The sequence below is a fragment of the Falco peregrinus genome, chromosome 2 (assembly GCF_023634155.1).
Source record: "Falco peregrinus isolate bFalPer1 chromosome 2, bFalPer1.pri, whole genome shotgun sequence".
NCBI classification, from domain to species: domain Eukaryota; kingdom Metazoa; phylum Chordata; class Aves; order Falconiformes; family Falconidae; genus Falco; species Falco peregrinus.
The window spans coordinates 121596425-121884782 of NC_073722.1; the positions used below are offsets into that span (position 1 = coordinate 121596425).

Genomic DNA, 288358 nt, shown 5'->3' on the forward strand with positions numbered 1-288358 from the left:
TGTCTAGCTCCTGCCTTTAGATATTCCATACCTGCTCTTCTATATCCTCTCTGAAAGACTTCATGGTTCTTTCATGTGGATTAATAAGACTCTAATCAAACACAGTAAAATGTCTATGGCCAATTCATTTACAGAATATCAAAGGAATAAAAATAATGGTACAATAGTGCTATTTATATTACAGTCCTTTGCAACTCAGTAAGTTCATCTTACGGCTTGGTCTGCTGTGAGAATAGGAACTGATGTTGTCATCTCTTACTTTTAGAGAGCTCCTTTCACTCCCACGTGCATCAGAGGGTCTGCACGGAGATGCGAAGCAACATTCATAGCACTGTGCAACAGCAGGGAGGGCACTGAGGTCCCTGGAGCCTGGATGAAAAAGGCTGTAAGGGATTTTCATTTTTTAAATGACCCTGCAGAGAAGGCAACGCACATGGCCATTAATGTCTTGTCCCTAAGTTCAGGCTTTTCTGCTCACCAGACATTTGTGATTTGAATATTTGTTTTATGGAACCTCACAAAGTCTGTGCCAGCGCCAGGACCTAGTACACCATCTATGCTTCTGGGCTCTGTTTTATAGCCCAGATTTACAGCACAGGTTAGCTTCTCAGGCTTTTCTTTACCTCTGACAGCTTTCTTTTTATTGTGGGATACTCAGGGGTTTGTAAATCCAGGGGTACACAGCTGAATGGAGTTAAGCTTCTGGGGATATTTCTAGCTTATGTGTCTTTTATGCAATTTCCTGCAGTTGCAGGGAAGTGGCTCAGTGACCTAACGGATCCTTTTCTGTCACTAAGACAAATGCTTCCATATTGAATCTATAATGTTCCAATTTCACATAATGAATCACTGCTACCAGCTTGGCATAAAACAATATAAAAATATGCAAGAGGACAAAAGTATAAAATGATACACCAAATAGCAGTTTTCCATACCCAATTTCTTTTATTTCCAAGACATTTTGGGGCTTTGCCTGTCTCTTTGTTTCAACATAGATTAATATGAGTTTAGAAATACTTTGCAAAATAGAAGTTCTAAGATCTGACGAGTTCTACAAAGTAAATAAAGGAGGTTTGAAATATGCATAACTTTGAATGGCAAGATACAACCCAAGCTAGATTTGGTGCATGGCTCTATCTAGAGATGAGATATTTCAAATCTGATATTTTACTCCTCAGATTATTCGTTCTAAAGTATCCATTCCTCTGGTGTCGATGAAGTGAAAGCAGCAAAGGATTATGTATCCTCTTAGTTAACTTGGTGTTAACTTAGGAAAGGGTTTTTTTAAAAAAAACGTTCCTCTTGTGATCAGGCTGCGAGCTCGCGGTTGTTGTTGTTCTCCAGCATCGCAATTCGCTTGAGTAACGTATGTGAGCACCCAGCTCAGCCCTCGTGTTTTAGCTGTTGTGCAGCTTCAGGGGAAAAAAAAAAGTAAGGTCAGTCCAGGCAGTAAAATGTCTCACTGTGGGGGATTTATGTGGAAAGAAATGTTGCAAATATGCCAGTTTCTTACTGGACCATCTTGCTGATGGCATTAGTTTTTAAAAGTCATTTCTAGTGGATCCTCAGGGGTGCTAAGGCATTAACCTACAAAATTAATGTACCTCTTGCTTCGTAGAGGAGTTTTGGCGAGTTTTCCAAGGCAGCCAGTGAGGCTGGGGTTTCAGACGTCCATTAGGAACAGAGGCCAATTGAGCACTGATGGGATTTGAGATCCTAAATCACTCTTATACTTTGGAAAATTCTTACCTTATAGTCTGTGGGTCAAGTCACACAGCAACTTCTGGCTGTGAGCAAGTGAACTTTAAGTGCTAAAATTTCCACAAAATAGCTGCCTTCTCATCTTTTTTTTTTTTTTTTTTTTTTTCTCTTTTCTTTTCCTTTTCAAAGAGACTGGCCTTAAAGCAGTGTCCAAACCAGAGATTATAAGGAATTGTTCACAACAGAAAGCCTGGGAGGAGGAACTGCCCTGAAATAAGCTGTTCTGGAAGGAAGCCAACTTAACAGTTTTTTTATTAGTACTGTAACAAGGCAGCAAGGGTAGTCTAATTACCAGTGCTTAACGAACAACCCAACCCTGTATTAGGGAGGATAACTGTCCTGAGTCTTGTGGCCATTGAGGATGTAGTATTTAAAATAGTTTTGGAGTTTCAGTCTTTTGGCTTCTTGACACCACTTGCTTCCCACCAAGCCAACCCTGCCATACAAGCACCACCCTCGTTAGCCGTTGCAGGCTCCAAACAAAAGCTAGAAATGAAACTTGAGTGTTCCAGCTGTTCACAAAACTACAGATGTTTCAGTTAAAAATTAAAAAAAAAACCACCTAAATGGTGGAGCAAGAACAAGATGATTTGATTGCAGCTTCAGCTAGTGTAAAAAGGTAGAGACTGTTGACTTGTGTCATTGAAAACATCATCTGAAGCAGAATAGGAGTGAAAAACTTTAAGGTAATCACACAAGCTTTAAAGAATGAAAAGCAGTAATTATTTCCAGAATGCCAAAGACCTTTCTCTTAGGGAGAATCTTTAATTTGCTGGTGAGTTTCTGTAGGTGAACTGCTTTTTAGGTAATTGCCGCGGTGATGTCAGCAGCCCGCAGGTCTCTCTGCATTGTTACTGCCGGCTTTGGCCAGTGGTGGCCAGTGCCTTCTTCAGTCGGAGTGCCACATCTCTGGCACACCAGCTCTTGCAGGTACGGTCACACTTCACCAGGTCAAAAAAACAGATCAGGGTTTTTGTTTGTTTTCACTTGGAAGGCAAGGAATGGAAGTACCTTGATTTAGTAGAGAGCCTCATGAGGAACAGAGAAACGTTTTTGTGAGCTTACATGTTCTGAAGACTGATAGGTATTGGATGATATTATTGTTTCACTTCTGAAACTTTGCAAAATGGATTAGTCAAGCTTTTGTTCAATTGCCCAACTGAAAAAAAAATATCCTGAGAACAAATAATATCTCATTATACCAAGTCAGATGACATTAGAATAAAATTGATGTGATAAAGAATATCAAGACTCAATTTTTATGCTTGGAATTAATTATCTGAAGAGGGAACCACTGAACATTGCCATAATTAGTGCATTCCTCACAAACCTATTAGCACATACTTTTCAGGGCTGAATTTACCATATAGTTTCGGCTTCACTTTTAAGTGCTCACCACCATCAGCTGCAGCCAGAATTTCAAGAGCACAGTTTTAATATTGGCACCAAGCACACGGCCAGTGCCTTACTAGGTCTAAGAAGGACCTTTCTGTATTTTTTTAATTTCAACTGAGCCTCACTTCATTAAACAAAAATGAAGTAATTTGTGATTTTTTTTCTGGGCTTATAGGTATTCCCAGGACACTAAACTAAGGCCTGAGACTCAGGGGCTTGGTCCTGGCTGTTGAACTAGGAAGATGACACAGGTTTTCTCATACAGGTTTTCAGCAAGCCCCACAAGATGGAGCATTGATTGCATATTCTGCTTCCGTGCCATCTGTCTACAGGAGAGTTAGCATGCATGGTGTCACTCAAAGTGAACTTTTACTGCCCACAACAACCTATTTCTGTAGCAAAGGTCAGGTTTGTTATCTATCAGGATGTAGCAGCACAGTGGAATAATGAGTTGCCACAATGAACTGGCCTTTTTACCTCCTGAATGGGCTTCTAAATCAAGAAGAGGGAGCATTGACTGAAAATCATTGGGTCTGTCTACTTGAAAGGTCATTGTCTGAAATACTGCAAGATAATTTCACCCTGGTTTATATAGTGAAGCAGTCTCTAGTACAAAACCCACCACCTACACCAGTCGTTCAGTTCTACAGCCTTCCTGGGGTTTGAGACGGTAATGGGAAAAAAAGAAAGACTACTTGGATCCATCACAGTCCTAAATTAGTCAAGGAAAGATAGAACACAGTAATGGTTTGGCTTTTTTAATATTACTAGTTTTCTTTGTGGCAAAAGCCACTATAGCTGGCAACGACTTTTATTAGAAAAAGCACATCTTCCTTAAAGTGCAAGTAGGGCTGCCCTCCTTGGCCGGCAGTGGAGCTTACCACAGCCCATGCCTTGCTTTCACAAGCAGTTTATTTTGTCTTGCTCAATACTCAATGAATTATACCCATTTCCTTCCAACCTTACTTCCCCGTTCTAAGGCCCTTCTCTTTGTACTCCCCAGTCAAGACAGTGTATTTCTTAAACACAGGGCTGCAGCTGTCAGTGTAGCCAGAGAGATGCAGTTCGTGTATTCCCATGGCCTGTGATAGTAATCTTTGGTTTCCAACCAGTCAGACACTCACCAGCTTTGTCAAACGGAGACGCTACATAAAAGCAATATTCAATATTATACAAGTACAAAATAAACGTCAGTAACTGATAAATTAAGCTCTTAATAAATACAACTGCTGTTTGATTTGGTTTGGAATGGTGTTTAGCCATTGGCATATGGATGAATATTTGGTATTAGGCAAAAATTTCTCTGTCTTTCCTCTAACTCCCCTTTCTTCTACAGATAAGCCAAAAATCAGTAGCATTTGAAAAAACAAAATTTCTGCTGTTTAAGTGAAGAATATCAGTCTAGATGGGGTCCAGTTCTCTACCTGAAATTAGCTTTGCACTGATGTGTTACCTCTATGATGTTGTGTCAATACACCCAGCTTTTTCCAGGAGCCATAAAAATATTTAGTTTTACTGCTGCAAGACAATGCTATGACTTGCAAAATATCCTGAACTCTTGGACCTGAGAATTTCACCTGAGTGAATTTGTTCTCCTCACACAAATCCTTCTGTGATACAAGGCAATTTCACCTCTTAGGTGAAGGAGACACAGTTTTTTTGGCTACTGGTCTGAACCTGCAAAGCAAAGTACTAAGAGTAAATGATTTCCACAGACCTTTCCATCTTCACTATCAAAACCCACCAGGCTTCTCTGAATTACTTTTCTTCACTGACTAGAGCGGCGGGTAAACAAAACAAAAAAGAAACCCAAAACCCAAAACCACATCCACCCTGTGAAAATAAAACCGAGCATTCCGTGTCTCACACAGTGCTCTCCAGGGGCAGGATGAAAGAAAAAGGAATAAACCATGTCTGACAAACGTTAATGAAACACAGAGGCTCATTTCAATGAAGTACTGGAATGTGGCCAGTCTGTTGTAGTTGGGATGTTATAAGCTATGAACCACCACCCCGCCCCCCCAAAAAAAAAAAAAAAAAAGAAAAGACACAAAGAATTTCCTGTATTTTCTAAAAAAAGTATCCTTCTTTAAGGATGTTTGGAAGACTTCTGTATGGTTGTCACAGGGCATCCTCATGTACACACAAGCAGAAACCCCTGCCCCCCGAGAGGCAGAAGTGCTCTGATGACAGTACAGCTCTTGGGCACCAGCACAGCTCCATCCAGACCTGCTTGTTAAATCCTCCTCTAGCTACTTGGGGAACAGTTTCAAAAGGTCAGTAAGCACCACCAATGCCAAATGACAGTTCATGAATTTGGTTCAAAAAAAGTAGCTGGATTTTTCTCTGATCTCCCACTGTCAATGCTCCTCAAACAGCTTAGAGTGATGCTGCGGAATGGCTCTTCCCAGGGATACCCAAAAAACCTCCTGCCTTTCTCTGCAAAGGCATCAGCTGGTGACATGGGTTGCTGTTGCTTGCAGCAATACAAGACTGTGCCTGGCTGCTTTGGACTAGATTTTGTTTGCATACAGCCCACTTTTGTTTTATCTGCCGTCACCCAGGGAGATTATGATATTTAAATGTATTACATTTGAAACAATCTTAGTAGGAATTAAATATTAAACTAAATGTAAAAAAAAAAAAGAGATAAAGAAATGTGTGTGTGAGTTAAAAATACTAACTTTAGATACTAAAAAAACCCAAACCAAATTAATTGAGGGAACCTGTGGACTGGCAGTCTGAAGATTTATTCCACATTATTATATTAACTTCAGAATTTAAATTTGGCTTTTGTTCCAAGTAGACTCCTTAAGGAGTTGTGACTAATTTTCAATATATTTAAGAGTGTACACTGAGCCCTCCCAAAAGAGTAATTTCATTAATTGCTTGGTACTGCTGCTGCTTGGACTTATAATCCTTTTTTTAAATTACAAAGAGTATTCAAGCCAAGGTATCTTCCCTACATGCAGCACCATAAAAGATTACCCTCTATGATTCTGCCGCTGCTTGTTGACACAGTGGTCCTCTGCAAATTTCATGATATTTCTGGAAAGGGATCTGTTTATAATGATATTAATGTACACATGATCCCTACAAGCCTTCACTTTAATCTTGGTTAAATAGCCAAGTTATTAGATAGTAATTCCTGGTGCTGGAAAAACATCTTCATCCCATGAGACAAAAGACGAACAAGGAATGTATAAGGCACGGCATTTCAAAGCTAATTTAAGGAGGATTTATCACAATTAGAAAAAGAGTTAATGAGGGATATATGCGCATTTTCTGGCTAATAGTGATCCACATCCTACCACCGCCGCCAAGCTGAAACATAGGTTAGAAGGGCAAGGTCCTGCCCTGCCTGCAAACATTGATGTGACTGCCACGGCACAAGCTAAGCATCTCCAACATTACTTTCCAAAGAATCAGTGAGAGAGCAGCTGTGAGTAGTATTTAATAGCCCAAGACAACTGAAATGTTACTGAAAAGAATAAGACAATTTCTGTGGCTTAAGGCGATATAATTAACCCTGCCTTCCACTCTGGTTTATCTACAGAAGAAATACCTAGGACAAATTTTATCGACTGTGCTTGTGATTTCTGCAAAGAAAGGTTTGTGAAAAGGTGAATGCTGGCTTAAATCTTCATGATTAAGTTGTTTAAGTACCATCTCACAGGCATTCTGCATCTCCCACTAGAGCTGCCCATCTGTCTTTATTGAATAGACCGGAGTGCAGGTATCAAGTTCAATGCCATTAATACTCTGCAGGCTTCAGTCTTAGGCAAGCCTCCTAAAACTTCTGGTTCCTAGACCCCTTTTAGTGATTATATAGGTATTACGCCTGTCCCTGCTAAGACCAGGTTTTCCTGTCAAGCTGAAAGTGTGTATAGATCAATGGGTGAAGGGAAAGAATAAAGCAAAGCAAGCAAGCAAGGCACCCAGGCAAAATGGAAGGCTTTTTGAGCTCTCTCCAGAAGCAGCATTAGTATTATGTGAGAACGGCAGCTATGCTTGGCAAGAGCTGAGCCAAAATCCAGATCAGTGGTACGGGCAAAAAAAAAGAAAACTGGGCCACGGAAAGCAACCATCTGACGGATGTGAGAGGGGTGGATATTTGAGAAGGTTAATCCTAATAGAGGAGGCAACAAAACATATGAAAGAAGGGTAATGTGTGCCAATTTCCACAAAACCCCACCATTTTTAACAGCCATCCTGCTACAGTGGCAAGCTCTAAATAATGGGCAAGCACTGTCAAAGATTTGGCTGACTAGATCTTCTCTGCAGCGATATAGAACACACTGCTTATAGAAAAGAAATTGGTGAAAGAATCTGATGTTCCAGATAGTATCACTTCTGGCTAGTTGTAGTTGAAGGTGAGACCTTGCAGAAGACCTGTTCAAGGTCTGGGGACCCATGTGAAATGGTTTTAAGATCTAATGAAAACCCCGGGTGGATTACCTGAATATATATGTATTAAAAAAATTAATCAGTAACTTTGGTGCCAGTTTTTGCAGTGGATTTTGTTCTGTGTTAGATTTTTTGCTGTGTGCTTTTCTTAGGATCGTGGAGAGGAATTACCACGTTCTTTAAAATACATTAGCCTAATTTGGAATACTTATTTTATCCAGTGCTTCCCCTTGGCAAATTGAATTTCAGGGCAATCTGAATTAGATTTTGGAGCAAGTAAAAGGGTCAGCCTGAGGGTTTGTAGCCCCATCAATATTGGAGCTTGTGTCCTAATATGAAATTAATTCAGCACATCCTGTTTTACGTGGATAATTTAACACAGCAGCTTTCAAATTTGCTGAGACTGAAGGCTAAAGTCTCAATAAGTCATTTAAAACGTTTTCCAAAAATTGACATGTAGTAATTTTTCAGCTTACCTGACTCACAACTAGGTTTTGTGCCAAAATCTTGGAAAAGAATCACTTCACTCCTTTTTAAACCTGGCGCTATTTAGAGCCTGTACTGAGTTGTGGTTTTTTTAATATTTTTTTTTAAGTGCAGCTATAAATCATTTGTTGTGACTGATAAGCAGGGCAGCAAGAAACACGCTGTGTCTTTGTAGCTTCCAAGTGGGCTTACTGCTATAAAAACCAGCTTGATCAAACTTAAACCCAAGCTGCTGATGCATGCTCTTAGCAGGAAAGCCCTGGGAGGAAGGGATGTGTGTTGAAGACAAGGAGAGTTGATTGAAACAAGGAGGTCTGAAATTAAAAGCAATGTTTCTAGTCTTTGTTAAAAAATCAGGAGTAGTGTCTGACCTTACTCCTCCCCTGCTGGTCAGCTGCTTGGATGTATTTTTTTCTGTGCAATCATATCGAATTTTTTCAGGAAGGTTTTGCTTGTGATTGTGGGATATTGGAGGTTAGATAAAAATTCCCTATGTGTTTCAAATATGCTTCAAATAAATTAAAAACTTGGAATAGTTTGATCTTTCTGTATTAATTACCTTTCTGTATTAACTCCTGCTAAACTCTTCTTGTTGCTCTAATGGAGCTGAATTTTCCCTTTCAGTACTTCTGCCGAACTAAAACCAGGGATAAAGCAGAAGCAATATTAATCTCTTTACACAAGGGGAAGTGTTTGCCCCTGTGGTCAGCCTCTAGGCTAGAAATGGAAGAGCTCCCACTGCGTTTAGTGCAGTTTAAACTTGTCCCTGTAAGTGGATTTTTGCCAGCCTGGTCTCAAAGTCAGTCCCTGCTGCTCCTGCAACCTCTTACAACTTCAGCTCCTGTTCTGTTCTCTTTTTTAGAGATCCACGTAGCATTTTCCTCACCTTAGAAATTTTTTGGTACTGCACTAAACTATGTGACTAACATCTCACAGGCATGGTTTCTTTCCCCCGTAAGTACCAGGAGATGGGAGTCAGAAATAGAAGATCATTCACTGTGCCACAGGGAAGATGTGGTAACATGAATACAGTCTCTAGCTTCTTTCAAATTTATGGGATTTTCGCCTCCTCCACCCTCCTGGTCCTACACTCTGTAACTGTGTAGGGAATATTAAGAAAAATAGGTAAGCAATACAGTGCAAACATTCTAAAGGAAACACACAGTTATTGAAGTCTGAAATAACTTGCTGGACATAAAATTCCCACCAGGTGAGTAAATCCAGGTGCCCTTAGCAAGTAAGGGTTAATATACTGCAAATCCTGCTTTGAGCAACACTAACTACTATAACAGGACTGAAAGCCATGTCCAGTTCCACAGATGTTTTCTGCTTTTTGGCTATTTCAGTTGTTTCTTCATCAAATTAGCTCTCTAGAGTCAAGACAAAAATGCAGATGTCTTGGGTATGTTTACACAGTGCATCAGAGATCTCTGACACGCTCTGCTCCACACACACAGACCTGCACAGCTCTGCATGAAGATGCCAGCTCAAGTCCCAAAAGCAACACACAAGCTGCATCTGTGCGTCATTTGGCATACACTTCAGGCTTACTTCTCAGCGCAGGCTGTAAATGCAGCGAGGCTCTCTCCAATTCCGAAGCCAAACTGGCCCTGGACATGTAGAGATCTCCACATTGACTGATTTTTAGACTCCTTATTTTCCAACAGTTCTTTTTGATTCTGAATTGGAGCGTTTTCATGTGTCTCGTGGAATAGGATAAATTTGAAATGTTACTTTTAATTCTAGCATTTTTCTGTTCACAAATACAAGGTTGTCTAAATGGAAATTGGTTTTGAAATAAAACAAAGTTCTCTGTTTCTAAGCAACATTTAGAGGGCAGAGAAGTGTTGAACATTTGATAACTTTTAATTGGTTCTTATTAACTGAAATCTAAGGGCTAAAGTCATTGCTATTTTCATAGCACCTTAAAGACATTAACAAGAACTGAAAGCAGGTGGAAAATACTGCATCACAGTCCATATACTTACATTCTATTTTAAAAAAAAGTCAAGTAGGTATAACCAAAATCGGAATAAATGGGACAGTACTCACAGCTGCAGCGAGCGGCAGTAGGTGTGTGCCCAAGCACCTGTGAGCACAATGTTGCTGCTGTGCCATGCTGCAAGAGGGGCTTCTGGCTGCAGCAGGAGCTGTGCGAGGACTCCAGACTGGGTATGACCCTGTGGGACAGAGAGGAAAGGGAAAGGGCAGCCAAAAGGTCTTGCCGTGATTCTGAGAAAGAGTGATGGTGTCTTCACATGTACTATGATTGCTCACACAGTTGAACCATGTGGAGATGATTTCTTCCCCAAATGTATATTAATCAACATGGTTCAACCTTCAATATATTCTAAACATGCAAGGAGTATCAGGAACTTTTACCACTGCCAACTGCCCTGCTGTGCGCAGTGAGTAAATCTTCCGCTAGGTTTGACTTCCAGCAGGAGTCTGTGAAAGGACGTGTCACTGGAACTGTGCACTTATTTTTTTACAGCAGATTTGTGCCTTCCTGGAATAGACCTGCTAGTCATCAGCAGCATCTGGTATCATCAGAAAGTTCTAAACAAATACAGTATTAGATCAATCTGTTCATCCTAGAAGATTTTTAGTTCCTTTTGTTGTTCCTATTTATGGGGTGGTTGTTCTTTTACCACATACAGCTTGCATAGAGATAGAGATACAGATAAAGAAGCAGAACAAATAAGTTCTTATTTTTTTCATTTAAGAATCTAAGTTACTAAATCATTTAAGCAGATGCCTAAACTCAGTGGGTTTTAATAAGATTTAGCCACATGCTGAAGGTAAGTAGGTACTTAATGCCTTTTGAAAAAAATGGGTATTTAAGGAAAGCACCTAATGATACCACAGAAGCTTTTTTCTGTACTTAAGAGGCTCCAGTTCAATGCACAAGCATGGTATTAAACCTCTGAGATCAATCTAGTTAGTTCTCTTGCATGCTGCAGAGAGAGACAGCAGTCATGGTTGTCCATGGTTTTATATTTTATCATAGTAGTGATGCTTCAGCCTCCTGTTCTAGCCTACTGTCTGAGCCACCCCCTCCCCCAGGCCCAGGGGGTCTATCTGGGCAGCCATAACCCTTCCAGTTCCACACTGAGCTGCTTCAAAAGGTGATTGTTTCCCTCCGTGTACAATACCAAAGCTACTTGGGTACTTGAATTTCATGGCCAGTGGCCACCTTCATGAATAAAATTTCATGACAGTGGCCTGGCCTGCCTTTGCCCAGCTGAGCACGCTGTTAGCCTGGCTCCACTCTATAAAACTCTTTAACATGTGCAGTAGGTTAATGATTGCATGAGTGAAACTACTGTTACCTTCCCAGCTGAAGGTTATCAGCTTTGACAGCGTTTGCTGATGTCCAGTGAACCATGAGCCATATTCTAAGAGGACTTATCACTTTACTGTCTTACTGCCAAGGCAATTCATGAGCAGTTTGTGAAAAAATGTGAGCAGGGCTGAGGAGGACACAAGAAATTTTGGAGGGGAAAAAAATAAAAGTCTTAGGCAATGCTAACTCATCAAAATAGGCCAAGAAATAGGCCATAACAGAAATGAAACAATAAGAGAGGCATCACAGTGGAAATAACTACAGCACCATCCATGTCAGTCTGGTGCGTACTTAGCGCTTGCTCCCAAACCTGCCTGATTTGAAAGCAATCTTTGACATTTGTGCTCCGTTAGAACACTTCTTGCCAGGATCACTGTATAATTTCACAAATATTATTGAAGTCTCACACAGTGCCTGTGAGGTAGATCAGTGAAGTTATCTTGTTTTTTCAGATGAGTAAATTACAGCATAGAGGCAAGTGATTTTTTTTTTTCTTTTTCATTTTTTCCTCAAGACCACAGCAAGTCAACTTTAAAGCCAGAAGCAAGATCTCAAGGGTCCTGGCTCCTTCATCCTCATTTTATAACCTGCATTGCACTACCTCTGTTTTAACAGAGTCCTGGTAGGTAATTTTGGTGCATTAAATACAATTTCTGATTATAAGTCAGATGTGTCTATGCTTGGTGCTAGTCCCCATGCATTACAAGGGAAGGAGGAGGCGCTTCTCAATAGGATTAGAGTTGCTAATGTTTTGCCAATCAGCCTAAATTTTTCTTTAGTAGTCAGTGTCTGTGGTCTTTAACTTGATGCCAGCAATGTACAGAAATACTTGGAAAATCATTGGTACTACAAAAAGGTTGAAGAGCTTTCCATACTGCCAAGCTCATGGATATCCCATGATTTCATGTGATGCCTCACCCTGAGGGAAAGCTGTGGTTTCTCATGATAAAGATAGTCCGAAGACACTTCCATCCAGAGCAGGAACTTGCAAGCATCTGAACTGTTGCTTCTGTAAGGTTCAGCAGCGCTTGCCACAGCTACAAAAATGTGTATTGGCTAGAAATAATGCATTAGATGAAGTACACATTAAGTAAAATGTTTTTATTTGGGAGTGTAGAGAGAGTATTGAATAACTGTTTATTTGTAGAGTATTGATTGACAACATCATGGTACGACTCAAAAAGTCTTAATAAAAAACTAATAAGTTTCCTTTTAAAAAGCAAAGGGCTAAGCACCAAGATTTTCTGGCTAAAAATATAAAATCAGTCATTCTGTAGAATGTATATTTACAATCAGTTATCAGAAATATAGAAAGAACTGAAAAAAATTACAGGGGAATAAAGATTGACTCAACTGATAGCTAAATATTAAATATTAACAGCATTCATAAGAATGAGGGAAATTACAAAGGGCTTGCCAAACTGTGCATTGTTTAAAATGACTGACTGAATCAAGAAGTTAAACATCCTTGAGCAAAGCAAACTATGTACCAGCAAAGGTCATTACTGTTTCCTCACAGGGTTTAGCTCTTCCACTTTGCAGTTGAGCTGGGTTTTTAAAAATAGTTTCAGTATGCAGACTTAAAGGTCTTGGTCTGTGTTAAACAGAGAGGCTCTGAAACTAATTCCCTATAACGGTTGTTAATGAATACTAGCAGGTTATTAGGACGTTACTTGTAGCAGCTTCACTGTGTGATACTGTGTGAAGGCTACGCCAGCCACACAATGGTTAAAGATCAGAGGTTTAATTAGCCATATTTTACTGGGCTTGCCTTTAGGCCTCAAATAAAAGGACTGAAAGAAGAGCAAGGGAAAGGTATTTCTTTTTGTCTTCCATGGGAGCAGTCTCAGGATCACAGCCTGCCAGCGTGCCATGCGCTGCACTTGCGCCGTTGCACCTGTTCCCATTGTGCTGCTGTTTCAGGTTCTGGCAGCAGAATTCATTTCCTCTATTGTATCTGTATTCCACTGGCACGGGAATTAGTAAAAAACTAGAACTGATGTGAAACACCGAGAAACTAGTGATCACTTTCCTAGTGTGCAGGTAAACATACATCTATATTCAGAAGTCTGCTGACAATATTGCACAATATTGCATATTTTTTGCATTTGATTTGAGCAACAGCTCAAATACCTGCATAACATGAATAACTGCAGCTCAAGCACACTGTTCACAAGATGATGGCGCACTGTTAACTGAATCAAAGCTAAGACTAAGCACTACTTGAAGCTTATTACCATTCAAGTGAGACCAGTTAAAAAGCAAGCACCAATTTAGAGCTAGTGACCTTGAGCTGTGAGTGTTGTATTATCAGATACAGCTGAATATGGATTTGGCTCAGCTGAGGGGTAGGCACGAATTCACAGTAAAGAAATTATAACTAACAAGCCACTGCATGAGAGGCTCCGTCTGCCTTGCTTTCAGCCTTCATTCCCCACAAAGTCAGAAAATTGATGGTAAATGCTCAACATCTTATCGTCCATGGGTGGTTAGAGAATTCCAAATTGAAAGGGGCTGAGGTTATTCTTGCCTAGCAGATGAAATGCTAACTATATTTCAGTGCATTTGTGTATAGCAATGGAAAACATAATTTATCTGGGATGTCAGGAATGACATTGCTTTTCATTAACCTTAAATAATGTTACGAGGTTTTGCTCTACTACTATGTAGGTACATGCGCTGTCAATTTCTGTGCATATATATAGATACCGAATTAAGACAGTGTTGGAAATTCTTCAAAACCTTGCTAGGAGAAACTTGTTAAGAGCTTATAGCAGGTCTTTATTTTATGTTTTAAAAATTCAGTAGACTCCAGTTAATCTGCCCTCTGGTAATCCACAGAATAGTGACTGAGCCAGACACTTAGCTGGTGTAATGTAGTGAAGCTTTTCTGAAAGCAACAGTCAGGCTGCTACTCTAAGATATAAGAGGCTTAGGCTCAATTCCCTAATTTACCACAGATCTCTTTGTGTAACCTTGGGAAATACCTTATATCTAGGTGAAAAAAAGAGTTCGCAGGCATCAAACAAAGTTCGAATCCTAACGATACTCAGACTTCCTACATGATGCATAAGCAAAGTGAGGCTCATTAAATGGAATGCAAAATAAAAAACACAGTGGCTGGAGACTAAGGAGGCACCCTCAGCACCCTCACATAATTTCTATATGGAGGCCAATTCTATGAAAGAAGGCATAATCCCACATATTTCCAATTAAAATCCTCTGGTACCGCTTACATCAACAGCAGAGCACCTCATTACTGCTTCGGAAGACAGGTGTGAATTAAGGACCTAGCTATTTCATTCAGTCATGACAAAAGACTCTGTGGGCAGGCATGGAAGCCAAATTTTCCAGTCTGTGGTCAAGCCACAACTAAGAGCATGTTCCAAGCATCAGATCTCTAGAACTAGGCATCAAAAGAGGGACTTCAGATAAATTAATGACTCTAACATTCAATCTTTCTATTGCTGCTTCACAACCTCAATATGGAATTGGAAGGTAAATGCATTAAGGAGGATCAAAGTGTTCAGTTACTGTAGCAATGGGGGTCATATAAGTAGCTAAAATTAGTAGATGCTGTCATTTATAACTGCTGAGAGTTTGAGCACCAGAGTGCATTACAAGTGAGTATGGTGGAAAGGTTTGAGCTCTTCAGAGTTAATAGTGTGATCTCTGATCCATACAGGTAGAGCTGTCTGGGGGCCCATTGTATGGAGATGTGCCAGACTGTAAAGGTCTACCCTGCAAAGAGGACTGCAAGAATAGGCACCTTCATAGCAGTGATGCAAATACAGGGTGTAGATGCTCTGTAAGCAAGCGATCAAGTGAGCAGTGATGTCAGTGTCCTTTTTGTAGTTTTGTGTTTCTGTTCATGGTGGGAGAAACCTTTACCATGGACACAGCTCCATGGGTAAGTGGATGGAAAACATTTTAGGGAACAATTCTGTCATGGAGAATGGGCCTGGTAACAATTAGAGAGGGCAAAAGAAAATTAGAAACAACCACAAGAAAATATTATATTAAATGAGAAATGTATGGTGGGCCTTCTGTGAAATCAGAGAAATGCTTTTTGGCAAATAGGACAAGTATCCAGGGAAGGTGACTGCGTGAGCATGCATGTAGTATATCAGGAGACAACTTTCATGCTTCCCACCTGCAGGATACTGCTTTGTCAAATGACATCTCACCACGAACTGGGAAGTTACTTGCTCTCTGTTACTCTTGATGTTAACAGCATTTTCTCCAGCCTCACCTTTTCCCCCTCTTCACATTTGACCAAGGACAGGTATTGATATCCACTTTGACTGTTAAGGAACATTTTCTGACACAAAATCTCACTTTGAGAGAAGTGTGGCAATTTTCAGTTGAGTTACTTATTGCTGGATCTCAAACGCTCCTTTAAGTAGGACTGCCAAAAGACAGTGATTTGTCAAGTGTGTCAGCAGGAGAACATGAGAACAGCAGGAGCAGGAGAACAACCTGCACCAAACTATTGATAACTCTTGGCATTAGGCTTTGCACAGAACAAAGCACACACAGGAATGCTCCAGCCTTCTTAAACTGGTCCTTCTGTACCAGACAAGCAGCAAAGGCAGAAAGTTACTGCTCTGCAGCTGGAAAATTGTCCTTATTCATTGTATGTGCTGTTAAACTGCACAAAGTTCCTACTAAATTCACTGTGAACTCTGCTTGGTATTCCCCGTCTCTCTAACAGGGATTGTTCAGGCAGGGAATTCCTGCCCGAGCTGGCGGTGCTGAGCAGGTGTTGGCACCAGCCAGCACGTGTGTAACGAGGCCCTTCTTTTGCCTTTCCCTATGACGTCTCATACCCACTTCTACAGGCAACGCAAACACCCGTGTCCCTCCTCCCCCCTGCCAGGGCTGTGCAGTGATTAGCCAGAACAAGCACGGACCGTGACGGAGTGGGAACTGAGTTTAGGTTTGCTGGATCCTAGCCTGGTTTCACAAAGACTGCTTTCATGCTGAAATTCAGCAATGGTTTTCAGAAAGCATCAGTGCAAAGCCAAGGATTGATTCTTCTAAGCTGAGAGGTCAAAAGTATAGTTCGGCTCTGAATTTCATGCGTCTTTTCAAGCAGAGCTATGTGTACCATTTGGCAGTTTTTCTGCTCACAAGGTCAGAATTAGGGAGTGCACATAAATGAATGTCCTTGCAAGGAAAAAGGAGTGTCCTAACTTAGTAAAAAAGAAAAGATGGAAGAATTCTTTCTCGTTTTCAGAACTAACCACATTAGTAAGCAGCAACAGACTTGGTGTAACAGTCCAGTGTGGGAAGACCTCTGGCATACTGATCATGGTGGAAAAAGCAATTGTTGGAGGCTCATCCTCACAGCTGTTTTCACTACAAACAGTTCAAATAATTTTGATACTTTTCTACTGAGGTAACTATTTCACTAAAGAATTCCTACGTTGCTGGCATTGGTGCATAATTATCCAGTGATAGCTGTGATGAAAACACCAGTACAGACAAGCTGAAATTTCCAGTTAACCTACAGGACATGTGCTGTCTCTTAGAGTGAGCATGCACAGTGCATCCAAAACTGTTCTCTGCTTTTAGAAAGACCGGTGGGATTCCTGCAGTGTGTGAACTGTACCTTTTAGACGTAATGAGAATTGTTTCACACAGCATTAAGTTACTGGTAGCTGCATGGTCTTGCAAATGCCAGTGCTCTAGCTCCCTGGGTAAAATGTACTGCACAGAAATGTTTGCCAAAAACATCAGTGTGGAGATGCAGCCAAAGCAGTGAGTATATTTTGAGTTTTACAGCTGTTCTGAACAGAGATTCAGAGATATTTATCTTAAGTTTCAGAGGAACAACCAGTAATAAATTCACCTTGCTCCATCCTGATACAGCTGATGTACCTTCTGCAATTTCTCTCCCTACTGAACTTAATTACAGTGAGCTCAGGCTCCATGACAGGTCGCTGTACGACCTGCTCAGTTTATATACATGCTTCTAAACCCAGTGAACTGCAATGCAGAGTAAGAATCTGAACTCCATGAGAAATGTGTGTGATTCCCTGCTCCACAGTACTCGAGGAGCATGACACAGAGGTGACAATGCCGTGAATCTCCACTTAGGCCACATGCATTAGTCTATTAGCAGCCACTGTAGGTTGTAGGTCAGAGCCACGTGCACTGGCCAGCAGTCACTAACCATGCAGAAGTGTGGTGGAAGTAAAAGAAACCTGAATACTTTCTTCCTTAGAAGAGGGCTCAGTCCAAACACAGGCAGACTTTAAGAAACCAGATGAACATTTGCCTCCCTTAGCAACCAGGAAAGATATTCTTCAGTTTTCATTGAGTTACAGCATTAAAATCTGTATTTATTTGTTTCTTCTATTAACTGGCAGATATACAGCTGATTCTTGCCATTTAACAAGTTGGAAACATTTTCTCTACATCCTCCACTCTGACAGTAGGAATATCACTGCCTTTGAAGTGGGTCTTTTGGTAGGTCCCTATAGCTCAGTCTCCACTATTGGAAAGAGGTTTTGGTTTGTTTTCTTTTAAGTTCCTAGATCTGAGGCAATTGATGTGTGGTAAAATCTACAGATGGTGGGAAATTTTTCCAATAGAACACCTCTGATAAACAAATACTGATTTGTCAAAATCAAACCTGTTCCTGGGAATCTGTTTTCATTCAATTCTAGTTCTGAAATTGTCTATGTATCTGATTCTGCATTCTCAAAATGAATCCTAACTATTTTTTTGGCTTTGAATAACTGTTGGATTGACTCAGATGAAAAGGGTAGTTTGCACAGTCCTTTTGTTAAAGAAAAAAAACCAAAAACACTAGGGAAATCCTAACATGGGCAAATGCCTTTGTCATTTTTTCTATATGATACTAACACAGGGGGAAAAAAACCCTGCAAAATGGCTTGTTCTGAAAAGGATTGTAGCATAAATTGCCTATGTGTGTTCAGTTTAAACAAAAAACAAAATAAACAGACATTGTAACATTTCCTTCCCTAACAGATAAACACCCCAACAAAGAACCTGTATCCAAATGACCCTCTACTGAAAGACTCTTTGCTCAGTTCCAACTAAGAAACCATGTATACCATCATGACAGATGAGACTTGTTGAGACTTTAGATAAAGACTCCTGTGGAACAGCATAATTGATGGAGAGCTCAGAATCATGGCACTGGCTTCTGCTTGCTTTCCTTACAATATTGACCTTGGTAGCTTTTCAGGTCATGCCTGTGTTTCCTGTAATGCATTTATTTGATGTGAGCTAACATTTTTCTAAGCTGCTTTGTGAAATGATTGAAGTTATTAGTAAAATTATGACATTTGTTGTCCCTTGTAAGAGATGAAAATTAGTCTTTTACTTCATATTATATATATGCTCAGTTTGAGTAATTGTAGAGTAACCAACTAGTTCTGGTATTTATGGGTTTTTTTAATCACACTTTTTTTTAAACTAACCCAAGAAAATAGTGGATTTTCTTTTTAGAGGAAACAGGAGTAAAATGAACCCAACAAAAGCTATAAACCAAATTAAGAACACAGATTTATAAGCTTCTTTACCTTTACAAACTAGACAGAGCAAAATCTGTTGCTATTGTTATTTTTATCCTGAGAAGTCACTCTGTGCTACAATATACTAAATGGTACTACGTACACTGCTCACTGTAAAACAGCTAAACATCCATGAGTCATTTGTTTAATCTTTTCTGAGTTTTTATGCCAAGCACCTGCCTTTTAATTTGCTACGACCAACCTGAAACATCTGTCAATTTTTTCCCCATGAATTAATAATGCTGTAATTAAAATCCAGCAGAGAGCTCAGCTGAGACTCCTGGTTAATTAGGACAGGAGATAGCCATGTGAGCGGCAAGGCATTACATTAGTTGGAGAAGGCTTGGATTTGAACCAGGGCTCTGTGGGTGACATGTTGCTACCAGTCTGGGATTTAACTATGAAGCTTTTCGATATTTGTTCCAGTAGCCAGTACGTCTATTTGTGAGAAAATATTGCTGAAATTATTTAATCAGGACACTGTGTCTGAAAACCATTTTCTTTAAATATGTGTGGTTTTAAAAGGATCTAGTTTTAGTTATCGTTAAAAACTATGAAAATAAGAAACAGTGCTGAACTAAGCTCTTGCCTAGAGCTGTTTTGCACTTCAGGTGGCAGTGGGAGTGTCACGAAGAGAAAAATTACCTTCTTGGTAAAAGCCAGACTTGCTGCCAATGTGCAAAGGTTGAGAATTTTCGCTTCTTCCAGGATTGCTTTCTACACTGATAATTGCAATGGTGTCCAAGTAATCAAGACTGTTGCTGGTACTGAAAGTATCAGCTTGATTCAGGCTCATGCAGGTTGATTCCTGCAGCTTTTGGAAGGATTCTTATACCACGTACTTGATATGTAAGGATTTGAGGATTGGTTTTTTGCTTTTTACTTTGTTTTAAAACACCAGACAAAAATATTTGTTGTTATATCACATTTCAGCACACCTATATATGAAAACATCTACTTGAAGACCTCATCACTTGTCAAGTATTTTTTTTTTATTTAAAAATGTGCACTAACAATAAATATCACAGACTTTTTCAAGCTTGTTCAAGGAAGAAAAAGAAATTTGTATTGCAACTAAGAGTGAGAAATGGAAGATTTTTATCATGAACTTCAATAATCTGAAAACAAAGTTAACTTGTAGCCCACAGTAATGTATACCATATGTAATCTCAATGTCCTGCTGTGTACCACAGAGAAAAAAATCTCGTCGTAACTCAGAAGGCATTCCTGTTTTAATTGGACAACTATGTTTTACTACTGTCCAAATTCAGAGAGGATCTCTTCTAAAAGAAACTTCTTTAAATAGTCTCTAATGTGAAGAGATGTTTTGCCAAGTCATAGGTTCTTCAGCTTAAATATGAACCGGTTATTTGCCATTTTCCTTTGCAGACAAGATGATAGAAAAGTTCCCACCCTCACATATGCTAGTTTGCTGTAAATCTGAATTACCAAGTTCATACCTTATTCTCCACTTCCAACTTGCTCTTTACGCCGCAATATATATATCCCATTGTATCCCATTAATGGGAAAACTCTTGACAATTCCTGTAATTTAAGATTCAGGGAGTTTTTTATTTCTTTGTAAGTTTTCCTGTGAGATTCAAGCAGAGGATTCTACCTTGCAGTGGATAAAGTATATTTAATAATTAACCTCATAATGGAAAGCTGAGTCAAGACTCACAATATTCTGCAGTATAATAATGATTTCATCATTTCTTTATAAATCTAGAACCCATTGTAAGAAAATATGCCTCTGGAAAGAAGCTGGGGGAACTGGATGATGCATCTTTGTCTCTGAGAAGGTGAACTTGCGAAAAGGCTTTGGTAAGTTTCCCAAATACAAAACAGAATATTTGTCTCCAGCCTTGATTCAGTGAAAAAGGAGGATTGTATCCTGCAAGGAAAGAGAGGAGAGGCAGGAAACTTTGAGATGAACACATCCTTAGGGTAGAATCCCAGAGGGAGGCAATATGTAGTATCTTAAAAAAAAAAAAAAAAAAAAAAGTGAATAGATGCTAAATACCTATTTCTGAAAGATTTTACAATCAATCTTATGTAAAACAAGGTACACATGGTTTTAGTTTCAAATTAGCTGTGACTTCCATAGTGTGTTATTAAATATGTATCTTTTCACTTGGAATTCTCAGTGGTTTAGAAGGGGGAGAAAAACAGATTTGTCCAACTTCACAAGAAAGTCCCAGGGCAGTGACAGTGTGCTGAGGCTGTGTGGTCCAGGAAATGCAGCGCAGAACCGAGAGTGAGGAAACCTGATTGTCACCTACTTGTCAGTCCTGAAAAATACCACATTCCTTTGCCTCTTCTACCTTGTGAGAGCTTTGCATCGCATATACAGAGATTTATTTATTTATTTAATTTCAAATTACAAGAAAGCATTATAATGCTAAACAGCTGCACCTGACCCACGCCGTGTACGTGAGGAAAACCCAACATGGCTGATAGGGTATTGCCTTTTCGATAAACCATCCTTCACTTCGAGTAGCCACCGCATGAAAACTGAGGAGATTCGTGGAACAAGATTGCCCTCTGCAGCCCACAGGCAGCTCCCTCCCTGCGGTATTTGTTCCCCTTTTCTACACAGGCAAATTAAATATGCTGCTAACGTAACAGCGTTTGGATATTTTTTAAAAATAAAACTGGGGACACCTCTGTATTTTTAGTGTGACTGGGTCCCAAACATGAATTTGCCCAAACAGCTCCTGATTAGGTTTGCTGTTATCCGAAGACAATGAGCTAATGGAGATGATGCGGAAGGGATCTGATTTAGCCCTCTAGCTGTTTGCTCAAGTTAAGCTGCCAGCACAGGCCATAACCAGCATCTGGTCTAATGAGCTACAGTGAGAATCCCGCCGACTGTATCTTTGTTGTACTAGATAACAAGGAAGAATCACACTAAAATAGACTTCTGGTGAAGATTGTGAGAGTAAATACAGCTCTTGGGAGACAGAGGAGGGAATACTCCTCACCTAATCTTTGCTGAATAATGATCTTTTAAGAATCTCTCTCGTTTTTAAACTAAACCAAAAATCATCCCCGTGGTTCATAATTTTCATATAACAAATTTTAGCAGGTACAAGTCAATATCATATATCAGTTTATGAATATGACTGCTGTTTAAGTATTTCACTCAATGTGTTGTGTATGTGAGTCCTTGAAAAATGAAGTGAAGACTAAATAAGGTATAGCTGCAATTTTTAAAATACTAAATTAATGATACACAATTCTGAACAGAAAAACTAGATTGAAAAAATCTCTGCATAGCTACTGCAATTAGGGATGTGATCTTGTATTTGTAATTGACATAGCAACATGAACAAAATGTCTAGTACAAATAAAATTACGCTGACAAGCCTGCTTATGTTGGTATAATACATGTTAGCTCAAGAGGCAGGCATAAATTATGCCACCAAATACTATTGTTCCCAAACATTTTACAAAAAGAAATCATTTAACCTCTTCCTTCTTTCTTTTTATAACATACGATGTGTGCTTGCAAAAGACAGCAAATGTCCCTTAATAGTAATAATTAAGTATAATCTTATATCTGCAATCATAGTAAAGTTGCAAGGAGTGCACTAGGACTCTCCTGGGACTCTGACCACTGATTCACAAATACCAAGGACTCCAATCCAGAGAAGAGTGAAGAGTCAGGCAGGCTTGTCTCAAGCAGAACCTGAAGCCCACTAGGAGTTCATAGATCTAGACCAGTAGCTGGTTTCAATGAGTAACTTTAACCAGTAAATTCCAACACAGAAAGGCTTCGTAAGCTTTTTTGCCCCTGAGTAGCTCAATAAAATATGGTCTCTGAAACAAGATGTAACTCATATTGCAGGTTTAACAAGGGCTAATTTAAATAGGCCCTTATTTCAGTTTCAGTGTTGAAGAGCAAATGAAATAAATACCTAAGTTTAGAGGATGTCTTCCCAAATCCTGCAGCCGAGAATAAATAAACTCCTGTTTTGACAGATGACATCTGGCTTGTAACCAAATGACAAGACTAACAAAAGTGTGGAAAACTGTGATGCATTCATTAGAAAGACCCTCAAGTGGAACCTCGCCAAGCTGTATAATTAACTCCAGCGATTTCCTACAGAAAGAGTAAGAAAAAGACTCAGCTCCTACATCTATTGTGCATGATCAACTTCCTGAAAGTTCTTGTAATAACTTGCTTTTTGTAGAGATACTTGCAGGTACACAAGGTCTGTGCTCCTCCAGCCTTTACGTTAAGGCCATCCAGTAGATGGGGCCACAGAGTTACACAAAATGCAAAAGCCAGTAAAAAGAGCTTATCCCAGGCAGAACTCTCAATCAGTGCAAACAGAGCTTTGTTAATTCATGAAATTCTAATGTCAGGCAAACAATTTATTTGGTTGTATGATGTTCTGGCTGTATAAGTGATTAAGCTGTACTCAAATGCTAGTTAATATGATTCCATATTTGTTTGATACTGAAATAATTACAACTCTCCTTCAACAAAAATTACAGCTGAGGTTTTAATTTTCATTCATGCCACGTGTTCCCAGGTATTTTATAGGTCTGAGATAGTCAGACTTGTGAAGAAGTGACACCGTGGATGTCATTGATAGTAATTGCAGCAAGTCCCACATGTGGAAACCTGTATGTGGCAAAAGGAACATGTCAGTGGTTCCTACATAATACGAGGGATGACTTGATGAATGTAACTTACATGCGCTGTTTTTTCCCCCTGCTTCTTTGAGATCTGTACTGTTAAATCTGTGAAACAGAAAAGAACATATGGATTTAAGAAAACATATGCCAGAGCACTGGTCAGCCCTGGCGATTTCACAGCGGTGGACGCTAAAGTTTGAAATGTCTCTGCACATAGTGTGCAGCAGTTGTCACTGTCACTGCATTTGCAGTCTTCCTCTAAAATGAAGTACGTGTAATCAATTTAACCAGCAAATTGCATCAGGTATTGGTTTAATAGTGTACGTTCTATTTTGCTGCATTTGAAAAGCTTGATTTCTGGTTTTGTACCTGAAAGGAAGATCTTAAAAAGCTGATCCTTTAAAGTCAGTTCTGCTATAAAAAGTTCCTCAAAATACCTGAAAAGACAAAAAAACACCAGTCTTCTGTGCCACTGCACAGAACTGTGGGGGTGAGCGTTGCCAGGCCGGTATTTTTATCCCGTTCCACTGAAGTTAACGCAGGTTTCCAGGTTTGAGATGCCAGCGGGCTGGAGCCCTGGTACCTCCGGCCCAGGCTTTACCTCACGGAATTCCCAGTTTCTCCTGGTTCCAGCTGTTCAGTCCCATTTAGGAGGTGGCTGAGGGGCCTCAGCCGCCATGGAGCTGGGCGGTGGAAGGGCCCGGCCGCACGTTAGATGCTGGCCAAGGAGCAGGGAAGGGAGGACGTGGCGACGTGATGCCGGGTGGAAGTCGGTGGGATCCGTGGGTCGGTGGAAGCGCGGTGTCCGCGACTGAGGGGGCGCGGGGCGGGCCCCCCTCTGCCAGGGCCGCGCTGCAGGCCCGACCCCGGCCGGCGGTCCGGGCGGTCCCGTCGGTAAGCGTTGCTCACCCGAGCGGAGCGGCCCCGCCGGTGCGGCCCGGGGGGTCCCGTCGGCGCGGCAACGCTTACCCGAGCGGAGCGGCCCCCGGCCCGGCCCGCACGGGGCAGCGGCGCGGAAACGCGAGGGCACCTGGAGGCGGCCCCGCCCCAGTCCCGGGGAGGGAGCGAGCGGCGGGGCGGGAGCGAGCGGCCGGATCCGGCGGGACGGGACGGGGCTGCCGCCCCTCAGAGGCTGCGCCACTCCGCCGGCAGCGGCCATGGCTTTCGGGAAGACTCCGAAGGACCCTTTCGGCACGGCCGTGGGCAGCCTGGTCGGTGAGTAACGAGGGGGCGCCGCAGCCCGCCTGAGGGAGCCGGTTCCCGCCTGGCTGCCGGGCCGTGAGGGGCGGGCGGGGCGGCGGCTCCCGGCCCCGGCCCGGCTGTACGGCGGCTCCCCTCTGCCTTTCAGACCGGGCGACGTTCGGAGCGCTGCAGACGGAGGAGTGGGGACAGTTCATGCACATCTGCGACGTGATCAACGCGACGGAGGAGGGGTGAGCGGGGCTGGGGGCGCCCGGGCACCGCCAGTGCCCCCGCGGGCGGGACGGAGGCGCCGCCGCTTGTTCCCGGGCAGCGGCCCCGGCGCTGCTGAGGGCCGGACCGAACCGAGCCGGCAGCTGGGACGCGCAGGGAGGCTACCCAGAGCGAAGGAGCAGCGGGGAGCTGGGCTCTTCAGGTCCCGGGGAAGAGTTTTGCCTGTTTCGGGGCCTTTTGCTCAGTCAGGGCTCTCGGGGATGAGGCTTGCAGGCTTTTCCCAGCAGCCGAGCCGCAGAGGGATGGGGGTGACAATTTCTCGCCGGAGCCTGAGGTATTTCAGGTAACCTGTACCGCCCGTCAAGCTGCACGGGTACCCTTGCGCTCTGCAAACCCAGCCTGGAAAAAGATCTCGAGCATTTGGTTGCCTCCAACACTATTTAAAACTCAGCTTTTAACTTCATCGGAGCTCCCCACTGTGCAGTTTCTCAGCCTCGCAGCAGGAGTGAAGCCGTGGCAGGCTGCTGTTCCTGGGATCCATCGGATCCAGGCGTGCACCCATTGCTCCCAGGACACTGAGCGGCCACTTGCTGCTTTGTGCTTCCTTGTTCCCACCTGTAAAAGGGGGAGAAGGAAATCTGTTCTCCTGTAAGATCTGCTTCGGCATTGCATTGCAAGAACTCGCTGCTAGCAGCGGCGTATTTTAACACCGACTGGAGAGCTTTCTCCAGGAGATCGAGGTATGCCTTAGTTTCTGCACAAGTATCTTTCTTGTATCAGCTTTTCCTTCATTTCATTTTTTTCGGATCCCATGTTCTCACCCATGGATCTTAGAGCCTGGAAGGTCAGTAATAACTCACGTCTCGCCGTTGCCATAAGAAACAGCATGCTTTGACCCTCAGCGTTAGTTTTTATTTGGAGCTACTATGCAACAGAGCCTTTGTTTATTACACTGTTTCCTCTTGTGCACAGTTGATGTTACAGAGGAACTCCTCCTAACTTCCTCCTGGGCAACTACTACTAGTCGCAGTCTGTAACAGGATACTAGGCACAGCAGAACTGCTGTATCTAATTAGGAAAATTGTTATTTTAATGCAATATACAGCTCCTGACCAGAGCATTTCCAGATGCCTCAGTGAGAGAAGCAAGAAGCAGGACTGGAATAGTGGTAGTACAGCTTTTTGCAAGGGAAACATTTTTCCATACATCACTTGATGTTCTACAGGTATGACTAGGTATGTTACAGGATTAAGAGAACCAGAGAAATCTCCTCTTTTTTTTCTGATGAACTACAACAACATTTCAAACTGAAAAGTACAATATTGGTAAATACTTATTTAATTTTAATTTGCTTGGATTTTTTTTTCCAAAGATTTCTTTTTTCCTTATTGAAACATAGGTGCCTATTGCTCCGTCTTAGATTCTAGAGAGATCCTAAAGAGACTTTAAGACATCTTGTTTTTGTTGATCGTGAGCATTGAGCTGGCCCTAATAATTGTATACTATAGATAGACCATATTAATAAGGCAATACTGTTTCCCACATGTGATAAGCTTGATACCATCTTCCACCTTTTCCCTCCTACATAGATAGTTAAAAGATAACAGGGTGTATATATAGAAATCAAAACGACTAGGCTAGAAATGCCACTATCTCTGGGGCGGAATCGGTTGTCCATCCGTACATGGTAATTACTCAGATAAGTTAAAAAGCATCCTGCAATTATAAGATTGGAAGTTAGCCAAGACACCCCTACTCCTGACAGCACTCCCAGGAGAATATTTTTTAATTGCATCATACATGAAAAATGGGTACCAGTCAACTCTTGATACAGCTGGCAATTGCTACTCCCTTTCATAGCAGTAAAAGCTAGATAAATAAATCTATTGTACAACAGTGAAATAACATAATTTTGGAGGAGACTTTGCAGAGGAGAATAACTTTATTTTTCTGCACAGATCTCTGGAGGAATGCACAGTCTGCAGTGGCAAACATAATCCGCTGCTTTGTTAATCTAGCTCAACGCTGAAATAATTTTGCTAAAATCAATGGGGCAATTGCTCTAATTTTATAGGGGTGTAAATACAGCAGTGAATTTTGTCTTGTATCTCAGGCCAGCATTTTTGGCTCTTGGATGAAGTTAAAAACTAGAAAATTAGTCTGCCTTCACTGGTAAATTTTTCTACTTAATTTCTTGTCACAGGCCTAAAGATGCAGTTAAAGCGCTGAAGAAAAAACTTTCAAAAAACTGTAACCATAAGGAGATCAGGCTTACCTTGTCTGTAAGTACAGCTATATTTATATTAATTAGACACTAAGAAGGCAAACATTTTAAACGATAAGATGGCATGCAAATTATCACTGACACAACTCTCCAGGATGTTTTCAGTCTCTGTTGTTTGTGTGTACAGCACTACCACGGTACAGATCAGATGGTCTACTAGTGCTCCATAGAGTCCTGGATGACACAAATTCTTAAATTTATTGTTGCATTTTTGTTTTTTCAACTTGTACTGCATAAAAGCAATATAGTTCTTATTTACTCCTGTGACTGTTCCTCTGTGAGTGCCCCACCTATTTGTGAAAGATATGGAGGTTGGGATATTACATAAAAGCTACATTTGGCCATTCTATTGCTCACCTTGTGGTACTGATCTCAATTAAAGTAAGCATGGTATGCAGCACAGTGGAATGTGCGGTACCTGTTTTGTAAAGGTAAGTGTTACCACGTTTAAATGAGAAACTTGAACAAAAGGGTAATGATGGTGAGTTAAGCAAGGGAGCAAGACACAGGATAAGCCACATTAGATGTTATGACTAAAGGTTGGGGCAATATCCTCACTTGATAACCTGGCCTCCAGAATCTGACAGTGTTTTTGAACTATCCCAGAGTTTGGGGAAGTATTGTGATTTCAGTCGATTTAAGGTTTACTGGAGTATGTTAACTGTTCTCTGTTTCCCACTACAATGATAATGTAGGCAGTAGCAGGAAGTTCCTAACACTGTCCAGAGTCCAGAGTTCCCAACTTGAATTCCTCTTGACTAACAGTAGTGCAACTGTGAGAAGAATCATACAATTTGTACTTCATGTTGCTGTGGATTTGTGTCTTTCATTATTTGTCTAGAAGTATTTTCTTTAGCATTTCCTCTTTTGAGGTTGCAGAGGTCTGTCTGCATTGTACCAAGTCCTGTTACTCACCGGTTTGGTATTTGTTGTGCAAAATCATTATATCAATATATGTTGAGATGTGATTAAGGAAAATAGGTGATTGATAGTGTCAAATTGTAGGTCACTTAGCAATTGCCTAAGTGTCTTCTGACAAGTTAAGAGATGTAGATAAATGTGTTAAACATACTGACGTTAACTTCAGCTCATTCCATTTCCTCACTTCTTTCCTGGCTTCCTCCTCCACTGTCTCATGAGTCACCTTTTGGTGTTTTCTATGTGTTTGCATAACAGAAACACTCAGTTTCTGCTGTAATTCCAGGCCCTGTATCAGATCTGGTTTCTTTCTCCTACAGTCTTGGTGCATGTAAATCCTTTTCTGAATATCTGACACAGTCAACTGGAGTCAGGATAGCCCAGCATTTAGATTTAGGAGCCTTTCTTTGGATATTTACTCTGTAGATATACCCACGGTGAAGTTATAGCTTATTTCTTAAGAACATAAAAGTGGGAGAAGGATCTTGTTTCAGGTGTATCCAAGGAAGGACTTTATCCCATTGACCAGGAAACTCATTGTATTTGCTCACAGATGGAGTGTGTACCAGGTTTCAGTTGTACTTGTAGTTCAAAACATTCTCACAGTCTCTTTACCATTATAGGCCCCTTTCTCCACGTCAGTTCTCACCCACTCACCTGTACGTAACTGTGCCTGCCAGGCGATGACATCCTTTTGGACCAGCTTCTGTTTTCTGACCACAGGTTTCTTCTCCCTGACTTCCTTTAATCTTTTTTTTTTTTTTTTTTTTTTTTTTAATAAAATAAGCGCCAGCCTTTCCTCTAACTCTCTCTCTTCCTGTTCTTGTTCTTATGCAAGATCTTCCATCCTTTGCCCCTCCCTTTGCTCCTGGCTCCTTCCCTTTTTCTGGTGTTCTACCAGTACTGCCATCAGTTTAGCATGTGTAAAACCTTCCCTTTGATGACATCGTTACTGACCATGGATGACTTCTAACTCCTTTGTTCCCAAATCAGCCTATGTGCTATATCTTCTGGGTTTATGTTCTTAATTGCCTTAATGAAATTGTTCCTATTTCCTATGTTGAAATGGCTAGATTGGAACAGCAAGTAATTGCAAATGGAAAAACAAATAATTTTCAGTTCCTAAAACACAAGCCCCCGACCCCCTGTGCAACTCTTTTAAAAATTGCTTTTCTCCCAGATTTCTACAAAAATAAGGGCTCTTCTTGGGTGAACTGTAAGTAATTGCCTGTATTTCCTACAGTAAATGTGATCCTCCAGCTTTTGAGACTCTACATCAAATTGTCTCTCCTACCTAGTTACCTCTAGAGAACATAACAACTAAGGCGGCACCAAATCTACAAATCACTTCTCTTTTGAAATGTACTTTGATCCAGTTTTATTTACTCAACCTTGAAATTCTGGAACTTAATCTTTCTAGTGAAACTGCTTAAGGAGCTTGTTTCCAGAGGATACACAGAATGAAATGTGAAAGTCTTCATCTGAAGTAGTGTGACTGCACGTGTTAGCCCTGATTCTGTCATTGAGGCATGTTAAATCTCAACAGTGTCTTTCTCCTTCTGGCTCATAGACGCTTATTTATTTACTTGGAGGAAGAAGGGCAAGTGCCAGCTGTATAATGTGTTGGCAGCGGCTTGACTTCATGTGCTGTGATTGACTGAAGTTACCTGGTGCTTATGAAGTCACGCGGATCGAGGTGTATGTGTGTCAGGCCATAAAGTTGCTTCATGCACAATCTTTGATAAAGCCAAGAGATCGGGCTTGGCAGTGGTGATTTTGCAATTGGAGCGAAGAGGGTTAGAACTTTTAGGCAGGAATCCAACAAAGTGTGTATGCTGTTTGACTCCTTATTACTAATAGACCTTGGATATGTAAACTCTGTGAGTGCTGAGACACGTGTTCAGTTGTCTCCATGGATCTCCCTTGGTTTTGTAAAGCATTTACTGCAATGCCCCAGTTCTGATGCCTGTAAGGCCTTAGGAACTTTGCATGGGGAAGCAGTTTATTGAGTGTGTCCCCCTCTGTATCTGCATCCACACACACACTTGCATACAAAGCAGTGGGGATAAATTTAAGATGAAATCATTGTTTCATTTCTGCATTACATTGTTGGGAAATATTTTAAAGTCATTGGTTAGATTTATATTTTGGAGTTTGGTTTTTTGTCTTATGATTTTTTTTTTGTTTTAGTATTTTGTAAGTTTTCAGATGTAAAAAAAAATAATTCAAATTTTCCTTCATTAAATTAACATTTCACAAAGCAGGGGATCTAAAAACCTAGAACATGAGAGAACCCTCCGGTTCCTCAGTCTAAAAAGTCCTAGTCAATTTTATGGCATTTTCTGGTATATATGGGCAAAGAGGAAAGGAAAAGGACATTGAGTGGCAGCAAAAGAAATCCATATTTCAATGTTATATGTGTGATTTGAAAAATTCAAAAACTTAAAAAAAAATAATATTTTTGAAACGCAGAATCTTGGTAAAGTCTGCATAGCCATTACACTGTAATTGATGAATAGCAGCTGAAAAAGCTACTCATACAGGTTTCTTTTAAATGCTGGCACTTGGAAATAGTGTCTCGCTGTTCAAACACTCTACAGGGTAGACATCAGTATATATTCAGTAGAGTGTAATCCTGGGTATGGATTAATGACTTGTTCCCTCTGAGTCAGAAATACGAAGCAGCAAACTGTTCATCTGTGTTTTCTTGCATTCACCTTGGGTCCGACAAGTGTCCATCACAAACTATATCCGCTCCATACAGCTTTATGGGCCATACCTGGCTGCTTCAGATGCGCATATAGTCCTACTGAATTCTGAGTGAGGCCTCTGTTGATAAGGAATGCAGCTGACTTTCTGTAATACCCACCAACTTCTCCCTTTTTTGTTTCTGCCTTACAATTTGGCTTCACCTCTGTTCAGATGCCCTTTATAATTTTAGGTTTGTGTTGCTGTCATGTGAACCAGAGGGCTTTGATAGTGGAATTCGCGCCCCTTCTCAGTGCAGATGTCTTCTCAGCTGGATGTCTGGTGTCAGCTAGTTTGGAACATAGCAGCTCTGTCAATTTCAGCAGTTCTCAGGTCCTGCCTGTCATTTAGAGGAAATTTAATGGTTTGGTTGAAGTTAATTTGCCAGTTCTGTTATTAAAACATGTTTTTATTGAGATTCTATTGTGCTATGTGGAGCAGTGGTTGATTTGGCCACCTTGGATCTCTTCATTCCAATGGAACTGCTTGGGAAGGTGAAGTCCTATTTGCAATGGTAACTAACCATATTGAAATTCTAATGAAAGGTGTTATTAGCATGGAAGTGACTTGTTCATGGATGGTCCAGTTAAAAATAATTGAGTCAAATTCTTCTTTCTTACGCCAGCTTAGTTTCACCCTGAGTGGGCTGGACTGGCATAATTGAGTGGAGGATCTAGCCCACTCGTTCAGTACTTCCATTCAGAGGGTAAATACTCAGTCCCTTAAGTAGGGAATTAATAATAGAGAGTAGCATACCAAATTTCCCATGCACTGGGTTGAAAATGTTTTAACACAGACCATCTTTGAAGTACTGCACAGGCAAATGACTTGGCTTATTAGCATATGTTTCATGTACTCATTCAAATGAAAAATAATTATTTGAGCCAAGATTTTTTTGTAATTATATCTCAGTTTTTTTGCACAGCAGTCTGCTAGCGTCTCTTTGTTCTACCCTGTTTTCATTTCGGCAATGTGTTTTCTTCTGGTCTTAAACCTGTTCTCCCATAAGTTCCTGATCACACTGGGAGAAAAATCCCCAAGTCATGAGGCTAGAAAATGAGTTACTAAAATGATTTCAACTTAGTCGAATATAGTCTGCTCTAAATAGGAAAGTACATTGAATCTACATTTATCAAGATTACAATAGTCTTAAAATCTGTGCATCCTTTTGAGGATATATCCTGTCTGTTGCATGATTCAGGGAAAGTTTTGTATCAACCCATGAAACATTGTAAACTTCTGTAATTTCTACCCTTTGCTTTCACCTTTCCATCTTCCCTTTTCAATTGGGAGGGAAAGTTGAGTTATGGGTGAAGAGTAAAAAGCAAAGAGTGACAGTGTTTCTGTACATGGGGCATCGTAGTCCTGTGGCTGATTTCCAGATTTGAGCCAGGCAAGATGAGTGCTGTTCCTGATTCTGCACCTGATCAGACTGACCCCAGTCTCCTATCAAGACTGGTATTGGCCTGATTTCAGGTGACTGGGACATAGTGACAGCTTTTGATATGTCTGCTGTAAAACGGGAATTGTAATTGACCACTCCAAGTGTACAAGGGAGAAGTATTATGTCATCCCATACTGCTGTATTTCGTAAGGCAGACATGTTGCTTGCAGGGATCCTACTCTTGAGCATTCCAAGCTGAGTTTTGGAAGTAGACTTCTTTCATGAAGATGAATCTGACAGTTTGAACAATTTGGCTATTCTGTTTCAAACCAGCGTGACCTTTAAAACACGGGGAGAAATCATACTCGGAGTTTTTGACTTTGCTCTTTTCTGTTTTTTCATTAGTCTCTCACTTTCAGGGCAGATTAGAAGAGAGGCATTTAGTAATCTTATTTTCTCCTCTTGTAGAGCTCTTCAGAATCTGCCAGATCAGGGTACCTATGTGCTAGGCAGTGGATTAATTCTATTACAGAATCTGTACAATTCATTTTTTAAGCTCTGGACAGATTTCATGCTGTTAAGGTAGTGTATGTTCAGTAACTGCTATGACATGGAAACAAACGTGACCATATTTCTCTATTAAAAGTAGTATACTCTGGCTAACACATCTCATTTGTATTGCATAGCTATAAAAGTGCATACAATGAGCCGCTGTTTCCCTGTAGCAACCTCATCAGACATTCTAGTGAGATAGCTGGCAATAATCTGCTCATATCCATTTATACTGTTCCCCCATAACACCTTGGGAGAAATTAAACAAAAGGAAACAAAAGCAGTCAAATTGGGCTTGGCTGTTCCCCCCCCCCCCCAGTATCTGTGTAACAAGCTTTTTGTGTGTGCAGCTGCTTGATATGTGTATAGAGAACTGTGGCCCAAGATTCCAGTCTTTAGTTGTGAAGAAAGATTTCTGTAAAGACAAGCTGGTGAAGCTACTGAATCCAAGATACAATCTGCCAATTGACATGCAGGAGAAAATCTTGACCTTTGTCATGGTAAGTCTAAAGTAAACAGTTAAGTGTTTGTGTCTCTGCTATGTGGGAAACATTTAACAATGCAGCCCATTTCTGTGCTGTAACATACTCATGGGAGCCTCTTCCTAAAGCAGACTTGAGTCTTGCTGCTCCTGCTTCCGGCAGGAGTACCACAGGCTGGGAGACAAAGAGGAAAAACTGAAAAACTGTCAACCTCCACCTTTTATACTCCCTTCTCAGTTTGTGTATGTGCTCCTTCCGTGGCTGCACTTAGCAAGCAGGATGAGAAGTAACTTTGGAGCATTCGTGGTTGCTGCTGCTTTGAATGGAGTTAGCTGGAGTGTATGGAGGGAATGACCTGCACTTAGGACCACTTCTGTTAGAAGCACTTCTCTAACCCACTGACTGTCCATTTCTGTGACTGTTCCCGCTCCTGTTATTTCAAAACTAGACGTGGGCTCGAGGTTTCCAAGGAATGGTGGATGTGAGCGAAGTAAAAGAAGTTTATCTGGAATTGCTGAAGAAAGGAGTGGAGTTTCCATCTTCTGACAGCAGCAGAGGGGGACCTAAGGTGGGGATACACAAGGATACTTCATTAACCATTGTAAATTAGAAAGAGGTTGTGTTAATTGCATGAACCCTGTAGATGAAGAAGGTGTGTTTGTTTGAGTGGTTTTTTTTTTTTATTTAAATGCTTCAGGGCAGAATATGACCAACCTATTTAAGCACGTGAATCAGTTTCAATTATAACAGCTAAGATAACGACAAAGAAGCCTGGCCTGTATAATAGTTCATTTTATTTCAAACCACAGATTAGCAGATACATTCTCAAAAAGAAAGCATCTCTCTCTTGAGACTTTCACAGTGTGCAAAGCGTTTGGGCACGCTGTTTGCCTCAAAATTAATGAGAGCTGAGTGCTCCACACTTGCCATCTTCTGAAAGCCTCAACTAATATGAGTAAGATGTTCATGAAAATGCATACTGTTCAGGATATGAGCATTGTTTATCTTGAAAATTAAACCAAGAGATACAGAAATCTGTAAGAAAATACTATTGTCTATATATATATCTCCAGCTGTTTGCAAAGCCTGTACACACTAAATGTTTTTTAGGCATATGCCATTGTGGAGCATCTAGGATATTAAGTATAAGTGTGGCTTGAGCACTGGACATTAGCTGAAAATACACTATGTGTTTTAATGACATTCTTTCCAGATTTTTTTTTTTTTCTATTAGAGGAGTTTCGGAGAGTGTGAAAGCCATCCACCACTGGGTAAAACCTTGCAATTACAGAATTAAATGTCTGTAATCAGTGCAGACAGGAATGACTGAGATTTATGCTGAGTTTGAGTCAATGATTAAATAGTGAAGTACAGAAAAGCTTATGTATTTAAAGGTGGTTTGAACAAGCTGTGTGGAGAATGCTCTCAATACTTTTTATTTCCTCGCCAAGTACAGTAGCGACAATTCTGTCTACTAACATGTGCCTGCTAGTTAAAATCAGTGGCAAATGTTCTGTTGATCTCAGTAACAGCGGACCTGAACACGGTTTTTACCTTAGTTTCTAGGAAGTGAAGGTCTTGAAGTGTGTAGTCTTGTGCAGGCTGAGTTTTGCATTTGGATTTTTTTTGACAGCAGTCAGTTCAAATGCAATGCAAGCGAAGCTTTCTGCAGATTAAGTGTTCCAGCTTTTTGATCCAGAAGGCCTTTGTAGTTCATCTTCTGCAGAGACCCAGACTTAACCCCCCAACCTTTCCACTGCTTCCAGGTGCGATCACATTCTGAACTGTCCTTCACTGTAAAATTGCAACGGCAGTTTGGGAAGGACTTGTGGCTGTTAGATGGCTTAAGAGCTCAAGGAGCTACCCTGTTCTTAGCCATTCCCGCTTTGTCCTGTGATGGAATTTACTTGCAAGCCTGTTTAAAAGACATCTGGATTCCAAGCCTCATTTCATTACAAAATAGCCATTACATTTATTATTGTAAATAGACCTTGCTCAATAAATTCCCTGGAAGCATTGATTATGAGAAAGCTAATGCCCGGTTGTCTAGTCTCACAAAGGTGTTTTGTAGCTTGCTCATCTGGATGTCTGCTTCAATTCTTTTGTTAAACCCAAGCTCTGTCTTTTATCTTTCCACAGACTTCATCTCAGCCTTCTACAAAGTCATCACCATCTTCTGCCAATCCTGCAAAACGTTCTTTACTGCCTCTTCCCACGGGCCCAACATTATTGTTGACTTCGGAGCAGGTGCAGTACTACAGGTTTAAGGAGTGCAAGTCTGCTGGAAAAATACTGTTAACGTGTGATTTCAACAACATGGGTGCATAGACCACTGGAAGGGACTGTCAGTTCAAGTGGCACCTATATTAATGGGTTTAGGTTTGTTCTCCTGAAGGTGTTTTATGTAGTGGTGTGCCAAAACAAAGTAAGCAGAAGTGAATTCAATAAATGCTAAGCTGTACATGAACCAGAAAGTGGAATCATTTACTCAAGCATGAGAAGATCTAGTGATGTCATATGATGTTGTTATGCAAATTGATTAAAGTTACTTCAAAGACAAGCGAGAAAGCCAAACTTACTTTTGCATAAGGCTTGTGTGAAGAGATTATTCTAAAAAGCAGGAAGGAAAGGACAGTTCACTTACCTACAGGCTAAGCAGGAACATAACTAAAAAGAGTAACTGTAACATAGTGAGAAGGATTAACTGTAAGGAAAACCATCGTACTATCAGACTTGGATCTTAGTTAGATTGCACATATAAAAGCTGAGCTAATTCCATTCATTTTCATGGCATGTCATTGGAGTAAAATAATGCTAATTAGACCTATCATTATACCTAATGGGGAAGAAAGTGCATATTACAGGGGTAAGAATTATTCTGCTCACTCTGTTCACCTGCACAATGTTCTGTCCTGTTGAACTCAACAGATTGGGAAACTATACAGTGAACTGGACATGGCAAAAATGAATGTGAGAGTCATGTCAACAATATTAAAGGAAAATGTTCCTGGCTCTGAAAATCCAGATGATATGAATCTTTTACAGGTATGTAGTAATTCATTAGTAGGGCATATTGGTTTGGTTTGGTCAAAGTTGATTTTAAAATATGTTGTATCCTTTCTTTTAACATCTGGATTCAGATTGCCAGATGGAATCCAACAATAGGTTTCTGTCTCTGGTTTTGCTTGGCTTTCTTTTGTCTTTTTCACCTTCCCCTGACATCTAGACAGTCAGGAAAGGACAATACAGCTTGCAATGCAGATTTAAGCTCTAGGGAATTCCAAGGGCAAAGGAATTTCATAATGGAGCGTTCTCTGTTAAGCATGTTCTGTCAAACAGCCCGGAGAACATTCCAGTTGAACGCAGTTGCCTTGTGGGAAAACACATGATGACACAGTCTCTCATATCCGTCCTGGAGTTTTCAGTGCTCACTTTATTATTACCAGTACCTTAAAGGCAGACTGAAGGCCAGTGTGGAATATAAAGCATTGGTTTTATGTGCGTGACCTCAAAGACTGGGAGCTTGCTGTGCTATAGATGAATCCATGTGCTCTTAAAGCGTAGCCTGAAGGAGATGTATTGCAATAGTCCAGTTTAGATTTGACAGTGAACGTACAGGTGTTCTTCTTCCTATGATGTTGTTTCTTCATCTTGCTCATGCTGCATTTTCTTTTTTAGAAATTAAAAATGCAGAATTACTTTAGTATTTCAACAGTGACCTATATCAGTGGACATTTTTCTGTTTCTTATTGTCTGCAAGAATTTAAAAGGCTTTTATCACATCCTTCTCTTTCTAAATTTACCTCTGAACTTCTGTGATGAGGAAGCATTTTGGTAATTTGTCAGCATTAAATGTGTTGGAGAGCTGACCTAATATTTACAACCCTTTGGTATGCTTCTCTTGCCCAGCTGAGTATTTCTCCTTTGCAAGGAACCCGTACCGAGTGCTGTTGGTTTGCCTTCAAGGTCATGGTGTTCAGCTGTGTCCATTCATGGATTGGTTTACCGCTGGAGCTGAGATATGGAGACAGAGCACCAGTTTGCCACTGTCTCTCATCTTTAATGACAGGCAGCGCTGCTGGTCTGGGGGAACCAGATAGGAACCAGATGCAATCCGGTTTTGCTCCCCTGGAAGTGCCTCGCATCTCCAACACTGTCTTTTTTGCAGAGGTTTGTGGAGCTACAAATGCAAGGAGGGAAGGGCCTAAGAAGCAAAGGTCTGAGCAGAGTAGGCTTTAAACACGAGCAAATAGCTGTTGCAATAGATTGCAGAGGGCTGGCTTTGCCTGCGGTATAAGATTGAGTATAGGTTGTTCCAGCAAAGGACACCACCTAAGCAGCTAATCTATGGCAGTTCTATGCACAGTACCTAAATTCTGTAGTGCTACTGCCACCAGGGAGGATGCCAAGGTGCAAACTGGCCTAGATGACTTAAGCAGCCAGTGAAAGATACACCAGGTAGGAGAATACACTGGCTTAATATATACGGCCACCTCTGTCCAGTCCATGACAAGGTAAGTGTTTCTGGCTGCGGAACAGGAGCGGTATGTCTGTATGTCTTTCCTTTCCTGTCTCCCGCTGTAGCCCCTTCTGCATAGGGGTGCACAGATTAGGTTGCCCACAGTAAACCAGCGGATTCTTAATTGACACTCCCAGTAATAAAATTTTTGGCAAAAGTCTGAGGACAGGGTGTGGAGTTCCCATTTGTGGGAGAGTGACTGAAAACTCATTCCTTCTATGCTAATTTCACTGTTGTTCTTTCTGTTGTTTTCAAGGGTGGCTGGCCTGTTCCTTTAACAATGTTTAGTGTTTCTTTTTGGTTTTGGTTCTACCTGGATTGCTTGGATTAGGCTTTTGTTGTCGGAGAACAAAGTCCTTCATTAAAAGCCGCTTGTTTAGGCTTTGAGTGAGTTGGAGACATTAATTTCAGTCTTTCTGATTATCTGGAGTCTTTCAATAAAAACTGTAACAGGGTAAACGTGATCAGTGCAACATATTTTCAGTCCTGTAGCTTCATTAGTGGCTAGGCTCCTCCCTTTCTCCACCCTGTTTTGGACAAGGCTTAAGATAGGAGACCTCACTTGAAAGGCTGTGCTGGCTAGGAACAGTAGTTAAAGGGTAGCTAAAGCTCAGGATCAGCCAAGAAGGTAACAAACTTTTGTACTGGGCAGTGAGTAGCCATACTTGAGGGACATGCAGGAATCTGAGTCCGGATCATCAGCTGGTAAGAGTTAGCACAAATTCCGTGGAATTGCTGATGATTGTTATACCAGCTGGTAGTCCATCATTCTAAAACTCCCATTTTTTCAAAACATGAGTGCATGCATCGTTGTGGGTCGGAGCAAAGTCTAGCAAATTTGTGCTTGGAATGAGTGTCTCAATTTTCTTTTCTATTGAATATTAACATCTACAAAACTAGGCTGCCTGTACAATGGAATCATAAGAAATACACGCCTTTTTTTTAAATGCAGATCAGGTAGTAAAGTGCGGAGTTGGAGAGGTTTTATATTTAATTACTTACATTACACTGAATAAATTTTTGTGTGTTTTATCCTTGGCTATGAAGGTACAGTACTGAAAGGTACAGTACTCTGTAATCCTTATGCAGATTTGGCAAAAGGGTGCAAAATTTCTTTTTACAAAAATAAAATATTTACCTGAAGAGTATAGTTTTTGAGGAAAAATCATATCACTTTGAAAATACTAGCCAGAGCAATTTTTTAATAGCAGCGTGCAAATAGAGTAATTTTTCCCCTTAAGCGGAGCCAGCCAGCATTTGCACATGCACTGCAGGGGGGGAAAGTGTTGGCTGAGTTGAAGTTCCTGTTGCTAAAGAATTTGGTTCTTTGAACATGCAAAAGCTGTAATGGAGAGGAATATAAATAAGCTATCTTCCATTTCAACTGGCATTAATGCATAATTCTGCTCAGTAAACCCTCATAATTCTTGTATCAGCTGATTCTGCTAGGTTCGTGTTACTTTCTCAAAAAATGCAAAGATTAAGTGCATGCAAACCTCCCCTCTTAGAGGAGCAGTTAGAGGTAGAGACTTGTGTCACCGAGCACTTCTGTCCTTTAGTCTGCTATTGTCCTTTGGTCAAGCAGACATTGAACAGGATCGCAGCCATTACATCCATGTGAAGTATCCTGCTGACTTTAATCAGCTTCAAACAGGATCAAATTAAATTTGCTCTGCATCACCCAGAGGGGTCTCCGTTGTTTTGTAATTTGTAATTTAGACTTTAGAGACAGATATATCTTTAGAAATAAGCTGGGTCAAGAGGTAGGGATTGGGTAGGAGTGCTGGCTGTGATGATAGGAGTTGTCAACCTGCCTTGCAGAGATCAAAGACATGAAAATTATGCTATTTGCAATGTTTGGTATGCATGCGGTTTGTAATATAAGGAATGTTACCCGTGAGTCTGCAGTGCTCAAGTGTCTTATCATTCTTCTCCAGAACTGACAAACTGGGAGACCATAGTTAAGATTTTTTTTTTTTTCTTCCCTTGCCTTGGGCAGAAACTGTATAAGACCTGTCGGATGATGCAGGAGAGGATCATGGAATTGTTGGTGACAGTGGAGAATGAAGATGTGGTAGTTGAGTTAATACAAGTAAATGAAGATCTGAATAATGTCCTCCTGGGACATGAAAGGTAAGTAGTTGGATACATTTGGTGTCCTAACTAAATAAGCACACTTAATGGACACGGTGATCCATACATCTAATGTTGATCCTCCACAAAGAAACATATTTTATCCTTAAATCCAGAAAAGAAACATGATTGCAAAAAGACAAAATCATCTATTTGTCTTCTCCTAAACACTTCAGAAATGCTTCATAAAGGTAGTTAGAAAACCATTAGAATGGGGTAAAAAAGGTAACAGCATAGACAGGAGATCAGATGGAAGCCCACAAACAAAAATCGTTTTGGAATTTGACGTTCCTCTTTGGTAGTGCACAGTGAATTTGTAATCAGTCTGCTACAAACCCTTTGGTACTGGTGATGGTCCTTATCTCTGTTGAGTGCATATGCTTCCAGGAAAGAATACTTGTTCTCCTTTCTAAACAAGTTTGACAGCATTACTGCAGAAATCTGCCACAGAGCAGCATTCTGCCTCATTGCGTGCCTGAGAGAGTCGCTTGCTTTTCTCAACCGGATTGAAACACACTGTTCTACTTGTACAGGAGAAAATGTTTGTTTCTTTCACACGTGGAAGCACCGCAGTGCTTGTATTAACATCCGCTGTGTTTGTGTATTATGTCACTGGTAGCATGACTAGATGCTAGCAAACCTGAAATTAATTTTAAACTCAAAATTCCAGTTAGCCCTCAAAATATCACATGTGTACTCACAGAGAGCATTTTGGTTTAATAGGAACTAGCCTTCCATGTGAAGTAGTTCATCTCCTCCATGGCTAAGAAATGTTCTAGAAATCGTTATGCATCGAGTGTAATGGTTCATGATGAAATGTAGCAGATTTAAAGAATTTAGTCATCTTTTCTTTACAATCCTTTTCTGAATGCTGCACGAAAAATACCACTAGTTCTAACTATCGTGGCACAAACTTTGGGCCTAATCTTGACAACATTTAGTTTTAATATTTTATGTCTACAGCAGTGTTGGCCTATTTTACAGTATTGCCTTGAAAAAATTGTGTGCTCACTTCTTCCTTTAGGAAGCTTTTCATTTTAGTAAAGCAAAAACGGAATTCTGTTCAGCTTCTGTAAATCCACTGAAGTCAGATGTGGGCTTACATTTTTGTTACGACTGACAGATACTGGCAAGGCCAAGAACCTGTTGAATAGTAGCTTGTGGGTATAATTCAACAAATTCCTTATGAAGGACTCACCTGGTGATTGAAGGAGCGGTTAATTTGCCATTGTGAAACTGGACAGAAAACTACTGCGTTTTAGGACTGTAACATTATGGTTTATATGTAATGAGTCTTCCTGGGTGCAGATGCGTTGCACTTAAGTTGGTATGTATTGCAATGGATTTGGGTAGTTTGTTGCAGAGGGTTTGTTCTTTGAAACTCCCTCTGTACAGTGAGATGTGTAAAGGACAAAGTGATATTAACTAGCTGCATCTGTTTCATACTGTGTGTATTGTTCGAAGAGAAATCACGCTGCATTCTCTGTTTCTGATTATTCGCGTAGAGTCCAAATTAAATCAGGTATCAATCACCACTGTGGGAGAAACTGGCCTCATGTATGTAACGATGACACCCTCTAGTGGCTTTAGCAACTCTTCAGGTCTTTCTGCATTTCAGATAAATGTCAGATAAATGGTTTATGTTTTGCAGTTGTAAAGGGTTGGGGTTTTTTTTCCTTCTGTTCCTCTCTGCATATATATTATGGTTGTGGGCCCCACCAGCATGGTAACCCTGAGAAGCAAATGGAGTTGTACAGACAGCTTCATGTCCATACCACCAGGGGCTCTTACTCCTGAAATACATTGGCCTTGTGGATGCCGAGTATCACTTGACTGGGTCTCCTCTGGACCCACTGTAGCACTGTTACAGCTTCTAACACATATTTACATAGGTGGATTTTTTGGTTTCCATATATTATTTTTTTAAAAAAAATATTCCAAATGGCTGAACTACTGAGAGGGCTGTATACCAGGATAGGTGTGTGGTTTGTCCTGAGGTGGTAGGAGGGAATGTGGGGACCTCTGAGGACAGAAGCTTCCTGGGATTTGGTTATAGGTGTTCTGGTCAGAAGGGGTCAGATTTGGCACAGTGCGTGTTCATAGTTACCCATCTGGCGTGAACAGAGGCAGACTTTATTGTCAGCTGTGCCTCGGTTTTGTTTTGGAAGGAACAGATGGCTGTCTCCAAGATCAAACTTTTATGTTAGTGTTAGTGTAGGTCATCAGAGGACCACGGTCCTGGAGAAGAGAGGGTCAAATTGCTAGTGCAGAGACAAGTGCCCCAGAGAAAAGCATCTGTAGTGCTTGTTTGGTGCCTCTGGAGTCTTCTGATAATCAGGCTTTGATCACAACTGGTTTCATATTCTTAGGAGTGACATCACAGGTATACGAGTGAACATTTAACTCTGCAACTTCAACAGGTTCTCTCGAAACAGAGTCCGGTTTTTGGAGAATCAGAGAATACAACGTGAACGCACAGAGGTAAGTCATTATAGATGAACTCGTGAGCTGCAGGACTGTAAACATTCCATTTTCTGTTCATGATGAAAAATGCAGTTTTGGTATGTGCAGAATTTTATTCTCTAGTTGAGAGGTACAGGAGACAACAGGCTGATACTAGTCATCAGTTATTTTCTAAAGTCTCATTTGCAGAATTTCATGCAAATTCATCTAACTAAAGTAGCAAATAATGTCAAATCTAAGGTGGAAGCTTGGTCAGGAAAAATGAGAGACAGACACCTATGCAGATACTGGTTTATGACCTCTGCAGCTAAGCACCATTATCTGCCATATACAAAATGAGGAGGCATAACATTTCTTTTAATTTATTCCCTGTTAAGCATATATAGGCTGAAATATTATTACACTATCAGAATTCACTATTACTGATGTTTTTTCTGAGTCAGAGCTTTTTCTGAATTGTGACTATTGGCTTGTAGCAATTCTTTAATGATTATCCTTTATTGATTGATAATTATGGTTGTTAATTATATTGCCGAAAGTAGTTTTGCACGTTTCAGCTTCTGCTAAGCCATAATTGTATAGTTATCTAGGACTCAATATGAAAATGACTGCATTCGAAATGCTGAAATAGAGCTGACAATTATTAAAAAAAGATAGAAGATGATCTTGTTTTCCTTGAAAAGCCACTATTACTGCATTCTGGTTATGTAGGTGGATGTTTTTGCTTGATGGGTGCTCTGTTGGATTAGTTAATAGTCCAAATGGTGCAGTCTGTGCATTTTTGTATTACTCAGCAGTCTTCAAGTTTAAAATGCATCATCTTTTATTTATTTATTTTATTTTAATCTGGTGTGACCAAACCTGTATGATTCAAGCAGGTGGTTTTATTAAACTCTTTTGTTGGCTACATTTTTAATTCTAACACATTCATAGAAGAAACAAAGGGAACCCTTTTCTGTGTCCTAGGAAACATTGTTTTGATTTTGAACTTCTCCGATCTAAAACAGGACTGGGGGAAAAAAAATCTCTCCTTAGTATGTATCAAAACTCAATAATACAAATAAGTAGCATGAAAATAATTGCACAGGATCAATCAGAAGATTGATACCAAGCCTGTATCTAAACAAGCTCATGATTGCTCAACTGCTTTTTAGAACTGAGTCTGTTCTATTTCCTATTTTAGAATTGGTTTTCTTCTTTTTTTTGAAATAGCAAACTTGCTGAAACTGATCTTTTCTGGAAAGCATTTCTTGTTCCATTAGCTGTCTCTCACACATACATGCACACAAGTATCCTGGTCTTCTTTCAATCCTGCCAGTTTTTAATGTTATGATATTCACTATGTTATTGTGATATTCATTATATTATTATGATACTAAGTTTATATTCTGTGAAAATAGCAATTTGTTTAAAACTATACAAGTTCCTTTTAAAAAACAACAAAACAACAAAAAACCCCCACAAAAAAAACCAAAACCAAACAACTTTATTCCTTTTCAAATGCAAAGCTGTACAGGAAACAGCCATCTGCTCCCTCAAGCGATCTGCTTGACCTCTCCATAGATTCTCCATCTCCTACCTCAGCAGCGGTGCAGACCGACTCTGCAGTGTCTCCTTCAGGCCTTAGTAAGTAATGAATGCACGTTTTCCTTGCAGTGTGTTTTCCTAATGCAAACCAACAAAGCCTAGTGGAGGAATCAAGAAGTTCCTTGTAAGAAAGAAAACAAAGACAGTCCTTAACTTTACCTTAAATCTCCTTAAAAGGAGCATTGATGTGTGTACATAGGAAAAAAATGTAAGGTAGTATGAAGTTCCCTGTAATTTGTTTACAGTGGAAGCAACAATCTTTTTTTCCCCTGTTATGTAAATTTGAACAGTAGAACATGTTCTGTTTTCTATTACAGTGAAGCCTTTAAGACAGTCTGGTAGTTGCTTGTTCTGTAGGTTTGGAAGAAAAAAGCACAGATATGCTCTTATCATACCTTCTTGATGGCCAAGCTTTTTTCAGGAGGCACTCAGTGTTAGAAACAGCTCGCTTTGAGAAAGGTACTCATCTCCTCTAACTCTAGATAGACTTCTTTCATAGTCAAGAGGAGTGGGAAATCTCCTACCTTTGGTACCCTAAATTACTGTTTGCAGAAGTCCCTACCTTACCCACCCCAGGGGAGTCCCTACACTGAAGTTAAAGGTGTGAATGTCCCCCCAGGGATAAATGCCTATAATTCCATTCTCATCTTTTAGAAATAGTGAAAAGAGTTTTAAGTGGCATCTACTGTGTATAACACTACTGATGATGTTCTGATATTTTAAGGAGATAAATATATTGCACGTAATACCTTCTCAGAGTTATTAAAATTCTGCCTTTCATGTGATAAACAGCAATTCATTTCAGATTCTTTAGATGCCTTCCAAACAAAGCTTGACTCTTTCAATGTTCGTAGTACAACATTTGCTTAATGTTTAAATGATCATTAATTATTGCTTTGAATTTCAGATTGCATATCTGCACACCCTGAAGATAAAAACAGGCATCATCCATCTATTTATCCACAGCTAGATTTAGCACCTGCTACAAAAGCTCAGCAATTTCCGTGAGTAATCTCTTACCAAGGACAGATAACCAATGTTCAGAGGTATTAGTACTTCATCTAATTAATACTCAGGTATTAGTAATTCATCTAATAGTTTATAGAAAGCTCTGAGACCACAGATGTACTGTTTGTACAGATTACTCCAGTAAAACAAGTGAAAACTACCTGTGTACTAGATGTTGCTTACCATGCTTAGAAATACGCTACTACTGCAGCACTGTTTAGTCATAGCTCAACAGTCAAAACATACCTGAGAAAGAAATGATTTTCTGCTTGAGTGTTGCCAATACTGCAGTGAAAGGGAGAAACAGATGAATTGTACAGGTCAATAGGGAGAGTTCAAAGCAGGTGTCCTTGTAGTTCCCTTCCTTCTATCTGTGCTGCACTCAGTTGTGACATAAGGTAAAAACAGACCAGCAAAAAAACCCAAAGTAACAATCAGAATATACAGTTTTTATAGTTTCTCAGTTACTTTCAATGTATTACTCTCTCCTAGATTTGCAACTGAAACACAAAACACTAGTGTAAGCAACCCAGCTGGACATTCATATAGCAATGTGAGTAACACTCATGTTCAGAATAATCATTCTTTGCTGGCAACTGTCAAAATGAGAACTGTTTGGATTTACCCCAACTGCTGTCCAAATGGGATGCAAAGATCTGTTCTGTGGCCCTTCTCCATACATCAGGGAACACTCTGCATTTGGTGACCAGGCCAACTTTTCTCTTTTGATACCACAGATGCTAATATGAAAGCATATTTCTGGGGTCCAGCACAATCTCGGGGGGGTTGCAGAAAGCAAAATACAAACTGTTATTTGTACTGACATTGTTGCTGTGTGAAGGAACAAGGGGAGATCACCTGCTGCCATTATGTGATTATGGTGTATTTGCTATCTCAAAGAAGATACTAAAAAAAAAAAAACCCAAACCAAGCCCGCTACCCAAAAAACAACCCACCACCACCCCCAAAAAAACCCACACCAAAAACCTCAAATGCTTAAAAACCAAGTACAGTGCAGGACAAATGGCATATGCTGCAGACCTAAGACCTGTGACAGGAAGAATGCAAAAAAATATAAAGGGGCTTTGAGATAATGTTATGCATTTGAATGCTATTCTGTGGTAGGCATTATGAAATTGAAAAGATGAGAAGCAGACTCCAAACACACGCATATTTCCCATTTTAAACCGCAAGTAAAAGCAGGTATTTATTTTAAGTACTGTGGCCTTTGAGTCTGTGTAGTGTAACAAATTACAGAGAAGTAAATCATACAAATGTGCTATAGATAACAACTAAAAAGATGTTTTGAACTGTGTGTGGAGAATGGAGATTAATCAGACTGGTAACTGTTGACCTTAGAATGTATTTGCAGTAGTCTGAAAGTCTAAAGATAAGTCAAGTCAAACCAGTTCTCTTTCATATAACAATCCACTTATGCACTGTTTTGCTTGATGTCCTTAGCTGGCAACTCTTTTAAGCCCAGTGCCTCTGAATCCAGTAAATCTGCAGACTGGACATACTACATCATTAAACGGACAGTCACTAGCAGGTAAGAAGTACTGCAGACCACCTGACTGTCGTGGAGGTGTATTTTTTTGTGTTGGTTACATAATGGCTGTCAAAGACTAGGACCAGCAACAGACAGACAGAATCTGATATTGCATACGGCTTCTCTTAGACGTGTCTGTCCATTTTAGCATTTAAAGCAACTAGATACAGAGGAAGTAATTTGCGATTTTCAGGAAGATGCAAAAAAGTAACACGCAGTAAGCACACATTTCATTTACATTTAATTCACATCTGGATGATCTGCCTATCTTTATTCTTCAGCTGCATCAAAGAACAAGTCACAATCACCTCATTACTACGAAATAATGGAATTTGATCCCTTGGCTCCTACTGAGTAAGTAACTTAAAATAGATAATACACGGGTTTTGTAGGTGCCAAAGGCAAGGCTTCTGAGATGGCTTTTTCTTCTGAGTGAGAAAACAGACTACACTATTTAGACTGAGTTAGTTGCCCAACTGGATTGTCAGTATACATAATGTACAAAATGCACCCACTCTTTTCTTCCAATATTTCTGGCATAACCCATTAAGGAATAAACTCCTATAGTGTGTTCATTAAACAGCATCTGTAAAAATGGTGAAGTAATGCTGTGTCAAAAACTAAAGTCCTATCCAGCAATTAGAAAAGGTGCATAAAACACAGTAACGGTCCTGGTGGAGGAAGCTTATGGACGCTTCAACACAGGTGGTTCTGGAGGAAGGTAACCAAAGTAATTCCTGTTCCCAGCAATCATGATTTTTAAGAATGTTGTTCTACTGCATATCAAGAAAATCCTCAATTTAAATATAAACTGCAGAAGAGAATGGATGCTGGGACTCTCTAAAGGGTCAAATGGTCAGCCAGAAAAGTACTATGAAACTAAGTGGATGGCAAAACTCTCCTTTCTACCAGTAAATTGCAAAAAATCCGAGTCATCTACACAAAATTTATTTCTGTGGCATTGAATTCTGAGGTAGAAAAATTCAATGAAGTTTTAATTATGTTTTTTAACTACTGCAGTAATTGCGTGCCACGTGGCTTGCTTGCCATTTGTGTTTTGCAGTCCTGTTCCCAAACTTTATTTAATCAAAAGTGACAATGTCCAGAGGTGTCTCATTAAATGTATAATCCCAGAGACACTGTGGGATTGGCTCTTTGTTTCCATGGAAACCTGGGCATCCTGCAGCTGATGCTGCTCTGTTAGGCAAACACTCTTGGCAGTTCATGCCTGGGCAGGATTTAACTGGTGCATTTTATCAAAGTGAAGCAACTGTGATGTAGAAGTCTCCTAGAAGTCTCCCTGTTTCTCTTCTTCCAGAGCTGTTTATGAAGAAATTGATGATGTGCTGAAGACTGAAGTTAAAAAGAATACAGGATGCTGAAGGCGGGGGTGAAGTCTTCTGCTAAACACCCTTTATTCTCTGGTGCTGGTCCTGTACAGTGCTTCCGATAACGTACAAGTGAATAACAGAATGAGTTTTGTATTTTGACACAACAAACAATACGTATTAGAACACTAAACTGTGTGGAAGCTGAAAAACTCTTGGATCTACACCTTGATCATTTGTCCTAAATGCTCAATTGTGTATTCTTCAAGGTGACTTGCATAATTATTTTTGACATATTTTGGAGGCCTTTAAAACGACTTCCAGATTCACTTGTGCATGAATTAATCCTTTACACCTGACACAAGTAAACAAAAAAGCTGTTTACAGAAGCTGCAGAATCCAGTTTCTGTTTTGGCCTTATTGCTCTCTGTGTTAATCTCCCTAGAAATTTATAAGGGGTTTTTCATATATAGGACTTCTCTAAAATTGGGCCCCTGGATAGATGTCTGAAGACATGCAGTGTTACTCTCCTACATTCATATTCTGAATACAGATTCTGTTTTCCTCCTGCAGTATAGTTGGATTTTTGTCCTGGTAAGAACCTGAAGTGGGACATGAACTGCTGTCATCCATGATTAACAGAGCAGAAAAAAACCCCTTCTTGTTCCTGTGTTGTCGTTGTTGCTTTTATTTACTCAATAAATACTGGAGGGGGATAAGTAATTTCTTTCAGTGTTCCTGCCCTGCAGAAGTGGTTCTGGTGAAGGAAAAAATAATTATCTACAATGCAGATGAGCAATAGTTATCCATTTATTTTAATCAAGCGGTTTAACTCTGTTAATAAGTTTTGTCTTTTAATATTTGAAGTGCCTTATCTATTTTCATGCTGAATGTAAAGTGTGCACTTTAATAGGTATAGTTCTCTGAATTTATAATTGATATAAAATTTGAGAACTTAGTTCATGTTCATAGCTGATAAGCAATTTTTTGATGAAATATGCATTTTAAATGTTAACTGTTTAAGCAATAAGAAGTTCTCAGTTTTGCAATTTTTGTAGCATATAATTCCAAATAAAAGCAAACACTTACTGAGAAGTTAACCTCCATCACTTCTTGAGTTTTTATGAGGACATGCGTATTCCATGAAATACCAAACACAGATAGTATTGGAAGTATTTTAGTGTGAATTCATGGAGTTTCATTGCATAGTTAGCAATTTGGCGGTCTGCCGTAGGACCATTAGAAGACCTTCTATCAGATACACAACCTTGAAGAAGTTTGGGGGGTTTGTAAGCAGAAGTGACAAGATAAGCTGCTTTATTATTATTTTTCATGTATTTGCCATGTTTTAGACAGCAGCCTGAGAAAACTGCTGAAAATAGGATTTGAGGTGGATCAATTTTTTAATTTTTTTTTCTTTCCTTTCTTCCCTACAGCTGAGTTGTATTGATAAAACCCTAGGACACTGAAGTGTAACAAATTAAAAAGGCTCTTTCAGTATGGCAGTCCGTAATGGGTGTCTGTTAACTAAACTTTGCTGTACTTACAGAAGCAAAATGGTCACAGACAGATGAAAGGGAACTGGCTAATTGTTGAGGTTACAAAGCTTGTTTTATAGCTGGAACGTGCTTAGTATCTGTGCAAACTTGGGCTTTCAAACTTGAGCTTTCAAATTTGAGAGAAGACACACATTTTATGAAATTTGCACCTGGCAGAGGGATATTCCTTTTCTTTCGAAGCATGTGGCCAGAATAAAGCACTATGTGGAGAACTGATATAATCAGTTCAGCTTTCAAAAAGACAATGGGCTAAGACAACCCAGGTAAGAATTGCTTTTTTTTTTTTCTTCCCTAGCCTGGATTCAAAGATTTGCCTTGATTTTTATTTTTTTTCCCCTGAAGCATAATTGGAGTTATAGTTTATAAAGCTTGCTGCTATCTTCATACAGATGTATTTCACTTGCGTGGGCTCCACGTGTTCTGCTGAATAAAAATGCATTAGAAAGATGAAAGAACAAAAAGTGTTAAAACTTTCATGTCAGGTCTTCACTGTATTAATGTCATCCAGAATCTATTTAAACACACACAACTGGTACAGTAACGCATTTTAAAGATAGTATCCATTTATCTTCAAAAAAGCAGGTTTTAAATTACTGTATACAAACATAATTGAGACTAAAGTGACTGTAAGTTGTTTCTGATATACCCATTGCCTTTTTAGAGTCCAGACACACCAACAGTAGTCTTTATTAGATCTCATCTGCTGAAAGGGGTAGAAAGAACTGGCATATGGGATGAGATACTGGGCTGTCTGAAAACGAGTAGGTCACTTAAACTTGCTCTGCAACTTGCTTCTCGTTTGCAGAGAGCTATGATAAAAGTGTTATTATCCCTACAGATAATGACCAAAAGTTACATAAATACAGGCTTACGTGTTCTGACGGTAAACAGAGTACCTATGAGTACCTCTGAAAAACCGATAGGCTGCCGGGCAGGCTTTGTGGGGCTTAACCTCTGAATGAGGCTGATTTCCTTCTGGGTTTTGATGTTAATTCATGCTGTTAATTGAGCCTGCAATTTAGCACAGTTGTTTATGTGCTGCCTCTCCCTTCTACGCGTTTCATACATAAGCTGAGCCTGTCTCTGTGTAGAGGTGCCCAGCATACGGCCCTCTGCAGAGTGGAAGAGCGGTCATTAGCAGTACAGACATTTTAAATTAGTTGAACACAACATTGAAATTTGAAGATAGTCTTTCTAAATGGAAACCATACCACAGATCTGATGTGCTTACACTTAAATTACTGTTCCTCATTCAAATTATAACAGTTCTAGAGCAATCTGCTCTTACCAAATGAACTACTGATTCAGTAATAATTCGACAGGGTGCATCATATTCTGAATCATCACATCCTCCTGTGCCACAGGAGTGTTACATAGCAATACAGTCTAGTCTTACAATATTCAGCCAACACATATCATCTTACAAAAGATGTCTTGAGAAAACCTCTCTTCCAGCAACAGTGTTCCCTTCTATTGTCTGATGAAGAAATAATATTCCAACTACCTAAGTTTGGATTTTTAAAAAGAAATACACCCTTTCATAACAACACCACGTACCCGTGGTGGTTTAATAATATAATTTCATATTACACAGTACTCTGCAGTTATTCCTTCCATGGAAAAATGGTTTTGAAACTGGTAGTCAGGTAGCAGAAGTCAAATTGTGTAGAGTTTGCCCATTACTGATATCCAGGAAGTGGTAATTTCTGTCCTTCCTTTGCTTCAAAAAAAGTGTAAGAGAGGGTGATCAAATCAACTTTAGCCATCTTAGGGTCCTCTACAAATTCTGGATCAATGTAGAAAAAGACAGGCATGTCCACTTCCTCGTGAGGATTTAATCGCTGTTCTTCAAAACAAAAACACTGCAGGGGGGAGGAAAAAAACACTTGAACAATTCGACAACAGCAGCTATGGTAAACTTTCTCTGCCAACACGAGAGAAAGCTTCATCTTTTAAAATCTACTCTCATTGATCTACAGGTGTACATCTAAAATCAAGGGAGTGAGCAAGCACAGGAGCAACAAGACAGCAGTTCTGTTCCTCTTGTGTTACGGGGGGGGGGGGGGGGGGGGGCGGGGAATAGCTTTTAATGAATGTGCAAATGTACAAATTGGCCAGGCTAGTTCACACTGTTACCATCTGCCCTTAAAGTCAGTGGTATTAAACATCATACATTTGGGAACTTCTCTAATTGGACACGTACTGCAGCTTATGAAGACAGTAAGGCCAAGAACGAACTGATGCACAGTCATGTGAAAAAATCAAGCTGTTTTCTTAAAATGTTGGCATACAAAGAATGGGATCCAGGAGTAAAATGAGGCAAAGTTATTTAATGCATAACTACTGTCATTCCGTGTAGAGGAAAATGTAATCTTTGCTTTGTCCACACTTACTTGTATTTTATTGAAATACTGTCCTGCTTCAAAGGGTATGACGTTGTAGGTAGAGATTCCAATTATTGGTTTGTCAGTAGGATTTTTCGCTTTATAAAACGCCAGTGCGGTCTCTCCTGGTACCACCTGCATAAAATAATTGCACAGTGATTTTATTTTTATTTTTTTTTAATCTGCTGCAGCCCACCATCCCTCAGCGTTCTTTAGACTTCAACTGAAACTAGTTCATTTTCTCTTTTGCAGTTTCAAATTGGTTACTTCGCTACTTGACAAATATTTTGCTTATATACAACTCGCCCCTCTTCAAAATTAGAAGCATCAATAATGTCGTTTGTGTGCATTTTTAATCTTAACCAGTTTTCCATGAGAATTCTATTACTGTCAGTAGTTTAGCAGCATATAGAGCTTGAATATGCCCTTGCATATACAGTTTAAGGTTATTTTTTCCGTATTGGGCTCAGTAATTAAGCAAGCATGACTTGTTGAGTTTTTTTATTAAGAACTAGTTTTGAACAGTGACGTTACATTAGAATGATTGGTTGGTTGGGGGTTCTTTTCCATGTAAGAACAGTCCTACAAGGACAGGGGCCAGCAGAGAAAGAACCCCCCCCCCAGGTTTAGGTATAGTGTAGCTCTCTATCTCTGTGTAAATATATATGCACACACGGACTTGATGGCGTCTATAAGTATATAACATAAGGTGTATATGTAAATATGCTTTTTGCTGGCCAGCCTGTTCTGGCAGTTTGCTGGGATGTAGGGGGGTAACACCCCGCCGGCAGCAGGAGCTCGCCTCCTCCCGCACCGGGCCCGCAATCCGCGGCGCCTCCCGGGCCCGTACCCCCCCACTCACGTAGATTTCACTCTGCTGGGGTCGGAATTCCCACTGGATGCTGGCGTGCACGTCGGCGTTGAAGGTGACCCTGAGGCGGCGGTGCCGCACCGGCTCCATGCTAGCGACTCGCTCCGCGCCGCTCCCGGCGCCCGTGGTGCCGCCCAGCCCGGTGGCCTGGGAGAGAGGGGAGGCGGTGAGCGGCCCCGCCGGGCTGCGCGGCGGCGGCGCGGCGGGGCCCGGCCCGGCCTACCTGGCAGTAGAGGCGGTAGAGCGGCACGGCCGCGTAGGACATGCCCACCATGCCCACGGCGGCGGCCACGATGTAGGCCAGCGCCGACCGGTTCCGGCGCCGCCACTCCTCCTCCTGCCGCCGGGTGAAGGGGTTGGAGCTCCGCAGCCCGCGGGCCCCCCGCGGGGCCGAGGCTGGGGCCGGCCCGCCCGCCGCCGCCCAGTGCCCAGCCTCCCGCGGCGGCGCCCACCCGCCCGCACGGCCCGGCGGCCGCAGCGCCCAGAGCGGGCCCCGCGCCCCGGGCAGCCGCAACCGCAGCGCCCCGCAGCGCGCCCAGCCCCCCCCGCACAGCCCCATGCCCCCGCGGCCGCCGCGCCGCGCGGGGCGCAGCAACTCTCGCGAGAGAAGGCGGCGCGGCTGTCCGGCGCCGTGAGGGGCGGGAGCGCTGCCGCCCGGGGCCGCCCCGCAGAGCGGCGCTGAGGCGCCCGTCAGGCCCCGCCGGTTGTCCCTCCCGCCATCCCTCGCTCCCGCCCCAGCCAGGCCGCTCGAGCCGTAGTTTGCGTGTCGAGGTAACTGTCGCAGCCCCGGAGGTCGGCGGGTTGTGCCGGGCTGGCGGCCGTGGCGGGCCCCGCACCGCGCGGGCCTCGGCCTCGGGGGCCTGGGCGGGCCGGCGCCAGGCGCCACAGTGGGGTAACGGAGCGAGCCAGGGAGGCAGGGCCCGGAGGGGGCTTCGGGCCTTTGCCCTCGTGCAGGTCTCCCTGGGCTACAGGCACTGGCACCGGTATTTTTTTATTATTATTTATTTTTTCCCGCCCAGCGGTGCTGTGGTTCAGGTTCAGTTCCATTTCGCTGTGCTGTGTGCGGATTTGGGTTGGGTTGGGCACAGGCTCTGGCAATGCTGCAAAGTGATGGAGCACACCTGGTAAACAGTAGTATCTCTGGGACAGGCAGGGTCAGGCGAGTTCTCAAACACGGGCTTTGTTCACAGTCCCATCCACTCTGTTAAACTTCTGCAGTGCTTGAATTTCTTGTTTTAAGAGCAGTGCTTTGCTCTTGTGCTGGTTCCAGTAACACGAACCATGCAGTGACTGACAGTGACTGACGGCTCTGGATGCTGCTTCATCTTCCCTTTACAGGTGTGGAGCAAGAGAATGATGGAGCCCAGAGCAAGGCAACATTCCGGTCTTTCCCTCTGTATTTATGTGGTGGGTTTTTTCATCCTTTAGCAAGAGAGCTGAATTTTTTTTACTACAGGAAAATCTGTGGTATTCCAAAGCGAAGTCACATTTTTTTTCCTGTAGAAATACAGACCTGAAGGAATTGGTCAATATGTTTTTTGTGGAGGGTGACACCGTGCACTTAGGGACCCTACCTGATTTTGGCCCAGGTAGCATGTCGCTGGCACCCACGGCCATCTCTTGCCTTGCTGCTGATACAAACAGGTTTTGCATTACTTTTGCAGTAATTTTTCAAATTATGGTAGCTCTGTACATTTAGGACTGTATTTCTTGTCTACCTGTTGAATGTGCTAATAAAAACACAATGTGAATTACTTGAGGTTTGCTATGTTAGTGGTACGTAACTCTTATTTTGCGTGTAATTTGGCCTATATTTTACATATTTCACATGAGAATTCCATAGGCATTGAATACTAGACAGTAAGTTTAAAAGATGTGAGAAAACAAGACACACAAAACACCTTACCATGTTCAAAACAATGTATCCTCCCCCAAGGTATCTTAGCTGGAAAAAAGATAAGATTTTGGTTTTAGCAGTTACATTACTTTTATCATGGAATTGTAATCACAGTTACTTCTGGGGTTTTTTTTTAGAAGATTTTTATCACAGGGGGTTCAGGTTTTCCCTAATTCCTACCTCATTAATTAAGAGAAAATTAGGATGCCAGATTGTTAGGTACTATATACAGCAAAGTCTGAGTCATTAACTGCTTACTGTTTTCAGCAATGAAACATTACCTGTTTTATCATGAAAGTACTCTTTTCCCACTTGATTTCAGCTAGTCAGCAATAAATAAGAGTTGTTGTCAGTGTCTGAAAGTAACTATTGCCATGTAAATTTCAAAAAGTGGCTTCTACTTTTTTACAGCAATTATTTTCCTGGTCACGAGCCAGTGTTCCATGTGTCAGAATTCTTCATTTTCAACTTTTACTAAAGTAGTGCACCTAAGAAGATGTCCAGTAAAGATCCCCTAACAAACACAGATGAAAAGTAAGTACTTTTTTTTTTCCCACACACACAGGAATACAGCTATTAGTGGATTGTAATGTGACAATTCATGAAGTTTCATTAGTACGACCTTGTTTTGATGAAGTCTTAAAGAAAAATGACTTCGATATTGAAAGAGTCTGAAGCAAAGTCTTAGACAAGCTAATACCAACACCAGTGAATTTACATATAAAGGAAAGAAACAGTTCTTAAGCTTTTCATTAAGTTAATCAGCACTTAGTTGGGACTGGTTCTGTAGAGATAAAACCCAGCGCAGAAATTCCTTAATGTTTCTGCAGCTATGAAAACATACTTGTAAGGTGTACAGCAAATTACTTCCATGTACTCGTAGGGTACCTACAGTAACATAAGGTGCTGTATGGAGATTATGTATTGTATTTCATTACTTTTTCAGAATCTTGCGTCTGCATGCCTTTAATGTTTTATATGTAGTGCTTTGGAACCATCTTATGTTTTACCAGTGCCATGGGATATAAAATCATCATTATATTAATTCTTTAAACCATAATGTTATCCACTTAAAGGTCGGATCAGATTCTAAGTGGCAAACAAATAATTGAAAATCATAACTCCAGACCCTTCCCAAACTGCTAAGTAACCATGCCAGTGCTGTCATCAAAACCCTAATTAGAAATGGGCACAGACAGCTCTTGCTGGACTATCATGTTTGCTGTGCAACAGAATCCAGAAAACACTATTCAAAAGTATTGTCAAACAATTTACCATAGATTTTGAATTATACCACCTTTCTGAATAACTTGACTTTTTCGAAAATCAAATCCACAAAACGTTAAAGAAATTAACTTGATTTTACTGGAACCCAAAGAAGCAAACACTCTGCTTGTCTGGTGGAAATATGTGGTATATAACAAAGATAAACAGCTTTTACAACAGCTATAGCTTGCTAGGTTTGTGTGGAAGGTATATTATATGAGTAGTTATTAGATCACTGAATTCCAAAGGCAATTTTTCACGTAAGAGATGAACACAAAAGGTGCATAAACTGCACTTCAGCTACAAGATGACGGAAGACTATAGTTTTCTATACTTTTTTTTTTTTCCCTGGGAGACAGTATCAATGCACAATGCTTCAAGAATGTGCTTGGTTATATGTTAATTGAGGTTTACCTAAACTTTAAATAATACCTTTGTTTTCTACACAAGTGCTTAGCCTCAAACCGTTCATGCTTCTCCACAATTACAGTGTTGCTCAAGCTTTTTTCATGTTTAACAATTGCCATATAATGACATATGTTTCCTTTTAATCTTTATGACCTAATCAGCAAAAGGTATTTTGAATAATTAGTGGCTTGGGATAGATTAGAAGAATTTATTTATGCTATATGATACAGCGTTCTCTTGGCTGTGGTCCTTACTATCAATGAAATTTTACCTTTTTGGGTTAGTGAACCTGAAAGACTACATGACTGCATGATTGACTTGTATAGAACTTTTGTAAAAGGCCTTTGTTTTATTTATAACAAAAGCATCTTGTGAATCCTGCTTTTGAAGATTCTGCAGATCTTTTTGTCATCTGCTAAATTATCCTTTAATCCATTTCAGTTGCTAAAGCATTACAAAACTTCCTTTGGGAAAGATGAGTCATAATTGATAATGTTTCCAGAATAAAGTAGTTTGCTAGGTGTTTGAAAAAGAATCTTTGTTTGCTGCATAAAATAACACCTGTCTCTTGAAAATACAGTCTTACTTACTGGTAGCAGCTTCTATGGAGTTTTAAGTTGTTACAGTATTCCTAGACCTTTCTGGAAGTAAAAATTATTTTGTGTTCCCCTGGGTATGTTCTTGAAAGGCAGAAAACTTGCAAGAGAAGCAGTAATACCATTTTCCTAGATGAATCCTTTGGAAACATTAAAAGCAGCACAGCAGCAGAATTTTAAGGTAGAGAGTGATAGCCTTGGGGGTGAGGAAGCTGAGCAATGCATAGTTTACTTTGAAGAAGGGAGGGTGGAGCAATTGCTTGAACAAGCGATGTACTGCTGATAATATTAAAAATAACATTTTTATTTTTTAATATTGGAAATACATAGCCTTGAGCCATACATTTAACCGGGGGTAGGGGGGGTGTGCATGTGTGTTTCTGTTGCAGAAAACATGACACTGGAAACAAGCCATATTGGTCTGAGTGACTTGTTTTGACAAGTGTTCCTGATACTAATACCACAAATTGGATTCCACTGGTGTTAAGAACAGTGACAGTTTTGTAGGAGAAAGGCTGTTGGTATTTTATCTTCTGTAACCTTGCCTAGAGCTAATCTAATTGATATGATGCTTAAAATATCAGTGGCTTTTTTTTATTGGACTGTAATGTCAGTAAACACTAGCACAGTTAAAATTGCTGAGAAAAGGCTACAGAGGGCCAAACGTTTGTCACTGGATGGATGTGAGCCATCCAAATAATGCCGTTGGAGCTCTTCACGTTTCAGGAGCTGGGAAGGCTGGTTTATGTTCCCGCTTGCATCACTGATCTGCTCCTTAAGGTGGGTCCCTTTGCCCTTCTGCCCCTCTTGCGTGTCTAGATTGCAGGCTCTAGGGACTGACTGTTGTATATGGAACATTACATAGCATGGTACCTGTAAGCAAAACGATCCTTTCCCTAGAATGATCACGTGCTAATGAAACCACAGTCACTACAACTTTAAAAAAAAAAAAAAAAAAGGTGCATGAGATAAGCATATGCATTCCTCGCGTAGCCAAGCTGTCCTGCTGTACAGCTCTAGACACTGACAGATGCTGTCTCATTGTGGGGTTACTCACTGCTAGAGAGGAATCACCTTTCTACTTAAACAAAGCCCTTGGTGAGCAAGAATATTTGGGTTTCATTTTAAACTGCTAAGATATTTTAGAAAGAGGGGGAGTAATAGGGGTGCATCTTCTGATGCAAGTCTGGAAGAGAATAGTAGTTAACCAAAGTGATGTCAGGTGCTCAGAACTTCTGAAAATATGTGTATCTCTGCAAGAACAAGCCTGGTATTAGAAGAGAGTCTTACCTCGGGAACAGTGGTATCCTTTTTACTTTTTTCAACTAGGTTATTCTCAGTGTCATGATATAAATTCACCATTTTCAATTGCTTTCACAAAAAGATGTGTCAGCTTCTGTTTCTAGGCAAAGTATATAACCCAAGTTCTGTATTAACTTGTGACGGTTGTATATTGAAAGAGTGAAAGCCAAGTTACAGCATGGCGCAGTTCAATACCATGATTGAGAATGCAAAGTATGGCATAGTGGCATTTGTTTCATTAATGCTTTCAGTCTGTCTGGTTTGTTGGCTTTCCCTTTTGTGTGGGGATGTACATAATCCAGTCTGCTAGGAAGATTGCTTCAGAAAGGTCATAAGTTATTGCTTTTGACCTTGTTTGGAGGGAGCACATAAACTATTGGAGGAACATGAGAAAATATTTTAATTATTTCATTTGCCTTTGGCAGCCAGATAGAGATTGCATAATCACAGTTGTTGTAAATGCAGGTGAATTTTCTCCCCTTCGTGTTTATCGGTCTTTCAAGTTGCTGCAAATTGCCATTTCAAACAGAGAGAAAGTAAACATTACCTCCATAGGTGAATTAGTCCATATGACGCAGAGGGTTTCAGAGAAGATTAAATAGGCAGAGACACTCGTCTGGAGCTGTGTCTGGGTTGGTGGGTTTTTTTTTTCAGTTAGTAGCAGAAATTGTCCTGCACATAACCTTTATCTGGCTGAACCGAAAAGCTCCAGTGTATTTTAGTTGCTTTGTCACTGACTTTGCTGCTGTACTGAAGAATGTCCTTACTGTCACCAGGAGATGAAGATGAACCAGAGCGTTTTGATGGTCTTTCTCTCTTATACTGGTATGCTTAACCATTAGGTTCCAACAGCGTTTTTCTAGTCTGTAACTGGGGAAAAGTACAGTAAAGGTAATTTGAAAGTTGTAGATGTTTTCAGCTTCCTTTCATAAGCAGCCAGAATTTATAGTTTAGATTTTTGTTTAAGTGTCAAGTAATACATATTTTGTGAGGGAAGGGAAATTATTCTTTCATTGATAAACCTAGATACGTATTTTGTTTCTTCACATAAATAACTGATACTTGCTCAGGAATACAGATCAGAAGACTATCCAGAGCTGTCTGTTCTGATAAGTCTCTAGAAGGCATAAAACCTAAAGCTGTTGAACTTCCTTGTATCTGCTGCTAAAAAAATAATAGAAAAAAGTATCAATAGATTTAATATTAATTGCCTTTACTAGAACATTACACAAAATTTTGTGCACGTAGTCTGTCAGCATTCCAGGACTTCAGTTGGAGTGTTGAGTTTAGTATTTTTTAGTGTAAGAAAGTTACAGTGTACATTTTGTAGTCTTCCTTTTTAGTTCATCTGTTGCCTCACATCTGTACTTTTCTGTGTGCTAAAAGCTTGCTTACAAGTATTTTTGCATGACTTCTTGAGGAATGAGCAGCGACATCTGATTACTTAATTTGCATCTTTTTCTACAAAGAAAATTGAAATTATTTTTCATTTTACTGCCAGTTGGTTTAGAAGCCTATTTCCTTATTCATAGTGTTGAGCATATTTCTAATGTTTGGGGGGAAGTAGTCGTAACGTTTGATGAATATTAAATAATGGTAATGTGAAATAAATGTTGGATGGGTGCTAAATCCAGGTCTTTTTATAATGAAACTGTTAAAGCCCTGTTTATTTTATTAGAACTATGACAAGTAGAGTGACTTGAAGATCCATCTCTAAGTTACCTGGGAGAAAAAACTAACACCAAAAATCAGCAAGATGTGATATGCTAAACAAATTCAGGGCTTTTGAAGATAGTCTTTACTTTTATGTGATTAAGTAATTTTAAATAGTATGTTTTGGGGGAGTTTAGTCTTTAGAGCATAAACAGAACTGAATGCCTTGTAAAGGTCACTGTTCAAAGTGTCAGTTCTTTCTAATTGTAGGTGACAACATCATGGCAATCTCATGGTTTCAGAGATATCTTGCTCCTCTCCAGTGTGAATTATTAGTTTGTACATTCTCTATATGCTCTCTGTCAGAATCCACTTTATGTTAGTTAGGGTCTCTGTTTTGAAAGTATTGCCTGTTACTTACAGAAATGTAGATCCTTTCCTGTTAAGTGTTCTGTGCCTAGATTTGATCATATTTCATCATTTTATGTGGTAGTATATAAATAGGTTCTGCTTTTTGTGGTGAACTCTGAAAGTTAGACTTCAAGTCTGAGATTTGATCTTTTAAGACTTCATAAAAGTAAACTTCTGTGCAATAACGTTCAGTGAAGTAACATTTGTTCCTGCTTTTTTATTATAATAAAAAAATGCCGTGTGAAAACTGCTGAAAGCATGGCAGAGCAAGAAACAGAACAGCCAGCAGCAAAAGGCAAGGCAGGAAAAAAACCCAGACTAAACTGTCTGCCTGTGTCAAAGATCAGTGTATGTTGTTGAAGCTTTCAAAGATGGATACAAATCAGGATAAAGCTGTGGGGAACATGAGTAGTATGTTGTCTTTCAGCTTCAAAACACTTAAAAGTTCATGGGATAATTCAGATGACAGTACTAGTCAGTAATGCAAAATACTTTGGTGTCGTAGTATATTAGTAGTTTATCAAAAAAGTTTTGTTAGAGAAATAGACTTAAGTATTTATTCTTCCTTTCAGGCTGTGATTAAGTAAAAGCAGTTTGGTTCACTTTTAGCCTTACAAAGTGTGCCTTATGCTCTTGTCGTGTAGTAGCAAGGTCATGTTCAGTCTTGTCAATGGCCAGATGCACTAACTAACTAGGTTTCACCATTTCCTCTTAGCCTGTGAAACAAATACTTCAAGATATACTACAGTGAAAATTATACAGTATTTGAAGCAGAGGCTTCCTGTTTGTTTCTAAAGATTAATTAGGTCTGTTCTTACAGCCAGCCTTTCTAAAGTAAAGACTAATTTTGCAGATACTTGAGAATTTGAGGTTGTGGAACAAATTGTTGCTTTTCAGAGCAAGTGCCCTTGATTAAAAAAACATCCATTTTCTTATACAAAACCAAAAGAATTATGGATGTTCTTTACAAGCTGGATCTCTTGCCTCGTACTAGAATTTAGGAACGTTTTGACCTTCTGGATTTCTGTTTCCCCTCTGACATGGCACCTTTTAATGACACGTACTCCGGCTTTTGCAGAAATACGCAGTTTCAGGCTGTGTGCTGGATTTGATTGTGTGGGAGGATTTGGGTCACTGTGTCCTCCACTTTGATCTTCTTTTCCCCCCTGCTAATGAATTCTAGTTGTTCCATTTCACTTTAACATCATGCTCTAGAAAATGCAACTTACTGTCCAATATAGAACAGTACATAAGTCAAAGCAGAAAAAATGTAAGTGGTGCTTCTGCTTCTGTTTTCTATAAGGGGTCTGGTGAGTCTTCTCCAAAAATGGTACAGTTGGGAGGACAAAGGAACTATGATACAACTGGGATGATTTTGTAGTTATTCATCTAAATGAAAGTAAAAAATGATAAAGGGTAATCTGGATTTATAGTAATTCTTAACACTTTTCATCCTCATAGCAGTATGCTGGTCATGTTTCTAATTCAACTTTAAATTTAGTTTTCAAAACTCTTTAATTTTACTTTGTACATTCTTGCTTAATTCTTTAACATTATCACCTGCTTCCAAAATATTCATCTGCCTTTAGACAATTTCAAGTGCTATCCTGGTATTTTGTCTTGGGGTGGAAGGGTACACAGGGGAGCAGGCAATAGAGTTTGTAAAGAAGCATTTTTTTTAAAACAGGGAAAGAAAACAGTGTTGAGTGAAGAAATGAGAGACTGTAGGGAAATATTATGTTCGTAAATAAAGACAAAATTATATGTTAGATATCTCAGAAAATGTTTTTGTATACACTGTCTTAGCTGTGGTTTTGTTTTAATATTCATTACCTGATCTAACACATTATGATATGTTTTTCTTGTCTAAATGCTAAGCTGGACCAGGTTGTGGAATTTTGTTTCTATGTAATCATAATCCTTTTATTACAAAGTGGCGTTCACAATTAAGCCTGAAATGCTCTGGGGAAAAAGGAAGTAAACTACATATACTTTTATTTTACCTTGCCGTCTTATATTTGTTATGAGGAGATTGATTTAATATATTTATTTTTTTTTAATCTATTGCGGGAAGGAGTCATGGAGAGGTATCAAGCAATATAAAGTTGTCAGTAGAGAAAACTGGTTTTGGCTTGTATTAAGAGTTAAAAACATGATCAGTGTAATTTCTCTTATATTAACAGAGCTCTAAATACATTTGTTGTAATTAGGGATTTAATGACTTTTATTTTATTCCTTAGGACTATTATGGGCCCTCATGGAATCAATCGAGCTGTTCACCGCATTTCTTTTTCTGATTGTCAAAATGGATTAGGTAATTAGATTGCACATTCTGTTGATTCAGAGTAAACTAAATCTAAAGGCACCTGGTGAGCTTTTCCAATTCACAGTTATCAGTATGAGTTTAATTTATCTGGCTTTTATGGATTTGACTGTAAATCCATTTAGCACAGTGGGTGGAATAGCCAATTTCTTGCTTGTTTTTTTTGTTTGTTCTGCAGGAGTTAAAATTATTGGAGGTTATCGGGCACAAACAGCAGAAGATTATGGGATTTTCATAAAGAGAATTCTACCTGGAGGGGTTGCTGCTGTAGATAGTAAGTAATTTAAAATTTCTTGTTGCAAGCACACTGCATATAAAAAGCTGCCAAAAGAAGTCCTCTTTATTTTACTTTGTGGATAAGCATATTTAAAATAGCGGCTTACCTTAAGATAGAGAAATGAAACTTGGACTCTTCATGGGAAAAGATTTTAATACTCTCAGTTCTTGAAAATCTGTTCAAATCTAGATATGGCTGGTGCGAAAGCAACAGGCAGTCTTTCAGCACTGCTAAATAAGTGTTAAGATGCTGAACTTCTTTTAATTTGTAAGGGATAAGAGTGGCGGTTTTTTTATAGAACTAGTATTTTTAATGAGTTCTGGTAATTATTTTTTTAATTTATTTTTAAAAGGTGGTTATGATGTTTGGTGTGGAAGAAGAAATTATACTGGGTAGAGTTTGAAATAATAAAGTTACAGAATATACTTCTGTCCTAGGTCTGTATATGGGTTTTTTTGAGTTTGCATCTGGTCTTTTGCAGAATGATAATTTAAAATAATCTAGATCTACTTCAAAAGTGATAGTTCCTAATCTTGAGATTTGCAGAAGGGTCAAAATAGAATTGGTTCTAAAAATCTTTTAGATGTTTTTATCAATGTTAATGTATCTATACATGGTAACTCACGTGTATGTTAGGAGCTGAAAGTTAATTCTCAAACTGTGAAATATAAATTTGCATCCCACAAATATTTGTAATATGTGAAAATAATACAAATAGCTAAATAACACTTATTTTCAGTGGTTATTCTGTGGTTAATAAGACTGTTTGACAATTATTAGTCTTATCACAATAACCTAGCTTAATTAGGTTCAGAACCTAATCTGCTAAAAGTCATGATTGTTCATTGCATTAGGCCACATAAAGTTGAAAGAAAAAGCCCTGTTCTATTACCATTATATAATATGTTCACCATTTTCCTCTTGATTCATTCACTAATGTTGATTTCATTGCAAGGCCGTTTGCTCACTGGCGACCTAATTTTGGATGTCAACGGAGAAAACTTAATTGGAGTAACCAATGAAAGGTATGTTTGTACTGATTACTAAATGTTTATTAGAGCTTGAAATACTATATATGGGGTTTTTTTGAGATTGTTGACCACTGATTAGAAGAGCACAACTCCCCTGAGGTCCTTGGAATTCAACTGGCAAATAATTTTTCCTATAAATCTAATTCAGCAAAACTGGAAATTGTGGAAAAGTGACAGGACTTTATATGCTTTTATGGCGACAGAATGAGATAGTTTCTTAATGATGTAGACTATAGAATGCATGTGAAAATAGCATTAAAACATTAAGCTGTTAAAATATTTTTGTAACTTTCTGTTGGTTCAGTACTGGTGAATGTAAATGATGCAGCTAACGGGTATCATTGTAATGGGACAGCGAAGGAGAAGTTGTTTAGAAAACTCTATAGAATATGTTGGATGGTGTCTGTAGCTGGATCACCAGAGATCGATACAGTGTTGGAGACCTAGATTTAAAATTCAAGGAAAAATTACAGTGTATGTGGCTGAGGGAAGTCCTGAGCAATGAAGTATATCTGAGCAGTTTTTCTCTGGTGGAGGCTGTTAATCCTGAAGGAGGTCCAAGGATGGACTGAGGAGAGATGGGGACAAAAGGAAAGGGGAAGAGAGGCAGTCCCGATTTACTCCTGTCACCAGGCACTGACTCACCATAGTCTGTCTTTCACTCCATTCTCCAGTGCTTAATTTGGGTTATGCTGCTAGCAAGCTTTTCTCCTTGTATTTGGCAGTGAAAACTATTAACTACATCAGGGATTTGTCCATTTCCTGCTCTTTTAGCGTTACTCACCGTGTATTCCTTACTAGTACCCTGGTGTATTTATTTGATTGTTTTCCCTCCCTTCTAGGGCTGTTGACATCTTGCGAACAGCATCAGCATCTAATCATATGTCTCTGCTAGTTGCTAGAGATGAAGAAGCAAAGTAAGAGAAAAATAAAATGTTGTTTTAACCTCAAAACTAATAAAAAGCTAACACTATATCTAAGGTTGGATGGGTGGGCTTGCATGTATTATTCTTTCAGATTAGTTTTAATCACAAAATTGCAGCACGTGTCACATCTTTATGTGTAGAATTTGATACCAGTTCATTCTGAGACCATTTGCATCAATTAAAGTGGAAACTCAGGCTAATTTCAGTTTAATGAAGAGGACTGAAATGTTACGTTACCAGCTAATACCATTAAAATTGCTTGCTGTGATTATTTAATATTTCTTACATTTTAAAATAAGAAAAAGTGAGGACTCCATTAGACCTACAGTACCACGGAACTGTATCATTTAAGGTAGTCTTGCCTTCTGAAAAAAGGCAGATATAGTTACTGTTTCCCCTTAGAAGTTTCCTTTTCAATCTTTAATGAGCTTTGAATTAGTTTGGATAAGTAGGTTAAACTGTTCACTGCAGCAGGTAGTCCAAAATGCGTCCATTATAAGGACACTTATGTTAAATACTGTTTTAACCTTGCTATTTAAAGTTAGGCATATAAACCAGTCTTGGCAGAGAGTCATCGGAAACACTGGGATCCAGGTCTGTATCCCATTTTGACTTAATTCTCTGGAGGAAACAGCTGTTATGTAACTGTATTTGATAAGTATTGCAAGAGTTATCTGTTGTTACTTGCTTTTCCACTTACAGAGTAATTTCTCCATAAAGGAATTTTCTCTAAATTCCTTTAGCCTTTAGTCCGATTTAAGCTTCGTCTTTCTGCTCCTTTATTTTTTGACAGACATTTAAATCACTCTCTAGCCTCTGATCTCTCTTTTTTTCAGGCTGCCTAGATGTATGTGAGGTCCACTCTTAATCTGCTTTTGTCTAAAGCATACTGACCTAGTTCCGCTAAACTCCTTGAATAATTAAAATCCATGAGTACTGTTCCGGGGGTGCCCAGTGGTCTGTGCAGAATTTACCACTACATACAGTCCCTCACTCAGACACTCTTGAATTAATTTCTCGTGACTTTACCTTCCTCTGCTAAAAGATTATTTGATTTACACTCACCTGTGTTTATGTGTGTACCCTGGGTCTGCCTTTAGTTCAGTACATTTTGTCTTTTTAAAAAAAATAAGGCATCCAGCAGATTTCAACAACCCTCTGCAGTCACTGGAATTACTTGGGAATTATGTTCCCTGCAATCAGTTAATTTATGTGCTCTCACTAATTCTATAATATTAATTTGCTGATGTTTCTGATTTACATCATTCCGGATTATTTATATGTTTTAATCTCTTCTCACTGAGGTAATCATATCTCAGATTATAAACTTTTTTAATTAGGCTGCATTCAGTATTAGATTAATCAAGAGGTTTTGTTTTCTCTTTAATGCTTGTAATACAGGATGTGCATCTCAGCCGCTTTTTTGTCAGTTTGTTACAATATGATAGGCTTCTGCTTTCGTTTTTTATTTTTTTATTTTTTGAACAGTGCACCTGACCAAGAATTGCCTATTATATCTACTCTTGGGATTTCTTTAGGAAGATTTTATCATGAAAAAGATAAGCAAAACCAAAGCACATACAATATTTAATAATAATAGTCTCTACCTCATATGAAATAGACTGCAAATTTCTGAGAAAGCTAAAGAGAAGTTAAGAATTTGTATCTGTTTTACTTATTCTTGAATAATTAATAAATATTTATTCTGTCCTCTTTTTTGAGGTGACACACATTTGTCAGTCTCTTCTGGCTTCTTGTTCAGCATAGTTGAACCAAAAGCATTCTTTAAAATACGAGTATGCTATAGGTGTATTATCTGATTCCTTCTAATATAAATACCTTCTTTTGGACCTAAGTAATACCCCTGTCTTATCTGTAGTTGACGTGAATTAGAAGTTTTCAAATTTTTGAAATCCAGGCTAAAGAGAGGTAATAATTAAGCTTCTATACCGACAGTTAATTTCATTCATAGTCGGTTGCTTTTCTATCCTTATCCTTCCGTATGACATTATCTTCTTCTTGCCCCTTCTGAACGTTTGACAGGGCTTTACTCTTTCAGTTGAGCTTCCCTCTCTGAGGAAGGGGAACTGTTTAGCAGAAGCAGTAGCAGGTTTCAAAGGCTGCATTTTAATGCCAAATCCTGATGAAGAGGATCTTTTTATTGCCACAGGAAAGAATTTCTTGACCTCATGGATAAATATGGCTCTCACAGTGATACCAACTCCACAAGAAGTTCACCGACACAGCTGTCAGCTGGTGAGAGATTACTTCCTAGCTAACCTGACATAATCCTGTAGGACAGTGGTCATGCTTCGGGGGGTAGAAGCTTGCACTTAATTGGGAGGAGGGTATGTTGGAGGAAGTCGCTGAAAGTCAAGCGAAACACACGTTTACTTAGACTTCAACATTTAGATTGTAATCTAAACATGTACTTTGACAGATTTGTGTGTCAGTTTCCCCAACTCTTAAAATAAATATACTACCACCCTCTTATTTTCAGCAATTGTAATTAATGAAGAATGTGAAAAGTATTTGGTACTTGTAGATTAAATGTACCATAAAATTTCGAAGTATAAATCAAAATTTGAGCTAGAATACCTTGAAATTCTAATCCTCATGGCATTGTTGCCTGATTAGGATGCCTTTATATAGCATGAGTGATTATTCTTTAGGAAAGTCAGTTGAATTTTTTTATTTGTTTGCACCCAGTTTGAAAAAAGTAATCACTTGCTATGTTTTAAAGAATTATTTTTGGAGCCCTAGGTTGCTCGCAATTCTTAGCTGTGTAGATTTAAGCTTTCTTTTGGTTGTCTGATTGCTTGCAGTTTGTTTTCTAACATAAGAATAGTACTACTGAACTTACTTAATATGAGTTGAAATGTGCTTTTCCCAAAATGTGTCTTTTATTTCTTTTTTTCCCATTATTTCTTTTCTTTAAGCAAAATCTACAGACAGCCCTTCTTCTGGGTCATCCTCAAGGTCACAGAGTCCTCAGTTGCATTCAAAGGATAATATCACCACCATCAGCAGAAATAATTCTGTCCCAGCATCATCCCCAAAGCTTGCAAAGTAATTTCCAAAACTGACTATTAACTCTTCTGTGTGAGCTGTAGAAAGTGCTACTCAGGAAAATTTTGAGTTCAGCACTAAGTGTTCAACTTTATTTTTTTTATTACTTTTTTAAAAAAAATCCTGTAACTTAGAGTACCATTGATATTAAAAATGAAAGTTTGCAATTTGGTTTTTTTCTCATTTATATATTGCTTACATGGTAGAAGTTGATTAATCAGGTTGACTTTTGATCTTAGTTTCTCTTAATAATTAATGCTTCTGGTGTGTACGTACCTAGGTACTCTCATAAGCCTTATATATATACAGTAGAGAGGAGCTTTTAGCCTTGTGAAATGATACGTTGTTTCTGTTTGTAATTGCCAGAAATAACACCTGAAGTTGCTGATTTTGTAGTAAGTAGGCAGTGTAATGTTTACGCATTGAATTAAATGTCCATATTTCTATTTATTTCTGTAATATGTATTTGTGAAATCAGTAAGATGCTGTATCGCTTAAGTCTTTATTGAGTATCTAGTTCTGTGAAGTAATTCTGCTTTTCTTGTCATTCTCTTCATAGGGATGGTACATTTCAGATTATTACTGTTTTCAAAGAAACAAGCCTAGGTGTTAATATTGTAGGAGGAATTAACAGAAATGAAGGGCCTTTGGTATATGTTCAGGAAATTATCCCTGGTGGTGATTGTCATAAGGTAAAGACCTTTTTTCCCTCCTTCCCCCTTCAGTCACATGTATTCTTGCTTTCATTTACTACCTACTTAGTATTTTATGCATACAGTTATATTTTAAGTACACATTTTTTGGGGTTTTCCTTGCTTTCTCTTTAAACAGAATTATCTCATTGGGTCATAGCATGGTTACATGGTAACATAAATTATTCATGAGTTCGTTTGAGGTAAATGAGGAACTTATTCCCCAATATACTTATGGGAAAGTAACAAATCAACTTCTTTAAGAGGTTGCATGATGCAAGGTAAATGAGCAAGGATGGGACAGAACAGCATACTGCCTTTTTTTTTTTCTTTTCCTTACTTTGACATTTCTTTTCTTGGACATCCAAAAAATCATTTTCCCTTAGTCTTAGTTTAGATGGATCCTTGGTAGTTGGAAAGCACAGTGTAGGCAAATTAGAAAAAAGATATTCGGATAGTGCAGACTGATAAAATGTATGAATCAGTACTGATTACTGTTTTGATTTATGTAAATCAGGAGGGCCTGTCAGTTTTAAAAGTAAATAAATAACCGTCTAGTTCAAGTACAAAATACTCTTTATCCAAGTGTTTCCTTTGCATCCTGAATTACTATGGTTGTTTTGATGTGTAGATAACCAGTTTTTGCCTCTTGCCAAGGAAGAGGGTGAAAGTTAATTTCACGAGCAATGAGTTTTGCCCCAAACCAGTCTATAATTATTTTTGATTGAATTTTAGTAGATTAAGCTTAATTCTAAAATGCCAAGATGGAAGGAAAAAATGCAGTGTTTCTCCAGGACTTTTTAGTAGATGATTCTTCCTTTGATTTCACCTATTGTTGTGGCTTCTAAACCGTTTTTCTCGTTTTAAACATATAATGTAAAGCCTATCACAGATAATTGATAGGCTGAGATATTAATCGGCAGTAGGTTTTAATATCATTAGCAACAGCAGAGGTAATTTCCCAATCTTCGTTATCCCGTTTGAGAAACCGAAGTAGCAGGTGTATTTTCAGTCTGCCACGTGAGGGCAGCATTACACCGGGTATCTTTTAATAGGCTGGATGCAAGCAAAATAAAAGCTCTACGACTTTTTTCTTTAATCAAAACCAAAACCACTAAGTGACCAAAAATGTAGTCAAGTGCTATCATAGGTGTGAAATTATGGTGTTTGGGTATTTAATATGTAAAATTATACTGATCTTGAAAAGGCATTTTACTTACTTGCTGTGTATTTTTCTGTACACAGTTTCACACGGTCAGATTGATTCTGTGATTAATTTCTTAAGAGCTGAAGAACACTGACAGGTTATGTGTAATTTGATGTGTGTTATATTAGGTAACTGTCATAACTATGTAATCATAGGTGAATCATACGAATTTTCAGTTAAATTGTTGAGGCCTCTTTGAAAATGTGAGTGACGAAAGCTTAATCTTAGTGAGAAATCTAGCCAAGCATGTTTAATGTCTTGTCTTGTCTTACAGTCTCTGAGACAGAAATGTCATATGTTCCTTTGTTGGTAGAAAGCTTACAATTAATTCAACAGAAACACAAAGATGACAGTATTATTTCTGTCATGGTTTTGACTGTTGAATTCCTAATAGGCTAATCTAATTTTCTCATTAAGATTAGTATAGCTAGTAAGTGCTTGAAGAGTACCATCTATAGCCAAGAACATTTGGGTTTGAAATAAAAATTAATTCATCTCACAGCTGAATTAATTAGTAAAGAAGCTTCCTGTGGTCAGATGGCTTGGCACTCCATGCTGGAAAAATTATTATCTGTGGTTTGTTTCTTGGGGGGGGGGGGGGGGGGGGGGGGGGGAGCTTAACAGAAATAGGTATCTGGGTCCAAATTTCTTCTCTACACAACACAATATCTGAGATCGTTGTGTCTGATGAAGTTTTTATAATTACTGCTATCTTGGTGAATAAATGATTGTTTGATTCTGGAAGATCGTCAGGCAAAATGTATAGCCATTCTTGATATTTCTTGTCTTAACAGTTCCAGGGGGATATATTAAAGTGTTGAGATTGTACACTTCTTTGTATAGTGTTAGCAATTAATATAAAATTTATGGGTTTGGGTTTTTTTATTTGTTATGTTAGGATGGACGACTGAAGCCTGGAGATCAACTGGTATCCATAAACAAAGAGTCAATGATTGGTGTCTCCTACGAGGAGGCAAAAAGTATAATCAACAGAAAAAAGTCAAGGTATCTATTACTGCCAAACAGCTAACCCTCCAGATTGTTTTATTATATGATATTTATGATCATATTAACATGAAATGTCTTGTTATGTGTACTTAGAGGAAATGCAAGGGATATTATTTTTTTCAAAATATTCAGTTGCAGTAAAATTTCATAGAAAAACACTCAAATGCACCTTTTAGACCTGTATAACTATGATACTTTCATTCCTTTCAAAAGAAAACACAAAACAAAACCCTAAACCACAGTATTTGCCTTTTTTAATGATGGGGAATAAAACATTGTTTTAGAAGAATGATAACACACACAGTGTTTAGGAAAAGGCAATTTTTGTGAGAGTAACATACGATCTTGCGAACAGTATGGTATACAATATGTTGAAACTTTTTAATTGTAATTTTAGGTTTGAAAGTTTTTGGGAGATAGCTTTCATTAGACAAAAAAGTATTCCCGGTTATTCAGAGAACCTGCAACATCCTTCCAGCCTCTCGACATCTTCTGTAGCGTATGGAGAACAGGCTGCAGTAGTTAGTTCTCATGCATCTCCTAATGGGAAGGTTGTTTCAATGTTCACTCCAAATGCTGTGAGTATATTTATTACTCCTCTTAGTATAAAGTGAGCAAATGATTGTTTTTCCTAAGTTTATTGGTATTCCATAAAGGGTTATTTTAATCTGGTTTCCATTCTAATAAGAAAATTACTGGCTCTTTTTCCTGCAAAATATTAATTCTTGGGAATATCATGACTTTTCCAGAAAACATGTGTAACAGCAAACTACACTGATGAGAGGAATAAGAGTATTAGTTGACTTCTGATAAGGAAAAAAATCAAATAAAATAAGCGTTAACCATAATTATCTTGATTAATCTTAGGTACAGAGTTCTTACTGTTTCTCTAGGGAGTAAAGTTTCAGAATTAGAGATAGATCGATAGATATAGTTAGATATTTCAGAGATAAGGTACTCTTGGACTGCTGTGTATGTGTGAGAACAGTTCAATGTCACAAGTTACACTTCCTCCATGATGATGAGATTTTTGCTTGAAAATCAGTCCTAGAAGAATGTGGGGGTTTCCCCTTTGTTTCGGCTAAGCAACAATTGTTTCCATTCATACAGCTCGTGATTAGTGTAAAGAAGTGATGCTGACCATAAGAAAGAAGATTTTAAAACTACTCTATTATTTTAATTTTTAAAAAAAAATTTTCAATTTATCGCATTTTTAAAACTAAATAAAGTATTGTCTCTGAACAAGGAAGAATAAAATGTGTTGTTCTGTCCAGCTCAGTTTCTCCCCTGGTCTTCCTTCCTCTCCCCCTCTTGTACATTAATGTGTATTTCTAGTTTGGCTTGTGATCTGCTTTAGAAATGGTATTTCATGTCTTTTCATTTTCTTTCTTAGATGGAAACTGGAGTCAAGATGGGAGAGCAACCTCCAATTACTTCTCTAGACAGCAGTCCTACTGATGTGTCTGTCACTGGTAAATGATGATTTAATTCCCTGCCACCTTTTTTTTCCTGCAATAACCGTCATACAGAAAATAGTATATAGTGAGACCCAATAGTCTTTAAAAAAAGGAATATTGCTCTATTTTTGTAGTACTAAGTAAAGAACTGGGGTCAATGGATTGTTTAGTAGCTTCTGTCAAATGTAATTTGCATTGTCTTTAACAAACAGCTGAAACCAAACAAAAATGAGTGATCGCAACGTTTGCTATACAGCGGTAATAATAATAGACTCAGTAGAAACCAGCTAATGAAGACTCATATATAGATCAAAATTAGGTTGCCGTGGAAACTGTGCTTTCTTGATTTGATGAAATTCTGTGGATGTATACTGCTTGCACTTCTTTTTTTAAATTAGGGCAGCATATTGGAAGGATAGAAATAACATGCAGACCTCTTTTTCACAGTTTTTCAATTAATCAGAAAAAGAATATATATGTGTATATTTCTATTTGAGAGTCATGACATTCAAACAAAGACAATAGTCACTTGACCATATCTCTAAATACCTATTTTGGAAACAACACTGAGGAAAAACATAGGTTGTGGAATTTGGTCAGAACCAAATCTGAACTAAACAATTGTAATTCCTTTGGGAAACAAATATGCATTGTATTTATAAACAGTGAAAATGCAGTAGTCTAACATAGTAATAAGTCTCAATTGACACAGTACGATTAACTGATGCTGTTCTGTTTCTGTATGAAGACTATTCTTCAGGCAGTAGTGAGTAAGCATAACCTGTGCTTCTCAACTTGACGTATAATGTGCTGAGGAGGGACAAACGTACAGGATCTCATTCATTCTAGATGTTGCTCCAGTGATGTTATTTAGGTTGTACCTGCATTTGTTACAGACTGTATTAGATACCCAAATTTTAAATGAAACAGTGTCCATATTGCAAATCTGGCCAGTTGGCTTCATTTCTTGGAGGCTTCATTTCTTGGAATGTGAGCTTTTGAAACTGTAAAGTTTGTTGTATTGATTACATCTGGAGTTTAATGATCACACAGGTTTTTCGTATTGATCATGGAAAACACAACAACTAAATGAGAGGAACAACACAAAAGGCTATTTTTTAATATACTCAGAATACAAGACTCTTGATTAATATAATGCAATACACTGGAGCTTCATCGTTGCTTAAAGAGACCAAGGCGGCCACAGTTTCTTAACATACCTGAATAACATAGCTAGTAAAGTGGAAAGAAGTACTTGCAGCTCCGGTTTGTACTGTTTGTTGTCATTTTTCATTTCAGTCTTATTAAGCACATCCTTAGTCAAAGCTGCCGCTTCTCTCATGCTGCCCTTTTTCAAGGATAACCTTGAAAAATTAAAGTAGCTCTTAGATGGTGGGGTTTTTTAAATGCTCTAAGAAAAATCAGCATAATTTTATGGAATTCTTGCACAGATTCATACACAAGGCTTTTTCATTCTGAATTGGAAGGAAGTGTGCCAATTCAGCTGAGGTTCTAGCCTACTGTCTTCAGAATTTAATATAGCATGTGAGAGGTGTTAGTGTCAGAGATTTTCAAGATGTTTTGGTTTATGCTTTTGGCATATAGAGAGAATGTAAATTACTTTGAGCTTGGAAACAGATATGCTGTGAAACAAAAAAAAAAAAAAAAAAGAAGATTTCTGTGCAATTCCTTCTGTTCCTTTAGAGAGATTCTCAAACTGCATGATCCTTTAGTTTTTAAATACGGGGTTTGGTTTCAGTACCTTTCTAGTCCATTAATGAAATAACAAATTAAGATCTAAATAGTATTTCTGAATAATGAATGCAAACAAGTATTCCATGTTCTTCTGCAAAAAAAAGCAATGAAGTTCTATTTACATACATCTAAAATCCAAATAAATTGGTAGTTAACTGCTCCTTTTGCCTCCTGTCTGTAATCAATGGCTTCCAAAGGTTGCTTCTGTTTGTGTTGTATCCATGGGTGTGTCTGAAGCATGGCAAAGCTGGGACTGCATTTCTCAAGTTCCATGAAAACTAAGCACACACACAAAAAAAAGCAGTTATTCTGAAATCTTGCCTATGGACTGCTTTGTACAGCTGGCTTCTTTTCCTTTTCTGAGCTTAATCATTTCTGTATGTTGGAAATAAAATAGATGCGTCATAAGTTATTAAGGCCATTAGCTAAAATTATGCAAACTTCTTGTATTTTTGACTGTGATGACTGGAGAAGAGGGGATGATGGATGATGGCTTAATGGATGGTAGTTCTTGGAGAAGAGTTCCTCCCCAGAAAAAAATACTGAGGAGCCTCCTGGAATTCAGTCTAAGCTACCTCCACACAGCCCTTGGCTGGCACCAGGTTGTTCCCTCTCTTTCCACAGTGTTTGCTAGATCACTAGGTAGGCTTTTGCGAACCCTTATTATGCTCAGGGTGTGTCTTGAAGGTCTTTCAGGAATTTGCAAGTGTGTTTCCCTTTCTGTTTCTAGAGTAACTGTGTATCTCAGCGAGAAAAATATCACAAGTATAAGCCCTATGCTTGATGGATTGCTCTAAAGTTATTCACGGTTTTTTTCTGTCAATTTGCTACTTGTCACTTTCTCATGTGAAAAAATAGTTTTAAGTGATAGATACCCATAACTTTTGTTTATTACAATTATGTCAAATCAAAAAGGTCAATCTAAATATTAATGTTTCTTTGTGGCAGGTGGGTATTTAGCTGGCATCCATTTCATGAGCAGAGTTTCAGAACAAAATTTTCAGAGCAGTATTTACAACAATATCATTGTTAAATTTTCATTTTTTTCTTCTTAGCTATTGCCCCCAGCCAGAATGATGATTATGAGCTGCAAGGAAAGACCTCTACTATTCGTCTCAAAGCAGAAAAGCTGGAAAGGGTAAATACTTACAGTATTTTGCGTTTTCCTTTCTTTCCCTTCATAATGCACGTAAAACATCTGGAGCATATTTCTAGACTGACAAATTGTGCACCACATTTCCTATTTGGATAGTTCTTTCAGGTTGCAGGCCAATATTTCATTTTTTTTATATTGGGCAAATTACTGTTTTTGTTAATCTAATTACTGATTAACTCTTCTGGGAATCTGAACAGCCCTCAGGATTTTTTAATGCACTTATTAAGGACAAAGGGTTTTGCTTATTACACTCATCCGTATTCAAGGTTAAATAATATCTGAACATCTCTCAATTAGAAGGAAAAGTCACAGAGCGTCTCTGGAATAAAAGTTGTCAGTGAGAGTGTACTATGATACAAAGGCTCTTTGAAGTATAGCTCTTTAATTACTCCCCCATGTCCCTGCAGTCATTATCCCTGGTCCTTTCTCCAAAATAAGTTTTCTCCTTCCAGGCATTGAATTATCTTGGGATTCAGCCCACAGATGAACAGCAGCAAGCCCTAAGGCAGCAACTTCAGAAAGATTCTAAAGGAACAGTGTCTTTTGGAGGTAATAATTTGTTAATTACCATGGAAAATAATTAAATGTAGCAATACAGAAATTATAGGTAATAACCATTAATATATTTTCTGTCAGTCTTGGGTCGCTACAGCAAATAAAATGATACTTTGTGATAAGAACCTTATTCTACTGTATAAAACTAAGTAACTGGAAAGCAAATCACAGATTTATCTAATAAACAGCAGCCGTGACAAAGTTTTGATTTTGTGCTCACAAATTCCTAAATTTTTGCCTTAACAATAGGGTACTTTAATTGTTCCAAATATTACTTGGGACAGTACTGATGTTTAAAGAGCCTTCTTGAAGTAGTTAAACTGATGGATTATTTAACTTGTTTAGTTTGTGAGAAGCAAGAACATTTCAACTATTGAATATAGAAAAATTTGCGTGGAGACCATCATGATTCTTCTAGCTAAACCTAATTCTGATGGGAATGAGTTGCTTGCATTGGTTATGACAACTTTGGTAGTTGACACTTAACAATGTAAGAGTATTTCTTATAAACTGTGAGACATGCTGGTTTTGATGCTAAAACTGATGGAAACTTCACTTTTCCTAAAGTTTATGAAAAGCAGCATCAAACACTATTATATGAAAAATAATTTCTTGTACTTAACCATCCAAAAATACACTGGATATTCAAGCACCTTATCAAGAAAGATACTGGATCTTCCATCAGATTTTATGTGGTTTAAACAAACTGACATTTTTATTTCTACTTTTCTGTCATACTGAGGCAGATCTCTTTTGTATACATTCTAAATGAACAGGTAATCCAAGCCATGTTGATTGAGAATGCTGTAGTGTTTGTATTTAAAACTTTCAACTTGATCAACATCAATTTTACCAGGTGTGTATCAGGGTTTTAAAGAGCCTGCGAAGGAAACTGAGCTGTGAGCTAGCATGCAATTTTTCCTTTTTCCTGCAGAGACACTATGTCTCCTCTAGTAAGGTCAATTCATTGGGAAGGGCAGGCAGGTGTACAAATTTCTTTTTATTTTTTCACACGGCTCTGCCAAATGTAGAGTATCTCTAACCATGTACTTTGAAGATGAACTTCACACCCCCTTTTGTTTTCTTTTCTCCTTCAGGACTTGATTCAGGGATATTTCAGCCCAATAACTGTTTTGAACATTTTTGTTCTTACTCTTACCAGCTTTACCAAAAGTTTCTGTTCAGAGAGATGTGTTTGTTTTTCATATATTCTTCTAGAAAGCTTATGAAGGGCAGATACTGCATTTATAAAAGTCTAGCCATAGATTGTAGTATTAGTAGTTGTGCTGCATCTTGTAATACTGCTACTGAACTGAACTTCTAAATTGTTCTTCAGATTTCTTTGAAGTTTCAAGGAATCTCTTCTCTATGCAATTGAATGCAACAGGTGATGACCAAAAATCTGTGACATTTGGGGTCAATGAAATTGCCAGCTTACTGGATTCACAGGTAAAATATATGCCTGTGCAGTGTTTAACAGTTGGGAGGAGATTACTGGAGAGCTTATTATATGTACAATTACTCCAAATCTTGGACAGATGTTTAGAAGAGCTCCATATCATGGTGTTCTTTAAGATAACTTCGTTTCTGTGAAGCTTTTTAAAGCAACTTACGTTGCAGAAATCAATTCACATAATTACGTTGTAATCTGTTGTAAGTATGGACAGTGGTGATTTATTGAGGTTTCTTAGTGGAATACATATTGGTACGAGTGATAAACAATTATTGGGCCCAGTGGTTTAAACTACTGCTACAGTGAAAAGCACTTTATTCTAGAGGTGACTTTAAGAAATAGCATTTGCAGCATAGGAATACTAAAATAAAATGAGGTATTATTTAAAATACTGAATAAAACAGGATATTAGTATTGTATTCCTGGTACTTTAAAAATATTTTAATTAATCCTTTTTAACAGGAAAAATAATTCCTTTGAAAGATAAGATGGACAGAACTTTCTGAAGGATTTTTAGTATTTTCAGAGCTTTAAATTATTTTAAAATTAAGATTATCGTGTCATTTTATTAACAAGACCTTTTAAGATAAGATGTTAAAGATCATGGAAGATACAGTTAGCAATACATTCTGACCTTATGTGTTTAAATACACAGTTTGTAACCTGTGATTCTTTGGAGGATGACGTGGAAAGACTTAAGAAAGAAAGAAATGAAGCTTTAAAAGAAATGAGTAAATTAAAGGTAATAATTTTTATTTCCTTCAAATTGTTCAAGAGACAGGTTTCTTTCTGAGTGTATATAGGAATGTACTGGTTTTCTTTTGAATTTTACATGCCATTTTAAATGACTAAATAAAAAGGCAGAGCAAACGGTCATAATCATGTGTGAAGATTGTATGTGTACAGTGTATTTCTGGAGACAGTGAATTTTGTTATACTGAGTACTAACACATTTTTAAAGGCATTTCACAAAAGTGAATTTGCAGAAGTGACTGATTTGCATAGCAATTTTATTTAGAAATGTGTGATCCTAGTAACCACAGTGTCTAAGCATATGCTAATACTTTTGCAAGAAGTCAGAACTAGAGGATAAATTAATGTGTTTTCAAAATTCATAGATATTTTCACAGATATTACAAAATACATAAGACCTAAAGAAACAAATACATTTATTGTTTCTTAATACCCTGCATTACAACCATGGTCCTATGCTCCTGAATTTTTTTTTGACAACCCAAAAGATAAAAAATTCTGAATCTTTATCCAGCATACCTAGCTCTCGTTCTTGAACAGGAAAATTGATCCCAGGATACAAGCAATTCTACAAATTACCTCCTGGTCCAAAAAATAATCTGTCTTGTATAGATTACAAAAACATCAGGTTGGCATGCCCAAAAATGTATTCTTCATTCTGTGCAAATATTCTTCTTCTGAAAACTTTGTACTGAAATGAAATAATTGATTTACATTGAACACTGAAGTAGTGAATACTTATCATGAGCCCCTAAATTGCTGATACCAAAAACTGGCAATGATCAATCTGTAATTGCCTCATTTCTTACCCTCTTCCCTTAATCTACAGTCAAGTACTTGATACTCGGTGAGAAATACCCTTGGTCTGACTCAGCGTGAGAATCTTTTTGAAATTGTTAGAACTTTTAACCTCTGAAAGTGGTATACCTAGAGGCGTCTGGTGTAAATAAGTGGGTGGAAGGTCAGACACACAATGTTGACAGTAACTTGACATGTGTATTAGATTGTACAGCAGCGTGTTAAAAGCTGCAGAAATGTCTGTATTCTGCTCTTTTAAGTGGCTAGGTAGCAAGAGACTTAAAATATATATTTTACTTATATCACAGAAATAATCAGTTCAGTAAATAATCCTCAGATGCTCATGAAACTTAAACAGTATTAATGAACTCTGAAAAATCAGCCTTTAGAGAATAAAATTTGGTTTTGTCACAGGTTTTATAAAAGCTGTTGATTATTTATTATTTCCACCAGAACTTTTTTAATAATATGTGTTTTCTGATTATACAGCATTAGTAACAGACACGTGTTGTGGCCTAGAAATGTAGTAGGTGTACAGAAAGCAGTAAATACATTGATAGAGTTTAAGTTTTGCTACCTGTAGTTTTAAAAAGGCTAATTGGGGTTTAGGAATAAAAACTCTTTCAGACCTAATTATTAATTATTTCTTCTGTTGTTTGTTTTTATTTTAACAGGAAAAATTGTCTGAATCTGTGAATTTACAGAAACAGTTAACAGAGCAGCTACAAATAGTAAAGCAAGTATGTTGAAGTTTCTTAAAAATATAATTATTCTTTTTTTTTTTTTTTTTTTACTTTTTTTTTGTGCAAGGGAGAAGGGACCACTTCTTTCTGTCTTGATGCTTGTATAGGCTATCCTTTCACACTAATTTCAACACAAAGTGGTTCTTTTATTACTACAAAGCTTTTGATTAGAATTGGAGAATACTGATCCTTAAGTTTTTAGAGCAATAGTACTTTTCTGCTGCTGAATTGAGGTAGGAACCGTAAGACAAGCTGGATCAGACAAGTTGGATAATAATGTAGTATTATCTTTCTGGTCTATAAGTGTTCTTGAAGTGATTTTGCTGTTCTTAGGCAACAGTGTGCCTCATCTACAGTCATAACGTTAACTACTTTATGTCAACCAGTTTCAAGTATGAAAAAATAAACACACTTGACAGCTCTACCTGGTATTTACCAGGAATAAATGGTAGTAAGTGTTTTTTGAGGAATGTCTTGTTTCTGTCTCTATATCTATTTATAATTATGAGAGAAGAAATCAGAGTTTCTTATGAAATTGAGCCTTCTTGTGTCTCGTAATGGATATTTCCAGTTATATGTCATTTATAGCCTGGATTCAAAACCAAGTCACTTTCCAGTTTTCTGCTTCCACTTGTCAGCTCTTTCCTTCCTATGACCCGGCCACCTTTCTTTCCTCCTGTACTGCTACATGTATTCCTTGTCAGTTTCTCATGGCTATCTGCTCCATCAGATGTCATATGTAAAAATGCAAGATACAGTTTAAGAATCTTTCTGCGTACTGTTATATTAAGATTAGGTTTATGTTTTCACTTGTATACGTAGATTTGTTCAACACCTTCATTATCACCTTTTATTCCTTGAATTTAAGAGAGCTGCTTGAGAAAGGGAGAGCTTTTTCCATTAATATTGTGATGTTGCCCTTTGTATGCTGTGGCACAGCAGGAAAATAAATTTGATTCTTTTTTGGGTAAAATGTAACTGGAAGGATGTTCCAGTGGAGCACGTCATGTTTGCATTCACTAATGTGTGTGCATTCTGTTGCCCTAGACTAGAGCAGCTGTTCGGTCTATCAGTCTAGACTAAAGCTATGGCAAAGTACAAACCCTGAAATGCAAACAGTATGGACATCAGGGGGAACTCACACCTGACGACCTGATAGCATGACTGGCTGGGTAGATGTGGGGAGAGCAGTGGACATTGTCTACCTTGACCTCAGCAAGGCTGTTTTTTTGGGTTTGTTTTGTTGTTTTTTTTTTAAACACTGTCTCCCATCACGTCCTCCTAGGTAAGCTCAGGAAGTGTGGATGAGTGGGCAGTAAGGTGGGCCAAGAACTGGCTGAACAGCAGAGCTCAGAGGGTTGTGATCGGTACCGGGGTCACTTCTGGGTCCAGTCCTGTCAACTTATTCAACTGGGTGAAGGCACTGAGCGTACCCTCAGTGAGTTTGCTGATGATACAAAGCTGGCAGGAGTGGCTGATGGAGCTGCGCTGCCATTCAGCGAGACCTGGGCAGGCTGCCGAGCCGAGCAGAGAGGAACCTGATGAAGTTCCACAAAGGCAAGTGTAAGGTCCTGCACCTGGCGGGGAACAGCCCCACGCACCAGTATCAGCTGGGGGTCACCTGCTGGAAGGCTGCTCTGAGGAGGAAGAACCTGGGAGCGCTGGAGGACAGCAAGTTGCCCACGGGCCAGCAGCGTGCCCTTGGGGCCAGGAAGGCCAGTGGGACCCTGGGGTGCATTAGGAGGAGCGTGGCCAGCAGGTGGAGGGAGGTGGTCCTCCCCCTCTGCCCTGCCCTGGTGAGGCCACATCTGGAGCGCTGTGTCCAGTGCTGGGCTCCCCAGTTCAAGAGAGACAGGGAACTGTTGGAGGGGGTCCAGTGGAGACCACAAAGATGATGGAGGGACTGGAACATCTCCCTGGTGAGGAAAGGCTGAGGGAGCTGGGCCTGCTTGGGGAGGGCAGGACTGGGAGGAGGGGGTCTTACCGATGTGAACAAGTATCTTAAGGGCGAGTGCCAGGAGGACGGGCCAGGCTGTTTGCAGCGGTGCCCAGCGACAGGACAAGGGGCAACGGGCACCGCCTGCCACACAGGGACTGCCTCTGAATCTGAGGAGGAACTTCTGGACCTCGAGGGTGACAGCACCGCACAGGCTGCCCAGAGCGGTGGCGTCTCCTCTGGTGACTCTGTGCAGCCTGCCCTGGCGGGGGTTGGGCTGGGGTGGTCTCCAGCGGGCCCTTCCAGCCCCGCCACTGTCAGGCTGTGGCCAGGGCCCGGTATTCTTTGGGGTCCCCGTGGCTGCCCCCGCTGGGCAGCTGGGCTCGTGCCCAGGCGGTCCGCACGGCGGCCCGTGCCGGGGCAGCAGTGCCCGCGGCTGCCGCACGAGGGCGTCCTGCCTTTAGTTCTGTCCGCGGCGCCGTCAGGGGCTGGTGCCGGCCCGCCGAGCCGCGCGACCCCCGGGGGAGGGATGCTCTGCTTTTGTAGCAAGCGTCTTCTCGAACTGCTGTTGAAAAGGTTCCGCATAGTGAAATGAAAGAGAAATCATAAATTATATGTAATTACAGCGACCTATTTTAGGAGGCAGAAGCAGGCTTTTGATGGAAATTTTAGTTCTGTTGATACTTGGTGCGTTTTCCAGGGTTGCGTGTCTATTTTTGTAGTTCAGAACCAATGTTGATGCTGAGTTTCATGGTGATACAAAGTTTCTTTTTTAAAAAAAGCTACTTACAGTACAAGTTGCTATGTAACTTGTGATGGTGCATTCCTGCTTGAGCTGAAGTTAGTGAAATGAGTTTATGAGTACCTTATTGTGCCTTAATGGTCTGTTTAAAAGTAAACAAACAAGCCAGCTTAATTATGTGCTGAAGGTCTTCTGGATTCAATACAATTTAAGCATTTTGTAAAAATCACTGCTTTCCTGAAAAAAACCCCGATGTTTCAAATGAGGATATAGACTACCAGTCATATATTGGAGTATCTTTTGTGGTATTTCTATTGTCTACTAATTGCGAATTGTAGAGATTGCAGCTTAATTAGTACAGGCGTACAAATATTCCAATTAGTGAACATGTTTGGGTAGTACCAGTCCATTAAACAGTGCTTGAATCAGTAGCTAACAGGATAAACTCTGAAGATTAGAAATACTGCTAAATTTGAAATGAGGTAGTAATTATTTTCTAATATTGCTCTATGGTAACTAAAATATATTAATTGATATATTTTTACTTTGAGATTTTGATTTGGGCCTTCTTTGAAACCATGTGGAAGCTGAAATTGGCACAAAACACAGAAAGGCACTTTTGAGTACTTGAAGTCTTGTCAACACCGTGAATGAGGAAATCTGTAATGATGTCTTCTATCTTCCTGGATGAGTTCGACTGTATTCTGTGCTGCCTGGATGGCCTGGGTCATGCCAGCCTGAATGATCTCGTCTTCTTTACTGGAGCTTTTTTAATGCAGTTATTGTCAGCTGGAGCACCTCAGCTAAACATAGTGAATGTGGAAGGTCACAAAGATAGGACACTGTGGTATCCTGTGCAGCTGGACTTCGTATTCCATTGGGCTAAGAGTTGCTATTCTGTGCTTATGTTTTCTGAGGGGAAAAGAGGTGCTTTGAAGACTCGGACTTGAATGGCTGATATTTTGGAAGCAGAATATAGTTTATTTTACCCTGTCTGAAATAAGGATTGGGTTGGGTGGGTTTTTTCATTAGCTTTTTTTTTTTTTTCATTTTAATATATGGTAAAGATAATCTAAGTTCTTCTAAAGAATGTTTTTGCAAACAATTTCTGGAGAATTAATGAATAAACATAATTGAATTGTAACTACGATTTTTCATGTAGTTTAAAGGAATATCTTTGTTCTGGTTCTTGTTGTGGCTGGAATATTACTTGGATAAAACAGTCTCCTGAGACTTGAATTTATCCAAGGAAGTAACAGAACCTGGCTTTGGAAGAAACCTGTACCTTGAAATGGATTCTGTAAAGATTCAGTTTTGCTCTTCCATCCTGCAGTTTATTTGTTGTAGTGGCTTCATACCAGATTAGGACAAACCGTCCCATCAGGCATTTATGTAGATGAAATATTAGCAGCTGCAGATTCCAATTTCTGTTGCATCTTATTTCATACAAGCAGTTGACTGGGACAAGAGAACATGCTGAAGCATGCTGTTATCCATCTGTTCTTCACTGGTAGGGGCCCCTTACCTGCATGAGTAAGAGAGCCCACCATGTTGCTGCAATGCCAGCTCCAGAAACTGTAGAATGGGGAAGCCTGGTGGTATCTTTACCCTTTGTGCCTTCCTGCTCTAGCAAATAGCTCTGCTTTGTCAGAAAGTTTTGCTAATTCAGTTATAGTGTGGATAATCGTTTCATTGTAATGTAAGAATCCATTGTTCGTTAATTATTCCTTTAGGTCTTTCACTGTTGAAATCTGGTCATACTTAGTCTGCTATTACAGAGAAATTAATAGTCAACAGTTGGGTTTCTGAAAAAAAAACAAACCAGTAGAGGAGTAAAGGCAATTCTGGATTATAAGAGATTAAACCTTTATCTCAGGGAGGTCTTATTTTAAAACCTTTTCATTACAGCAATTTTCCCATGACTTTTCTGATGTCAGTTTATTTAAATAATTCCTATGTGTGCATTTTCAAGATGCCACCTTTTGTTCAAGTCTCTGTGTTCATTTATATTACTCAAACTTAACATCAGAGCATCTTTTTCACTTTTGTCTCCCTTTTCCCACCTTCAGCCCGTTACGGAAGGCTACCAAATCAGCCTGTGTATCGGTCGGGCCCGGCTTTTCTTGCTGTTGAGTCACACTGTTTCTTAGAGCAGCAAGAAGATTCCCTTTACAGAGGCAGTCATTTTGACCTCTACTTTTGTAAATTCACAACTTCTTAGAAGCCCCTGTGTTCTCTGAATTGTTTCTAGGAAGAAGAACTGCTATGAGCAACTTGCAGGAGGGGTGGATTGTTCTGGTGGTCTGTCAGTGAGTGCTTTCAGTAATGGCCCCTCACACTCTTTTAGTGCTGTGCAGACAGACAGTTGTAAAACAAACCAGCTGAACAGCAGAAAGACACGCAGCCACAAGCTTTTGAATAATCCGTGTTGCCAGGTGGAGGTGATCGCCATGTAGAAATAGGCTCATCTAATGCTTTGTGCTTCCAAAAGGAAAAAAGGAAAAAAAACCACGTTATACTTGCTGTCAAATTAAAGATTGTTTAAATGTATCTCTTCTCATAACAAAAACCTCCAAATTGTATAACATTAATGTCATCTGTATTCACTAGTGATGTAACTGTTCGCTACAGAAGTGATTACTTCTTCTAATGCTTTATTTTCTAAGAGACCAGAATTTCCCTGGCAATCACCCAAATTGATAATATATTGCAAATACAAGGAAGATGGTGTCCTATATATATGTTATTGAGATTAGTTTACTTATGGCCTGAAATAAAATATATTGTTTATTAAGTCTAACAGTGTACAGTTTAAAATTCATCTGAAACTGAGATTGGTAGGTCATTTCATTTTACCAAAAAAAAAAAAAAGTTATGACAAAGTATAGGAAGACCTGACTTGAAGTATGTTGATTGCACAGAACAAATACTTCCAAGTTAGGAAATAATAGAATTGGATCTGCTTTTGTAAGCTTGACTAACTCTCTAGGCATTTATATTTTGACACCTGTTAAATACTATATAACAATTCTTCCACAAGAATGGGAATATTTGGTCATTTCATTGAAACAGTGATTTCAACCTGGTTTCTAGAAAGTTATTTCCTACTTATAGATTCATAGTCTATTTCTCCTCTACCCCTTCCTGTTTCCCCTCTGTTTCCATTCCCAACCAGGATATAATTATAAGACATGATAGGTTGACTAGGAATAGTCTAAGTATCCTTAGCTGAAAAATTTGTACAAAGAATTTCTAGCTCTATGAATTTCTGTATTTAAAGCTTATAACTTCTATGATTCAGGAAATTAATACACAGTCTTTTTCCGCAGATTAATAAAAAGCTAAGGGGAAAGATGTTTGTTGGTTTTGGTGCCAGTGAGCCTGTATGTCTACATTTTTGATGAACAGTTTGTTTGGTTTTTTTCCTAGTGTAAATTCATATGTTGTCCAGACCTTTAGTTTGGCTTTCTAAATTTACAAATCAAAATTAACTTGAATTAATATTCAGTACTAAAATGTACTAAGGAATATCCTTCTCAAAATCAGATTTTATGACCTTTAGGGATTACTTTAGCTGAATTAAAAGCTAACAGTTTCTCATTTCCTGTTTTCCATATAATATTTGTATATAAATCTTATCTAACACTCTCTTGTCACAATACAGAATAACGATATAACAGCAGGAACTAGACAGAAAAATAAAAACCAGCACTTTTTTTGAGAAGAGTGTGAACTGAATACTTGCATTAGAAGTCCAGCTACATGATGTGCAAACTCTGAATTGAATGTGAATTCAGGCAGTAATAATAAAAAAATGAAATAATCCCGCATTGAAGTATTTAGTATGAAAGCGGTGGGGCAGATTAACAGCATCAGATGCATTTCTATAAAGCCTTTCATTCAGTTAGATTTACAGTAATCATAGAATTCATGATTTAATTTATTAGGAGAATTATCTCTGTCTGTAAATACCAGTTCTTTGTTTGCACATCACACACTTTAAAATTAGCAATTGGTCTACTTTCATCTAATAATGAAAAAAATCTAACTATAAATACTAAAAGGTAGCCCTAATGCCGACTGCAGTACTTTTGAGCTAGATCCGTGCTACTTTGTTAGCTGGAGTTGTAACTTTTCATTTAAATTCTGTCATCTATAGGAAGCCAAGGCAGCTGTAGAAGAGACAAGAGCTTTGCGAAGTAGGATTCATCTTGCAGAAGCTGCACAAAGACAGGCTCGTGGAATGGAGATGGACTATGAAGAAGTAATTCGCTTATTAGAAGCTGAAATTGTAGAGCTGAAGGCTCAGCTTGCTGATCATTCTGGCCAAAATAAAGTAAGCAAAGCAGTCGCCTGTTGTGGTTACCATGGTTTCCTTGCTGTTGTCATGTATCTTGTTTTCATTTTCTTTTCATCTGCTTTTCTAAAGTAGGTCAGTGTTTGTCTTGTATTATTCAATAACTGGAATAATATGTAGTGAAGGGGGTAATGTGAAGTGTGCGAGTCTTCCTTTATCCAGATATCTTTGGGCTGCAAAAATAAGAGCTAGAAGCATATGTGGGTCATAGGTCAAAATGGCACATCTCAAGCATCAAAGCCTGGAACAGGTTCTGCACTGAAGACATATTGTCTTTGAAAACAGTACATGTATTTGTATCCTTTTGTATTTCTGTAAAAATGGCCCTCACATTTATGTTTGTGAGGCAAATAATAACAATATAAAGCCCAATATCATTCTTAAGCAAATCTAGATTTAATAATCATTTGCATTTTACTAGCAGTATGCTGCCAGAATTTTTTTCCTGTTTTAATGGAACCTCATATTTTAAAACCACTTCATCTCCAGTGAGGCATTTCAAAACATGCCAAGAAGTAAAATATTTGAGGCACTTTTAAACTTTTCCCTATAACTGTGGATCCTTTTCCTACACGCAGTCTGAACAAGTGCAAGAAAGTTGGCATATCTGTGTTTACCTTGCTTTTCTCATGAAAATTGATGTGCATATGAATTGATGAAGACCTATTGTTTGTTGCCTTATTTTATCATGAGAATTAATTCAATCTTCTAAGGTATTAAAAGGTAAAGCCAAGCTCTATGGTATACAAGCTTGCAAAGAAGCAATACAGCAAGTGTGTGTAGCTCCAAGGGAGGAATCCTTCTCATTTCATTTTGAGGGTGTGTGATGAGATGAATCACACCCTAGAAATTCTTCTTTCTGAACATGTGTGTGATGCCCCATCTTTTGTCAGGTATTTTTGAAGCGGTTTGTTTTCTAGGACTTGAATACATATCAAAACTTTTAAGAAATTCTGAGCCTGTGGGTTGCTTTCTTAGATAATTGTTTCTGAGATGCTAGCTTGAATTCCTGAAATTCTGAGTAAGCACTCGAATATCTGAATTGAGATTTGATTCTCTGCATTTCTTATTCATAAGAAGCAGTATCAAGTAGGTACCAACTCTATAGTATACTTATTTGTTAGTATCAAAGAGTGAAATCCCTTGGAAGGCTTACCAGCTCCTTCTGCAACAGGGGACAGTGAGATTGCCAAAGACAGGTGGTTTAATCAACAGATCCTTTGATATTCAGAGTGGTTGTGATTCTGGTCATTTGTACGATATATACAAAGAAAAGTGTGTACTCGTTTGCTTCAAGTGGGTTTTGGTGGGTTTCTATAAGAGTTTTATAGTAGGTAGTGGGCTTTCAGAAAAGATCACCCACAGTGAGGTAAAAGTTTATTTTTGATGATGGTGATTTTTTCTTGATTTTGGAGAGTATTTTGGTCTAGGTCTTGTGTTCAACAGACAGCTTAACTAGACAAACATGCCCATATACATGTGAAGACATTACTCGTGGTCCTCTTACATGAACAGTGCCAGGGACTCAAGCTGAAACCTTGAGACTCCAGAACCTGATCAAAAGGGGTTCACATGCAGAGGGATGCATAACGCTGATCAATAGGTTATACAAGTGCATGTAGAGAGATCCTAGGGGGTAATTTTCTCCAAGATACGCCATAATTACTCTGTTGGCCAAAGGATGTACAAATGCAAACTAATGGACTGAGTTTGTTCCCACATTGGCTATTTGTGCCACCCTGCTGACAGATAGTGTCACTGTCAGGTTGGTGGTTTTGATCTGTTCATAAATCATTTCGAACTGTCTTAAGTTTCAGCCCTGTCACTGTTGTTAGCTGCCACTTTCAATTTACCTTTATATCATTTGCCAAAATCTGTTGCAGTCCGGGAGCTGATTTACTAGCACATCAGGCGTACCAGCTGCAGAAGCAGCTATATTTTGCAGAAATGTAGAAAAGACTGTTGAGTTAAATGTTTCAGACATCCATTTCAATTCACACCATGTATCTCTGTGAGCCATAGGAGAAAATTATTAGACTAAAAGCCTTAAAATATCTTTCCTAGGATAACATCCAAGACTTGAGAAAGAGAGTTACAGTGCTTGACTGCCAGCTGCGGAAATCGGAATTGGCTAGGAAGACCTTTGAGGTGGCTACTGAAAAACTGCTACAATTTGTAGAGGTAGCTTTGCCTTTCATTTCAAGCAATATTTTATTTGGAAAAGTTTTGTGTTGATGTTTCTGAGGAATAAACATAGTAAACTGACTATAAACTAGTTTGCAGAGATCCTTTCATTGCTACAAATAAAGACGGTGTATTTATCTGTGTACAGATCCATGTGGGAATTTACTTTTATGTTTTGCTATACTAAAGAAATGAAATATCAGGTAATTTTTTTCACCTAATGTTTCACAAACTCGTATCAACTTCTGTGAAATTCACCAGAGGAAAAGACAGAAAAAGTAATATCTGCTAATATTTTGAAATGTTATGAAACCAAAAAAAGAGGGTTTATATTTAAATGTTATTACATTTATGTAATTTAAAGGGGTTATAATATTTTGGGATTTACTTCCGCACTTCTGGTTGGGGAGACCAGACTCTAATTAGAAATCAAATCCCCCCCACCCAAATACAACATCACATTATAAAGTATTAACTTTTTGACCATGTTGATTTATAAACTGTTAACTTCTTGACTATGGCCAACAGGTGGTGCATGAAATACTTTCAGATAACTCCACTTCCTCAACAGTTTTAAGGTAATAAAATGGAATAGTTGTTAATATTGAAGTGGTGATATTAATACTGGAAAACTCTACGATTGTTTCAAAGCCTTCAAATACTGTCTTATAGCTACTTTTTCCATATTTTTTGCTGTATGTTTCTGAGTGTCATTTTATTGGAGGAGAGGGAGTGGCATGAGTTATAAATTAGGCTTTCAGGATACAGCTTCATTAAGAACCTCAGAATTAAATTAAAGCAGTTAGTAATTACATAGCTATGGTTGTCTGGATGTTTCCATAAAGTAATTATAATGTGCTAAGGATTAGTTAAAATTGTAAGGAACCTTAACAGTGGGCTATAATTTTTTTTATTTTTAGATTTGCCCAAGCAATTTTGCATCATCATTAATCCGGTAGCATAGAAATAAAATGATAACATGCATATGCATTTAAGTTTTATTACTCTTCTTGTTTAAAAAGGTAGCTAGGAATATCCAACAAGATTTAGAGCAGCCTTTGGTCCTTCAGAATATCAGCATGATTGTGCTTACATATCTCAGATAAGTGTTCCATTAATATTCATGTAACGGTAAAGTTGTTTAGTCTTGGTCCTGCCATCTTTTTCAGCAAAGCTCTCAAGGAAATCAAATCTATTTAGGTGAATTTAGCTGGAATTTAGCAGGATCAGATCAACTATTATGTTGTAGATGTCAATGTTTTAATACACAGATGCTAATCAATTAAATGCAGTTCTCATCAGTGCACAAGACTGATGTTGCATGTTTTATAAAGTTTGTAGACTTTATTTTAGTAAATGGGTTGAAGTATAAAACACAAAGATAAGGTGACAAACTGGCTCACTAACAGCAGAGAAGATAAGAACTGGGCCCCCTAAAGCAGTGTCCTTTCTTAAATGCTAATAAGAAAATTACTTTTAAGTATGTTGCTTTTCTTGACGCTAGATTTTGAGACATCAGTGTTGTTTAAATTGGACTTTCCTATTCCCTTTATTGTACAGACAGAACTGCTGTGAGGTAAACTCATCAGTTTGGCAGTATGAGTATCTTTTGTTCATTCAGTGACACCAAAATAAATCTAGAAACACAGGTTTACTTTATTAAAAGTAACCATTTCTTTTATGATCTTACAAATAAACACAACTGGTTTTTATTCTCTTAGTGACAGAAGAACAACATTGTCTACTAAAACACTTCTTGCACGGTTGGGAAGGATTGGACCTACTGTCACAGCAGCTCTTGCAGCAGAAGCCAGAGACCTTGCAAAGTCTGTCCGTGCCATTTTGGAAGTAGATTGTGAGTGAGTCTGTGCGTCTTTGTGTGTGTGTCTGCATGTATACAGTCACATAAATAATTCCTTTCTTCCATCAGATGTTCTGGCTTTCGCATCATGCTTGCCAGTTGAGAGTAGCACGTTTGAGTAGTCACCGTGTGTGTGTCGGGGGTGGTGGTGTTTCCAAATGAAGGAAAAGTGGCGTGAGTAGAGGTTCTGTTTGGATTGGGGTGGTATAGGTATATAGGTAAGGGGTCCAGAGTCCACCTGTCCAGAGTGGTATAGGTAAGGGGTCCATCTTATAGATGGTGGCAGAACCTACAAACACGGGAAAAGGGCTGCTGCTGCTAAGGGCTGTCCCCTTTGGTTTTTTAACCCTAACCCTCAGCGTAACCTAACCTTACCCTGCCCACAGTCAGAACCTTCTGCAATTGGACTGTTTTCAGATGATGGTTTGGCCACATTTCTGTTGTGTGCTTCACCCAGCAGAGTTTGTTCACTGTATTATTTTTTCGTTTCATTCCAAGATTACAGAGCTGCCTTAATTCTGGCTGCTTAAGATTTAGTCAGTACTTCCTAGGACTGATACAGAATGCAGAATGAGGGAAAACTATTGTCTAGAGTTAGAAGTGGTTTTCCCTATCAATGCCCTTAAAATAATAAGGGCATTTCTCCTTAACTTTAAGCAGATATCCCAGGGCAGTTTATTGCCTGCATTTTACCAGTGTCAAATGGGTGTAATAATAATGACCTTCTTTAAGTACATTGGGTATATTTTTCAGATTCACTGAAGATTGTGGAATAAATAATAGTGAGACTTTTAGAGAAAATATATAAACAAAGAACAAAAAATAAATTAAGTAAATCTTTGTAACAAACAGTGTTTTGCATTATAATGAAATCACAGAATATTTTTGGACCGTAATTTTCCTTCCGGGAAAATGCATTGGGTATTTCTTCATGTTATTTCTGATAGCATGTGTAGTGTTTTGTTAATTGTCCGTCGAAAATTTCTTGGAAGCCAAAAGCAAGTTTTGTTCCTCATTAACTACTCTTTTACTAGCTTTTAATAAGAATACGGTGGTTTAATAAGTCAAGAAATTTTTTCTTGTTCTGAAGTTTAACTTGGGTGTGGTAGACATTTCTGAAAAGACCTAATAATTCAGAGGTACACAATACACTCTGTTCTGGAAGGGTTGACTGGGCAAGTGGTAAGTCCTGTGCAAGGCTGCAAGGCGAAATTAGTCACCTATCACAGAGGGCAGTAAAGCCAATGGATGGATGGCACTGAAGACTGCAGCGATTTGCTGCCACAGGGCAGATCATTTGGAGATCTCTCAGTGGATTCAGTTTTTCTTTTTAGTTCTGTTCTTCTGTTTCCCTTGCCTTTTGCACAGCCTCTTAACTTTTGGGTTCATTGGCAGGCTTTTGTCTTAACAAAGACCTCATGGAAGGAAAAATAGAAGTGTAATATTAAAAAGTTGTTTTGGTTCTGTTAATAGCGTGCATAGCTCTTCCAAAAACAATATACCCAGGGCTTTCCGTAGTTGAAGATCATTTTGATCTAAATGTTAGGAGGAAATAGTCAGAAGTCAGCGTCACATGGGATTCTAGAGACTTCGGTTTCCTTGTCTAGGAGACATCACCTGAATCTCACTGGTGGGAATATTTTCATTGGCCTTAATGGGCTTTAAGCAGCAGTAGTGATGCAGTCTGAGTCAACAGGATTTTTGAATATAAGTTTTAATAGCTCAGTATCTGAAACCACACAGATACAGATCCTACTTCCAAGATGCAAAGGATGCATCAGAATGAGATTTGTCCAGATTTTTAGAAGAGCAGAGCATTATTGTCAAGGATTTTTAAATGTGAGTTTTGAAGTCAGGAAATGACCCTGAGGAAACAAATCCTTCAGAGCTTTTAAATCTTGTATCAGTTCATTAGCAAAAAAGATAGACATTATTATTTAAAACTGGACTTGAACTGGCAGAATAAATTATCCATAGCACTCGAGGACAGTGCAGGTTCAGTGTCAGTTCAGTGAAGCCCTTCATCAAACTGTAATCAGAATATAAAGTTATTCCAGATTACATTTTTTTCCTGGAAAATTTAAGGCAGAAAATTAATGCCAAAATGAGCAAGATTAAGATTTCCAGAATCATGTAAAACTAACAGAATTTCCTGAACACTGTAGTGTTCTATTTTCATACCGGAATGTTTACAACATGTTATTCTGCTGAATGTACAGGAACATGTATCAGAGTGTCTTAATGAAGATTTTATTGCTGTGGGGAGTGAGTGTAGCCTGCAGTTTCATTTAATGAAGATTTTATTGCTGTGGGGAGTGAGTGTAGCCTGCAGTTTCATTTGGAGATACGTGTACATCCTCAGGTCATTAGCAGAAACCCGTGCCCATTGGTAGAAATTGCACTAGTTCATGAGCAGTTGACATAATAAACTGCATGCAGTGGGAAATCTAAGAAGCAGTGGTGCCTTATTGTACGGTTCCAGGTTCAGATCATCGATATGATGATATATTTTGGTCGTGTTCACCTATAGTTGAACAGACACGTCAGTTCTAATCCAGCTTAGATGGATTGATTTGCAAAATCAAAGCAGAAATGGCCTGATACATTACAGGAGTTTTTGGAAAGCTGGTGGATTATGGTTGACAGTAGTGATTGTATCAAAGATGATTGAGATGACTGAGTATCAATTGTTTGAGAATTGATTTAGAAAGGGACTGAATAAATATGTTTGTTGAGAAAATGTTTCAAGATACAAAAAATGTCTTATTTGACATCATATGTGCAACACTTGCTTATTATGTTACTCTATGGGGAAGAAAGCAAAATAAGAGGGTTAAAAAAGTTGTTCAGAAGTGTCCAGAATATTAGAGTTAAAGTTACTGGTGGAAATGAAAAGAATAACAGTGGCCAGGAGAGGAGATAATTGGTTTTCCACCAGTGACAGTGGTAGAGTCCTGTCGCATTGAGTTGTTTCTATCACACTACGTAGGAAATTGTGCAAGAAAAACTTTTGGTTCTAAAGGCAACTGAATTCTAACATGTGGTTGTGTCAAATGTAATAGGTAGGGTGCATGTTAGAAAGCTCTGGAGCCACAGCAGGGATCCATTTTGTGAACCTGAGAGTTAAAAATAGCTCTGCAGAGAAGGATTTAAAGATTGAACGTCATCCTTCTGAGTTCATTCTGATTTGTAGAGTATTACAGATAGATTTGGGCTCTGTCGAGCTTGTGTGTGAGATTAAAGCTTTAAACCTTGCTCGCTTTCTCTCTCTCTCTCTCTCAGTAGTTAAGGCAGGGTAACTATTTAATAGCAGTCTGTCTGCAGTCCTCTATGCCAGATTCTCGCAAAATGTTTCCCATGTGATCATCTGTTTTCTTGCAGATGAGCTGTCATAAAAAGGGGGCTCTTACATACATAGCATTTCATAACTATCGACATTGCATTGCCGATTGAAGGTTTTCCTTTTTTCCAGAAAGATCCTCTACATAATAGTTTATTAATGAATTCTTAGGGAATGGGTGTTAATATTTTTGAGATTGCTAAATGGATTAAAATGTGTAGGTGGGCAACCATCACGATATATTTCATCATGTAAATGGAACTTCTCTTTCATTATTTGCTTCATTTTGTACAACATGAAGTAAAGTAGCCCTAACCAAAATACCTTTTTGATTCATTTACAATGTATGTGAAACAATCCAGGTGCAAAGACGAGTTTGTGGAGTGTTCTTCAAAAGAAAACTGCTTGCCTTGTTAAAGATCATCCTTGACAACCAGGTCAAAATGACATATTTAAGAATTAGCCACACAAATGATCCTCTTCCTCCAAAACAGCATGACATTTTGCTTGAGGGTTTAAAGAAGTTCAGTGTATTCCTGAAAATCTCCAAGTACATATTGCCTTGTGATAATGCTGCAGATCGGTTTTCAGCTTTGTAGGTTGAATGACAGCAATGTGAAGTCAGTTAGGGGATTCTTCAAGTGAGGACTCTGTTTAAAAAAAAAAAAAAAACATAAAAAAACAACAACAACAACACGACCAACTAAGAAACCCCTGATTTTCCAGCACTTACTACTACAGGATCCTCAAGATCCAGAAGCGCAAATAAGAAAGTAATAAACGGAATAATCAAGCTCATCCCCTGGAAGATTCATCCTTTATCTTCTTGAAAGACTGTAAGCTATTTTTAGAAACCAAGTCTTGAGAGGCCTTTCTGCTTTGTAGAATAGAAGCATCTCCTGAAGACATAAAATTACTTTCATCATACAAAGGATAATAATGCCTCGGTGAAAGAACTGCAGCATTTAAAAGTAGTTGCTGGCTGCACTTAGTAGACCATATGGTGCAAATCATGCTAAAAAGAATTGAGAAAGCATTTTCTTCTTTTCTGTCACAAAATTAGAAAAGAAATATACTTGGTACTGGTAATGGCCAAAATCTGATTAACACTGGAACATACTTATCTCTTCGTAAAATAGCAGGCAATCGGCATTTTGAAAAGTGCACTAGCATAATGCAACTTTCAAGTATTTTTACTACTAATTTTCTCACTCTGCCTCTGAAATTTCTATCCAAAAATACAATCCTGCTCTTGTTGGTATAATCCCAGTCATCAGTATCCATTAAGTGCTATGAAGCCTGCTTCTCCACTCAGCAGGAACTCAAGAAGTGCATCTTGAACTATATTTTTCCCAATCTGTTGTCAGCCTGGGATCTGACACATGGCAGTCATGCTGAAGTTCAATAAAATGATCACCAAATGAATATAGCTTCCATAAATCCTACTTGTTTTACTGTTATTGATCTTGTTAGTCACAGTAGTTTCCATTTGATTTTGAAGATCCTACAGGCAGCATGTTAGTTGCCTAGTTTTTGTATTCATTCTCCTTGCATGCTATCTATAAAAAGAAGGCAATGGAAACTGCTGGTGGTCAGCGTCCATTAGTGCTTGTTCTCGTGATGGTTAAGTTGCTTTTGATTATTAGTCCATGGACAAAGTTTTACGTCTCAGGCATTAAAAGCTGAAATACGGAATCTATCCATTTCTCAGGTTTAGGGTTTTTTAAACTGTACCATGGTCAATTGCCAAAACTATTCCATATTCAGCAAAGTGTTAGGTGTCCCTTCCCGTTCTTTTGACATGTGGGTGGAACAAAGATCTAAGGTAGAGTAGGAAGTCTTAGCAAATAGCGATTTTGCTACTTTGAGAAGAGCTAATGTTATTAAGTAATTATATTTCTTTTATTTCTTTGTTGCAGCCTTGGTGTGTTTGTTTATTACAACAGAGTGACTGCCATATACATTATTACTATTTCATTCTTGAAATTAAAGATACAACATTGCTATAATTTTGTACAGGTCATCAGCTTTAGTACACGAGGAGAGTTCTGAAGATCCTGTCATATAAGCGTGGGCAGTTCCCCTCCTCGCTCCCTTTTCGGTTTATGTCTGTACATCAAAATCCAGATGTAACTAACACATGGGCAGGCATACCCTGGCTAGCTTGACTTTTGTTACTTAGGCTAGCGGTGTTAAAGATGCATTTTTAGAGGCTGAATATCAAAATTGAGTCATCTGTTGACCCCCAAGAATACTGTCTCACTGCTAGCATTTGCTGAAAGTCATGCTGCTATGTCTTTTTATATTTTTAGTATCAGAAAGAGAAGATTACTTCCTGCAAGATGATCTTTGTGGGGACAGTTCTGCATTGCGAGTATAGCATACCTTTAATATTCTTTCAGCTATTAAAATAGAACCATACCTTTTCCTCCTTACTGGAATTGCTGCTTGGGAAGGAGCAGCATAATAACGATTAAAGAGATAACTCTGTGCATTCGTTGTTCTGGCAAGGCCATAAATATTTCAGTGAATTACTGAAATCCGAAATAGAAAAGACCTATTAAATTATACAATGTATATCCTGAACACATCTGTACAGCTCCTCTTTTTAATAGTTTATGACTAGCAAAAGAATTAAAACGTAAAATCAGTGCTGTATGCTTTTAAGAGGTTATGTTTGTCAGTTAAACATTTTTCTGAGACAGTACTTCCATTAGAGAATATTAATTTGGTGAAATTAAAATGTATTGTTTGTTTGAAACTTTCAACAACAGCAAAAGAGGTGAGTTTTCCCAAAAGGTAATTTATCAGCTGTTTTATTGTGTGGAAAATTTCAGTCCTGCTAGTCCCTGAAGGTTGAAGATATTTTTTTTCCCTCAAAACAAAAATAATTAATGGGAGGGTAATTTCATTTTTGTAGAAGTGATAACAATAACTTATTAAATGAGCTTTTTACTGTTGAATCTTTTGTGAGTTGACATTTTAAGAAAAAAGATAAATCCCAGAATCACATTGGTAATTTTGGAATATGACCTGGTCATCAGTGGCTCCTTCTACTTGCAGAGTCATGCTGAATTTTTAATTTTGAGCTCATAGGGACCGCTGTCTTTTGCCACAGAATGTTGCCACTGTGTTCCTCACGTAGCATCGTGACATTATACCAAATGTTTTCAACTTCTGAAGAACAATGTTCTAAAATCCATTTTCCCTTAGACAAGAGCAGGAGTTAGGTGTGCCTGTAACGTGTCTCCCTGGCCTCCGCCGAGTTCTGAAGGCAACATGAGACCCAAAGCCTCTTCCTTGTGTAGCTGAAGCATCTCCCAGTTTGTCTTGAATTCGGAATTTATTGAGTTACTTGTTTTCTCAGTCTCATCTTGTAAAGACAAGATAAAGCAAGACAGGGGCTTAATGCTCAGTGCATCACTTGATGTAGTCTCTGTGGGGCAGTGGTCTTCTGGTTTCCAGCTCTGCTCAACAGAAACCTTTATAGGAGCTAGGATCAGTTATCTTCCAGTCCAACGTGTGCTCTGGATTGTAGGTCCCTGCTGTCAGCCGTGCACTGTGAGTGAGTGACGCTATGCAGAAACAGTGGCTATGGTGCAAACGGATAGTTTGTCCAAAAATTAAACTTAAGGTAGCAAGAAATTTTAATGTGGTATTTTAATTAATTTGCGGAGTAGCCACATTTCTTTACTGATCTGAAAACTTTGCTAGTGCACACAGGAATATAATTTGGGAATTTAAATAGAACGTAGTAATTTTCCTTTCATATCTTCAATGATGTAAACTGAGAATAACCCTTGACTTAATTTTAATTGTTTCAATACATAATACACATGAGATGAGAAGCGGATCCCTTTTGCCCTGTAATATGGACATCGTTGAATTTTTGCCTCATTCTGAAAATGAGAATGTTTCATTAAAAAACTGCTGGCTTATCAGCAGCTCTTTAGACACACCGCAGATCAGATCACAGTAAGAAAAACAAAGTTGAACAACTTACGTACTTTCAGAAAAATTAAAATTCAAAGGTGCATAACAGGAAAAATATTTCTCTAATCCTCCCAAAAAAATCCAAGCATATTTAATACAGTTTTACAAGGACACAGTCAAGAATTTAAAACCTTATTCTACATAGCTGTTTATTTGCAGCAAGACTGAATTTTTCTGCAAATCATTTAAATTTCCAATGTTGCCTGCATGGTAGATACAAATGAAGATTGTAATTCCAAAAAGGAGATCTGTCCAAGAATTTGAAAATATTTCATCGCATCCACTTCAGAAATATAATAGTGTATAATATTTAAAATATTTCCAATATAAATTAAGTTAAAATGAGTGGGCATGGAAATTAAAAATGGAGCACTAGACCTGTGAGACAAGTCCGTTCTTTAGTCTGTAAATCTAATATGACCTGCTTTATTTACATAATTTATACACCCTGATTAAAATTATAATCCCCATTTTAAAAGGAATTCAAGCCATGAAGCAGCTGACTCATTCATAGAAAAGAAAAAAGAAAAAAAAAAAAAAAAAGCAAGGATTTAACAGAAGTCTCCTAAATTTAATAATTATTTTTCTCACTAGGTGTCATATTGATAGGAAATCCTGAAAGCAGCTTTTTTTCCTCCTTGGATGGTAACCTATATTGCTAGAATCTATTACAATATAGATAATATTCTTCTGAGTTCTTAGATAACTGACAAGTTCGTTAGTTATAAAAAAAATCGTTTGGTTTTGGTTTGTTGTTACTTTGTATGTTTATGCAGTGCATTTTCACTGAACAAAAATGTCAGTTGGTGCTTTGCCTGTGGAACAGTGTCAAGTAGCACCCTTACGCTGTCTTACCCTCTTAAAATCTTCATCAGAAAAGGAGAATGACTAATGAGAAAGTACAGAGTTAAGAACAGACAGCCATAGCCTCCATTAAAGTTTCCTGCAAAAGTTTTACTGATTTTGGTTTATTGCCTTTTTTTATATTTTGATACTATTTGATGCTGTATTTCAGTGCTGTCTGCTTGATCCAAATTAATTTTTGTATGCATGGTTATCCACATATTTCAAAGCAATTTGGATCTATAGCTGTGGTTTCCAAGCTGTAGTTTGTCAACAGCCACTGAACCACAAAACTCTTACACCTGATTTACAGCTTGTCTACAGAACCTTAATACTTTTACATTCTTTCTCATTACAGGATTCATTATGATAATCATGAGAATTTTTGAGGCTGGGTAGTGATCTCTGATTTAAACATGTGAGACCACTGAGCTGTAGCATCACCACTGCTGAAACAGCAGTATTGAAGTGCATACCTGCACTGAAAAGCAGTGCCTATAATGTTATATAAATAAGGCCAGTGAAGCCAAATGAAGGTTGAATAGTTTGTTAGAAAAGTAGTAGATAGACAGCAAAAATCTTCCACGGTTTCACCTTTGGCTGTCTTTTTGGTGGTGGTGGTCTGGTTTGGTTTTAGTATTATTATTGGGGTGTGAGTTCAGGTGCTGTCTGACAAGCCTGAAAAAACATACCGTAAAGCCCATTTCCTTGGCCAGGTTGGTTTGGTTTTACAATAAATACAAAGGAGGAGACAAGCAAAGAGTAGTTTGGTGCATAATATAATTAAAATGCATTACTCCTATGAGCACAAGACATAAAAATGCCTTGCAGATGGGAAGCAGAAGAGATCTCTGCATGTAATGTAAATTATACAAAAGTTTAGAAAACTAGCATCCACATAGTATTTTACCACCAAAGAATCAGAAAAGTTGCAGCTAGAAAGGACCTCCAGCAGTTAAGTAGTGCATCCACCTGCCTCCAGCACCATGACTTATATCTGCATTAATCCAAACAGGTATTTGTCAAGCATATTCTACATTTTTTGTGGGCTAACTGTGCCCATCCTTAATTATCTTTGGCATTAGAAAGCTTTTCCTTTGGCCTAGATCGTTCTCATTGCAGTTTAAGCCCATTACTGCGTGTCTTCCTATATTTATTGAAAATACTCTGCTACTTCCCTTTGTGGCAGCTTTGAACATGTTTGAAGACCATATCATGTCTCCATTCTGTTTTCTGTTCCCCAAAATGAACTAATACCAGTTTGGTCATTTTTTCCTTTACATAGCATGTCTTCTAGCCATTTCTTCACCCTTTTATTTCTCTGAATTCTCTCCAATTCATCAAAATTGTGTTGAGTTCTGTAGTTGGAACCTTCCTGCAGAAGACAAAAATGGAATAGTACGTGTGTTTGCTTTAATATGTAGCACAGCAGCTCTTACGTCCCCAAATAGTGTTCCCTTTCCCTGATAGCCGGAGGTTATTGATTCATATGAAGTTTGGGCTTTCCTGTATTTCCAGAGCCTTTTTGAAGGCTTTTGAAGCATTTGAAGGCTGAACCCAAACCACTTGCTGTTGTGCAACTGATTATTCACACCTAGGGTAGGGCTTTGCTTTTGTCTTTACTGAATTGCACGCTATTTATTTCAAACACTTGATCAAATTAGTCAAGCTCTTAACAAAAGTCTAATCCTGTCTTTCAATGACATTTCAAAGAAATGTCCATTTACAAGTGGGCTTTCAATCCTGATTTATCCCTGAACTTACATATTTTTCTGATTTATCCTCCTTACTTGGACTAAAACCATGTTTTGTTGAATGCGAGTGAGGAATGACATTGTTTTCACCTGACTGGTCTTACTAGTGGGTATTGTTACAGGACCTAGCAATTAGACCCCACTTGTTAATTTCCTGTCCGAGAATCAGAACATTACAGTAATTATGTCGAAGCAGAGAAGCTAGATAAAAGGTGACGCTGTTAAGGATGGAATATTTTATAGTCTGATCGAATTAAAAAAATACATTTTAAGTATCATTTATGAACAAGTTGCTAGCTAATTTATTGGTGATTGAACATGGTTATGTCATTCCCAATGTTTCACAGCAAGGAAAAAGACAATTCAATCTTTAAAGACAGTTCTTCAATGTGACCTAGATTTCAGAGCTCTGTTGCTGCTGCTAGAAAAGCAATTTATTCTCTCTCCATTCACTTACCTTTAATGAGAAGAGATGAGTCAGCTTTTGAATAGGCACTGTCTGTACCGACTTTCAAATCAAAACATTTTAATAATGAAAAACAAGTAAGTGATATTATTATACCTTAAAATGCAGATGAGCTAACAAGATTAGTGCAGTCTCATTAGGTTAATTTCCAGCATCTCTGAAGGAAGACTTCATGAAAGAGCAGACCTTCAGAAGTCTTAGGGACTCGTTTAGTTCATACTGTGACCCCGGTATGAAAAAATTAATTGACTTTGTGCCTCTTCCCATACAAGTTGTACTTGTACTTCCTCTTGGTAACTATGGAGACTGAAGTCAAAACTCTCCAGCATCAATGATTTTACTGGATGGTAAATACTTCCTAAATGGTCCCTCTATTAATTTCTGTTGACATAATGCTTAGAATTTTGGTATGTTAATCTTTAATTATAGTATGATGCTTTGGCATAAGGGGAGAATTAAAAAAACTTCTGGATTTTGTAGAAAGGAGATTCACATTGCTTAAAGCCAGAGGAAATATACAGGTGGGACAGGAATTGAACCTTGAGGTCCCTCTCAGTTCCAGATCAGTGCCTCGAACTCAAGGCTGACATCCCTCTCCTGAGCTGCAAGCGCATTTCAGATGTAGCTGGCTGGTTATTGGGAGCAGTGGGCAACCCAACGTCTCCCTGCGGGTACCTGTGCACACCAGCCAGGCAGCAACTGGCTCGTTATTTCAGGTACCAAAAACTAAACCAGCCATAACCGTATGGAGCTGAATCAAAGGACTTGTGCGTACTTTTGTGCAGTTAATGCTGAGTTAATTTTCTGTGGTTCCACAACTGTGAGCATCCTGGGAGAGCTGGCAGGGGGATGATCAGACCTCTGTTTCGAATGTCAGAGTATGCTAAAGCAATCAGCCTTAAGAGGGTTGGTGTGCTTTTCTGTCAGTTCCCTCAGTTGTCACATTTTTTCACTTTTTTGCAGTAGGTAGGAGTGAGAAGCTGAGGGCTAGCAGAGTTACTTAGACATATATGGTGCGCAAGTGTGAGAATTTAAATGGGAAGAAGTACAGAGAAAGTTGATTGCCAAGAATGATATAGGAAGCTTTTGAAAAGTATATTTTAAGGAGAGTTTGCAAGAGGAAAACATAATCGCGTGGTGCTTATGAAGGAGACCTAAATGAGGTACAAAATGTGCCTAAGTCTCGTACTAGATCTCTTACCTTGTCCTGTAAAGCATATGCATTGTTAACTGGGAGTTAAGGATGGAGATTTTGCCTTGCACTAGTGATTGCTATGGGTATTACGTTTGATTCCTTTACAGTTAAGGTAGAATAAAGTATGCTAATTTAGGCACGTGGTGCATTTTTCTTCACTTGGGATTTATAACAGAAAAAGGAAAGGTTTCCTAATTTCTAAGAACTTTTGACATTCTTTTCAGAATATGCTGGCTTTAAAGTCATGTCTTTCTGTACACAAAACCTTTCTTCAGCTGCAATGTTTTAATGGGCTAAAAGGATATCTTGTGTTAATGTATTTTTACAATTCTTGATTCAAAAGGGAAAAATACGACTTTGGTCTGTACTTATTCTTAAGTGAGCTCAGCAGAGAGTAGTTCTGTGTCTCTCAATTGTAGGTGGTTCATGCCAGCCCCCTGCACAGTTTAATTTCATCATCAGTGCAAAAAAGTAAGATATTACTTAGCAGGAAAGGCATATCATGTAATACTATTGCTTTTTAGATCTCAGACAATTTCTGCTCAACTCTAATTTTAGACAGTCATTATAATTTGTTACCAATGAATGCTTTCTAATTAAACTTATATTTAACGATCACATGCGTCAGTGAGCAATGTGAGATGACAGTGATGGAAGTGGGTGGATAGCACAATAGATGGTGACAAGAGAAGTTGATAGAGTAAGGAAAGGAGAAGATGGATGAATTCCAGGACAGAGTAATTGTGGGAGCAAGAGAGTAGGGGAACTGAGGAAAAAAAGAACTGGTTTAGAGCTGGGACACAGAGTGAAATATTCCAGGCTATTTCGATTTGCCTAGTTAGTCCTGGTGGTGAATGCCCCATGTGCAGAGGCTTGTATTTCTGGAATAAAAATGTGTTATTCCAGATTCTTTTTAATCAGTTGAAAGTGGATTGTACCAATTCAGAACAAGAATGTTCTCAAGGGGGTACTTCTATGAATTTAACTTATTTTTTTAGCCTACATGGCATTTGTGTAGAATTCCCCAGTTATGGACCAGTTCCCTAATTCTATAATAATGTTTTCTGTCTTCTCTTCAGCAGTTTGTGATTCCTAGGTATAAACAAAACTAATTTCAAATTAAATTATGCAAATAGGCCTCAAAAATTGATTTGTAAATTGTAGTGTATTCAGTCAGCCCTGGAAATAATAATGTGTTCTTGACAAATCACAAATAGACAGCATCATGTTAATAGTCAATACTGAATGAGCATAGAAAAAACCCTGCAATTAATTCATAGAAAGAAATATTTTTTTAAAGCTGGGTGAAACTGAAAAAAATGTAATGGGAAACATGCTTACCATTTTTGAGACCTTATGAGGGAGCACTACTACTTGCATGGTTCTTGGGTATTGTATTTCTCTTGCTGTGTCACTGATTGAGACTGTTACTGCAGCCTTTAACATTAACATAAAATGAAACATCTTTGAGTTGGCAAACTAAAGCAGATGGGAGCCACCAGGGGATAAGTAGCACTGGTTGGTTTTTTTGGTTTTTTTCTTTGCAGCCTTCTCTCTGAAGGAGGTAGATTTCTGCATTCTGCAGTTTTCTAATTTTCTGTATTGCCTCCGCCCTATCCACAGATTCTTCAACCACAATAAACAGAAATATGGGGGGTGGTCACTACATTCTTACGTGTTTTCACTGGGCAGCCAGTAGCATTTAAGTAAGAAGCCGTGTAGGAGAATAATACAAAAATAATGGCCAGATAATCAGTATGTTAAATGCGTTTTAAAAAAGCAAATAATAAAAGCCAGTAGATCATGCAAAATCCAGTGTTTGTTCGGAATGAGCTAGTGTTAAATTCCTCTGTGCTTTCATTATACCTTACCTTTGAGGGCATATGCTCTCCTGACCTAATGACTGAACAAACCTACCATATCCGTGACTAAAATAGCTATAATGTTGAGGGACATTCTGCTTAATAGTATCTTGGCCGCCTCAAAATTGCTTGTTGAACTTCTATCAAATGTGTGTTCTGTGAAAAGACAGCGTAAGGCAGATGTGATACATATTGATTGTATTATAAGCATATTGAAATAATAATCTTGGGTTTTTTCAATGTAAGTTGCTGAATAATTACTTTTTCTGCAAGGCGATTAAGTTACAAAAATAGTAATCAGTAGTAGTACGTGGAATTCCTTTCATGTCAGCATTTCAAGGAATGCAGTCCTCCTTCAGCTCTTCTATGCTAAGAGCCGCTCCCAGTTTCACATCAGTAGCTGGTGTAGATGCTCAGATTCCAGCCTGGGACAGTGGGTAAGGGCATGAATCTTCTGGTTTACCTCTGGGCTAAAAGGAGGACTTAACCCCAAAGCTGATGGTGTCTTTTGTCAGCTGCTAGTGGCTTACTTACCTTCCCTGCTCCCACAAAAGTGTCCTTTAGAAGAACAGTTTCTATTTGGTGACGCAGACAGCTCAGTCCTTAATTTGCTGTACTCTTCCCGCTCCCTTTAAAAGTCAGAATATTCTATAGTGATGTTACTGTAAAGTATGTACTGCAGGCTCCAGTGACTTCTGCTGTTGCTGTATAATTGGTTCTACACGTTTGCCATCAAGTAATCAGAAGAAACTATTTTATTGCCTTTAAGTGCATTGTGCTTATTTTTTACTTTCACTAGTAACCTGCATGAATAAAAATGAGCATCAGCTAAGACTGCTTCTCATTTCAGTAACATTCGAAATTGCTTGAATCCTACATTACCTAAAACTTTATTTGAAACGAGAATATTAGTCTCTACTTGAAAAATATGTCATTTCACAGTGTCTCAAATACTCAGCTTGTGAAAAGGCACATTTTAAAAATAATGTTTCAGGAAGATAAGTCTTCATCCTTGAAGACCCGTAGCAGCAACCTCATTGCTGGATGAGTACAGCTCTCACTTATTTCTGAAGAAATAAAGTGCACATGCTGGGCAGAGTCTGTTCTAGATTTGGACTTCGTATGCGTTAGCTAGGAAAGCAGTATGTCTACAGTAATGTCTGGTCACATGTACTAATTGAGGTCATTCTTATTTCCTTAAATTAGTCAGTTAACTGGTCATTGTTCACATACTACAATTTCTGTTATATCCTTACTGTTTCTAATTAACTGTACCAAGTTATTCACAGGCAAGTATTAGAGTACAAGAAAAACATTTGTAACAGTTTGTAATGTCAAAATTACCGTAAATATCTTGAAGTTGACAATATAATCCTTCAGCACAAGAAGTGAACGATTTTATAACTCTCATTCTAAATTGTAACTTGAGATAAGTGTTTTAATAAGAGATTGAGTTTGCCAACAGAGATGGGTCAGTATTTTATGATTAATAGGAAATGGGAAAACACAAGATCATCTTTCAGCGTGCCCTGAATATCCAAAGTAAGAAAAATGTTTTTCCTGAAGCATGGTTTCTAGGAACAAGACTGAAGGGAGACGAGCCAATCTGCCAACCATACCTTAAATTAGCATAAATTTCAGTTGCTAGTGTTTCCCAGATGTCTCTACTTGAAAACTACTTACTCCATCTTTGTTTTATTAAATTGCCAACAACAAAAGGAAAAGCACAATTGCTTTAAAATGGAATTTGATATGTGAAAGAAAGGAATGTCCCCTTAGCAGAGTATTATTCATAAAATGAAACACATTTGTTCGTGGGAAGAGCACTCAAAATGGTCTAAAGAATAAAGTGGCACACAAGCAAATGCCAGAAGTACATAGTCACTTCTGAAAGCTGGATTTTTGAATCTGAGGTTTTATACTTAATTCACAAATAAGCATTAAAATACAGTATATGTTACAGACAGCCTCAAAAAATGAAGGGCCTTTTTATGCCTGCACCCCATTGAATACAGTCAACAAACAAGGCTGCATATTTCTGTACAAATTTTTGCTTTAGCTGTGTCAAATTGTGTAACTCACAGAGGAGTTCCTCTGCCAGCCTCACATCATACGATACCTCTAGTCTCACGTCTGGGATATTCCCGTATTCCAGTAGCGCTCAGAATCCAAGACCAGATAACTCAGAACCAGCAAGTCAGATGGATGGAGCTTTCCATCCTCTGCGTTGCCCAGAAAGCTCAAAGAGAGGAGCCAAAGGCATGAGGGATCTTGGCTAATGAATTTTGCATTATCAGTGAGGCCACATGAGGCAGGTTTAAATGTTGGTAAGAGCTGTAGATGGTGGATATTGAAAAGATGAGAATTCAAAACCTCCTTTATCAAGTGACAGAGACAACTGTTTATAATGTCCTTTAGCAAATCTTGTGTATCAGAAATACTTTTAGTAGGTAATTCCTGTTTCTTAAAAAGCATTGTCATTTTTGAGAGTCTATTATTAAATACAAATAAACTATGAGGAAATAAACAAAGGGCAGTTCTGGGCTAGCTCATGCTGTCTTAAAAAAACATGTATAACTGGAAAAGTCAAGCTAGGTAAAAGGATATGTAAAAAAGGCGTCCTTGTTTCTGTTGTTGGTCAAAGAATGTGTTCATTGTGAAACTGAAGGCTTGTACTGTGTGGCCTTTGAATTCCAGATAGATATTACATCCCTTTAGCTTGATACTTCATATTAATTCCAGACGAGGTGGTTTAATGATACAGCCACAAGATTGTTTAGCCCCAACAGGAGACAAACTGTAGCCAGACATCCTTTTGATGGTGGATGACGAAGCTATGAATGCTACTGAAAATAAGTTTATGCTTCACAAAAGAGTTTTTAGGGTGAGATTACCAACTCTGGTAGGTGGCTATCCCTAAGCTCTCTTTTCAAATGCATCAGTAATGTCTGTGTGACTGCTTATAATGGAAACAAGGTTTTAAAGTCTGGCCTTGAGGCCAAAATAAAGCACTTAACATACTTATCTTGAAGCATCTAAATAGTCCCACTTAGGCCAAATCTAGATAGAATCCTTGTGAAGAGTAAATTTTTGAGCCATTCTTACTACAGTCTCTAAATCTCTCATTTCTTTTGAATGTTTTGATCAGAAAATAAGAAAAATAAAAAAATTTGGACTGTGGTATTTAGATGTTGGGGAAGTAACTCAATTTTGAGTCAACTGAATATTCATGCTATGGTATCTGCTTTTATTAGTTTCATCTGCTGATCTCCACATTTCTTTTGCTTTAATGTTTTTTTAACTAACTTACTGGGGAAAAAAAACCCCACATCCAAGTACATTACTGCATGGCTTCTAGGTTTGATAACTGCCCAGTAAAATGAGGCTTTTTCCTAATATCTGTATTTTCCCCCTTCTTCCTTTAGGGATATACTTTGATCATGCTATGTGCAGCTTTTATTGAGGGAGGGTAGATGCATTCTGTCTTGGAAACAGTAGGCAAAATCTTAAATGTCTGTTGCTTCGCGCAAGTTTTTAGTGAGGGCTGATGCTTATCTTTCTACTTACTGCAGCCAGCTAAGTCGTTGTGGTTTTTCTTTGTCCTGCAAGCCTAAGGAAGTGATAAAGATCGATTAGATCCACACTGTATCAAGCAGCAGGAAAATTCTGTTTGCCTTAGGGTTTCATTGCCTTTCTGCTTTATATAACGTTAACTTTACAATAGTGGTTATCACAGCAGGCATCTTGCAGCTGAGGAGGCAAGCAGTCCCCAGGGATACTGCCTTGCTGCTCTGTGACCAGCTGCAAGGGTACTTACTGGTAGACATACAACAGCAAGTGGTTTGCTCTTTTTGGTTTTCGCATGGAATTACAGAAATCTCTTTTGCATTAACCCTAATTAAATGCATATACTCAGAACAAAATAATGGTAGGTTATAATGTATTTTGGCTAACATGCACTCTCAGGAGACTGTTTATTCTATTTGGGCAAATGGTGCTTTGGGCTGTATCCATTTCTTTTGCATGTGTAATTACATTTGCAGTTTTACCTCTTCTTTACCTTGCAAAAGGTAAATAATCACAAATACTTCAATGGCAAGAAGCCCTGTATATTCTGCTGATAAGAAATTATTTTTAAATATTGTAAATCTGTAATTCTTCAAAGATGATATATGCAGACAACTGCAACCAAGATATATTATTTATGAAGTTTCATCAAAGACTGTAGCAATTCACAGAAGAAATGATAAATATGTAGGCAACCTGAGACTGCCAGAGTTTATCTAGGCTAAATCCTGTGTCTTCCAGATTATATTTTTGACTGCTTGAGCTCCTTTACCTCCTGTTTACTCCAGGTGAGAGCTTTGCAGCCTTTCAAAGCAAGTACTAGGACAGGCAACAAATCTGACCCTGGAGGGTGTGAAAAAATAGAGCACTAGGAAGTAGATCAACTTATGAATGATTCATGGAGAAAGTGAGCTTGAAGGAAGTGAAGACGATGTCTAGGGAAATAGACGATGCAAAACATGAGAGCCGCCTGGCTACCATGGGAAATACCAAGAAATATAAGTACAAATCTAACCGTGAAGGAAAGGAGTAAAGGGAACAGCAGTGGAAAACTAGTGGAGAAAGATTAAAAATGTGGAAAATAAAGGCATTAAAAACCCTACAGATGTAGGTGGAACTTTGAGGCACGCAAAGAGTAGGTAGGTAGGATACACCATCTAATGCGTGTAAAGTCAAGGAGGCAAATAGTGCTTTGGAGATATCTCCAGGGCTTCATTTATAGATGATAAATGTGCTCAGTTTTTTTGAAAAGCATAGTCTTTTGTGGTTAAGAAAAAAATACAGAGCATCGGTTATGATTGCTACCTGCATCCTGTTCTTCATTTAGGGGTGAAAAAAAAGGCATCATTTTAATCAAATTCCTAGTGAAAAATGTGTAATTATCATTGATGAATGAAACAGGTGATATAGGGGATCTGTGTGAGCGCAGAGCAGATGCTGACATTCTATTCATAATTGAGCAAATCCGTTTGTCATTTATTTTGGATATGTGTTTGCATGCAGGAATGAGGAAAGGCCAGGGCAGACGGAAGCAACTGAAGGGTGAATGCTGTTGCCATTTAGATCATTAGAAAATATCCCTGTTAAATAAAGGTCCCATCTTTTGTGGGAGAGGAAGGAAGAACCAGTGATCGTGTCTAGCATAGTTAGAACTTAAAATACCCTTTTCTTCCTTCCCTCATGATGAAGTAAGAGCCCGAAAACTGTTACGCAGCAGCTACCTTGTATCTAAAGGGAAGTAGCTGTGGCTTATTCTCTCTGAAAGGTAGTAGGTGGCATGTTTTGAGGAACAGATTGTATAGATCTGTTCTGAACTGAAAATGGGAAGAAGCCTGAGATAAGTGACTAATACGGGGTAAAAGTGAAAGGGGAAAAAAAAGTTAATCCAATGGGCTTTTTGCTTTTCAAGCTGTAATAGACAGTAATGGTGCTGTTCTACAATTACCAATTCTCAAGTTCCCTTCCAGAATCCTGGAGTTCTGGTAGACTTGTTGCTCTTCCCTTGATGCCTGCAGGTATAATTACTTCTCAGATGGTTTGCACCTGCTTCAGCATGCCAAGTCATGATTCAGTAGCTGTAATCTTTATCTTTAAGAACTGAAGTTATCCCTTTCCATATTTTGAAGAAGTAAAGGACCACACTAGCGGCAAAGGTGTGATGATGAGAGAGAAGAAAATGAGCCTTTTAAGAAAGAAATTCCCCAAAAAATGTATGTGTGTGCACTCAGGGCATTCCTTGGTATGAAGTAGCTTTCAAAGATCATATGGTGCGTGCAGTCCAGCACATTTTCCAAATAAAAGTTTTATATCGAAAGCAGTCTCACAGATGGTTCTAATGAGCTGGTCTTTGCGATATACTGTGGCTTGAACAAAAATAGTTTAACTCCTAAGGCACTAACATTTTGAGGTGATTTTCAAGCTAAAGCACTTCCAGAACAATCTTCCATGCATATTTTACTTTTATATATATTTCTAGTCTCCAAAAAAGGGAAGTTTTTCAGGACCTTGCACTTTCCTTTATATACATTACAGTATAGTATCGCAAAACCATACATCAGGAGCATTTTTGCACATGACTGATGCTTCTTTCTTCAACACTTTTCAACCCTACAAACAGTTGGCTTTACTTTGAACAAATAGTAATTAAAAAGCTAAAGGTTTGCTATGAAAATTTTATTTTTAAAGTGGTGTAGTATAGTACCCAACATTACTCATCATTCTCATGGAGGGGCCTTTCAAACTAAGAACAAAGTCCAAGACTTTAGTTTTTAAGATTAGCGTGACTAGTAGTTACAAAAGGGGAAAAGAGCACAGTTTCTCAGTGCATGTAAAAATGGCACCCTTTCAGAATTATTTATTTTAATTTATGCTAAACATTGCAGTATTAAATACTTCAACTCCCGGAAACATTAGTGTAAATTACAAAATTAAGCAATGTATTTAGTAAATCAACCTTTGTCAGGATACGCAGACACAGGTAAGTATCCATACAAATAGCTGTACATATTTTCTCTGAATCTGACTCTAAGCATCTTGGAGTTTGTGTCTAAATTCCCAAAGAATTACGTATAAACAGAGAAGCTGGTGATAAACCAAACAGCAGAGGATTTCATTCTGCCCAGACTTCTCCCTCATGTAGTTATTAGCCTCTGTAAAAACAGACCTTGGGGGACCACGGGCATGGGAAGTATTTTTGGTCACTTCATACAGGTGTAAATTATAATAAAAAAAGAGTTAACTGCAACTAATTTGACCACACTGTCAGCTTCTATAAAAGAAATGCTAGTAATAAAAGTATCATCAAATGGTTTATAGCTCTGTAACACAGCAAATATTTATTAAATTGTATTGTTTATCTTACCTGTTATGAAAAGAGTAAGAATTCATTTATAAGCTTTTTATGACATGGTTTGAAATTCCAGCACTCTAACTTACACCATTTCAGAACTACATTCTTTGCGTCACTTAAGCTTTGACAGATATCTTATTTCTTTATTTCATCTTAGGTCTGCCTTATGGATGGGAAGAAGCTTATACAGCAGATGGAATCAAATATTTTATCAAGTGAGTAGTTCTGTGGAAAACTGGGCCAGAGTTGATATAAAAGTACATCAAACACTTTTTTAAACCTAGAATTAATGGAAAATGAGTAAAATAACAAAAGCTGTTATATGTTTTATATACATCTTTATTACAACATCACTTGTTCTTTTCTGCTTTTTGTGACTTCACTGCCCAGAGGGTCCTAGAGGGCTTAGTCACAAATCCAATGAAAATCAGTGACAACTGTCCCTCTCAATCCTTCAGATGTCTTAGAAAATGCTAGTCCACATCACTGAGAACTTCCCCACTTACGTGTTTGACCCTATAATGGACCCAGGAGATAAGAAAAAAAATAATCTCGTCCCCTAAATAGTTTACAAGTATAAATATCTATTTTTTAAAATGTCTTTATATTTCAGGGAAGTGGAAAAATTCTTAGAATTCTTTTAGATTTTTAGAAGCTAATGGTGTGGTTTCACCTAAATCTAAAGTTACTGATGGGTTTTTTGATGTCATATCCTGCTCCGTTGTGTGGGAATAAGTTGTTGTGTTCCTGCAAGAGGGTGAACGAACAGGACTGAAAGTGTCTGGTTACATTTATAAAATGATCGAGAGATTTCCAATTGCCATTCCATTCATTTAGAAGAACTTTATACTTTTCATTTTATCCTCTAGACCTTTTTGTAATTTTTTTTAAAATTTCTACTCTAGACTTTACACACAGAGGATAAATGGAGGCTTACTAACTTGAGTATCACAGAATGTTGACTTTTTACAGCATCACTGGCCACAGGTTAAGCAACTTTTATTCCATTGATAATCCCACTGAAGCTGCAGCAGGTGCAACAGCCTTCTCATATTTTGCATACATACTACTTTTGTTCTTGATGTCTACCCCATGAAAATTACACCTACAGTTTCCATAAGGTTTACTTTCTGCATATTTGAGGGGTTGCCAAAGATAAAGGCATATTCTTCATATCCAGCTTCTTAGAAGTAGTTATATTAACTAATATGAATTCCACTGACAGGTGTTCAGGACAGATGTTGCAACAGTAAGCAGTTATGCACCCCCCAAAAAAAAAATACAGAAAAATAGGTTTGTGTCAGGAGTTACCTGTGGCTTTGTGGGGGATATTGCAAACAAATTCATTTTTCAAAACTTTCCGGCGACTAGAGGAAAGGTGACATTGATAAGATGTTACAATATAACAGTGTCCAAAGCGTAAAGAAAACCTCTACAAAGGCTTTAAAAGCAGTTAATCATTTGGAGATGTAATTGTCTGGGGAGGGGGAGGGGGGAAATTCCTTAGTGATCATTTTTCTGAAAGAATATAAGAAAAAAATGCAATGCAGATTGATTATTTACAAAAAGAAAAAAAGATTTTATTATTCTTTTAACCAAATCCAAAATATGGTTTATATCCGGCTAATGTCTTTCATGTAGAGAATGGAAAGCTTTTTTACAACAACATGCTTGATAAAAGCTATAGGAATTTATTGTATTCTGTAGGAAAGATTATTTTTTTCAATTGTATTCTCTGATTCGGGAGGAAAAATGCATGAAAAAAAAAGTAGCTCATGGTGAATGTCCCAGAAGCTTCAAGAAGTTATTTGTACAGTATGCTGTTGTTTTTTCCAGAATATAGGGAAAATTAATTCATATAAGGGGGTGGTGGTGGTGGTGGTGGGGTGTGTGTGTTACTCTTCTAAAAGATTGACAGAATTGGTGAAAAATATAATTCATCTTCATTCCATATATATCGTGAATCATCATTAATAGCAAGTTATTCTAGCTGCTAAGACTTGCATATTGTTTAAATCTTGTAAGGGCCACTGTTTTGCAGGTGGACTTCCACAGTCTCCTAAAAGACAGGAGGGGCAGCAAATAATTCTTTGCAGTGAAATAAAATTACTTTTATCCCCAACTCTTATAAAAATCACGTAAATAACAGTGAAGTTTATGTATTAGCTAGCCAAGAAAAGCAGTGACTTTTTTTTTTTTCAAGCATACTGCTCTGTTGTCCTTGACTCACCCCGTGGTGCCTCGAGCTAGATGTATTAAAGCAGACATGTTTTCTTCTGCAGAGCTTTCCAAACACACCATATATGATCCTGCATTCCAGCTGTAATCAAAGGGTGGCTTTCCTTTTCAGGCAGATGTAGGTTACTATATGGGATTTATACCAAAAAAAATTGTAGAAAAATAACTTAGGAAATGAAAGTGAACTCAAAGCCGGTTTCATAGCCATGGAAATAAATACAAGAACAACTATTAAAATAGAGCACTGTTCCTGTCTGTTGACACGGGGAGCCATTATAGGACAGTTGCAAAGTTAAGGAGGATGCTGGATTCTGTTGTGTAATTGGAAACTGAACTTGAGGACAGTATTACCTAGCAATAAAGGCAAGTAAAATTTAGAAACTGAGTAGAAGAAATCTCACATTCTTGAAGTATTCCCCCCCCCCTTTTTTTTTCCCCTGGTTTTGTTACTGTGCTGCTCATACAAAAGTATTTATCTTGACAACTCAGCAGAAAGCTAGATTTGCTGAATATGGACAAGAAATGTCGAAGTTCTGTACTTGGCTGCTGAACTATTGCTGCTGTGACAGTAAGATGCATATTAGCAACAGTAGAATCTCAGCTAGTTAGGTGGTGGAAGCCCAATTTGCACAAAGCATCAGATGTTTTGCATGTTATCTGCACTTGCTGAAACTACAGATTTGAATCCATTAGTTCACATGAAGCTTTTTCAGGAATTTTTGCGTTGATCTTTGATTGTTAATGACTTGTGAATGTTCTTCCCTTTAATTACAAGTGATAGTGTCCCAGGTTTTCCATCATTGTTACCTTCTGTGTAATCTGTCCTGTAAAGTTCTACATGTCAGTCTTTATGTGGCAGGCAAGGAAAATCTGTCTTTTAATTGCAGAGACGGGTAGGAGATCACCTTTCATGACCATTGTCTAAAAACTTCTGTTCTGAATGAAGCCACCACGCTGAAGTAGTGTTAAGAGCTCTAGATGCAGTTCATTAGAATGGAATTAATGAGCATTGCAATAAGACATCGTGGTAATTAGTATTCATTTTAACTGTTTCCTTATTTTGCTTTCATCACTGTTTCCGAATGCCTTTACAGAGCGTAAGCCGGGTTTTTTGCATGCTTGAAAACTCATACCTCGTACTACACTTTGTGACGTGTATGAAGTCAGAGAAAGTTAACTATTTAGAGCAAGGAGCAGGGGTTGCACAAGTCCCTTGTTCCTGACATTGAATGGTAGAGATTTCAAGATGAAAACGCTACCCAACATTGAAAATACCCCTTTCTAGAAGGAACTTCACTAGAGGTGCACCTTATCAACTGATCCTTTTCAGTGGGATTTAATCTTAATTGTTTAAAGGGGGATTAGCAGAATAGTTGATACTTTGTAGCCCTGGTACTAATAGTGTAACCTTCTTGTTCTCTTTGGCTGTGAATTTCAGTCCTTTCATTAGTGTTTAGAACCGCCAAAGCCATGAGGGGCTTAAGAGTGTTTCAGTGTTTCAGCACTAGCCCACTTCCATGTATACAAACAGAAAAACATAATTCCCAAAGTGTAGCCACAATTAAACTGATCTTGTATGTGAATTGTCAGTTTTCATACTGTGCAGTTAGGCTGTGAGGCTATATAGAAGCTGCAGTGGCTCTGTTGAAATCCACAGCAGTTTTACAAGATGTTGAGGACAATCTAATATTATTTTAATTAGTAGTTGCCTTCAGTTCCAACAGGCTTTATTGGGCCATCAAGTAGCTGAGTCCATAAATCTATATGTTATAAATCTAATGCAGTAAACACCCCAGAATGGAATCTTAATAGCACATAAGCTTGAGACAGCTTGCTGAGAAATTTCCATAAATATCTCTGAAGGGGGTGTAGCAGTATGAAGTGCATGAGAAATCAGAGTTTAAAAGAAGCAAACCAGCTGGCTTGTGTTACACACTAAAGTAAAACCCACTTATGTGAATAACTGACATGAATAAAACATTTACATGGCTATATTTCTAAGGGGCTGAACAGCTCCCTTTACCTACCAGGGAAAGCTGTATCTTGTCCATGAATCCTCACCTTAAAACAATTTTTGAAACCGTCTCTTTTATTCAGGAAATCATTTCAGTCTCAGTAAATTATTTCCAATCAACCAGGTTGCTAAGATCAGTCACAAAGTACTGGCAGGTGTGAGAAAACTACCTTTTAGACTGCTGGTGTGTCATAAACTCACAGGGTTTTGTGCTAGGCATTAAGGTCATGTGTATAGGTTTACCGTGAAATAGCAAATAGTAATGTAAGGGTCTCTGAGTTACATCTCAGTATGCATTGGGAAAAAAGCAAAATCAAGTGTCTTACTAATATAATATAATACAATTTAATATAATAAATAAAAATTAATAGTTACCAGCACAAAAATCACATCAGTAGACTCAAAGGTAGGGACAAGCTTCATTGCTGCTATAACGGTGCTTTCCTCCTGCTGGAGAGTAATGGTTGAATTTGGCCCCAGGTATGTTTTAAGATAACCTGGTATACTTTCAAGTAGTGGAGAGGGCAAGCAGTATTTTATTTTGCATGTAGCAGTACAATCAGTCATTCATACATAAGACCAGATTCATGCCCCATCAGTTAATGTGTAAGAGGAATGTGTTACTGGTGCCTGGTTTCCGCACTGGTCTACATTTGGTGTCACTGTCCATATCAGCCAGCTTGGTCGAGTTCAGATTCTGACCTCGTTTGCCCAAAGTGACAATTCAGTAGCCCAGTAGGGTTTTCAGCAGTCCATTGCAGTTCTGAAATCACAGAATAAAATCATAGCGAGGTCTAGATCGGAAGGGATGTCTGGAGGTCATCTCGTTTAACCATCTGTTGAAGAGTAAGTTATCCAGAGCCCTGTCAAACCAAGTCTTGAATTTTTCCAGTGAGGGAGATTCTGCCACCTATCTGGGCACCCTATTCCAATGTTTAGCTGTTCTCACAGTGAAGAATATTTTTTTTTAATCTAGACAGAATTTCCCCATAAGCAACTTGTGCCCATCGCTTCTTTTCTGTTGCCATACATCTTTTTGAGCAAAGTGCTCTTCTTCAGAGCTACCTTTCTAGGTATTGAAAGACTTTTTTGACACCCGTCCCCCTGAGCTTTTTCTTCTCTAGGCTGACTAAACACAATTCCTTTAACATTTCTTCATATGCCAAGTTCTCCAACCCTCTAATCATCTTGGTGACCCTCCACTGAACCTTCTCCATTTTTTTCCATTGTCTGTCTTGAACTTGGAAGACCAGTGTATTGAAGAGACCCCACATAATAAGGTAAAAAAGTTTCATATTAATTAATTTTACTTATTAGATGATTAAAGCTATTCTGTTGTAAGAAATTCAATTACTGATTTTCTAATAGAAATTCCTGTCCCAAATTGACATTTTGTCTGTAAATTGCAGAAACAAAGGGGCCAATGAGCCCCCATAAAGTATCACCTACACCCAGATGTGTATGTATGCGCTTACCAGTCAGCTGGGAGGCATTAGGATGGGAAAAGTTTTGTAAGTAAAAGAAAGGCCGTCTTGTTCACTTTTAAAGCTAGTCATGTGGCTGGTTTTGCCCAGGCTTCATTCAGGTGTAACACTGAACGAGGTTACTAAGTGCTGTCACCACTATTAAAACTAAATTTCACTTTTGTTGTGTGCTTTGGCATTAAAAGTCCTCATGGTAGTCACAGCACTGCAGCAGTGGGAACAGAAAGTGTATTCTGTCATTGAACAGATTTTGTGAATTAGTAACATCTGGGTTTGATTTTAAAATAGGAGAAAGTGTCTGTGCATAACGGCTCTGCCAGTGCAGTGTCATATATGCTAATTAATTAATGGTTATACACTGGTGGTTTAGAATCACATAGGAACAGTATAATAAACCCGTAGCTGGGACACTTAATTTTTTTCCCAGAAAACCCATTATAGTTAATCTCTTCCATCCTCCCACTGTGTTCACCTTTAACATATGGCAGCTCTGTATCATGAGACTGGCACCTAAATTTAGGTAGGGCCTTGCTATTCTCCCTCCCACTCCCACCCACTCCTTGCATATGTATACAGTTTGTAAGGACCAGCTGTGAATTTTGCCCCTGTAAACACTGTTTTTCTAGCATTTTAATAGGACTAGGTTCCAACTATTCCGCATTAACTGTTATTTTCCTCAAGAACGTTTATCTTAAATTTTCCTGAAAGACAAGTAAAAGTTCCCAAGTATTTTAAACTTTGGAGATCTTTTCCTTTAGATGTATTAGGGGCTGTGATGTTTTCTATCTTATGACAAGAGGGAAACAGTAATATATGCTTTAGGGTTGTCTTTCAGCAGTTCATCTCAGAATCAGAAGTTTCACATGGAAGCATTCTGTGCTTCAGAGTGACAAGGTTGGCAATGAAGATATCATTGGTAGATACAGAATTTAGTTCATGTTAAGTAGAAGCCTAAAGTCAGTACTTGTAAAATACAGATTAATAAAAACCACACGTAATGTGTTCTGGTAGCTTTTGAAATAATACCTAACAGATCAGGCTTCCACTTTGAAAGCCAACACATCGTACTTAACATAATTTGTAACATTCTGTTTTGTTTGGGTTTGCTTGGGAAGCAAATTAATCGTCATTAATTTTACTGAAAGTTGGGCATTCGCAGAAACTGTTTATGATTTTATGACTGAACTAAGAATAGCAAAGCATGTGTGATAGATGAAGAACTTCTGTAGTATAAACATTGATGATTTATAGCACTAGAGCTAAAGGTATCATCATAGAAGGAAAATAAATCACGGTTGATTTTACTTAGTGCATGCTCAATTGAAAAAAACAAAGCTGTTCCTTTGACTTTACACTTTCCACTGCATTACAAAAGAAGGACCCAAAACCCAACATAGCAGGGTGTGTTATGCTTTGCTTTTGATGTCCCATTCCAGTATATACTAGTACGTTACAATATAGTAGCTATCTGCAGGTTGTCTAAGTAGTGGTTGGAGTGGCCCTTCCTAGCAAAAACCAAGTTCAATGAAATTCAAATCAGAGCAGAGCTGATCTAAAAGGAAACTTCTGTATGTTCCACTCAAGTTGCAGTGAGTTCAGAACAGCAAACTTAAGAAAAACCCTGATCTGCTGGATGGAGCGTGTGGTTGCACCCCCCCAGGCCTGACTCCGGCACCAGCTCGGTTCCCCACTCCCTGTGCGGTGGAAGGCAAGGTGGTTGCACCAAAATTTTCATTTATCAAAATCACCATCGTAGGTGTCCTCATCTTAATAACTTTTTGTGAGTATGAATGGGTATTTTGAGACATGGAGCACTCTTTTCATGGAGTTAAAAGGAAGATGCAATGACTTTGCATCTCTTAAAATTGGACCTTTCCTATTTTACATGTGACTCAAAAATAGAGGTTGCTTTTGAAAATGTTTCCTTTTCCCTGTCATCGTGAAGTCCTCCTACCTGAAAATAGAGGAAAGAATAATTATATAGTCACAAGAAGTTGCAAATATTTAAATAAAGCTCAGCACTAACCATGTGCTTTTTAATGTATAACAATCCAAAGCGCTCTGCATCCGTCAGCTCAGCATCGGTTCAAACACTTTCAGACATAACCATATGGATTTGGGTAATCCTGACATATTTCTTCTGGGGTTTTGGATAACCAACCTGAGACATCTCAGAACTTTTATTTGCACGGTGTTAATGCCTGCCATCTGAAGTGTCTGACTCTGTGCTGTGTCTCAAGTTGGTCACTAGGCATAAATATATCCAGAAGTAATAGTCCTCTTTGAAAATTGCACCCCCTTGTTCTTCCTTCACAGCCACTTGCATGATGGAAGATTTCTTATTGAAAGGCACAGCAATGATTTCGTGTAAGACATTTTCCTAAGTAAAAATTCATGAAGACTACAGAGGGCCGGGATCAGATGAAAATTCCAAATAATTTCTAAGGTTTAAAAATAGTTATTGCCAGAGATTTGGGTTGTAGAGAATTCAGTTTCTCTGATTTTCACTGAAATCATTTTGCATGAGTATAAGGAAAATAATCTCAGATGTAAAACTAGGAAACTTGGCATTGGATTTTATGATAACATGAGCTTGTAATACAAGAATGTTAAAACCTTAAGCTGCTTTTGGTTGAGCAATCTCTTTTCCTGAGAGGTTGTTTGTTGTTTAATATCAAGAACCAAAATGGAGAAACATTCTTTCAACTTCCACAGGTACTGTGTGCTGTCTGGGTTCTGGCCTGTCATATGAGGCAGCTGTTAAAATTTCTTCTGTGAGAAAATACGTGAAGCTAAATGATTTTTTTTTTGCTCTTGACCTAGCAATCCCACTGAAATCAGTGTGCTGATTTTTGTTACTTCTGCCAGGTAATTCTACTCTCACAGTGATGTGACCAAAGCTCTAATTCTCACCTCTCTAGTGACTTCTGTGAGTAGGACTGGAAATGTGAAAGTTCCAACTCCTGCTAAGTTTTCCTTTGTAAGGGCAGGATTTGGCACTTGTGGAGTAAGCCGCGTACACCGCTGCTGTACACCACCAGTCGTCCTGCTACGCCCTGGGTTTCGGGAAAGCCGTCGGCAGCAGAATGCTGTGCAGCAAGGGTGTTCCAGTATGTGCTTCATCTGAAGCCATCACTCCAGCTTTGATTCGGTTTAGTACGTGTGTAGCTTAAACATAAGCCTTGAGCATGCTCTGATGCAAATAAACTGCACCACAATGTATATGGTGTTCACTTTGAGACACAGGATTGTGAGTTTGTATTAAACCAGCACTTTGAGAGGAATTGCAGTTGGCTAGTACCGGGGTGAGAGAGATTTCAGGTAGTGCTTTGAAACTGTGAAAAGTTTGCATATCCTGTCACTCAAACCTTTGGGCTTATTCAGCCTTGGCTGAGATCCTACTGTTATTACTGTTTTTATTTTAGATTGGGCCATTTGTTTATTGTTGACAATTTTCAGTGATATAGCACACTGTTTGGCTATATAAATCTTCCCAGTGATAGCTGCCTTCTGAAATTGCTCATAGATTTTTCATAGTAGACAAGTGTTTAATCGGTTTAATCAAGGAATAAATAGCGAGACTGTCTTCTGGGTTTTCACTTTATATCCCTCAATCTTTAATTAATACTCAGGCAAAATCTATGATCCCTGAGGGAAAGACAAGAAACATTTATGTTGCCTTAGGACACAGCTCCATGAGGTGACAAGTGCTCTCAATCTTATTACAGCCAATAGAAGTTAAGGTCACTGCCATTCTCCAGGAGCTGCCCAGCATCTCCTGGGGTACTATTACATGCTCTGTGTGGCTTTTGAAATGTTGCCTTGAAAGAGGGTACCGTCTTAAACCCATTTTAACCGAAGGAGGAAAGGGAAAAAAAGGAACATTTAGTTTAAGATAATCTGATTTTGATAAATATAATACAAAAACCCTTCCCAAACTGCCTATAGGTTCCATGTCTGGAAAAACTGTCTTCCCTAGATGCTCTCAGGATTGACTGATTATAGACTTGCATCAGCATCACTCAGATGTTTTATTTTGTTCTGATTGCTTATCTACTAAATCAAAATCCTTTAGTTATTCCTTGCAGATCCTCCCAGCATTTGCTCTTCAAAATAGCAAGTGTTTTCTGTTGCTTGACTTGGTTATCCCCGTACAGGATTTCACTTCTGCTTTCCAGCAAGTGGCGTTGTCAAAGAGGGCACCAAACATGACAGATACCAGGACTGGCTCTGCACGTGCGTGCTGGCTCGGCGAGCTTGTTTCACGGTCAAACATTGGAGTCGAAGAAACAAAAACTCAATAACACGTTTAAATTCGTAACGGGTAAAGTGTTAAAAGCACTGGCTCTTGAAAGCTGAGAAATAGTTCTGCTCCCAAAAATCATGCAATCCTAAATAAAATCAGGAGTGCATTCACAAAGCATCAGGTGCAGCACAGTAACTACACGTTATATTCAATCTGATTGTAAAACAGTTTAGAAACAGTGTCAGTGGAGATTTGAGGGCAACAGCATTAGCCTGCTTCCAGCGTTTTCACCATCCTGTGTCCCAAGGCTTGCTGTATAGTATTTCTCTAAATTCCACAGCCATGGGAGGGGGCTTGGCTGTAAGCAGGAGGTCTGCTGTTCCCGTGATCGCCCTCAGGACAGCTCTGTGGTACCTCCTAGATGCTCCATTGCCACCTGCTGGCATGAGGAAGGGTAATTCTGTCTCATCCCACCAAAACATGAAGGTCTTCAAGGTGCCTGGTGCAAGCTAGGACTACTCCATTTTTGTGCAGGATCTATTTTTGATGGTATTTTTTCTTACTGTGCTGTGTTTCAGAAGGTGCATAAGGAATGCTGATCATGGCCCAAGAGACTTGCCTTAGGAAGTTAGAGAAGTGTGAGGAAAATAGAGGTGGAAGAGCTGGGTGCCTCGTCAAAGGCGTAAGATTTGGGACAGTAGGTTTTTAAGAGAAGAAGGATCCTTGCGAAGCAAAAGGCTGTTCCAGGCAGAAGGGGAGCAGAAACAGGAAGACGCAGCACCAAAGAACAAAGTAATGAAAACGAACCTTGCAAAGCTGTGTGTAGTCCAGCAAAGAGCTACACAGATGGAGTCGGTGCAAGGGCAAGCAGGGAAGACGATACAACCTCTAGATGAAGGATTAAGTTTCAGGATCTTCGCTCAGTGGCATTGTTCTTTATTCTCCTGTTGCTCTGGGCCTCGTTAGCCTCCAAACCACCGCTGCGTGGGGGCCTGCATACTCGTGTACCAAAGGAACGTGGGGCCTCTAGAACTTCCCACTGGGATATGCGTGTAAGTCTAAAAACTCAAAAGCACAGTGTGGAATACGTTTCTGAGTAGTACACAGTATGACCCCTTCCAGCCCGTTGCACCTACATCTAGCAGTGCCATTAGTGGGTTTTTAATGATTATTTCCATAACAGCAGTGGAAGTGCTAAAGGGTAAAGCTTTGGGAGCGTGGGGTTCCCGTGTCCCAGCCTCGCGGCTGTCGGCACTGCTGCCCGGTGACCGTGGCTTTGCAAAAACGTTCAGTCGTGCACGGATCGGTAAAAGCTCCATCAAGCATCAGTACTCTTCAGCTGAGCGTTACAGCGTTTTAAAGGGCTAGCGAAGGGTGGGAACTCAAAACGTGACATAAGAAAGATTACAAGTTTAGCAAAATTGCTACGGTAGATTATGTGTATTTAGGTACTGGGGCATGTTCATTTAGGGAGGAAAATAGCTACCTTGGTGTTTGTGTTGTTTCGTGTGAGCAGAGTTCTGCTTTCACTTTCATCTTCAGTACTGCTCAATCTGGTAGAGAAGCACAGGGTTCATATGAGGCCAGAATTTGGCTTTCCAGGTTCAGATACAGCTAAGTCCTATTTGGCCCTTAACGAGTATGGTCCCTACTCATTATGAAGGTTTGACTGATTAACTCTTTACGGCTGCATCTTGTCTCCTGAAGAGATCTCAGGCAAATGGGTCTTGTGCAAGATTGCTCCTTTTAAAGCTAAGTCACCCTGGTGCACTGGAAGAATCCAGCCAGGTGGTGTAATGTTGTCCCACGTCAAAAGGGAAAAGAAAAAAGCCACTTAAAAGACGAGTGCGTGACTGCTTTGCAGGTCAGCATCCTGCAGAGTGACATACAGCAGTTGTGTTGTCTGCAGGACGCTTCATGATTCCTTGTTGGGCTCCAGAGTTTGGTCCTAGTTGGAGAATACAATTTAAGGTGAAAAGCAGGTCTTGACAATGCTCAAAATCTAACAAAGGTGCAGACGTTTTTTTTTTCCATTAGTTTTTCTTTGCATTATTCTTTTCTTAAAAGTCTGTCTTAAGCTCTCATTTTAAAAGAAATACTTTTCCGTGCAAAGAAGAGCCATAAGGAGGGTAATTAGAATGGTATTTCAAATAATTTGCTACCATTCCTTTGCCAAAAAATAAATCCCTGTATTCTCATGTTTTGTTTTTCCAAGCTCTAAAATTTGTCCTGCAATTTACTAATGTTAAAAAGACAGAATAAGCTACTGACATATTTCCAGATGAAATGTTTCTGTTTTCTGACAATAAATTTGGCTACCCTCCGATAGCAATGACTTGTTTGAAAACCTAAAAATCTTTAAATATTGTTAATTGCTCTGTAAATGTGAAATTAATCTTTTGAGCAGGAACATTTGCAAATGGAAAACATTTTACATTTAGAACTTGTAATGCTGGCTTTCCAAACTTTACTTTAATATTCAAAACAGTTTCATCAATTAAGGAAAACCTAGAGGTAGGTTTGGATTCCCTCTCACTTTTATTGCTGGCCCTAACACACAAATCAGAGAGGATGTATTTCTAATACAAGAATGTTCTGCAAACCAGTAAATCTGGGATTATCTCTTCGGACTGATTATGTCAAAGCTCTTTAGCCACAGCACTTTTGGAGAGCTAAAAATAAATAGCAGGGGGGTTTACACATTTATTCTGTACCTAAATAATCTGCGCGTATTGTGTGTGTCTGTCTACAATGTGAGACGTGGTATCTGGACTTAAATGTTTATTTATAAGAGTTCTTTTCCTAGTAAGGATTTTGGCAAAGGTTTTAAAACAATCTGTCCTAGCAGAAGCATTCATGGGACAGTGACTAGTGCAAGTTTAAAAGACCTGAGTTCAAATCAGAAGCATTTACAGCAGATTGACAGAGCAAAATTTGGCCCCAAATATTTTGAAAATGGATGGAAACTAGTTCAATTCTTTCTCACCAGTGATTTAACAACGTTATGCCATGGAATACAGAAAATTGTAATCCTGATGTCAATGCCACAATTCTGCACTATTAAATGTCTGGAGAGTTTTAGCATTTAATTTGTAAGAGAACAAAATCAAGTTCTTACAGCAGTTAGCAGGAAGTTAGGCATGCTATCATTTGCCTCCTGGTCCTAAATTATGTAGGAAGAAAATCTTCTGAATAATAAACACTTAACAAACACTTTAGTTGGTTACATCGAAGACATGTGAATGCTTTTCCACATAACTCCTCTACTCGTGTGCACTTCCTCCCATTTCACAGGATCGATACTGCATGCTCGTGAGAAAATAGAGCTAAGGATTTAGGTGCACAGCAGGTCAAGGCATGCTGCAAGTCAAATGGGAAAAATAATTTTTTTTTAAAATAATTTTTTTCTTATTTAAATGCAGTAATGGATTGTTGAGAAATGGCTTGATAAAAGCAGGCAATATAAACACTTAAAATAGTACTGCAGGCAGTAAATCTTGCATTGGCAGAGCTGGAATGGATGGAATCCAGTTCATTCGGCTCCCATGATTCCGCAGGTACTGGAAGGAATTCTGTGGCGTTATGCTGATAAATGAAATCACGTGCGGGACTTTAATTTAGAGTGCTATCTTCTGTATTAAGCCATATTAACAAAAGTTTTATTGGAAAAAAAAAGAATTATTTCCTGACAGTATAGAAAATATTGCAGAAAAATACAGCAAAGATATTTTCCTTAGTATATTTACAAATATGTATTCATAATGGAAATATGAAGACGTATTTCCCTATGTTGTAGAATAATGGGAATTTCTTGATTAGATATTATTCACAAACATCTTATAAAACATTGTTAAAAGGACTCTCTTCATGTTGGCTATCATCTCACTTTCTAAAGTTAAACTTTGGAAACCTTTTGGAAGTATCTGTCATTCCTAGTAAAAATGGTACATTGACTTTCTTAGAACGAAATGATTACTGAACTTGCGAGCGGTCAGTATCTGCTGTGTTGTATTTTCTGTAGCTACTGTTGTTCGGTTGCACTTCTGTTTTAACTGCTGTGAAACTGACCTCTACAGCTCCAGTAAGGTTGTGCACATTTTTGTAATATACTCCTGAAGGAATGGAGTCCATCCAGTGCTGCTCTGACCTGAAAAGCACTTAGGATTTTTTTCTGGGGTTTTTTTTTTTTTACACATAACTGGAGCTTTCGGATTGGTTTGGTTTTTAAGGGTAAGAACTGAGGATAATGGCCTTTATCTTCCACATTTTGTTTTTCTTGCTTGGTCCTCACCTCACAAAGGTGTTGCTTCAGTTGAAATAGTGGCTAAATTCACAGGTTACCAGTCCAGGGAGACGTTAATCTACTCATGCAGCTCACGATGTGATTTACAGTAGTATCATACTTGCCTCTTAAACAGTGGTGGTGTCTATCATACCTAGCGTATTCTGAGCTCAGGGTACTTGGGTGAAAGGTGTGAATACAAGGTAAGATCATAGCAGGATCATGTTGACTGGAACAGTGGTCCCCCTACCCACAACTTGGTGTAGCGGAATATTGACTCAAATTCCTACTTGAACGTATCAGTTTCCATAATCAGATATTCAAGAGAGTATTGAAGACAGAAAGACAAAATCCGTTTTCACTTGAATACATGAATCTAGAGTGGTTCCATATTTAATTATGTTTATATAATATATTTAAACTAACGCACCTGAAAGGGGAGTGTAGGCATGGGCTTTAGGTGCACTGTATGTTAGAATTTGTGAGAACAGCTGTTGTCTTTTACAGTGTGTATTATACGTGCAATATTTTTCAGCTAGTTCTTGTAATGAACTTATATTACAGAACTAATCTTTGCACTGACTTGACTATAAAAACTGTGAATTTATTAGCGAGATTTTTTTAAGTGAAAAGAAGCTATTTCCTTTCCCAAGCACACGTTATTCCAGAAGGGAGAAGAGGCTGTGCCGTGCCCACACACAGTATGGCTAGCATGCATACTACCAAGCATAAGGTGTGCAGCGTTCTCACCCGCAAACAGTCAGCCTATTCCATTTATCTGTCCTTACTGAGCCCTTGATCAGGTTCTTTCCATTCATATAGAAGCTCACCCAAAACTATAAAGCAGCTTAGGCTGCATGTCAGATGTAGGGTTTAAGCCTTAAAAAGTAGAACTGACTCCCTCCTATTACCTGTGTAAAGGCTGCGGAAGCACGTCCAGATTTTGGTCTGGAGGACGTGAGAAGAACATCCTTTTTTGGACTTGCTCGTCTGCCTTATTCTGCAAGAAGAGGAGTGACTTAATGAGGCTGGGATATTAGCTCGTGTTCTGACAAACCAAGTGTATTTCTACGATGTGATTCCACTTTTGGTGGTCAGCTTCCCCTTGACCACTGTGCCCCAGGCTTTAACTGGTACGATGGCAATGTTCGTACCTTGGTAGCGTGTTGGAGTTGTGTAAGCCTTTGCTAGTCCGGGCTGTACACTGTTGCTGGGTTAATTTCCAACAGCTCCATTAATTAACAGGAAATGTCACCGGTCTAGACCAGAAGTCTCTTAGAAAAGCATTCTCTCGAATGTATTGGGAAATGGGACCCTCAGTCCAGGTTCTGGCACCCAGAAGACTCCACACTTTGTAAAAATCTCATAGTTTAAAGTGAATTCCGTATTTGAAAGTGGTGCAATGATCATTACAACTCCAGACTCCCAGCTGGTATTTCTTGTTTGGAGATTGGCAAACCTCTTTTGGGTTGCTAATGGCATTTCTTGTTTCTTTTTAGCCATGTAACACAGACAACGTCATGGATCCATCCTGTGACAAGCGCCCTAAGCTTGCTTTGCTCTGAGGATGATGATGATGGAATAAGAGAGCTTCCTGGGTCCAAGAGCTGAGGACATCTGTTGACAGATAGTAGTTTGTCTAGTTTCAGCACGTTAGTGAGAAGATGCACACTTTTTAATCTACGTAGTTTCTAGTCTAATGCAATAGTACCTGGTGACGTTTCTCCCCTTGAAGTCAGAGGAGGTTCTGCCGTTGTTTGGTTGGGTTTGTTGATGCAAGCGCTGCTCCCTTCAGTTCTTCATCTGTCCCAGTTTGGTGTGCAGGGATCAGTCTTCTCTTAGGGCCCAATCCTCTCTGCTCATGACCTCTCTACTGGCGTAACTGTCCTGACCTGAAGTGGAATTTTCACAGCTCTGACCAGCCTGAGAGTTAAGATGGGACCATCGGTTGTGATTTCACACGGGAGGTTCCAGCTGATGGCTGACTGCAAGATGCAAGGTGAGCTGTGTTTGGGGTTTTTAACCAGTGCTAGTGAGTGTAATGTAGATGCCTTTTCTTTAACTACTGAAAATCTGGATTTTTATGGAGGAAATCTAGCAATTTATTACAAGTATTGAAGCCCTGATGACTTTTAAAACAAATACTTACCAAGACTGATGGTTGGGCTTTAGAAAAATGAGTCTTTGATAAGTTGTCAAGTAAAAAGAAACAGTTTTGGTAGAGGACACCATACTCTTGTCAACAATATGAGGCAAGAATGAAAATTATTCTACTTTTGTACTCTGCTAAACCGATACATACTTGCATCAAATACTTCAGTGGAAGCTGTGAAGTTTCAAGTACAATGAAACCTGTGAAACCACCTCCAGGATCAGCAGAAATCAGTCACCTCCTCAAAGTTGGTCTTTAAGTAGAACAAAATCATTTTGTACACATTGGTGATGATTTAAAGAGGATAAAGAAAATGATAGAGAGTGCTAGTGCAAGCTAATGAACAGGTTTCACTGTACCTCAATAGAACAGGATATTTTAAATCTCATATTCACAGCACAGTGTATGATGTCAGCTTTGTCAAATACATGACTCTTATGCTACGGTTTTTCTGGAGGCTCCTTATATAATGTGTGTGTATGTATATGATATATAGTAGGTGTTGACTAATGAACGAAAGACCTGAAATGTCGCAGAAGCGCTGATGAATACGCCGAAGAAAACTCTCTCTGACCTTCAGCCCAAGGAGAATGGGACTGTAACAGTGTGAGGGAGGCACAGGCTGCAATCCTGGAAAGGTTCAGGCACACCTCTGCCCTCCCGCTCACCTCTGTTGGCCGACGCAAAGGAATGAGGCTGTGCAGTCACATTTTTTGAGGTCAGTCTTCTGCAGGTGTGGCATGGATTTAAAAATCCTTGTACCCTGAGGAATGGATGTGAAGACCAGACTTGCAGTTCAGGTGCCTATGCCAGACTCTGTCCGGAGCATTACAGAGCTGTGCCAGGTCAGGCACACTGTAGCTGTTGATCCTTTTGAATCAAAAATAATATACTTTTTTTTAACGATCCTAATCAAGTCTCTTCGTTGAAGCAGCGCAGCAAGCTACTGCATTTGGCCTGTAAGCTGCAGAGCAGATCACCAAATGGTCTTGCTGGAGGAGCAAAGCGCAGTTCGCAAAAGTTTTTTTGCAGGCTTTGCTGGAAGTAGATGTCAGGATATATTGAATAAGCAAATAGGAAAAAATTGTTTTGTACTTTTAACTAGGTCAGAACCAAATTATCTGTGAATCTACACAGGTGGTGTGGATTAGGAAGAAGAGCTTGCTCAGCAGACCCACAGTAACTTTTATTTCTAAGAAAACTTCTCATAGCAATAACACAGAAATGCTTTAGCTGTATTTTCTCCAGTGGCTCCTACGTGCCTCACAGCCTGAAGGGACAGAGCTTGTGCTTCACTTTCAGGGCTGGACACTCAAGAAGCATTTTTATTGAAATCCCTTTTCTGAAAATGGCACAGACTCATGACCCATAGAGGATATATATGGTTCTGAATTCCTTGCGGTATTTGCTGTAGCTGTAGTAGCCATTTGGATGCTTTATGACAGGCGCTTGCAGTTCATACTTCCGTGATACCCGATTGCATATAGATTCCAGTTTTCCAGTTCTGTTCAAGAGCACTTTGAGTCTCCACTTGACCCTCGCAGTCTGGATTTATTCTGCTAGCGGCGTTGGAACAGCTAGCTGGGTGTTTCTCATAGGAGAAGCTATTTAAGGACAGAGACTATGGATCAGGCAGGCTGCATGAGCAGAAACTTGATGGAGAGCAATTTAAAGCTGTCCTGGTAGATCAGCTGGAGGAGGACAGCTCTGCACATACTGCCGGCCCTTCCCGGGGAGCTGGCCGCGATCCCTGGCCCCGAGCGTGCGACGCGCAGCTGCTGTGCACGAGAGGGGGAGAAATCGAGACAAAATGCTGGCGATCTGCCTGCGCTGCTTACTGTCTCCACCCACGGACGGGAACGTTTCAGAAACTTGGAGACTCTTTCTCCCTCTCTCTTATAAATTTGCCTAGAAATTAAAGCCGTTAGAAATAGATCTCTGCATCTCTCTAGCTTCTTCTCCGGTAAGCGTTACCTCTTCAGGTAATCCGCTAGTTCAAATGTTCCGTTACTGAGACTACATTTTCATACCTACAATCTCCAAATGTTCTAATCTATTTTTGTACACTGGCATACTTGTTTCCTAGGTTATTTCTCTCTATCTCCCCTTGTTTCTTCCTTTCTGTGAAAAAGTTTGTGAAATTATTTTGATTAAGCTGAACTGTGTATATTGAGAAAATAGTTCTAGGATAACTTAAAAGTAGTTTGTAAAAAGCAGTTGTCAAAATATGCAACACTGTAAACAGCAACTTTTCATTTTTATTCCAGAATAAAAAGTGGAAAAGAAATGAAAGTGCCTGTTATATCTTTTAAAATAATAAAACTACAGCTTTATGAGGGAATGGCCACAGAGGCATAAATGATTCCTGTACCCCTATTTATTTTCTGTGTAAAGGTGACATTGTGAAAAATACTGTTCTGCTACACACTGGTGTTAATCTTTACGTGAATACTTGCAGCCCAACTGCCCTTCAAATACCACAAATATTCCAGTAAATTTAAAATTCCACGTTCTCCCATCAAAGCAAATAGCTTAACACAAATACCTTCACAGGCATATAAGGTACTGAGCTTCGCAGGTGCTAAATAACTTCCTTGTAACACTACTCAGTGTCTCTGTAAATTAGATGATCCTTTCATCAACCCCACCAGATAAATAGAAGCACACATACATATGTGAGCTGGCCATTCCATAAGCATCACTTAAATATTCACATCGTAGTCAGGTGTACGTGCTGGCAGGTGCACATACGTATGGAATAGCTACAGATATTATGTAAGCAAATACATAAAGCCTCTATAGATTTTTTTATGATCAGTCTGGTGGAGGAAAGCAACAGTTGCTATTTGCACACAGGCATTTGATGCAAAGGGGAGCACCTTGGACACAACCTTACAGCACTAAATCTGTTCTGACACCGATTTCATTTGGAGCCCTGAGGACTCACACGGGTGTGCAGTGGTGCCAGGCTCCGTACAGAGAATTTCACTGTCATTCTCAAGTAGTTTTATTCTCAAAGGATGATCCTACTCAGCCTTCGTCTAGAAAGCTCCCTGTTTAATACCATCCCCTTTAAAACCACAACCGATGCAGACTGCCGTTCATTCCTCTTTGTACTCAAAATACATTTGTGGTGGTGGAAATCTCTTGTGTACTTCAGAGTACAGATTTCAGTGATAGAAAGTACTTCTGAAATTAAACAGTACAAATCACTTCTTCATCTACTTGGGCTATGCGTGTTACTGAATCAGCTCACGCTTACTTTCGAGAGCTGTTGTAGGTATGTGATGGGGCAGAACCCCAATGGTCAGCCAAGGGGAGAGAGAGAATAAATCCCAATTTTCCTGCTCTGACATAAAACTTCTCAGAATTACCAAACCCCAACTTTTAAAGGAAGCTAAAAAAGCAAATCAGGCTTGCTACAATTCCTGTGCAGTTTTCTGTGGAGCCTGTATTTATGCTCCCCGTGGTTGTAGCTCAAGGACCAGAAGCCAATGGTCCCCTGCCTAGGAATCACTCGGAGGCTTTAGCCTCTACTGAAGACCAAGGAATAAGAAATTACTTACACTAAAATAAGAAGTGCAATAGAATAGGAGTGATTCCTGTAACTTGGCCTTTTAACTAGCTGGTTTACTGCAGAATATATTTGCTACATGGGCGTTATCTGTTGGGTGGCTTCGTCTGCTCCTCAGAAGGCGTTCGAGCTGCTGGAGCACCCGCTGGCAGAGGGAGCCGGGTTTTGCCGCTGGTGCTTTGCTGGGGGAGGCAGATCCGACAAACCAGAGTCCTGGAGACAGGTTCGGCCAAGCAGAATGTGTGGCGCACGTCGGTCTGTCCAACATACATAATGTACACCCCAACGTACGTAACGTACACCCCAACGCACGTAACGTACACCGCAGCGTACGTAACGTACACCAGCTATTTAAACGCTTCTCGTGACAGGCTGCTTTGTGAAGCCAAAAGAAATGGTTTGGGCAATTCTTTAAGTCTGTTTCTGACACACAGGAGGGTGTCTGTTGGCATTGAGTTAAGGCAAGGAAAATCCTTTAAGGAAAAAGGTCGTGGCTGTGGAAGAGCTCAGGCTGTGCAGGACTAGGCTCTCCCGAAGCTCCGGAAACGCCGCTGTGCCGTGGCCTGCCAGGTCTTTGCTGGGAGCTGATGGGATTCCTAACACCCAGCTCAAGAAATTCACTGAGCCAGAAAGGTTAATGCGTACTCTAAACCAAGCACCAACATTCAGTGGCCTTTTTGCAAATATTGCCCCGAGTGACTTGTGTCTGGCTCTGCCTTAGGCCGGCTCAGGAGCCCGTGTTCGCTCGGCACTCCTGGTCCTCACACGCCGTCCGCGCTGCCCCGCTCCAGGGAGCCCCGCTCCAGGGAGCCCCGCTCCAGGGAGCTCCACCTGCGGCAGGGAGCGCAGCCCCGCCGGCTCCCACAGACACCCGTCAGCTCCGGCTTTGTGGCCAGCTTTGCAAAGATGTTTAGCAGCTTAAACGTGTTGATGGAGTTAATGGGAATTAGGCACCTAACCTACTTAGATGCTGCTATAAATGCTGCTAGGCATGTTTAGGTACCTAAATACCTTAGTAAATCTCTCCCCTTACTGCTTGCAATGATAGCGTACCAAAAATCAAATACCAATGGATAAAGCCTAACCTTTGTCCTCTGTAACCAGCTTTGCCTTTCCCTGGGGATTGTTTTCCTGTCATACTAAAAATACCAGCCATCTCACAGCTTGTACCATCCAGATCCTGTTGATATCTTTTGGTTGTTTGATTATTTTTTGCTCATCCTACATTTTTTCCCCCAAACAGTGGCTGATGTCGCCATGGATTTAATAAGTTGATATGTTCATATCACTCTTTACAGGTAAGTTATTTTATTACAAGATAATAGTATTGAATTCTCTTCCCACAAAGATGCAATGAGTTTTGTGTCATTCATCATTAAGTCATACCATTCAAAAAAATTGAATGGGCCAAAATCTGTTGCAAATAGAGCCTCATGTTTCCAAATGTGAGGATGGGATGTTGAAATCTAATAACCAGTAATGATTCTGTCCCCGTGGTACAGTATCTGGGCTAAACCCAAACTGGTTAAATTTAAAGAGACTAGATGAAAAAAAATCTTTATCCCTCCTGCTCCCAGTTACGTTTTGGGAGGTTAGTGTGTCCCCTGCAAGTTCTGTCCCTGAAGCCCTAAGGCCATATTTGATCTGATGTGTATGGTAAGGGTCACCATTTACAACTTCCAGGATTAGCTGAGCTTAAACATGTAGAGGGTTAACTCCTGTCTGAGGGTATTTTCTTGCGTTAGAGCATATGTATCTTCTAGGTTCTGCTATTCTCAGCGTAACAGAAAGGACAAAGCTCTGTTTAGTAGTTACAGTGGCGCTCAAGACTCACAGAATTTAGTCCAGCACCTTTTCCAAAACATCCATAAGCTATATTCTTCCTTCAAGTTATGAAAGATACCGATGAATAGAGATACTGAACTGCAACTATACGATGCCCTATGATTCACTGTGGGCTGCAAACAGGGAGTTTGCTGAAATGATCCCTCATCTTGACAAGGAAGAATCCATTTTCTCAAGACTCATTATGGGGGATACCGGTTTGATTCCCAGGCTTCTTGACTCAAAGCAAACCGTGAAAAATCGGTAATTTTGTCACTGCTTTGAATAAGTCACGGTTTCACCCTGACCCCCAAAAGCCACACATGGATCCAAAATGTCTTAATCTCTTTTTAAGTACCCTGCTCTTCAGCTATTAGGCAGTCAATATTTCTGTATGGCTCAATTATTATTGTCATCAAGAACAATCCTTGCTCTTGTACATGAAGAGAACTTATTAAAAAGTATGATTAAAATGGAAAAAGAAATAAAATTATGTTTGCAGCCTAAAATAAAATATAACCACAGTAGCGCTGATACGGGAAAGAGAAAGGATCTTAGGAAAGGCAAAGCATTGGGGTTCCTTCTAACGTTTTCATTTTCACTTGAAAGGCTGGTAATGCATCACCATTCCTTTCCAACTCCAATGGGCTGAGAAAAGCAGGAACACGGAGCTCTCCAGGGATGGCGACACTTTCTGTCCCCAAGCAGCAGGCTTTTTCATCTCCAGTCTGTGCCATTGAGGACCCTAATGGTAGATACTGTAATTAGTCACCACGGGGGTTACATGTTCCCAGTGAAAGACAACTGTACGTAATTGATGTCATGGCACGAGCAGGAGCAGAGAAGCCCATTAAGAAAGCTGCCTGTCACTCTCACAACATTATTCCTTCAAATTAAATGCAAAAGTGTTGTAAATAATTAAGATACAGAGGAACAGGAAACAGGACGCCAACAGTGTTGAAGTGTGACTGTCTTGTTATTCGGCTGTTGGAAAGATACAACCAAAAGGAGTCATTTTGTTCTTAAAGGAAAACATGTCAATGCAGTTAATCTCATCTCACTCATTTCTCCATCTGCTCATCTTTGGGAATGCAATCCAGTCACCTGAGCCTAAACGCTGATGCATACGCTTAACCCGTTCTGCCTTCAGATGCTGAAGCAGCACTGTAATACAGGCTCTGGCGTTGCGATAACCATTGAGAGTCCTGCAGTGAGTGATACAAAACCTAAAAATCAAGTCAAAGTCAAGTACACGAACAGGGAAGTCCTGCAGCTGGCTGAAGATAATGGAAAAGTCTGGTTTGCTGTTGTGCTCAGAGGTACAGAACTGGTGGTTGGTACCAAACTGGGAGGGCTGTTGCAGCCCAGGTTTGCTGTCGTTGCTTGTCCCGACTGGTGTACAGAAATGAATCTGCTTAAAGTGAACAATTTCAGGAAAGTGAAGCAAAAGGCCTTAGGAACTTAACCAATTCATGAAAATATAGATTCCCTCTTACAAGAAAACTTGTTAGCCATCAGGAATGAAGTTTTGCTACAGGAAAGAAAACAAGTAGTGGGTGCTACAAGAGGACTCCTCCAGGCCAGGGACAACTGTCGCCCAGAGAGGTGAGCAGCACAGCAGGGTAATTAGCAATTTGATTTCTGAGCTGGCTGAGAGAAATTACTGCTCTCCAAGTAAGGAGAAGTAGAAAGTATCTAGTTTCTTCTTTTTTTTTTCTTTGTTTTTTGTTTTTTTTGTTTTGTTTTTTTTTTTTTTGCTATAGCCAGAAGGGAATGGCAAGCCAAGGGACTCTGCAGCTGGGAGTGAGGACTGTGGCATGCAGTTGGGTGCATCATCACCTCCTCGAGTGCACAAGAGCTGGTTCCTGAGACAGGCTTGTTACCAGGTAAGCTCTTTCTTGCACTAACAACTTTTGGCTTCTTGTAGTGGAAAGTCCTCAGTCCAAAAAATAAATGTTTGCTCTGTAAAGGTACTGACAAACTCTAGCTCCAGGCAGGAAGGTTGAATGAGTAGAGACATGCACAGAATTGCCTGTAGTTCCTGGCTGAAACCTGGGCCACAGCACAGCCTCCCATCCTCTGTACTATCTGCATTCAGTAGTTGTTCAGGTACTGGTGCCAACACAACATCCATCTGTAGCTCTCCTCTCGCCCTGCCCAGCGCCGATGGATCCCCTGGAGTGAAGCAGTTCTCAGCTGCCAGGCCCCTGTCCTCTGCCGTGTTCCCAGGGGAAAGGCTGCCGCTCTGACCACTCTTGAGCAGGTAAACTGAGTTTGCAGTAATCCCAAATACCTGAGATAAGCAGCACGGCTCTGCCGTGGAGGCTGAAGGCTTTAAGAGCAGGGAAGGACGGGGTCAGATGGATGTACATGCCTTATGTCATGTGGCCCTGCCAGAGCTGCAGCCTAATTGGATTTCACAAATGTGACTTCGCTGTCTCTTGATCACAAAACCGAATTAAACCTCAAGAAGTTTCAAATAAATCCCTACCTGAAAGTTTGCCTCAAAAAGAAAATTACAGTAGTCTCTTTTCAGCTCCTCCTCTGCCCCAGAAGGCAAGAAAAATGAAAACTTCAAAGCAAAACTATTGCTTTAAAACAAATATGAAGAGAAGCAAAGCACAACCAGCAGAGCTGCTGAATTCCTGGGTGCACTGAATAAAATCAGTCATGTGATAATGATGGGATTTTCTAGAACACCTTTTAGGCATGCAATTTCTGTGTTAAATCTATTCAGACATCCCCAGAACATCTGTTTCTTCTATGAAATGGGAATAACAGCCTCTTTTTACAGGGCATTGACAGCTACAGATAAAAGCACGGTAATTGCTAGTAGTGACTGTTCCCTAACAAGACATTTTCTTGAAAGTTAACCTGTCAAGATCTTTAAGACTATCGCACATCTACACACAGATTCTGGATAAGAACCTCAGCCATGATAGCTGTGTGCCACTTCACACCGTTTGGGGAGGTAGGGTACTTGTTGAAATCATAGATAACGGTGGGATTCCAGTAGATTCAAGCCTTCCCTGAAGCCAGATCACAAGCGAGCTGCTGCCTGCCGTTGGGCTCGGAGAGGGAGCAGAGCTGCCCGGTCCCTCTGCTTTGCTGTTAATGTGACCTAAAATCAGCCGGAGCTGCTCTAGCGCACTGGTGCGACGGGCTGCGCCAGCTCCCTTCGGGGAGGTGCTGGAACACCTGCTGAACCACCGGGTAGCTCAGGAGGAGGGGAGCCAATGACAGCGGATGCCCGGGAAGATCCACAGCTCTACAGCAACATGGGTCCCAGCCGCTTTTCATCTGCAGCTCCCACTTTCCCTATGTATATTCATGAGTCAGGGTGCAGAGAAGATGAAAAGGCTGCTAGCAGACTTCTCCCTGGAGTCACCGCTTGGAATGGTACCACATTTCCAGGGAAGCCTCCCCTGCGTTCATAACAAGACTGTTCTCATGGGAACGCCATCGTTCCTCTGTAGTTTTCAAGGCAGGCAAACGTTATCCTTATTGCCCAAATACTGAGGGACAAGGGGAAGCCACTAAACCTCATCTGCTTTGGTTAAGATCCAGAGCCAGAGTGAAATTTTACCTCTTTTGAAAAGCCCAGCGGCAACATTGCGGTGGATTTGGTGGGTGCCAGGCTGTTCTGGTCTGGCTGGCAGCTGCGTGAACAGCTGGAAAACAGTGCCTGAAAACCAAGGGACAGGGAAACCTGAGCTGCTCTCACACAGGGCTCTAGCAGAGCAAAATTCTGCTGCAGAAAACCTTGCTGGCATTTTGCTTTGCAACAGGGAATGGCAGCTATTGGAGCAGAAGAAAAAAAAAAAAACCCACAAACATTCCTGAATGAAAGGGAAGTGACTTTGGAGGAGGCACCAGCTCGGAATAGCTCCTGCCACCCTTTGTGACACCCTCGCTCCGTGTGGGGATGGGCAGGAACAGGCTGTCAGCGTGCTCTGTGTGCAGCGTCCTCTGCTAAGGAATAGCAGTTACTCCCCTGGAGCACCTACAACCTGGAAGAAAGCTAAATCAGACTGATGCTTTTTAATTTTGAGGGGACTGTTATAAATATTGAAAAGAAATCACATCTCCTGTTATCTGTTATAAAACTGGAAAGTTTCAAATTATTTTTCTCAGTTGATTTGCAAACTCTCATTAGTGCTGTGTGCTGATGCCTTATCATAAGGGTGTCTCTGAGTGCTGAAACATGTCTTCTCTAAATGAACCAAAAGCACAAAATTTTGTGTCTGTAGCTGCAATGTGTGTTAGAGCTACAAAATCCTCTCCTGTGAACTCATGCATATTTTACTTCTTTTAAAAATTTTCAAGCATCTTCAGCTTTACAGCAAATCCTACATTTATAATAAAGCCAGTGTTACCTTTCCAAAAAAGACAGTGGCATGGACCACAGCAGACCCATTTCTGACCCTTGTGCCACAAATGCAACATTTCCCCAGATTTCTTTGATTTTAAAAACCACTCTATGTGGCAGTGAGGTATTGCACCTGAGAAATTTCAACAGCCTAGTGAGAGTGCATTCTTCTAGTAGAGATTACTCATGAGCTACTAATCTTAGCATAATAAAGCCTTTGACTGACTTCCAAAGGACCTCAGTGCAACTCGTAAGCAAACTGGTCTCGCCTATTAGTAACCCAGAGTAACCCAGGTGTTTTCTTGGGGGAAAGCATCTTGCACAGGTTCCCTGCCCAAGCCAGACTGGTCCAGCAGCCTTTACCCACCCTGATGGGCTGAGGAAGGCTCAGTTCCCAACAGCCGCTCAGCATGCAGCAGGATCAAACCCTCAAACTCTGCAGTTCAGATGTCTTATGACAAGCAATTATCAGCCTGTTTGTCTGTGCTGGCAAGGTGGGGAGATCTGCAATAGCTGAGATCAATACCAACTCTGTTACTAAGCAGATGCCATCTCGTGGCCTCTCAGCAGCTCATTAACAGGGCTTGAGAGAGCAACCAGAGGATGTTACTGAGAGGGTCAGAGGAATACAGTGTGCTGCTACAGGACTTACTACTGGAAACAAGGACCTGGCTGTCGAGTACAAGAGGCTTGCAATCATAACAGACCTCATTACCTTATTTACATACGAAATCACACAGCTAAGTCCTGCAAATATTCACCTGGAATACAGATGTTACTCCTAAAATCCTCCTACCTGCCTCTGCAGTGAACAAGGACAGCGAGCAAGACAACCCTGACGGACAGAAACCGAGTGACTCACCCAAGGTCATGCAGCAAGCGGTGGCAGAGGCTGGGGCGATGAGCACCAGTCACCAGCCCGGTGCTTTAACCCCTGTGCTGAACTGTCTTGGTCAGTCAAGGCTGCAGATCAGGTGTAAAGGTTGAAGTCAGAAGAAAATTTTATTCTTCAAACACAGTATTAAAAAAATGTTTCCGAACTTTTCTATGCGGTAGCACACAGATCATTTCCAGTGATGAAAACTCCCGGACCACGTGTTTGATAAACATCACATTTCGGTCTGCGCCTTTCAGTGCTGTTGCACAGCTCTTCACACCCAGCTGGGGCCTCAGTCCTGAGGTGCCCTGTAGCTTAAAACCCAAATATTGTTACAAATATTGTAAACAGATTGAGATGGAATACATGTCTCAGACCCACGACCAGGAGTGCAGGATGGAGACAGCTGTGGGAGCCGCGCACTCTGGTATCTGGGGTGCCCGGGTCTAACGCCCACTGCTCAAGGGAATTCAGAGGCTGAGACAATGTGGCCCTGCGTGCAGAAGGAACAGCTCTTCCAAGGAAGAACTCACATAATATATCAGTTGGCAAGTCAAAGAATGACCAAGATAAAATAATGACGCTGCATGTCTGAGCAAAGCATCAGAGAAATGTTCCAAAAAGTCTTGTCTAGAAGTCTGCAGCAGTTGAAGTTTTGTTTCTGTTGCATGGAAGGTTCTTGGCCATAGAGGCATTTCAGTGCCTGTTGGCCCCAGTTCTCAGCAGGACAGAGAGGAAGGAATGCCCCGAGGAGCAGAACAATCATTTGGTTGTACAAGTGCAAGTGCAAAATTCTGTGAAAAGCTGATTGTACTTCATGGAGTTAGCGGATGAAATGCTGTATCCATGGTATCTAAGAAGGTGACTCATGTCACCACTATAAATATTAAGCTTGCACAGAATATATTCTGGTAAAATCTGCATTTGTACAACAAGCTTGTACTGAGGTTCTACTTCTTCCAGTGTTAATGGTGCATCTCTCAGGATGAAATGCCAGTGTAAAACAGCTGAGGCCCCAGGAAGCCATGCTCCACAAGCTCTGCTCTCCCTTTCTCAGCCATGGCACCATGCACTAACCACTGCGCTGCTCCCAGCAGAGCCCTGAGCTGGGCATCGTACCCCGGCAGCATCGTACCCCTGGCAGCATCATACCCCTGGCAGCAGGCAGCACGCCCCAGGCTGAGCACATCAGCGTGCATCATTATGAGTGCATGAAGTCGGTGTGGAAACGTCTCTGTGTACAGCTTTAAAAGCTTAATGCCATAATTGTAATTCAAAATATTTACTTCAGCACAGGAACAAGTCACTGGCCCCTCTCTGATGCTGCCTGTGCTATCGGCCGTTAAGAATAAAGTGATACCGCCTGGAAAGAAAAGTAGCCATGAATGGGGTAATCATTAAACAGCTGCATGCCAGCCTGTTTGGGTCTTTCCTGGGAAGCAAGGACATTGCACTGGAGTATATGGAAGTTCCTAGAAGAAACAACAGACCTCATAAGGTAAAGACATCAGGCAGAGCTCTGCTGGCAATCTGGAATTTGCATCAGCAAATAGCTCTGGGTGTTTGTGCTTGGAGAGGAGCTGTAGCTTGCCTCCCTTGGCAAAAAGGGAAGGGAAAACCAGGCAGCCTCTCCACGCTGACAGAAGTGCTGCTGAGCTCAGGAGCCCTCCCTCTCCTTTGCTAGCTAAATGTTGAGGGACAGGAGGAAATCAGTGGGGAAAAGAGTATTGTATTTGTGGCTGCTCTGTAGTCAAGGCCTTTAAGTGATATAAATAGGACTTAAAAAAAAAATAATTTACTGAGTTCTTTATGACTTTTAGGAGATACAAATAACGAAGAACCTTCTTTGCTTCCCTTGTTTAAATATTCGTTGGTTCAGTGAAGGTGGAAAAAAGTCAGAAAGCTGAGTTGGGTCAACATTACAAGCCTTTGGAAAAAAAAAAAATAGTAATAGACTAGCACCTCTCCTCCACCCAGGGTCACAAAACAGATGAAATCTAGCGGCTTCGGTAGTTTTTTGCATGCGTTATTATATATCTTGAGAGTCTGATGAAATGGAAAGACAATAAAATTGGAATCCTATTACTATGTATGTTTCGTGAGATTAGTAATTTCACAGTATATTAATTTTTTCCTAGATTAAATGTGTAACAGCACTTGATTTAACAGCGAAGCACGGGTAAGACAGTATTCCAACATTGCTGTGAACATCTGTTCCGAGTTACCACAATTCCAGCTGAAAAACAAATATTTCCACTATAAATCAACCAAAACATCATCCTGAGTGTTGTAACAGATGCAAAATGATTCTGACTCCCTCTGCCCTGTGGTTTGGCTCTTTCCTTAAAATTGCTGTGAATATATTTATTTACACGCTTCAAGAAATACACATCTGAAATGGCTCTTTAAGCTTATGTAGAATATGTCCAATGTTACTCCAAAGCTAATAGTCAGTTGATAGACTATCTTAGTAACTCCAGATACTACTATTAGCATAAACTCTAGTTACAGCTTTCCAGATAAACCTGGTCCACAGCAACACTTAAAGTCCTGCCCAAGTGTTCTGAACACTTCAACCCAATTCTACTAGAAATGATGACCTGGAGTTGGTGCAAACGTGGGTACTTGTTTTGATTTTCGCTTTCGTTCTGTTCTGGTGTGCTTTGGTGGGTTTTTTACCCGCATTGTTACTGCTGCTATTCATCTTTAGTTTCATGAGCTAAATGAATCAGAGGAGATATTGATTTACCTGGGATAAAGAACTGAGATTTGTTTACTAAACATGAAATTTGGAAAAAGGCCTTGCAAGAGACTTCCTGGTTAGTGGTTTCAGTATGTGAATAAAATGGCTTGTTTAGGCAGAAGCTGCGATTCCGTACTTTGTTTAATTGCATTAAGCTGCATCTGACCAACTCTGATTAAAGATGCTTTCCTTTTTTGAAATATTCATGCGGAACAGATAAGCCAGATCAGGAGAGAACTGAACTACGGTATCATAAATAACAACACAGTCTTGCAGGGGGGAAGGAGAAGTCCTTTGGGTTTACCCCTCTTTGCACAAAATACACTTTGGGGGAAGAAACAGCCCTGTGTTTTGAGGATGACGTTCTGTAGTTGTTAATCATTTTCTGTCTTAAATGCTTGGAGGAAAACCAGTGTGTGTAGACTAAATATAACCGTGCCTTTTGTGATAGTTGGGAAATGGGAGCTGCAGGCTAGTTATCCAGCCCATAAACAGGAACACATGGTCCATCCAAAGATGTGATGATGGCAAACGGAGCACTTAGGGGAAGTATCAGGGCCCAGCTCACACTGTCACTGTGACAGCAGCATGTGTCAGACGGGGGTTTTCAGGGGTCTGTGTCAAAGTGAATGGAAATCATAAGAGGGGTCCAGCCATAAGCACCTGCATCCCCTTCAGAGGTGTCAAAATTATTATAAAAGTCTAGGACCACATTGTCTAAAGGCTATTTGTTAATTAAGGCATAACAGTTAAAAAAAAAAAAAGTTGCATATATTTAAAACAGCATAAGAATGTGTATTTTGTTCAACATTTCTATTTGTAAAGAGATTGAAACACATTCTATATGCAGTAGGCTGCATGCCTTTTATGGCATTATACATTTGCTTTATATATTGTTAATTAGACCTAATTTGGCCCTTGAAAAGAAAAATCTCATTAAAATTCTGATCAGTGATGTTGGCAAGCAGCCATCCAAAAAGCCTCTATTTCTTCCTTTGATAAGTTTGAAACTGCTATAACAAACAGTAAAAACAAGATCACAGCCTTCTTTCTCATGCCAATCAACATAATGTATTCTCCAGGTCAAAGCCATTTAAGGGAAAATACAGGAGGAGGACATCTTTATTTCCTTGTATACATGCTGTCAGATGGCTACAGAAAACTGTAAGTATGTTTGTGCCCTTTGGCAGCTTAAAAAAACAACACCAAAAAACAAAAGACTGCCTATGAAAATGCTAGTTGTGAGCCTTCAAAAACAACTTACTCGGCAAGGAAATTAATTAAAAGATTTTTTTAAAAAAAATGATTTAAAAATGAATGGGAATAAAAATAATACAAAGCTGGTATAATATTAAACTAGTTATGTCTGATATTTTCAGTACAACTTTCTGCCTGATGCTTTTGATATAGTTTAAATTCTAAACGCCTGGCCACGAAAACATACAGACAAGAATATCTTCAGTCCAAATACAGTCAGTTATGCACCCACATCACTGCAGATCAGAGCAGATAACTTTAAAAGAAAACTTGGCATTAAAAAATAAAGTCAAAGACAGAATTAAGCAACAAACAATAGCAATGCTTCTGTGCTTCCTTGTGTCCGCACGTTTATCGAAGGGTTATTATAATACAGCTGCCAGCTATCGTTGTATTTGTCCCAACTAATTGAAACCTTTCACTTCAATGCATAAAAACAACTTTACGAGGCTGAACGCTGTTTGAAATGGCAAATATGATGCATCTCTTCTGTTGTACGTCTTTTCTGTACACATCTGTCCTCGCAGGAGATGTTAGCAATTAATCTAATCCTTCAGAAGATAAAACAGGCAGCAGGACTTTTGCAGAGCTGCTGAGCCCAGAGGAAAGGAGAGGTAGGAGGACTCACAGTTTGAACGCTCCGAATCCGTTCCTTTCCCTCAGAGCACAATCCCCAGTGTGCAGCTGCTCCATCCTGCGTCACAGCACGCGGCAGCCCTGGACACTGGTAAGACAAAGCCAACATATGATTCTGGGAAAATACCTCCTTTTTCTTTTGATAAACAGTCATACGACTGAAATCCAGCTTTGGGATGCTCTGTATCAGTAAAGGTGATTCCACGTTTGAATATACATTAAAATATCCAAGTTACTAATACTCCATTTTTTCCAAGCCCTTTTAAACTGTAATCTTTACAGATCTAATCAGGCTTTCTGTATCAAATAAAGTAGGGAGATATATGCACGGAATCCAGGGTACATTTGCCTCTTAAGACAGTGTTCATTGTTACTGTCTCTGTGTTGCATTATGATACTTGCATAAGTAGGTTTCCAAAAACCTGGGAAGCCGGGTACACTCATCTTCAACATATTCAATGTGCCTGTTCTGATACTGAGATAGCAACTAGTTTCCAACTGAAAGTTCTGATGAGAGATTTAAAGAGAATGAAATGGGCCACACGAGAGACGATAATTTAGGAGAATCCCCCTGGCTGGGCTAGGGAAGGGGACTGCTGGCTGACAGCAGCACTGGGAACCTGCTTTGCTGCCGCCTGTAACTGGGAGTACATTAAAAAAAAAGGGGGGGGAGGGCACGACCCAAAACCAGTCTCATCTACGAGTCTTCATGAATCTAAACCTGCAGGATGAACTGCATACAGATTAATAGTGTTCATTTCTGCACCACTTGCTGCTCTTCTGAAATATGTGCAGTTAACAATGATTCTTTTGTCAAGGGGACATAGCATGACTTTAATGCCTTTATGTTTAGAAGCCTGATTTTTGTCTGTAGGGATTTTCCCAGCTTTCTGCAGAAGGCCAGGCTTTCTTGCCAAAGATAAGAGAGGTTTACCATGTGTCTGTGTTCTTAATAATCTAAGCCCATGGGATCGAAAACTAGTTTGGGGTTTCTGCAATTTTTATTTTTTTTTTTTTTTTTTTTACAGAGGGAAACCTGGGAGCAGGGTGGATGTCACAGAACTGATCACAGAAGTACAGGACAGAAGGAGATCCCAAGTTCAGGGCAACCTTGCAAGCCTGAAGCTTGGGGGGTACTAGTCAATTCAGTGAGTTTCACAGACCTCCTTGAAGAACATGGGTTTTCAGCACCAAGTTCTACAGATCCAGATCTGATAAGCCTATGCATGCAGAATGCATCAGGCTACATTGTGCCTGACCTTCCCCAGCACCCTGCCTCCGGCAAGCGCTCTGAAAACAGCCATTTGAAGTCAGAGAAATCTGGGTCATTGACTTCAATAGAAACTCTGAATAAGGAGGAGATGCTCAGCTCCTGCACCTTTCACTCCTCCCTCCTGTTACAGCTCTGCCTGGGGATGGGCTGTTTTATTCTGTGCTCGTGGGTGCTCTTCTATCTCCAGTAAAACCAATGCCAACTTCCAAAATCAAACAGCCTGAGCATGTAAGAACAGCTATTTCTAACTGTCTTTCTGCAGCATGCAAGCCAAAAGTGAGACAGGAAGAGGAACGGAGCATAGAGGAATAAATGGAAGGATCAAGTTGTTTCTCCCATTGGCACCAGCTGGGAGTTGTCCTTATTCAGGGGAAGGTCTGCCGGCAAAACAGGCCAGCTACTCGCTTATCGCTTGTCTCAATCCAGTTCTGTCATCTGGCTGCTTACACCTACTGGGTCTAAACAATTCGCCAAGGCACCGAGGGCATTAGGTGCTTGAAACAGGCTTGAGAGGCTGGTTAATGCTTTACAAGGCTAAGGTTGCTTTAAAAAGCATAGCAGAGTGTTTGTTCCAAAACTGTAGTCATCACTGAGAGTAACACTTGCTGAGTTCAAATCAGGTCAGCTGCCCAGGCAAGTACACGCATTTGATCTACTGTCATGGTAAAGGCTGACTGCAAACCTTGGCAGAGAAAATTATTAATCTTTCAACTCATAGCATATAAGCAATGACTAGTAATACCTATTTTTCTGAGAACTGGAATGCCTTTTGGAACCGCTCCAGATTACTTAAGAGAAGTTCCTCTGCCATCAGCCAAAAGCAGTTCCAAACCTGTCTCTCCCACATTCAATTAAACCTAACAAAAATAATAATAATAAAATAAAAAAATAAAGCGAGGCGGGGGCAGATCATGGTTCATTCAACAAGCATTTTTCCTCTTGCAAGGAGCCACAGCAACTCGCTCAGCTGCACGCCACATGAGCAATAAACATCAATTTTTAAATAATTTAGCACTGTTGGTAGCAGCTTTCACTTGGAAAGCCAAGCAAGGGCTACTTCCAGAACCTCTGCGACGATGAAGGAAGTGGAGGGCAGACTTTGCTCCTTGGTGCTTCTCAACCTTCTCTTCAAAAGCTGCTGCTTTTTAGCTGCACGTAGGGTGTGGGTATCTGAACATCCTCGTGTGGCTTTTTATGTACTTCTGAGTTCTGTGTTAAATATAGCTGGAGATGTGCCACCATCTGAGGCCAATCTGGGATCATTTCACTGGTTTAGGATGAATTAGAACTAAAACAAAGGCTGAATCTTGAGCCTCTTCAAATTCTCAGATTCTCTCTGGTTTTCTGTGCATCTCAGTCCTTTCATCCATCACTTTGGCTCCTAAAGGCCTGAGATGGGGCTCACTACCAATAAACCAGTAGCTATTTAAGGTACTGGGAAGCATTTGCTTTTCCAGTCTGTCCTGTGCCTGACCCAAAAGCTTGTTCTCCTGTATTATTTATCCTCTCCGCCTTGTAGCTTGTTATCCATCCCCCTGCTTTTGTAGTTCTTTTCTCCGCACAGGACATATTTAAAAGAAAACAACCTAACAGAGGAATTTGGTGACATCAGCAGCCCAGCTGCGACTGTATGCATACCTGATCAGGGAAGTTTTGCTCAGGTTTGAGAGGCTTCTCCGACTGCACGTACAGTACTGGCTCCTGTTTAACCCTGGGACAGACAGGATGAGGCGGGCAGAGGAAAGGGCTGGATTCTTCAGACCAGTCTAGATTTAAATGCATGTGGAGCTCTAGGTTACAAGGTGACTGCAACAGACCTGTCCTCCAGCACAGGAGCAGGCATCCTTCCGCCTGGCAGTGTCAGCATTTCCGCTAAGCCGTGATTATTGCCCAGCCTTCCTAGCCCAGTTTTATCTGTGTTTATGGAGAAAATACAAGTAGGTCCCCTGGAAGATACTGGTTAGATGGATCCCCAAAGACAATGTCACCTAAGCTTTCTGTATAGGTAAGAAAAACTGCAGTCTCGTTTCCAGAAGGTGGTTCCGAACAGAAGTCGTTTCAAGCTGTGCAGATGCAGTAGGGAAGAGAGTGGGACTCAGGGGGGACAATACCGCTCCCCACAGCTGCGGGGCAGGGGCTGTAGGTGGGGGGCGTCCGTCTCCCCTCCCGAGTAACAAGCGACAGGACAAGGGGGAACGGGCTCAGGCTGCAGGGGGAGGTTCAGGTTGGATGTTGGAAACTTTCCTTCCCTGGAAGGGTGGCCCAGCGGTGGAGCAGGCTGCCCCGGGAGGCGGTGGGGTCACCGAAGCGCGGACGCGGTGCGCAGGGCGTGGGTGGGGGTGGCAGCGCTGGGTTAAAGGTCCGTGACCGAGGTGTCCCGTGCACAGCGGGGAGCACAGGTCCCTCGGGCGCGGTGCTGCAGGCTCTGCCTGCACCGAGCCCCGCGCCGCTGGGAAACGTTTCACACGGCCTCGGCGGGGAGAGCCCCCGCCCTTACTCCGCGTTGCACGCACGGACACGGGCCGCGTTAGGGAGCGGAGCGCGCCGGGGTGCGAGCCGGGCCGGGGGGCAGCGGGGCACGGCGGCAGCGCCCCCCCAGCTGGCGGGTCGGGGCGCCTGGCGGGCTCGCAGCCCAGCTGCCCCGGGAACGGCCCCCGCTGCGTCGCCCGGTTCCGCCGTTGTGCTGCGGGGCCCGGGGGCGGGGCGGGGGCGGGGCGGCTCACGGGGCGGGGCGGGGGAGCGCGGGCCCCGCCAGGAGCCGCCGCCGCAGCGGGGGAGCGCGCGGCCACCCGCGCCTCCGGGCCCTGCCATTGGCCCAAAGTAGGTCAGCGCGCGCGCTCACGTGACGGCGCTCGCGTGCGTCTCCCCCGCTCCGCGTGACGGCGGCGCGGCAGGGGGCAGGGGACAGGGGGCAGGGATCAGGGGACAGGGGACAGGGCCCAGGGATCAGGGACCAGGAGTTAGGGCTAGGGGCCGGGGGTCAGGGGCCAGGGGGCTGGGGGCCGGGAGGATCCGGCTGGGCCACCGTTAGTTGATCCCTTGATCGTTTGAGATGCCGGCGGCGCTGCGCTTGGCCCCGGGCAGGTGCCGGCGCTCCCGTGAGGGGACCCCGGGCGCAGTGCTGGTGGCGAGGCCCCGCCGTGCCCGGCCGTGGGCTGCCAGCCCAGAACCAAAGGCAGGGCCAAGGTGGCCCTGGGCCGTGTCGCCGGGTGGCCCCGGGGCTGCCCACACGGCCACGGGGGCTCCTGCTGCCACAGGGGTGGCTAACCCTGGGCGCGTAGGTAGAAGAACCCCTTAAAAGTGTACAGGCTTTTTGAGCTTAAAGTTTTCTTTTCAAATTGACTGTGCTAAAAGAAAAGAATTGCTTTTAAAAAAAATCTTGGAAAATGGTACATTAGCTTACATGTATTTGGTTTGAAAAAAACTAGGATCTTTGGGCCATATAACTGGTCACATTTCTGTGTTGAAAACACTAAGGGCAGAAACATAAACATTGGCTGAGATTTATTTTTTTTTTAATTGGGGACCGATCAAGGTATTTTCTACACAAAACCTAAGTAGCTGTCATAGTTGTTCATAAGCCATAAAATAAACACTTCACGGGTGAATGCTAAGCTAAGAATACATGCCAATAAACATTGGCATGTGTTAGTATTTTGCTTGGAAAATGTAGAAATCCAGTTAGTGTATCATTAGCTCTGTTTTCGTTGTGTTTGCCTCACCTGGAGTGCAGCGTGCAGGCTCAGCCAGTGGCCAAAATAGCATGAAAGAAGCGGGGGCCACCTTTGGAAAAGCATAGCCAGTGAAAATCGGTAACTCATGGGTAAATCCAACACCAGTACTCAGTAACAGGGTGCTGTCCTGCCAGCCTGGCGATTCGGGCTGCTTGGAATGAAGCCTGCATCCAGGACAAGGCTGGAGTTAAATTACTGCTCCTGTTGTACCGTAAGACTGAAAAAACCAGCTCCAGCACCCTAACTCAGGTACTTTGCTCAGCTCTTCTGGCTGGTCCATGTATCAGGAAGAGTTGTTCCAGCTTTCTCACCCAGGACATTCCCAGCACTTCATGGTCCATCTGTAACTGTATGCAGTCCTCAATGTCTGGCTGCTTCGTTTTGTTCCACACTTGCACAGATCTACACAGAATTCATCCTATTCAGTGTCAAGTAGTGAAACTGCAGTTTTCCTGCCATTCTGTTGCATAGAAAATGCCGTTTCTTTCTGTCAAGTATATTTTGTCTGTAGTGGTCAATAACCATAAAAACCTAAGTAGTTCTGCTCAAGTTGAGCTTTCATTACATCCCTAACTAATCTTGTTTGTAACTGGCGTTTCCCAATACCCCCATTACTTGGACATCTTCTATTCTGTGTAGTCTTCTTTGTTGCTTACCAGATCTCTTAAATGTATCTTTTTTTATTCTTTATACTGGATAGAAAAAACCTTCTGTACTGTATCTGCATATGGATTGCAGATCGCCCTAATCTTTATGTCGCTCATTCTACCTCTGTAATTAAAGGTTTCCAGTAACTAGCAATTTGGCCGTCTGAGGCAACATTGGTATATGTACAATCATTTAATAATCTACTGCTTTTTTTAGGTTAGGTGGCTTCGAAACTACTGTGCTGCTACTGTCATATTCCTGCTTGAAGCCCCTCCAGTTGCCAGCCTGTGGCATTTGAAGGTTTTCCATAACCCCGCTCAGCTGTGCCATAGGTACCTCGATCTTACGCTGTCTCTGGTTCTGAAGGGCCTGATGAGTGCAGTTGCCAATCTTCAAGTTTTGGTTGTGCTAGTGCAATTTTATTGATTTGAACGTACTTTAGACTTTGATGAGTTGTTTGAAGTTGTTTGTTTTAGTTGGATCGTTTGACTAGACGCTAGTCAGTGCACGCAATCAGAGAGAGATGCATATGGGGATAACGTAACTGTCCAAGCCAGACTTCTGTTCCTCAGGGAGCTTTTGTTTCCAAATAGTGGGCATCCCAACTAAAAGCTTACTCACGTGATTTATCTGTATTTGCTTGTAGTGAGTATTTATGATTATTTGTTACTGGCAGAAGAACTGACTTTTGAAGAACACTAAATACAGATTGTAAAGCTATACAAAATGCCATCCAAAAATCCCAAAAGGATGACGAGAAGCAGGGAGATACAGATGCCTACAGGCACCTGAAGGGCTGCAGTTACTCCAGCACGATGGCAGCTCTGGAGCAGTCTGTGCGGTGGGGCCCGCGGCCTGCCAGGGCGGCTGCAGGCCTGAGCGGTGGGAAGCCAACCCAACTTGTGAGGAACTTGGCAAGCGGGAAGCCCTTTCCAACACAGAACTGGGACACGCTGGTGGGCCTCCTGCTAGTGGTGGCAGCTCTGTCACCCCTGCTCGTCCCGGTAACTGGTGAGGGAAGCGATCCGCTTGTGGCAACGGGGCGTATGGCAGGCCCGCTCCGGCACGCAGCGCCCACGGGCCCGGGAACCGGTTCCCCGAGCCGTGTATCACAGGAGCACCCGGGCCGGCTCCCCCGGCGCCAGGGCAGCCTGACGGCCGCCCCCCCACGGGCTGGCCCCGGCCGCCCCTCCGGCCGCGGCACTGTCCGGTCCCTCAGGCGGCCGCGGGGGGGGCTCGCCCACTCGCTCCCCTCAGGGGCGCCGCCGCGCTCCCCGCTGCCCTCACGCTCGGATGCACCGAGCGAGGTCAAATGCTCAGCGCTCATTAACATTCCTCCCGGTTACCGGGGAGACGGCGGCGGGGGCAGCGGGGCGGCCGCGCTCCTCACCGACCCCGCTCTCTCAGGAGGCGCTGGCGGCTCCCCGCCCCCCCCGCCCGCCGGGGGTAACGGCCGCCGCGCGCGCGCCGGCGAAGGGGGGGGGCGCGGGGCGGGGCGCAGCAGAGGGGCGGGGCCGCCCGCCGCGCCCCCCGCGCCAATGGCGGGGCCGCGCCGCGCCTGACGTCAGCGCCGGCAGCGCCTGCACATGGGCGCGCGGCCGGGGCGCGCGGCGCAGAGCGGGCGGCGGGAGCGGCGCGGGCAGCGGCGGCGGAGCTGCGCGGCGGAGCGGCCTTTCCCGCGCCCCTGCTCCGGCGGCCCTCGGGCGCCCCTCGCCAGCGCGGCTCGGCTCGGCCCGGCGCCCGTCTCACCGCGCTCTGTAGCGGCGCCCGCGAAAGGAAGGGGAAGGAACCGCTGCCGCGCAGCTGCCCCGAGGCAAAGCCCATCATGTCGCGGCCGCTCCCGCTGAACCCCACCTTCCTACCTCCCACCTACGGGGTGCTGAAGTCCCTACTGGAAAACCCGCTCAAGCTGCCGCTCGCTCACGAAGACGGTGAGGCTTCCCCGGGCAGCCCGCGCTCCCCCGGCCCCCCGGGGCCGGCTCTGCCCCTCCGGGCGCTTGCGGGCCCCCTCGCACCCCGGGTCCCCGAGGGCAGGCGCCCCGAAATGGCAGCCCCCTTCCTGCCGCTACCTCAGGGGCCGCTGCCTCGCTCCCCACTTTCTCCCCGCGGCGATTAAGTAATGGGATGATTTCGGGGACGTTAGGCGGCGAGCGATGGCCGCAGCCGGCCTGACCTAACGGAAGGCGCTCGGTTTTTCCATCGCGGCGGAGCCACCGGCTCCGGCCGCCTGGAAAAATAAATTAAAGGGCGCGATTTACCTCAGGCGAAGCGGCGGGGGGGCGGCACGGCCCGCCATTCCCCACCCACCCCACCCCCCGGCCGCGCCCGGGTCCCGCCGCAGCCTCCCCGGGGCGGCCCGCGGCTCCGTGCGCCCCCGGCCCCCGCCGGACTACCCCGCGGCTGCAGGGCGCTCCGGGCCCGGGAACTTGCAACTTTTCGGGAAAGCTGAGGCAGCGCGGGTGCGATCGCACCTGGGATTTCGAGTGACTCAAATGCGCGTTCAAAGCAGAAATCTGTGAAGGGTTTTGTAGAGCCAAGGCGGTTTGTACCCGCAGCTTCCCGAATTTCATTGCAAAGCCACTCTTAGCAGTTCGGTGGGGTTGCTGCCAGTGGTTAAAAAGAAAATGTTACGAAGGCGTGGTAGTTACGAAGGCATACAGTCTTGCAAATCTTGTAGAGAAATCGGGTGCTGCCCATCAAAAAGGTGTACGGAATGTTGGGGGAATGAGTAGGAGGCATCATTTTAACTTTTGCTTTCCTTCCGCCTTTGACTTGTTCCTTGGCTTTGCACATCATAGTGCATATTCTGCCAGGCTTCACTGCTGTTTTAAGTTAGTACATGTTAAGAAGCACTGAATTTGAGGACTATTTTCCTTGTGTAAGGATTAGCAAGACTGAGACCTTAATTTAGAAGTATGACAGGATAATAAATTACAGGGATTTTAGGTTAAGGCTGTTCCTTTTCAACAGAATACAGCAACAGCTTCCAGTTTGCTTTAACTTAAGTATTCAGCAGACTTAAAAGTGAGTATTTATTGAAACTGACGCTTAAAGCCATGCATGTAGTGGGATTGTTAACTAAAAATAGAGGAAAATCTCAAAAACACAGTTAGATCCAGCAGAGGTGCTTGGTTGGCATGACCCTTCAATTCTTTATTAAATAGAGTGAATCTAAGGAGTTATTTATGTGGAGGGAGTACTTGTTTCTTAAAACTGACAGTGCAGCAGAAATAATGAAAGTGGTACTAGCCAATATTTTTAATTACTGAGCTCTTACATCTTTATTATGTGTTTTGTTTAAGCATTCGGTAAAGAAAAAGACAAAGAGAAGAAGTTAGATGATGACAGCACCAGTACCACAGTCCCTCAGTCAGCTTTCTTGGGCCCAACATTATGGGACAAGACACTGCCATATGATGGAGACACTTTCCAGTTGGAATACATGGACCTGGAAGAATTCCTCTCGGAAAATGGCATTCCACCCAGCCCAAACCAGCACGAGCATAGCCCACATCAGTCAGGTCTCCAGCAAGCTACCTCAGCATCACCTTCTGTCATGGACCTCAGCAGCAGGGCTTCTACTTCAGTCCATCCAAGCATGGTGTCACAGAACTGCATGCAGAGCCCGGTCAGACCAGGTAAATCAGCCCTAAGAACTTCTTACGGATTTTGGCATGAGCCTTTCTCCCTAGTGTAAATCGTTATTCTCCCTGTATGGTTGACAAGCAGCTTAGAGAGCTCCAATATGATTCAAGTCACTCGCACTCCAAAAAATGAAAATAATAGCTCTGGTTATTGTTAAGTTGCTCCACTGGCATTTTGGTTTAAATTATGCAAGGAAGCTGTGGGAATTCTAAGGAAACTTGCCTATCTTTCTTTCTTGGTAGCCTAGCTATTGGCAAGTAGAAAGACCGCAAATGGAGTAGTAGGAATGCATAGATGCCATGGTGTTAAATGAACAGGTAGAAGAGAAAACGCCAGCGTTTGATGTGAGAACACGGAAGTGGTCAATTATTCTGAAGCTAAAACTTAAAGACAGTGCTTTCTGTTTGACATTTTGGCCATAATCTTTCTCTTTATTGAGCAAAGTAAATTTTTCTATAGTGTGTGGGGCAGGAGTGGAATTTTGGAGCTGCATTTTAATCGTGTTTGTCTGCATGAACTGAGTGTAACTCTAGTTGGTAACTTGCATCTGCACTCACCTTAAGCTGTACGCAGATAAAGTATCTTGGAGTTCAAGTTCTGATTTTAATGCATGATTCAAACCCATTTAATGTCAGTGGAAGCCTTGCATTAGTTTATTAGCACCTGAAATCATCCCTTTAGAGCCACTAGTATGAGTCCAGAGTAGCAGCTCTGGCATGACACAAGCATGGCTGAGATCATGGTCAGTGGAATAGCGTCAACATTGAAGTTTGGAAAACTTGGAGCTTAGCCTTTTTTTTTTTTTTTTTTTTAAAGACCAAGGGTGACTTATTTATTGTGCTCTTCTGCTCATACAAGGTTTGCAAGAGCAAAGTGTGCTCTTGGCAGCAGGAAACCACTCCTCTCCCTTCTGTTTGATCATTTGCCACGCTCAGCGTGCGAAGTTATTGTCAGAATCATCTGATAAGGAGGCAAAATAAATAAATAGAAGGACAAAAGTTGTGGAGGAGGGTGAAATAGATGTCTTGCAAGTCTGCAACATTCCTTTCTTGTTAAAAAGAAATAAAATACCCCCCAAAACACCCCAAACCTGTCAACAGACTCCTTGTCCCCGTGTCAGAGGTGTGTATTTAGTCGAGGATTTAATTTACTTTATGTAGGTGGATTTTACTTTGTTTTGTATTTCAGTTTCAAGGCGTTTCATAGTTAACCAATAACTTGTAAGGATTTCCAAAGTTAAAGTATATTTGCAGATGGCAAGAGCAGAATATAAAAATCCCTTGCTTTTTCTGAGCCAGTTTTTAAAAATAGTGCATATATGCTACACCCTTTTCTGTCGCATATGCACACATAAAATTAAAAGCAGATAATCTGGCCCCATTCTTTTTTTCAGAGGAGCCTGGTTATGAGCCAGGCTTTTAACGATCACCTGTCAGATTTTATTTGTAATCAGCTGCCTGCCTGACTTTTCAACTCATTGATTTTTTTTTTTGAGTTTTTCCTGAGCTGTTTGCAGCTCAGGGTTACAAACTTTTCTCATTAGAGACTCTGCATGCTTTACTGTTGTAAAAGAAGTTATGCCTGTTGGGGTAGGTTAAAACATCTAAAGTTGCAGGTATCTTTTCCCTGTGTCATCTTGCCTTAAGAATAATGTAATTTGCTTGTTAAATGTGTGTTCTGTTTAGTGTGTTTTTTTTTAAAAAGGGAGCTCATTCAATTTCTTAAATCAGTATTCCCCCTCCCCTCACAAATAGGCACTATGACTTAATTGACAGTAGTCTGGTTTATCATCAGGTTGTTGAAATTTTTGTGTGCTGCCATGTAAAAATCTTTCTTAGAGAAGCTGTTCTGAAGATAAGATTATCTTAGAGTTTAGCATTTAAGAAAGTTTTAATGTAAGACAGTATATATTTTAAAAACCAAATTTTTAGTAGAAGTAAAAATGATCATTTTAGGTTGTCATAAGAAGTGCCAAGGCAAATGTGCTGCTTTCAAATACAGAATTTAGTCTGAAAGTAAATATTAAAATCATTATAATGGAGCCTTTTGGTTAATGTATCTTAAGACTTTTAAAATACATTTTTTTTTAAACTGTCATATGAAGAAAGGGTTTTTTATTTGGTGTTAGCTACTATTCCAGTATGCATGGCTTTGTGATTTGTATTGTTGTAATAAACCCAAGAACAAATAGTATAGTGTATACAATTTCAATAAAAAATATTTCCATGTGATCTTACTTTTTTTAGGAAAACTGAATCTTTAAAGTGGTGGTAATTCTTCTAAAAATGTTTCATTGTTGTGTCCTCTGAATTTTGTCTTACAATGGGAAGCCTGTTTGAGTGTGTGGACTTGGGCTGAAAGAGGGGTCAAACCCTGTACTGCTTACATCCCTACTTTAAGTGGCTCTCAGTGTTTAGCATCAGTGTATCACGTGCAGTTGGTCAGAACTCCTATACCTGCGTGTACTCTGTATCAGGGAGGATGTACATGTGCACGTGGAACACCGCATGTGACTCGTGTACATAGATGGTGTGTCTTGGATGTAGAGGGTTTATAGAAGAGTGGCATAAAAAGATTGTTTTGCACATGTGTTGAAATACATGCCTTATCTGACTTCAGAAGCTAATGGTATTGCCCAAATATGTATTTTATACCCTCTCTGGAAGAGATCTTGAAATCTGCGTTGGCGTTCACTGATAAGTGTCGCCAGGCTCAGCAAAGCTGAGCTGATCCTGACTGTAAGCATGACATTACAAAAATCCTCACTGTTGACTTTTTTTTTTTTAAAGGTAAAAAAAATAAGAACAAAAAGGTTTCTTATAAATTTAACTTAATTCAGTATTTCCAGCTCAGACTGTCTGGTTGATGGAAAAATGTTTAGGCTCACTAGTTTGTCCCTGTTCTCTGGACTATAGCAAAGAATAAAGCAAGCATCTACTTTCCCATAAATCTGTTCAGAAAATGTACCTATAGCAAATACTGCGTTTTCTTTTGAAGAGGAGGGACACAGGATAATGGCTGTTGCAAGACTGGAATGCGATTTATTTCTCTTTCACAGTACCAATTTTGTTAATAAAAAATGGTATTTTAATGGTATTTTTAGCATTGCAGACCACCATTCATTGTAATGTGTAGACGCATTTAAAACTGCTTTTCAGTCTCTATATTGGATGCTGGTTAATTGGTTGAAAACAGGTTTTATGACGCTAACCTTTAATTTTGTTACTTTAGACACTGTTTTGTGGTTCTTCATCTGTTACTCACCTTGTGTTGTCTTTTGCTAGTTTTTTTGGTGGAATGTAAATCTCCATTTAACTGTGGAGTCTTTTAAGGAAATTTGGAGTAATTGTAGCTGTTTGTATGTAAAGGGAGGTTCACGTTTTGCTGGTAACTGGTTGGTGGTTGCTTTTACCTGGCTCTTTTCCCTGTGTCGGCCTTATTTGGGTGAATGGGGCAGCTACTGTAAAGGGTTTGAACGGAGTGAATTAGAGTTCAGAAGCATCAGCTACGTCTGGTGGAAGGCCCTACTTAGAAGGTGTTTGGGATTTTGTGGTTTAGATCAGAGTTTTCTGTTTGCTACCAAAGCCTTGGATGTAGGGCTGTGTTGTGCGGATGCTGCTGACACAGTGATAACCCATGTATTGTTACTGCTTTGCTCCTGAAGGAGCACAGGGCTGTCGGGGGCTTTGAGAAACTCCCTCGTTCTTTGCGTTCTGTGACACTAGTTTTCAGTTTGTGTTGCCTGGATGCATTAAACTACTTGCAAAGGATCAGCCAAAGATTATTTAAGGAGAAAAAAATAAAAAAAGGCAAAACAAGTTCTGTAATCTGCTGCAGAAATGCACCTCTATGCAGTATCTGCAAGTCTAGGGGTATGTTAATCAAAAAGCTGAAAATTGTTTCCATATGAAGTGTACTTACTCCACCCTACCCCCTCAAGAACACAAGGATTTTATTAAATGCCATGCTTTATTTATTCAGCTGAGATATTTCATCTAGAGCACAGTATCCATTACCTTCGACTTCTTCCATAGACACTGAACTGTAATGATTGACACTAGGCATGATTGGGTGGTTTTTGGCATTTTCTTTTAACTCATGTTTGCGACAAGCGCAGCAGCAATTGGGAGAGGTTTGTTCTTGCTCCATGCAGCCTCTCAAGTGCATACTGGGGATGACTTGGTGAACAGGGCAGCCCACAAAAGGGTGTGTGTGCAACACTCCCTTTATTGCAGTCTTCCTTCCCTTGTGTTTCTTAACGTGACCTCCTCTTCCAGCACAGCCTTTGTAGTGTGAAAGGCAGCATTCCCAGCAGCCAGCTTGTACCTGGAATCTGCTCCTAAGCTTTAATCGTTGTTTACAAGCCGTTACTAGGTGTGCATAAGCCACAGTGTGAGCCCCCTCTTTTGGAGTCGAAGGATTCTACCTCCAGCACCAAGAGGAGCTGGGAATTTCCTGACCTTTGGTCTCCCATGTGACAACATGGGAATGACCAGCTAAACTGTCAGGCAGGCTGGTACCGAGAGCTGCTCTTCACATTGACTCTCACGTGAGGCTCTGGATGGCTGTTGCCTGCATGACCATGTGCTTCAGGCACGTGGCAGTCCCCTGTGCAGCGGGCTCAGCATGGCTTTTGCTAGAGCTGCAGGCACGCACACACGGCTGTTTGCTTCTGCCATTACCAGCCGATGCTGAAATTGCAGTGAAACGGAGAAGCTTTGCTCTGGACTGCCATGGCAAGGAAAATGCAATATGCAGACAAGTCGCACAACTCCTTTCTGGATCAAAAGGAGATGCAAAATACATTCAGGCAAATATTAAAAATAGCCTGTCACATGATAACGGGGAAAAAGTGCTGAACACAGAAGCCTTGTTAATGCTAGAAGCAAGAACACTGTGTCTCCTTCAGGAGATCTAATTTTAATATTCACTGTTAAATGTTGATTATTGGTTAAATAATTGCTTGACTGCATGAAGGAACTTGAAGTTAATTCAGAGTTCAAACAGTAAACAGCATGAAACATCTTGGGTTTTATGCTATACTTTTAAAATACACCTGGCCTGACTTGGGAATAGTGCTTTCCACACAGAGCTACTTAGGCAAGTCAGGGCTATCCAGTGCTAGGAGGAGGATACGCAGAGGGAACAAGTAGGGGTGTTTGTCTCCTTAGATGTTTCAAGGATGTCTGAGTGTTGAACTTGTTGCAATTATCTAGAAAAAGCACAGTGTCTCTCTTGGAGCCTTGTTTCCCATCTCAGTGCATTGGAAAGTGATTGAATGATTCTCTAGTGCAGTGATTTGATGTATTTTTTTTTTCAAGAAGCAAGTATACCCTGAAGTCTTTTATAAAACAATGTGTTACAGTTAAGAGAGAAGACCTCATCGGGAGATGTATACAAAGAAGACATTGATATTATCTGATTAGATGAAGCTGCTAGGCAACACATTAAATTGTTCAATCTCTACATATTTATATGACAGCAGATTGGCAATTGTGGGAGCTAGCAGTGGCCAGATTCTGCCCAATTAATCTAAGCAATGAGTACTTTACTCCTCATGTGGTCTTACTGATTTCAGTATTTCTCAGCAGGCCAGCAGCTTGTTGACTGCTCTCCATCAGCTCCTAGGTGGAGCAGCAAAATGTCACCATTCACTCTCTTGTCATTCATCTTTCTGGATTATTATATTTTTTTAAGAGGGGCAGCAGCTCTCTGCTCCAGTGGAGTTTTCTCAGGATGAAAGGACATATTCAACATTGGTAAAGAAGACTTTAGAGCATCGTGAAATCAGAAGCGTGGTTGGCTGGCAGTATGCTATGGAGCTATTTAGTGTTTATATCACAGAAACATGATCATAAGTTTTACCTTTTTTGAAGTCTCTTTCATAACAAATGTATATTTCCCATATTTTGTCTGCGTTTCACAGAAGACCGATGATTAGAAAAGAGTATTTCAGCTAAGTGATATTCAAGAAAAACTGTAGTTTGATCTCTTCTATGTTAAGTAGATAATAAAAGCTCTGAAAAAACCATTTACTTAAACCTCAAATCTACTGCGTTTAATGGAGTAACTTATACATAATGAGTCAGTATAGAAACTGTAAAATGCAAGGTTGTGTCAAAATGATTGCATGACAGATTTTGTAGCTTCTATCACCTTTTTTTTTAATGAAGAAATGGCATTAAAGAAACTGTATTTATTACAAAGCTGAATTTGGTCCTGAGAGCTTTGAAGCTAATGTGGGGAAAGCTAACAAGCTAACACAGGTACGTAAGGCAGTGTGTGTTGCAACATTTTATTTTTTTTTCCGTTTTCTTTCTTCTTTTCTCTTTCTCTTTTCTCCTGGAGCTCTTCATAGCACTTCAGCTTTGCATAAGTGAGGTGCTATCCATCAAGTTTTAAATGAATACAAGTTATTGTTCAACCTCTCGCATTTCTGACATGCTTGAAACTTGTACAGTTATGCTTCCCTGCCCCATTCTCTGAACTAAATTTTGCCAGGGCTAAATTTGGCCCAGATTTTCATTGTGTACCACCCAGCGCCATGGTTTAGCTTCTCTGATGTGGCATGCTCTTGCTTCAGGGTTCTTCGCTCAACTTTGAGAGAAACGGCTTTAGCTTTTCATCTTACTTGTATTATTCTCTTGTTCATATTTGCCATTTAATGAAAACAGGCATTGAGGATTTTGAAGCTCCTTGCTTGTGCTTTGGTGTATGGCTGTTTGTAGGGGGAAATAAAAAATCCAGATTGATTAGGGACCTAGAAAACTCAGGTCCTTATTAACTGGAATGCAAATCTAGATTATTACTGAAACAAGACTTGACAGGAGCTGCAGATCAATGTATTACCATGTATTTACTACAAGCAGAAGCTAGAGTGAATATAACAGTAACTCATCTGTAACAAAATGTCATCCTTAGATATGTAGGTGTTTAAGCAGAGAGGTGAAAATACATAGTTTGGCAAAGATGTGTTGAGGAAGGAGAATGGTTTGGGGGAAAAAAGTGTGTTCTTTCCCAGTTAGCCTTAGGGAGCTCAGCTTGCTATAAATTCTTTGTTCTGGAACATGGCTGTGGACAATAGGTCAAAGATTAAGTAATTCATTACAGAACTGGTTGGTACTCCTGAATTTAATAAACAAATGAATGAACAGGGTTCTGTCTGTAGCAAGATCCATTACTTTGTGTGGTAATGGTTGGATCTTTACTTCTACATGTAAGGCTCCCTGTTAATTCTTGTATGTGGACATTGCTACATTTGAGGTGACCTGGTAACTTGGCAATCATGATGCAGATGAAAGCACTCAAACCAGAAATTAAATGCAGTCCCATTAGTAACTGCTTATAATTTGAGATTCTAAGGATGTGAGGAAGGAAACTGTAGATTGCATTTTGAAAAACAGAAGGAACAATAATATGAAACTTCTAAACACAAAATACTCCTGCAGAACTGTTTGACAGAGCAATTAATATTTTGAGCACAGTGAGGTTACGGAAATAATAGCACTAAACCTTCTTGTGGAAGAGTACATTACTCAAGGCTGCAGAATATAAAACACAATCTCAAAGCAAGAGGGCTGCATTGAAACAGCGAAGGTGAGTTAAAACAGCTTGGTCGTTTTATAAACGCACCATTTCAACATTTGGAAATGAGTCCTACTCCAGCAAGAAGTCAGCTTAAAAAACAGCTGCATGCTTAGCTTCTAATGCTTAGTAAGTAGGAACTAAGCACTCAAAAATAAATTCTGTTCCTCATCAAAACAGAGAGGGTTAAACTGACTTAATTTGAAGGACCCTGCAGCAATCAGATATGCCACTGTTCCCTCTTCCTTTGTGCTGCATAGTGGAAATATAGATGTTACTGACGTCTGTAATCCCTGCAGCTGCGGCCCCTCGTTGCAGCGTGGGGCATTTGGCCATTTCATGCCTGTAACTCTTGCAGCTCTGTTGCTCTCCGTGATAGATGAGTATTAGGGTATTTTCTTTTACCTCGTTTCCTATGAAAACAAACCATATGCAGTCATTGTAGGTCTCTGGTGTGTTCCTGCTTCATGGTTTTTGAATATATTGGCTGATTTTAACCAAATGTGGCAAGAAAGTTGTGATTCTGAAAGAACGATTGCATTCCTAAAATTTCATGAAAGTAGATGAGTGGATAGGGTGGGAATATGCAACTGAGCAGGATAAGCTGTAATGCAAATGTGCGTTTTCTACATCAGCAAATTTACATAGGACCTTTAAAATGCCTGATCTGTGTGAAATGCTTCTGGGAAAGCTGACACCCTTTCAGACACTACGAGATGTCAATTCATTTTCAGAAATTAATCTGCAAGGAACCAGGTTTAATTGGTTTAGTGTGTTGGGAGGAGGGGGGGGATAGTATCATAAACTTTTTTCCACCATTATTTTTCCTTTGAAATTCCTTGTCTCCTGGAGTCTTCTGATTATATGAGACTCCAAGGTTTCATTTAAGGAGTTACAAAACCAACTGTAAAGTCTCTAGGCAAGATCTTGAAAGTGCTGAAGCCAGGCAATGGGATGATCTTGGACCTCTCCAAAGTAGAGCACGGTTATTTTACCAGAAAACTTTCTGAATTTTTACACAATTGCAATGCTGTATCTTGCTCCTCTTGAGCAGCAGAAGCACCCCAGCTCCGCTGCCTTGTTTGAAACCACCTTGCAGTCAGCCAGCTTCACATTTGAGGCCTGTTATCACAATTATTGCAGTATCACATGCGGGCAGGTGTCCAAGTGACCTTGTATATGTGTCTTGCCATTCATTCTTCACAGCGTGCTTTGGCCAGGACGCTGCACACAAAGCTGCCTTTCACGGCTTGCGCTAATCAGCAGAACTTTCCACTCTGCCACAGGGGGCTGGGGTGGAGGTAGGTTAGCAGTGAATGAGAAATGGGGGAGAGTGAGAGTGGGCTAAAAGTGTTGAGGGATCAAAGAGGAAAAGCAGGTCGTGGCAGGGTATTGTGTGTTGAGAGGAGGACTAGGGGGAGCACAAGCTAGGGGAAGATTTGTTTTCCTATTGGCTTTTCAAAGTTGTGCAATTTAAGAATTGGATTAACCTGATAGGACTTTGTTTTTCTGCCAGATTAGATATGTTGAGTTTCTTGGCATTGTGAATGGTACAGTACATTGTGTGCTGTAAAATATGGGTGTGTCGGAATAAAGCTGTAATGACACAACACGCTCACAGTATAATGCAGCGCTGCTGGGTGGACTCCCCAGCTCCCTTAGCGTCCCATTCCCTCTACCCCTGAACACACATAATTGTTCGGGTATTTGCAAATTTGTTTGAACCTCTCTACGTTCCGACATTGTTTCCAGCACAGCGTCAACACATTTTGATACCCTTTGTGGTAAGGTAAACTATCTGAGCCCTGAAAGCCTGTTTGGTCTGGCAGTGGCATGCACTATATGAAGTGTCTCTTTTTTTTAAAAAAAAAAAAAAAAAAACAAAACAACTCTGAAAAGACACTAGAGTTTCTTCCTCCCTTCTCAGTTGGAGAAAGTTTACTGGGAAATGTTGCAAAATTTCTCTGCCGCCCCCCCCTTTCTTTTTTTAAACTAAGACATTTCCTTGAGCTTAATTTTTGGAGGGTTAAAAATCAGATACAGATTAGAAATAACCATAAGCGCTGAGCTCATTGTTGTTTGAAGCACACCACAGCGGCACATGGATGTCCAAGTAAAATTTTCAAGCAATATGTATTTGCTCAGTGGTTTTTTTGTGTTTCACATGCGTTCTGAGATAATTGAATTTGGTGTATCCATTTTATATGCTGGGCTAGCCCCATGGAGTAGCCCAGTTCTCTTTGCTTACTGCACAGTGAGGGTGGAGTAATGACTGACTGCGACCAGGCAGCTAGAGAAGGGTGGCAGGAATTAAGAGCCCTGTTGAGCTGCGTGGTCGCTGCTCTGAAGACCAGTAAAGAGTGTGCAGACTGTGGTGACTAAAAGTACAAATACCTTGGGGCACTGTTGTTTAATTCCCACTCTTGATTGCCAGACTTCTCCAGGGATCACAGCTACCCAGGCAGGTTAGTCACAAGGGACTGCCCATAGCATGGCTTTTGTCACCCTGTCTAGGGGCATGCCCTCTGTATCAGTACATATACATGGAAAAATGAGGAGTTAAATCTCCTCCCTGTAGTGAAGATTATTTCCCTTGGAAGAGAAGAGCATAACAGATAAGGTTAATAAGCCAGGTAATCAAGATTGTGCCATGTTCCTTAGCTGTATGTTGTTACAATGCCTTACTCTAATTCTAATTCACATAGCAAACCTGGTTGTTTTTTGCCTCGTTAGATGAAGGATTTTCTGAGGTGGTAGGAGTCTGGTGATTGAGGCATTTTTTTGAGCACCACACAAATTGAGTAAATTGGAGGAGGAAGTTGACCTTGTGAACACCTGCATCACTCAACTGTGTACTTAAATGGGAAAACTAGGAAAGAGTGCAGCATATTTGAAGTTAACCAGCATATCTCCTTTTTGAGGAGGTTAAACCACAAGCTTTCAGTTAAAATCTTGGACAGCTGTGGTTTGGGTGTCTGTTTGAAACACCTTAGCTGTTGGTATCTTGGCACTTAAAAAATCAGGGCATGGATTGTCCAGACCCCCAGACCTGACATCTGTGGCTGCTCTCTGAAAAGCTAGTCTTTCTCTTGGACTGGACTCATCACCAGCTTGAAGAAACACTTTTCCAAACTCTCATATCTGTTCAATTTTCTCAGTGCGACATGGTTGAAGTAATTGTTGAAAATTGTGGTAGTTTGTCTGCAAGCTGTTCTGAACATGTGAAAAGAAATCATTAACCAAATAGAAGGAAAGAACTGGAGGTGTAATTGTCATGTGTGTGTCTGATTTCACCAGCTGCTGCACATGTCTAGGTTGTCAATTTATTTCTGTTGGAAAGTAAACAAATCTCACTTATGTACTGTCATGACTGTTTCATTCGAGTTGCTCTTATCTGTAGCAGGGATATACTTGTGGAGGTCTTGGCGTTTGGAGGCTTTTCTTTCTGCTTCCACACGTAACATGCTCTCATGAATCACGTGCATCTTGGATGCTGTTTGTCTCTAAGTCAGTTACTTAAAAACGTTACAATTACTACTATCAAAATATACCTTATCATCAGGGCAACTTTTATCCTGGTATTTGGATTGAATCCTTCAGCCAAGTTCTGGCTCACTTCATGAATGTTTCTCGGTGTTCAGTAGTGCTGCTTGGTAGCTATTTAAGTTTTGTCAGCAAAATCTGAACCATAGGGGATGTATACCACCATCAGATTGACACCCTTCCTGTATTGGTTCACATCCTGAGAGGCCTACATACCTTTGATTCTCATGAGTATGGAATTCAAAGTTATTCAGCGTTTTGCATTTTTGAACCACTGATGGGAAGATCTTATTATCCTATATGATGAAGAATTTATCATATAGGTCCTTTAAAAAAGGGTCTGCATCCTTGAAAGAGCTGCTGGGGTGTCACTTCTATCCAAATCCAAGTGAATGCCGGTGCTCAGCACCCTTGCCAAATGTGCTCAGCCCTACAAGCCCACTTAACACCTCATTAAAATACAACACTGGCAACACTAGCATTTGAGCAGACTCCTTAAGTAATTTTTTTTGCTGCCCTTCAGTTTATAGCCCATGGCTTGTTGTTTCCCACTTTCTCACGTTTTCCCAAAGCCACTGGTGTGTACAGTCTGAAGATCACATTTAACCAACACAAGGAAATCAGCTTGGCCCGATGGGCTGCTCTGTCACGTGTCTGAGAATGTGTTCACTCTGTTCTGCCAGACTATGGCTAGCTGAGCAAAATACAGTGAAGCTCTGGGCTTCTGGCCAAGCTTTTATTTCAGTTTGGAGCTTACAGCCACATATTTGCTATTTGGCAGGACATCCACTGGGGTATATTTGGATAGTAATCTAGCATTGTTTTGCTGCTTTTTTTCTTCTTTTTTTTTTTTTTTTTTAATGCACACATAGTATAATCCCAACACTTACTTTGGCCAGTCAATACAAGATTTCTCAGTGTGCACCGTTATGTATGTGCACTCAGAACGTGTAGCCATGACCTTTGATAAATACAAGTCAAAGCAATTAACTTTCTTTTATTGAAAAATTCTGGATGTCCTACTCTTTGCCCCCTATGCGCCGATAACAGAGCTATGTTGTTACTCTTTCCAAGATCAAAAGCTTCACTGGGGTTTGATTGAAGTCCAATTATGGAAGGAAGTAGCTGTGCCGGAGCTCTGAAAATAGCAATAATTGTTGAAATAATAAAGTGTGTCCTTGTGTGTCTTTATAATACTTAAAACTTGTTTTTTGGGGGGAAGGGGGTGGCTTTCCTCTAGTTTTAAAATGAAAATATTAGCAGATGTCTTGGGGAAAACAGGAGTGTGCTGTTAGAAGAACAAGTATCCCTCTCTGGATTTCTTTCTTCAGTTCTATTCTCCACCCCAAGTCTGCCTTCCTCTGAAGCTGTTTGCATGGAGCCTGACTCATGCAGGAAAATAAAGCTGGATTTGATTTTTAAACTGTATGGGAGACTTTGGTTTTGTGGGGATAAAGGCTTTATGATGCAAACTCATTTATTTCTCTGTGAAACAAAATGGGCTTTTCAAAATACAGCGTGTTTTGGAAAGTTGGCTCTGGGTTTGAAACCCCAACATCTCTGAGGGCACCCTTCTATGAAAAAATAGTACAAAAAGATGTAGCACTTGGGGAGGGTGTACAAAACATGATCACAAGCAGTAGGGTTTGAGGAGCAGTTCTTCTTACTTTATGAAGGGACATCCCTCTTGAAGTGTGTGTGGATTGGTTGGTGTGTTTTACATGGACAGTACTGAGCCTGGCAGTCTGGTTTTATGGTGACTTTATCAGACGCTTTGAGCTGTCTCTAAGCAGATCAATACTGGCAAAAGCTGAAATACTTTTTCCCAAATTGGTACTTTGTTCTTTTGGATATAAATTTACAGTTGCTGCCTGTTAGTCTTGCCGGCATCGTCAGAGGGAAGAGAACCTGGGAGAAAAAAAAGGCTCCTGTGGTGCAATTTTTGGCTGATGTCCGCTGGCAGAGCTTCAGGAGGGGAGAGCTTGGTTCTTGATGTTAAAACTCAGCATGTATAAATGTCTATTTATCAGCTGCAGTCTTTAGTTAATTGAAACATCAAGGTGAATAAATAGAAATGAAGACAATAATATGGACAGTGCTAAGTAGATCTCTTCCAGTATTTTGCACTGATTGCTGTAGGTGCTGCTTTGGTGATTATGCAGTTGTACAGTTGTGACTGGTTTGAACTTATATATTATCAGGATTTCTCTCTCTCTTTTTTTTTCTTTTTTTTTTTTTTTTTTTTTTTTACCCTCACGTGCCTCCGCACACATCTGATACAGGACAAGATAATCCCTATGTGAAACTCAACCCTTATGTACTTGCTTTTTAGCCAGCTGGACTCAAAATCACTAATTACTTGAGTAAAATCTTTGCATTATAGATAAATGGCATCAAGTAATAAGCCCAGAGGATTGTACAGATCTAGTGAAGCCCTTTGATTTGTCACATGAACCGTCAGGACTAGAATTTTCTTAGCCCCTTAAATTACTGGGGCAGAACCTGGTATTTTTTCATTTGAACTGTTATGCTTGCCCTGCTGCAGTGGAATGATTTAGTCTTTTGTCATTCACTTAAACATGTTTTTTTAATCACTTTATTTATTCTGACCATAAGACAGTTTTATGTATGTGACATCTATAAAATATTTTGCTTAAAATCGTTCAGTTCCCTGCTCTTACCAGGTTTGGATGGATCTTTGGTATACAAACTGCTTCATTGCCTTCTGGAAATTTTAGTTGTCAAAAAAACGACCTTAGTGAGGGGTACCCTGTTGGTTGGCTTAAAGATGTTTATACAGTTCAGAAGCAGCATTGCTTGATCTCTAGGAGATGCTGTAACTCATCAAGCAGGTTCCTGCTAACCAATTATCCAGTTAAGCAGAAAGAGGAAAGGTGTTTCTCTTGCTTGTTTTTCCTTTGCTAAGTTTAACCCATTCTTCCCCAAGCTTTGGTAATTGTGGATGTTCGTAACATTGAAATCACAGCAGTGAGAGTAAGAAAGAAAAGGGTTAGAATGGACCTCTGATCTTAGACACTAACACAGTGTTTGCATCCCTCAAGTGGGTTGATATATGCAGTTTCCAGCATAAATCTAGAGCACTCTGATTCTGAGCTACGAGTCCTACCCAGCATCCCTCACCTAGCTTTTTTGTCTTGCATTTTAACAAAATCTTAAAAAAAAAAAAAAAAAATCCTCCCTCCAACCAAACCCCTCCCTACTCCAAACCCAGTAATGAATGTTTCATTGCTGCCAGAGCAAATTTGTTGATTCCCAAACACTCCTGCTGTGTCTTGGTTGGAAGACTTAAATTGCTTGTGTAATAAGTGCTGTGGATAATATAAAAAAGCTCTTTCTAGTAGAGCTTTGGTTTTCACTACATAGTATAAGAGTAAATAAATGCTCAGATGATACCAGACAGCTGAGTTGTCCACATCTGATTGTCTTCTACATTGATTTTTTAAGACAGGGCATGTGCATGACTGTTTTAATGGCTATCAATACCAGATGTGTCTGTGTGGAATTCAGAGAGATTGTCAAGTGACAGTGCAGTTGTCAAATAATTTTGCTTGTGATTACTGAAAATAGTAAATGAGTGGGTCAGATAAGGCGAAAAGATATTCTCAGTTCCAGTAGAGAACAAGAGGATTAAGTGACTTTCCTGACTGCCATAACGAATAATAACTTGGTGAATACTTTTCTTTTTTCCTTCCTACTACCTGCCCAACAAATTATTTCCGTGAGCAGCAAAATCTCCATGGGTTTTCTGATGTGTAATGAGGCACCTGCAGTCTTCCTTCAGCCAGGGAGTTAAGAGCTTCTTTCATTTACGTTGTTTTCACAAAGCTTGTTAGTAGTACATGTGGATATCTGTCTGCCAAATTTGTTTGAAATTGGCCAACGGTTTCAGAAGTTGTTGGAAGGAGGCTAGACAGACATGTGCATAGCTCTATTGCACAAAACTCATTTCTCTAGGAAACTGAGCTGAAGAATAGCTGTCAAGTACTGGGGCACTGAAATGAACCTTGTGAGGTAATTGAAAGAACTGAAAGGCCGTTTTGTATCTTAATTGTGTGCACAGCCTTTAACCAGGTACACAAGATGCAGTTCTTGCCCACAGGTTAGATCCCCGCAGGCACATTTCCATCTGCCCAGGACCTGTCTGGTAGAAGTGAAGTGTAATTTGGTGAATTGTGCTGATCGTTTTGAAAGTGACTTGCCAAGAAGCAGGTATAAATGCTCACCAGCTTAGGCTGTGGCAGAGCTTGATCTGGTGGTCTCAGCTGTGCTAGCAGCTGAGTGGTCTGTGCAGTAACCTTTGACTGTAGATAGGGCTTGCTTTCATTTCCTGAGCAGCCTGAGGGTGTAACTGAATATTTACTATTGTTCCACATTGTTTTTTTTATTTTTGTAAAGGAGGATCTGTGAGTGCACGAGTTGGAATGCATGTTAATAACTAAAATTTAATGGAGCCTTTCCATCGTCAGGATTTTATTGAGGTTTTGCTTGTGCAGTGAGTCCTCAAAGACCTTATCCAGGCAGCAAAATGGAGGCAGAGGAGGTAGAGCAAATTTCTCAGGTTACCGAGCAAGGGAGCTGCAAAGCCAGGTGGTCACCTCATCCCTAGCAGCTAGAACGAACCTCCTGAAACAGGTGAAGATGGGTTGAGGCTTCTGCTTCGGTAGGTGCTTCTTCTAAGCTGCAGGTTAAGCGGGTGAGGTACATGAGTTGAACAGCATGTTGTGTGCGGTGGATAGGCAGCATCGTCTAAGCTGGGTGTGAATTGTGTGGTATGTGTGTACATAAATGGCCTGGGCATGAGGAAGCAAGATGTTTTCACCTGTGAATAGATGAGTTACTTCTGGTGAGATGCACCAGAACACTGGGTTAGCTTCTGTAGGAAAAACACATTAAAGGTGGAACAAAGCATCTTTATCATGAGACCAGCTCTTAATTTATTTCTGAAACTGGAGCACTATAAATCTGGTCAGTGCCATTTTCTTTATTCCTTCTACATTGATAAAAGGAGAACAAATAAAAATGTTCTGTAAGCTTTGCTACATTTTTAAAAAATATCGTTTATATGTCACAGCTGTATTTTGTGTAATTTTTTATATCTGCAATATAGAGTGCTTTAGAATAGAAGAAAAGCTGCATATCTGAGTTTAAGATAAAATAAGATGATCTCTGTGACAGAGACAGCAGAAATGATGTGATACGACAGTTGCTGTAGCAACACCACCTACTTCATGAAAATCAGAGTTAACGGGAGTGTAAAAGGTAAAGCCCACATAATTTTCCAAGCCTGTGAGTTGTTGCTGCGCTCAGCTTGCAGTGCATTCCAATTCTCCAGTGTTTCTCCTTTCATCTGGGCACAGATAGACCTTCTTCTGCATGGCCAACTCCTGCAGACTGGATCCTGTATTCAGCAGGGGCATGTAGCGGGAGTTCTGCAGGAGCGGGTGAAGCCTGCAGTGTCTTTGCCTCCAGGCGACCCGGTGAATAAGAGGGAAATAACATGAAGGATTGTGTCGTGTCCTGTCCCCCCCCTCAAATCCTCTCAAAAGCCTTGGACAACAATGTATTATAAGGCCTATGCAGTCTCACAGGTATACCGTATAGAGAATGGGTTGACCACCATTGTAAAAGGAAGGCAGACTTCCTTGGATATCAGCTTTTAGTAAAGCACGGTTATATTTAATATAAATTGTTAAGTATTGTAGAGACTGGAGGTGTCACAGCGAAGTACATTGGCACTTCCCCCCCTCAAATTAAACCTGAAATGGTGGTGTTCCATACCAGTGATACATTGCATATGAAAGTAGAAACACATGTTATTTTTAATTTTAATCGGGTTGGTGTTGAGCTGGTTGTCTGGCCACTAGGAAGGGCCGAGTGCAGCGCAGCAGGCAGAGCGCTTTGTTCCCAGATGGGCAGGGACTTCTGCAAAAATTAGTGTATTCAAAGGGTTAGAAGGGTCTCTGTTAAAGAAATGTTTCAGTGTTATGATGTTCTATGAAAGTTCTTTGGTATGTCCAGATTGGCAACTAATTTTGAAATTTGCAACTATGGTTACTGGTAGAAAAAGGCTATTAAAAATATGGTTACTGTAAATAAGGGTGCTATTGGCTTGCACTTTTCTTAATGATAATTTTCAGGGAACAGGGCCCTCTATGTTCATGTATATTTATGAAATGCAGGCATGTATGCTTAAGCTCCCATGTGCAGTGAATTGAGTAGTGATTTACCATTTGATGTTGGCCTCAAGGTTACACTAAAAAATATTTGTAATATATTGATTTTCTTTAATACATTGACTTAATTTATTGATATTATTTTTATCTTTGATTGGCAATGGAGAGCTATAATGTGTATGATAGCAAAAGTAAGATCTCTATTGCTTGAAAATTGGGGGAAAAGAGTTTGAAAGAAATGGTAGTCTCAGATGGCAGCAAAATTAAATTTCACTGATCTGTTTTGCTGAGATGCCTCCTGAAGGCATCACAATAAATGCACTGCTCAGTAGATGGAAGGAGCTTTGACTTTTGTGTCTTGGGGAATTTTCATTTCATTTGTGCCGTAGTTCAAAATCTTCACAGGTTCTGCATATCTCTTGTATTCAGAACATGCATACTTAGTGTGTTCGGAGTCTTAGTTCAGGGCTATGGACAGTTTGCAGAGGAGGTCACAAAGAAGGAAAATAAGTATTAGGATTCCAGCATTTCTTCAAGAAATGTTCCATCATCAACCTTTTCCACTGCTAGTGTTTTTAAAAGATAAAAATATAAAGATTTTGGTATATGTTGCTTTCTCTGGTCCTGTTTTCCCTGAGATTTTTTGCTTGCTTCATCTTTCTATAGAACTGTGACTGCTGTTCTTAGATGCAGAAGTCTCTGCGAGCATTAGTTTTGTTTTTTGAGACTCCTCAGTATAGTAGTTTCTTGCCATTTTCTGGTGCTAGACGACTCTCACATTTAGGAGCTAATTTATAAGACAATGTCTTGCCCAGTGTTCAGTGTTGTCATTTCTTTTAATCAGACTTGCTTTTTGAAGTTCCTTGGTTTTGTCTGTGTCTGATGTGCCACAAAAACCTGTATTACGCAGCAGCTATGAAGTAGTTACGGGCACACGGGTAACATCCATAGGCAACAACAGTCTGTTCTCCTGGAATTTTCCCTTAGCTGTGGTTTCGTGTTCCCTTCCTCCTCTGAAGCGCTTTTCACACTGCCTGAGACTGATGCATTTGTATACTTCATAAATGAAGGTAAATGTATCAACAGAGAAAAAGATAGAACCACACACAACCACAGACCCTTGTGCTTTCTTTGTGTGTGCTCACTCGGAATGAAACTACTACGTAAAAGCAAATTAGACCTCTGCAGTTACTGGGCTATAACAAACCGAATTTTCGGGTTTTGCTGTTTTGTTTTGTTTGTGGGTTTTTTTCCAAAACATGTTAGAGGGTCCTAATTGAAGGCAGAGAGAAAAGGAAATACACGAAGTCTTACTTAGAAGGTTATGAGAACAGTGTGTCCCCATTCCAGCATCTTTACGTCTTAAAATGGGATTATTTTATACAAATCGCCCTCTATAAAGCATCAGTTTAATTTGGTCACATAGTGTACTTTGTTTTAGTGAACAAAAAATGTAAAAAAGCGAAAAAAGCTGCTGCAATGGATAGTTCAGATTTGTCTGTACAGAACAGATCAAAAGAGAAGACAAGATTTGCAAGTTCCTGTAACTCTGCCCAGTGACCACGTTTTCTTAAGGCATATATTCAGAGAGCGGCTGATAGCATCTGCTGTCTGTGGCTCAGGCTTGCCATTAGCTACTGATTGGGAGTTAAAGGCAATGTACCTGTTTCACGTGGCTATTCCATGCCATTTGAAATCTCACTTGACTGTGTTTTGATAACACACCCAAGCAAGACAGGCTTGGGTACCAGAACTAGGTAATAGATACATGAGTCACGGGTGGCATATGCTTTCAGGATTACACGATGGCTTTTTGCAAGACCTGTTTACTGACTGAGAGCGTGCTGTCCTGGATGTTCATTAGCTAAATAAATAGAACAATGTGAGAGGAACTTACTTGGTCTGGAGTCTTGCAGGGCACGTTGGCAGTGGCGTGAACGCATCTTGAGGACAGGCGTTGTCTTTGTTTTGAGTGGTATTCCATGTGAGGGCACATTTATGGATGCCATACAAGGCTGTTATCTAAAGCAGGGTTGATATCTAAAATCTACTGTTTGAGATTGGTTTATAAAGCTGGGTGTGTAATTGTCCAAGAAAAGGAAAATGGATCTTTCCGTCTCCTTCAGAACAAGTTAACAATTCCCATCCTTCTCTGGAACCTTCCCTTTAAGAAAAGAAAGAATTGTACTTTTTGAGGAAGCAATATGTGAATTGCTAGTTAACAAGAATATACAGAGATGTGCCAAAGGATGTCACGAAGCTCCAATGCACCAGAGAATATCAGCATCTTGAATTGAAACGTGCTTCTAAGCCAGGCGTAAGTCAAAATTAAATACATGTCTGAATGTTCTTCCCTACAGTTTCATTTCAGGCCCTGTTGCCACTGAATGCCATCTTGGCCTATCTTTGTAAGGAAAGCAGCACCCTACAAAAAATCAAAAAGGCATTTAGGAGGGCTGTGGATTTCATGCTTTTCAAGAATTTGAAAATCCCTGTTCAGTATCCTGGGAGCTGGATCAAACCCTCTGTTTCTGTGTGTAGCACTTCTGCAAGGGAAATGTTCAGAATAGGAACAACTGCTTTCAGACATCTTGCAGGGGCTGGTTTGGGAGCAAATAGAAGGTTGATTTCCTGGTAGCTTTCATAAATGGGGCCTCACAGAGCTAAGTGCTGCCTTCACACACGCTAAAGATGGGCTAAGGTTTTCAGAGTCTGGATCTTACAGGAGAGCGGTGCCTTAAGTCCGGTAGATGTTGTGGAAAATTTTACCTGGTGGTGCCTCGTATTTGTTTGTTTATTACTTTTGAAGGGCAAAATGTTACTGGCACAAAAGGCGTAGCCTATTACATGCACGTTGTTATGCTAACCACATGCAGGAGTTCCAAGTCAAGCCCTCAAAAGCCTGCAAACACTCGGCCACATGTGCAGCTTCAGCTAGCAACCCCCCTCTACCTTGTCTGCTTGGAGATGCAGGCTTTAATTACATTATATCCTCTTTTTTTTCCCGTTTTCCCTTTTTGTATGCAGAGGTCAGACCAGCTCTGCGTTGAATCAGGGCTGTATCAGGAAGGAAGCAGTTGTCTGTAGGATCTTGACCTCATTTACTGCAGATGTGAGAGGATGCGGGAATGGCGGGAGGAGAAGGGAAAATCTGGCAGGAAGGACTAGAACTGTGTAGAGAGAGACTGGATTTTGCCACGAAGCTTCAGCAGAGTTCTGAGCAAGTCATTTGATTATAAGAGCTTGTCACACTGTGTGTTTGCTTTCTTTTTTGTGAGGAGCCCAGTTTGATACCTTGGGTGGCCCTCACTTCTGTTGGTGTACAGCCCCCAACCTGCAGCAGAAGTTGGTGAGAGTTGATTTGAAATGCAGATGCCTGTGTCAGCTAGCCTGAGAAGCTGGCTGCCTACTTGTGATGTAAAATGTCTGTACTTTGTCCTTCCTCTGCAAAGGGAAGGTGCTGCCCCTTCTTTCATGGGGGTCTCGTGGGGAAAAAAATCATTTCTGTGAAGTATGCAGATGCAGTAGTTGTCAGTGCTGGAGAGTACTCCTGAAAAGTTGCTAATCATGTCTTTACAGGAGGTTTGAATAATTAGTGGCAAATAATGAATGGCTCCATTAGGATAAATCAGAATGGGTGAAACAAGTGACTCCTGAATGAGGAAAGGATCTGGAAAAAAAAATACGTGATCGAAACTTCAAAGGTTGTTGCAACCATGACTGTGCTTTTTAAAACTACTCTTGCATTTAATTTTGAAAACAAATTGCAAAGACAGCCTAGATTATCTCATGTGCCAGCCCTACACATTGGAAATGAGTAGGAACGGACCTGACAGTACCCCACAGCATCCTGCTGCTTGGACTGAGCAGAGGATGACAACTTACTCTCCCTGTAAGAAGCTGAAGGGGGACAGGGCACTTTGCCAGTGCACTTCACTGGTTACTGATAGAAGAGGATCTGTGGGTCTTGGGAATTTGGAGCTGCGTATGTACCATCAGCACAGGCACATTCCTGCCTGCTTCCCTTCAACGATGCTCTTCTACGGAATGCATTCATCCCAGCCTTAGCTGAAGCAACCTTCCTCTTCCAGGCTCACCCCCTCTCCTCTTCGGCTACCAGTCTCCCTCATTGTCACCTTCTTGCCCCCTTCTCAGCTTTGAGTCCTAATCATGTACTGAAATTGCCCCTTTCTCACCCAGCCTTAGCATGCACACAGTAGATTTTAAGAAGGCAAACGAAAGGGAAGGAACATTGCTCCAGGAGCTGCCCTCTCTTCCCATGCACAGGCCATTAGCACAGTTCAGTGAGAAGTTTGCCAGAAATTTTTAACAGGTTGAAAACAAAGTATTTTTGCTGAACCTTTTTCGGGAAACTGTAGAGCCATTTTGGCAGAAACATAATTGGCACACAGAAATCCAAACAGAATGGTTGAAATCTGGCAAAGGTCTAAGGAACTGAAGACAGCATCCTCTAATGGGAAGTGTCAGGCAATCTTAATAAGGCTACCAGTCCTGCCTGTAATAATACTGTAGAGGCCCAGAGCGGGAGGCACACAATGCTGAGAGGGGAAATGACAATTCTTTCATAATTAAATGCACAAGGTTTGTAAACAATGCTGATATCTTTAAAAAGTACACATTTTAAAAACACTTTTATGTGCCAGTGTTTTAGTGTGTGTTAACAGCAGCGAATATGTTGTGTTGCATTGGATTAAGATCCTTCTTTCCGCAGGAAGTGTTTGCAGCCACCCCGTGTTCGGCAGAATCAAGTTTGTGTAAGATAAGAAACAGAAGAATGTCTGTGCCAGGTTGGAGCACTGGGCAAAATACACTAATCTCCTGTTGCTTCGGAAGAAAATAAAGCTCCTCTAATAATGGCTTACATAAATACACCCAGAGGTGAAGTGTCATCTTCGTCCCCAGGCAGAGTGGTTAGTTTTGTCCTGCCATGTGGAAGGGCTGGAAGATCATTCAGCGTGGCTCCTTGCTCCCTTCAGTGCTCGTCTAGATGATGATCTTACTATCCATGTAAATATTTCGGTTTTGGGAAGACACTAAAATCCTGATAGTAGGGAAATTAGATAGGAAGATAAAATGTTGCTTACAATACTGTGAGGAATTACAGCCTGACAAGATACTGTCCTTAGATAAGTCTTGACCTGCAGAATACTCCTTTTGCTTTGCAGCCTGCGGGGATTTTTTGCCTCTCTCAGTTCCTGCCTGCTGCCTTGTGTTCTGCAGTGAGATAACTTTTCCTAGAGGCTGAAGGAGTTAATGCAGAAATAGATGACAGATTAGCCTGGGACAGGCTGTGATTTGGAGTAAGAGAGCTATCCCAAATAGCTGGCCAGCTGCCAAGCAGATAGGCGATTTGGAAGACATATCAGCAGAGCAGTGGGGTTCTCCGGAGCAGCTCTGGGTGAGGATTATCTGTCAATTTAACTGCTGTACTGTATAGTCTTGACTGACGTACCCAGAGTGCCTTTGGCTTATATAAAGAAAAATGATTAGCAAACATGTATTTTATCTCTGGGCTGCTAATAAATTGAAGAAGAAACTCCTGTCTTCTTTCCCTCCCAGACACACACATAAAAAAATAGGGGAAAATATTTTGATTAGAACATTTCCACTCCCTTTTCTTTTTCTCGTTACTGTTCTCCAGCCAGCTGTTGAGCTGATGAAAAGTGTGGAAGGGCTGCAAGAAGGGAGATTTTCTGAAAAATCAGGCACATTTCTATGGGAGTTGAATGATTCAAAATTGAGTTCCACATAATTTACTGGGGAACTCTTGCAATACAAATAAGAAGCCTGTCAAGCAGTGGTGCAGTTGAAGAGGCTATTTCCGTCTTAACTCTCCTGGGCACAGCTGGTAGGTGGGATGTTTCAAATGGGGGAAATTAAGAGTCAGGATACAGTGATTGAGCTCCCCATGATACCAGATCAGCATTTTGGTTTTGTAGGTACATAAAAATGCTACTATACTTTTGAATTGTGAATTTTAGTTATTGCAAGCAATTAAAAGCTGCTTTTTGGTTTTTTACCAGCAGTTCGGTGACCTAGATGACACAAGTGAATGGCTTCAGTCCATTTCTCTTTGAACAAGGAACCACACTGAAAATATTGCCATTACGCTGGACTTCCTCACTGGCAGTCTCAGCTGGGAGGAGGAGGACTGAAAGGGTTAGAACAGCCAACTTTCTTTCATGTCCTCCTTTCTGCAAAATTTTCCGCTGTTGCTAATATCTGCCAGAGCAACACCAAGAGCGTTAGCGACAGCAAGATGCTGGGGCAGCCGTAACTGCTGGAGTTGTCAAACTTGCTGATTCTTTTGCCAGGAGACACCTGGAGCTGTGGCTGTCCTGGCATACTCGGTGTTGCTTGAGTGGAACTCTACAAGTGGGAAGGTCTCCAGACAAAAGGCCAGTGTTGACATAGTTGCGGTCTCTCCAGGCCATGGTTGAGACACATCACTAGGGTGGTATGAGGGGAAGTTTCCATTAACCATTGTTCCCAGCTTGCATCCACCACCACCGTGGAGTTCTGCAGCTGGATTTCCAAAAGAGCTTAATGCTCGAAGAGCTCTTGTTTCAGCAACTTAAATAGAGGGGCTAAGTTCTTTCCAAAACACTTGGCAATCGTCAGCCCCCATTGAGAACAAAGCTAAGCACATTAAACAGTCCAGCCACTTCACTGCAGTGAAAATTTGGCCGCTGTTGTGAGCACGGTGGTTAAATAATACAGAGACTGGCAACAAAGGCACCTGGCTCCTGATGCTGAGCAGTGAGGTGCTGTACCTTCGCCTGGCCTTGGCGGCTGGTGTTGTAGGCTTGCTCCTTGGCTGATTCCTTGTGCATTACAGCCTCAGACCAGCTCTTTCTCTGGATGTTGTGACAGCTGTGAAGCTTGCTGATGTGAGGATTAGTCGGCTGCTGGGCACATGACGTGCAGATTGCTGTGCTTATTTGACCTACCTCTGATTGCGAGGAATTTAGTGCATAAAAATAACACCCTGAACAAATTTGGCAGAAGGATGCACAGCTAAAGTGCCATGCGCACACAGGGAGAGGAGCTTGAAGAGCGATGTAACATGAGGCCACGTACTGTACTCCTGCAGGAATATCAGTGCCAAGTCCAGCGCAGCCCACGCTGTCGTCTTGGGTTATGACCAGTTCCAGCGGCACATAGATGTAATGGCCATTAGCCAGTAAACTAATGAAGACAGGTTCCTGGCTTGTATTATTGGCAAAACTTGACAGAATAAAGACAAAGATACCAAGTGCCAGGAGTTGCCTAATGTAAAACACTGGTCAAGGAAGTTCTGGTTTTTCTGCCTGGGGTTTTAGACACCCTTATTAACTCTGTCGTTCTCAGTGGAGTTACTGATCGTTTGCAGGAGCGTGACAGAACGGGGAGTCAGCCCGCATAGATGTTAGAGGTGCGCGTGCAGTGCCAGCCTAGGAGTAACTTACAGGCAGCAGTCTCTGGGCTTAGGTTGATAACGTTTAGCTGTGTGCATGATTTTTCAGGCTTTGTGTTAGTGCATAGCATTCACCTTGAACGAGCTTCGCGTTGGCGCCTGGAGCATCTTCTGTTTGCTGAAGGACAGGGTCTTTAGTACTGAGAGCTTCTTAGGCCGGGGGGGTGAAGTGTGTGCACGCAGGGAGCGAGGCAGGATGCTGATGGCTGTAGGTTCTTCTCCCTGATCATGTCGAAGACATGTTGCTCTTCCCTTTTTTTGCTATTGCAAGGGTAAAATGCAATACAGTACCTTGGTTTCCCATGTTTAAAAATGGCATTTTTGCCATTTCCTTGTTAAGAGAGATTTTTCTTGAGGCTGATGATTACGAAGCTCATGTAATTGTGTAATATGGCACATTGTAGGTAAATGATAATATGTAAACTGATACTGTGTATTTAGAACTTCAGCAATATTTAAATACAGGCTCTTCTGTGTAGGGCAATTAGGAAGCTGGGGCAGATTTCACAATCCGGTTGGCTTTTAGAAACACCCTGCATACTCACCAGAAATACTGTAAAAGTATTCAGAGCTAGTGTCCTGCTTCGTATTATTCCGTATTACAGAATTTGCAAGATTTGTCTGCGCATATGTCTGTATTTTGTCTGCACTAAAGAAATACCTGGCTGCTCTGGTGCAAGTGCACTCACATCACAGGAAGCTTTCCTGCGTTTAATCCTTTAAATAAGCCAGTTTCTGCCAGCCCGTATATCTGAGATGAGATCAGCCATCCATTGACAGCGGGGCTGCGCGGGGCCGCGAGCGCGGAGCCGGTTGGGCTGGCTCGGAACAGCTCCTCGGCTGGGATCTCCGCAGCAGCTGCGCGGGCGCGGAGGGGGCTGCGGGGGGGGGGGGGGGCGCTGCGGGCCGGGCAGGGGGAGGGGGGGGCTGCCCGCCGGCTCGCTCAGGCGCCCCCCGCCCGCCCCGCCCGCCCTGCGGCTCCTCCGCGCTGCGCTTGCGGGAGCACGCGGGGCCTGGGCTGCGGAACGCGCCCCCGTCCCGCGCCGCCGGCTCGCCGAGGCGAGAGCGCCCCCGGGCGGGCAGCGCGGGGAGAGGCTGCTGCTGCCTGCCCGCCTTGCCCGCCTGTCTGCGTTGACTTGCCTTGCCCTCCTGCCTTGCCTTGCCCTCCTGCCTTGCCTTGCCCGCCTGTCTGCATTGACTTGTCCGCCTGTCTGCCTTGCCTTGCCTTGCCTTGCCCGCCTGCCTTGCCTTGCTTTGCCTTGCCCTCTTGCCTTGCCATGCCATGCTATGCCTTGCCTTGCCCGCCTGCCTGCCTTGCCTTGCCTACAGGCCTGCCGCTGCCCCTGTGGCCAGCAGGCAGGCAGGCCGTGGTTTCTGATTTTATTAACGGGGCACAGCAGGAAACGTCAGGTTTTCAGCACCGGGGTGTTGGCAGCCGTGTGCCAGGTCCGGAGGCAGAGGAGGAAGCACGGTTGGTGCGGTGCGGGTAGCAGCATCCTTTCCTCTCGCTCACCGTCCCATAGATGTGTATATATTTTAATAACTTTGATCCTCCTTTTCTCTTCTCCCGGGCCCTTACTAGCCTTTCCTGGAAGCAGATTTTATCAGTGCCATTTTAAAACTGGAGTTACAAAAGACAAGCTGTCTGTTAGCAAGGCCTGGTTTGTGCAGCGCAAGTCCCTGGTGCATTTTCTATGCAGTTCCAATATTGTTGTTTTGATCTTCTGTATTAAAATAAAAATGACATTGTTAATACTGGCCTTGGTTTCGAATTAGAAATGACATTTAATGTTTACCATTTTACACCCTAAATATTGCAGATGTGGGCACAAATAAGGAAATATTATGCAGTCACAGGATGTTTGTGTAGTTATTATGAAAGGCGTCATATCTCTAAAGTCAAAGTGAATTAGCTAATAGCCAAAATTATAAAAGAATATCTGCTTCAATCAGATGTCCTCCCTCTGAAGTCTCTAAGGCTTGTACTTCTGAGGGATGTGAAAACTTCTGAAAATTCTGCCCTGAGTGATATCCATGTTTAGGCAGCTGACTTTAGGATCCTATTTTTGGAACCTTTGGTTGAGATTTTAAATTGGATTTTTAATGGGAATGGTGCCTGAATTGATGTTGTAGAATCTTGAAGGCCATATCTACAATTAAAAAAGTAAAAGGAGGGGGCAGTTATCATTCTTTTCTGGGGATAGACTCCTTTTTATTAGCTTTTATATACCATAAAAAGAGCATTGTGGCATTCTTTCATTCTTGCAGAGCATCTCTAAGTAGTCACTGTAGCCTTTGGTGTTGCTAGTTTCCTTCACTGTCTTTTAGAATATTACTGACAGTATTTAATAGAAAATAGTACTGGCCTTTGTGGAGTACTTCAGCACAGCTAGAAAGTACAATTTTGCAAGTACTGCACCATTGGTTGTAAGCTAAACGTACCCTCAAAGGTGTATATGGAGAAATCTGTGTATGAGAAATCTGGGAAGGACTGCAGATAAATCAGAGCTCAATGACAGTACTTATGATTTGTTCCTGAGGATGTGATCTGAATGAAGTGGCACAGGTTGGAGCAGCATGTCTTCTGCCTACAGTCTTGTGCAACTAAGTTGTTGGATTCAGTGATCTTAATTAGCAACCAAAATTAGGAACCAGTTCTGAAAATAATGGCATGGATATGTCTGAATCTGAACGTGCACCCTACAAAGTGGACAATCTAATATTTAGCAAGAGTAGATACCAAATTCACAGTGAAAGCTTAAAAAGTTACTGCTTGTAAAGTATTTAGAAATGTTTTAAAATCCATGGTCAGTGATGTTATTTACTTTTTTTTTTTTTTCCCCCTAACATAGCTGAATTTAACCTTTATTTCTGTAGGTCAGATCTTGCCAGCAAACCGAAACACACCAAGTCCCATTGATCCTGAGACTATCCAAGTTCCTGTTGGCTATGAACCTGACCCTGCAGATCTTGCTCTTTCCAGTATTCCTGGCCAGGAGATGTTTGACCCTCGTAAGCGCAAATTCTCTGAAGAAGAACTGAAACCACAGCCGATGATTAAGAAAGCTCGTAAAGTCTTCATTCCAGATGACCTGAAGGTAAATTGGAACTGGTGACAAGCTTGTTTGTACAGACTGTGTGATCGTTACTCTGTGAGGTGCAGGTTTGGAGCGTGAATCTGTTTTCTCATGTAAGGTAAATCTGCCAAACTAAATACGACTTCGTTGTAGAATAAAACTGTTAACGGTTCTGAATAAGACAGAGGGGAGGATGTCCCTTATTAGTTATGCAACAGTTGAAATTCATGAGATCGATATTCATTTCCTTTGTATGCCAGAGACTTCCTGTGTGACCTTGGACAGGCTTACTTTGTCCCATATTTCCCACTTATGAAACACTCTGATCATGTTTCCATTTCCTCCATTCTCTGTCTCATCAGCACAGACTGTGAATTCTTCAAGGAAGAATCCATCTCTGACAGGGTCCATGGAGGTCCCTGATAATGTTAGAATTAAGTATATTATGTTTTATTTGGAAGTTTCTTTAGCTCTGTTTAATAATGAATGGGAACACTGCAGTAAACGCTACTAATCTAGGTGAAAGAATCAAGACTAGTTATAGGAAAACAACGTAATTATTCTCCCAAGAAATACATTTTAATGCAGTATTTAAAATACAATAATCATACATTATTTAAAAAGATCAAGCATCCTTGTCTGTGCCTCTCACTGCTTGAGATGTGAAGAGCAAAGAGCATGAGGAAAGCAGAACAAACTGATCAACTGATTCAGCTTATCAAACAACTGTGAAAATTGTCATTATTTGCAAAATTCTGTTCTCAATATATGATTTCCAAGATGATCTTTTTTATCAGATATGGACAGTGCAGAATTTCATTCTGCTGTCGCTACTGCCATCCAACACAGACTGAGGAGCTGGGAATCCCTGGCTGCGCGTGTGAAGAGGCTGGAATGCCATGTGTTTACACCAGATCGTAGCATTCGGGAAAGAAGCCGATGCTATCCGCTGTCTGTATCCCTAAGGATACTGTTGTGCAAGCTAAAAGCACAGAAATCACAATTCCAGTAGTGTTCAGGTGGTAGTTGGTGTCACTTTGTAATATCCTCAGCTTTCATTTAGAAAGATTTTATCTGTACTGTGCCGTTACTTACCTGGGCAAATTTTACTACTAGTGATGCTGTGTTGGCATCGTGGTGTGCTGAGAGGTCTGCCTGATGAGAGGTGTCTGATACAGAAATGTGGGCCATTTGTCATTTTGTGATATCTCCTAGGAATCCTAAAAGCAGACTTTTGCCAAAGATGCTGTTGGATGCTCCATGCTGAGGCGGAGAATACCAGTGTCGTGCATGCGGCAGTGGGGCACATAAGTTTTCAGCCTAAGACTGAACTAGAAGTTCAGGGTCTCTCGTTTCTCTGAGTTAATCACACTAGTTGCCCTTGACTCATTTCAGAGCGCTTGACCCAAGTGCTGCTTCTGCCCTGGCATGTGGAACGGCTGTGGAGTTCTGGGGGATGGTAAGCAGATTAGGCCAGTCAATCGTCTCTGGGTTGCATGTGATTTTGAAATGCCAGCCTTACCTCTTTCAGGCCTGGATTAAAGGATTTGCCATAGCAATTTGTTAAAATAAAGAGGGATGAAGCCTAGGTGGCACACTAATAAATTATTTAAAGCTGATTTTTATGGAGTGGAATGAGATGGGAAATTATAAACAAGATTTGGGTCATAGCTTTTTGCTGCACGCTTGTTTTTAAGAGGATTTTTGGAGGTCCCATCTAAGTACAGGTGAAGAGCAATTTAGAGATATGTTGGCTCCAAATCAACGTTGCTGCACACCTTGTTGAGCTAAACTAATATAAAGCAGTTCTAGGGTACTTCTAGCCGTTGTTTTGCCCTTCCTTTGCCTTACGCAAGCAGCAGGAGAAGATGCAGAGCAGCAGCGTTAGGCCTGGCATGCCGCGTGCTGCAAGGCCCAGGGCGGTGGGGCGTTTGCGCGCTCAGTGCCGCGTAGGCGCAGATGGCCCCTGTGCCCCGTAGCGGATGTGGGGCAGTGCTACCGTGCTTGGTGAAACGAGAGAGCCACGCAAGGACATGCAAGCCCGCAAAACCGGGGGGATGACTTTGGAGGGGAAGGCTGAACTCTGCGACTTGACTTGATTTTACCTGATTTTTTTTTTTGAGGGTTGAATGGCGACATCACTCTTACTGTGCGGGGGACTGAATTTCACTTTTCGTGAGAGATTCTGCCCGCATTGTATTTACTGAGTTGTTCCAAATTTCTGGAACTTAATTCCATTTCAAAGCAATGTTTAAGCTGCCGTTTCACTGAAGGCCACCTCCTTGGAAGAGTGGAAAAATCAGGTAAAATCAAGTCGTCATTAGAGTCTTTGATGCACCAATGCAGTAAGGCGATCTCCTAGAGGCAATTCTTTAGGGATAACGCTTTAGGAATGTGTTAGCTTACGAAACTTCAGAGGTTAGTGGATCTATTTCTGGCAAATGCTTTTTTTCCATGGTCAAAGCCTATTGTATTAATCTCTTTGCGGATGGTACCAAAGCAGCATCATCGTTGTGCCAAGGAATCCCCTTCCAGTGACTGGCTATACTGGGGTGCAAACAGGAGCGCCTCGGGGCTCGGTAGAGAAAGAGCTTTGAACAGAAGAAAGAACTGAACGGTGAGATGAAATGGGTGATACCAACAAAAAGAGTGAACCAGGTGTTGGCTGGCAAAGATGAGCAGGGACGTACAGGAGGTAATTAGTACTGCTCCAGCAACCGGTAGCGAGTGAGTCATGACGCGCGAAGGTGGGTATGCTAACTAGGTCAGCATAGATGGGAGATGAATTGTGCCGCTGCAATATTGCTTCAGTTTTCCTTGGAGGAATTCACAGTCAAGACGATGAGGGGGTTAGCGTAAACATTTTGACGGAAACACACGCAGGCATCTGTGCGCTCTGGATGGATTATGCCATGTAAGTCTGTAACTTCTGTCCCAGCAGCGCCTGGCATTGTCAGGGCTCGCTGGGCCAGGCCAGCAGAATGCGAGTGAAGTCACCCCCGGGCCGGAGGCTGCGGCTAAGAGCACATCCTGGTGGCTGCTGGGTTTATTGAAATCTAATATCTTGTTTGTTTCTTCCTGTGTTTAATGAGCAGGATGACAAATACTGGGCAAGGCGTAGAAAGAACAACATGGCTGCTAAGCGATCGAGGGACGCCCGGCGGCTGAAGGAGAACCAGATTGCCATCCGCGCCTCCTTTCTGGAGAAGGAGAACTCGGCTCTCCGCCAGGAGGTGGCCGACCTACGGAAAGAGCTGGGCAAATGCAAGAACGTCCTTGCAAAGTACGAAGCTCGACACGGCCCCCTGTAAATTCAAGGGGGGGGAAGTGGGTTTTTTTTTCTTTTTTCTTTCTTTTTTTTTTTTTTTTTTTGTTGCGGGTTGGCATTTGACTAGATGGACAATGTGTTTCCTGTTTGATAGCACCACACCCAAACCAACCTTTCTGTCTTCAGCACTTTACCAGAAGCAGAAACAAAACTGACTTAACGTTATTTTTTTTTGTTTGCGTATGTGTGTACCTGCGTATATGTGCACATGTGTGTTCACATGTCTGTATATGTGTGTGTGCGCTTGTGTGTGTGCATGTGTGTGCGCGCGCACGCATCTCAGCACTTCCCATTTTTACGAAACCCTCTTCAAAGGGTGCCACATTTTTACCTGGACTGTTGAGAACCGCCATAGTAAGCTTTTTATTATATTTTTTCAGTGCTGCTTCAGAGTAGGGTTTTTATGTTATTGTAACCAGTTCCATCCTCCTGATTTACTTGGAAAGATCCCAGTATAAATTATAAAAAAAGGAAAAAAAAAAAAAAGAAAAAAGAAAAAAAAGTAGATCTCAAGTTTTTTTCGAGAGTAACAAGCTATTGTTTAAGTATGTCTAATCAGAAAAGTTAACATGCTAATAAAGTGCACAAATAATAATTTAGTACTACACTGCAGAAATATTAATTTATAGATCGCTTTTGTTGTATTTTCAGTTTTGGTGATAATTGTCTTCAGATTTAAAGTGCTGTTAGACTGAGTTAGCTATACTCATTATAGATCCCATAATGGCTTCTCTATAGCTATTAAGATTCCTTTAATTTCCACAGACCCCAGGTAGGTAGGAGTACTATCGATAGACCACAGAGTGTGTGTTTTGCACTGTCTGTACCTGAAGCAATAATCCTATTGTACGCTAGCGCGCATGCTGCCCGGATGTTCCTAGTGGACGTAGGATGGTTTCCCTACCCAACAGGAGTTTTAATGTCTTTAACGAAAAGTTAAAAAGACACATTAACGTGAGCATGCTAATTGTATCCCTGCTCTAGGGTGCGCATGTATAAGAAGCAGGATAATTAGTTGAAACGAGAACAAAATTAATAGTATCAAATCAGATCCGATGTTGACATCAGAGGGGCTTTTCTGTTTTCAGTTAGTTACGCATTTCTTCAAGTTCCATTTTGTGATTAAAACTTAAATAAATACCTAAATTCAGTTGTTTTTTCCCATGTTTTGTAATATATTTTCTGTGGATTATATCTTGCTGTTTTAAAAAATCACTTTTATTCAGTTAGAAGAAGTCACTGGTTTGCAAAGCCCATTTTTCCTAGTGGTTGTTGTTTTGAGTGTGACATGAACTGATGGTTCTGAACTCTGTTGTTTTAAACTATTTGCTTTTGAACACGTATGTTCTAATATAAAGTGGACTTCTGAAAAATGAATGTAAGAGACACTGGTGTATTTCAGAAGGGGACGGTGTTGTCATATACTGTGGTTAATCCAATCAATCTAAGTGTTTACTATAGACCAAAAGGATAGATATTATAAAATGTATAAAGTTTATACAGAATAATTATAGTATGTTCGTTTTGTACAGTATTTTTCAAGTACAAATACTGACAATGTATTTTGAAAGACATATATATAGCAAAAAGATAAAGCTATTCCATGTTTAAAATACATAGCAAAGATATATATTCTCCATTATTGTACAGAAAGGAAATGCTTAGGGGTTTGTTGGTTGTTGGTTGTTTGGGTTTTTTTTTTTAAATCTTTAATATTTTAAGCCTACCACAGGCACACTGGCATGTTCTGTGCTTTAAATGAAATTTTAATGGAAGTAATATAGCTTTCCAGGATGTTCTGTATTACTGAAAAGGAGAGACTATTATTTTCCATCAGAATCACATATATAAACTGTTTAACAGGGACAAAGCACAACGTGGATTTTAGTCAATTATTGATTGGACAATACAATATTTTGTAAAGGCAGACAAATAATACATAACACACAAAACCCAGTCATTTCTAATCTGCTGCTGCTAGAATCTGTTTCCAGCTGAATTTTTTTTAATAAATAGCTCTGTTCATGTATACAGGTGTACGTACTGCATACGGTTATTAACATGTGAGGAAAATATGGTGCTACATGTCTTGCTCACAGTTTTCTCAGTGTTTTGACATTATTTTCAAATAAAAAGGTTGTTCATTCCATTAAATCATTATTCATGCTTCAGGAGATTGTTACAAAGGACTCAACATTTTGTTCAGCATAAAAATACCCTCGCATCAATGGCATTTTTTTTCCAGTATTTTTCCTCAAACGTGCCCGACTTGTCAGCATCCCTTAACATGCAGTACTTGCCTGTGGACTATTTATTCAGCAAATGGAATTTCCATGTGCTGCAGCAAAGTTTAAAGCCTAGTAAGTTATTTTCTGAAGGTCAGTATGAGCCACTGGATGCGTGGGTAGAGAAATGCGCCTGACGGTGCTCGGCCCAGGTCAGTGCATCTGCTGTAGCCACTGCAAAATAAACTCTAACTCTTGTTCCCCTTTGGAAGAAGCGTGACCATGGCAGGCCTTGGCCAGCGGCTGCTGCACAGCGTTAGCAGCAACGTGGCACATCGCAGCGGCTTGTAGTCACCTTCACGCTGATTGTCCTCGGGCTGACGCTTGCACAGCAGGGACGGCGTGCATGAGAGCAGCTGGTGCGTATGAGCTAGACCAGCGGTAGGGTGCATTCTGACCACAAAGCCTTCTTTAAAATGTAAAAGGCAGCTTGGAAAAAAAAAAGATCAATACATTTGCAGATAATTCCTTTGTTTCTTTTGGGCAGGGAAGGGGTGGGAGATGGTATTTTTTGTAGGCTGGATAGCACAGGGGTTTCCAGCTGCTACCGTGTCCAGTGGTCCCAAAGCTGCTCCGGTGCCACCTTGCCCTGTCCGGCCGTGCAGGTGGGTGGGAGGGCCAGTGCGCAGCTCAGGGAGCGGGAATGTGCTGGACGGGGCGGGAAGGGCCCCCAGCAGCGGCCGGGGCAGCTGGCGCAGCACAGGCTGGCGGCTGCGCTCTTGGGGGAGCGAGGACTTTCAGAGGAGCCTGGGGGACTTGCCATCAGAAAAGCTCACACCACCACCACCACCCCAAAAAAATAAAAATGAAAGGGGTAAAATATGTGGGCTAAAACTTGGAAAAAAACCAGGTTGTCTCCCCAAAATAAAATTAAAAAGTTTAGCTCATTTTCCATTCCCAGGGACAGCTTAGCTGGGCTCATCTCACCTCTGATGGCAGTGTTGCTCACGAAGGAGCTTGTAGGTATATGAAATTGTAATTTTATAAAAATAGAAAAATATATATTTGCAGAATAATTAATAGCTTGTCTAAATAATTCACTGACCTCTATTAAACCATAAGCATTGGTAAAATGCTTGTCTTTGTTTGTTTTTGCTGAAACTTAGAAGTGATTTTTTTTTTCTTTTTAAAAAAGAATACCCTCTAAAAAGAAATTTAATTTGAGCTGTATTTGTGAATACAAGCACCTTGGGGCTCTCCGTGGGAAAGCCCGTGGCAGAGGAGGCGGGGAAAGGATTACTTATTTTCTTTTTCTGAGCGGTGCTAAAGCCACTAAACCTAGCACCATGGAAATAAAGTTCTGACTTGAATCCACAGAAGCAAGAAATTCGAAATGAAAGGCAGGCACCTGAGCGAGGTTGTGCCTACACAGACCAGCACAGACGTGCGCTGTAACCGCAACTGCGAGGAGCTCTGCCGTGCCCAAGGACCTAACCTTTGAATAGCTTGCCTCTGTGGGTTTGTAATAACCCCAGTTACTGCTTTAAAACTATTTTTGCATGTAATTTACAATAGAGATGTGCAGTTTATTTTGTTGACTTTTTTTCCTATGTGAAGAAAAAAAAAAAAGTGTATTAAAACTTACAAGTGATCAACCATTGTATTTCTGGCAACACCACAAGACAGCATCTGTTTAAAAACAAGTTTAACAAATAAGATCAAATTAAGTGTATGACATTAAATGGATTGCATCCTGTATGCTGTTCAGCCCAAATCTTTTTTTTTTTTTTTTTGTCTGTTATTCTTAATGTTTAATAAACTTTTAAATTTTTCTTCTCTCACTTGTGTGCTTGCTTTGGTGTCTCGGGGCTCAGGGCTTTTGGGAGGGTTTATTTAATTTTTCTCCCCTATACGCTGGTCTGCGAGTGCCCACAGCCTCCAGTCTGGGCTGTGTCCCCCCAGGGGGGTAACTGGGGGGGGCAAACGTCGTCCCCCCCCCAGCTGCCCCCAGGGCGCTGCCAGCAGCCTGGCTGCCTGGGAGAGCAGCCGCGTGTAACCACAGCGAACGCAGAAATACATGAAATCTAACTGTACTATATGTAGTGCCATTTACTATTTTACTTATATATAATAATAATATTATATGTAACATATACTAAGCACTAAAATGCTACATTGTAAGCTCTGTTACGTCATGTAATTATGTACATATATACACATCATACACATTCTATGTATCATGAGGTGTGAACATACAGTAATACATGCCTAAAAATGCTGCTTATTAAGGAATACTTTGTTTATTTTAGTATAGAAAATAAGTCATTAATTTTAATCTCCATTATATTTAGTTTTGTATAGACCACACAGCAGATACCATATACTACATGCTTTTAGACACATAGTTTGTACGAGTGAGAAACAAACTAACTTGGCACTAACTTTATTTATACAAGTTAGCCATTAAATTATGTGCATGTATGTATCTATATACATATGTAGGTATAGGTGGCATTGATACAAAGGTCTGGTTTTAATGTCTATGCTATATATTATGCTGAAAGTCTATTTGTTAGAACACACGCATGTGTGTGCACACATGCAAACCCACATATACTCACAGGTGTGTGCGTGCACACGCACTCATCTCTTGCTCACTGTTACCTGTGTGTGTAGCCACACAGCTAGATACAGAGCATCATACATACGGACACATACAAAGGGCTGTGTTTTAATATATAGTGTATATTATGCACAAAATACATTTTAATAACACATTCACTCTTGCTTAGTCTCCCCCCACCCTGTGTATGTGTGCACACACTCCCTAGCTTTATCTCTAAAATATATAAAAATAAACTGATATATTTTAGTACACATACAGATATTAAAAGTATCTATAGAAAAATGTTTTTAAATTGCATTTTCATATAGCAGAATTTATTTTTGAAAGTATTGTTATATTTTTATAATTCTATAAATTATTTATGTATATTTACAGAAACATTTTTATCAATCTAAAAGTCTGGTTTTAATGAGACACAAACCATATTCATTCTAACACACACACACACACACGTGCCCATCTGTGTCTCTGCCTCTGCACATACAGCTCTCTGTAGGGCTAATTACACTTTCATAGCACATACGTAACAACATTTACTTTATTAGTATGACTATATATATATATACACACACACACACATACATAGATTGCAATGCCGTAAAGGTCTGATTTTTACTATATATGTTATGCACAGAACATAATTGCTGTAGCACCCAACCACACACACACTTGTGCACACATGGGTCTCTCGCGCACGCTCTTGGCATAGCTCCACAAAGACAGAAACTTAATAATTGTATTTCATATGGTATATTTATCATGATTTAATATTTGACTATAGCTCTATGATATATGTTAAAAAGATTTTATTGTTATAAAGGTCTTTTTATGATAAATGGTACGTATTATGCACAAGGTATGTCATAATATATGCATATGCATGCACATTCTCACACACATCCATGTGTCTGTACAGCTAAATCTCCCAATTATATATATATATATATACACTGTTGTATATACAAAATCAATTACATTTTTTTACTGTTTATTTAGCAGAATCTAATAATCTACGTTTATATTTATGTAGCTATAATGGTATATTTTATTGCTATAAAAAGACCGTTTTAATATACATTACGTATTATGCACAAAATATTATGTTATTAATTAACACAAAATGTTATTTGTCATAACAGGCACATGCATGAGCGTGTACACACCTCACTCTCGCTGTCTCTGTGTCTATCTAGTCATGTAGAAATATAATAATTTTATTTCCATCTAGGACATGTAACATTTTTAGTAAGTTTTTAAAAATTATTTGTATATGACTATGCATCTAAAAACAGTTATCTGGGTTTAAATAAAATTTTTTAGTTTAAAAATAGTTATTTTGGGTTTAAATATATAGTATATATAATGCACCAAAAATCTGGTTTAATGACACAGAAAAACTGTTGCGCACGAGTTCTCCCTTCCCATACAAATGCATGCACAAGGGCATATGCACTCATGGGTGAAAGATCTATTTAAAAAAATTGTTGGTTTTTTTTTTGTTTTCCCACATACTCTCAATCACAGACACGCACAAAATAATGTGTCTTAGATAAAGGTTTAAAAATTGTATTTTCACATACTATATTTAGCTGGATTTATTTTTAAAAGTAGTTTTACATTTTTGTATGTATTAAAAAAATATAGAAAGTAGATTTTATTATTATGAAGCTTTGGGTTTTTTAGAAATGTCATGTAAGATACCAAGTGTATTCATTCTAACCCGCTCTCATCTCTGTGTGTTTGTATATGCACATTTAGCTGCATACGCACATAGCTAGGCAGAGATATAAATTCAAGCATTATACTTTCATATAGCATATTAAACAGCATTTACTTGACTAATATGACTTTATAGCTATTAATTGTATTAATTATACTTTCATAGCACATTTAGCAACATTTAATATGACTTTGTATCTTTTTTTTAACATACATACATTGTTTTGATATAAAGGTCTGGGTTTGTTATATATGTTATATATTAGGCACAAAATAGATTTGCTATAATGCACAAACACACGCACGCACACACCCTTGACCCTGCCGTGTGTGCATGTGTGCACACGTGCCTGTATTGCATGCACTCTCCCTGTGGAAAGATACATATATATAAAAATATAATATTTCATACAGTATATTTATCACAATTCACTGATTAATATAGCTTAATAATATATAAATGGATTTTATTGCTCTGAAGGCCTGGTTTTATGATATACACTATATATCATGCACAAAAGAGATTTGTCATAATGCACAGACCTGCATATGCGTGTGCACCCATACATGTGTGGCTATATAGTGCCCTGTCTCTATGTCTCTATATACTATTGTGTATATAGCTAGCAATTCAAATATCTTTTATATATAATTATATATCAAACATAGCCTTTAATAATCTAGGTTTATATTTAGGTATCTCTAATTATATGATTTATTGCTACAAAGGTCTGTATTTAATATACGTTATGTATTATGCATGAAGTTAGTTATTTGCTATATATAGTTATATACAGTTAGTAACTATATATGTGCTATATAGTTATTTGCTATAACGCAGAGTGTCTCCGTGCATGTGCGTATGTATTGATATTGATAAACAGCTACAAACAAATAATGAAGTTTTCAGGAAGCATATTTAGCAGCCTACTTTTAATACATTTCTATTTCTATGTATAAAATAGGCTTCAGTGGTGTACAATGCCTGTGATTTAATGTATATGTGTTACGCATTCTGCACAAAATGTGTGTCCATAAGCGTCCCTCAGCAGTGCCACCAGGGGATCCCCGCGTGCAAGCGCCTGCGCCCTGCGGATGCTGGGGGGCCCCGGCGGTGCCACCGCAGACAGGACAAGGAGTAAGAGACTGAAATTGCAGCACAGACAGCACGGCTGGGCCAGCGGGAGAAAAGCCTGGGAGGGCAGAGGGTAAAACACCGACGTGAACTGCCGGGAGGATTGTGAAAGCCCCGGTGTCAGAGGCTTTTTGGAACATGCTGGCCGAGCGCGCCAGGCACGGCACGCAGCGTTCGGCCGCCCGCAGCCGAGGGTGGGCTAATAATACCGGAGAGTCCTTCCAAGCTTTGCTTTCAGTGATTTAGCAGAAGGCTAATTAAGGTGCTCAGCACCACCATCAGCTTCAAGACAAAAGTCATTTTCATTCAGCCGAATATGTTCATATACGAAGATATATATTAAAAAAAAAAAAAATAATCCACATTCCCCCTCCTAAACTAATCCTTCACTTCCAAAGTGCCTGGCTTCTCGTTTGAGAAGATGGTAGAGTTCCCACAGTAACGATGTTCAACCCTTGAGCATTTCTGACACTATAAATCGTTGCTGTTGGAAGCCAAACATGCCACAGGTTGCCCCAGCTCGGGAGGTGTTGGGGGTTGGGTTTCGGTGTTTCAACATCCCAAATAACTACGGCTCTCCGGCCAAACATCCCGTGGTCTGGGCTGAACGTCCTTCGGAGCCGAGGCTCCGCCACAGGCTGACCCTGGCACAGAAGCCACATACTGTGGCTGGTGACCACCTGCACACACCTCTGCGTCACGCCTGGAAGCCAGCACCACCCACCAGGAAGCGTGGAGACGTCTGCTGGAGCAAAATTCACTAATTCAGTAGGTCTCTACTAACGGCTTTTCACCTAGGTGAAAATTTAAAGGACATTTTCTAAGGCGCCTACAGGATTTGCGCACCCAAATCCACCACCAAGTGGGGCTCGTGCCACTAAGCCACAGACATCTGAACATCTCCTTCTGAGAGGACGCTAGGCTCATTAGTCAATGACGTAACTGCTGTTACAGAACTGGTGCTGGCGCCGCTGCTATAGCCCTTTGCAAGAGGACGCTGGTGCCCCAGCTCACCCAGCTAACAGGTGCCCCGGTCCTGCGAAGTGCACCGGCACTGCCACCCTCACCACAAGCAGGAGGATGCCTGGTGTGAGAAGCAGCTGGCAAACTGCTCAGTGGCGGAACGCCAGCCCGCGACAAACTACCACCCGAACAGGAATCTGAAAACCTCTTTTTTTAAAGCCACCGCTCTCCCCAGAGAGGGAAAGCCTGTAAGACTCGGTGAGCTCAGGCTGTGCGTGGCACAGATGCTCTGAAGGTGTTTCACCTCAAACTTCTTCGTGTTTGATTTTCAAGGCGGGCTGCAAAGCGCATCCAGAACCCAGCGGGTGTGTTTAGCCCCCGGCACAGCGTCACCTCTGCTCTACCGCCTGTGCCACAGCCGGGCGGCACTGGTCCTCCCAGCACTGCCAGACACGTAACGAAAAGCATCCGACCGCTTCCAGCTCGCCACTAGCGCACGCTTCGGGTGTCTTGGGCGCCTGCCCTTCCCAGACTGTGACGGTTCTTAGTGAGTTTATCCAGACGGACGAGGAACGAACCATTTTCAAGGAGCAGAACGCCAGCGAGCAGCCGGCAGCTCTGACGCACCACAGCCCGTGCCACAAGCCGGGGCTGCTGCAGGGAAGGCAGGACCGACAGCACCCACACTGCGGAGCTGGCAAGCGCCCACCTTGTCATCCTGGCCGTTCTGTTGTTGACTATTTTTAACTTTAATCTTATGACACCTATTGATGGCAAAAGCAATTAGCGAGCAGAGACCAACATCCTGCATTCTTTTAAAAATAGCAAAGCACCGAGAAAGACTTAGTCAAGCACATGATGTGCACGTGACAGCCTTAGCCTCTGGAGAAATCACGTGGCTAAATACCCCAGACCTAAAGAATCGTGTAGGGGTCCTGAGCATAAGGGACACTTAAGCAAGAGGTTTAATAGAAAAAAAGAAAAAAACCTCTATGAAAAACATTAGTACCTTCTCTAACTGGTTCATTCCAGCCCGACACAAACGCATTTCACCAAGAAGCAGCTCCAAGAATGCTGACACTGTGTGATTTACACAATTCGTGGATCAGCGTGCGGGAGCTGTTACCAGCTGTGGAACTCAGGTAAGGAACCACACCGTGACCGATGACCCACCACAGCGCCGGCCCTCAGCCTCCGCCGTGCGTCACCAGCACGGCCAGCACGGAGGAACTCCTGGCCTGGGGAACAACCAGAACACTGTGAGCGTGACGCAGGCTTGGCGCTTCCAGTCAGGGGAAAAAAAACAGTAAAAAAGAACAAAGCTGTGCTAAACGATGTTAAACGGAACCACCTTGTCTGTCTGCTAACACCGACACAGAATTTCGTTTTTAGAATTCTGGAAAAGCACCATAACCAACTGTTTCAAAGAGCCTGAAGCGTCCGTTTTCTACACTGTAATTCAAATAGATACAGCAAAAACCATGTTCAGACACTCAAACCTCCTTTGAAAGGACTTCATTGCTTACCTAGAACTGGAAGAGTATAATACAATATCTTAACACAATCACAATTAAGAGGGATGTGGGGAAGACATAATTAGAAAAGCAGCCCAATTTTATCACTGCTTTTGGTAGCAGAAATAAACACGAATAGTTTATCTGTGCATTCCTTGTTGCTGTTGAATTATAAAAACCCAATACAATTCAAAGAAGTGCACTCTAGAATAAATCCTTAAATGAATCCCTGCAGATAACAGAATTATTTTTCAGATGCAAACAAAATTGTATTGAAAAAATAGAACCTAGAAGTGATAAGACCAGAGGTATCCAGTATTCAAAGTACTCGTTGCATCCTAGACATCCTCTGGATCTGCAAAACTAGGACGCACGTTATCACCGCTTCATTTAGACTCAGTGTATTTGTTGCGCTTCTAAAACCTAGAGGCACGGAAAACAGAGAAAAGCAGGTGCTTTTAAAAACATTTTGCTTCAGGAAGGCAAAGAAATTAGGAAGGCAAAGAAATTACATCTCTGCTACTGCAGCAAACCTTACCGGGAAAAGCACTGTTACTCCTGGGAGGAACCAGCCTGGAGAGCTGTAATTAGACAGGGGAGCAGGGGGGTAAAAAAAAAAAAAAAAAAAAAAGAAAAAAAAAGAAACAAAGGAAAAAGCTAATTGACATACTTGTTTTCCAGACAGAAATGCATTTTTAGTTCAGCTTGTCTGTATTTTATGCAATGATACCCCTATAGGGATAGGAGAAAAAAAAATTTAGTGTTATAAAACTGAAAAAAATTCAAAAGCCAGTATATACTAAGACAATTGATCCAGAACAGCAAAAGGGAGCATAGTAAGTTCCCCAAATTCATCAAGATTTGGGCATAAATCTACTTTTTTTCCACAGCACAAACTGAGTAACTTGCATCGTGTTCTTTCCTACTGTTTTCGTTTTAAAGAGTTGACCGAGCAAGCACAAGGGTCCTTGGGTTCAACTCGATCTCTTGTGTCAGGAGCGCCAACAGTGTGAAGTCTCTCACTTTCCTGCGTAAGTGTTGGAGGGGAAAACACCAAACACTACGAATACAATGGTTTCCAAATTGCACAAAATGTTTATTGTTAGTCTAGTACATTCAATATCATATTGACTAGAATACAGTAATTCAAAATATTTTTGGCGAATTGAAATTTTTTAAAAAACATTTCAAACACTCCAAAAAGCAATGCCATGAAAAATTAACTTAAAATTAAAACATATTCAAGCAATAGTTTCACTTTTGACTACAGAAAACCTTTACATGTATTTTAGTGGTTTTAACAGTTACTGCATTTAAACAAAATATATGAACTCACAAAAAGTGGAAAATATTAAAATAGACACAATGTTAAAAAAACTGAGGCATCCAGATGTGCAAGACTGTTGTACTAGGAATTACCTGCCCAGCTGTTCCTTTTGTCCTCTCTTGGGGCAGTTAGCTAGTCTGCTGTAGTGGTGCCGTTTCTCCAATCACCTGATAACACCACACAGCAAAATTCTTCAATGCCTTGAATTTAAAGTTTGTCCCTCTTGTAAATTCTGTATACAAATATATATATTCTAAAATACGTAACCCACTGGCAAATCTAGGTGAAATATTAGATGGTACCTTGAAAAACATCCCTATCTTGCTACTTATTGTTTGCAGACAGGCAATATCCAGAACAAAATCTGAAAAAGGCAACACATTTTGGTTTTGTTTTTAAATACTGACATGAAAAACTGAGTAAATCAGAAAAAGGATAAAGTCAATCTTAATATAAGACATTCATTATAGAGTGGGACAGGATACAATTGTTGGACAAACAGTATTACAATGACTCTTCTACTTCTGGTCACTTAACGCACGTGTTCTACAATCATGACTTGCTACCACAAGTTTGGGTTTCCTGTACAGAAGGACAGCAACACAATCAAGACCAGTCTGACTCTGTCAAGCCCCAGAATGACAAGTGACACCGTATCAGGTTCTTCAGGCTCTCCTCCCTGCAAGGCTGTGCTTGGGAAGAACCAACAACCTCGAATTCAAAGCGGTCAGCAATCGCTCTGCTCCTGCTGCTCCGACCGGGATTTCCCAACAGAACCACCCCAACAAAAGCCGCTGGGAACTGTTCTGGTGGCAGGTTTAAATCCCTTCAAAAATCCAAGCTTAGTATCACAGCACTACTAGGTGTACGCGTACTCTGGAGAAGTAAGCGGCGCTCTGGTTTGGACAGGGGGTGTTAGCTGTCCCCTTCCACTGCCAGCCCGCTTTCATCCAGGCTGCTGCCTAGCTGGGCGGCACGGAGCAGAACTGGGAATCTTGAGGAGAAAAATCACATCGCCTACCTCTCTTAAAGCACTTAATTTCCATCACTGATAAAGCCAAATTAAGGTGCTGTTTAAGTGGTACTACAGATGAGCAGAATACTGTCATGTTAAAACTCAGCAGAATCACATTTAGGTTTTAGTCTGTAAAAGTGGTTATTACAATTACACCTGTAATACAACCTTTGGAAGAGGTACAATGTTTGCTTGTCAGTACAGTGTGTGGAATGTAACCATTTCTTGCAAGATTTTGCAACATGAGTAACTGCATAGATGACAGTTGTGTGTTTTCAGTTCAATAAATGTACTTCCCAAGTTTACAAAAAACACAAAAAGTTTCTATAAAAGTCTTATTATACCAAGATAATGGGTGGTAAAAGTAGATTATTTGTCCGATTCATGTTTAATAAATGAGTAGTGGAAAGGCGATAGAAACCAATTTCAAATCAAAAGAGATTTTTGCTATTGCACTGACTTCACCCTTTGAATCACTAATTTAGAAAAATTCACGTAGTTAAAAATTGTAAAACTAAACTAGAATACAAAATTTATTTGTAAACATCAGGTAGCCAGTTCTACTAACATGGAATGGACTCTTGGTACTGCAGTACAGTATCTTGATTATTTACAGCACTTGCCATACGATGGGCAATTGCAGGACACATACAACATCAGTTCACAGTAACTGTGTTCAGAGAACTACCAACGTCAGTGCAGTTTTTCTGTGCAATTGTCCAATTTCCCCGAATTCCTTAGGTCAAATAATACTGTTACAGAGGCCAAGTGCAGATTACTTTGCGTGTATCAATCATAAGTGACGAATTATGTCTGCAGGACTTCTGTAAAGGTACTTCCAAATGGCATAGTAATGAACAGCAGCTGCTGTGGCCACAAAGAGGTGCCAGATGGCATGGGCAAATGGAATGACTCCATCGCTCTTGAAGAACACCACACCCAGACAATATATCAAGCCTCCCCAGGCAACCTCCTGAAGTCCATCGGTGTTGCTCTGTCAATTAACAAGGAAAGATTAGAACTGTGGTATAAAGGAGGGAAAGGTATTTTAGGTACAAAATAGCAAGTGCCTTCCGCCCCAAGAGAAGAAAGCTGGCTGTCAGAACTTCGAGCATCTTGGATTTGACAGACGGACAAGTGAGAAAAATCAGTATATTTATATTATACTTTGTGACTATATAATAATATATTTATAGAATATCTCGCAATAGCACTGTAGAGGTAACAGCAGGATAACTCAAGAATTGAGACAAATTTGATGCTTTGCTTCATGCTCATGAACAGAGCAGACAAACATGCAGAAAAAGAAAACCACAGCACCGTGTGCAAGCGTTGAGTTTAATGCAACTCCCACTGGCTGGATGAAACACCTGGCAAGGTTTTGGCATAGCAGAGCATTCACATGGACAGTTAAGGCATTATCTTCTAGATGTGTCAGATTTGTATCAGCAGCAGACGGGGTTATTCAAAGTTATTCAAAACGTGTAACTATAAGTAAACAATAAAGTTTTGAGTTGGACAAGATGGTGTAGATGCTTTACAAATGCACCAAGAAGCTTTTTCTTAATAAAACCCAAAAAAACCCAAAAGCACCAGTTGCTGAGAGATCAAGTATCCCAGATATGGTGCGTCAGTTTGATACAGTTCAACTGCTTCTCAGCTTTTAAATTTTCCCCTGCTTCACTAATAAAAAAAGCCTCTAGTAAGAGACAAAATACTCTAGCTTTGTTGCCCCTGAGTAATTTTGAAAGGGGCAAGAGTCAATTTACTTCTCCCATCTTGGTCCAGACCACAGCATTAATTGATTTCCAGAGAGCTCTTACACATACCAAGAGAAAAGACAACGTGCTATCAGAAATCCACTCCGCTGCTATGAAGAAAAAGCTTCTTTCCCAACTTGTAAGTGAATAAGTGGGCATTAAGTTCATAAACAGTAAAATCTAGAAATATTCCTCAACAGGTTAAAGGTACTTCACATCTGTATCATTTTTACTCAAACGGAAGTAATTGAACTGTTACGTCCAACATCCTTTCAGAAGTGAGGGTCTTCAGAAGTGAGGTCCGGGACCTAAGCTCTTTTCATCTGGACCCTGTGGCCCAGATTCAACAAACCAAGGTAGCATTTCATTGACATGTAAATCATAAACCCTAAATATAAATGACTATATTTGGTTCTTCTGCAGAGAACATTTACAATTATGGCGGACTAAAATCTTTTCAGATGAAAGATAGCTGCAGTGGAACTTAAGCTAGTTATAAAAGGAAAGTCTGCATGTTTGTAATGTTAATAGTCACATTCCTTACCATGGATGTCACTACCAGAGCAGGAGAAAATCCCATCGCTAAATAGAAAAAGAGTTCAACGATCTTATACCTAAAAAGGAACAATTTGAGTCATCTAAGGAGGTGTACAAGAGGATGAACATTTCCGTCAACAGTAACAAAATATTTCAGGTTTTATGTTAGCATGGGTCCATTAAACTATTCAAAAAGCTTTCTGTGCAGATAAGTAACCAATGTTTTATAACATAAACAAAGCTAGCTTTTTATCTCTGCATTGTACAGTTGCAGGTAATACCTTGCTCTCTAAACACTGCCTAAATGCATGCATTTGCATTAAGTACTAGTGAGAATAAAACATTGAGACAACTTATTTTCTTATTTAACAAGAACCTCAGTAGCTCATTGCCAAAACAAAAAAGTTGGTTCTTGCTTGCTCCCTGAGGATATGAAAGCAGGCTCAAGAATTCATATCTGAAACTCAGGGACTTGCACTCCAAAACAAAACCAAGAAGGTAGCAGGAGTCAATATGCATCGGTATCTATAAACAATATAATGTTGCAATATTGTATTATTACCTAACGCTACATAAATCAGGGGCGTAAGAAACTCATAATTTCAACTGCTTTCTTACCCTACCCACTCTCACCCCTGCTTTGTTGTAGCAAAAGTTAAAATTTTAGAAGTGGATACTTCCCTCCCAGTCCTTTAAGAGAAGACAATAATATAGCCTAAAGACATGTTATTACAGGGCAAATATAATTATCTTCTGACAAGACCTAAGTCTGCATCACTCTCATCATGTATTTCCACTTTTCAATGTGTGAAAGGCTGGATAAGAACCCTCAGAAAGCAAGAAAGCCCACACCTTTTAATTTCAGTTTAAAGTTAAATGCAAATAATAATTCTTACTTTTCATGGTAGAGAAACACATAAATGGTTCCTCCAGCAGCCATCAGCCAGATAAACCAACGCATGTGAGATGCCAGAGGTCCGAGCTCACGTAGATTTAACCTGGAGGTACAAAGATTTAAACAGACAAAAGTCACAAATGAATGGACCAAACCGACACAAGACTAGTAGGGTTTGATAAAAATAAATATTTAGAGCTGTAAAGTTAGGCATGATGCAGGGAGAAGACACTTGGGACATTCTATATCCAGACAGGTAGAAAGTGCGTTTGCATTGATGTAAGGGAGGCATAAACTGGGGTATGTGGAATATAAACTCCATCCTGCTGTTTTCTAACATTACTTTCAGCAAATCCCAGGGGATTACGTTGTGATGCATTTTGCAATGCATTTAAGAAGACACCTATAGATTTTGGAAAGTCACAATGATAAAACATTTACATTGGAAAAAGCTTTAGTTTTGAAACTGCACTTCAGATTTCTTACCACGGTGCGTATGATGCTGCAATAAAGACATAGATCATCATTCTGTCACACATGTGAAAGCAATGCTCCATTGTCCTAGTAAGAGAGAGAAGTAGTCACCAAGACAGATTTTGGAAAGGTTTTTTTATCATTTCAGTTTCCTGACACACTTTGGGATTACTTTGGGGAAATACCATCAGCTCCGTAACCTCTTAAAACCATCTGGAAGACTGTCCAGCTGACTTTAGCTTCAGGAAGTCACACGCAAGACACGCAGGAGATGAGCACTCCTCCGCTCCTCTCCCCTTCTCTCCCCCTGCATCCTGCTCTCCAGCAAGCAGGCTGAAAGCTGTCACCTTAACTCTGCCTCATTCAAAACCCGTTACCATTCAGCGACTACTAGTACAATTCAGTTTATAGCCCAGAATTATAGACGGGTCATAATGGGACCAAAAAGTAAAATAAAATTTAAAAATAACAAATCAAATCGCATCTTAGTTCTGCTATTGCTGCCTTGCTCCCAAGGAGGCTTTCTGCTAGTTAGCTGTGTGTCGTATTTTAATTCCCTTGGCAAACTCCATGTTCCCTAAAATATCTGAGCACACCATAGTCCCAGACAATGTTCTGACTTCTGCAGTGGGATTATAGCCACTATGCAGTTAGATTGTGTTTTTCCCATTTCATCTTATGGATTAAGAGACACTAGGGCCTAGAAAAACACATATTTTCTTTGTGAAAAAGCAGCAGACATTAGAGTTCATTTGTATTCTGAGCCTGGCTCACTATTTCTTCCAACAGAATCAAGAGTGTTTTCTTCGTGATTCAGTACAAGGTACCACTCCAACCTTCTGTATAATTATGTTTTTGACCAAGAAACACAATGGAAAAACATCACAGAACATGAAAATAAAACATACATCTTATAGCAATACCTTAAGTGACTCTTTTTCCAAGAAACGATATGAAATACTGTGGAGACAATGAAGAGGGCGCAGAGCCCCATGCCATACATCCATGCTGTTATCTTTTCCCATCGATCATCAGACAGCCGGTGGAGAAGGGCACTACCCACGATCGCGGGAACAATAAGGAACTAAGAAAACAAAAGGCCACTGTTAAGTCTTCCCTGGCAGCCAGCGTAGTACCATCCACAGCACCGCACCAGTGGGGCAGATAAAGTTCCCTTCCAGGCCCTATGCTGTGCCTTAAGATATTAATTTGTTCACCTGAACTGTAAATAAGTTTCACAGGTTAAATTCTTGGTAGTTTAACCCAAGCCTCACATGATAAAACAACAAAGCTAGGAACAAATAATGTTTCAACAAAACTGGCAACTCTGCTTTGCATTACAGGTTTGATAGCTGGGACTATCTAGCTGGGCCAGCCTGCACTGCCCACGCCCTTTACCTACCTACAGACTGGAAGAAACTGGGGCTCTGATCACAATTATAGTGCAGAAGATGCAGAGTATACCAAATGAATCTGAGAAGTAGTTAGTTAATCCAGAGATTTAAAAAAAAAAAAAAAAGTGGCTTTTACTTTAGGCTTTTGAAGTACATCAACTGTAGCTCCATTCCTTCCTTTTTTTAGCTACATTTCCTTCCTTTTTGCAAAATTTAGTACATTTATGCCAAAAGCTGCAAAGTCATGGAAATGAAAAGTATGGTATTCCTATATCCACAGCATTTGGACAGAGGTGAAAACACTTTCCAGGTCTTGTAACGAGCCTAGGGAAGTTGACCTCATGCACTCTGAGGCCAAAAATAGCCTGCCAGCCTGGCTTCTCATTTATCACAAACCATAAATTTCCATACACATATCCCGGACAGCCCCCACGTTCAAGAAAGGTTCAAGTGTTTCACTCCTCAGGAGACCAGTCACGCCTGTTTTCCACATATGACATGCAGTTCAAAGTGCAGCTGAAGCCCTTGAGACAGCAAGGAACTGATGAGATGTGGCAGTTGGGTCATTCAGTTTTTCCAGGGACAGGAAGATACTGATCTCCAGAAACCGTTTTTCAGCAGTTTCTTTAAGCTGTGCGGACATGCTGTACCCACGGTCATCAGTTTCCTTCCCAATTTCTAGTGCAAATTTCAGTTTTGACTAAACTTGAAAGAGAACTAAAAGGTTTCAGAGATTATGTACCCACAAGTATCATCAACCCAAGTGCTAGGTAAAATAGCAAATCCCTGCAAATCCCCTGCTCAAAGCCTGAGCATGAACTGCTCAGAGATTCTGCCTGGAGCTCTGATTGATACCATTTTATAGGTAGGAAGACCTCTCTGGAAACTAGATTTAGATATTACACTGAACAACTTGTCTTTCCTACACAGATATCCCAGCCTTTTACCAGTCTACTAAAGTATTTCACAAATTAAGATATGATACGTAATACTCAAACGGGCCAACACAAGAGTTTCATACCAATCACTTTTCCCAGTAGTTATTGTATGTGAAGTTATAGGGTTAAATTAAACAAACAATTTTCTTATCACCTCTTTCTTTGTACCTTCAGAATGAAGAATACAGCCATGACTGAGCACATGAATGAAGACCTGAATTCATTGCTTTTCTGCCTTGCCAAGGCTCTGAAGAACAATCCTAATTCTCACAGGGAAGAGCGCTATACTACCATGAGAAGGATTTACTGTGTTTTCTAAGTATTCTATTCGGGAACACTTTCCCTCTGTGCCTGATATGCTTCATGGGAACAGTTAGACTAAACAAGAGATGTTTTATTACTATTTCTGACCAAAAATAGCTAAAGACAAAATCCAGAAATGATACCCTGCTGTTCCAGCCAACTGGATAAAAGTTCTTTAGCTACTAATGCCATAACAGATAACATACCATACAAAAGACTTCATTATATCTAAGCTCCATCTTACAAAAGAAATATAACACTGTAGTCAACAAAACTAGGCAGATTTTCCCATGTTCATTTGAAAACAATCTCTAGCCCAAAAACTGTGTTTTAATCTTCAGAATGGAGAAGCAATCAACTAGTCCTTTAAAAGGAGGGCTGTTTAGCAAAAAATTAGTCAAAGAATCAGAACTAATAGAATGAGTGTGATTGTGCCATGTCAGTTTACAGCAATGACATAGCATTTCTAACTTGCCAGCATTCCTAGCAAAAAAGCTAGCTAGGAGTCACAAAAAGCTTTGCTTATTTCATCATGAAGCACTACTCTTCCCAACAGATATCATCAAACCCAGCAACTTAATGTACTGTGAACAAACCCAGAACCATGATATTCCATCTTACTAATTGTAGCACCTTCATTAATAGTTGCTAAATCAGAAATGGGGCTGAGAGAGATCTACAGAACAAGAGAGCAGGCAACTTAGTTTCACTAAGTTTTCTAGAAAAATGCCAGAACAAAATTAGAGCATGAAGTTACAAAACCCTCTGCGATAAGGAGGACGACAAAAGATAAAAATCTATTTATTTACAGTTATAGGCAGGAATCTTTAAGAAAAGACATGGGCACAACCCTTGTGTGATGTATTTTGGGAAACAATGCCTACAGTCACAAACAGTGGCCACTGCAAAAGCCTTAAGGCACAAAGATGCATGCTGAAACAACTTATCTGCCACACTTCAGGGAAATTGTACTCTCTGGTTACTAACTTATGGCAAATCATCTGCTATCTTCTATCTATCTAAGGTTGCTTAGGATACTGGTACGTTGGTCAGTATTTTATCTGTGTTCTTCCCATATTTCTGCAGACAATCTCTCCTGCAGAGAGGTTAAAAAATCTGTTAAAAATTTTGCTTTTGTATGTAACATTCACGCCAAATTACATTATTTTCTTTGTACGCAAGGCTACGCACGTCATATAGTCGGCAACAATGGCTTTTGATGCACAAGCCGCTGTAGCAAAGCATGGCGTTATTGTTCCAATTTCACGTGCCTTTCATCGAGAGGGAAACACTGACAGCATGAAGATGGTCCCAACGCTTCCTCTTTGGAAAGGAGGACAATGGAAAGATCAACAAATCAGCCAAAATTGCATGTGACACTTAGAGGGAACCAGGAAGGGCCGTGTCCACCTCCAGCTGCCTGCTCCAGGAGCGCAGTCCTGAAGCCAAGTACGGTGCCTCCCTGCTCACCAGTTTTTTCAAGGAAGGAGACGAGCGCTGTGCAGTGGGAAGCTTACTGGGAACATCGGTTGTGCAACCCAGAGCGCAGAGGAACTGCTAATATCAGCCAGGTGGAATAGAGACATTTTCATCTTAAGAGCCCTTCTGAAATTTTGATGACCCCTACTTCCATGCTCAAACAGCCTGCTAAATGCTCCAAGCCTCATTTTTTAAATATTTATACCTCTCTCTTTTTTTTCCATGCACTGCACAAACCATGACTGGAACAGAGAGACTATAACTTATTTTAAGAACAGTTCCTCCTTTTAAGCCAGTTGGAAGAAACTTTTAGAGCAGTACAAAGCAAGCCGTGTCTAAATTCTGAGGGTTTCATACAACACAGTATCTTTTCTCTGATAAGCCTTACGTACATCAGAAGTTTCATGATGAAAGAGCCATCCCTCCCCTTAGATTTAGCTTACCTTACAAGTTAAATTCTTACAACTCCTGCTTCTCTCATATACTGTTTCCTTCCTGTTCTTCTAAACACAGAGAGCAGTCTTTTCTGTCCCTGTATTCAACTTTTTAGCTGCCCTTCCTAACTCCTAGTGTCTAAGGACAAGTCAGTGCTTCATTTAAAGCTAAAAAAAACCCAAGACATTTTAAATAGCCTTACTAGTTATAAATTTGAAAATACCTTACTATGGTACACAAAGTTACCTTCAAAGTACTGTAACAAAAAGCTACACATGGGATTCTGTATCTCCAGTTATTGCTGGGTTTAGGGTTTTGTTTTTTCTTTTTTTTTTTTTCCTTTTAAATACCTGCCTAAACTGACTACTGCATATTTTTAAGTCAAAAAACAGATGGGATACCTACAGCAGAGTACAGCCACGCTCGTAAAATTCAAGTTGACTGCTTCCTGAATTATGAATAAAGCTTTGGAAAAAATGCATGGAGAACCATTGCTAAACTCTGTTTTGTAGAAATTATATCAATGTCTAATTGAAAACTCATACTGTAATCAAGTGGCAAAGACTCAACCACTCGACCATCTACCATTTAGTAAAATGGTCTGTAACACACAGAAGCAAGTGCGTCCCCCCAGCTGCTTCTGTATAATCCACTCTGCTTTCCCAGATCAGATTTCTATTTCAAGGCTTTAAAGTTTAATAAAAAAATATTTATTGCATACAATTTTATTTAATAAGTAACAATCCCTCTTTTATACTACACTTTATTTTCTTCCAAAGGGTATGTTAATATTGTATATCTCCAAGCTGTTAACAGTTCATGATAGGTTTTAGCACGTAGCTTGACTGTTCTGAAAGTAATAAGAGAGCTTCCCCAGAACCTGTAGAACACCACAAAATACTGATATGACATCCTGGCTGTAACCCACTGCTAACAGGCAGGAATCAGACATGCCTGTTTTTCAATTAGATGAATGCTAGAACTGCTAAGGAGTACAGCAACTTCTGCCAGATATTTTGAAATCTAACTTTTTGGCCAGAGTAAATAAGATTTGTACAAGGATTATGAGATAAACTACATATTTGTGCTAACTAACAGCATGTTGCTTCATTCTCTAGACAAATAAGCATATATTTACATAATGCTGTACATGAGAGCCTTGACTTAAAAACACATAAACTTCAGTTAGCTTTTCTATATGTAAACCTAGGTGATTCTGTTTTTACCAGCAACAATGAGCTGTATGTTGGTTATTTATAAAATATACACAAAGGATCCTTAAGAACAGAGCTCCTTCTAAAACTGAAGAGTCCCATGCGCTACCCTGAGCATTCGTATCTGTAGCTTACTTGGAAACACTGGAGATAAGAGACTGAGGACAAAGTCAAACATACTTCAGATGTTTGGAGTTAAACAAGGGATTGAGGAAAAGCACAAGCTGATATTATAAAAGGGCAAATGCTATCTTAAAAAACACACACACATATTTTTAAGTCCTTTTCAAAGTGCCAGACAGCAAATTAAACTTCCCAATCACTATGAGAGAGAGAGAGAGAAGGGACTGCTTGCTTTATTTTGTATATATCATATATTCAAATCTAGTACAGGGCCTTACATTATGAAAATAAGGACAGACTAGGATTTTTAGTACGGCTGTCAGCATCGTTAGTGCATCTTTCAAAATAGCAGATTTGTCAAAGAATCAATTTGTAGATATAAAGTATCAGAACTAAGTCATTCCAGCTCTTCTAGCTGATACCCACATGATGGTCTTATGAAGCCTTCCACTTCTAACAGGAATAAATCTTTCCTATACTTGCAGTATACAATTTGCAAAATATTACGTCAGCATAGCACTGGGAAATCTGCCTTGCAAGGCTGACTAGTATAGGCCTACATTCACTTTACCGTAGTCATCCTTTGACTGGGACAGAAGAAAACCATCTAGTTGAAGACATGTAACTTAAACTTAGGTGAAAAGGAATCTTAAGAAGCGTCTGGAGCTCCTAGAGATCCAGAACCGGGACTAGTGATTACCAACTATCTAATTAATGTTACATTTTCTAGCCTGTTATAGCTGAAGCTTATACACCAAAACCCACAGAGGCTTCAAATACGAATACGCTTGGGCAAAGGTAAGCACTGAGCCATCCAAACCCACAAAAATTTACTGAAGCATTTGGTTCGAGGGGGGGGGGGGGGGGGGGGGCGGGGAAGAAAAAAGAAAAAAAGAAGTACTTACTGCATGTGTGTAACAGTTAGCAGCATGCTCATAGCAAGTGGGTTTGTAGCGGCTGTTTGCTGGAGCTGGGTGGTTCATGAACCTGTAGAACAATTAAGAGATATTTTTAGGAAAGTTAACAAACCATCTCTTTTGGGTGTCACAAAGGAATACCTCCAGCCTAGTAGTATGAAAAATTATAAGTACAGACATGTTAAAAGTAACTGTTAATTAAATTTTAAGTCCTCCCATATAAGGTCTCGTAACAGAAACATGTTAGATAAAACTCTGTGACTGTCTGTCACAGTGGATGGTTATCTTTAACCAAGACTCTGCACATAGAAGTCAGACTGCCTCTTTTCAGACAGCTTGGTTGGATGAAGAATGAACTATTTCCTATTTAAGTTACCTAATACGGACACAAATTACTCCAGAAATATGGACTTCATCATAGCTGCCAAGGTTACTCTTCTTTTAAGAAGTTCTTGAAACTATAGCAATATTCCAGTTCTATAACACCTTGGAATAAACCAACTTGAACGTTGGCTTTTCAGTTCCTATAGCGAGCAATATTTGTGTTTGAAGCATTAGGTGGCTCAATTTTTCTTTGAGGCTAATCCTATCTTCTGTCTGTACCTAAGACCCAAGCTACACAGGGATGAAAGGAGACTCTAACGGTTCACTCCAAAGCAGCAAAGTTTCAAGAAGCTTTACATAGACATTCTGCCTTTTCCTCCAAGAATTTTCAAACACTACCTAACAAACAATCACAACAAACAGTCTTTTCAAGCCAAGTGAAATATAATTAAAAAATTTGAGAAAGTTTTGGAATAACCTGCCAGTACTAATGTTGCTTTTAAAATTTCTAAAAAAACCAAACACTGGAGTTGTTTCTGTGAAACCTCACAAATTCAAATCTGTGTATAAAATCCTCTGAAAGACAGCACATTATTTGTATGTAACCAGACAGTCATGAACTACTCCAGCTACAGTACCATGTATGTTATCCCAGCACAGCCTACTATCATACAAAAGCAATTCTCTTTCACTAATAAACTCCAGTTTACTCCAGACTATTATAAAACTATGCATTGACCGTTAGTCAGGTATCCAACAAGCCAGGAACAGCTTCACAACAAATACAGAACATGTCTGTATGTTTCAGAACCGAGAGCAGCTTTCTTGGCTAGATTTACATAAAGGGCTTGTTAGACAAACTGTGGTCCTCTCCCATGTCCCTCCTGGTTTAAGTCAAAATCAGTCCTATTTTTATGACATCCATAAAATACTGGGTGATCTCAAAGCAGGGAAAACCAACCAACAAAACCCTACCAGAAGCTCATAGCCTGAGTAAGCAGTTCCAGATTTCTGGGATACAAGACACTTGGCTCTCCTGACTGATTTATTAAATGATTTATAAACAATTTTTTTTCTAACCTCATATTTGAGGATGTAACAACAATGATAAAACAGTGTCATGACCTCTCTCCAAATTGTGGCAGTTTCAAAAAATAGTTTCAACTGTTACTGATACACAGGACAAGAAAAACGTGAACATCATTCACAGACACCAAGTATAAATGGTTGTTAGCAAATTAGTAACTCCACAGGAGTTAATATATTGTTAAAAAATGGCAATTCTTTTGTCAGTGACAAATGACACCTTGCTCTCATCTCCAAGAGCTTAACGACACTGTAGTCATATACACGGGCTCACAGAACATTTAGAAAATTATTTTGTTGCCCAGTACGTACAGGTCTTCAACAGCTGCTGGAGACCATCTCTGCATCCTCTAAAGATGGAACATTCAGCTTACTCAGTTCTGCTTCCAAGTTAGGAAAACATTTAAAAATAAAAGCATCTGTTGGCTCAGCTAAGTGACCAGGATTAGACTGCCCTTGCCCAGCTCCGTAAATTAAAAATAATGGGAAACCTTTCAGTGATTACATCTAGAATATTACTACATTTCTCCAAAGGCCATGGTGGTACGTTGGAAGTCTCACAAGAAGTCAAAAATTAAAAAAAACAAACAACAAACCACCAACAAACAAAAAAATATAGAACCAAAAGGAACAAGCTTATCCTCAGTATTAGCTTTATAATTTCAGTAGTTCCAAATTTCTAGATCAGATATTATTATCATCTAAAAATCTATAAATAATTGAAGGTAGACCGCTAATGGGACCTTCTGTTATTCAGCAAAGCACTACTTTTAATTATTTATTTTTTTTTTTTACTTTTAATTTATAGTTATTTAGTAGAAAAGGTATCTGATCTTTCTAAAGCAGAGCCTGGGGTAACGTTAGATTTTTGACAGAATTATGAACAAACACATAAAAAGAGTCAATTTATTATTAGGTCCTCTTCTTCTCACTAATTTAAAGACAGTTTCATTAGCATTAAAACAGAATATAAACACATTAACAAAGCTATCCTTTTTCTGTTATCTAGACAAAGAGTTGTGGTTTTTTTTCTCCCTTTGTGCCAGCACAGGAATGATGCAAGCATTCGTTCATCTGCATGGCAACTTCAGGCTGAGAAAACAGACAAGCATCCGGTTTCCGAAAACTTCACGTTTCCAAAACTTTTTTAAACTGTTTTTTCTTAAAAAATTCTGATGATTTAAATTAAAACAACAAAAACGGTTAGCAACGTGGCTGTTGGACAGAAAGCTTTACAGGACTCCCACAATAGCTGAAACTCACTTTTCTTCCACCAGAGAGAGTCCCAGCAGACCACCCTTAGCAACGCTTCACCCCCCTTCACTGACATGTTTACACTAATAACACCACCACTAGCGTGTTCTGGCAGGGGAGGAAGAGTTAGGACCTTCCAGAAAAGGATCTCGCAGCAGCCCAGCACCTACCTTTGCTGCACACTGGCCATACCTGCACCTCTCCTCTCTGAAAGGTACCTGCAACATGCGGCAAGACCCAGCGAGCAGACGCTGGAGCACATTTGCTCAGGTCACTACTCACAGAGAACGTTTTCAGCAGAGCAAAGCTTCACTTACTTCCCTATGCTTTTTGATAACACTATTCATAAACGTTGATCAGCAACAACTTTAGAGGAAGGGTCATTTAAAAAGTGGTTGATGAGGGCACTAATTCCAGCCAATGCTTCTCTTGAGTTTGCTTCATTTCCAGTTTGACAGTTCGTGTTTAATGTCTTAAGAAACAGACCTGAAGTTTGAAAATAGCTGCTTTGTGATACTACACTGAAGTACTCATCAAACCCAGGAAAAATTATTCTGACACATGCTGTTGCAAGTCAGTCCTATACTCCTGTAGCTATATATGCATACATCGCAGTATGAAGGCAGAAGAACCTGGCTGCAGACTTACAGTCCAGAGGCAGAAACTGCTCTGTTCTTTCTCAGAGAGAAATAAATAAATAATCCCCACACCACCACCAACAACGGACACTTTTTGTTTTCTGCCACGTGAATACTGCAACACAGGGACATTGTTCTTCCTCCTAACTATGGGTCAAGTTTGCCTCTTCTGAAAAAGATAATTGTGAGGAATATAATCTCACCTTCTTAAAAGTGGAAACCCAATATACAGCATTCAGATGCTGTTTACTCCTATAAATAAAGGCTCTCTGTAACACAACCATTAAGGTTATTAGCAAATACAGGACAGCCTGATAAGCTCCCACTGAAGAGGGCTACAGTTTACAGGAAACATCTTTTAAGTGAAGCCTTTTGATTCTCCAATAAATCCCTAATGTAGTCTTTAACAGAAGCAGTACGAAACCAGAGCCATTTAATCAGGGAATATGCAGCATTATCTCACAAGAACCCATAAATACTTCTCCATTTAAGATACTGACAATCAATGATTGCTAAGATAAAATATTTACTCCCTCAATATCAGAATATGAATTTTCTGAAATTTCATTTCATTTCACAGTAGACTAACAACTACTCGTAGCCAGCCACAAGTGCACAATGCTTTTGCACTGAAGAGGCATGCGTTCATTTTCACAATTTAAATGCATTCTTAAAGCCCCAGATCTACTTGAAGCCAAGGAAATCCAAGCTTCATAATTTCACAGTACACAACCAACCTTCTCTGATGAGCACATTCCCAGTATAAGTGGAAAAGGGGTATTAAGAAAGACATACGGCAATTTAAAACAAGAGGGAAGAAATTCTTATCTCCCCCTTTACACTACTTGAACTTTGATCTTGCAACACGTCAAATATTTACAATGTTAAACATACGTACTGATCCATTCTTTGTGAGACACCCCTAATCTCAAGTCCCGATTCATTTCCAAGGAGTAGATGCTTTATGTTTCGTAGTGATTCCAGAATTAAGAGACCACAGTATTTGGGAGAGAAAGCAGGAGGAAAATCTGAGGGCTCTTAATGCTTTGTCTTTGCACATAAGCCCAGCTTAGAAAAATAAATTCTAAAATCCCAAATCCATGGCAGATATCTGTATGGCATTTGTCTGGTATCACAGCAAGCTCATATACCCCAAACTGCAGAAGAAAAAAAAAAGCACTCTTTAAACCTTGCCTTATTCTGGATTCCCATCTGCTGAATGAATTATTCTTTCAAGCATGAATTAAAATGTCAGTAAAAACAGCAAGCACTGATAATAGCCTCAGAGATCTGGATTTTTTAGTCTTTTCAGGAAGTACGCTGCCTTTATTCAGCTCAAAAGGCCTCATACTTCCTTTTACCAGCTCAAAAGTTCATTACCCCTTTTTGCATCTTTTTTTTCTCTGTGCTTTCCAGCAGCAGGAGAGGCCGTTCAGACCTAGTAAGACACAGTGTATGAGAAACTGCAACCAGGTGGAGATAACTCCACAAAACCAGCAGTGGCATACATTAAATGGGGTTACATATTTAGATACTGAAGCAATTTTAATGTTATCTCATCTCTTTGTTCTCAAGAGGAAAAACAAAGGAAACCACAAGCAGGTCAAAATAGATCAGCAATGTATTTTCATGATGACTGTTTAGGTAAAATTTTGAAGAGGAATGAATAGGTTTATAAAAGCTTGCTTTCCTTGCCCAAACTTTCAGATATTTCCCCTTGATGAATTCAGTCCATTTGGTTAAAAATAGAGCCATATTCCTCCGGCCCAGGCACCTTCCTTCCTGGATTAGAACATACCTAGCTGTGGTTTGTAACTGTTCGTAGAATCTTCGCTATCACTGAAGAGCTGAGCCAGAGAAATGACTGGGATGAGTACAGCAGCAGGGCACTTATGGGGAAATAACAGTGCCGTCACCCGCTGCGGGAAGGTGCGCGTACTTACACGGTACTGGAGATAAAACGAAATCTGCAATTCTCGGGGAATCCCTGAAGCCGTGGCAGCGTGCCCCGCTCAGCATGGCAGGGGCCCCTCTGCACCCCGCTGGCCTCGCAGCCGCCTCAGCCCCCCGGCCAGCGCCAGAGGCCAAACCTGAGGTGAGGGGGGAGCGCACAGCACCCCCTGACCCCCCCAGATTTCTCTTTTGCTCCTCTTTGGGTTTTACTCCCCCGCTAACCCTCAGAGGCAGGCTGGCGGCGGGCGCAGGGAACCTGCTGAGGGAAGCCGCAGCAGAAGCCGGGCTGGCCCTCAACACTCACCGGCCCCGCGCCTGGCCTTTGTGCCACCCAGCACCTGAAGCCACATCCGTACGGGTGTGCCCGACCCCCCGCACCCGGCCGCTGCCCCCCGCCGCCGGCAGCGCCCACCGCCCGCACCGGGGCTGCGCGGGGGCACGGCCCGGCCCTGCGGCGGGCAGAGGCGGCTCGGCACGGCGCGGCTCGGGAGCCACAGGTCGGGGCGGGGGTGGGACACACGGCCGGGTGCGTGGCCCTTCATCCACGTAAAGCGATGGGGAAGGAAGAGAAAATTAAACCCACGAAGGCCACGCGGAGCCCCCCTCACGCCCTGCCCTCCCCGCCCGCCACCAGCCCTCGGCCCCGGGGAGGGCGACCGGCGCCTCAGCAGCGGGGACCGGCGGGTACCCCCACCCCAGCCCCCACGCCCGCCCGGCCGTCAGGGGAGCGGGCGGCAGGCCAGGGATCCCAGCCCTCAGGGCGGCCCGGGGTGGGGTGAGGGGTCCCCGGGGGCGACCTCACCTCCTGAACCTCTCCTGGAGCCGCCGCATGGATCCGGGCCGCCCGCCCCAGCCGGGCGGCGGGCGGGGGGTCGGGCCGGGAGGCTGCGGGCGGCTCCTGAGGCGGCGAGGGCCGGGGTCCGGGCCCTCATTGGCGTGCGAGCGGCCGCGGCGCGCAGCGACGGCCGGCGCCGTCCGTCGGTGAGGCGCGGGAGCCGGGCGGGCGGCTGCGGGCGGGCGGCCGCTTTAACCGGCCTCTCGGCTGCTCTCGGCCCGCCCGGCCGCGCTTCCCTCCGCCCCGGCCCGCCCACAGCGGCCGCCCCCGGCGCGGCAATGGCGGGAGGGCGCGGGGCCGATGGCGGCGGGGGGCGGCCCTGGGGGGCGCAGCGCTGCGGCGGGCAGCGGGGGGCCGGAGCCGCGGCCTGGCGGCGGGGGTCGCGCCGGGGGCGGCCCAGGCTGAGCCGGGCTCCCAGCGCCGGGCCGGGAAGCAGCAGCGGGGGGTGCTGAGGGCTCCCCCCGGCCGGGGCCGCGCTCCCCGCCCACAGCCCTGGCAGGGCCGGCCGCGATATCACCGCACCGAGGGACGGGGGCAAAATCTCGCCGCATCCACCCCCCGGGACACGCGGGGGCCGGGAGATCTCATCTCGCCTCAGGCTTGGCCTGGGGGGGGGGGGGGGGGGGGGAGGCTGAACCCCCACCGGCTGACACCCCCCACCGGGGCGCTGGGCTCCTGCTGCGGCACAGGCCCGGCTGTGCCCCGGGGCCTGGCACGGCATGGCCCAGCATGGCTAGGCATGGCAGGGCACAAGGCTCCTCCAGCAAAGACGCAGCTCTGCTGTCGCATAAAGTCGCGCGTGGAATAATTTACTCTGCTCTTAGTCGAGGTTACAGTGGCCAGACTGCTGGTGGGAGCCTGCCCAGCTGTCTCCCTGCCCCCCCCAGCTGTAAGCCACAATCTTATCTCCCCAAACCAAACTTGTTCCAAGCCACGGCTGTTGTGCCAAGTGAAGAGACAGTGGCAAGCGTGTTGCAGTAAGATGAGCATGGTATTGCCTTGTATAGTGCAAATCAGGGCATGAATTGGGAGAGTATTAAGTTCTAGTCAACCTGTCTTCCAACCTAAGATCATGTTTACAATGGTATTTTCAACAGTTCCAGCCCTCAACAAAAGCGATTAGTATAGGCACACCAAAGCAAACCCCTGGCTTAGACAAATAAACTGTATCTGGCATCAACATCTTTTATGGTAGGACTGAGACAGATAGGATCTGCTGACTGCTGCACCGTGGTCCGTAAAGTCACCTCCCCAGCTGAAGGTGTCACCACCAGGTAACCACCTCCACCACAGGCAGCAGGAGGAAGTGAGAGCATCGTGGCTTGGCTGCCCGTCAGGCTACATCTGACTTTTCATGGCCCTCGGTCCCTGTTACTAATTCTTCGTGCCAGGAGGAGCAAATGACAAGGTGGTAACAGCTTTGCAAACTGCCACAGCAAGGCTTGCCCCTCGGTTTCTCCAGTTTCAGGCTGGAGTAGGCTTTCCTGGTACAAATTGCAGTTTTGCGTTTCTAACAGGGGCTTGCAGCAAGAGTGGCTGGGGCTGGGCCAGAAGACCACAGAGTCAGTTGCTCAGCTTTGCTCAAAGGGGAGGGTAGAGCTTGTTGCTGAAAAGGAAAGCTCCTGAAATGCAGAGCCAAGGTAGTTCCCGGAGAAATACTTCCATTAATCTCAGTGAGATATCACTATTAATGTCAGTACAATCTGTCATCTGATTTAACAGTGTCACTGCTAAATAAAATTTCATATTGCTTATGTTATCTATTACTCCAAAAGGAATAAAGTTTGAGGACACCGCTGAATAACCCAGCCACACACGCACGGCTGGATCTGAACGTCTGAAGCTTCAGTAGTATCCCAACAGCCATGGCTTTATTTCGAGGTAGAACTTGTGGTGGCGCAGCTACCTTCCTGCTCAATACCACACGCCCATCCTTGCATTCCTCTATGGCTGCCCCAATAATTTGCTCTTTCAGGCTGTAAAAATGTTCAGGAATGTGTGACATTATGGACACCATGGCTGGAAGGCTGGCTTCTTTGTGGTTCTGGTAAAAAGCTGGACTGACTCCTGTCAAATGAATCTGCTGAGACTTTCAAAGGTGCACACAGAGGCGCTGCATTTTGTCTCTGTCTTCTCTCGCTCCCTCTGCTGCCCTTTGCCTTTTTCTTTTGTCTCTTCCCAAGCCACTCTCATTTTGATTTCCTTCCTTGCTGCCTTTGACATCTGATCCAAATGTGTCATAGGGTTTTTCTCCTCACAGTTTTGAAAGCCTGTTTTTCCACTTTGGTTCTGTGGTCACAGATCTCACAAATTGCAAGGTCTTTAAAACAACAAGTGGTGTGTGGTGTAGCTTCCTGTTGCTGGAGCATCAAAGGTTTACAGATTCAAGATACGGTTAAAAAAAAAATATAAATCCGTTTCAAACAAAACCAAGAACATTCAGGTCATGAAGCTTGGCCGAGTGGAACCAGGTTAAGACCACCACCAAGCGTCATGACAGCAGTGATGAAACTGGAAGATTTGAACCGAATGTCTGTCTCTCTTAAGGAGACCACTAAATTACTCAGCATAGATATTATTAAGGTGGTCCTGACCAGTAACATGGTTTTAGTACCAGTAACTCTTGTTGAGCTAATCTCTGTAATTGCTTTTTATGATGTAATGAATCAGAATGCCTCAAAAAAAAAATCACAACAAAAGAAACCCCTTATTTATGGGCTGAACAACCATTACATCCAAAAATTGGCATTAAGCATACAAAATTAAGGAAGGAAAACCTAATTAGTTTGATTATTCTTATTTACAAAGTATGAAAGAAAAAAATATCTTCAAATACTCCATGTTCATTTGATTAAAAAATGTTCTTAAGACTAGAAATATGTTACAGCGAGCTCAGCCAGAAATGTATTTTAATAGATGAGTCAGGGTTACAAGAAGATGGAAGAACTTTCCTTACTGAATGCGTCCCTGCTGTGGGCCACTACCACATAGTGCGTTTGGAAGAAAGAGCAATGTGTTGAGTGTCAACAGCCAAGGGTTCATTAATAAGAATTTTAATCTATTATTTTTTCACTGGGAAAAGAGAATTTAGTTCTGATCAGGGCTGTGAGGTATTTGTAAAATGGATTGTCCAAAATTAACTAGGTGATCCCAGTCTGATACCTAATAGACACTCATGTGACACCAGACAGAAGGTGTTTGCATAGCAGAGCTCTTACTAGTTGCTATTCTTGACAGTCTGAGCGGTGAAGCCGGTGAGCACAGGAGCTGTGTGGTTTGCCCTGGTTATTTCTAGGTCAAAATTTACCCATGCAGAATCTCCTGCGGCCCTTCACAGGCATATTCTACTTCTCTAGGGATGAAGGATTTGTACTCCAGGGCTATTTACGAGCATTAAATTGACACACAGAAACATGCCTAATTTCTGAATCAGACACCAAACGCTTTTAGAGGATTATGCAAATAGGGACACAAAAGTAGGGTCTGTAGTTTTCACTGCATTGCAAAATGCTCTTGGGTTGCACAAATCTATCAAACAAATAGGCAGGACTTGCTGAAAGCTTCCTTTTCCCCACGCAAGATGAAAATTTAAGTGGCACTAAGATGTCAGTGGTGAATGAAATTCTGTCAGGAGGTTACATTAATAAAACTAAACATCTCACACCAAAGCCATTTCTTCTAGCTGTTCCGCACAGACAAGTTCTTATTATAAGCCTGCACAATAACTAGTCGCCTGATTTGTTAAACAGATAACAGAGAAGCAGACACCCATAAGCAGCCCCACAGATGCCAAAGCAGATGTGCTGGTGACAAGGCACTGCTAATGTTCCCAGGTACTTACTTTTTGGAGTTGCTGGTGGTGGCAGGCTGACTTTGGAGGCAGCAGGGCAGCATGCTGTGGCTCATGAAGCTCTTAGCCAATTTAATGCAGCAGGGAGGCAGGCTGAGCGGCACGGGGCCCTTAATGAGGCATGGGAAACGAGTTTTACAGGTGAAACTCCTCTCCACTCCCAGTCTACATGGGAGAATAAATTAAGCATTTCTGGTAAATAAGGGTGGAGAAAAATACCTTTTTGTCTTCTTTTGACTTCACAGCAAACAGAATATGAGGATCTAGCTCTCCTTTCTTATGGGTATACATGATAATGGAAAAAGGTGATGGTTTCAGTAAGGCTTGATTTAAAAAATTGAGAGGTAGAGCTTTTTCCCTTCCTTAGATTTAGAGAACAAATTCTGGAGTCATTGTGGTTGTAACATGAGTAACAAGGAGTAAAACATAACTTACTTTTGCAATTAAAGGAAATTCTATTGTTTTTCAAGTTTCTAATACAAAAAAACAGTTTTGCAATAATATGGACTGTAAGACCAGGACAGCCATAGGTCTCAGGAGAGCTCAAGATAAAGCACTTTGTGCTCCACTTTAGGCACGAGCTCACGCTGAAGCTGTGGGGTGCTCTGGATTGTTGGGGGGAAAGCTTGAGGCTGTGCTTCCTCTTAGCATCTCCTCAAACATGTCTCTGCAGTACAGATCAAGTGGTCAAATCAACCCAAAGCCCTTCAGAGAAACCCCTTGGGCTTTCTTAGCACATCTGAGGACACATGGCAGCAGAGTAACACCCTGTGAACAGTTACGCTCTGGGTCTGAACCAGAACGAAGGTCCTGCAGGCAGCATGGCTGGAGCTTGCCTCTTTTTTTTTTTTTTCCTTGCTGCAAACTGACCCAGATTTCAGCTTTATCTAATAGTCTCTTTTGAGCCTAGCTTGAAGGCAAAGCATCTCTTACTGAATTGCATGTCAGTGGTCTTGTGTAACAAGCACCTTTCCCTCCCTCAGCCTTCCCCCAATCTAATTAATAAGGTCATTCCACTGATGGCAGGTTTATAAATAGCTTTCCAAACACTAATGGAATTAGTTCTGGCTTGGGCAACTTTTCTAGGGTGATCACAGGTATCTAAGAAGGGCCAGCTCCTTGGCATATACAGCCACTTGCAGTGGAAATGTTGAAACATAAACATTTACCTGAAGTCAGAGAGCTCTTGCTACCAGCATTAAACCTGAAATGGGATGACAGCATTACCCAGTAATATAATCGAGAAGATCTACTGCAAGTAGAACAAGTGGGTTTACAGGGTTGTGCCATGTGTTAGAATACAGATTACATGAGGCTAGATAATGTCAAATTCTGCTGAAGGTCTCTCTTTTATCAGTATTTCTGAGAAAAGTGTATTTTCCATGGCCACAAACCCACAAGATTTTGTGGGGAGAATAAACAGGTACCTTGGGGAAATAATGGAAAAGTACTTCAAGTTGATAGAATCTTTAATATAAGAGCAGATAATGGGAAATGAGTACTGTAGCTATAAACTCTCAGAAGAGAGTGTTTTCAAATTATTTGACTATTTAAATCATCTGTGAACTGAGACCTTGAAAGCAATGGCTGAGTTATTAACATTTTAAAATTTGGTGTGAGTCTGGAAATTTATAATAAAAATAAAACCTAAATATGTCATAAAAAATTTAAGCTCTGATTGTTTAGAAAACTTAAGCCAAAATGCAGAAAGCATATACGCTGGTTGTTCACTGATTTAGGGACTTCAGATCAATGAGTATTAAGCTCCTAAACAAGAGAGACATGAAATTATAATTTGATTATCTATGTGACTAATGGAATTTAATTGCATATTCAGGAAAATAATGGAGAAACATTATTTTGCAGTCATTTGGTCTGTGTATCAAATAATAGTCCTGCCATGTATTGCATTTCTGGTAGAAAACAAAATTACATAGATTTCAAAGTGCATGTTGAGAAAACCAAAGAAGATAAATTTGATATTAATCTGTATTTTTTAACAAAGGAAAATATGAAAAGGCAAGTTGCTGAGATCCCATGGCATACTTGATCCTAAAAGCACATCTTCAAATATGTCAGTTGTTGAGACTGTTTCAAAACCACTGACATTTTTTCCTTGTTTTGGTTAGCAAACTTGGGTTCATCTGGATCCCCGATGTACCTCAAACGTATTTCAATCAGTAACATTCTCTAGCTGGATCACACTGACTTATTTGTTACAAAAAGAACTTTCTGGAGTGAAAAATCAAATTCCTTCTTGTTGCATGTTATGCATTCAGCCCTCTTAGATGAAGAAGTTGACACAAGGGCAGGAGGTGCCTTGTGTAACTGAGAAAAGATTGCATCTTTAGAGCTGAAGGAGAGAAAAGCAGCACTTGTCAGTCTCCATACTGGCCTTGGACCAGCTGCACAAATTCTGAGTCATCAGCTGAATCCAGTCTGTTAATAACTGCAGAGAACTTCTACTTCAAAAAATACAGGAATATCTTGCTTTCAGATATCGATTCCATAGTGTTTCCTTTGGGAAAGCTTTAGTCATAAAAGTAACAGAATTCAAGGCTTGTTTAGAAATAACAAATGTCAGCGTTTCTTGGCTTTCAGTAAGTGCGCCATAAAAAAGATGATCAGGGATTTTAACCTGCTGATTATGGTTGAGTGGCCAGAAATCAGTACGTAATTAAAGCTAACAGGCAAATAGGAGTTTATTAAAAGGCAATATAAAGGTAAAATTCACTCATAAAGATAATTTTATATGAAAGGCCAAATAAAAATAACCTGAGTCGGGAGCTAAGCAGCTGCCTTTGTCTTCAGGTTTGGTTTGCACCATACTGTCAAGAATGCCTGAAAAATTACAGTTCAGTTTCTTAAACCAAAGGGATAACAGAATCATGAGATTCTGTTGTAGCCTGCCTTTAGGAAGTCTGCAATAGAGAATGAAGAATTGCTCTTAACTGTATTATAAAAATATATACTTTCAGTGTCAGTAGATCCTAGGAGACCAAGTCTCCCACCCAATCCTCCAGTTGCACTGGTGGGGTCTCATTACTGTGGCCTGCAAAGAAAAGCATCATCACCAGCTGCACCCCACTCCTGGAAAAAACCCAGCCTTAATTGCCCTCTCGCAGATGTTGGATTTTGGCATGCATGCTGAGGCTCCAAAAGTGGAGGCTTTTGAAGATTTTTTTAGCAACGTGTTACCCATGCAGAGCAAGTTATTTCTCTTTGGCTCCAACATTTTATCTAGCCACACATTTTTGCCTTTTCAAAAGTAAATGAACAATGTTCACACTTATACCAAAACCAGAATAAACCAGTTCCATGTTTAAATCCCTTTCCACAGGCAAAGTGGACCATCTTTAATCAATGTTTATGACATTGACATGGAAAACTCTTACCCTCCTTTTTTCTTCCCACCATTAGGGTTTCGCTCTGTGAACGTGTCTGCTATCCATAATCACTCTTAATACCTCGTTTTTGACATCACAATCAATAAAGTGAAATAAGCTGTTACTTAATGGGCCTGACATAAAATCCATTTAAGTTAAGGGAAGGACTCTCATTTCTAGGTCAAGCCTAAAGTGAACAGGGGGCGTGGAATTTAGCCTATCATTTGTCATCTGAGAGGAAATTATTTCCACATCCCATTTGGACTGCTTAGAGATTTTAAACATATTTAGCAAAAGAAAACAAATTGATTTCTTGTCAGTGGTTAAATGGTTGAAATTTTACTCTGATTGTATAGTCTCTCATTTTAAGAGTTTTAAAATGTTTGCTTGAATTATATATTTTTTTAATGACAGTAATTTAGTTTAACATCATACCTAGTTTTCTCAATAGTTTAGAAAAAAAAAAACCACGAAAAAACAAATATAGGGGACAAAGATCAAGATGAAGGGAAGTCGCTTAAACTGAAGAGGTGCCTCAGCCCCAGTGGCGGGGGCTGCTCGGAGCCAGGCAGCCTGGGAGCTCACTTTGCCCTTCCTGCCAGCAACGTGTGGGGCTTCCTCACAAAGCATCTTGCTGACAGCTTGTTAGTTTTATTCTTTTTTAGGTTCCTTAAAGACATTTGGAAAGGGTAAAAAAACATCTGTACTCCGATGCACAGTATCATCTCAGGTCTTCTAGGTTTTCTAAACAGGCTTAATGAAATATGAATCCATTTTGCTCTATTGTTTGCAAATATAACTCAGAAGCAAAATGAGTATGTTCTTTACTAGAGCCCAACAAACATCAGATACGCTGTCCCTACCATATCTCCCAATCTAAATAACGCTTGCCAGTCTAGGAATGAGGGAGCAGGGGGGCTGGCAGGGACAAGAAGAGCTGGGTGACTGTCCAACTTGCAACTTCTCTGATATGTTGAAAGACTGTTCTTTTCCCAGTGGTTCTGCAGAAATAACTTATGGTATCCAAGGTCACAAATCCAAATGCTCTTTCCCTTGGTTGTGGTACGTTACAAAGAGCAGAGGGAGTTCTGTTTCGCAATGTCCCTTCTGGATGACGGGAGACACTTGGTATGTACCATTTCATTACTGGTGGACAGGACAAACTGCTGAGAGGTTAAAGGACTTGCAAGAGACCAAGGTATCAAGAGGTTTGATTGCAGTGCAAATTTGTCTGCTCGGCTGGCAGAGCGAGTGCAAACCAAATGTTACTACTATTGGCAACCTTTGTGAGTCCTTGCCTCCACCATCCAGTTAATTCTCACTACACCCTTGAGATAGAATTATAAATTGTATTATCTTTGGTGGAAGGGATAAGTTTTCAGGCAGATTCTGACTTGACTTCTCTTTCTTTCGTGGTGGATGAAAGTCTACAGCGTTCCAGTGATGTAACTGGGTGACTGGACTTAACACCAGGGAGACTCTGACCCACCGTGTAACTGCTGAAGGCCTGAAAGGAAAAAAACCCTCACCTAATAACTGGGGGGGGTGTTGAGGAGCTAATTGGACAGTGAGTGGGTAAACAACAGCCCAGAGGGGCACAGGAGTCCCTCAAGCTGTTTTTCAAGATGGGACCCTCAGACAGCCTATTCCAGTCCTCTGGATTCCTGGGTCTTGAGGCTCAACAGCAATATTTACAGGGAGAAGATAAGTTGGTTTAACAAAATCAAGAAATAAACAATGTCCCTATGGAGAGCTGAAATAGAGGTCTCTGTGTGTACAGAGCATGGCTTTTCAGAAACTGCTGCTTCCCCGGGGCTGTCACTTCTGAGCTGCTTCTGGTTACCCACAAGGAGGAGTGGGAATCCTCAGCGGGGCTTACCTTGTTCTGCTGCACTGGATGCTACAACCTTCTTATCTGTAGCTCGTGGGTGCAAAATTGCAAGGCCACACTTTTGGGAACGGAACCCAGAGCCTTGAAGGAAGGGCACGCTTTCTAAATCTGTTTCCTCAGTAGCTTCCCCACTAGCTGGGACATGGCGCTGGCAGCAGATGAAAGCCTGGGAGTTCCTGCGCTGTGCTTGGACCATTCCTCCCGGCTGAGGTCACACGGCTCTCCTCCTCTCTGTTTGGTTTTAGCAGGATCAATTTTATAAATGACAGGGCGAGATACAGCCCTGGTGTGAGAGTGAGGATGGGGGGCACGCCGCTGCTGGCTGTCACGCGGCCGGCAGTACCGGGCACACAGCTACCCAGCACGGTGGCATCGCCCCGCGCCCGCGGCTGGCCCCTCGCTGCCAGCTCTGCCCGGCACGGCTGTTACCCACTGTACACGCCACGTTTCAAACAGCCTCACATCTAGCATGAATAGGAGTGTCGGTTTCTGAATTGCTACCAATTCTTTGTAATGGTACTGGAGTCTTGTAATAGTATTTTACTTAAATACTAGCTTTTGAAATTGTAGAAAAGAAACCTAGAGCTATTACCTCCCTTGGCACTGGGAAAACCTCTGTAAAGGTTTCAGTGAAAATGGCAAAAGTTTTATCAGGATTTCCTAAAGGCACGTTTCGGTTTTTCAGTGCAAATCCAAGTTCCCATGTTTTGTCAGTAGAGCTAAAACTGGGTACATCTGAACGAACGTTAACTATTTAAAAGATCTTTAGTGCCCTTCGGGACTAAAAGGAGGGAATCCCTTTCAAGGAAGGATGCCCTTCAGCAGAGGGGAGGTGAGATGCTGGAGGAGCTCATCTCTCCCTCGCTTTAGAGTTTTGGGGAGCAGAGGCTCAGCCCTTGGGACTGTCACGTTAATCCCACCCAAACCGTGGGGTACGCTGTGCCTGCACTTGCGTGCCTGCAAGGTAGAAGGTTAAAAAAAATAGTTGTTAAACTACAGGCAGCATAGTGCAATAGCCATTAGTACTGCTTTTAGTCATCAATATGCTGCTATTTAAAGATTACATACTTTTAAATCCCTAGATTATTCATATTAAAAGAGTGTTTCTTTTCATTTGAGATTTTATGCTATAATGCAGAACTCTCCATAATTAAATGTATGCTTGACTCTTTCTGTCTCCAGTTAAGCAGACATTAATGGGGAACTTACTAAAAACAATTACCACAAATGTTCCTGTACTTAAACTTAAAAAATATTAATATCAAATTACAGTGGTGATATGTCTGATACGAAATCACTAAAGGAAATTAAGCTAAATGTTTTTGGAATCATCCAAGATAGTTTGTTCAAACTGTTATTATTACAGTTTTCCTAAAGGCACAGCAGAGACCTGTGCTCCACCACACAAAGGGTGGTTTTAAAATAAACATTTTAATGCACAAAATCTCTCCACCTATAGCATAAAGGAATAGTACTAAAATTGAAAAATCAAAGGCCTTAACATTAGGGAGTACCGGAATTAAAGTCAGCTGTGGCTCAGTCTTTCTGTAATGTCAAATATGGCACAGTATTTAACACCATAATCAAACAGTATTTTTCCTGTAGGAAAAATCACACCCTGAACAGACTATTTTCACTTTGGGAGCAGCTACTTAATATTACATTTTCTCTTTACTTTTTAATTTGTGGTCTAAAGTTTAATCCAAGCTGGGAGGGAGAGGTCTTATAAACTGCAGTCTTGAAAATCTGACCTGATCCTGGGTTGTTTGCAGAGCAGTCCTAATCTAACTTGTGCACTGAATTCGCATGGTAAAATTTTTCCTGTGTTGGTTTTTTTTTTTTCTTTAGAAATTTTTTAATTTCCTATTGTAAGAACAGTATCTTCTGATGTAGTAACTGCAGGAGAACTGCCTGGAACAGCCAAGTCTCATTGGGTAAATAACCACCTGCACTGGGTATGCGGTTGCCTGGATGCTTGTGGCTAGATCCTGCGTTCACAGGGTGCAGATGGATGCTTACAATAACTAAATATAGACGGACTTGTATTAGGGACTGAGTATCCCAAAGGTGCCTTTTTTACAGCCACTGCCCAGACCAAAGCTCTTCCCTGTGCAGGAGCATTTCCATCGCTGCAGCATCGCTCCGCCAACACTCTTGCCTCTGTTCGGTGCTATGGCGTGGGGGCTGAGCGACGCGTTACACAACCTACAAAACGAGCTGGAGGTCTGTAACAAAACCAAAATTGGATCAAGTCTTTTGTAACGAGTGAGTGGGACCTTAAATGGAGATGTTGTTTGTACTCATCCCTTTGCTGCTAAGGAGCAGAGAACAAATATTTGTACAACCACCTTCACAAATCTAGTTCGCATAAACCCTCTCCCCTCCCTGCAATAAAAAAGCTGCCCAAAAGGGTCAGCCCTCCATTAAACTTTGCTGCGGGTGAGGAACGTGCCTGCCTCTGAAAGTGGTCCTGCACTCAGCACCAAACATGACACGACAGGAACGAACCAGCCTTGCTGCTCAGCTGGAAGGGTAGATCCTCAGCTGCTTTTGAGAGCTGTGACTCTAGCATGGCTGGTGTAAGCCAGGGCTGCTCTCTGGACCTTTATTCTGGCTCATTAGCTGCACAGCTTTACATCCCAAATCCTGCTTTTTATACTGAAATGCAAAACCACAAACCAAGCAGTTCAGAGTCTCTGCTTCGGTCACAATTTACCCACTGCAACCAGGGTTTGATGGAGGAAGGATGGAGAACATCATGAAGATACCAGCTCTGTGCATCACCCTCTAGCCTTAGCACCATGAAGGACCGATCAGCCCACGTGGGATGCACCCCAGTCATCTGCTACTAGTGTTTCAGCTTCGCAAGCTCCCCCAGCAGGAGTTCCCATGCTGACACCCCCTCCAAAACTGTGCACCCAGCTGCCGAAAAAGGGCTTGTCGCAGCATGGGCTAGGTGTGCCTATGCCAGCTGGAAATTCTTGCACGCTGGAGAGAGTTCCCAACTTGGAGGGGAATGGGACAATGCCCATCCTTCCTCCAGTGTTCACCCAGAGGAGGTGGTGAGGCTGGGATTTTTTTGTTGTCAAAAGTGGGCATGATAGCAGGGGACGGAGCCTGAGCTTGAGCTAAGCACGTGGGAATGCAGGCAGCCACTCTGCGTGCCTGCCCTGGGGAGCACTGCCAGCTCACCTCCAGCCCTGACCTCACGTAGCCCCTGTTATTCCAGCTCCTGAGGCCAGCAGCTTTGTCCTCAGTGCAGGAGAATGGCTTGTTTTGACGGCAGGATAATTAATGTGCCTCAGCTCCATAGCTGTAAAATCCCTGGGGAGACAAGGCGTGTATAATTTTTACTGCGCCACAGCTAGGTGAGCGTAACGCAATAGGTCTACTCAGGGATGACCATGCTTAGCTACCTGACTGTAAAAACTACAGCTGTTTTCCTCACCTTGTAGTGGCAAAGCTGGTATCTAGTAACAATCCCACTCGGAAAACGAACACCCAGCTCCCAAGAGAGGGCACAGTCAGAAACTGTCAGCTGTGGCAGATTTTTTTTGACATGATCAAGGAAATTGCAGTCACTTTTCTTACACTGGGACTTCAGGCAGCTTTGAAGAAGTGAGCCCTGTCTTCTGCTGCCCTGCAGGTGAGGTAGTAAAGCTCTTTTTTGTTACTAAAAATGGGCTAAAACCAGTGTAGGCTAAAGCCATCCTTAATCAGAGAACTCCTTGGATAACGGCAGGTCCTGCTCTGTGCAGAGCAATCCCACCCTGGTACAGCACCACTGCAAGCCTCTTGTGATTTAATGCCTAAGGGAATTTTATATATGCACTTTCATCTCTTCATATAGCAGTGTCCATGTTTACATCTCTCTGCTCCACCCAGATTTTACCCTGATTTCATAAACAATAATCTTTATCTTCTCCTCCTTGGTTCTCCTTGAGCTGAACTGTTCGGTCCTGGTTGGGGAGTGCTCAGCACTCATGTTGGACAAATGCACCGAGGCAGCAGCAAAGAAAGGGTTACTGACACTCCTATATTTCAGTATGGCTTATTTTATGTTCACTGTGGTTTATTTTATGTTCACTATGGTTTATTTTTTGTTCACCGTTATTTGCGCTAATAAACTCAGCAAATACAAGTACAAAGCCATACTATTTTGTATGTCAATTTGACATTGACAGAATAAACCACCCTTCCTACAGATTCTCTGTTACCTATCAGCGTCTGTTACGTGCTGCACCTCAACATGAGAAGGAAACATTTGCCATTACAGCCCTTTGCAAACATGGTTCTCTTCCAGGCTTTCTGTCTTGCTGCTAAACAAATCTGTATGCAAGATAGTGTGTGGTGTTACTACAAAAGACTATTATTTACACAACATCCAAACCTATACAAACTCTAATGTATAGTTCTCACAGCAAACATTTTCTAAGACAAGGAGCTGCAGTGGATCTTCTATGCAGCTGTGCTTGCACCACCTCCAGGACCAGAAACCCAAAACGTACAGTAGAGACCAAACCTGCGTTCCTCCCACTGGACCCTGTGCATCCAAATGGAGTGCCTCATCACTTCACATTTCTCTCAGAAGAAACAAAATCGAGCTGAGATCCAAATTTCCCCTGGAGGTACCCATCTCTCTCCCTTGGCTGTGAAAGCAGACTGGATTTCTAATCAGGCACTCAGGTTGGTAAAAGGGCGGGGGGGATTTCCATAGGCATGAGCTTGGGCTTGAAATTTGACTGACCCTGTGACACTAGTGCTGGAAGAAATCATCTCACCCAACAAAAAAGGACAAATATGGAAAAACTTCAATACCTTCAAAGACAAGATGCCTGGCCAGTTTTGAAACTTTTTTTAGTAAAAAAAAAAAAAAAATAATTAAAAATTCAGTTGAATTTTTTCAACTCCTGACAAATATTTAATTTTCCTTTACAAACTCCTGTGGCCAGTAGCTAGTTAGTTACAAACCATCACTCCTAGGAAAGCAGCAGTCACGTCCCAGACAGCACGAGCACGGGACCGCAGGCCAGCAGCACTTCCAGGTGCTGAGCTCCCTCCATGTCCCCCGTGGTTCATCCCTGCACATGGGCACAGTTCAGAGCTCGTGTGGCCAAGGATCTGACCCGCAGGGAGGGAATCGAGCAGCTCCAGGGACCCCTCCATCTACCCTTGGGAAAGAGGAAAGCCCCCAAATCAGCATCTCCTGACCTCATTCTGTTCTTACTGTCAGTTCCATTTACTGCATTTTCTTCCACTTTGCATGTATGATTGCGTTGTCAGTTTAAACACAGCTCCTAGAAGCCTTGTAAAGATGTATATATATTGCAAACGTGTCTGTGTTTATGCATATATATGTACGTATGTACACAGACACAGATAAGTCACCCGTGGTTTGCCACCTAGATTTGACTGCAGAAGCGATAGAGTGGGGAGCAAAGACTGGAGTGATTTATACCAACTGAAGATTTGATCTATATGTTGCAACATACCTCGTGCAAAGTAAACGTGGCCTTGCATCATAAACTGTAGGCTGGAGCCAAGAAGTAGCTCAGCTGAAGAAGGCACAGAATAAGGAGAGCACAAGCCTGTTCAGGTAAGAGAGCTCTGTATCTAAAAACATGTCCTGACATATTCGCCAGAGGAGGCTAGGTATTTTTGAAGCTGGTATTTTTTCTTGCAAATCCCCAATCCTCTGAGCTCATTAAAATGAAGACACTCTAATTTCCAGAAGTGTCCAAGAGGGAAAGGTCAAGGAAGGACTTCTTTGTAATGTCAGTTCTCAAATTCCAGTGAGAAGAACAGCAGGTTTACATTAAGCCACTGTCAAATGATAAATTACTGCACTGTCAAAAAAATGTAGGACTGCTATTACCTTATATGCAAAAGGCAGTACAAGAAAAGACCTGATGATTTATAGCTTGTGTACAAGTCCATCTTCCGTAATGCACAGATCATTGTACAGGTCCGCCAGAAATGAGATCTCAGGTCAACAAAGACACGGGTCTTGTTACCAGCCGCTGGCCCTGGCTGGGCAAGGAGCAGCCAGAGCCGCTGCATCAGCAGCATCGCACATCCCCTCTGCACGGCAGGTTTTGCGCAGGAACCCAGTGCTGAAGGTGCAAAGCTACTTAGAGAGTGAGATGCTTAGCCAGACGCTGAAGTCTTCAAAAGGAGCAACTCTTCCTACTGCACCAAACCTCAAATAATGCAAAAAAATGGGAACGCAGTGAAATCTCTGCTGAACACAGCACTCAGACTCTGAGGGAGAGACTCGAGTTTTAGGTTCAGAGCTGTTACTTGCCACTGTGTAGTCTGTATTTCCATGGGTAGGTGTCAGAGGAAGATGGGCTGATTAGATGAAATATTTTAGTTCAAATTGAAACAAGTATTTGATTTCATTCATCCCATCTCCACTTGAAAAATGCTGTCTGTCCACTACGAAGCATCCTGACTGACGACCAAGTAAAAACGTGGCTCGAGGCCCTCGGAAGGCAAAGAAAATGAAGTGCTACGTCTCTCAGGTGCATGCTGCAATGACATGTTTTAGTGTGCTCACAACTGTGGCTGCCCTTGCCTCTCAGGAGGGTTTTCCTCAAATCCATGGGTTGGGTTTGAGGACCAAGACACTGTCTTTTAACAGTTAATTAGCTGGAGTAATTAGTGGTCATGTACAGAAAGCAACAAAGGGAGTGTGAAAACCGACAGCCAGAGAGCCACTCAACCTGAAACCAGGGACGGATGACAGAAACACTCAGGCAGCACATCCAGGAGGCAAATTGTGTCTTGACACAGGCTCTGAAGCATGGCAGCCAAATATTAATCGTGGTTGTACCTACCCATGCACATCTGGACTTTCTGTCCTGCACTGCACTTGCACTTGTGTCACCCCTGGGTATTTCCTCTGAAATCCTGTTGAATTACCTCAAGTAACCTCCTGCCTGCAGCGGGGAGAGCAGAGCGCAGCCCACCAGCTCCAGAGCCAGTCCGGGTTCACACATGACTCCCAGGCAGCAGAATCTGGCCACTGCAAATCCAAAAAAAGTGGAGGATGGAAAGACCAATGATTTTTGGAGAGACACAAAGCGCACACGGTGGGCTGTCCCTGTATCCCAGAATGCGCTTTTTGGAAAGATGATGCTTAGGACAGTAATTGCTTTATGCAGTTGACTGAGATCATCTGCCCTGTTCCATGACATTCTGGAGAAGAGAAAGAGGGTGATCCAAGGTGAGGTGAAGAACGAGAATCCAGCCAGGGTGGCTTCTGTATTGAATTCAAGATGCTGTAATACAGGGTTAAAACAGAAGCACCTGCAATCTTTATATAACAACCTGTTATTATGTGCACAAAGGCATGTGTCTCTCTGTAGCTATATACATCCATTATACGTTAATATGGGTATAGAACCCATAGAAGCTGATAGAGTTGCTTTTCTTTCTGTATTATCATTTATTAGAAGAGATGCACTATGATTGTTTCCATTTTTTAAATCCATGGCAAAACGTTAAAGCATTTTCTGACTTCACCACATGCCCCTTGCAGGAGCCTGCGGTGTGTCAGCAGCCAGGGCTGTACCTACAAACCTATTTCTCTCTCTGAAGCGTGGCAGCCTTGCCCTGTTCCAGTCATCCTGGGCGCTTGCTGTCCCTGCCCCAGGTTAAAGTCATGAATGGGCAACACTGCAAGTTTTAAGCCCAAAGTGCCCCTTTGAACTCAGAGCTTATCTGAGCTCCTGTTGCCTTCTGGCAGGTTATTCCGTGAGTTTGAGACAGACGTGATCTGGCTGACAGAGGTTTATCCATTAAGACAGAAAAGCTGGTGCCCAGTAGGAGCAGAGCTAATCTGGATGGGATAGTGCTTAAATCAAATGAGAGTGGGAAAATGCTTCTGACCCAAAAGGATGCTTCTGAGCGCTGCGCTGAAGAGGATGTGGTGACAGGAGGCTGCCCCATGTGCTTGCAGCTTCGTTATGTGCTGCTCCGCTCGGGGTTGTGCCGCTAGCAGCACCCGTCCTGCCTGGCCCTGCTGAGGACACGCACCACTGCAACCCTTGTGAGGTCTGGGGGCTCGTCCTGCGGGGTCTGGCCTCTGAGCACGTGCAGGTGGCTGCTGAGACCCCACTTTCGCTCCACCTGTCTGCACAGGATGGGAAGTACCCAGAGATCAAAGGATGCCGTCTGCATCAGGCAGCTGAGAGTGCTGCTGTGCACTTGCCTGGAAAGCAAGTAACCACAGCAAACAGCTGGACCTGGTCCAGCCCAGGTAAGAGTAAGAGTTTGCTAAGTGTAGAACCAAAGAGAGGTGCTTCACCCTTGTGTGATGAGGGCACAGCCTGGCTTCAAGCCATTTTCCTTCATCCTTTTCATCCACTAAGTATGCTTTGACTTCTGCTCTAAAACAAATGGAATTACCTGGCTTCTCTAACGGCTGTTACTCCAGGTTACCCTGTGCGCTTCCCAGCAGAGAGGGCACAGAAACACCCGCGGTCGGTCGCAACCCACCTCCTCCCAAGCAGCTGTTAAACAAAACAGGAAACGGTGGCCTGACAGCGTGACCGTGCTTTGAAGCTCTGCCCTGCGGAACAGGCTTCAGGAACCTTTGGGGGGAAGTTTTAACAGGCACTGTTCAGCCCCCCCAGTGCTGGAACCTTTCTTTGCCCTCTTGTCACAAACACTGCTTGCTCCCCGCTGCTCTCGGATGCTGTATGCCACACTGGGGGATCCTCTCTTCTACTGCACACTACCAGAGCAAACAGGCAGCGAAATAAACCCACGTATTCACCTTAAGCAGATGAAGCAGGCAAAGCATCTTCTGTTTGCAAAAGGGGAAGAGCAGTGAACCCATCTGCAAAACCATTTCCCATTAACCAGCCCGCCACAGTATCTTACATCCTCCTGCAACTGTCACCCCAAGAAGCAGATGGACTTTTGTAATACTGAGAACACAAAATCGCAAGAGGAGAGAACCCCTGGAATCTGCCACATTGCAAAGCTGACAAGTCAAAGTTAGCTGGAGGGAAAGAAAAAGGCTCCTTTGTCCCTTCCACTCTATAGAGCTAGTAACAGGAGAGCAGCATGTGTCCTCCCAGGCTAAATAACCCTGCCAAGACAGTTGCAAAACCACACAGACTTGACAGCGATGAGCCATATCTTCTCCAGTTATGGCTAAAAGCTCCCACTTGTCCAAGCAGTTCTCTAACCTCTACCACAACGAATTGATAAAAACCTCCATCGTCCCAAGGAACTCTTAAACACCAGCACGTTTCATAAATCCATATCCCAAGGAAGTGGTGTTAACACTTCACAATTATTTTTTCCATGCCAGAATGAGTTAAGGTAGGAGTCTCTGTCCTGGCTTTGAATTTCCTGGCTTTCCCCTGTCTGCGTCACAACATAATTCTTTCCAGCCAGCCTTTTCCTCAGATGTTCAGAGTTTGCGTTGGGATCCCTGCCAGCTCTCCTTCCCAAAACAAACACGGAGCCTCCTGATGCCAAAGATTTGCCTTCCATTCGATACCCCAGGGACAAAACACTTGGCTTTACAAGCACTGCCCCTATTTTCAATTCTGCAGATGTATATAAATAAAAATGCAGCTTTATAGAGCCCTGTCTGCACTAGAAAAGACTTGACGGCATGTCCCAACAAGCTGTCTCTCTCCGTCAACTGTAAACAGAGCTTCAATTAATTAAGGAGGTTATTTGCCAAGTTAGTACACATAGTTTCAGCAAGCAAAATAAAGCTTATAGTCAAATTACTTTTTCCTGGTGTAATCATGTTTGCATCAGAGTTTTTGCTAATAATAAAACCACTACCCATTATTAAACCACCCTGGTTCCAGTGTAAACCTGGTCTAAAACTAATGCCCTGAAAAGTGATAAAATACTATTCCCATCATAGTAAAAAGTTTTTCTTTCCCTCCAGTGTCCCTGGGTTCACACCTTATCTGCCACTGTAACCTTCATGCTTTGCCTGGAGGGCTGAAAATTGCAGAGCAGTTGGTGGCTGAAGAGAAATGATTCAATGGAAATGTTGCCTCGAGCCCTGCAGATAGCAAACCACATCCCTGCACTGCTCCAAGCAGGGAACCAACCAAAAATGGCACAGATCCTTTCCCTCTGCTAAGGGACGTGTCCTTCAGACTAGGACAGGTGAAGTGTGTTCCCCCCGAGCAAGCCAGCCAAGGCTGCTGCTGTCTGCTCTTTCGGAAGGAAAACAAGTTGGTTTCCACTTTTTGAGGAAACAAGTAGGTGACATGTCAAGTCTGTGCTTAATGTGCCCCTGAGAGGGGAAGAATATGCAGAGAATAGGAAAGAAATCACCTGTAATAAGCGCTATTATAAGCAAGTGGTACAATGAACGTGGCACATGTAGACATTAAACCAAGTGCTGCTACTCACAGATCTTTTTTTCAATCCACCTTTATGCTTATTAGATTTTAATTATACATGCCCAGTTTCCAGCAATAAACCTGGGGCAACTCTCATTAATCCCTAAGAACTTCAGGGGCCCCACTGTGTTTTTTGAAGAAGGGATAGGTGGAAGGATGTGCCTGATTGCTGCCTCCCCTCCCCTTTCTTGAGATTGGTCTGAATTTGTACATTTATTTTATTTAGAATAAGTGGCCAGGCTAAAAAAAGAACACGAAAAATATTACCTAATGAAGTTATAAAAAAAATTGATGATTTAGGTAATATCATTAATACAAATAGAGGTGGATGCTAAGCCTATTATTCTCTGCTCATGCTGAAGTCAATAGCAGCTAAGCTCAGTGTATTTTTAGGTTAATGAAGAGCTATACTGCGGGCCTGATAAGCTTCAATACCGAAGGAGTGCAAAATGCGGGTGCTTAAGCAATATGTCCAAGTCTCCTATGTGCCTAGGAAGAGACACAAATAAATGATCATTCATAATTAACAGTATCTCTACAGCACTGCCTGTGAAAAGATCTCATGTTCCTTCATAAATATTAATTAAATCAACCCAACACCCCAGTTGTGTAACAATTATTACTGCCATTAACAGATGGAGAAACTAGGGCACAGTTTCATTGCCCACACAGAGCATCTGCTGCAGATCGGGGAGGCAGCTGACCCATCCGCAGCCTGACTGGAGGGATCAGATGCTGGATTCAGATGCGTTGTGACAAGTATCTGCCTCTAAAAACTGCACCTGGATTGTCATGTTAGGGTGGAAATGTGTCTTTGAAAGGTTAATGTCAAAAAGTGTCATTATTAGAGAAGGAAACTAAGCAGCAGCATCTCCAAGGAAACCAGCACACGTGAGAAAGAGGGAGCAAGGAGACAAAACCAGGAGCTGGAACAGAAGCTAGAGATGGCAGCCGTTCCAGTTTTCCTCTCTCTTATATTTCTGGTATGATTTTCTCTTGTCAAGTTAGACAGCTTTCTGCTGTGAATGTCAGAGCAGTTTATTTATAAACAATTAATTTAGTTTTCTATCACTCAAGCATGAAGGACCAGATCTCTACCTCAGAGTCCTGACAGCTGCCCCTGAAGGCCACCTGCTTTCCTCCTGCGCAGCAGCAGCCACCAGCAGACTCCTGCCTATGCCCCCCCCGTCCTTCACACCTTCCTCACGTGTGTATCCTTCCTTCAGCTCTGGCTGTCATTCCATCCACCGCTGAAATGCAGCTATTTCAGGTACGGGCTGCAGGAGTCCCTTAGGGACATCAGCAGTACGCATGCATTTGCTTTCAGCACCCAGACCCTATGTGACGGGACAGATTCAGCACAGGGAGTCAGGCACTTGGGAATGTCACAAAGTCATTTGGACTGGAGCAGGACCAGGAGACACAGGTCAGTGCTTTACCCTATAAAAAGTACAAAGGCAGCTTGAGACATGGGCTTGCGGGTTTTAATCCTTCTGCAAGACAGCACTCTGGGCTGTTGGGCTCCCCTAAGCACAAAGCAGTGTTAGCTCATGGCTGGAAGAACGCTATTCCCAATTAAACACCCAATATCAATTCTTGCCTCTTGGCATTCCCACCAAAGCACCAACATTACACAAGCTGAATAGCTGATAACACAAGGTGATGTGGTTCTAGGCAGTAAAAACTATTCTTTATCTCTTCTTACAGCCAAGGGGTTTGAATTGGATGTGTTACTGGGCTTCTATACGCAACACTGTCAGGGGATGAGCATTTGCATCATAAGAACAATGTGCTAATAAAAAGAAAATGAAAGAATTCTCTCTTGTGAATATGGGTTAGCCTGTCAGGACTAATCCTCTACTCATATGTAGTGGCTTATTAGGGATTAAAAAAAAAATATCTGAAGGCTTAGACAGTATATTTACAGTGGAACAGGCTCACATGAAAGACATATATTCATAGACTTTAATGACACATTTGACTTGAACTAATGTTGAAGAAATCTAGAAATGTGGAGATTTTATCCTCCTGCTCTATCTGTGTAACCCTTTAATAAAGGCCTTACAGAAGCGGTAATACGTAACTTTAAAAAGGCACTAAAGCCAATTGAAAGCGAGCCAGTGCAGACTGAATTCCTGCTTCCTGCCGAACAGCGATAAATCCTCCCACCACCACGCAGTTCCCTTCAAATCAAACATCAGACCGCCACCAAGACCACAGCTCACCCAAAGCAAGTGCTTTGAGGCTCTGTGTCCATGGTTTCCCTAGATTTACTGTGGCTTGTTTGTGGATTTCTATGCACCACCCGCTCCGGCCATTTTCTGTTGGAATATATTTTATTTTGTTTTCTTTGAACCTATTGGGGCTAGGTCATGGAGTGAAATTCAGGTGCAGCCCCTGCATGCCAGTTCTGTAGTAACCCCCTTATGAACCACACAAATGTCTAAGGAGAGAAATCTCAGTGCAGAGGGCAGAAGAGCAAAGAAAATTGATGCGGAGCAGAGACACGTGGAGCGAAGTGCAGTGGGAACATGAGCTGCCCAGGGATGACCCATAAGCCAAGGGCAGAACTGGGAACAGAGCATCTTTCCTAAATCCTTGTCTATCTATCCAATGCTCTCCAACTCATTGCTTCTGAATAAATGTTAACACAGTTTTTACCAACATCTTATTCATTTGCTAATGGCACTTACTTCAAAACAGTATTTCTGCGCTACATGTCCAGGCCTTAAAATACCATCTAATCTTCTAGGCAAAACACACATCTACACAGGCACAGTTAAAATTACGGAAGGCACAAAACTGGTCAACTGAACAGCGATGGAAGTGCCTGATACAGAGAATGCGCAAAGAGCTGCATGAGTGCTGTTTTACTGCAGCTGTATATCTCGACAGCATGACGTCCCAGCGCTTTCCCCATGCTGCCAGCTGTGGAGCAGAGCTTGCAGGATGCTGCAGATATCTCCAAGGAACAGCTCAGTCTCCGCAGAACTCCCCTGCACAGCTCAGTTTGGTACAGCTATCGGCGAAGCCTGGGTTTAGGGTGCTTTTTATACCATGTGAAATCAAACAAGGGATATGCATTTTACGCCACATATTTTAGGGAAAATAGCTGCACCGCTATGAGAATAGTCGTGTCTATTTTCTTGCAAGGATGCAAGGGACGTGGCAGGGCACTGCAAATACTCAAGGGAATGCAGCTTCAAGGGTGATTTCCTGCAGGCTTGGCCTGATAGAAGTCCATTTGCATGCATTAATCTTGCCACAGTCATTAAATAAAGCATGGTAGTGGAGACCTCCACAAAGCAGTAATTTCACTTGCAGCGACTGATTACTTGCAGTTCTCTGTACGTACCCAAGGGCGCTCTCACTGCTTTAATACACCAGGATTGTCCTGGTATAGACAAACCTAAGAAAGTCATTTTATTCCTATTGGGAAGGTAAAGTCCTGATGCACTTTAGTCTCATTTTCTGGAAGGGGATTCTACCTACTGCTTAGAAATGCTGCCAGGAGGAAAGTGTCATTTACCTCCACGTTTCAGGGCAGAGTCCACCAGCTCTATCACAACTGATAACTTTCCTTACGAGTGAACACTGTGCTCCCAGGAGCTGCTCCGCTGCCTGCAGCCTCCCCAGGCACTGCCTGCTGCCCTACAGCCCCGCTGCCTAAAGCTTAAACAAGAAAACCCGAACATGCCAAAAATCAACAACTTTGCCACTGAGTTTCAAGGAGCCAAGAGTCTGTGGCTGGCATACACAAAAGGTTTGCTGTTAGAGAAAAACACGTATCTGGCGAATTTCAGCTGTCTACAAGTATTTATTAACATAGCCTTGCAAGTCTCTATCTCTGCATGTATTACTTACATAAACACAGTGCAAAGATACAGCAGATGTGTCATGGTATCATTACATCATTTGCGTGACCTTCATCAAAGAGCTTTTCTGCTGGCATTGTGGCATTTTATATGACATCTCACCAAAGAAAACAGCTGTGCCACACCTGTGATATTTTTGAGCTCTTTTTAGTCTCCCCAAAGTCTTCTTAGCAAAGTTTATTATTTCTGTTCCCTAACACCAAGGATCTCTTATCACTCAGAAGGCTCCTAGTAGGTGGGATGATATATGAACACGCAAACAGCTTTTAAGAGCTTGTAAACTGAAGATAAGGCAGATAGGAGAGCCCAAGGAAAGATAACGCTGGCCTGCGTGGGTGGCAGTGGCCATAACATACCAGCAGCTTGGTCACTGCCAAGTTTTGCCAAAGCAGCCACAACTTGCAGTTAACTAATTGCACTTTTTCAGTGCTAAATAACCAAAATAAGACATTCAGCATAATTATTTCAGCATGATGATATGTGGCAGAGGATCATCCCACAAACTTCTGCTTTATTACCAGTTTCGTCACATCAAGGGTTTTACTCCAGCTCTCGGGAGCCTTCCTTCCAGTTCCAGCTTCCCTCCAAAGCCAGGTGTATCTGCAACTCACAGGGGTGTAGAGGACAGCTTGAAAACAAAACCTGGGCTCACCCTCAAGAAGTTAGAAACCAAAAGAACCACTAACCATTCTGGTTTCTTTTTTAAAAATACAGATAAATAATGAGATACTCCATACCTCGAGATTTCTTTGCCAGTGCCAGGATGCTCTGCCAGCTGATGCATCAATCAGTACGTCTGGGGATGTAGCACAGGCAGCCAGTTACTACCCAGCTGGAGTACAAACCATGCAATCCAGCTACAGCGATTGTGGTTCGATTTGCTGCAGTATATTTCTGGAAGTATTTAAAATGCCTGTCCTGAAGGCATTAGGACCACTGCATCCAGTGAGTCATCCACGACACCTGACCTAGACAGGTAGTAAATCTCACCACGTTTACTTAAGCTTTCTGTAGGACCCTGTGGGTACTTCACATTAAGATTATGTAAAATAGCATATGGGACAGACATCTGCAGTAGTGTGGGGCCAATGCTATTTTTCCCTTAATAACCAGTTAAAATCCACCAGTTAAAGAGTACCATACCCAGTAACTCAAGCACTGTCTAGAGGGACACAGTAACCTGGCATCCTATCTTAGAGTTTCAGAAAACAGATTTCAGTTTTTTGCTCAAACATGGACACGTTTGGGTAGAACAAACCAACTTAAGCCACAAATTCCCTGCAGCCAAATAAGTTTTGAAATCTGGTTTGGCTCCATGCTGGCAAAATGTCTCTGCCAGCATGGAGCACAGCAGGGACCAACCCGGGCAGCATCTCCCCAGCTTCTTGGGTGGGTTTTGCAGCCCAGGCTGACGGGGACAGGGCAGGACCTGAGCTGGCTGTGCTCAGAAGCAGCTACCCAACACTGCAGCCACAAAGAAAACATTTCCCTTCCTTTCAAAGGATGTGAACTGAAGTCTACCGAGCACCGAGAGGGAGAAAACAAGGAAGATGTGGAAGAAACTTGCTAGCCAAGGCCTTTAGCTTATAGCTCACAAATCATGGGAAGAACAACAGGAGCTGATGCAGATAACATTAGATTTACAGGAGATACAGTAACAGCCTTCATGTGGCCCAGCTGGAACATGACACAGCTGGAGGAAGGCTCGGGGCAAGAGGCAAGGTCAGACACGTGGAGATGCACATTGAAAGCCAGGACGTAGGTCGCTCTTGCTGCAGAGGGTCAGAAATTCCTGTTTCAGTGGGGCAGACGGTGGCAGAGACACACGCCTATCGTTACTGGTAAATTCACCCCGGTTCATGCTTTCGTGCAGGTAGGAGGCATTGTACCCAGCTTTCCCAGGAAGCATATTGTATCCTGTCAGGTGATTTGTGTGGGGCAAGGGGTGCTCCGGACTGTAAAAGCAGAGCTTATGTTCTACCTACGGAAAATAAGTGCCAAGGCAGGGCTGGCACTGCCCTCTGGGGAGTTTATAGACAACATGGAAAGTATTAAATTCTGATGGGAGCAGCAGCTGGCTTCTATCAGAAAGACACTATCTCTAGCCTTTTAAAATCCCTAGCGTTTCTTTTCTCACAGGAGAGATAAACAGCCTTCCAAGGTCATTTGCACTCTGCCGGCTGAGAAAGATGTGCCGAGGCTGCAGAGCAGCGCAGCTCAGCCCGTTGGGATGGGATGCTTTGAAAAACACCGTGTTCCCGCAAAAACAATGGTACCGAGCATGACTTGAGATTAAACCAAGGCCTCTTCGGTGCCCGAGTGGATAACAGCATCACTGCTTCTGACTGCCAGTGGGCTGCAAGGCAGCAGCAGCGTAAATGGAAATTAGTCTCTTTATGGATGGCAGGCAGGACTGCAAGCCTATATCAATGCAGAGCATAGCTGAACATAAAATGACCCCCTTGGCAATGGCACCGTATCAAATAAATTGGCGTCTCAACTTACCTTGTGAACGCGTTATCCTTTTGCAAACGGAGAGTAAACATAGCAGACGAGGCAAGCTGATCGGCAGAAACCGGAGCTCTGAGGCAGGGTCCCCTTACACAACAGTAGTCCTTTTCCCTGGCAGGTCAGAGGAGTTTTCGTAGCCAGAGACGAGCCCCTTTGCCCAGCGGGTGCCGGGGGAGCCCTGCTGCATCACCACCAGCCGGATCGGAGGCTGGGTGTCTGCAGGGACCTCAGGAGCATATTCCTTGCTGGGATCCTTCCCCCTGCAGTCATAGAGCACGCAGGAGATCAGGAAAACCAGAAGCAAAATAACATAACTAGCTACCAGAATGATAAGATTCAAGGTAACAGGGTCAATCTCCAAATAAAACTCCATTCGGTCCCATACTATTGAGTGCAAACCCGGAGAATGAAGTTTCATATGCACAAGTGAGCGACTGCTAACTGATCAGAATAGATGTATTGGCTTTGCGGTAAAAATACATTAATCCTCAGGTCTCCTGTAGCAATGGATTTCCCTGAACTGGATGATTAAAGCAGCTCAGTTTAATAACTTAAGCTCCTTCTTTTAATGCCACGTTGCCTACAGTGGCAGAAGCTAAATTTGAATGCTACATTGACAGGAAAACAGCCCCCTTGCTCAGGGACTCTTTCCTTGATGGGCAGGTACCAAACTGGGTTTCCTCTAGGGGCATTTTGCAGAACATCCCTTCTACAAGTGGGTTTGGGCTTGTGGGCTGAAGAAAACTGAGCTGTGTAATTAGTAAATGAATACAGAAATAAATCAAGGAAAAAGTCATTTGCAAAGTAACTTCTCTCAAAATCTAATGAGCCTGATTCCGATTTCAACTAAGACCTTTTTGCCCTGTGCTAATGCTACAGAAGGGCTTTTAAAATTAATTAAAGATTTTTATTACCCAATTCCATATCAGGGTTACTGGGACACGTCACAATACGGTTATCAAACACTGCCCAGCCAGTCCTTGCACAAACGCAGCTGTAGAAGCCTGCTTCCCGCAGGCTGCTCTGTCCCCTTCAAGTCTCACACAGAAAAAAGCACAACACAACTGGGGCATTTCTGTAGCTTGGGCACCACAAATTTCTTTTGCCTATGTGGATCTTCTGCTTGTTAAAAAAAAAGGTGAAGTTTGTGATGTGGCTGTCCTCCGCCTGGCAGCAGTGCTCGGTTGCCCAGCCACAAAACATGCAAGTACTTTTTGCATCTTCCAGATTTGCATCACAGAAGCTGATGAGTGAGTCGGGACACATATAGCTGCCATGCATTGCCCACAGAGCGCTTACTTGTTTCCCTAGAAAACTGCGCTAGAGAGACCACCCCTCCTCCAGAAAAAACAAAAATGTGTAGCAGTGTATATGCTAGCAGGAAGGCTATCACATACAAAAGGCAGGAGGCGACGCTGATGAGCACCACAGACCCTATGTCAGCACGCTCACTGCTTCGACACAAAACTCCAAAGTTTTGGTCAGCGTTACAGTGCAGGAGGGTTTGGAAAAGATTAGGCTGCCTCAGCTCTTAGCACTGCCAGAGCTGTGGAAAAGGGCTTTACGTGTCAGCAGGAATCCGATCTGGCGTGTCTAAGCTGTGAGTAAGAAATATGTCATGAGGCCATCCATCCTGTGGCTGTCAACCTCGACACATGCCATTCATTTTAAGGCCAACATCAGCTGCATCTCTCACCATCTGCCGTCACGGGTCTTTAGCAGAGAAGTAATCCCAAGCCTGGCACTGCAAGAGGCACGCTTAGCAGGGAGGAGAGAAGCCCATGGCACCAAAGACACACATTTGTGTGACCCTCACGTTCTGTATCTGTTGCACATCACGTGGCCACCTCTGAAGCAGACCAGGCATCTGGCTGTTCAGTACAGTTTAGATGAAACTGAAATTTTTCAAGACAGGCTAAGGCTTTCAGTTATGCACTATCCTCCAAAGCAATGATCAGAACTGGGATTTGGTTTCAGTGCTCACTGGGAAACTGAAAGTCTTTTGAAAATCCCTCAAAAACGCCTCACAAGCACAAGCAACTTTGAAAAGCGATAGGGTTTATGGTCTTAAATTTCAATCATGTTGCGCTACAAAAACTTAGTACCGAAGTAGTAAATACAATATGGTTCACACGTTGAGAGAGAGGGGGGATTTTATGTTAAAGTCTTTCAAAGTAGTCCTCAGATGGCAGCCTGGATTCCGAAAATGTGCTCACAGAAGAAAGTTAATAGGATTTTTCTCACTTGCCATTATTTAGTACAAGCAAGTTTGCCAGACCTGAATTGTCTCCTCTGAAGTCCTCCATACAAATAGCTTGGTTTCAGATTCCTGTCTAATATTGCAGCTGGGACATACATGACATTAAGTGTTCACTTTAGATAGGCCTCATGCCAGCTTTCAGGGGGACTTTCCAAAGTGTAAAACCTGGTACTAGATTACTGCACCACCTTCCATGTTACCGCAGACGTGATCTCTTGGAAAGAGAAAAGCTTCCATATTTCTACATCTCTGCAGCTTCTCAAAACGCTGTCTTAGAGTGAAAATACATTATACTTTTAAAACACCTCCTGAAGGCTGTACCCAGGGCCTGGTTTGCAGCAAGGAGCATTCATGCTTTCGTTGTGTTCCTTGTCCTTGAGCTGGAAAAGCAGCCTGCGTCTGGAGTCAGCACATTGAAAAATGAAGTCTACAAAGGGATTTGACTTCAATACCGTTACTTATTCCCTCCTCCCAGCCCATGTCCAGAGCAGACCATAGACGTTCACTGTTTAACATTCCCATGCCCAAGGATTGCCAGGGTCTAATACCACCTTCCAGCACCCATGTCCCAGGAGAAGGAGCATCACACCACCCTGGGGAACCTTGCCTGCACACATGCTGGGGCTTTTTATAGTGAAGCCTCGCTGCAGCAAGCTGGCAGTAGTCCCAGGGTCAGTGTCCCTGACCCCTCCTCTGCCTGATGCTGCTCCCTCCTGCCCATCCTGCAGCCACAGCTCCTTAGCTGACTGTCCCCCACCAACCTTTGGCACCTTGCCCTCCTCACACTGTTTATGCCTGCATCCTTTTCTTAAGAAAAGTTGTTCAAATCCCTGTTTGCATCCGCGCTGATGGAGTACCGACAGCTCCTCCAGCTTTGCAGTGAGCAGGAACACATTTCCCCCAAGCAAGTGAGAGTCTCAGGACCTTTGGAGGATTGGGAAAAGCCTAAGCCAGTTGTGCATGTGCTTCCCCAGGCAGTACCGGGAACCTGACTGATGGTCAAGGAAAAATCACTGTCTTGCACTCATGCGGGCTGGCTCTAGCAGCAACAGGCGAGACAGTGTCTGTGGGACCCACCTCCCTCAGATGTCCAAAATTCATCTGGGCTACAATGGCTTCAAAGGCCAGACCAGCTCTGCCAGAGTGCAGAGATGGTGGGTCACACAAAACCTGCGATATAGCCTCTAAAAGTGGATTGGCTGGAGCCCACTATTTCTTTGTTCCACTATTTCATTATTTAATGTCTGACAAAAAACCCACCCAGAGGGCTGGAGCTGCCAACTGGAGACCCAAGGCCACCAGCTGCCACCAGTGCAACTCCACACTCTGTTCTTCCCTCAGGTTTCTGTTTTCCCCCCTCTTTTGTTTTGTCCACCTCGATTTATAGACACTTCTGGACAGAAAGCACCTCTTCTGCAAACACCCAGTTCAACTGGGATGAGAGAAGAGGGAATAGAATGTACATAACAGAAATTTACATATTTTTAAATAATTTTTGCTTGAAGCCATTGTACAGTGAATTTCACAGTACAAAAGTTCACAAGTTATTAAAAACAGGAAAAAACTTCTCTAGGATCACAGAAAAAACAGTTTTTGAAAAGAATGTCTAGGGAAGAGGTTCTAGTGGGAGAGAGCTACAAGTGCTCTGTTTTGAGAGCAACTACAGCACAAACTGCAAAGGGATTGCAGGCAACGGCTGAAGTAAAGAAAGCTGTCTGTGAGAAACTACAGCATCTCCTCATATAACACAGGAGTTAAATAATAGATCCCTGCCGTGACAGCTTTTTTTGACTATAGCAAGTTAGGTCTGATCACACCAGCATTTTGGCCGGTAGATCCAAGACACTGGAGCTCAGAAGGGTGACCCATCACACCACGCATGGAGATGAATGTACACAGCAGGATACCCAAAAGGGACCCAGCCTTGCTAGATTCAGCCATATGGAGGCAAAAAGCAGTTTCCAGTCCTGGTGCTTCCCAGATGAAGCCTGAGTAGCCAGAGTGCCAGCAGAGCCTTGTGTGCTACAGAAAATACTGCTCAACACGCCTGGCGCAGCTGACCCAGTTCCAGCTGGCTGCACCTCGGAGCACGACCCAGTGAGATAGCCGTCACTGCCAGGCTTAATTGGCTTAACTGCAGTGTCATCGCTAAAAATGGCCCCTAGGAAATAAATCTCTTCAGTCCTGGTGCAGTGTGAAAGAGGGAAATATGGATGACAGCAATCCCAGCATATTTCAAACAGAATAATGAATGGACTGAGACAGGGTATCAGAAAGGACGGACCTATGTCCTGAATAGCATCTTGTCCTGCCTTGTCTCTGCAGCAGGGGACAGCAAAGGTGGACACATACAGGCTGCAGGCAGCTGCCCCAGTCCATTGCGTTCCCTGTACAAGAAGGCATAACTTAAGAGGGAAACTGCAGAGATTTAAGGGCAGTGGGGAGAAACCTGGTGTGATCAGGAACCAAACCACAGTTACTCCAGTACCTACAGTCCAAATCTCAAGTGCTCAGAGCCAATCCAATGAAAACAGATTTGTTATGCACATCATGCACAGACACTGGTGGTGGAAACGTGCCCACTGAGCTGGGCTCCTTCCCGGGGATACCTCTGGGGGCTGAAAACACCTGCTTCTGGCGTTTGTAAGGGGCTGCACATGAGTGTGTATTTAGGCTATAGGTCTCGGGGTCTTGCCTTCCTCTAACACAGGCTCTACTAGGGTGTAAGAGGGCTTGGATCGCCTCCCTTACACCCCCCTGCACTACAAGGGGCTGCTCGCCCAGGTCTCCCCCGTTGCCTGCTTATTTCTGTAGTGCAAGAAGTAATATATTTGAGAACTTTGGTGGAAAGGGGCCAGTACCACTAAAACCAACCAGAGGCAAAGGCTAGCCAGAGGCCCGGCAGCACACAGGGGGACGTGGCAGCACCGTGCACTCACAGCAGCCCCTGCGAAGCACAGCAAGCTGTACACGGTAGTATCAGCACTTTATGCCTCTGCTTTTTCCTGCAGGCCTCTTTCGGCTCAGGCTTTGTAAGATTACCTAGCTCAGCCGACCACACGTAGGTGCTGTTGCTCTCCCTACGGGAGCATCCCGCGGCCCGGGAGCCGCTCCGGCTGCCGCCGCCCCCCGCCCGGCGGGCGGCACCGCAAGGTCACGGCCCGTGCCCGCGTCCCCCGGGTTTCAAGCAGATCCCGCTGTGCAAGATACCGCACCGCCTGTTGGGAAGGAGATTTCTGCTTTTTTAAGTTCTTTTGCTCAATGGTGTTAATCCTTTGTCAGCATCTGAAGAGAGAAACGAGTCTGTTTCCACTGTTACTTTTCAGGGTCTGTACTATGCTCTTTCTCAGGAAGGGCTTGAGTGCAGCGGTTAAACCATTTCCCGCCGCTTTAGAGGTGCATTTGTCATCCGTTTGATCTCTACGGCATTAGAAAACAGTTACAAAAATTCTGGTTTTGAGAAAGGAATAGAAATTCCAGAAGGAAAAGGAAAAATACAAAATAGTCATTATGGTACAGAACTGGTCTACTCAGTTATTTGCATTGCAGTTCCCTCCTGGGACCCCAAACCCACAAATACACTAGTCAGCAAAATGTCTGATGCTGAGACTGCGAGCAGTCCTACAGAGGTGAGGGAGACAGCTGACACCTGAGGTTAAGCATATCCTGAATCATGCTGAAAAAAAGCCAGAAGCTCAAAACAGAGACTGAAATCTTACCATATTAAGCGTTGCTCATTAATATTGCCTGCATGTTTCAGCTCCTCTCCCCAAAAGCTTCAGCATCGTTGCTACCACATTCATGCAAATGCTTTTCACCCACAGCCCATTGTACTCAGCAGAGCAACTTACTGACTTAAATCCAATTTCCTTTATCTGCAAATCAACCTACTAGAAAAATCTTAGCTGGAGAGGATCTGGTCCTCAGTAAAATAAAGGCAGCGGCCATAAGGTGGCAGATGCTGATCAGCTATTTTTCTGATTGCTTTTTCTTTGTCTCAAAGCTCCAGGTGAAATATATCCCTCAAACTCATGTCCCAGCTGAGAGGTATCAAACAGAAATGGGGTGCTGGTGTTTACTCCTACCCAGGCTCCTTGCTGGAGGGCTTTGCTGGCCTCAGAACTAGCTCTATTTGGTGCTGCAAGATGCAAAACCGAAAAGGATCTGATTTTGTGCTGTGATGTTTTTTGCTTTGGATAGGGATTTTGCAGGAAAAAAAAATAATTTTACTAGGAGAGTGTGCACAAGTCCAGGATGATGCATGAAAAAGGGGCTGAGGGTTTAGACAGCTTGGCACTAGCCAGTGGGTCACAGGGTGTGACAGTCAGACAGCAATCCTTGTCGTGATTTCCAGTAGGTTGTAATTCAAATGGTGCTGAATGTTCACATAAAATAGTTTAAAATTTAGTTGACTTTTTTCTTAACCGGGAAGACAGATTTGATGTGGAAGGTAAAACCCATGACTTGATTTTAGAACAGTGATCCAATTCTACATGTGAGATAAATCTCTATAACTTTATCAACACAACTGGGCTGATATCAACAGAGTGTAGGTGCATTTTAAGCAGTGCTACTCTGTAGGGTGAGAGCCTATAGATGATTAATACCTGAAGAAAGGGAATATGCTTAATTTTTTCATCTTTAGGTAACTTTCCAATGAGAGGTCAACTACCTCAAACTGTGGCAAATCTAGTTTGATGTGCTGTCAAATATTGAGTCAGTCCATTTGTCCTCAGCTGCTTGAGAAGTATATGCAAACATAAATGCTGCCTTATTATTAATGGTAAAATGACTAAAAACCAGGAAGAAGGAAGTTAAAATGTTTAATATTGAATGCAAGTCTCCTGGAATGGGTCTTACTTACCGGCATGGGTGAAGTAGACTTAAACTGAGTTTCAATTGTGCTGGAGCTGGGCTGCTCACTTGGTTTATCTTCTGTCCCATGAAGTATCTTCTGCAAGAGCTAATCAAGGTAATGCAGATACAAAACCAGAGTGATATAGACATGGTTGCACCAAATTCAGTGAATCTCCTTTTGCTTAGGCCATCTGAGTTTACGATCAATCTCAAAATTACACCATATAAACTATCCCACCCTTTCCACTGTTCTGACTTGGTGCTGCCCAAATAGCTTTAGCCAGGACTTTAAGGACACACTTCCATTATTTCCCTGGCACTGAAGTACATGTTCATACGCTTTGCCGAACTGGGATGGATTTAGGTGCACACAGCACTCAGCTCAGGCATGTGTGTTCAGCTGAACTGGGGCTGTTAACTACATTGTGGCTGCCAGAAATGCAATTATTATTGTAGGTAGTAAAGCACTTAATACGAGAAATCACAAAGTGAGTGCTACAGCTTCTTGTTTTATCACTTATGAAGATTCAGAAGATTATGAAGATTAATTATGAAGATTCTTTCCTTCCTCATTCCCAGTAAATCAGGATTTTGCTGATCTGGCTCACTATGACTTGAGCAGCTGGAGCATGTTAGCAAGAGGCACTTGGTGCACTGAGAGCTGGGGGTGTGTTGGGGATGGAAATGTCTTCACCAGCACAACTGCAGCCTGGAAGAGGAAAATAGGTGCTGGCATCCTTAGGTGACCTCCCAGAAAAGTCAGGTGCTGAAGATGTACAGGAGAAACTGCAGTACCCAGGCTGAGAGGGGGAAGGTCAGGAGCTGAAGGCTCCAGCTTGTGGCAGTGCTGCACGCCAGTTTTTGCCATTGCAGACAGAGCTGCTGAACAGTTCCCTGGTTCTGTTCGCCACAGAATCTGTATGTCTTTCCTCAGGGTGACGTGTGTGTTTGCCTCTCTTTCTGTTTGCCTTGGATAAACCTCCATGGGGCAGGATGTAAGGAATACATCACTGTTCCTGGGACATGTTTGAGTGCTGGTATGATCATGTTACAAATCTGTGGGCAATAAATCAGTTTTGCTTTTGAGTTCAATCTGCTTTTTCTTGATTCACTTTCAAGACTCTTCTACCTTGGGACAACTGGCAACATGTAGCTACTTTTCAAGGAATCAGAGAGCTCTTATGAGCTGGGAATAGATAGAGGCTCTTTGCCCAAGTGTGCAGGTTTGCAGGCAGGATAAAATGCAGGAGTCACCATGGTCGTGAGCATCCACTGCTGAAGTGTCTGCACAACCAGAGGTCTCCAGGTCTGAATCCCGACCACTGCTTTGTTCCATATGAGGTTGGGTGAAGAAGGCAGAGAGGAGTTGGATGATGAGAAGAGGAAGGATTCTTTAAAAATAACTTGGCAAAATCTGCATAAGAAGGTCTCGCAGAGCTCTCTGCTCAATTCAGCTGGGGTGCAACTGGAGAGAAAAAAAACCCCTGAGGTTTCCTGAAGCAGCTTTTCTTGTTTGTTTTGATTTTTCAGGCTCCTTGCTAGGATCTCTGCAAAACTGTGTCACATCATGTGAAGGCAGCACATGAAGTGAACTCTGAATTTCATTTTTTTGGGTTTTTTTTCAGGGAATACAGGCCTCCATCAAAAGAGGATACTTGAACACCAGTCAGACACCTGGCGAACAAGCCAGCTGTTCACAGCTGTTCTTTCCATCTCTCTTTTTCATTGTTTGCAGAAACAATGAAGTGATCGAGGACTAAGAGGGTTGAAGTGATGAAAAAACGCGACCCAAGTGCCAAGCTCTTTAGTGCTTTTTGTAAAACCCAAATAAATGGAAAAATAAATCAAGCTTAGACATCAACAGGAAATTGAAAAGTTACATCAATGGAAGGACAGAAATGTATACGTCAATCATTTGGCTGGAGATGTTGTGGTATAAACAGATTTTTATCACATATAGCTCTCTATTCAAATAATTATGTCCTAGATCCCTTTTGTAAAAGTACACAGAGTACAATTTTGCCAACAAGCCTCTGGGAATAAATATGAAAAATAGAGCAAGACTGGCTTTGCTGTCCCTGATTTCCAGTTTGCAAAGGTTTTAAAGCATCGGTTTAATTCAGAAAAACAGAAAAGGCTTATACCTAATACTCAGTCAAGGCTGCAGGACTTGTTCGATGCCTACAGCTACATGCCTGTGTGTTTTGCCGAATAGGGATGGACTCCTTGACTGTGCCATTCCCACTGTGTTGAAACCTAACCAGTGTTGTCACCTCTCTTTTCCTTCTTTCACAGCAACCTGCATTTCTTTTAGTTACTTCATTTGCCCACAGGGAAATGTTAAATGTGACAGCAGCCTGTCACCATCCCAGCACCCCGAGCTCCCATTCCCATCACCACACCTTGTGGATGATGCCCAATGTCAGCCTGGTGCCACCTCCACCCCAGGGACGTGGTCCCTTGTCCTGGGAACCACACTGCTGCCAGCTGCCCTCGGGTGCTGATAGCTAACCCTTGAGGACAAAGCCTTTGCCTTCCTTTTGAGATGTACGATATCGGGATACAAACAGTAATAAATAACTGATGTGTCAGTCTGAACTGAATCCTGTTCCCCTGCCTCACCCACTTCCACTCTGTTTACCATAAGGCGCTTTTTTTTTCCTCCCTCTGCTTCTTCCACACCCACCTTTCAATGTTATGTTCCCTCGGACAAAAGCAGAACTGCAGTCTGCAGCAAGGGACTTTTCCTGGGAGTTTTTCATCTCTGACAAGGAGGGAACCATGTCCATGCTGTCAGGAAATTTGGGACTCTTTCTTCCAGCCTTGCTCCTGCCACTTGCACTCTCTCTCTTGTCTAGGTCCATCAGTTATACTGCAGTCAGTCCTACCGTGTTCCTTGGGTATCTTTCTTGGCACCAGGCATGGTTTTCTGCTGCAAATTTAGACCAAATTATTTTTTCATTGTTCTTTCCTGGCTGCTGTCTTATCATAGCTGCGTTGTTCCTTTTTGGCTTCCTCTGCAGTTCCTATCTGTCTTCTGGCTCTTTGTATATCACTGTAGGCTTGGCTTCGGTCAAGATTTGATGTCATTCATTGGACGTCTTGTTACTGTTAATTCATAACATTCTGGGTTTGTTCTGTTCCTGTCAATGTATTTCAGCCTCCCTGAACGCAAGCTCAGCTGAACTCAAATCAAATGTATCCTTCGACTGACCAAAAAGCCCTGACCTGAAGTGGAAGTCAAGGTGGTGGGAAGGTGACCATGAGAATGTTCACAAGCACATGAAATGAGGACTTGTTTGCCCTGAGCCTTCCATAGAGCCACGGAGCTGAGTCCAGCTGGCCGAAACCCCTGTGGTGTTCTACAGACCCGTCTGCATGGACTGCAAAAATATGGTTCTGCTTTGAAATCAGGCACTGCTTAGAGTTTTACATGATTTGTTGCAAAGTCAGTTCAATAGCCATAGTTCTGGTTGGGCTCTACACTGATACTTCAGGTTGCTTTTCCCTAAAAATGGCTATAACACTTTCATCTACTGGTAGGATACAAATGAGATCCACTCGAGTCTTGAACTGAAGTTGAAATGTAGAGATCAAAATAAATTATGACCCCACAAAAATGTCGCCAGTTGTCTATATCAGCCCACAAGTCAATAAACTGGTTCCAAAAGGGGAAGCACATATGGATAGAGCCACGTGGGTGTGTACATCCTTGTCTCTAAGGCCCCTCGGCTGCTCTGGTTGCAGCCAGAGGCTCACGCCTGTTTTCGCTGGCATTTACTTTTGCTTTACTGCTTCTTCTATGGAAAATCTTATATGGAAACACTATCGCGTTTCCTGTCTCCAAGTGGCTGCTGAGGTCCTGGTTTCCCAGATTTTCAAGCAGATGGCCAACTTGATGCATAAATACGTGAATAAAATTACTTCTTTTCATGCTTTCAAGTAAGTAATTAACTACCTGGTAGCATTTAACTGTATATTGGGTGGTTCAGTGGAGACAAATCAGAAGCAAAACTGATATAAACACATGATATTCTGAGAATCGTTTCAACATTTTTAGCCAATTGCTCAGCAACTTCTTTTGATTAGCAGCACACTTAATCTTCAGGTAGCAAAGGTGGCCAAAGAGGAGATTTTGAGAGCTTAAGCTTTAAATCTTCCAGGCATTAAACCCACCATTTGTGTCAGAGGTAGGTCATCCTGTGAAAAGGGAAGATGATACAACAATTTATGCTCTTGGGCTGAGTGCCACACTGTACAGGGACATCTATTTTCAATTTAATATAACCACTCTGTCTTTTGTCTAATGTTTAGCAGTTCTTGGTCACAATTATACTGAGATAATCAATAATCCCTTGGGACATAGATGATCTAGTCATTGTTAGCGATGTGCCATCTTTGTCTGTGAGTCAATGATGCATACCAGCAGCTCAGCAGCTGCAGCCCACATGAACCCACTCGGTGCAGAGACATAACCAAACCAAAGGAAAGCTTTGTGCAGTATGAGACTGGTACACACCATTGTCCCCTCTGGTGCCACCTCGCTGATCACACTTCAGCTAATGTGAGGGCTATGTCTGGGCAGTGGTGGCTGAACCTCCTGGTAGTGAAGAGTCTGAACTCCACCATCAATATTGTCCTGGTTAGGGCAGTACCTCAATAAACTAAGTGCAGCCAAGTGTTGTTTTCATTCTTATTCTGACAGATCAACTAATTAGAGCGCAAAATAATATTCTCATGCTTGGCAAATCCTTTTGACTTTGAAAGATTTTTTTTTTTTTCTCAGACAACATGGAGACTCAGCGCTAAACTACACAAAAGAAGTTAAATATCCAATTTCAAACAGTTGGCTCTGGTCTGGAAGCACTTCAGTTGCTTGCCATGATTCAAAGGAGAAAAATTATTTCATTTTGCGTACTGTAATGCTTTTTAAACAGCACGTTGGCTGACCCATCCTGGATCATGACCTCATGAGCTTCACATACATGTTTTTGAAAATAAGTTTTGTGCCTTGCCTTATCAAATGGATGCTCCCTTGACACTATTTTACGGGAGACACACAGAGGTCTAGAATGACCCACACTGGTGCGTTATCCCAACCCCAACCCTAACCCCAAGCCTAACTGCATGGCCCTCAACCACAAAACAGTGTACAAGAAGCCCCATAGTAGACATGGGCAGTTCTTCAGTGATGAAGTGAACGGCTCACTTGTATGATGGTATGTGTCTGTAAGTGTAAGGACTTAAAGATTAGATTCACATGGAAAAAGCATGGAGGATGTATATTTTTCACAGATACAGCAATTTTGCTGCAGGTCTTTCCATGCATCCCCCCACTTTCTAGAGGTCCTCTCTCCTTTCTGTTGAGTACATGTTTGAGATTTTTGTTTCCAAGGGCAGGGGTCAATCTCCTCATGACAAGCCTGCCATACCCCTGCTGTGGGAGGAGCAGGGAAGGTGAAGGGCTGAGCCACCACGTGCTGGGACCAATCTGCACCGGGAGCGCTTGGAGACAAGGTGACCACAGGATAGCAAGGAAGGGGTATGCCGCTTCACAGGTGGTGGGTTTATCTGTATGACCTGACCCAGGCCACAATGTCGGAGAGCCAGAGTAGCTTTGCTGAAGGCCATCATAAGCTCAGGCCACCAGAAGAGGCTGTGCTCTGACACCTGGGTGTGTTACATCCCCAGGTCTTCTGTGGCAGTATCTGCAGTTGTTGCCATAGGAGGTAGACTCAACAAAGTCATCCTGATGCTCTGGATTCACACCGAAGTGTTTCTCAGATCTGAGGCTGAAACCTCCTAAGAAGCGACAGATCCTCACAGCACAGGTAGGAATCAGTAGCCAACCCCAGTACCTGTCCTTCACCTTCACAAGGGCCGTTTCAAAGCAACACCAAAACAAGGCTTTAAGAAAAGTCTTGGGAGGTAACAGGAGGTAAATGAGACATCTGATCCTGCAGAGAAGATATTTGTACTCAGAGGTGTGTTAAGTTTCACAAGACTCAGCACAACACTCAGGCTTCATGTGGACCACCCAGCTGCATGGCAAGAAACCCATTTTTCTCGTGGTTTCATCCATGTCTTTGCTGGACTGCTGCTTTTACAGCTCTCTTGTTTTCCCAGCTGGTTGGTGTGCCTGACATCAGGTCACTGAAAGCAACGGCCTTGCTCAGAACTTAAACAAAAGCTCTTTCAAATTTAAAAAGAAGAAAAAAGAAAAAAACCCACCTGCAGGGGGGAGCCCCCTTTTCCAAGGAGGAAGAGTTTGCTTTGGAGGCCTTTCTACAAGAAATCCAAGGCTGAACTGGCCCATGACTAACATTGCCAAGGTGTGTGCAGTGGGTGAGATTTGACTATCTCTTTAAGGTAAGAGAATTTCAAGAAAAGACTTCAGTGACAGAAATATATACCCAGGGTTTAAGACAGTGGATAAAACTCCCTTCCTGATCAGAAAAACTGTGGACATAAGGGACTGGCTAAAAGGAGATCAAAACTCAAATGGATGGATCCAGAACATAGAAGCTCAGTTCCTACCACAGCCATAAACTTCACATGTGTTCGGAACACTTAGTCACTGAGGGGATGAAATCAAAGCTTGGTTGCAGGGTACCAGCAGCTAAGTCACCTGAATAACCGAGGGAGAAGGGAAGAGGGAGGAGGTGCTCCCAGTTCCAGCCCCAGCTCTCCTCCCCATCCTCACCTTTTTTCACCGAATACCCTCGGGAGGTAAAGGGAAGGAGATGTTTCTTTCCTAATCTTGTTTTTCTTGGAATATGGGTCAGGACCCTGCTCAGTGGGAAAACAGACAGGCCCATCTTGCACTGTCCTGAACGGGTGGTCTCACCCCAGACATCTGCCAAGGTCTCAGATACTTTGGGACACAACAAAAGTAATTGCTCTGATTTTACTCTTTGGGACCAAGGTGCATAGCCTGTAGCTGTGAGCAAATTGCAGCCAGCCAGCAAAATACATCCAGTGGTGATGTAACCCCTTCTGCCCTGCTCGAAGGTGGTCAGAAGCCAGACACCTGCCCCAGCATTTCCCAGCCATGTTGTCCTGAGCATGCTCAGGCCACTGGACCTGGGAAAGGACCTGCAGGATATGGTCCAAGAGAGGAAGATCCATAGCATCATCCCCAAAGGCAGCTGCCTGGGTCTAGGGAGGTGCCAGCATGAAGTTCTATCTGTCCTTCAGGAGGGACCACCTACCCTGGTGCTATCACAGTAGCTAAAGAAGCTCAACCATGAGTGGTCACAAGTAAAATACAGCCATATGTCCTGGTGGGATAGCCATCTCCATAGCACGGCTGGGCTGCAGTGCAACAAGAAGGAACTTGTAAGGGGACATAGGCATTATGGGCACGTAACGAATGCTTCCAGCTTTACCACAGGTCAGATTTCCAAGAACCAGACACTGAAATCAAGTCATTCTGTGGCAGCTATTTTTTTCCTGGAGCACAGAAATCAAGACCTCTTTTTGCCTGGCAGGAACCGAATAGGCTTTGAATGAATCAGAATTACTGGAGAAAAACATAAGGCCTTTAATGTTTTATGCGGAAGACCAACAACTGTAAGTGTTCTGTGAGCACACCAGGGTGTCATACATCAGTCCCCTGATATTTTATGTCCATGTAGACATACCATCTTGATTTTTAAACAACTGCAGAAATTTTGTTCCCATGGAAGCTATTTTTTATTACACTCCTAAACCTAATCTTAATTCTTCCAAGTGTACTTTGGACAGTGGCCAATCTGTGCACGTGTGGTGGGAAGCCGCCTTGCACAGCTCCCTGCAAAATGGGACAAGTGAGAGCAACTCCACAGGTTCCTGTGGCATCCAAGTCCATGAGAAGCAGAAGGCGGCAACAATGGCTCAGCTGGTGAGGAGACAGCAAGTGGCATCCCGTAGGGGCCAGGACAGAGGTTGGTGTTACAGTAACGGGGTGGAAGAGCAACACAGAGAGATTTAAAAAAAAAAAGGAAGAGCGAGCTCCTTTGATAGCCTTAATATCACAATCAGGAGAAACTTCCTGGCCTCATATTTTCCATATAAACACTCTCCACTGGATAAAGTTAATGGTTCCCAAACTGCAATGCAGAAGGGCTTGATCAGTTCAATTGACGTCACAGATTGAGTATTTTAATGAAATGTGCTGTGCTTCCCCCATTTATATGTTTGACCCTAACCTTTACCAGATGTTCAATTCATGCTCACTTGCAGACACTGCAGCACTGTGTTTTGGAGGCTCTCGGAAATCTGAAATGCTGAAGTGGAAATAAAATCCTCTGACATGAACTGTTTTGTTTGAGCTGCTCCACGCCACGGGCGACAGGCTGTGCGGAGGGCTCTGCTCTGCTTACACAGAAGCATACCCAAGAGAGACGGGAAAAAAGAGCCAAAAGGGTTATACTGTGCACAGCCTCCCTATGCAGGAACATAAAGAATCCCCTTGCCCAACAGGACTGAAATCACAGCTCCCCCCTGTACCCTCTACAAGCAGTGGCCCTGAGACCAGCAAGGAAAGGTAAGCCTGTGTCAGGGGCAGCAGAAAAAGAGCTAGAAACCCTGAATTCAGCGTTTGGCTCTGCTGTGTCTCCGTGGGCAAACTGTTGCTGTCTCTCAGCCTTGTTTCCCAGCCACAGAACAGGACAATGTCCCTTTGCCCAGTTACATCCTGGGTTTATCAGGGGCTGGGCTGGGGAGAGGCTGCGTGGCTGGGACTGCCAGGGCTCACTCATGTCCCTGGAGACAGCCCAGGCCCTTCCTTGGATGTAAGCAAACTAGTATCGGCACCACAGCCACACCATGTCCGTGTTGCTCTGGATGCAAATCTGCTCCACGCTGAGACTCCCCCCGAGCAGTTACACCTCCAAAGCAGTGTGTTGCTGAGCTCTGCAAAAAGTGAGACCAGCTGGAAATAAGTCACAATCAGGAAAAAAGCATGTCACCAAAAAGGATGCCATCAAAAGTTTTCTGGTATTTGGTGCTCATTTAGAAAGTCTCTTTCTCATTCTTTCTGCAAAGAGAAGATGAACTGATGGAACAAGAAAGGGTTAAAGGGAGATCCATGTTCCCAAGCCTCAGCTTTGGTTTTCAATCACTTCATTTTAGACAAATTGGAAGCTGGACCCAAGCCACCCTTTAGTTCTGGGTTTGGATTAGCAAACTGAAAGTCACTGATGAGGTTTTGCAAAACCAAACCCATATCCTCCTTGGCCTGCTCCTAGCTGAAACTGAGCTAGCCCTGAGCAAAAATAAGTGAATCACTCCTTAAAACACACACACCAAAAATGCTGAACTCAACAACCACAAACAGAGAAGGAGCATATGAAAGCCTGTGAAAAGCACTCATTCCTTTTAACCCAGGAAAGACTGAACCTGCAGCACGAGCACTTTGCAACAGATTAGACAGTAAAAATGTTCAGAACCGTTAAAAAATATAAATGGATGGTTTTGGTTTTAGTAATTCCATGCACACATATAAAAACTATGTATTCTGTGGCCAGTTTTCATTTTCCCCCAAGCTGACAGCAGCTGTTAGTGGTGGCACCCTCAGACCTGCCCATGTTTCACTTTGACATCGATCCTACAAACACAGTTCAGTGGCTTGAATCAAACTTGGGCCAAGGTTCTCCTGACCCCAGGGTAAAAGCAGCCACATATGGAGCCAGACCAGCACAGCTGCCCTGCCTCAAGCACACACCTTGCTGTAACCCAAAACAATATCCATGTTTAGCTAAGTCTAAAGTGTTGATTATGTTCTTGAAAGTCACAGCTGCCTCTCAGCCCCATCTAACTGCAAAGGAAATCTCCCTCCTGCCTCTGGTGTGGCCAGAGGGTGGAGAGATGCTCACGAAGGATGAGCCCTCCTCTGCCTGTGAACCACAGTGCAAAACAGGGGACAGGACCATTTGGCTGGGTGCAGGTGCTGTGCATCCATGCAGAAACCCAAGCAGTGGTCACGAGCCAGTTTCTGCGTGCCAGAGGAGATGCAGCAGCACCCTGGGAGCTGTGGGTGAGGGTCTGGGTGAGGGCTGTGCACCACCACAGCAATGCCACTGCAGCACCGCTCATGTCAGCAGCACAACATGCCCCACAGCGCAACCAACCTGGGGTTTTCTTCCCAGAAATCGCAAAAAGAAGTGGGAATTATACAGAGACTCAAACCAAACCCAAACTCTGCCAGCAGGTTCACAGCCAAGGCACTCACAGCTTGCTGTGGGGTGTGCACTGTGCCCCACACCTGCACGGCCACTGCAGCAATGGCCCCTTAATCCTGTCTCCCGATCACCAGCCCATTAACACCACCACACTTCTATTAGCAGAAAATCTTAAATCCAACCGTCAAGATGTTAATGTAATTGCAATCCGATAAAACCAGCAGGTAGGGCCCCTCTCAGCCCTGAGGTGGGCAGATGGCCTCCTCTGAGTTCCCACATTCACAGTAAATACAACCTGAGCACCAACAGTTAAGAGTATTTTGCTAGTGGCAACAAGAGGGATTCAAGCAGAGTCAGAAATAATAACATCTTCGTTTGGATCAGGGCTGTGAACTTGACTGGGCTGTCTTCCCTGCCCTAATTTACACGTCCCCACAGACATACATATTGGAAGTGATTTTTACAGCCAGCCAGGAGACAGCCACATAACCCACACCAGCTCTGGTAGGAATCACATGCCTCAGTCCCCTACAGTGTGTCTGCCTTTCTGGTAAGAAGAACGCAGAGGGCTGTTTTTCTGGTATCCCTTAAGCCCATTTGGTTTTATTTTCCTTTACTTACTGGCAATAAATTGTTCCATTTCTCTTGCTCACCAAACACTTTTCTTTATATTGTGGGGTTTTTTTGTTTCCTCATTTGTTGCAACAGGAGTGATGAAAGACACTGTCTGGGTTCACCAGATCACACACCAAAGCTAACACAGGGCGCACAGCTTCTTTAATGTCACTTCTCAAAATCCCACTTTCACCTCCCATTCCCAGCCTGCCCCTGAGGGCCAGAGTTGTGCTGGAAGATGTCCAGACCCTGGACCAGCCGAGCTTTCCCACCTGCTGCTTTCCTACACATAGCTTTTCCACCAGCCCTTCACCCCAGTGAGGGTTAAAAGGACTGATGCATCTCATAGATGTTCATTGTGTATGGATTTGCACCCCAAGGGCAAGAAGCTAAAAGGGAATTCTGGCTTCCCTTTCTGAGCAAAATCACTTGACAGAGGGAAAGACTGTCCCTGAGAAGCTCCTTTTAAAAAAGTCAGCTGTGGCATGGTCTGACACAGTGGGTTGGAGAAGATAATTCGAATATCACCTAGTGCACATTGTTTGGAGACTCACTAGCTTTTCCTAGTTTGTGCACTTTTCCCTCCTTATTAAAGAAGCACTAAAAGCAATAATCTGTAATAACAAAAGTGTCAAACTCAGGGACACGCTGATCCCAGTTAACACACAGCTCCCCTTGCAGCAGCCATCTCCCTGGATGGTTTAACTCAACTGCAAAAGGAAATTGCCTCAAGTGAAGGGAAGTCGAGCCAACGAAGCAGACAGCTTAATAATATTTTTTTTTCTCTTGACAATTGGGCACAGAGGACTGACAGCCTGGATTTATGGCTGGGTTTACAGCCTTTGCTGCCTCCTAGCAGCTGTTGTGCAAAATAAACCACCACCCAAAGCAAAAATCACTGAGTCAAGAACTCTGCCTGAGAGGAAGAAGTGCAGGCACTTACTAACGAAACTAACCCCTGATAATAAAATGTCCAAGAGGAAAAGGTATTTATCATCTTCTTATTGAGATGAGATGTGTAACTTACTCTTTCTTGTGTTCATGAATGCATGCACACTCGGGAGAAATGCTTGGCAGCCCCAGTGCTTGCCTGGGGCACAGGCTTTTGCTGAAAGCTTTACCCAGCTCTCCCACTCAGCTAAGCTGAACCAGAGGAATCAGCTAAGAAAAATGGGGAGGAAAAGGTGAACAGGGTATTTATCAAAACTCAAAGAGTAGGAGCCACAGAGACCAACCTGGCCTTTCCTGCCCGGTTGCGGCATAGGATGCACCACACAGCACCAGCTAACTGGGCTCCCACACAAGACGTGCAGACCTTGGTCTAACCCAAGCAGCAATGCTGCCGGTGGCATTCTGAGCCCTGCTCATCCAAAAAGTCTGCCACAAACCTGCAGCCTCAAGCAATCACAAAAACTTGGGGAAAAAAGAAAGATGCATGGATATAAGTAGGGTTGCTATTAGGGTTAAACTGTGGTTTTGGGGACAATGAGTAGTGGCAGGGCCACTTTGGGGCCAGGCTGGTAGGAAGGTGCCAATTGGCTCCAGCATGGAGGTGATAATTGCAGCAAGTTTGGCAGCTCTGAACTGAACTCTCTGGCTCATGTGGGAGAGGAAGGAAGAAACGGGAGTTGAAGATGGCTGTTGTATTGGATACGCCAAAGTTGCTGTTGATTTTAAGCCAGCGAAAAGTGATCTGGTGTGTTCCCTGGTTGTCTTGGCTCCCAGTCATAAAGGCACTTAAAAAGCTGTATAGCTTCAAGTATGTGCTTAAGTGCTGAATTAGTCGATTAGCATATTTACATGCCTGCAATCTTTGCAAAAGTCAATTGAAAGCACTGGGACTTTGATGAATAATTTCAGTGGCCTCTGGAGCAGACCACAGCCACCAGGTTACCCTCCCTGATCACACCTCTGTAGCCTGTGGCAACCCCGCCCTGTGGACCTGCTGCATGGGGAAAAGCTGAGCTTGGCTGCTTGTGTCTGGTCATCTCTAAGCTATATTGAAGCAATTTTTGTGATCTGCTTCATTGTGTCATTTGCAATACTCGGTGCCATTTGGAAGCTCCTGGCTGCATGAAGCAGAACTCAGTGTGTCCTGCCAGATACGGGCTTAAATGCTCATGTTTGGAGTTTGCTTTTCCTGCTTATTGAGGCTCTGAACTCCAGTGATGTTTTTCCTTTGATTTAATTAGGGGTAGCTGTTTCCAAGGAATTATACATATAGCTCACATCAAAGACTTGAAGGGCAGTGATGCACCCCAAGATGCAACGGTCGTGATTCGCGGTGACTCATGGGCTGTGTCCAGCTGCCAAATGAGTCAGCATTTGCAGCAGCCTCATCATAATCCACCCGCCAAAGTCAAGGACCTGTGGTATCATGTCCGTGCTGGGTGGAAGAAGATGAGCCTGAGACACCCCATCACTCCTTAGACCACAGCACACAGCAGTGGCCCATCCCCAGGAAGGCGTCCCATGGGACTTGCAGCTCTGCACCATCTTGAACAACCCCCCCAACAGGGAATTAAAAATCTTTGCCTTGCCCACATCTCTAGTTTGCTCACAGAAGTATATAACAAAGAAGAGCTGAATTTCTGGTGAATATCAAGGCTGGGTGCAGAAGACGTTCAGTCTTCTCAGCTCATTAAGAGCCAGACTCGAGCCAATTCCAAAGGAACTTGTAGCCAAATGAAGTGCTGAAACAAGTTATTTCTTTTAAAACTTCTGCGGAAGCAATATCCTTGCTGGTGCAGCCCAAGGGAATGATCACAGCGCTGGCCTGCATGCCCCTTCACCTCTCACACTTGCCAAACAGCAGCAAATAATAGATTTTTTCCCTCTTTGGCAGAAAGTGTAATCCAAATTTTTGCCGATTCTTGTAAAATCTGAAAGCTGAGAAAACCTGATTTTTCCACACACATGCACTCAAACACATACCCCATGTAATTTGTGATGCATTTCTATAGATGCAGGGGAGGGTGGTGACCATCTGTTTTTCTGGATGGGAGAGCAAAAGAGCCACAAGAAAAGTTCTGGTGAGGTGGCTCATCTCAGGGCTGTGATTTATAACTGTTAATACAACAAATCCTCTCCAATTGCCCTGGCATTGCTCAGGAACCAGAATCCAGCGAAAAGAGCAAGCTAAGGTCAGGCAAGTTTAATGATGACCTACTTGACTGGGAAAGTGAGGGAAAGGCCGGATAAATTGTCACCCTTGGGGCCAAGCTAAATTGCCATGGGCTGTGGCTCTGTGGCTGCCGGCCAGGATGATGGGCGCTGCCGTGTCCTGTGGCCTCGCTCACAAAATGGGGTTTAAACTGCAAATGCGATGGCTCATCCCTTGCCTCTGCCCTCCCAGAAGCATCACTGGAGGCCAACGGCAGTGGTCAGCTCTGTCCTGGCATGCTTCAGTGCAGGCATGTGTCTGCACTTGCAAGGGGGCAGCAAGGCTGGAATCTTACTTTGGATTGACTGAAAAAAATAGCTCAACAAATCCTAACTCTTTATTTCAAATTTGGGGGTTTTAATTTTTTTCTTTTTTTCTACTTTTTTTTAAATTACCTGATTGGAGGAAACGCTGAAGCTATTTCTAATACCTTGTTCTGAAATAGGGTGCCATCTTAGTTTTGAGAATGTTAGAAGAGGACATTGAAGTTATTTTTAGAGAAAACCTAAAAATCTAAACAAAAGCTTCAGCAAACACAACACAGACTCAGAAAACATCCTGATGTCACCAAATCTGTACTTTTCACTGGAAAAAGATGCGTGAGAACCATTTGCCTGTGTTTACAGAGAACCTATGGGAACAGAATGGCTGCTGCCACCCACCCTGGGGCCTGTTCCCATCCCATCCCAACCTCCCGACCATCCCCTTTGAACTGGGAACATCCTGCATTCCCACATGCACAGCTCTGCTGGTGTGGCTGGCAGCACCAGCATCAAAGGGATGAGTTACAGGATGGGCAAGGAGCCCAAACTGCCCGGAGCCTCACCAGCTGCTCTCCCTGAAGACAGATTTTCATGGATCTGTCTCTCCAAGGATGATGCTGGCTCACAGTAGAGCACATCCTTTAAACCACAGCTGGAAAAAGTCATCAGGAGCAAAACTGTATACCACATACAAAATAATTTGGTGCGTTATTTAGTTTAAATGATATATTTTCTTTTCATATCCAGCAAGGCAGGCTAAATAAGTCAGAGCTGGGGTATTACAAAAATCCTTGAGCAGGGCAGTTTCATTGGAATAAATGACTTTTCCCAGAGCGTTTGCCAAATAGCACCACAACACACGGAGACCCCCAGCTAGGGCTCACTCACACTGCTGCAGTTGGGTGATTCCCTTTGTGGCCGTGTTCCCCACAGGAGACAGTGCAAACAAACACTGACATTGAAACATCCTTGCACACCTATGTGAGCACTGGGGGTGCCCAGCAGCCTATAGGGATGCCTTGAGGAGTGGGATTGCTGGCACATTACTAAAAAACCAACAAGAGGGACAAAATCTCAGGCTTTCCTCGCCTGCTTCGCCGCTGCAGATAAATTACTACTTTTACAAAGGCATGACTTAATTCTTTTCACGCTAACCATCTAGCCCCTCCACAGACATGGAGCAGACTGGCACGGGGTCGTCTCAGACAGGATATCCTCCAGGGAACAGCCTCTGCACAACATAAAACAATAGAGCCCTGCCTTTCGAACCATAGGCATTTTAAAAGATATACAACATGCCCAGCCTCTTCTCCCCACAAACCTCGGATATCTGCTATGCACAGCTGTCAGCACCATCATATCAGATCTACAGCGTAATTTATTTCCTGCTGTTTGTGAATGAGTCCCACCAATGTTAAAAGGAGCAGAGTGGGCTCTGGTTCTGCACCTCTGCCCACCCCTTCTAATGCTGCAGGTTTCTAAAGCTTAGGTGTTGGTACGTTTGCATGCTGAGCCGAGACATGTTGCTCTGCTCCCAGTGCTCAACAGCACAAGCCCACCAGGCAGTCTTACACATGGCAATGGCTGCAGATGCCTCTCCACAACTCCACTTCCATAGGTACCCATCAACCATAGGTTTCGGGATCAAGCCGTTCGTAGATGTACATAACATCATAGTGAAGCCTTTCACAAGGGCTTTAAAGAAACTGCTGGACTGAAGCATCTTCTAATCACCTTATGCACCAAGCGGAAAAGCAACATTTACAGCGGTCTAGGTTGGTCATAAAACAACCAGCCAGTTGTTCACAGTCTCTCTGGTTTAGTCAGGTTAAGTTGCACTGACTTGATTGCTGTCAGCTGAGCTGCTGGGCCCTATTCTGCTCTCAATTATGTTAATGCAAATTTGGAACAACTCCACTGATTTTCACAGCATAACCTAATTTAATGGAGAGTAGGATCTGGTGTACTTTCTAGATTCATACTGTGTAATAGGGAACAGACTTGAACCTCTGACTCATTAGCAAGGAAACATATACCGAAATTAAATTCCCAGTAGGTAAACATCTGTTGAGCCCTTTTTTTTGCCTAGGTTGTGGAAACAGCACAACTTGCCACTAAATTGTAGCCTGATACCCACTGTCTACAACGGACAATTTCTGTAGCACTGAAAAGGTGAAACAGAGAAAGTCTCTTTAAAAGCCCTTTCAAAGCCCTGAAATCCTGCCCATGGGATTACGTGACCCTGAGCGGTCTTGGGTGAGCAGGCAACTCCGAGACAATGGCATGGCGCAAGCAGCACACAACCATGGACTTCAAGAGTCCCAGGGTATTTCTTGTGTGTATCACATCTAGTTCCTCCCTACTAACTCCACTGGAATTGGGTTTGATTTATTAATGTCTTCATCAGAATGGAGCCTGTTTGTACCGGGCTTTGGGAAGAAAACCCTTCATGAAGGAGCACGCTGCTGTGGGTTGGCTGTGGCGCAGGGCCAGGGGGATCCTTTCTGGCTGGTGGTGGCCTTTGGCGTGCCCTTCCCAGTGGCACGTGTATCTTTCACAAGCATGTAAGACAAACAGGACAGAAAGTAGCTCCTTTTCTCCCACAGCTACAGCAATCCCCTGCTGCCAGCCAAGCAGGAGGTGCTGCCGGGCGCCGGTGGCACAGGCAGAGCCCTGGGGACACGCTGCCCGCACTGCAGGCAGGCCAACTGCTGCAGGGGGTGCCCTGGAGGACAGCCTGGCGTAGATTTCAGCAACAGAGCCCTAACTGGCTGACTATCACTTATATCCAAAGACCTGGCCACTGCTGAGGATTTTGATCCTGTGGGATTTTTGTCATCTTTGAAGTGGGCTGAATGATGAGCCGTGCCTCAGTTTACCAGCCTCTGTGGGCAGAAAACGTACCACATCATGTCGCTGTGTGAGTACAGGTAGGGAGCAAAAGCCCCATGACCTAGGAGCGTCTCTCTCAAAGGACTTAAAAGAGGCTCAAGCAATTTTTTCTAGCACTCATTCTCATTTGAGCCCCAGCAGTTACTGTGTCTCAGGCACCCCCAGGGTTGAACTCTCAGCCTGCTCCTTCACTTCCTTGGCACCTCAACACGGAGCAGCCAGACCTGCTCTCCCCACAGCCTTTCCTGTCTGAAACCCAGTTTCTACTAATCTTTATGTGCAGTCTTTTAGAAAATGGCTGGGTTTTATAAGCAATTTTTCTTCCACAAGCAGATTTCAGTGTGCTTGCTTAGGACCCGGGGCACCACCTATACTGTGAACTACAAATAAGGAGTAGGTCACAAAAAGAACCCTAAAAACCCCTAAAACATCCCTTGTGACAAACTCCATCAGAAGTGGACTCCCAGCCTGCAGCACTGGGCATAATTCACAGCGAGAGAGGCATTTTGCTTCATCCCAAGCAGGAAACAATCATTCCAACATGTGGTTGCTTTGCTTGGTACTTGTCTTTCATTTTGCATCCCCGAGCCACTGCAGGATTTGCAAACTTTTAATAACTCCAAGAACAAGCGCACTAAAGCCTCAGAGCAAGGGGAAAGCCCTTTTCCTGCCAATGAGGCATATTATTGTCAATACCCCATTGTTGTACTCACACTCACCACCCCTTAAAGCAATTAATGGATAAATCAGAGGTTTTTCTGTGGCATTTCTGTGGGTGGAGTTTATTCCCATCCTTATCTGAGCAGCGGATCTTTCCCACCAGTAACCTGGTGCCAGGGTGTCCCACAGCCTGTGACGCCGGAGCACACTGCAGAACAAACAAACTCAATTACAGGAGGATATTTACAATTGCTGACCAAACTCTCGATTTCCTTGGTAAGCTCCTCAAGACAATACGCTCCAGACGCTGGCCTCCAATTGTACTGTCAGAAATTCATACAGGACCAAGAATGAGAAAATATTGTGTTTAGATTTGCGATAGGCAAGCAAAACAAATGAGCAATGTTTTTGGAGGGTCTTCCCCCCACCATGTGTTTGTTTATTTTTACAGCCACAGGATGGAGCAGGGTGAGTGTGGAGCCTCCCCTTGCCCACCCTGCCCTGCTCCTGCCGTAGCCAGCCATGCAGTGCTGGCAGGCACTGCTGCGCTTTCCCCGGGAGGGCGAGGAAGAGGGACAGTGCCGCATCTTGTGCAGGAGGCTTGTTGTGGCCCAGAAATCACATAGTGCCTTTACTGAGCTTGTTAGAACAGCCTTTCCCAGGTCTGCCAGGATTCAAGCAGGAAACTCAGGGGGTCAGCATGGGGGTTTCCAATGGAGGATGAAAGAAGCCTTCACCTCCTGTCGCAGGTGTAATCCCTGCTCATCCAAGGGGCGCCCAGTGTGCTACAGCTCCCAGCCCTGTCCTGCATGGGTATCTCCAGCACCCCTTCCCCATGCAGCACTTACAAGCAGAGTTAAAATGCCCCCCAAGCAGGGAAGCAAGGCTTTGCTCCTTTTTGGCACTGATTCCATCGCATTTTCAGCCCAGTCACTTCATAGGTCTGGCTCAGAGCAGGGCACGTGCCCAGACTGCAGGCTGAGACCAAGCATGCTTCAGCATCCAAACCCACTCCGCAGTGCGCACTTGCTGCGGGCTGCTCTCAAGCATGAAGCTCCTAAACCACTTGAAGGGAGAAGTCACTCCTGAATTTGAGCTGCCACAGAGTGTCCTGGGACGAGCACAGCATCCCCTCTGGAGAAGGTCTGACAGCCATCCCCAGGGCGAGCAGTAACATTTCACATAGCCTGGCCTTGAGCTGCCACCAGAAATCAAGCCCTGTGGTGAACGGTGCAGCCCCGATTTATTCCTGGACTGGAGCAACATGGCCAGGGCTACACTTTGCCATGGGGTGCTTAAAGTCCCATATTATGGACAAGGTCTCTAAGGTTTTTGACACAGAGCAACTCAGGTTCAGCCTTCATTTTTGTCCCAAGCGAAAATCAGGCTTACATCTGCGTATACCCAGACTAACAGCAGAGCTTAACTCCATGTGGGTTGGTGGTTTAACGTCTGGACCAATTCTCTTTTTCTTATTACACCAAGAGCAAATCTTGAGTGACAGCACTGCAAGCAGTGTTTTCCAGATTTGCACCAGCGTAATGAAAACCAGAATTTGGCTCTACATCTTAAGAGATAACACACTCTGTACTTGTGGCCAATCTGTTAATGCCTTCCAGCATTGCGCATCTTTCTCCAAAACCTTTGTAAGTCTTCCTTTATAGGTTATCCAGGGATCAAGGTCTGAAAATCCATAAAATAGAATGGCTGTGCAAGACTTGCATTTAACGTAGCATGGCTTTTCTTATCACTAGGGTCTCGTTTGACTGAAAACCTCCATTTGTTATTTAGGGGATTAGGAACGTTCAACAAGAAAAGAGGAAAAGGGGCAGGTTCTGATAGCTATGGGACTTGAATTCAGTAAAACACTGAAGTATAGTCATTTCTGCAGATTTACACCTGACTAATATCAAACTCTGGTCCAGAGAAGGAATATAAATTAGTCTGTTAATGAGAACTGGATTCCAATCAGCTGGATTAGAGTCCTGTAATACTCATGTATTCTACTTCTCTCCCCTTGCCCTGTTAATTGACTGCAGGCCACCCAGGGTAACAAAGACATATGACAGAAATATAGTGTATATTTATGTTGGCCTGTCTTGCTGTAATCTCCTTCAGGGTATGACCCAACTTCAATAACTCAGGCTTACCCTATCACTTTCTGGCTCATTTCCTTGTGGGCTTATAACATATACAGTGCTTTTCAGTTTATTCCTTGAGTACATTTGGGAAGGGGGGGGGGGGGGGGGGGGGGGAGAGAGGGGAAAAAAAAAAAAAAAAAAAAAGGAGAAACAGAGGGTAACTGGCTACAAAAATTCATTAAAATCTGTCTGAGGGGTTCCTACAATATTATTAGCACAGATCACCTCTTGACAATGTTTCCCATGGCCAGTAACAGCATCTTCAGAGAACAACTGGAAGATGTGAGCGCTGGCATCAGTTCTGTCCTCAGTGAACTGAGAACCATAAACAACTCCAAGGCTGGGCAAGTTATCATTACAAGAAATTACACAGAGAGGCAAGAGTTGAAGTAAAATCAGGTTATATCGTGGGAGGAAATCTGATTGTAAAGGCATACCAAAATCTAGCGTGTCAGCATTCCTAATGGCTTGTACATTCAGCTCTCTGTAGCAGGGGCTGTTTACATTAATTTAAACCTGCTTGTTCTACAATCGTTTGTGTGCTTCTGATATTATTAGTATAGATTGTCAGGTGACACTATTATAGTTACGCTGCTAGAGTAAGTTCAGAGAAACTACTAATTTTAATAGCAATTTCAAATATGTTATTGGGATAAGGAGGAGGAGGAATAAAAGTCTTCTGCAACTCAGTTGTTTAGGATGGAGGGGTGAAATTCTGTAATCAATGATTTTACCTGAGGTCCAGGAACAGTGACCAGAGGCAGACCTTTTAGTTTCTACAAGCCTTTGTTCCACACCATTTGTTCACCCTGTCTTAAAGCAGGTAGTTCCTAAAACTGAGATTAAAAGAAGCACTGAGTATGAAGATAAATTAGGACTAAGGGAAGCTGATCCCAAGCAGAAGAATGAGAAACGCCAGCCAAAGAAAAAAAAAAAGTAGCTGTGAGCAGGTTGAAGGGGTGAATTGCAGGCAAACAGTTGTGCCTTTAGGATGCAACAAAGGATTCAAAGGAGCCAAACATCTTGAGGAAAGAAAACAAAAGAATTGGCCTCATGTGGACTTTAATTTTGTCCAGAAATTCCACTGTGGATCAAAGAACTACAGTGAAAGTTTAGTTGGAAACAGCATTTTCCTGCACAGAAGTTCAGCTTCAGCAAGTGGGAAACTTTCCCCCTCCCCATGAAAAAGCTAGTTTTGCCAAATTCCTGGCCTGTCCTAGAGTAAGTTCAGTCTAAAGGCATTTTTTTGGAGAAAAATCAAATGCAGGACACGTTGGGACTGTTATCTGGGCTGACAGGTTAAGGCACATAGGGAACATTGGGGGACCCTCTTAGCAATTAGTCTGCCAAAAGCCTGGAAGCAATTTTTGGGTGCAGAGAGCCAGGAAAGAAGGTGGCTGGTTCACATGGAAATGTAGACCTGCCCCTGGGTCTGAACTAGGAGGCTGTGAAGCATAAGATGTTTGCCACTGAGCTGGAGATACCGAGTCATGAACTTCTGGGACACTTCTGCTGAGTTTGGTCCTTTTCCTAGGGAGAAAAGGAGAGAAAAGAAGCAACTGCAAACACCGAGGGTGTAGAGAAGACGACAGGGAAGAGTGAGCAGAGACAGCTGTTTCTTGTGTGTCCCCTAGTGAGCATTCCAGTGCAACAGAGCAGACAGGAGGACACGGACACGTCTGTGAGTTGCATCCCATCCTGTGATGAAATTTTACATTTCAGAAATGGAAGAGGCATGCAGCTCTGAGTACAAACTACACTTGCAGTCCTCTGAATAAAGCTGAGGATTTAATAATTTGGTTTATAGAGATGAGACATGATAGATTTACTACGTTCTCTCTGCATTTTATGATCTATTTACACAGTTTTCTTTGCAAATTCCAGTTTCCAGTGACTTGCTGGTTTTAGCACTGGAAAAGTGCAGAATTATACCAGTTAGCTCTGCTAGCTGCTCTTCACATTACTCTTCAGCTGGTGCTCTAATTTGTTCTGAATCAAAAAGTCATTGGAAATCTAAATTCCTTTGTGGAAAGCTGAAATTACAATTGCTTGTATTTTCAAGGAACTGCACAGGAAGTCCTTCTTTACAAAAATTTACTGAACTAGGGTGACAAAAATCTGCCTTTATCCTTTGAAATAGGAACACAGATCAGGAAGGGATCTGAAGAACTGCAGACAGCAATTGTGACATGTAATTGCTCATATACACTTAGTAAGCTTCATCTGGGGGGGGGGGGAGGGAAATGTCTGTTTCTTTTCCACACTCCTTTAACTGAAAGAAATTCTCTCTGATGACCAGAGACCTTCTACCAAATTCCACCCCAAGTATATTTATGGCCAGCCTACACTCATTTGTTCTTGTGCCAACATTGTCCTGTTTCAATAGCTCTTCTTCCTCCCTGGTGCTTACCCCTCTGATGTATTTATTACCCTTATGATATAGTTAAATGAGGATGGCTTGTATTCAGAAAGCTTTTACATCTTTCCCCTTGGTTACTTTGTTACTGACAGAAACTGTAAGTGCTTGTCCAAAGACACTAAAAAAAAAAAAAAAAAAAAAAAAAGAAGCAATGCTCACTGCACCTGGTGGCTCACCCTAAGTCAACAGTTTGGCAACAGCTGGCTATTCAGGACCAACTCACAGTTTACAAACAGTTATTAAACACCTTCTGATAGTGTCCTGTTCATTCACTGTTAACTTCTCTGAAAATGGATACGGGAAGAGGAGTCTGACTTTTAATCATAAGCCTGCCATTAAGTTACTGAAACCTCAATGGCTATTGCAAGCCAGGTCAATAAAACATTAGCACTTCCTTAACACCTTTGCCATCCTAGAAAGCATGGATTATGGAGATATAAGTTATAAATGCATATCTTTATCCAAACATCACTAAAAGTCAATCTTATACCTTCATACCAGCAACCACTACTGGAGACAAGACCTGATGGATCAGCATCATAGCCCACAACTTTTCTTCCTAATGTGCTGTTGGTATTTCAAGGCCAGGCTGGATGGAGCTTTGTGCAACCTGGTCTAGTAAAAGGTGCCTCTTGCCCAAGGCAGAGGGGTTGGAACTAGATTATTTTTAAGGTCCCTTCCAACGCAAACCATTATATTGATTCAGGGCTCACACAATAGCAGGACTCCAACACACACAAGTAACGGTGTTTCAGAAGAGCAGAAAAGTAACAAATCATCCTTGCAAAAATTACGGTACAAACAAAGAAAGGCCATAAAAAGCCACATCACGGAGATCTGAATATTGATTCTGTCTACCTCAAGATCTGAGGATGCTTGCTCCTGAATGTTTTTGCTTAAGCTTAATTGGAAAGGAATTAGCTTGGCACGTTTCACTTGGTGTCTTTCTTTTGCAGTGATCCTATTGTTCTGAAACATAATGGGGCAGAGTTTTCTATAGTCCCACTGGGACTGTATAAAAATTGACATCAGTAATGAAAAGTGTGCTGTGTAATGCTGCTGCCTGCTCTTAACACCGCAATTTCAGCCAAGAAACAGTAAGTTATTCACATTTACTCTCAGTGAACTGGAAGGCCTTTTATTCAGGCTCCACATTGAATTTCAGCTGCCCCAAATGGTCTCATTCTTATTCAGGTCAGTGCTTTTGACTTCTTAGGCTTGTACGGTTCCCAGGGCAGCTCAGGCCTACAGCAGCTCTGAGGAGCTCTGTTTTCTGCTGTGTTGTTACTTGATAGCATGTTGATTTAAGGCACTGTTTTTCTTCACAGTCCTTCAATCAGAATTCAGTAAAGGAAAGTGGAAAACAAGCCAGTCAAAGACATTGTATTTTTCCCTCAGATTCTGAATTCTTACTGACATCCTCACCTGTAACATTTTCTACTTGGATCTGCACTTGAAGCTACAGCTGACTAAAAATTAGTTCATATCTTTGGCCTTACACCAGTAATAGTTACATACAGTTGAGGTAAACATAGCAAGAAGTCAGACTGATAAATAGACACACTTCGATACCACAGGCTGTCAAGTATGAACCTTCTAATAGTGTCCTAATGGTGTCAACTTGTGCAGATTACATTTCTTTAGAAAAGCCACTGAATAATTTTTCCATCCCCTGTGCTGAACTCAAAGACTGAATTCATGCTACATGCTGAGAGGAGCATCTTGAGCCTGGGGAGGATGCTGGCTCCTGTGGGAGAGATGGCATTCAGGGCTTTTGATGAGGAAGGGCTGATGAACCCGTGAAGGCTGTAGGTGCTGTGGCTCTACAGGGACTTAAAAAAGAAGCCTGTAAGAATCATGATAAAAGCTGAAAAAATATCATACTTCCTGAGAAATTAGTAAACTTTCAAAGATAACTCAGTATGTATGCTATTTCTGTGCATAAATTGGCTGCCAGTTTGCATTCAGGTCTCCCAGGTAGTCCCACCATGTTGCAGATCCAGGATGCTGCTCTGAACCAACAGGGTCAGCAGCCTTTGCTTTGGTTGTGCTTCTCCCCACCAGAAGAGCTCTGTGGGTTCTTGCCCCTGAGGAGGTGATGCTCATTCTCACACAGTGTTCTGAGGTGAGGTTCAGGGACATCCAAGAGGCCTGATCGCCTCTTCCTTCAAGCAAGCTGGAACCGAAAGTACTGGCACAGAGTTAGTGGGGAAAAAGAAAACAAGTTTAATTGCAGCTGTTCAGTAAGTGCTGCCCAATCACCACCAGAAGTGACTACCTCTGCAAGCCCTGAGCCACGTGAGAAGGATTGGACAGAATTGTGGTTTGCACCAGAGCTCTCTGAAAAGGAGTTCTGTTTGTTTTTCATTTTCTCTTTCCATAGAAGTTCTGCCAGAATAAAGCTGGGGAAACTAAGTATTTTCTTTGGAAATGCCTCAGAGATAAACATGCTCTCAGAAATGGCTGCAGATACGGCATCTTCCCGTGCACCGCAGCAGCAGGCTGCAGGGGAGGTTTGAGTGTGCAGCCGAATGTCCCTCAGCACCACTCTGCTCCTGCTCCATCTTGGTGCAAAGCCTCAGCACTCCTGAGCAGAGCTGAAGCAGCCCCCGTCTGAGGGGCCATCCCACCCCTCAATGCATGCTGGCTCCCTTACTCCTGGCAGCAAATGCTGAACAGGGAGCTATGGACTCTTGTGAGTCTCCTAGAAGATTCCCTCCTCCTGGATATGCCTTTGTGGTAAAAGCCATTTCACCACATCCAGCTTCCTGGTAGCTCGACGTGGCGCTGCACAGGCTGCACTCACAGTCGTTTCTCTGCTGTGAGCTGTGCCCAACACAATTCCCTGCTGGGTCAAGCTCCAGGGTATGCTGGGCACTTCTTACATAGAGCACCAGGCCAGAACTGAGCAAAACTCAGTCTACACCAACAACATGGGCAGAAGAGAGCAGCTGGGAGAAAGGTGCTTAGCTTCCTTCTAAGTGATCAACCAAGAAGGCATTTAAAATCACACCTGATGACATGTGACACACCTGCATATACTCCAAAGGATGGAACACTGACACCGATGGCTCCAAAAGATGGACCCTGAGCTTGCTGCTCTCCACTCCACAGGTCTGGGTGTTGGAAACCCCGAAGACACACACTGAGGAATTTTGGGACCTGTAGACATGTCAGCACCTGTTTGTAAAGGCAGCTAATCCAAAATTAGCTGGGAGAAGTGGAAGAATAATTTGTCAGCTTCTGGTCTCCTCAGCCATCTTTAAAAAAATGTCACAGATACATTGACACTTCTGCTGTCGATTTAAATAGCAGTCACCATCCAGGATCGGCTGCTGGGTGAGGGGGCAACGTGTAGCTCCTGTCTCAGACTCCTCCTGTATCAGATGACTCACCAACATGCCTGAGAAACTCCCTTACACCACAGACTCCAGTAGCAACCCCACAACAAACAGTTGGCCGGGGCCTGCAGTCATCCTTCGGGGTTTAAGATGTAATCCTGCCAGCACTCAGGGAGCAGGGCGTGAGATGGCAGTGCTTTGCTGCTCCTTTCTCCTGCTGCCACTGCACTGGGATGTGGGTGACGTGGAAACCCCCGCTTCGCCATAATATCCCTTGGCTGCCCAGCCCCCCCCCCCAAAAAAAAAAAAAAAAGCTGTTCAGTCTCTTGGTCCTAGTTTTTTGCTAGTACACTACCCGTAGTAAAACCCCCTCCCCAACTTTTCCAACTGACCCCAGAACTCCTTGAACAAGAGGATGTTCACAACCACATGTGACTGGGTATTGCACCCTGTAGTGGCTGGGCCATTGTGTACTGCCACTTCTCGGGATCATAACTGCTTTTGTGGAGCTCCACTGAAGCATCTTTATGCACAAATGTATCCATGGAACACTCTGAATTTGTGAAGCAGAAAAAGTCGTACCCCAAAGAAGCTAGTGTAGCCATCCGGTACCTCCTGTCTGCAAAACAGGCTAGGAGGAGTTTTATTCCAGCCAACGCTTTGGCAGCATGATCAGTCAAGCCTGCCTTTTTAATGTGAAAACACAGAGCTCCTAGGAGTGACTTGGAAAATCATTTCCCCTCCACCTCTCCTATCATGCTGAGGGCAGGAGCCTTGATTGCAGTGCTCCCACCCCTACCCCAGGAGAATTGTAGCTCTACCTCTGAAATGCAAGTGAAGTGTTATGACTCTGCTGCTACCCAGCTCGGGGGAGGACACTCCTAAACAAACACTTCTCTCATCTGGACCAAGAGTAACTATAGAGCTTCCTGTTACCTCATTGTGATCTGCACCATGACCCTCTGCAGCTGCATCAGACACACCTTCATCCTTCTCTAAAAGGAACGTTTGTGCCCGAGTCTGTACAGCTTTACTCACAGGAGTTGTTTCTGTTTGTGCTGTTTCACCAGGGTTAGTGGAGCTGGACATACAGTGAAGGCAGCTCTTTAATATGGGTTCACAGGGGCAGGCACTTAATTATTTAAGCCATCCCAGCATTATCTTAGCACACCAAATATTTTCTCTTCATCTGTCAAAAGAACTTGACCAGTATCCAGGGATTTCTCAGCAACACTGTGGAAAAGAAACCGAGCTACAGATGATGTATAAGCTTCAATATGACAGTGAAACTATTATATAAAGGACTTCAAAGCCAATACAAATCAACATCTTATGAGATTCTCATGTATCTTCCAAACAATATTCTGCTCTGGCCATGGCAGTTAAAGTTTTGGGATTTTTTTTTTCTTTTTGTTCAGGTTTGGTTCCCCCTGGCCCTTTTAAGATAATAGTTATGGCAAGGGTTTACCTACATTTTAATGAAAAACATTTTGGTAGAGCGCCAATTGCTGGAATAAACATCTACAAGTTCATGAACACAACCACTAGGCCAAGTACCATGGTCCTCCTTAACAGGACCAAAAAAGGTAATCTTTTGTAGGTAACGTTCATTTATATTCAGTTTTAACATTGAACTTTTCCTGCTGTAATGTCACTTGAGCCCTCTTTACTTCACTGATTTTTAAGTTTCTAAACACACACTAACTCAAGCTAATAGAGTTAGAAATTTGCTTTCTGGGCCTTTTTAATGCTTTGAAGAAAGATTATGTGTTCATAGGTAAAATCGTTTCTTTATTTGGAACCCAATTCTTCAAGCACATAATTATGGGAATAGTCCTTGGCCAGGCAAAAAAAAAAAAAAACAAACATCTCTTCAGGACTCGTAAGCTGCAAGCCAAGATTCCCAGTCTGTCAGAGCTCAGTGAGGAGAGAGGCTGCTACAGGCAACAGAGCAGCAAACGCACACGTAAGACCCAGCTCAGAGTGGGACTTGATGTTCGCCTGTATTTATTCTCCTTTCAATGCTTACTCTCTTTTTGCACTGCTAAGGAGCAGTTGTCTCTGTTGGAGAGCCAGCCACAGCCATTAGCGTCACTAACTGTACCACCTATTGAGCAGGAACTCATGTCCTTGCTGCCCCAAGTCAGAGACAGGTCCTGTCAACCCAGTACCCCATCCCCACTGGCCTCCAGTGCCTGTGGCTTTGGGAGATGGTGGTTCACAGCCCAGGAGCCAGCCTTGCAGCACATGATATATAATTCATTGTTCTCATGTACCCATGAGACACGCAGGTCTGTGTATACATTCAGATGGAACTGCAACCCTTTCCTACTGCTATCTACCACACAATGTTTATCAGGGCTTACAGACCACTTCCTTTTTAAAATCCTTATTGAAATTTGCACAATAAACAATTTACCCAATTTGTTTTAGGAAGCCCTCAGCCCTTTTCCTTTCAAGGCAAAAGAAAACAGATTTATTTATTATATAGAAGCAGGATGGGCTCTGGAGGGGCTGGGGGAGGCAAGCAAGAGGGCTCAAGACTCTGGATGCAAGCACGGACACTAGAAGGGGACATACCTGCCTCAGGAGACTATCAGACGTCAAGAGACAAGGGTGTATAGCACCTACCCTCAAATCTAGGTATCAAAAATCATCCAGATCACAGGTTAAAGCCCCTTTGCTGAAGCACAGCAGCAGCACAAGTTTCCTGCTGGTACCAGTCTTAGGAGTCACACACACAGCATGGCCTTGGCCATTCCCCTCACGCGGCACTGCCTGTCCACCAGTAATCATGGATGGGGATAGGCTTAGTATCACTGACATTTCTCCCAGCTGAATGTATAGTCTATACATAGCTCTGGTTTGAGTGATGAGAGAGGACCACAAAACTGCTGCTTCACCATCCACCTACAAAGCCTCTGAGCTGCTGGAGCCTACTGGCCCCAGGTATGCTGCAGCCAGAAAGAATTCTGCCTTCAGTTGTGGTTTTGGTCCCTGGATTTTTGTTCCGTTTCCAAGGAAGCTGTGGAAGGCATCCTCAAGGACACAGGAGCTGCCAACAAATTGTTCTGTACCCAATATGGATGGCACAGCTGGGAGCACAGACACTTCCTCCTTATTTGGTTTGACTTTCAGTTATCTTCCAACTTTTCCAGGTGCAAAACACTGCATCAGTGTTGCATCCCATAGGAATTTTCCTGCCCGGCGCGTTAAGGATTTGAAGACCAGACACTACAAGCCAAGCACATAGTTGTTCTGAGTTCAGGGCATCACATGGGAGGCAGAGAAAAAGGAAGAAGGAAGTCTGAACAGAGAAGGTACATCTTTAACACCGTTCCGACAAAAAGTGGGGACAAGAGAAGCAAGGTAGTACTTGCTCCTTGGGAGAAGATGCCTATTCAAACTAAGTTTTTAGAAAGCCACATAGCTGTAAGGACTTGAGGTCTACTCTTTCCAGCCAAGAGCTACTGAAATGAAACCCCTACCCTAAGTGAGCCAGGCAAGGGTCAGTAATGCAAGTGCAGTAGCAAGGGAAGCTTTGAACCTAAAGCAATTCACAAGTACTGAGGGCTCCCAAAGGAAAGCAGCAGCTGCGCTGCTCCTATTCTTTTGATAAACCAAGGATTTCTAATCAGCCTGAAGCCTAAGCAGTTTCCTCTCCCTTTTCTAGCACAGAAAACCCTCTGTTGGGTTTTTGGTGAGATTTTTAGGTTTTTCTTTTGAAGCTGCTTGTATGACTGGGTACAGTGTGAAGAAGATACAGTTATCACCCAGGAGCAGTAGCTTTAATGCAAGATATAAATAATTTACTTCATTTTTCTCTTTGTCTGAACTGTCATCATCCACAAGGGGCAGAAGAGTCAGGATCCCCTTCCCAGTCTGAGGGTGGCAGCTGGTTTGGGCAGTAGCTCCCTGGCTGCCTGGAGATTTTGACCCTTTGCCCAGCCACTTTCAGACCCCTCCCTGAGCAATGGGAATACATCTGTGAGGAAGTGCTGGCCTTTTCTGCACGGCAGGAATTCATGGCAATGCTTTCAATGCGAGAAGTGCAGCAACACTTGGTAAGGGATGCCATATTAATGATATACCCAAGACTGACAGAGCAATTCTCACGTTAAAGAGCTCCACACTTTTTTTTTTTTTTATGAACTTCATACCACTTACAGATCTTGCATGAAATGCAGCCATATCTGGAGGTGAAGGAGTTAACCAGCTAGTACCAGACATGCTGCAGAGAGAAGGGGAGAAGTTGGGGATGGATACAGTGGCAACAAGCATTTATCAAGTGCACAATCACTAATGCTTTCAAAAAAGTGAAGGGTAGAGCACAGGGGTTTTTTTGCTGGAGTGCTTGGGGTAGGAAGCATCACAGCTGGAGCTGGTTCAGTCTTGCAAAATTCTGTTTGTATTCTCTCAAGGCAATGAATACTTGCTGGGCAAGCCAAATGCAATTAATTCATGGTAAGAGCTGGCAAGTACAATTCCATCCCCAGATTTCCACCCTTCCCCTCCACCCTGACACGCACATTCTGCCTCCAAAAAAAAAAATACACTCATCAGGAAAGAAAGCAAGGAGGAGGGCTGTGTCCTGGGCTCCAGCTTTGCCTCCAGCACTGAGCTCCGGCATTTAGCATTCCCAGGGCCAGTCATTTATTCTCTCTGCTTTGGCTGTGGTTAGCTTCTTTTGGGAAGGGGGTGGCAATTAATTTCACAATTAATCACAATTTTAAAGCACTTTACTACTTCAGACCAGAGACATAACAGATGGGGAAGTGTTAGAAGTGAGCGGTAAGATGCTGTGATTAAGCACCTGAAGGTCATGGATGTCCTCTGCATGAAGGAGGGAAAACGCCCTCCCCCACTACCCCCATCCCTTCTTGATAGCACAAATTAAAAACAAAGCCAGCTGTTCAGTCGGGAGTGACTTTAGTTTAAATCTTTCTGTTTCTTGCTCAATAAACCTTTCATTATAAGCTTCCTGCTGGGAAAGCTTGTGAGCCAAGGCATGCTACTGAACACGCAGCACACTGTCTGCAGAGGACAAGCACCCAGTGAGCCCACATCCACGTCTTTGTTGAATCGTTACAATTTCTAGGTCTGGTGAGGCCACATCCAAGGTTGTTGGTTTAAAAATAAGAAAATTAAGATACAAGCCATGATCCACGAGAAACTAATCACATGCTGGAAAGCTCTCTAGTAGTTTGAAGAGGAGGCAAGAACAGAAGGAAGCAGCTTAGGGATTTGGGTGCAGCAGGCTGTTTCTTGCTCTACATTGTTTACGTTCATAACATAGCCTTTCCAACTGAAACAGTCTGCTCACCTATGAGCTAGCTCCAAAGTCCTTTGAGGTCTGTAGGAAATTCCCAAGACCCTGGATAGGTTTTTGCTCAAGTGCTCCATTGTTTGTGTGAAGGGAAATAATCTGAATATTGATACAAGCTCAGTAATTTGGAGGCCTTGCCAACAAACTCTGAAGCTTGACAAGGGAGGATGGAGAGAAACAAAACACGATTAGAAAACTAGCGTGGTCCACTGAAGGAGTGTTTGCAACTGTTATCTATGGCTCTGGTGTAAGCCTGGAATATTTGAGTCACTTATATTTAGTATGCAAGTTGCAAAATCAGTAAGAACCCCACATTGCCTTCTCTGAAGTACTGTCCTCAGAAGTGATCAGTCACTCATTCAGTAGCTGGGTGACAAGACTTTGTAAATTTACAGAAAATAAGACTATTCAGTGCTACCTGTCTACATACATAATTCCAGGGGAAATTGTTATCGTGGTGCACAGAGCCCAAACAAACCAGTTGCGGGCTGTGATCTGATGGAAACTGCACACAGGGAAAGCCTGCTTAGTAACACCCACAAAATACAAACACCCACCCAGGCTGGGAGCACTGAGCTTTCCACCTTTCAGGTACCTCTAGCTCAATTTCTAACTTCTGCTGAACCATAATTAAAGGCAACGACCTCTGGTAACCTTCAGATCAGTCCATGCAAGCTTTGTTTATACAGACTTGTCAGCAATTTAAGAAACCATACTTAATTGGGTTGACTACGTCCCCGCAAGAACACCATGGTCATTCTTTTCTCTTCAAACACTTCTTGACCCAACATGTTACTGAAACCAGAGAGCCCACGCCAGTCCTCCTCCCCCAGCTGCTTGAATATACATTACATTCAAACAGGTTCACCACCTTCATTCCCAAAGCTGTCACTTTCTCTCACTAGGTTACTCATTTTTTGGCATATTTGTTTGCCCAGTGCTGGAATATCCCATGTCTGCTGACATAAGTGATTGCACGGCAGCCGAGGCTCCTCTCCCACACACAGAGTGTGTTTAGGCTCTTTTGGGGTTTGCACAGCCCAGACCTCACAGGCAGCTGGACTCAGTTCTGTTAGTCGTCGATCAATCTTTCAGAGCAGTGGCTGACAAATTTATTTTAACACAAGTGTCTAAACAAAAAATTCCTACTGCCCTTTCACTGCAAGAGCGAAGGGGGGGGGGGGGGGGGGGACGGGGACGGACCTCTTTTTCTACAAGGAAACCTGAATACCAGATCTGTTTCAAGTGACAGAAAACATCACTGTTATGATTACAGAATTTAGTATGCAAGTGGAAGAGGAGCAGCGCCTTCTACCTCAGAGTGAGATCCCACTGTGCAGCTACAAAAACACACTGGGGAAGGTAAAAATCATTGCCAAGTCCTAATGACTTTCAGTAGCACTGAAGTACTTAGAATTTTACTCCTACAGCAATGGTCTCTCGGGAGAGTATCACACCCCTTCATCTAAGGCCCTCTAAGCTAAGCCTGAGCAAAACACCATTCCCAGGATTTCATCCAGTAATTTCTTTAGTTTGCCAACAGCCTAAGTTAGAATATGCCTTTTAAGATAAATCTATAAAAGTTTTAGAGCAATAGAACAGTCTGCTTAATCTTGTGTCTTAAAAGGCAGAACATTCATTAAACAAGCTCTTAATGTGCTAATTCAGGGGAATGTATTTTTTCCAAAAGGCTAGCATTACAAAATCGTGTCACTAAATACTACCAGAAAAACAATCCAGTTGTCTCTAAAGTTCAGCAGTGTTCATGACGACATTCCTGTCCTGAGACTGCCACCAAGATGTTCTCATACAGCCCAGTCACATGGAAATCATAGCTCTCAGAGAGCAGCTGTGTTTTTTGGAAGTGACTTCATAGTTTTGGATGTTGTCTACCGTATGGAATCTAACATCTTCAACAGCAAATAAAGCTCTTCCTTTCATCCCATGCCATGTTTCCTCCATGTAATAAAGGTGGTTGATTATTTTTAACTCTACAATGACTTTTTTGCTGCCTTCCCTTAAAACATAGGGATTGTATCTCTGTAAATGCTTTTGCAAGCTTCTGGTATTTCTAAAAAATTGAGCCGAGATTATACACAAGATTGGAAGGATTCTTCTTCCCACTGGCCTCACATTTGTGCTGATGTGGATCTACTGACTCACTCCAAAATAGTCACTCTTACAAGTAAGTTCCCTTCCCAAAACTACATGTTTCATAATGGCAGTTCCACCACATGTCTGTCTGGCAAACCACAAGGATTGCTGGCCACCACCTTCGGGAGAGGTCCAGACTGTATGGGACATGCCAAAACACACCCCTGGCCACTGCCCAGGAGCCATGTGAACCAGCAGCTCAGAGAGCTCAGGGGCTGCCAATGGCCAACACCTCCGCAGCCTTCTGTTCTAAAAGTGATGGTTGACAACCCTTGCAAGAGGGTAATTAGAGAGGACATGTCAGCCTGTAGTGACATGGCAAGAGGATGAGCTAGGGTTCACCTTGTTCACCAGGGAACCTGGAAGGAGCTTTCATTTTCATTAGCACCTCACCTTCCCCAGCTGTTCCCCACAGATGCAGCCCATGCAGAGGAAGCAACATTGCCCCCCACATGTTCAGGCAGATGAGCATAGGCACAACACCAGCCTGTTGAGTCATGCACAGTTCCCACAAACATCAGCCAAGGCAAAAAGCTAACTCTCCAGTCATCCCTCCTGCCCTGCGTTGCATGATAGCCAAGTCCTTTCTCAGCCTTCCCTTCAGTAAACAGTACTCAAGCCTCACAACAAACAGTCAGAGAGCCATCCTTTTATCTACTTGGGAACATACTTTACAAATAAAAAACAAACGTTCCCATTTGAAATAACAACCATCTGCTCATACTGCTATAGTCTATCTGCCATTCTGTCTCACCAGTCAGCTGTTCACCCTGGAAAGCCGCTGGATCTCCACAAGCAAACAGACGTGCACCAAATGTAGCTAGTGAAGTACAGGGAACGCTGCTCTGAGACCCTGCAGTCAAGATCTACCCCAGCTTTTTTGATTTGAGAAGTTGTGCGAGTGACTCCCCAATCCATTGGCATACCGCTTGTATCGGCTCCTGCAGGTCCAGGTAACAGTATTTACTACCTGGCATACCAGGAATTGTTAAAAGAGCATTTGACTTCAGCATTTTGCAGTGAACTCCAGACATACACCAGGATGTTCAGCTTTTCCAGACTGTACTCATTTTCCATCCCATCCAGATCCCTCAGGCTAACAGCAAATCACACATTTCACAGAAGCGCCGAAGGATCCAGATGCTCAGAGTGGCACCAGGTTCCTAAAGGGTTTTAGGAAAAAGCTAAAGCTTTTTCGATTTTTTTAAAAATCCCTAAAGGCCTTATATGTATTTTAAGGTACCTTTGAAAGGGAGAGGTATCCAGGTGTAAGTAATTAAGGCACTCAGGACCTTTGCTTCGAATGGACAGACATAGAACATTAGTGGTTTCCATTAAGTGCATTCATTTTCCTGCTTCCTTACACCAAGAACACTGTTCAAGACCAACATACACCCAGTCTTATTAACAAAGTTATGAAGTTCTGCGTATAATGGTGGAAAGATGCAAAAGGGATAATATATATACATTTTAAAATATAATCATACATTAAACACATTTCCTGTCTAGCTTAAAATGAAAGCAAGAGTGTAAGCTTCTTACCAACAGATAATAACTCAGCAAGGTAAATAAAAATATCCAACAGAACCTAGGCAATGAGACTCAGATAGTTTTCTTCATCTAACTCCTTGGTTGAGTGCCTGACCTCAGAAGCCTTGGCAGGGGTTCCCATTGCAACACCCGGTAACAACCTGACTTTGCAACAGTGCTGGCCCACACTAACTTCCCGGGTTTCTTCTTACGCAGGAAGGTGCCCAACACAGTTGGCCAGAAGCCCACTAGTGTGGGCTCATACCTCCCTCACCATTCTGCTCCACCCCATCAACCACTAATTATTTTATGTGAAGGAGAGCATTTTTCTTTAGCCTACACAGTAAGATACTAAATTCAAAATAACTGGACTACCAAGACAGGCAAAAAAAAAAAAAAAAAAAAAAAAGCAGAACCACTGCCGCTAGGTCAGCTCAGGGCACCTGGACTGCTAATGTTCCTGGGAGGCTGTGACAAGGACACCCACCTGATGGGTGCTGGAGCACTCAGCTTTCCAGAGGGCAGCAGCATCCGAGTCAGCTAGGATGCTCATGTATGGGAAGTCCCAAACACATAAGCTCTGGCAATCGCCCACCTCAGACAATAGCTCAGGGAACGCTATGGGGCTGGCATAAGATGGCTCAGCCTTCCACAGGCCTAACCCGGCAGTGCTTTTGGAAAGGCTACCCAGATTGTTTTGTTTTCTTGGGTAAGACCTGTTTGGAATTGAAAATTTGCATACATATATAAATATATATGCAAACTGCTGCTAGCCAAGAGGGAAGTAAACAAGGAAGTAGTCAGGAATTGGAAATAGCAGGGTGCCTTTTAGTTATTTAAGGTATTAGCTGAGCCAATGGGCATGCTTTTCCTGTTTTAAATAGGCACAATAAGATAAAGGTCAGCAGGGGAATTGGTTACATTTTTCTTTCCCATGTATAGGTATACTGCTATGGAGGATGTAATCCTACCAGAACTCTTTAAAGATACAGAATAATTTGGACATTTTAGAAGCAGCATGTTGGCTTCACCAGCTCAGAGCCCAGTGTGTTACAGGTACTAACTCCCTGCGAAAGCCAAAATAATTTGGGCATTCTGATCATCACACAGCAAAACTAAATCCTGCCATGCAATAGCATCAAAGCTAACTAACCTATATGCTTACCTTTATAGAAGAAAACATCACATTGTAGGAAAAATATATTTTCTAGGCAGCTTTCTTATATTTCAGCAGATAATTGAACTAGAAATCAAAGTGCACCAAGAGGCTCAATAAATATGACTAAAAATGATAACTGCTAGGCAACAGGATACTCAGTGGCACTCTTCCAGATCTATTAAGATGCAAACTGGATACAGACACTAGACCATGCACAGAACCCACCTTTATTTTTGTAGCTTACTATCTTTTTAATTAAACCCATATTTTTTTTCAGTATACTAAACAATTATAGAAGCAGCTCTTTCAGATAAAAAAATAAAAAACCCCAGGTATCACAAACTTACAAACCTGCATGTTCTACTGAGATCAATAAGAGCCTTCAGTTTACTGGGAGTTCAGGCTGACTTGCAGTTACATTTATAATGCATTCTGGTTCATTAAAACCAATTAAGATCACTGGCAGCTGTAAATAATTCAGTTAATCACTAGCTTTAAAGTGCAAAGAAATTGATGCTTCTGGTTATAAAAGTACTTTTAAAGGTTATATCACTTTTTGAAGGGAGAATATTAAAGGCTGGATTTTATGTATATATATATATACATATATATGCATACACATACCCATTCACCCACAGATGTATATAAAAGCCCAAGAGAATTTGTTTCATGAAGAAATGTAGGAGGACCTTTACAAAGGGCCTTGTGAGTGTTGGTTCCTTAGTCTTAAACATAAAATCTAAGACTGACCATGCAACACATGCAGCAGCCTGTATGAGGCATCCAACATATTGTATCTTGTATCCAGGTTCCATTTTACAGTTTCCTTATTACCTCCAGAACCATTATTCTGGAGAACATGCTGCTAACTCAACAAAAGTCAGAACCCTGCTGTGAAGAGCTCAGGGAAAAGCTATTACAGAAGCCAAAGTGTAAGGTGTGATGTTATTAGAATGTTCCTGAATAAGGAACTTAAAGCTATCAATTTGTTCTACTTTTGTTTTTGAAAGGGAGTAATGAAATCTTACTCCCAGGATCCAAAATGAACAAGAGATCCATCCCCTCCCTTTACTGTAAAAAACCCACGTCTTGCAAAATCTGTTTTAGTGGCTTATTTCTGGTCCAGGGATTTCAAAATGTATATGGCTATCCTCCAAACCTTCCTTGAAAGACATGAAATAAGACTGTGTTTTGTTTTAACTTAGAAAAAATATTCACATTGTATGCAAATTCCTTCCCTATGGGAAAAATTCACCATAGTGACAATGAGTTGTGAAACTTTGATTGTGCGAACCATGATGTGTTGTTCACCTTTCTGCTTTACCAGTTGACCTATCACTGAAGGGCAGAGGTACAAGTTGAACAGTGTTTGGTTCGGGAGTTACATGCACTAGCTTAGTCTTTGTTCAGCATAGCACCAGCACCCTAGTTTAACCTTAAGCGTTTCTGTATTCTTTGCTGAATTTGCAACAATAGCAGAAAGTCATCCCAAAATACAGTTCTCACAGTGACTTTTATCTGAACAAATGTATTAAATGGTTTCCAAATAAAATACGTAGACCAGGGGTTAAGGGGGTTTGATACTGAGTTTAATTGCTATTCTTTGGATGCATTCAAGTAATGCTAGTTTTTGGAAAGGCTGCTTTCTCAGCTCACTGTGATACTACCAAGAACCTCTGGCAGCCGAACAAACAAAATGAGTGTTGAAGAAGAGTGAGCTGGCTTTGCTATATGGCAATTTAAAGAAGAATGCTCTTCTAGTGACAAAGTCTCCACATCGTGCTATTATGCTAGCAATTATTGCAGAGGAAGTTTGTTCAGGATTTAGCCCCAAGGTTCCCTAAGCAAGTGTGGACGTTGACTTTCCTGTTGGTGATAGAAAGATTGACAGCTAACAGCAACCTTTTGTGTAGCAATGACAACTATGATTATTTTGCAGTTTCACTGCAATGTGATTAGATTGTAGACTGTGGCTCTGCTTGATTTTTTGATTGCTAAATTGATGGCCCCAAGCCAAATGGCTTTTGCTATGAGAAAAAAAACCCTGAGACTTGAATTCCCTGCAGTTGAATTGGTTTAACACATTCTAGTGCAGTATCATGCTTGTAGCAAATGAACCTTCTTTCTTAATGCACTTTGGGTAAAACCCACAGAAAGCACGGATAGATCACTAATGCATTCTGGAGCTGGCTCCAGGTGACTCTGCCGGAGACATCTGTTACTAAAAAGTTCCTCAAATCTGGTTGAGAGAAATGGTTTTCTATTTTGATTTAGAGAACGGTATAAATTTCTTTCCTCAGTTCCATAAAACTGTCATGAAGATAAAAGTCCTTCTATAATGAAAAAGTAGTTGTCGACAGACAACTGTGGGTACAGTCTTGGTTTTATGGAAATCTGGAAGTTGTGTTATTATTACCAGTGACACAAAGATATAATCTGGTGGATTCAGAATAAAGGAAGCACAGTAGTTTCTTTCTATTTTATATTTTTATAGGTGTGTTGCTAAGGGCACGTTTCTAAACTTGGAGAATTAATATTTTCAGATCATCTACTTTAGTGAAGAAGGTAAGGCATAACAAGATGATTGTTTATATGCACAAGAATAATGTGTTTTTCAACTGAACAGATGCTTAAAACAAACAAATAACAAAAGAAATAATGTCTCAAAAAATAACTTTTGAGAAAATCAAATCAGAATTAATTTCATCAGTTAAGAACAAATTTCTAATGGAAGTGTAGCTAATGAGCCCATCTTGGAAATTTTTAAATATATCCAGAAACTCGAGCCACAAGCTTATATTTGGCAAACACTATCACAATGTTCCAACATCATATAATAATACTGAGTTAATATAAACACAGACCACGCATGAGAAAGTTGCCTATTTATGCTTCATATATCAAATAAGATGATGGGAACATGCCAGTATTTAAAAAGATCCTATCAAAACGTAAAGGCTTTTCTTTCCATTCTCCACAAGAAAAAGTAAATTCAGAGAAGATGGAGACAGGAGCTAAGTTCTCTTCTTGGACCTTCCATCAAGGTCTCCATTCAAAAAACAACACAGCTTTTTATTTTCTCCCTTTCTAGCATCTAGGTATGCCTATTGGTCACACAAAGCGAGGCCGCTTTGTGAATGTACATGTTCATTTACAATCAGACTTAAAAATCCTCTAAAATAAGCTAATGTTTTAGAATATGTTCTTCCTCCTTTAGGAGCCTGGAGCATTTCTCTGCAGTTCAAGGCCATTCATTAGCAGCTGCCAGCTATGCTACAGGCCCCTCTCTAATCAGTCATTCCATCATCACTTTAGGACACTGGTAATGCTTGACAGGACTTTAATATAAAACTTCCCAAGGCAGTTGTCAGATGGCCATGAGTTCTGACCATGATATAATTCACATGTTCAGGAATGTAATTTCATGCTATGTGTGTTGCTGAACTGCAAGCTTTTAGTTCTGACTTCACGGTACTTAATCTCTTCCATGCCAAAAATTGCTTCAATAGCATCTTTTATGTTCAGCTGAACTGCTGCACTAGCCCTAGGGAAAAGTTTGTTTCAATGTGGATTTAAATTTTGCTGGAAAAAAAACCCTAATCAGACCATTTGATACAATTTACAGTGTTGCTCCTTCTGCCTGCCATGCGCAGGGGATGCAGAACAGCACTTGCCCACCTCATCCCTATCAACGACCAGTGCGCAGCATCTCTCTCCGCTGGAAATGAGGATTTCTTCTCTTCTCCTGCCCATAATACCTGTTCTCCAGAGGCTTTTGAGAGACCGGCCTCCTGAACACCTGCTGGTCTGCTGGAGCTGCACAGGTTTTGGACCACTGGAGATGGCCGCTCACTGCTGCACTGGCCCTACACACCTACATGGGCAGACAGCCCTGCTCCGGGGAACTTGCAGTCTCACCAGCAAGGCAGATCAAAAAGCACCATCTGTGGTGTGTTCCACACACACCAGGAAGACTGGAAGGGCCTCACTCAAGGGCAGATCTAGAAATTAAATATAAATCCCCAAGCACCATCATACCCATAGAACAACTCTCCTACTATCACCTTTAAGCTGGAAAGTGAAGAGTGACTTTGCATAGTGTCTTTCACATGGCTGCTTCTCAGATTGTCCCTGTGATTAAATGATCCCTCTGCAGAGCTAGCCCATCCCAAAGCAGCTAAAATGAGTGACTGAACGACATGAAAATAGCAGTCACCCCCCACAGATGGTGTGTCAACAGCAGGAGCTGACAGTGCCCGAGTCTGAACAACAGTCCTCTAACTCCTGGTAAAAACTGGCCTTTTTTTGCAACATTTGGAGAGCAAGCTGTGCCTACTACTTCTCTCCCAAAATTTCTTTGTCTTGCTCGCTTCAAACTATTCTTCAGCCCAACCTGATGCCTGCTGTCCTGTGTTCAGGTTATAGCTTTCCTGCAACAGGGGCTGGCTTCCCAAATACCTGATGTTCAGGGCATGGTGCTGGGGATCCGTGCAAATGAGAACTCTCCCAAAGTATTCTGCAGAGCTGATGCCAGTCACATTTGCAGAGTTCCAGTGTTTAACAAAGACCTCACTCTGGGGACAAGAGTATTGTCCAACAAAGGAGGCAACAGAGACGTCAAATCTATATGCCAGATGTTGGTGTTGTAACTTGTACTGAGACTCCTTTCTCTTTGTACACTTGGCCTCACTGCCTGCAACGTGCGTTTCCCAGCTGGAAAGATCTCGTACACTTCTAACACTGGGAAAAAGAAAATTGCCCAAAGGGAAAAAGTACAAAAGGTTTGCCTCTGCTACAGGAAACTGAAACTGCCAACAGTCTGCTTTGCTGAACTGAGTATGTCGCCAGAATTAGGGTTTAGCAAGGTATCAGCAGTGTGTGCACGGACAGAAACAGAGCGAAAGAGTTTCCCACGTCAGGTTATTATCTCTCAAAACAACATAGAGTAGAGAAATAAAAATTCATGGATCAGAGCTCTTCACAATTTGGAATTTCAATCCATGAAGAACTCTGGGATTGTTCTCATTTTGTTACGTCCCCAAACTGGGATGCAAATCTCAGTCGCAGGAGTTTATCTATGCATGGGTTTAGGTATAGAGCTTTCATATATGTGTATAATATTTCACTTAATCAAGATGAAAATGTTTCATGCCACCTTTCTCTTTTGATTTTTTAAAAACAATGCAGTTGAAAACTAAATGTGTTAATATGATTACAATTTCCTGTAAAAATGAATAAGCCACAGAATTGTTACATTCATACAAAATGTTTTGAATTAATCAGATCATCGTTTTCCAGTGGAAGGCTATTCACTTGGGAGTTTCTGGCCAGCTGTAACTCTAGGATTTGGAAATCTTTCACCCTAGGAAATTAAAGAAGATCAGTACCATGAAAACATGGGAGCACAGTGGAGCGCTTGTTGTGACACTGTCGGGGTGCCTATCAGTCATGGGATCACCGTGGTGCTGAAGTCTTACTTTTTCATTTGAAAACCTTCACACCTTTCAACCCAGAGTACCACATGCGTATGAATAGATAAGCAGTACACCTAGTGTGCAAACGATGAGAAAACAGATAAAACTCCAGTAGATGGCGCTCAGAAATATCCAAAATTTGTGTCCCTGTGCGGCTCTGACGGGACCTTGGTGCTGTGCAAAGGGCAGGCAGCCCTGCCAGCAGCCCTCTGCAGCGCTGCGGTTTGGGTGACTCCATGCAAGCTGTTGGTCTGGCACAGCCAGGTCGCTGTCAGGAGACGATCAGGACTGCAGGACCTGGGCACAAAGGCTGGCTCAGCAGTGGCAGGCACCTGTTGCTCGCCCATGCGAAGGGAAATGGGGCCATGCGTGTCCCAGTTCCCCCCCATTCTCCCTTAGCACCCTGCACTGCCATGCACAGCCATCAGTTGTATTTACTGGTCACTCTCCGGTCAGTGTGAAGCTAACAACAGAAAATACACATAAAGTTAATGGATGTAAGAGATCTGAGTCCTGTAAAAACACAGTGAAGTTTTGGAAAAGTGCTGAGATCCAGGGCAGCTGTAGAACTCAACTTGCGGGGTAGTAGGGGAGTGTGCATTCCTGTGCAGTTGTGTTGTTTAGTAACGGCCAGTTCTGGTGCCAGTTTTACATTTTGTAGCTCTGACTGGAAAGAGTTTGTTGTATCACAAAGATGATGGAGTAGTAATTCGTCAACAGAAGCACTAACGGTTTTACCACCATCAGGGGGATTGTTTTTGTTGACTATTTTGACCAAAGACCAGAGTGAAAGTTGATACCATCTGATCGAGTCACCAGCTGGTGGCTCATGTGAAAGGATCTAATAACCAGTTCCCCTGAAACACCACAAAGCCACCACCAGAAATGCATTAGCAACAACATGCTGCGATTCATCAGGTGCTCCAGGGTGTCCGGCAGCACTCTGTGTGGAGCCCAGATCTCCTGGCTGTCATCTGCTTTATACAAAGTAAAACAAAGCCTTTATCCAGCCAGAGAACAGATGCATCGTGAGCAGCAATGGTGAAAGCCTTTCCCAGCTGGTTGCCAATGTGCTTCAGTCCTTCTTTGCCTTGTGTCAGAAATGTCATGGCCAGCAGGACCAGGGCAGTGACTGTGCCCCTGTGCTCAGCGCTGGTGAGGCTGCACCCGGAATACTGTGTTCAATTTTGGGCCCCTCGCTTCAAGAGGGACATAAAGGGGCTGGAGCGTGTCCAGAGAAGGGCAATGAAGCTGGTGAAGGGTCTAGAAAACAAGTCTTATGAGGAGCTGCTGAGGGAATGGGAAGTGTTTAGCCTGGAGGAGGCTCAGGGTGGACCTTATTGCTCTCCACAGCTGCCTGACAGGGGCTGTAGGCGGAGGGGTGGGGGTGGGGGTGGGTGAGGGTGGTGCTGTGTGTCGGTCTCTGCTCCCGGGTAACAAGTGACAGGACAAGAGGCAACAGCCTCAAGTTGTGCCAGGGGAGGTTTGGACTGGATAGGAGGAAACATTCCTTTACTGAAAGGGTGGCCAAGCGTTGGAACAGGCTGCCCAGGGAGGTGGTGAAATCACCATCCCTGCAGGAATTTAAAAAGTGCGTAGATGCGCTGCTTAGGGACATGGTTTAGTGATGGCCTTGGCAGCGCTGGGTTAATGGTTGGACTTGATGATCTCCAAGATCTTTTCCAACCTAAATGATTCTATGATTCTCTGGAGTAGTTGCTTCTGCTTTAATGTAAGTATGAGCAAAACACATGTGTGCACATGGATTCTCCCTTACTTTTTCATTCCACCCTGAGCTCTAG

At 41.7% G+C, this 288358-nt stretch overlaps 6 protein-coding genes and 2 long non-coding RNA genes across 28 annotated transcripts; 5 read left to right on the top strand and 3 right to left on the bottom strand.

The window, feature by feature from the left end:
* Window positions 1–11587: 11587 nt before the first annotated feature.
* Window positions 11588–49057, top strand: TOM1L1 (target of myb1 like 1 membrane trafficking protein). Of its 4 annotated transcripts, XM_055794454.1 has the most exons (18): window positions 11588–11678; window positions 11910–12017; window positions 20672–20766; window positions 22927–23058; window positions 24938–25022; window positions 27206–27284; window positions 33239–33388; window positions 33819–33938; window positions 35510–35617; window positions 36299–36415; window positions 39889–40022; window positions 42443–42503; window positions 43994–44111; window positions 44980–45076; window positions 45573–45633; window positions 46542–46629; window positions 46911–46983; window positions 47948–49057. In XM_055794454.1, exons 5-18 carry the CDS (start codon window positions 24985–24987, stop codon window positions 48009–48011), a joined length of 1308 nt encoding a protein of 435 aa, XP_055650429.1. In that variant the 5' UTR covers window positions 11588–11678; window positions 11910–12017; window positions 20672–20766; window positions 22927–23058; window positions 24938–24984; the 3' UTR covers window positions 48012–49057. The 4 variants fall into 4 exon arrangements, 3 of the variants coding, with proteins under 3 accessions (XP_055650429.1, XP_055650430.1, XP_055650427.1); XM_055794455.1 differs by lacking the exon at window positions 11588–11678 and having other exon boundaries at window positions 11712–12017; XM_055794452.1 differs by lacking the exons at window positions 11588–11678; window positions 11910–12017; window positions 20672–20766; window positions 22927–23058 and adding an exon at window positions 23739–24804.
* On the bottom strand, window positions 43953–53345 carry LOC101913347 (cytochrome c oxidase assembly protein COX11, mitochondrial). Of its 2 annotated transcripts, XM_055794460.1 has the most exons (5): window positions 52995–53345; window positions 52763–52918; window positions 51910–52035; window positions 45327–45365; window positions 43953–44170 (listed from the first exon to the last, which is right to left on the bottom strand). In XM_055794460.1, the coding sequence occupies exons 1-5, from the start codon at window positions 53328–53330 to the stop codon at window positions 44102–44104; spliced, it is 726 nt and encodes a 241-aa protein (XP_055650435.1). In that variant the 5' UTR covers window positions 53331–53345; the 3' UTR covers window positions 43953–44101. The 2 variants fall into 2 exon arrangements, with proteins under 2 accessions (XP_055650435.1, XP_055650434.1); XM_055794459.1 differs by lacking the exons at window positions 43953–44170; window positions 45327–45365 and adding an exon at window positions 49988–51378.
* Window positions 53346–53407: 62 nt separating this feature from the next.
* Window positions 53408–129680, top strand: STXBP4 (syntaxin binding protein 4). Of its 11 annotated transcripts, none has more exons than XM_055794448.1 (23): window positions 53408–53542; window positions 55080–55202; window positions 62545–62618; window positions 62806–62901; window positions 63860–63929; window positions 64778–64852; window positions 67032–67117; window positions 67801–67930; window positions 68490–68622; window positions 70728–70834; window positions 71235–71415; window positions 72231–72309; window positions 75105–75187; window positions 75658–75754; window positions 77097–77209; window positions 77869–77955; window positions 79439–79504; window positions 86345–86521; window positions 88607–88723; window positions 89255–89304; window positions 90448–90581; window positions 111114–111171; window positions 126720–129679. In XM_055794448.1, exons 2-23 carry the CDS (start codon window positions 55165–55167, stop codon window positions 126829–126831), a joined length of 2163 nt encoding a protein of 720 aa, XP_055650423.1. In that variant the 5' UTR covers window positions 53408–53542; window positions 55080–55164; the 3' UTR covers window positions 126832–129679. The 11 variants fall into 11 exon arrangements, with proteins under 11 accessions (XP_055650423.1, XP_055650424.1, XP_027651374.1 ...); XM_055794449.1 differs by lacking the exon at window positions 53408–53542 and adding an exon at window positions 54156–54178; XM_027795573.2 differs by lacking the exon at window positions 53408–53542 and adding an exon at window positions 54297–54415.
* A 4857-nt stretch (window positions 129681–134537) lies between these two features.
* Window positions 134538–145972, top strand: LOC114013928 (uncharacterized). 3 transcript variants are annotated; one of them, XR_003557195.2, is made up of 4 exons: window positions 134538–134656; window positions 139308–141923; window positions 142544–142743; window positions 143681–145972. It is a non-coding gene; the product is annotated as an uncharacterized LOC114013928 (long non-coding RNA). The 3 variants fall into 3 exon arrangements; XR_003557196.2 differs by having other exon boundaries at window positions 139308–139514; window positions 141842–142743; XR_003557194.2 differs by having other exon boundaries at window positions 139308–142743.
* A 3919-nt stretch (window positions 145973–149891) lies between these two features.
* Window positions 149892–185326, top strand: HLF (HLF transcription factor, PAR bZIP family member). Of its 2 annotated transcripts, none has more exons than XM_055794457.1 (4): window positions 149892–150238; window positions 151610–151945; window positions 179628–179848; window positions 182920–185326. In XM_055794457.1, exons 1-4 carry the CDS (start codon window positions 150133–150135, stop codon window positions 183136–183138), a joined length of 882 nt encoding a protein of 293 aa, XP_055650432.1. In that variant the 5' UTR covers window positions 149892–150132; the 3' UTR covers window positions 183139–185326. The 2 variants fall into 2 exon arrangements, with proteins under 2 accessions (XP_055650432.1, XP_055650433.1); XM_055794458.1 differs by having other exon boundaries at window positions 149895–150238; window positions 182923–185326.
* A 9086-nt stretch (window positions 185327–194412) lies between these two features.
* MMD (monocyte to macrophage differentiation associated) lies at window positions 194413–238189 on the bottom strand. 4 transcript variants are annotated; one of them, XM_027795627.2, is made up of 8 exons: window positions 238134–238189; window positions 216080–216253; window positions 206137–206218; window positions 200269–200429; window positions 199358–199432; window positions 198873–198974; window positions 197984–198053; window positions 194413–196673 (listed from the first exon to the last, which is right to left on the bottom strand). In XM_027795627.2, the coding sequence occupies exons 1-8, from the start codon at window positions 238172–238174 to the stop codon at window positions 196473–196475; spliced, it is 906 nt and encodes a 301-aa protein (XP_027651428.2). In that variant the 5' UTR covers window positions 238175–238189; the 3' UTR covers window positions 194413–196472. The 4 variants fall into 4 exon arrangements, with proteins under 4 accessions (XP_027651428.2, XP_027651433.2, XP_027651429.2 ...); XM_027795632.2 differs by lacking the exon at window positions 216080–216253; XM_027795628.2 differs by lacking the exons at window positions 216080–216253; window positions 238134–238189 and adding an exon at window positions 228290–228381.
* Window positions 229316–231122, top strand: LOC129783731 (uncharacterized). The gene is made up of 2 exons (XR_008745581.1): window positions 229316–229628; window positions 229806–231122. It is a non-coding gene; the product is annotated as an uncharacterized LOC129783731 (long non-coding RNA).
* A 38-nt stretch (window positions 238190–238227) lies between the features above and the next one.
* Window positions 238228–238582, bottom strand: SMIM36 (small integral membrane protein 36). The gene has a single exon (XM_055794468.1). The coding sequence runs from the start codon at window positions 238555–238557 to the stop codon at window positions 238228–238230; it is 330 nt and encodes a 109-aa protein (XP_055650443.1). The 5' UTR covers window positions 238558–238582.
* Between the last annotated feature and the right edge of the window lie 49776 nt (window positions 238583–288358).

What these genes read in the sequence shown, in the direction of transcription:
- TOM1L1 (XM_055794452.1), top strand. Translation starts at nt 24,747, where the DNA reads ATGGCTTTCGGGAAGACTCCGAAGGACCCTTTCGGCACGGCCGTGGGC. An exon ending in GCAGCAGAGGGGGACCTAAG is followed by an intron (nt 33,939 to 35,509) that starts GTGGGGATACAC and finishes ATCTTTCCACAG; the next exon opens with ACTTCATCTCAGCCTTCTAC. An exon ending in TACAACGTGAACGCACAGAG is followed by an intron (nt 42,504 to 43,993) that starts GTAAGTCATTAT and finishes TCAAATGCAAAG; the next exon opens with CTGTACAGGAAACAGCCATC.
- MMD (XM_027795627.2), bottom strand. Translation starts at nt 238,174, where the DNA reads ATGTTTACTCTCCGTTTGCAAAAGGATAACGCGTTCACAAG. An exon ending in CTAACTGTTACACACATGCA is followed by an intron (nt 200,430 to 206,136) that starts GTAAGTACTTCT and finishes TTGTTTTCTTAG; the next exon opens with TTCCTTATTGTTCCCGCGAT. An exon ending in GTGTTTCTCTACCATGAAAA is followed by an intron (nt 198,054 to 198,872) that starts GTAAGAATTATT and finishes GTTCCTTTTTAG; the next exon opens with GTATAAGATCGTTGAACTCT.
- SMIM36 (XM_055794468.1), bottom strand. Translation starts at nt 238,557, where the DNA reads ATGAAACTTCATTCTCCGGGTTTGCACTCAATAGTATGGGACCGAATG.
- HLF (XM_055794457.1), top strand. Translation starts at nt 150,133, where the DNA reads ATGTCGCGGCCGCTCCCGCTGAACCCCACCTTCCTACCTCCCACCTAC. An exon ending in GCAGAGCCCGGTCAGACCAG is followed by an intron (nt 151,946 to 179,627) that starts GTAAATCAGCCC and finishes TTATTTCTGTAG; the next exon opens with GTCAGATCTTGCCAGCAAAC. An exon ending in TCATTCCAGATGACCTGAAG is followed by an intron (nt 179,849 to 182,919) that starts GTAAATTGGAAC and finishes GTGTTTAATGAG; the next exon opens with CAGGATGACAAATACTGGGC.
- STXBP4 (XM_027795570.2), top strand. Translation starts at nt 58,998, where the DNA reads ATGTCCTTACTGTCACCAGGAGATGAAGATGAACCAGAGCGTTTTGAT. An exon ending in CAATGTTCACTCCAAATGCT is followed by an intron (nt 71,416 to 72,230) that starts GTGAGTATATTT and finishes TTTCTTTCTTAG; the next exon opens with ATGGAAACTGGAGTCAAGAT. An exon ending in GGAATCAAATATTTTATCAA is followed by an intron (nt 111,172 to 126,719) that starts GTGAGTAGTTCT and finishes GTTTCTTTTTAG; the next exon opens with CCATGTAACACAGACAACGT.
- LOC101913347 (XM_055794459.1), bottom strand. Translation starts at nt 53,330, where the DNA reads ATGGGGCTGTGCGGGGGGGGCTGGGCGCGCTGCGGGGCGCTGCGGTTG. An exon ending in TCTACCGCCTCTACTGCCAG is followed by an intron (nt 52,919 to 52,994) that starts GTAGGCCGGGCC and finishes CCTCTCTCCCAG; the next exon opens with GCCACCGGGCTGGGCGGCAC. An exon ending in AGTATTTCAATAAAATACAA is followed by an intron (nt 51,379 to 51,909) that starts GTAAGTGTGGAC and finishes TCCCCCCTGCAG; the next exon opens with TGTTTTTGTTTTGAAGAACA.